This window comes from Macrobrachium rosenbergii, chromosome 12 (genome assembly GCF_040412425.1).
Source record: "Macrobrachium rosenbergii isolate ZJJX-2024 chromosome 12, ASM4041242v1, whole genome shotgun sequence".
NCBI classification, from domain to species: domain Eukaryota; kingdom Metazoa; phylum Arthropoda; class Malacostraca; order Decapoda; family Palaemonidae; genus Macrobrachium; species Macrobrachium rosenbergii.
The window spans coordinates 13,442,067-13,730,424 of NC_089752.1; the positions used below are offsets into that span (position 1 = coordinate 13,442,067).

General features: G+C 37.9%; 4 protein-coding genes across 7 annotated transcripts in view; 3 read left to right on the forward strand and 1 right to left on the reverse strand.

Moving 5' to 3' along the window:
* Positions 1 to 2,684: 2,684 nt before the first annotated feature.
* On the reverse strand, positions 2,685 to 28,458 carry MsrA (methionine sulphoxide reductase A). The gene is given in 4 exon segments (XM_067113534.1): positions 2,685 to 11,711; positions 17,007 to 17,143; positions 17,684 to 17,798; positions 28,286 to 28,458. Coding segments are annotated over 4 exon segments (642 nt in total). The 5' UTR covers positions 28,444 to 28,458; the 3' UTR covers positions 2,685 to 11,479.
* A 13,354-nt stretch (positions 28,459 to 41,812) lies between these two features.
* Positions 41,813 to 167,043, forward strand: LOC136843725 (ubiquitin carboxyl-terminal hydrolase 8-like). Its single transcript, XM_067112360.1, has 23 exons — positions 41,813 to 41,948; positions 44,962 to 45,054; positions 61,907 to 62,015; positions 71,117 to 71,234; positions 71,495 to 71,673; positions 74,261 to 74,324; positions 85,788 to 85,953; positions 87,478 to 87,637; positions 99,027 to 99,174; positions 99,378 to 99,823; positions 104,373 to 104,519; positions 104,721 to 104,858; positions 107,302 to 107,453; positions 111,011 to 111,072; positions 111,458 to 111,573; positions 111,743 to 111,880; positions 128,642 to 128,757; positions 140,749 to 140,863; positions 142,084 to 142,188; positions 157,311 to 157,550; positions 158,847 to 158,977; positions 161,068 to 161,166; positions 165,298 to 167,043. Exons 2-23 carry the CDS (start codon positions 44,963 to 44,965, stop codon positions 165,515 to 165,517), a joined length of 3,261 nt encoding a protein of 1,086 aa, XP_066968461.1. The 5' UTR covers positions 41,813 to 41,948; position 44,962; the 3' UTR covers positions 165,518 to 167,043.
* A 41,536-nt stretch (positions 167,044 to 208,579) lies between these two features.
* On the forward strand, positions 208,580 to 228,604 carry Oat (Ornithine aminotransferase precursor). 4 transcript variants are annotated; one of them, XM_067113536.1, is made up of 9 exons: positions 208,580 to 208,714; positions 212,954 to 213,125; positions 215,541 to 215,765; positions 217,053 to 217,276; positions 220,560 to 220,653; positions 223,159 to 223,316; positions 223,652 to 223,744; positions 224,014 to 224,173; positions 225,933 to 228,604. In XM_067113536.1, the coding sequence occupies exons 2-9, from the start codon at positions 212,954 to 212,956 to the stop codon at positions 226,091 to 226,093; spliced, it is 1,287 nt and encodes a 428-aa protein (XP_066969637.1). In that variant the 5' UTR covers positions 208,580 to 208,714; the 3' UTR covers positions 226,094 to 228,604. The 4 variants fall into 4 exon arrangements, with proteins under 4 accessions (XP_066969637.1, XP_066969636.1, XP_066969639.1 ...); XM_067113535.1 differs by having other exon boundaries at positions 208,704 to 208,881; XM_067113538.1 differs by having other exon boundaries at positions 208,704 to 208,772.
* Positions 228,605 to 237,272: 8,668 nt separating this feature from the next.
* The window catches only part of ninaC (STKc_myosinIII_N_like and MYSc_Myo21 domain-containing protein ninaC), a 93,762-nt gene continuing 42,676 nt past the window's right edge, over positions 237,273 to 288,358 (forward strand). The window contains exons 1-16 of the mRNA XM_067113540.1: positions 237,273 to 237,350; positions 237,626 to 237,943; positions 255,669 to 255,814; positions 268,391 to 268,569; positions 268,956 to 269,060; positions 271,418 to 271,517; positions 272,660 to 272,800; positions 273,358 to 273,505; positions 275,116 to 275,206; positions 280,494 to 280,592; positions 282,561 to 282,632; positions 284,017 to 284,130; positions 285,071 to 285,259; positions 285,607 to 285,806; positions 287,473 to 287,647; positions 288,223 to 288,352. Of these exons, the coding sequence (XP_066969641.1) occupies positions 255,682 to 255,814; positions 268,391 to 268,569; positions 268,956 to 269,060; positions 271,418 to 271,517; positions 272,660 to 272,800; positions 273,358 to 273,505; positions 275,116 to 275,206; positions 280,494 to 280,592; positions 282,561 to 282,632; positions 284,017 to 284,130; positions 285,071 to 285,259; positions 285,607 to 285,806; positions 287,473 to 287,647; positions 288,223 to 288,352 (1,876 nt within the window). The 5' untranslated portion in view covers positions 237,273 to 237,350; positions 237,626 to 237,943; positions 255,669 to 255,681. The remainder of the gene's footprint in view (positions 237,351 to 237,625; positions 237,944 to 255,668; positions 255,815 to 268,390; positions 268,570 to 268,955; positions 269,061 to 271,417; positions 271,518 to 272,659; positions 272,801 to 273,357; positions 273,506 to 275,115; positions 275,207 to 280,493; positions 280,593 to 282,560; positions 282,633 to 284,016; positions 284,131 to 285,070; positions 285,260 to 285,606; positions 285,807 to 287,472; positions 287,648 to 288,222; positions 288,353 to 288,358) is intronic.

Sequence of the window (288,358 nt, forward strand, 5' to 3'; positions counted from 1 at the left end):
CGCATCTAGCGTCACCCGCACCCAGTAGAGCAAGGCTGGAGAGAGGGAGGGGGAGAGTAAGGGAGGAGGAGTAGGCTACCAGGAAGGAACAGGAGACGGGGAGAAGCTCACCCGGCTCAACTGCACCATACCTCCCGGACCATGAATCTTGGAGGGGCACATGACTGGAAACAACCAACCGAAGCCCGACTCCTACCTAGGCGAAGCCTAATATGGACCTAACAGTATAGGCTAGGGCGAGTGTAAAGGAGGAGGAAGCAACTGGGAGAGAAATTTTGTGCCGAGAACCAGCAGGGATCGAGAATGGCAGGCAGCAATACAAGCCTAGAGGAAACACATCCTAAGAACTCGATTCCCCAATTGGAGGAAGAGAACCAAAGGGGCTCACTCTGCCCACGAAAAAGCGATCCCGGAGGAAAACAGCAACAAAACTCCCTCAACCTGAACTCCCCACCCAGGGCAAAGGAAGGAAGCTAACAAACCTACTCCACAAGATAACCAACACTCATAAAAACTAAAATGTGCTCAACAGAGAGCCGCCCTACCACGGAAGCGGTTAGATCTGAGGCTGCCGCCAGCACCCGAGGTAAACTTACTCAATAAAATAATAAAAACAATAAAAATAAAAATAAAACTACAAGAGAGCACCATCTTCAATCAAAATTAATTAGCCTAGTAAGACCAAAACAATAGGAACCCAACCTGGAGGGGTACCCTGACGCAGACATCACTCCCACAAAGGCCAGTAGGCCAATGATAAAGTAATTCATAAGGGGGACCACCGCAAGGAACCACCAGGAAGGGAACCAAGGGCAAAATATCTATAACGACGAGGAGACGGCTCAACTGAAAAGAACAGAAGAGGAGCGGCCTCGCGTGCCCACATGGCTGGCTGGGGACGCCGTGGCGACATAATAAGATCTCGATATTTATGAAAATACAGACTATAACAGCCAAAAAATGAACAAAACCCCACAAGAAGATGGTACTTAACTTGAAATGGTGTGCTGCTCGGCGCCATCGTAGAAGCAGAAAAATCCAAAATGATGGAAGAGCACACAAAAGAAACCGTGAATTCACGTGCTAGAAAATGGAATGAGGTGGTGGCGCTGGTGTCGCCGTCCTGGCGGGTGTTTGGTGTGGGGCTGCGCGGCTCACCGCTCCGTTCCGGGGATTTTGATAGGGAGAGATCTTTCAGTAGGTTCCGTGGTAGTGGTAATTCACACCCCTTCTTATACACGCCTTCCTGGAAGACGCTCGACTGGGGTAAACCCCAGCTTTCCCTTGAAACTCTTTTTCTCTGGTATATAGCAAGGTTATACCCTAGAAATTCGTGCTGTAATGAATTTCACCGGCTGACACGGGACTGGACTCAGAAAATGGCATTTACGATGTCGTAAGCACTACTTGCCGACGCCAAAAACATGTTGCTGGTTATTTTTAAAACATTCTTACCAAGGTGCAATTCTCCATTTCACTATTTGTTTGCTGAACTTAAAACACAGTTTATTTTAACTCGGTTTTTAAGACTCAATTTCCAGTACTACTGATACTGCTGTTATTTTCTATCACTAGAATCTGTAGTTTCAAATGACTGATTAAGATCCTTCAGTGTACTGTACATACCATGAAATTCATTTCAGCATGTATAATGGACAATATGCTGCTGGTTATAATTTGGATTTGCCAATAATATACTAGATTCCTTGAGCAAATAGTCCTTAATGAATGCATAAATATGACTACAATATTGTAAAACGTGGTTATTATCTTTATATATGATCATTTATTTAGCTCTCACAGGGATGGCCAAAAGGATGTCTTAATTAATAATAGTTTAGATTTAATTTATTAATTACAGCTTTTAAAAGTTCTATTCTTGGGTATCTAAAAATGATTGAGACTGACAAAATTTTACTGCCGTAATTATTTCCTAAACTTGACAATTGTTGTCGATTATATTTTGGTCAAGTAAACTTTTCTACACAGTTACAGTTAAAGTTTCTTCTAAACTAGAGGAAGCACTTAAGCACGTGACTCTTACTGATACATAAGTAATGTGATTTTGTGACTACACTTTGAAAAAAATATACTTGCTGGTGATCACCTGTTTTCAATACTATGCACATTGTTATAAATTTTAATAAAGGTACACTGGTGATGTTCCAAAAGCACTAGAACATAATCACACTCCTTGAAGGCAGAGGGGATTTAAAACCATAACATTCCTAGAAAGCAAAGGGACTTTAATTCTTGACAATAATTCAGAGGCATGTGTAATGCACTGTGAGTTTTAGAGGACCTTTGCTCCATATCTATGGCCACCAACTACATTATTTTTGTCTCATGCTTTTCCTTATTTCCTTTTGGTCCCTTCTCACCTAGCTGTGAAATCTCTGCAGCTTTCACTTGGCAGAATTTTCATCTTTCCCTGAAAAACAAATCCTTTGGACTAACAACCATGAGGATCTAGAAATGGAACAAGCGTTGTTAAACTTATTTAAGATAACATTAACAATCTTATACCTGACTGACTATAATAATCTTGGGTCACTAGAAAGGGGCTTACCAAGATCAGATTTAAATAATGGGAGCATTGAAAGATTGATTTGAAATGAAAATTCAACAAAAAAATCTTAGTTGCTTTTCACAAATATTGGTAGAAACATGAATAAAAAACTATCCTTAATATACAATTTATTACAATCAACTTACATCAAGTGCTCAAATCAAAAACATAATTTCAATTATCCTTATAAATATTCAACTTCAGAAGGGCACCAGTGGAGCTTTCAATCTAGAGCATCATGCATTTAAGGATTAAAAAAATTATGATTTATCTCTAAAGCACTTTTGTACATCTGATTTTTGAAAAAAAAAAAAAAAAAAAAGTTGCACAATTTCCTGAATTAACGTCATTTAAATTCAGAAGTATGGTACAAATGTGACTACTGTGGGAATCGTGATTTACCTATGAATTCTGAGACTTACGAGTATCAACAAATACTTGGTACCATAATGCTTACTTTAAACAACAGTGTGCAATACTTTCACTGTATGATTATTAAAGTATTTAGTGCTTACCCAAAGTGATAATTTGAGATGTGTGAAATTCCTTTACATTACATTCATATTGCCTATGAATTTACATCAATATCATCATGTACTTGTTTTATGACAAACCCACTATAGTACTTATATATAGCCCATCATTTGTGGTCAATGAACTACCTGGACACAGCAACCCTGCTGAAAAAGAGAAAGACAATTATCAATGGTGGTCAGCACTGAGCATGCAAGGATAGATCACAAGGCCCCAGCAGTGGTTAGTCAGTATGTGTCTGCGATGGCAAGCACTGCATTCACCCTCAGGCTTGGCCTACCAATTAGTTTCTTGGCTTTTCCTGTGTTCAAGAATTCTTTGCTTTCCTCTTCTCTTATCCCTCCTTTTGTGTCCTTTTCACGTAAGCTTTGGAGATTAGTATCAATCCCCTTGTTCTGATGACAAGGATGATCATCATTCAAAAACTAATAAATCCAACTGGAATCAAATAGACCAAAGCTCTGATCCAATAAGTTTTATAGAAATCACATGACACAATTAGCTATAGCACATTATTACTATTATTATTATATAAAGTAGTTTCACCCTATCACTCAGAGCCACAGCACAGTCTGTCCTTCTGTAGCTTTTGTTCCATCCTCAAGATGAAGAATTATCTCCCCTTGGCCTGAATTAGGAGAGTTTTTCTGCATTCAAAGGATCCACAAGAAACAGGAACAATTTTTCTCCAAGTTCTGGCTCACAAATGGTTTTGAGGCATAGGCAGAGGGACAGGAATATGTCAAACAAAAATCTGTACCATGTTCTTTCCTCTGTGAATGCTAATTGATATCAATAGGGTACATTGTCTATAGCAGGCAGCTGAAATTGTCATGCAGACTTTGCCAACTTGCTCTTAGGGATGCAACACAAGCTGATTAAACCTGTGATCTTGGATTCTGTAACTGTAGCTGAACAATTAATCTCTACTTCAGGAAAAGTTCTCAATTACATAGATTCTTAAGCCTTCATTTTACTTTTGGTTTCTTTTAAAACTAGATTCATCCTTAGACCCTGACTCTCCACAGTTTTGCCTATTTCTCTCACTATGTTTCATTTCTGCAGTGCCACTTCCAGGAGTAATTGTGGGAGTACAATGCTTGTTTCATTTCTGCAGTGCCACTTCCAGGAGTAATTTTGGGAGTACAATGCTTGTCTCATTTCTGCAGTGCCACTTCCAGGAGCAATTGTGGGAATACAATGCTCTTTTCCAAGGGATTTCATAACTGGTCTGAAAGTATATTTGCCTCTGTAACCTTGTTGATTCATTTTCCACTCCAGGGGTACCATACACATCAAGGTTCCTGTCCCTAAAACATCTCCCTGTACTATGTGGCTGAAGGATGAGAGTTGTGTTTGCATTAATTCCAAGTTTTTTTCACATTAGATCTGGCATGTCCACTTCACCAACCTGAATTTTTAGCAGCATGGTATCCCCAACCTCAATTATGATTCAGGCTATTTATAAGTATTAAGTTTGTTGTGGAACACTTGTCATTTCCTTTCAACAAATCTAATTGTCATACAAATCAGTTATTTAACATAATAAGCTCCCTCTTCTTAACCCCCCCTTACTGTTGCAGTCCATTGCCCAGAACACACAAATACTTTGACATGTGCTATGGTAATACCATCATCTTTCTCCTTCTCAGATGGACTGCAGAGTCCAAATTGTTTCCTGATTACAAATGCAGGGTTATTTACAAGTAATGAATTCACATGAAAAAATTCTGTTTTTAGAAAAAAATACATGTCACTATACAATATAATATAAATTACATTAAACTTATGATGTTTTAATAACACTCTCATTAGGAAACATCAATTTTTAGAGGTTAACATCTGACTAAAGCCACTGTAAGGTTACGTAAGGCCTCCATAGTTTAACATGCATTAATTCCTGTTATTGTCATGAAAACTTTTCTGGTGGATTAACATAATCACTGAACAGTACTTAATTTCACAATAAGAGCATAAGTCACAAAATTCTTGCTTTTGGACTGAATATTTTAAACAGTATTTATAGTACTGCACCATCAGGATGCATAAATAAACTCAAGTCAAGTAATGCCTACCAATTAAAGGCTAATACAAAATGTCCCCCCATAATCATCCCATTTCCAACTGACAGATATTTACAAAATGATAAATTACCTATACTAATCCACAAAAAGCACTAGAGATAAAATAATAACCAACACTAACATCAACAGTAAAATTTGACTAAAAGTGAACAAGATATCTGTCTCAGAAAACGTTTGTGCAATACAAACATGTGAAAAGTTTCATAATTGTTAAGATACCCCTTTTCATACAAATTTTTCAAAAAGAGTAATATTTTCACATTTCACAGAACTTGAACTTCTAATAATACCAAAGATTGAAATGGTTTGGACATGTAGTGAGAAGGGATAAAGAACAATTAGAATGGCAACAAATATGGAAGTAGCTGAATGATTAACCACAGGGAGTCCCAGGAAATCATGGAAAAAGGGGATAGCTCCACACATACCAAGAACAATGATGACAAGAACGATGAAAAGAACAGACAAAATACATCACAGCATATCTTATAGAAAGTGGTAAATTTCTAAAATGCAATAAAGAATACTTTCATTAAAAGAAAAGTAACAATTTTAAAAATATATTACTGACACCATTCTCTATAGTATAAATGAAAAAATCATGCACTGCAAAAATGAATTTTAGCTAACTTCCTTTCAACAAAACTAAAATGGTAGCAGTCAAGTCAATAAGTTTAACAATTTATCTTATTGTGGCTTTCCCATTGAAAAATATGCCAAGGTGATTTATGTCAGAATAAATTTATGGAAATAATTCAAAGTTAGAAGTATATGGCCCATATAGTGATTCTTTCACTAACACAAATACAAATATTCTAAAAAAAAAAAATAACCCTATCATTGACTCACAATTTCCTGACATCACAATTTATACTTTCCCTGAATACTAAAATAAAGATGAAGGATTACTCAATATTACCAACAAAAAAAATAAAAGTATTAGAACAAGCAGTCAGCTGATCATCTCTAACTTTAACATCAGAAAAGATTGAAAATCTGGCATCAATATATCAAACATAGCCATCTACAGAATATAGCATAACTAAACAAACCTACTGTAAAGCAATGATACCATCTACAGGATATAACATGACCAAACAAACCTACTGTAAATCAATGACAAGTAGGAGGAGACAGCATTCACAAAAAAATTTGTTTTCAACTTTGGGTAAACCCTTTCTCTTCAACCAATTCTGATTTTTACTGTAAATTTCAGTCTCAAACTCCAATTACCATTTCTACTAAAAGAAAGAAGCTACTTCAACTACACAAAAGTGTTGGGTTTCACGAAGCAAAGTAATTTGCAACTCCAACGCAAGATGAGCACTAAAACAGCTGTTATTAGTGGTAAGGAAAGCTTAACAAAAACCTATATTTTAGTAGTTATCAAAATAAATTCTGAACGCAAACTGGTAAACTTGATTTCCAATCCTAAACTTCATATCATACCTGGCTTGGATTTGCTGTTGTGGCACTATTGCAATAATGTGATTCTAAGAGGTAGTGAACTGTTGTGCTGGTGGTACCCATGCCGAAAGTGATGGTGATCTACTAAACAACTGTTGCAAAACTGGTTTTCCTATTACACTATATGCAGAGAAAAATGCAGGCTATAATCCCATGCTACAAAGCAATGCTCTTGCAATGACTGTATATGTATACATATATATATGTACTATATGTATGAAAATTATAAATATCTATCACAAATGGTCTTTAATTTAAATTTAAACGACAATGTTATTACGAATACTATAAGCCCTTTTAATGAGATTCTACTTTTTTTTTATCTGGACTATGGTACATGTGAAAACAACATTTGCCTTCCATATTACTGAAGGCTGAGAGAAGACAGGTGGCAAATTTTTTCCATCTGGGCATTAGATTTTTTGAATGCTAGAATATATTTGATAGAGTAACAAATACAGCTAAGCTTTAATACTGGACATCATATAAACTACACAGAGTATACTCTTTAGCTCAATACCCATGTTTATATATTCTGCAACTTTTTTTTTTTGCACACTCAATACCTCAGCTAGACAGCTAAAGTTGGAAGGGAAAGGACCTTGCAGCAACAAACAGTACTAAAAGAGTATCAATGTTAGTGCAATAAGTTTGCTGCTTCTCTCAGACCCAAGTTCCAAAGGCTCAGAATACAGTACTGACAGCATATGGCTGTACAGTAAACCTCACTAAATAGAAATCTCAGTAGGTTTTATATCAAACTGGGGGTTGGCTGTATGAATACACATGCACAATTCTACACACATCTGTTATCTAATATTTTACCTATCTCAATGGTTCATACTCAAAAATTTGGAATCCAAATAGCAGACTCAACAGTTAGGCTACTGGGAAATCAAAGAACTGAGAGGGGTAGGGAGGAGTCACCTTCATATCACATTCTCAGTAAAAATAGGTATTTCTTTGTTGTCCAGGAAAAAAAATTAATTCAATTTTACTTCTACTGACACTTTTGGTTTCTAGGTTAAACCCTGTATTGGAAATCACTTTCCCTTTTCAACAATTTATCTCTAGTTTAGTTCAGTGTTAGTTTCTTTTTATCTACTTGAACGTTTTTGTCATTTCTCACTACTCTGGTCTGGCATCTTTTATTAATAACTGATACTAATACTTGTTTTGAAGGCCATCATTCTATATTAAAGATAAAAGATAAACATTTTCTGTACATAAATGTACATATAAATGTACACATAAGATGTACACAATTTTTTTCAAGGCCATCTCTTCAGTATGACACCAAGAACACACACAAAGATTCTATTGCATAAGTAATGGTGCACGTAGGCCTGGAATGATATGAGGTAAAGCTACAATACTTAGATTAAACTTTGATCAATATTCAAAACAAACAAAATGGATGAACAATCTTGTCAAATGACTATGGAAAACAACCCATTCTGTCATACAAGAAGCCCCATGAAGTGTAAGTAGAGTAAATCATTTTAATTCGTCCTTTACAATAACAGCGTTGACTACCAGTTACATAACATAGCAGCTTTTGAAACCATGAAATTTGTTATTTATATCACTAACTGACTAATGTAAAAGAAAATGGCAGGCTATATTACAGTACTTCATAATCCTGGATCCCTAAAAGAATGTTTTAGTAAACAGGTCATAGTATGCAATCATAATAAATTGTAAAATTCCTTGTCAGTAATATTAATAATAATGAGGTAAATTCTCAAGTAATACAATTTAATACTTTACCTATTAACAGTGTTCTACTGCTCCTACTTCTATAAGAATGTGAAGTGTAGGGATAAAGTTTTTATGTGAGCTGTTTCTAATACTACATAAAAGTAAGCTAACTTGGTAATGAATACCACTGATTAAATTAATCTTCTCTATACAGTACACAGATTACAAAGGCACATTTTATTAAATACTGCAAAGAGTATTAAAGTTACATTTTTCAAACGAATTATCCTTGAATGTTCCCTAATTTTAAATGAAAGAAGACTACTCTGACCACTATGTGTACAGTACAGTAGACCCGCACTTTTTCCCGGGGATAGGTTCCAGAACCCACCGGGGAAATGCAAAATCTCCCCTAAAAATGCTTATAACTGCCAGATACCCTGTACCCCATAAAATAAAATGCTTAACTGCCAGATACCCTGTACCCCATAAAATAAAATGCTTATAACTGCCTATTTTAGCAGTTCACTGCATAATTTAATAGTTCAAACACAATATGCCTTAAATATCACTACAAAAATTTAATATTTCAAACAAAAATACACTCCAAACCATCATAACAAAACATCCAAAGTCATCTTATATTACCCTCCTATGACGGTTACTCTCAAATACAGTATATACACCCCTAAAATGCTTATAACTGCCTATTTCAACAGTTCATTGCCCACCTTGACAGTTCGAACAAAAATATACCTCAAACTATCATCCCAAAACACTCCAATATCATTTCAAAGTCATCTTACACCATTACGTACACGCCTGCAACTGTTACTCATAAGTATCCCCTATAATTCAGACACGCACATTTTCTTTTGCCTAACGTAACTTTGCACATCATCTACCGTACTGCGCAAAATGTACATATCTTTTTTTAATATTTTGCTGTGTTCTAAGATAATTTTTAATTGATATTTACTGTAGTGTACATATATCAGGACAGAACTACTGTATAGAGCATTTCTAAAATACTTGGGTAGTTCAGAAAGATGGGACATGTTCCTCCAAACAGAATGCTAGGTTTGTTATGTCATGTTAGTATTTTCATGATCAAATAAAAATATATTTATGATAAAAAAAATTATTTAGCACAGTAAGTTCTTGGTTTATATCATACTAGACCTAGTCATTTTGTGGTTAGTCCTCACCCTTTCCCATAAATTTATTATAAAATTCTTGTTCCATCATTCTCTCTCTCCCTCTCTCATTATACATATCCTTTAATGAGAAAACAGTAAAATATCAATACAAAATTATTTCACTATTAGAATCAATTTGAACTGTATTATTATATTGATCTAATCACTGTAAAAATATTTAAAATCCGAATTTCATATGTAGACAACTCAAAACCACCGGTCGCAAGTTCAGCAATGACAGAATCTCAGTTCTCTCTCTCTCCTATATACCAGTAGTGTACTGTATATATCTTTTAACGAAATATCAATTACTGTACTATTAAAAAAAAAAAAACATGAAAATAAATAAACCCAGGATTGAGATGGAGTGAGCGAGTGCATACATAGGTACGTGTTGCCATGTTTTTTGCTTTCTCTGATTTATTGTACCATATTTCATTACAAGTTTAGATGACTATCATTATTACACATTATAACAGTACACGAGAATATTTTATCACTGTTGATGTTTCATCTCTAATCACCATAAAAATATTTAAAATCTGAATTTGGTACGTAGGCAACACTCAAAACCAACATTCCTACTCTCCTCCCCAGCTATAGTTGAACCGTGCCTGTCAAGTCTTGTCCCTAGCTAGTTACTGTGCTTAGACTTCAAAGTATAACCACCACAGTTCTCTCTCTCTCTCTCTCTCTCTCTCTCTTCTCTCAGTTGTATACATATCCTTTAATAAAAAACAGAAAAATATCAATAAAATGTTATTTCACTTACAGAATCCATTTATACTGTGCTTAAGACTCCAATGTAAACACCACAGTTCTCTCTCTCTCTCTCTCTCTCTCTCTCTCTCAATATACATATCCTTTCATGAAAAAACACAGCAAAATATCAATAAAACATTATTTCACTTACAGAACCCATTTACTGTATACTGTACTGTGCTTAGACTTGGATGTAAACACCTCAGTTCTCTCTCTCTCTCTCTTAGTATACATATCCTTTAAAGAAAATTAGTAATCAGTGAATAAACAGTGTTGCTCTACGAAATAAGCGAATTAGTGATAATTTTAGATATGGTCTAATTTGTGAATTGGTGAAAGTTCCTGTGTAAAATCTGAAAGATGTGTTCCACAAAAATCTGCGACAGAGTGAAACATGAAAAAGTGAAGTGTGTAAAGTGAGGGTCTACTGTATGTATAACAATATTATGACACTGAATTTAAAGGACAATTACAACTGTGGAAGTTCATCATCTTTCAAACAATACTTAGTTAGTATGGTGGATCCTCTAATAAATATTATCTCAAGTTTCTTTCTGCCTTCAATTTGTTCTTTATTGTTTAAATAATTGTAAGATAGGTAAAATCAAAGTGATAGCATAACATTTAATTTCAAAATAATGCCAAATGGGCTACTTTGTCAAGCAACATGCAAAAAATTGATTCTATGCATGGATATACTGTATAAATTTCATCTCCCACAACATATGGTCACTGACAAAATGTATAGCAATTCCTATGAAATCCTTTAAGGTCTACAAAATTACAGAATTAACCTTTAAAGTTATTTTTTGACAAAAAACAGAACAACAGAACTCGCCACACCATTTTTTGCTCCCTTAGTGTTCTCATCAATGTTAGTATGGGGCTTTTCTTAAAGAACTTACCATAACCACCAAATTAGTTTGTAATGATTACCACTTACCAACAGTGAAAAATGGTCTGTACCTCACAACACAAGATAAAATAGTCTAACATACTAAATATTTGTATCAGTTTAAATATGAGGACCACCTGTGATGGTGCTTCAGTGCAACATACTATAGTAAAAAATTTGTGATTGATCAGCAAACAGCCCTGTCATGATCACTCTCAATCCCTGAAATCCATAGGTAAACACATGGAGTAAAATGACATTCAATAAATTAGCAGGAACCACGAAAGGATGAAATCATCTGCTTACGAATATAGTCCGCCATTTTCTCTGTTATTCCCCACTTCTCCCATTCTGAATTAAACCCTGGCATCGTTCCATAACCACCAATATACCCATTTATGCGTGCAGCAACATGACTTTGGATCAGCTCCTCCCCTGGATCAATATCAAGAGCATTGATCAAGAAAGAATGACGCTGCAAGATGTACTTCTGATGGTAACTGTGAAAATATAAACACATACAGAATTTAGGCTTGGGATATTCCATTCCCTTCAAATGAAAGAGCTATGATATATACAGTCCAGTATAAACCAATAGTTAAAAAAGTTGTCAAACTTGAACTTGGTACATTAAGCAGAATAAGGAATGAAAGGGTTACCTGATAGTCAAGTGAAACTTTTTCACTTCTAAAAAACAATTTCAAAGATTTAAAAAGTAAACATTCAACAGATGATATCAATACCACAATTCTATCTTACCAACAGTGAAGAAATAACCATTAAGAATCAAAAGATACGTTGCCCTAATACAGTAACCACGACAATGATAAAAATGTTTACTCTAGTAAGACTGAAGTTACCCTACATAGTCTGACTGTAATGACTAGCTTGTTTTAAGGTGACCAAGATGGCTGTTTTCAATGTTGGTCTTGATCATAATTACTGTACAGGCAGTCCCCGGTTTACGACGGGGGTTCCGTTCTTGCCGTCAGAACCCGAAATCGTCAGAACCGGAAAATCGTCGAAAATCGTCAAAAATCATAAGAAAACTTACTTTTTAATGCTTGGTGCATTGAAAACGATGTAAACTACATTATTATTGAGTTTTACATCAAAAAAACCTTCAAATTATGATTATTCTGCCGTTTTGGGGCCATATTTCTTCGTCGGATCGTAAGCATTTACGCGGCCGCGAACCCCGAACATGTCAGAAGCCAGGAAATAATTTCTGATGAATATATTTGAAAAGCGTCAGTAACCTCGAACGCCGTAAGTCGGACCAAATACGTAAACCGGGGACTGCCTATGTTTGGAAAAATAATACTTGAACAATATTACCTGGAGTATAAGGTTCTGGGATAGTATTACTGTAATATCCATACAAAACACTTTTCAATGGAAGAACATAAGATTTAAAGCAAGTGATATTATTACCAACACCTATGTAAATACTAAGGCACCTTGCAAGCTACTCAACTTTCTGGTAACATTAAAAAATGACAAATTTTTTAATTAATTTGAATTTTTCATAGCTAACAAACCTGCGGTCTCAACATTAGGATAAATATTCTGGTGCCAGCTGGAAAATGGTAAAAAACAATAGGAATTGTTTATGCAAGGAATTGGTGGCATCTGGCATCAGTCCCAGGGAAGAGGGAGGAAGAGGCTAGCGACCTAATCTCAACCCTGTGACATAGTAAGTTTTTCTTACCACCTTAAAGAGGAGGACGTCTCTTTTGCTCTCCTCCATAAAGCTGGTTTTTCCTTATTGATTGTTTCTTGTTTGTGTTTTATGCGTATAGTGATTTTTTTGTTTTATTTTGTGTATGTGTGTTTTGGCTTTTGATATGCATTCCCAAAACCCAGCTAAGAGTTTCTGTACACCTAAGAGGAAATGTCCCAGCGTAGATAACTACCCTTGTTCATGTTTTCTTGCTTCCTTTGAGACCGATCCCCATTCAACTTCTGGTAGACGCAGATCCAATGCTTGTAACGTAACTAACCCTTGTCCTGAGTATCATTCTTGGTCTCCTGAGCAATGGAGGATCTTCACCAAGAAGCAGCAGCACAAGAGGAAGTCGGAGGCACCATCTTGGGAAGGGTTCTCTCCTCCTTCAACGGATGTTTCTCAGGCTCCTCACTGTTCTGCATCTCCCTCTTCTAAGCCTCCTCCAGTTGCTTCTTCTTTGGAAGGTTTTTCCCCTTCCTTTTCTTCCATCAACGGTAGAGGGGTCCGGAGATTTTATTCCTCATGCTGCCTCTTCTTTCTGGGGTGGGTTCTCCTGGGAGGGTGGAGGCAGTGCCATCTTGTCCGTCTGTTTCAGGTTCGGATGCACAGAAGATGTTGGTCATTTGGGCCTTGTTAGGCCTATCAGGGGTAACAACCTTAGATGGCCTGTTATCCCACTTCATGTCTTCTCTCACGCCAGTGTCGGCCACCATGACAGTTCCTAGCCCTCCCAACCTACACTCTGCTGGTTCTCATGTTGCTCCCACTGGTGCAATGCCTTTAGTCCTTTCAGTGTATCATCTTGGGTTGTTGCCCATTCAGGCTACGATGGTACCAACAGCTCCTGTACAGAATTTGTCTACTCCTGTGACATCACAGCTGTCTTCGTGTTTTGCTATGACGTCATCTGCTGCTGCTCCAACTGCAAACTCTCTCGTTCGGGCTATGTTTGACACAGTCGACTTGGTCTGTCGACAGAGGTACGGATGTGTTCTTAAGACAAAGCAATGTAGATCTCCCTTTTCGTCGTCTTCTCCTGTTCGTTCCTCCATCAAACATTGGAGGATTGAAGACTTTCTCGCTGATCCTAACCCCAAGAAGTGAAGGACCATCGCTGCTTCTTCGTCTTCAGGCCACGTCCATTTATGAGTACCCGTCGGTGATGTGTCTTGTCCGTCTGCCTCTCGTCTTCAAGAATCTCATTCCAAGAAGAAAGCTACAATAGCTCCTTCTCCAGTTCATCCTGTGCAAGTTTGGAGAAAAGATGACAAGGCTCTGATCAAGAAATCCCAGGTGGTAGATCCTTCTTCTGTTCTTCCTGTGCACATCCAGAATTTGCCACATCCGCCTCCATGCTCTCATCTACGGACGCTTGTCTTCTCATCGTTCTCCTTCTCCTCCTCCTGTGAGGGACGTTCTTTCACGTTCACATTCCCATGTCCGTCTTTCCAGAAGTCCAGTTAACCCTAGGCCTTCCAGATGTTTGTCTTACCTTCACTCCAAGTCATGTTCGGCCAGAAGAGAGCGTGATTACTCCTGATTCTCAAAGACGTGGATGTGTAGTTAGGCGCGGCCACGAAGACAGAAACGGACGCGAGGATATGCATGGCCATGGGGATAGGCATGGCCATGAAGATGGATGTGGCTGTAGTTCTGCACCAGGTGGGTCGGGCATGCAGGCTCACCATTCTTCGCCTCAACGACATTCCTCACTGTGATCTCCGAGGAGAGACCATGGCCGACGTTCGTCTTCCCGCAGCCATGGACGTGACTATTGCCCTTCCATGCCCCGGGCCTTCTGACTCCAAGAACATCTAAAACTTTGACTTGTCATCTCCAAGCCATAGGAGAGGGCAGTCCAACATGTTGAGCTAAAAGTCTAACAATCACAACACTTGGAACAAAATCATACCAAGAGACCCAGCCTCAACAGCAAAGACATAAATACCTTCGGCCCAAAGTCATTCCAAGGGAAGTTGTTTGTCAGTTCACAGACTGATGAGTGCACCTGCATAGGGCGGGTCTGTTTCCTCTGGTGATTAATACTTCCTTGGATGGACTACATCAAAGGACGGGGAAGCACCTTGAAGAATATATTAGAGGCCAGATAGTATTCTGATCCAGAGCTAATACAATTAAACCCCACCAAGACATCCTACTCAAGTAGAGACCAGGGCAAGAAAAATGACACCCAATACAGGATTCTGGGCGTCAACGAGCAACTCCAGCTGCTTCCCCAAGGTCACTGTACTCATAAAATAGTCGTACTACCTTAGGAAAGTATCTCTCCAATTTAGTATTTTTACAATTCTTTGTGACTTCTCCTATGTCCTGGTCTATCTTTGGCCACCATACCCAATTCCTTGCCTCAGCTTTCATAGCATTTATACCATTATGCCCACAATGCAAATGGTTCAAAACCTTACATCTCAACTCAACAGGAATCAAAACCCTATTTCTATACAATATTACATCATTATGGAGAGATAAATAATCTTTTACAGAGGCATATTCCAGAAGTGACACATGTTCCTTTGACCATCCCAGCTTCAAACAATTTTTCAACTGAGACAATAGAGCATCCTTATTGGTGAAATGTTTAACTGCCTGAAAAGAGATGTCATCAAAATCAAGTAATTCAACCAATTTAACATACTCAGCTGGTGTACCAGAATGAAAATCATCATCAAGTGGCAATCTGCTTAAGGCATCAGCAATTACATTTTCCTTCCCAGGTTTGTGAACTAATTCATAATCATACTGAGATAACAACAAAGCCCATCTTTGTATTCTAGAATTAGCATTACAATCCTCACGCAGGGAATAGAATCAGAATTAACAAAGGATTACCTTTTTTTTATCTAAAACTCTACAAGTATGACATGATTCCATGGGTAAAGGACCTCTGAGTTTAACAGGATCCACCACATACATAAAAGGGCCCTCCACTGTTCCGAGAACCGATTTGAAAAATGCCCTGAACAGACATACTGGGCAATGAATCAATGGAAGGCACTGAGGGAGACAGAGGATAATCCTTCCTTTTACCTTTGGTCCTGGCCTTGCAGCAGAAACAGACTAGCTGGAACTGTTTCCTAGCCTAACAGAATGGGAACATTCACTAAGATGGGCAAAGCCAAACCTTGGATGGTCTGAAATGGAACCATGCACATGAGAATGGTCACACCAGTGATACTCTGGAGAGGACCATAACAGGTACTACATCCATTTCACCATCTTCCTGTCCTAGCCAGAGCAAGCTCAGTCGTCACCACCCAACCTATCCATTCCCTTTTTGGACTCCCAAGAGGAGAATTCCAGGTACCATCCTAGAGGCATGGTGGAATTATTACCCTCAAAAGACACCAGTAGTGCTTTCTTAGATTGCCTCCTATTTAACAATCAGCACACTTGATACTGGTATACAATCCTGACCCCTTTAAGAGGACCCGGCCCCCAAAAAAAGAGGAACATTCATAGGTGATATAAGTGATCACAAACTGTCACACCCTCAACACCTTTGATACTCTTACTTTTGAGAAGGAGAATCAGCAATCATTATTCTGCTGAAGAAGTGCTCACTGACAGCCAAGAAAATGTATAGCATCTCATTCCCTCTCTCACCTATAGTTGACTAATTAATTACTTTGTTCCCAAGCTTCAACAGCTGGACCAGCTTTCACTGACAGTGTATCCCTAAAAAAGTGAAGGCCTGTATCAACATAATATAAAATGTGTGAATGCCCTTTCTAATAAAGATTAGACCAGCTACACAGGGGTGAGTTATATAAGCCTGCTCTAGGTAGTTACTCTATGATGCCCCAAATCCAGTGACAAGATGCAAGGAATCTAGGAAATTTTAAATATATAATATCAACTTTTAAGGTTTAATTAAAATTAGGATGTAACTTACCATCATCAGCATCTCAAATGACAAACCAGGAACTCATTTTTAAATTCTAGCCTTAAAACTGACATGAAAGCATTAACAACCTAACAAACTTAATGCCCCACTATATGACATCCCTAAATTTTACACTTATCAAAGGATTAAAAGAAAACTTACTCTTCTGCTTCATAAAATTTCTCCAAGGGAAGGATCTTTGTAGTAATTGGCTTATTAAAGTTATTTTGCTGCATCTTCATAGACTCATTGGCTAGTTTCTTTTGCTCCTCATCATGGTAAAAAATTGCTGACATGTACTGGAAAAAAAAATCTTGTGAAATATTTAAAAGGACCCTTCATATTACCAATTATACCTAAAGAAATTTCAGACACAATTGCAAAAAAATCAAATCCTAAATCTAATAAATAAACTTCTCACACAGAAACTTTATATATATTATTATGAAAAGTAAAAGTGGTATGTTAAATGTCCTGTAATCTGGTAACCAAATGACTTCATGTGGCATTTTTCACTGTTCATAATACCATATTTACAATGATAGATTGTTATTAAGAATAATGGCAAGGGGGGGCAAGGTACATCATCATTTATCAAAATTTTCTATGTTCTGTTGGAATTCAATCTCATTACTACTAATCACATCAGTTACTGATAGGTTTTAAATCTATATTAAATATAACAGACACTTTAGTTCTGAAAAATATTGTAATAACAGCAATTTATAAGGTATATTGCCAAAGTACTAATCATGTAAAATTGCCTATGCCTCAAAAAATACTTTCATGACTCAATTACCGAGTGAAAAGTGACATTTAACACAGAGCAATGTACTAACCTGTCGAGAGCAATTGGAAGTGGGATTATGATGTTTCCAAAACAAGGTAAGAAGTTTTGAATAATTTGTTTCCTCAGGGTCATAATCGATGTCAATGGTTTCAGTATGGTCACCCCTGAAAAATGAACAGAGAACAGTACTTTCAATAAAAAGGAATGTATAAACCTTCATATAACAATGCAGACCTTTTTAAAACAACAAAGATTATTCAGTACGGTGACCAATGTCATCATGAAATGCAATATAAATGGAGTTTCTTGCAACGTAAGTCAAATATTCCGATACAAATAAACGGTTCACCTAAAATCACGTGGTACAGTAGTGGGAAGTGAGCCTGAGTTACCCTATCTAACAATACCCACCCGAATAAAATTAGCAAGAAGATACTTTTCAGCTGTACATTTCAGGACCTCATTCATGTTACTTTTTTTCAACAGTACAGTATTTACCTTTCATTACAACCCATCACTTTTAAGGGGGTCTATATCAGCTTGCAATGTCAACAAATACAAAAGAAAACAATAATGAACCCTTATCACCAATTTCATTGCATAACAGATTGAATCTGTTGTCTGGAACACTGTGGTATAGTACAGAAACTTCCCTAAACTGACCTGGATAACAAGAGTCAAGAATGGGTGCTATTTATTATTGTATGAGTGAGATAAACTGAAAGCAGTTCCGATTAGCAGTGTGTAAGAGTGAGGATGATAAAGTTTCCCTTGTATAGAATGTTTGCTATGACCTTTGCAATATGTTCTTGCTCTGACATCCTCTTTGGTCATTATCTATCTTGCATACATATTATGATTATGTAATGATCTTTAAGTAATTGTGTTATCTATAGAGAACACTTCCATGCAATCAAACTATATTTATAGCGTGCATCCTTAGAGACTGCTGAGTACACATGCATCCTTATTTGACTGGGGAGCCCCTAACTCAAGTTAAATTCAATGCATACAAAAACATTTTCTTCCTCCTTCTCTGTCTCCTTTCCCCTTCAATTCTTTGATTACCTTAAATGGAAATTTAACTGAAGCTGTCACTTCTATACATACTTTGGGTGTCCCATTTTATTCTAACTTACCTCAGAGAAGTCACAATGTTCAAACTGCTAAAATTTCATCACAGACATTGGGTACACTGAAGTGCACAACTAATCCCTGAGAGTCTCATGATATCATTTGCAGTTAGGCATTTGCACTGTGTGTTTTTGCTTAAATGATAAATGATTAGCATTATTCCCTTGGTTCTCAGAAAGGTGCCAACAAATGAATAACAACTGTAGGGCTAATGATTAATTACTGACTGGTTTATTTCAGTCTGGTGTTGTTTGCCATGAATCTTTAAGTAAGATCATCTTTGTTCATAAGAAGATCTATAGCCGATATGTTTCACATCTAGTATTATGTTTGTATTTGCTCCTTCCTTTAAATGTTGACAATGATATTGCTAAGTTCAGCTAATTAGCAAATGACAGAGAAGTTGGTTTCTCCTAAAATTAACTTCTGTTTGAGTTGTTAGAGTAAACCACCTGTATTTATGCTTCACGATCACGGACTCATGCATTTAAGCGGGATACCTCTGTGGAATGTATCTACCATTATTCATGAAAATTTGCCCATTCGCTGCATTTTTCACTGAGAAATATTCACTAATTACTGTATTTTCATATCATTTTCATGACTAAATGCACTTTTTGTGATAAAACTATTAAGCATTTTTAGAGGGTTTTTCTTGTGCTCAAACTATCAAAATAGGCAGTTCTAAGTGTTTTTAGATGAGTTTTAAGCATTCGCAAATACGGGGTTTACTGTACCACCTTTAGGTTCTAACTTTTTATAGTTAAAATCAGTTGCCACATAAGGCATGCATTCAGCAAAGTTTTACCTTCTTAATCTTTGCTGAAATTGCACCTTTTCTTATTTAATTTTATTTTGCCAGAGATTAACAAACTAGTTATGGTGTTGGTAATCTGTTGATATTACTTAATATTACTATATCATAATGTTACTTTGCACCTTACCTTTTACCTGTAATTACTTTTTTAGTGTTACTATGTGTTGAATACATTTGATTTATTTAATGAATTCTACCCCTTTTTTGGTGTTGAACAATCTATGAGAGGTACTGCTTCAATATTTCCATCTAGAAATGGTTTGAAGATAGTAAAACTAACTGTATATCGCACCAGCCTTGACTAGGATGTTTTTATTGCAACATTTAATAATCCAAGGCAAAATGATGCCTATCTTCATTGAGATTTTCAGACTCTTATATAATTAAACTGACCTTCTTTTAATACACAATATGTTAAGTCAGAGCTAAAGCATTGCTTGTGCTACGTTAATCACATATATTAGTTTTTGGATAAAATCATATTCCTCATCCGGAACATTACTTACATCAATAATCTTAATTCTGCAATCAAAATGTACCTCCTTTTTCTTCATGATGGTAAAGTCCTGATTTGTAATAGTTCTGCCTAAGAAAGCAATGTATGTTTTTGAGATACTTATGCTATTAAACAACACTTCATAGTACACTACAATAACTTCAGCAATCCTACAGTTGGCTTTATCATTGATTCAGCAAATAGCTGTTGTGTAAATTCAGCTTCTGTTCGTTTGCTTGCACAGCAAGGAAATTCTGTTCACAAGAAGTCGTAAGCGAGATTCAGCATGTTTCACTCAATGACCTGAACTGGGCACTTAGATACAGTGCCATGATGGACTTTTCCATTACTGAGTCATGAAACTTTTTAGTCTAGTTGAAATTGGATTTGTAGGTGTTGACTGGAAATCGTACATATGTTTGTACAAATGGGAGGGGCAGGCAAATCAGAGATTGTGAATTTTATGAAAAGGTTGATCATTAAGGCACGAACCGCCTGGCGTGAGAGACAAAATTGCAGTGGGCGCTTGGTTATCACTGAAGAGATGGATTGTGGTTAAAAGCCACAGTCATGGGAGACAGAATTTTGAACGCTATTTAGCTGGCGGCAGGCAAGCCATGGTAGCTCGCGGATGGGTAGTATAAATATTGCTGGTGCTAGACTGTAGCTGGCGCCAGGTGAGCTGGATGCCAGGTGAACTGGGCGGCAGACGAGCTGCTGAGAGTTCATGGATGCCTTAAACTTTAAAGTTGGCACCAGACTGTAGCCGGCAGGAGCCTGAAACTCTGGGAGCTGGGAGCTCTATTGCTGGGGGCCAGATTCCTTGTAGCAGGCGCCAGGGTGTTGGGCGCCAGAGAGCCTAGCAGCCGAGGTTCTGAAGTTCTATAGGGTGACAGACTGTAGCTGGCAACAGGAGAGCTGGGAAAGCAGAGCTAGTAGCCGGGTTTCACTCCCCAAGATAGTGAGACACAAAGGACGATTATACTTCAAGAGGTTGATGCAGAATGGGAAGTAAGGGACATAGGCCAGCCTGGGAAAGCCAAAGTAGTGACTGCTCTGATGTCCTTAGCTTTCACTAAAAGAAGGCAAAATGTTCTCCTGAATCTGAGAGAGTTTCAGAAATAAAATCTCTTTAGGATGAAGGACAATGCGTTCTTAGTCAGAGGGCAAGGGGGTTCTTGACAGAACATCAAAGGATAAGTAAGGCCCTCTTGATTATCAAGTCTTACTCAAGTAAAACCTAAGAGCTCCAATTAGACAGAGAGCTCAATCATTCCCTCAGAGTTGGGGAGCGCTCCTGGGTGCTTGGCAAGTTAGGAATTCAGAAGCTGGACACCAGGCAGGTTAGGAATTCGGGAGCTGGACGGAGCTCTTAGAAGCCAAGGATGTCTGTTAGGCTCTAAGGGAAAAAGAACGGATCCAGGTCTTAGAAGGATCCTCGTTCTTGGCTAAAATTCAAAGGAAAACAAGCAAACTACATCTCTTGTTTCCTACCTGGGCGTGTAAAATGTTTGAGAGGTTGTTGAGAAGAAGAAAGATCCAGGTCTCTGTGCTTAAACCAGAGATAAGCATAGATCGGTACCTTTTCAAGGAAAGTGAGAGATTCTAGATCTTCTCAGAAACAAAGAGGTAACACACAGCAGGGCCAGACATGTCTTAAAAGAAGAGACGTAGAGTCTGCGACACCAGCTTTGGAAGACGACCACTAAGTCTGGTAGATGGAGGAAGAGGGTAGCTTCTGAATCCTGTGATAGCCTCTGCAACACGTCCTGAAGACTCTTTGGAAGACAATCCCCCAGACAGTCTGGTGCCTGTCTGGGCAAGAGCAGACCACCCTTAGTGGTACAGTATCTCTAAAGCTAGTTTGTCTGAGAAGACACGGTTTGGGGGAAGGAACTTGGAGAGTCCACCAACAACCGTAGTGGGTTCTGGAACCATTACATGTGCCAAAGCGGGATAAAAGTGTAACCAGAAACTGAGCCTGAGGCAGTTTAGCACTTCCTCGACCATGTTGGAGGGTGGAAGGCGAGGAGGCCCGAGAAGGACCGGCTATAGCATGGTGCCTGTTGCCCATGCTATAACTGGAGTAAGGTGAAGGTTCCTTGAAGTGGCAAACAGGTCCAAGGGTGGCTTGCTTCATACAATAAAGAGATCCCAACAACCCAGGGGATCGAAAGGCAATGATGGGAAGGACATGCTTCTCACAGCCCAGTACGTCCTTCAAAACTTAGTTCCCTGAATAAATCAAGTGACTAGAAGACTTGATTGATCTGTCAACAGAGGAAGAACTCTGCTGTTTGGCTGAGAGGGAACCATGGATCCAGCTTCCCTGTTTAAGTAGAAACATTAGGACTGGGGTCTTATCCAAATAGACTAACATAGTCTAGATGTGAGCTGGGGACGAGCCATACTGGAGCCATGAGAGAATCGCTTTAGCCCTCCAAAGTAGAAGTGAAGGTTCCTTTCTTCTTGGGGACCGAGTCCCAGAAATCTTCCCGGTTCCTCAAGTGGGCTCCCTTGACCTAGATCTGAGGTGCTGAGAAGACGACTAGAGCTGGGCTCGGCAGAAGAACGGATTCCCTTGCACAAGTCATGTTGGGATAGCTCCCACTGAAGATCCGACTAAAAAACCTGGGCTAAGAAACAACACAAGAGGTGTTAGACTGTGTTTCCCTGTCCAAGTAAGATTACTGTCAAGAGCTTTCGAGCCCCTTTTCTTCGAAGGAAATGAAGAAGTCAGTTGACATGTAAAGACTGAGGTAAAGCCCAGACAAAAGGGGGAAGTCAAATGCAGGAGGAGCTAGGACTCAGGAGAGGGCTTAAACGTTACAGAGAGGCCGAAGCACAGACTCCCGATTGGGAAGCCCTGTCCTGAAAGACAGAACTAAAAAGCTCTCTGGAGTCCTGACAGGGATATGGAAGAATGCTTCCTGCACATCCAAGCTTCCATCCAAATTTCCTGGAGAATGGATGATTGAACTGTTAGGGTCATCTCCTTCTTGAACTTCATCTAATGTCTATGAGAGAGAAAAGAGGAACTGTGGTCATGCAGCTTATCGTCAGGAGCTCAATACAAGAAAGTAGTGTCGAGCACTCTCAAACTGGTGTCAGAACAGCATCATTTGGGAGCAATGGCCCGTGCAACTGTGTGACTCTCACAGTGGAAGAGAGCACCGGAAATCTTCTAGGAGCGGCAAATTCTAGAAACCTTAACTGTCTGTGTCTGCACGACAGGACACAGAAATGATGTGAGGCAATGACTCTTGGTAAACAATTGGGAGTCTGTCTGCTTAGCCACAGCTCCTGCTTGCAAATAAGAACAGAGGGAGCTTCTACAACAAGCTAGTGAACAAGCTGTATGTCGCTCCGAGGTGGAAGTCTGATATGAAGAACTGGCACCTGGCAATCGGGGACTGGTGCCAGCCACTAGACTGGCACTCAAGAAAGAACAACAGTGAGTCCTCAGGGAAAACAGGCGCTGAGAACTAAAAGAGGGCCGAGCCTCTGGCACTGGGTGCTCTGACACTAGACAATCGAACACTTGATGCTCAGTGGGCAGTGTAACAGGCCCAACGAATCACTAAATTGGTGCTGATTGGGCTCACACAAAGGAACAAGAGGTGGACGAACCAATGTAGCAAACCGAAGAGGTGGCGCCTGTTGTCCCAAGTGTGATGTTAGGTGACTGACAGCAGGTGCCAAGCAGACAGAAGGATGAGCGGACATAGGTGGACACACAAACATGGAAGCTTGGACACTGCACGCAGGCTACTGGACACTAGGATACAAATGGGTGCTTGGACGCTACTGGGTGACCGCTGGGCTCTCAAACACTACTAGGCACCCGCTGGCTGCTTGGACACTAATGGGTGCCCGATGGGCGCTCAGACACTACTGGGCACCGGCTGGGTGCTCAGACAATACTGGTCACCCTCCGGGTGCTCAGACACTACTGGGCACCAGCTGGGCACTTGGACACCACTGGGTGCCCGCTGGGCGCTCAGACAATACTAGGTGCCCACTGGACACACGAATCCCACAGATCTGAGACACTGGGATCCCAAAACAAATCAACGGTGCCTCTTGTCCACGCTGGAATCCGTATCTGTTCGCACTGGGATCTGTATCACTAGGAAAATGAATGCACATCACTGTGGACACCTTTCTAATGGCTGATCGTCAAAACCTGCGGACACTACTGTCACTCCCATGGACCGACAGAATGCCTCTTCCCAGGTTTAGGGGAGTATGAAAAGGACTGGGTTAGGAGATCAGATAGGGCCGGATAGCCACCTCCTCCACTACACACCCAGCAAGAAGCCTTTCCAGTGGCTGTCTGTTGATACCTGGGACTGCAACAGGCTCGAATGAGGGGGTGACTACCCGTGTGGAACCCACGACTTCCCTCAGACTTCCAGTATGCCTCCACCCAGGTTTAGGGGAGTTTGACAGGGACTTTTGTCTAGGAGCATCGGAAGACAAGTAGCCACCTCCTCCATTGCACTACACTTCACTATTACAAGGTAAACATCTGTTAACCAAGACACAAGACTAGCAAAGGTATGAAAAGGGTTAGTAGAGATAGAGAATTGGTGCCAGGGTGGCCACCGCTGGGGCCGAGTGCATGAAAGTGGGTGTTGGGGGTTGAAGCTGGTGCTTGAGATTGGTGCCAGCGAGCTGAGAGTTCGGGAGAAGTGCAGCTCAGGAGCAGCAGGCACTTCTGGGCACTCATAGCGTGAGCTGCTGCCAGAATGAAATCTATATCGTACCAAAAAATGTACTGCTTAAGCAAATACTTAGCTGTCCGTATTTGTTCTCGGCTGTCAACAACGTCTCTTGCAAATACTCATAGCAGACAACAAAGCACCCAACTCTCTCCTTACTACTTTCTGCCTTAACACTTTACAGTTCTTCAAAGGAAGGTATGAAGGTTATGGCAAAAAATTTATTTACCGGAGGCTTGCAGGAAGCATAGGTCTGGTAAATAAATCATAACTGCAAAAGTTACAGGCTTGATGGAATGATATAACAACCAAGAATTACTTTCAAGGCAATTATCGGCAGCTTGCACAAAGCCTATGGCTAATAAACAAATCATAAATTGCAGAGTTATGGCTTACTGAAAAGTTTATAATGGAATGTCATAAGATCTGAACTTACTTTTAGGGCAAAACTACTATCGGTGTCTCACTATGGTCGATAAACAATTCATAATTTTAAAAGTTATGGCCCAATGAAAAGGCGTAACATACACCAAATTACGTTTATGATGGAATGTCGTAACATCTGAGAATTACTTTGAGGCAAAGCTATTATCGGTGGCTTGCTAGTAGTTTATGGCTGGTAAACAATCGATAAATTGCAAAAGTTATGACCTAATGAAAAGGTGTAACGTACAACAATTTACTTTTATAATGGAATGTCGTTACCTCCGAGGATTACTTTTAAGGCAAAACTATTAACGGCACTGCCAGTAGTCTAACAGGTAAACAAACCATAAGTGCAAATGGCATCGTTTACCGGCGGCTCATTGAGGACTCTGAATCAACGTAAAAAACAAAATAAAAAACTCATCCCAAAAGATTTCGGCTTGAAAGCTACAATAAACATCTTCCAGAATCCTCCATCGGAATCTGATAAAGTAATCGGAAATTAATGAATAAAACTGCCGCCAGACCAGGTGTTGCCACCACGCAGGAAACGAATGAGGATTGTCTGCTAGGTCGTTCCAATATTCCGTTAGTGGGATGGGCTGGTCACCTACGCAAACTCTAGTGAAGTGCTACCAGCGAAATTTTGAGTCTAAACTGCTGTTTGAGTGGAAACTATAGCTATGTAATTGCTTGGTAAGTTACTTATATAAAAACTGTAAATAATAGTTGCTTAAGAATTTCAAAGAAGTGCCATTTCTTGTTCAAGAAATTCAAATTCTTCATGACTGGCAGAGAGTGAGTCAACCTACCTAACAGTCCACTCCATGCCTTACCCATACTGGATAGCCCTAGAAAAAACATCAAGGAAAAGGTGTAACCTAGACTTATCCGTTAGGCTTATAATATCATTTCTTGTTCGGGGAATTCACGTTTTTCATGACTGGCACAATGATAGCCAACTTAACTGACAGTCCACCCCATACCCTACCTATACTGGATAGCCCTAAAAGAAACAGGAAAAGGTGTAACCTAGACTTACATGTTAGGTTAGGGTCGATGTGAATGTAGAGTTATTCTCCCCTTATCTGTAATAGTGTGTTTTTGTCTTGAAGCCAAGGGTCCTCATTCATGAACTGGGCCACCTTGATTCCAATGAGCCAACACTTGAGAATAGTTTCATCACAGAAGTCAATAAATTTTTAATGTAAACCCCTTCCCAAACACCATCCCTTCTGCCATATGTCTAAGCAGTAAATTCTGACTCGTAGAAATATGTACCCTACGTCAAACTGTACCTACTATCAACACTTAGCTGGATAGCAAGATCGATTGAAAATTAATAGAATATAAGATAACAAAGTAATACTGAGAAAGAAAGAGAGAATATTAGATTTTTAAATTCAAACATGGGAATCTCCTTTTCCTGGGGTTTGAGAACCCTTCTCACCCATCAAACAGCTTCAACACAGAATATACTAGTGAAGCTATATAAGTTCAACAATGCATTCTCTTAATGAAAGGGGCTGACACATCAGAGACTGGGGAAGGAGCATGAAAGAGTGATTAGGGGAAAGGAGTTTTTTATCAGAACATCAAGAAGTCCTCCTCCTCTCCCACTATGCCCCATGAAAGCAGAGATCAAGGTAGCTGAAAGAATAGTCAAGCCTCTCAGACAAAAACAAAAGTATGTTCAATAGATGACACCAAGTGCTGAGGGGCCCTTGTCACTTACCAGAGGCCATTAGGCTTAACATGTGAGCACTATGGCCTCTTGGAAGGACCTTTTTAACTCAGTGCACAGTGGTTCCATAGCTAAAGGACCCTAAGGGTCTATGGGATTTGACACTAACTAGGAAGGACCCTTTACATACACAGAGAGAAGACACGTCAGCCCAACCTAATGCCTGGTTAGTGGGCCTTTATGGTGAGTGGTTAATGAGCCCTAGACAACAGTCCCAATGCGAGGGTTTCATATGAGACAGTGCAATCCTCTTCACTACCCAAGGGCCCAGAACCAGTAACAGAACCAGCCAGGCAGCTCAGGTAACCAATCTGGGAGAGCAGGAGCATACACTACTAAGAGGGAAAGGAGCATGTTGAAGTATCTTTCCTTCATACCTCTCTGATGACCAAGGGCCTCTCTTAACTTTTCATATACTGTACTCAAAAAGGATGAAGTTGAGGCATGCATCCCCAAATGGGAAGGAGTGCTGCAGAAAAAGCAGCAGCAGGAACACCGGAAACAACAGAAAAACCGACAGGGGTCTCAGCTGGAGGGACTACTACTGAAGCACAAGCATTTGCTAAGACAGGTAGGTATAGATGAAGAACACTTACCTGTAGCCACATGTACTACTTGAAAAGCAAGGGGTGGGTCCCCTCATTAATCTGAGAGAAGACCACAGGGCCTTCAGCATCACCTTGCCAGGATGCCTCAGAGTTATTGGTGTAGCAGGAGAATGAGAAAGGAGAGCAGAGGGGTCAATGATAGAGACAGGGACACCCTTCACACTGTACACTACTCCAGCCCCTAACCAAGCAGGCCAAGTACTTTTCAACCCTCAAAATGAGCCACGAGAGAGCATCCAAGGGTCACATCAGATCAGGACCCTCACAGGTGGGTCAAAGAGAATGAAGGGGTGTTGTCTTTATCGATGGTATCTTCTCAGATTGCTTATCCTTTGAATGTAAGCCTTTAACTGAGCAATACACCAAGAAATGAACCTGCAGTAGTTAAGGGAAGCTGTAAAAACCCAATCCCTGTATAACAAATAGAACAAGGATCTATGTATATAGGTGACAAAGTATGTACACATCCTACCATGTCCTGAACATATTTGCTTAATTTCAGGAACCTTCATTTGCAAAACAATCACAATCAAGGTCAACAGGAAAACCAATCATCAACAAGAGGCAATCAGAAAGAAAGAAAAAATATTTCCGACCATCTTTTGCTCATTGGAACAATCTAAAAATCAGGAATTGGGTTATGGTTACAAAGATACATTTAAGATAAAAAACAAAAAGTTATAGACAGTGTAGGCTACTTACAATTTATGATAAGTTGGGTTAACCTTGGACCCACCAGCATAGCCTACTCTGGTTCTAATGACACCAGGGGCTGCGCCAAACTGGGCCTCTGGAAACCAAAATCATGCCATTCCAAAAGTGGCCTTTTTAGTGGCCACCTGCGGTTCGAAGAGAGGCATTGTTCTAACACCAAGGTCAACCTGTAAAATAAAATATAATCTTTAAAAAAAAAGAAAATTTTTTTCATAAAATCCATTAGCCTAATTTCATGGTTAACAAAAACCAGACACTTCACTCCTAGTAAAATAGAAAATAATATTTTTTTAAAGTAATTTGTATTTTTCCTAACATACAATCCTGAGGTCTTTACACATGGGAGTAACTTTCAGCGAGCTGGAAATCCAGCCGTTAAACTTTCGCAAGGAGGTTCTGGTAACAGTTACTGATGGTAGGAGTGGAAGCACTGCCCACCAAGAAGGTATACATTCAGTTCTACACAGTTTACCTTTTGGCCCAGGTAAGAGAATGAGGGGTGCTAAGAGGTGGGGCCTTAATGCAAAGACCTTAGGTTTGTATGTCAGGAAAAATACAAATTACTTTAACAATTTGTAATTTCTTCCTACACGAATACAAACCCTCAGTCTTTACATATGGGAGACTTACTTTTGGAGGGAGGGTTCTGAGTAAATCTCTGAAATGACTGGTAGTTTGGCTAAATTGGGTACTCTGTTCCTTGTTACGAAAGAGCAAAGGAATGAGGCCATACCTCTGAACTATTGAACAAAAGAGATGTTCAGTCGTCAGACTTCTGGGCATTTCGAATTAAGGGGAATGTAAAATCCTTGATTCGAAAAGGTTTGGATAAACCTCCAGTGTAGGAGACTATATAGCTATGAATACTGTACCCAACTGATTTGCTCACAGTCAGTCCCTCTCTCCCCTTGCTCAAGAAAAGGAAGGACTGGCATCTAATAACCCAAATAGAGCTAGATTGTAGATAGGATACTCGGTCATCTTGAACACCTGCAAGCACGCCAGTCCAGCACGTGACGGCTCGATCACTATTCCTCTGCCCACTGGAAGAGGAAGGAAGGAAGTAGAAAGGGAGGTTAGTCCCACACACACCACCACCTTGCAGCCACACACCTTAGGCGAGATGCAACCTGTCCCTCAAGAGCTGAGTGAACTACATGACTTGTTGAGCATTCACTAAAGGATCCATGGAAAAGGAGTCCAGGGACCTATGGGCAACATCCCAAGGTAAAAGGAGATGAATGTGATCTGCACGATTACATTCCATCCTAGTACTCGACCAACAGGTTCTCCCTGAATGCGATGGACAGATTGATGCCCCTGGCCTCGAAAGATCTGGTCCAAAACATACTGATGTCCACCAAGAAGTTGGGGGTACACTCCTCTCATCATCTCACTAGTCAGAGAAGCGACAATTTGGACATTGTTTCTTGGCAACTTGAAGGTAACAAACGAGTCATTAGCATTGGGTTGAAAGTCTAGTCTTTACGGAGGCAACGCAGACATCATATTGTCATTGGCACCACAGGACCAGAGAAGTGGACTAACCCATCCCACTGATCACTTTTGAAACGTGTAAAAAGGCATAAGTTTCCAGATGTATATGGGTACCAAAGATGTTTTATTTTACTCAAAGGAGCGAGAAGACAGAACAGAACAACGCCAACTTCAGTAAGTGGAGAAAGGACTATGATCAAGCTTCTTCAGAGGTTGAACGAATTCGGAAGTCAAGGTGCCAAGATCAACTGTTCTTATCTCCTGACTTAAGCAAATAAATTATATAATTACATCCATCTTGCATGGGATGTCTGGTTGCCACTGCACTGAATGTTCTTCTGTCTGCTTGTGTACTTGCACTACAATAGAGCAGATGAAAGGACACTAGGACCTTTTGTTAACCATGGCATACCGTGGTGTCATTGCTATTACACCAAGGAATGCCTATCTTGGAACTTAAGACTCTTGAAAAGTCTAAAAAGAACTGTGCTTAAGTTCCAAGAAAGGAAGTGTAGTAGACTGCCGCCCTGGTCAATGTTCCGAAGAATGAAAAGTCTCCGGAGGAGGATAGCATAACTATAGCAATACGAGAATGACATTTTCATAATAAAATTAAGTTTCATAATACAGTCACTGCAAAAAATCTTAGGACACAATCAAACTTAGGAACAGAATAGTGGTCCCCTGAATACTGATGTTTCCCACCCACTTCAAAGCAGGTAAGATATAAAGATATAAATATCTTACGTCAGGTAATGCAGCTTGAGGCAGCAGTCTTCCTGCCTACTGAAATCCACTCAGGTACTCATGAACCAGAGGAGAGGTGGGGGGGTTTGCGCTGACCCTCCATCAGGCACCTAATTACTGTAATTTTGCACCTGCATATCAAGAGCTCCTGCGTGCCCTACCAGCTACTATGCCGGAGAAATCACTTTCCATCGTCAAGAGGACACAAATTTTGACTAATGTATGCAAAAAGAGGGCAAGTCAATGATGGCCATAGCGAAGGAGTTAGGAGTCTCTAAAAACAGGGTCTCCATATGGTGTAACAGAACTGAGGGGAAGGAACTTGAGGTGGCAATGCAAACGAAGAAGGGGTCTGGACGTCCGCGGAAAACATCCGAGAAGACCGATAGCTTTTTAAATCATATTGTAATATTAATCCACCTATTACCAGCAAAGAATTGAGGCAATGGAACCCTGAAATGTTGGGAGAGGTGTCAGAACGCACCATACAACATCGCCTTAGGAAGGATCTTGGCCTCCCCTGTCATACTGCCACTAGGAAGCCTTTGCTAACCGAGGCAATGAAGAAGAAGAAGTTGAATTTTTGCAAGAAGTACGAAGGTTGGACTCAGGAAGACTGGTCTACAGTGGTATTCAGCGATGAATCACGTTTCTACGTAACCAGGAGCACCAGGAAGGTCAGGAAACCTAGAGGGCCAAGTCGATTTCACTCTTCTAAGTATACGGTCAAGACCGAGAAGCATGCTGCCTATGTCATGGTGTGGAGGAGTTTTAACAGGGAGGGAGGGAGTGGGGGGTAGTAATTTTTACCGAAAACTACAACAATGAAATGAGGACCAGTATGCAGATGTGTTGAAAGACTATTTGTTGCCCTTCAAGGAAAATCTACACGAGTGTTTTTATGCAAGATGGGGCATCATGCCACAGGGGCAAGAAGGCAAAAAAGTTATTTGAGGATACTGTAATGGAACTGAGCTTCTGGACTGGCCAGGGAGTTCCCCTGACCTTAATCCAATAGAAAATGTTTGGAGCTTTATGAAGAGGAAGCTAGGCTCTGTGGACACATCCTCTGTTCCAAAACTGATTGCTGCCATAAAAAATGTGTGGTATAATGAGCTGGATAATTAATAATTATTTTAAGGAACTGTCTAATTCAATGAAGAGAACTGATTGTTTTAAAGCATAAGGGTGATATGTCTAAATATTGAATAAAAGCTTAAGGGGAATATGACTACATGCTGAATAAAATGTATTGAGTAGAATTATGTTTTATTTCAACCTTTATATTTTATTTTCAATTTTTTTTGTTTTTCTCCACATAAGAGTCCTAAGATTTTTCAGATATCTCGGTAGAACTAAGATTATTTGCAGCGACTGTACTTACCAAGTAATTACATGGCTAACGTTTCTAAATCGCGCGGCAACTTTTGAAAAAATTTGCAGTAGCGCTTCTAATGTTTTGTGTAGCTGACAGGCTCCGCCCACCATCGGAGCACACGGGAGACAACTGGCAGGTATAGTCAGTTTGTTTGTGACCTTATGTCCATAAGAGGGGAGGAGGGTGGGCTCTGACTGTAATTAGGCTACCTGGTAAGTATATATGAAACTTAATTTTATTATGAAAATGTCATTTTCATATAAGTAACTTACCAAGTAATTATATAGCTGAATCCCATATTGAATGGAAGTGGGATACATGGGCATATTCTACTCCAAAATATTAAAGCATGATAATAACTGACATAGAAAAATCTGCCAGTATTGATACAATGCTTGTTATTTTCTTACCTAGCAAGAGAGCTACAGTACTACAGATGAATACTGCCTCTGGTTGGTGCTCATCTTAACCTGTAGTGGCGTGGCAGTTGAGCCGTGAGTCGCCTCTACTTAAGTGGGAGCTTTGCAGCAGAGGATAGGCCTGATGGCTAGCAATGCATACAAAAGCACCCTTGGCCTAAGCACAGTACCAAATTTAAAAACAACCAAACAACGCTGTCACCTACTTTGAAAACACCACAACTCATCCACTAAGACTGGTGGGTACTCCAAGTACCCGGTACCCCCAGGCTCCCCAAAACTCGAAAACTCTACACAAAGGCGAAAGGACATTAGGAGAAAGAGAGTGCTTCCTACGAAACCTCATCCAATACCATGCCAGCCACCGCCACCGATAATGGCCCCAAGTAATTTGTAAAACTTATATAAAAACAACAACCACATTTCAGCATTTTCTGACAAACCCACAGCTTCAGGTGAAAATAAGAGAAGGCATTCCAGATTTGTAATCCATTCTTACCCACGTCCTTGGACAAATAAAGCCTGATTGAGAGCTCCATGCATGTAACAGCATTAACATAAACGACTTAGAAAAAAACCAAGTGGGTAACAATATCTGGAGGAAAAAATTTCAGTAACAGTAAATTTTCGAAAGACACGAGTATGACTTCCATACTACACAAGTTAAAGTAAAGATTACTATACATACTTAAATTTCCAACCTCAAGCAATGGTTTAAAGTAATTTAATACCATCCCTTCATGCACATACAGCCTGTACATGATAGTCAACCTTTGTAGCAAGTTTGACCAGAATCCCTTGCACAGCTTGAGAAGAGTTGTAACAATTAAAGTAAGCATGCCACACAATGACCAATTAACGGACAAATGGATACTCTTCCTCCATGCACTCTAAGCATGATAGTTTACCTTTGTACTGAACCTAGTTTAGCCAAAATCAATTCTAATGGGTTCAAGGAACTGCAATGATATGGTAAATGTGACAGACACAGACAATCAGAATGAGAATCTCTTATCATGAATATCTTTAGATAATGGTCGACCTTTGCACCAGGTTTGGCCATAATCCCTTGAACCTTATAAGGGTTGTGATAAAACAGCATGCTAATTGTAACAGCTGGACAGACAGATGTTTAAAGAGTTAAATAATTTTTCAAGCCTCTTCAATTTAACAACAGCTGACGTGATGGTTATTCTGTCCAGGACTGAGAGATGATCTCATGATTTTTCCGGAAGAATCAAGTCTGTGCTATTTCTTCTTGCCCACGGAGTTATTCATTCAATATACAATGCCCAAATTGCCCAGTGCCATGAGTTTTTTTTATGTCAACTGAATGGCTTGTAACCCCTCAGTTAAGGAGATTCCTGAGAAAAAACATTGTGCATGTGCTTTTAAGAGATATTTCTAGGAAAAGATACAGAAAATTACAGATTTCACCCTCCCAGAATTATAGTATGGAATACTGTAAGTCCATGTATGCAGTCTCAATGGTGGGGAACCTTGCAACTATAGAACTGCCAGTGCAAATAAAGTTATTTGTATGTTTACCTGAGTTAGGTTAAGTTAGACTGTATTCCAATACATAATACAGTGACTTGGGTATGGGTCCAGGGAGGTAAATGCCTTACCTCAGCAAGGTAAGGAACCATGCACTTGGTTAGATTTGGTTAGGATGCAGGGCTATTCTTGAAACATCTCCACTTTGTAATTTTTTTGCTATTACCTCGTACCTTTGGTTAGGTTGGTTTGGTAATTAGCGAATGAGAGGTAAGTCAGAGTCAGCAACGTTCAAAGCACCAAATAAACATAATAAAATGACATTTTCAAGTCCAAAATGCAATAATGTTTAAAGTTCAATTTTACTGTAAAATTTTACCCGAAAAACCTGTCAAATTAAACAAACACTAGCGACCTACCCCATCCTAAACAATGGTGGTTTCCACTGAAGGATGGGCCTAAGCATAACAAACACAACCACGCTTTTGTAACTTTCAGCAATGAAATCAATAAAATTATCACAGTCGATAAAAACCCTACATCATAATTTACAACACTAGCGAAAAGACGCTTTCCTTTACCTTTCATTAAGGCAGCGCTTTTCTCTTAGCCTTGCATAGGCCTACAGGATAACAAACACGCTTACCTAAGGCTTAAAAATATGGTATAAAATCGTTCTAAACCGCAAGAGGTGTCTTTAAAGTCTACTTACTACACCTGTCCTGAAGAGGTTATGCAATTCGCGTATTATGTTCATGATGTCTGGCGGCCTAACAAGTGTTGAACGACGTCTAATCGAAGGTCAACCTAACGTAATACTGTCTTACATATGATATCGGCTATTTACATCCACTACCATTAAGCGTTACGGAGCAGCAGGTGCACCTACGGTGCGAGGTGGCAGACTTTCATTAAAAATACATTAGCGTAAAATACATTAAAATGCAATACCATACCTGTCCTTCAATATCGCAATCTCTTGTGAAACGGTGTGGCCTTCTCTGGATTGGAATGGCACTTGTAATTCCTTAATGCGTGTATCGACTTTTTTTCTTTTTTCCACGTGAAAAGGAAGTCCCCGGAAAGTGTTGTGTAATGTATAGTTTTCTTACGAGAGACACTGAAAAATGGTTGAATTTGTGTATATGTATGTATATGTATATATATATATATATATATATATATATATATATATATATATATATATACACATTACCACAGGTGAAAAATAAGAAACCTGTAATGTGTGTGATAAATGAATCACGTATAAAAGTGATAATAATCATCATATATATATATATATATATATATATATATATATATATATATATATATATATATATATATATATATATATTATATATTATTCAGAAGATGAACCTTTTTCATATGGAACAAAATCCAGAGGCGATTGACTTGAAATTCAAGATGAGAGAGAGAGAGAGAGAGAGAGAGAGAGAGAGAGAGAGAGAGAGAGAGAGAGAGAGAGAGAGAGAGAGAGAGAGAATATTTTTTTTTTGGTTTAATGTTCGTAAAATATGTTTTGATGTAAACGATGATAGTACATAACAAATCAGTTAGACTAAATATATATATATATATATATATATATATATATATATAATAATTGCATGGATGTATGTATGTTTGTATGTATGTGTGTGTACATGTTGAATGCCAATCATTTACATTTATCTGAATCCCAAATGCTATTTTTTTTCTTGTTTTTGTGAAAACTACTGATTAATTACCTCCTAAGTTGTTCGTTATTTTGTGTAAGTTAGCTTTGAGAGTTCCTTTTGCACTTATTGGAAAATGAGTAAGGCTCGATTTCTTAAACTGCCACATTATCTAGTTTTTGATTGCCTGTAGACAAAACGTCTGCATGCATGTGTAATCTGTTCCCTGATTTGCAATTTGGCTTCTTCAAGGACCTGTGGTCGCATTTGAATTTCTCTTTCAATTTCTAGTGACATACAGGAATCCCTAGGTTTTGGTAAGATTCGTATGATTGGTCTCAATTTTAGTGCTGTTCGTGTTAATCGTGAGGTCCTCGTTTTCTCACTTGAACACGAAATAAGGTACCGTTAATGAATTTCATAATGAAAACATTGCTAAAATGGCTCTTTTAATTAACACTTTGGTAATCACAGGATATAATCTCTTTTGTTTTTCAGAGTAGCGTTCTTAGCCTATTCGTGTTTAGATAACGCGCACATCACATGTGGTTGGCCTTGATAACAAGCTCATTTTTGATGCACACGATACAACAATCTTTGCATCGATCCCCTCTCCTGAGTACCGATTTGCGGTTGCTGAATCTACTGAAGGATATTTAGCTAAATTTAGAACATAGCACAAATTAGGAGGGATAAAGTTAAATCTTTAAAAAAAGCCAAGTATGAGGTTAGTAGGACGCTGGGTCACCCCCTAACCAAACTTTTCAATGACAATGTTTCTGCAACTGAAGGCAACTTATTTGAAATTCTAAGGGCCATTCTTGATTGCGAAATCACCTTTGAGAAATATAAAAGGTCTGCCTTTTAAAATATTTATACTCAGAACATCTTCCAAGATTTTTGGAGGCCTGTCTATCCTGAGAAAATGAATTTAATATTTTTATTCCTCCTTATTTTGAATTCGTTCCCCTGATCTTGGTATCCATCTCTGGCATCGTCGTTCACATAGCTCACTGTGCATTCTCTATTTCAAATTTTAATGACCTTTTATTTTTTGCGACTGTCTGTGAATCTAGTGTTTGGTTTTAAGTGATTTTCCTTCCTAAAGAGCTGTTGTCGTATTCGATGTGTGATGAATATATGATACCAGTGTTTGCAATATATTTTTTAACCGTGAAAATGCGAATTCAGATGTGTCGCGAAATAACGTAGGCATCTATAACTGTGGTGAAACTTTAAAGTTTTAGGCCCACATTCGGTACGATTTCATTCAACCTTAAGCCCTCCTGCCCTAGCTTTGAATGAGACAAGTTACAGTGCTGAGGAGTTTACTAACTTACTTAAATGTACCATGAAGTCAAGAACATTATATTCTTTTCAACAAAGTGCAGTTGAGAAACAATTAACTATATTTCCCTGCACCAATTCTTTTGGGTGATGCCACACGGGTTCACAACATACATTTAAAAGTTTAACACATATAATTAAGATTTGAGACACAACAATCATCAAGTTACATTAAGAAGCAAGAAAACATTAACATATTACTGCAAAATTGACAAACGTTACGTTACTTCGATAGAGAGGAAACATAAATGGTAAAAAAAGGGGATTTCAGAATATTCTTATGAAGAAATTACTGCAATCACGATGACAGTTCACGAGGTGATGGGGCTGATTTTACAAGAACTTCTTCTCTGACTTGCCTTTCTGGAGTTTGCTGCGAAACACGCCGAGCTACATGTTCTCACCCTGGAAGAAAACTCGGGAGGAGTACATTGGATGGCACAGTTGTCACATCTACAAAACTACAGGGTTACGTAACAAAGCATCAACTAAAACACAAACATTAAGTAGTTTAATCGTAACTCAACATACAAAAAAAGGGGTTTGTCCAGAAGGCAAGTTTTTAAAACTACTGGCATGTGCCCTAAACAAGAAATAACATATACATTCTCCACAGGAAGAAGTTTGACAACACTGCAATCAGACGTCATTTAATTTTATAGAGATGGATAAAATTTGCGGAAAAGGTGATTTTTTACTACTTTAAATATTAATGTACTAATTCATACAAACTCATTGCTATAGTTAATATAATAAAAACTCTCTTCTGTGGAGCAAAAAATCATATCAACGTATTTTTTCATAGAAACTGGGAAACACATCAAAAATAAGTATTCAAGAAAACTAGGAAATTTTATTCAAGGGGAATAAATGGCAATTTTTGACAATAACAAACTCCTAAAGGACCAGGATGACTTTTCCCTGCTATATCCTTCGTGTTGCTTATTCTGAGCTCCAGCCAAAGCCAGTGTATACAATATATACAAGTCGCGTTACTTCTAGGACGCCATATTTGTTACATTTAGGGCAAGGTGCACAGCGCTCCAAACGGCCTCTGGGCGTAACCATCAGTTTGGTTGGTGAGGGCAAAGCCTATAAGTGCTTTTTTGGTGATGTTAGGCTCTGACACAGCTTAATTTTCCCAAATTAGTGCAACTTGCTTGACAATGCCAGCTTATTATTCAGCCTATGGCTGTAATAATGACAAGGAGTTTGAAAAGCAGAACCCCACTCTGCTTGTCAGCAGCAACGTCCTGTCAACTGCTGGGTAAAGTTAAGAAGCAGATATCTTCCAGACAGGTTGTGTTCTGTCCAGATCAGACAGAAGTCTCCTGAATTCCATCATTTGGCTCTATCTTGGCTGCAGGCACTGCTACTATTTCAAATTCGAGACCAGAAAAATGCTCACCCAAAACAACAAAAAGAATAGAAAAGCAAAGATACTTCAGCATTTATAGTGTACTCATGTACTTGTGATTGTTTATATTATACATGATATATTTTTTTCAATTACCACTGTTACCTGGGTTTATTTATGTATGATCATAATTTCAGTCAACATCGGGTGTGTAAATAAATAATAATTTTATTGGACCATCAATACTCTACAGATTGAGATCTGTCCATTCTATTTCACAATCTCCAGGTAGCCTTCAGGTGTACATTTCAACAGCCCTGACTAATATGATTCATAGTAGGCTATGTCCTATATATTACATTATGTACATGTTGTCATCAGTGTTTGTGTTATAGTAGATAATGCCATAGTGCATCCATCCTTGCAGTAGAGCTTCATTGTTGAAATATCTACTGGGCTAGTTATTGTATTATTATTTATATAATTGTAAATGATTGTGATTGTAAAAAAAATGGCAAAAGAATAACAATCGTACATAATTATACGAAACACTGTTAGATGTAGTGTAAATAGTAGTGTTCGATATTCTACATTATTGTTGTGTGTGTGTGTGTATATATATATATATATATATATATATATATATATATATATATATATATATATATATATATATATATATATAAAAACAAACCATGAAGGGAAAGAGAAACACTGGAGTGCTGCAAGGCCTCTCGACTGTTTGTCATTACCTGCATAACAGACTGCTAAGTAAAGTGTTTCTCTTTCCTTCGTGGATTTTGTCTTTATTTATATATTCATCACGTTCCATATTTTCGTGATTCAGTTATACATACATACATACATATATATATATATATATATATATATATATATATATATATATATATATATATATATATATATTTATATATATATATATAATATATATAAATTATTTTAATGAATTTAATGCAAATTGGTATGTTGATCATCCACCTCCATCATCAGCTATACCAAATTGCAGCACTCTAGCCTCAGTAGTTTTTATTTTATTTAAGGTTAAAGTTAGCCATAATCGTGCTTCCGACATGGGCCGCGGCTCATACAGCATTAAATCGAGTCCACCGAAAGATAGATCTGTTTTCGATGACCTTGATTATACACTGTAGCGGCTGTAAAGAAAACTCGATTGCGGCGAAGAAACTTCGGGGCATTTTTTTACCTGTTTCTTTTTCACAGACTTCTTTATGGCAGAATGAATTTCTTACTTTGCCAGAACAAAGACCCTTTATAACAAGCTTTGTTGTTTATCTAGTGTACCTTACGTACACTCTGGATTCAGTCCTATCAATTCAAATACCTCTTATCTCAGAGATTATCAGTCATGATAAAACTGACTATGTTCATTTTTATAATTGCAACTACGAACACTCTTTTGTATACATCGTGTTTTCCTTCATATTTCAATCAAATTTTGCCTTTTTCAGACTATACTTCAGCATAAGTCCTTTTCAGTTCTCTGAATTGTAATTATTCAGTATTCATGTCTTTTTCAGTCAGTTCTTGTGTTCTTGGATTATCCCGTTTTCAGTTATATTCTAATTTCTGTTTCAGTGTCATTCATTTTCGTTTTTGTTTCAATTGCTTATTTGTTTCCCGTTTCGTTTTCACTGGATGATGTTGTGAGCAGAGATACAAAAAATTACAATATCATTTCTTAAAATTAATAGGCTGTTGTGATAGCTTCAAAAGCAAAAAGACATGACTATAGAGATACGGAACGAAACTAGACGAAGTTGAGAATGGATCCAGGGAACATAAATATATTAAAAGAATACAGTAAAATTAATATAAATGAAATTAGAAATCATTACTCAGTTCAGAGCAGAGCACAGAAACTTAACTCTTATCAGCATTACCCTTCAACGCGGAAGAACAAATGTTATCAATAACGAAAGCAATGACGCCCCAACACAGTGAATGACTCTGGCTTAGTTAATTAATCCATGGCAGTTAGCCGATAATAAAATTAGACGCTTTAAATTTTTAAGCAGGTTCTTTTGTATGGCCTCATCTTGAGGTCAATAGAATCCCGATTAATTCCCAGTTAAAAGTGGGGATTTGCCAATCTTTGGTTCTGTTTCAAGACCATACTTTTTATGCGTGAATATGTCTGATCCCTACATCACAATCATTCATAAATATCTAATATTCAATTCTCCGTTTCTTTTCTGCACTGTTGATGTTTCATACCTACGTGCTCAGTTATTGCAACCTGCTTGCCGCACCCGTCAATCTGGTCAATATTCAACACAGACATTGAGGCTCCAAAAATTCAAAACCTTTGAACTTGACAGCGAGAAAGTGGCATGTTGAAAATCAACTTTCACCAGTTAAACAGGTTCACAATAAATCAGATCACAGAATCATTTGACAAATATCTTCGTTAGTTTTATCGGATTCACTGAAATGGAACCATGCCTACGTCAGAAGGTTGAAGGACATCTTGAAAGTTATCGTATTAGGCCAGTTTTAAAAAACCATCTTTTGTAAAACTCACTCCAGTGGCAAAAAACACTGTGTTCTGTGGCAAACGAGCTCTTAAAATACATTAAAAAATGTTAGAAGTACAATGTTAATACTAACTGACGCCCTGTGGAGTTATCTACACTGCAAAACTATTAAAGTGCAAAGTTAAATATATCTTAACAGAGTAAAGAGAACAAAACCCTAGGGAGGAGTTTTGGATACACGAAAACTATAATAAATAAATAAATGGCATAGAAGACCCTGTCATTAAATAAAACAAGAAACTCAAACTGGCAAACTACTGTAGGGAATCGCCTTATGGACAAAACGAGTGCGATGCAAAGGCTGCATAACGGAAAGTTTAATAATAATAATAATAATAATAATAATAATAATAATAATAATAATAATAATAATAATAGTGGGTAGTAATGGTGGCAGATTTTACATCCCTTGTTGCAGAAGGGTTAAAAATAAGCCAAAACACAAGAAGTTGGGCCAACCATGTTTATTCCTGCTTAGGATTTCAGTGACACACTTATAAAGTCTTATCTTACGACTGCAATGAAATATTCGTAAAGGCATATCTTCAGATTTCAATGAAGCATTTTTAAAAGCCTTATCCTAAGATTTCAATGAAACATTCGTAAAGGTTTATCAATGTTGCGTTTTTTTTCGTGAAGAAACATTTCACCAACAGAACTATGACAGTTTCTATTAACACATTTATAAATGGAAGGACCTTCATTCTAAAAAAAGCATAATGCTTATTTTATGGGTCAAAGATGTTCGTTTTATTAGCTATTCAAGCTTTTAACGATCTCACGAAATTTCCCTACTATGACATGCTAAAAAATAATGGTAAAAATCATTGCATTACCATGACATAAAAAAAAAGCATAATGCTAATTTTGTTGGCCAAAGATGTTCGTTTTATTAATTATCCAAGCTTTTATTGATATGAAGATGTGTCTCTACCATGACTTATATTCACGATAGCATGCAAAAATTATTGCATTGCAATGACACATCAAAGTCCCGTTTTCTTTGGCGAAGTTGTACGTGATGTGTGTCCGCAGTTTGACCGAATAAGCGTTGTGTATTCTGACGTAAATATAATCCTATTTGTAAGCAGTTATCTTATGACCCAGTTGAGGGGAAAGTTTTCATGAACGAGTGTCAATGAAAAACTGATAAAGTAAGTGTGCCAATTATAAGGTGAAAAGGGAGTGACAAGGGTAATAATGGCTTGGAATTCTACGTAGTGGAAATCAAGGCTAGTCAAGCGTACCGTAGCCTAGACTAGGTTAGCCTGCGCTAGTCATGACTAGCAACCTTGGGGTAGTCTATTAATTAACACTTGACCAGCGTAGACTCGCTAAATATTAAGTTTTGTAGGTTAAATATAAAATTCTGGTGTATTATTCACATTAAAATATTGGCTTAACCTTAACTTGGCTATGGCGATACGTTAGGCTAGTAGACCACATTAGACTAGGTTATACTAGAATAGATCCTGTAGAGGGCAGTTCAAGTGGTTCACTGTAGGCATCAGTAAAGGGTGCATGCACTGCCCCCCTCATCCCTTAGCTGCACCCACTTTTTAGTCTTTTACTTTACCCCCACTCCCGATTTCTTTCAGTAAAATGTTACAAGTTACCAATAAGCCTCCAGTTAGCTAATTTTGCATAAAAACCATTTTGGGTTTTTCATGCAAGAATGGTTAGGAAATGGGCACTAAAAGAACCTAAAAATACCAGCCTAACTTAACGTAGGGGTGCTTACTGGTTATAATTTTGCCGTACGAATGGGAGATGTCTGGTTTTGTCTTACCTTACTAGTTGTAATTTGATTAATTTGTTCATCCTCTCAGGCTAATACTTTGTAGTGCAACTGTAGGTTTACTTCCCATTTCTGCCTTTAGGTCCTTGTGTTTCATCTCCTTAATTTTCTGGATTGCTTTATCTTGCTGTCCAACCCCTCCAACTCCCTCTTTTCACTATCTTAGGCCAAAAGGTGGGTGGCCAAATCTAAATTTTTTTCAATCAAGGTCGTCTCAAATGCTAGAGGGTAGCATAGGTTTGTGCTCGACAAAACTGGAAACCACTACTACGGCCTACACACCCTTCTGGGTTTGGCAACTTCCAGTTCATTTGCTAAATGGGCACCTTGTTTAGGCTAGTACCAGCTCCTTGGGGATGAACGTAAAACATAAAACAATGATGGTGAATACCATAAACATAAACAAAACCATGGACGAAAGGCGGTAAATACTCCATGAATCAGGCTGTGGTAGTAGTTTCAAGTTTTACCAATAATTTGTCATATCTTAGCTCTAGCTGTTCCTACATCTGTTGGTCACTCCAGACGTGGCCTTGGCTATTCAAGCCTACCCTACAATGACTTTATATGTGCGTCGTGCTTACGCCTCTGATTCAGCCTAGGGTAGGCTAACTCTCAGTTAGGTTGTTGAATGATAGCTTAATTGTTTCAAAGCTTCTCAGGTATAGCCTAATCAAGGCTGATATTGCTTAAAGCATTTAATCAGAAATGGTGTAAGTAGTTTTGAGTACAGTACAGTATTTCACACAATTCAGTAGCCTATTAATTTTGTAGAATGTTAGCTTCATTTACAAGACCATTACGATTAATTAAAATGTGTTTAACTGTGCATCATTAGGTAATGTTTTAGGAATGCTTATTAGAATGTCCTTGGTCTTGATAATGTGTCCAATGTGCTGAACAAGACTGTGTATTCAGGAAAGAATGCTGTGTTGGAAGATGTACAAGTTTTGAAAGCAACTATTAACTTAGGCTACTTAGGAAGTAAGTGATCATAAATGCAAAATTTGATTTGTTCCTATGAGAATATAAACCGTCACCTTTTATGTAGGAGCATTCCTCTGAATGAGCTGGGAACAAGGAAGTTACTTGGTAGGTAGGTGAGCGAGGGGAAGTCTCCATGCACTGCCTTCACCAAGCCTTCACCAAGTTGCCATCGAGTGGAGATGTCTTCCTGTGCGCCTCTGACTGGCAAGTGGAAACTTTCTTCGCTCCTTTGTGTATTTATGAAGATTTTCTTTGTGAACCATGAATGTACCAAAGAAGAATGAACAGGGAAGGTGTAAAGTATATGAGTGAGTGATGAGTCAGTGTGTGGTCACTTAATGCCCTCTGCATCTTGGGATCCCCACCAATATTGTTCCTTTGGTAGGGATCAGACCTGCAGTCCTGGTCGTCTTCTTTGTGAGGTATGTTTGCGTTGGCTCCCTTTACATAGGCAGAGGTTTGGGAATAAGTGGAGGAAGGCTAAAAAAAAAAGTGTCTGCCAGTGTGAGGAGAAAATACTGTACTCATCGTTAAGCACCACTGAATGTTTTCTGTTCCAGTTTCCTTTTAGGGTCTTCCTTGGTTTGTAGCTCATCGATTGTTACTCTTGGAACTGATTCTGCATCACATTCCCATGAGTGATTGCAAAGTAGGCTGTCATGCTGTCTCCTCTTTTGGGAGAGGATCCTTTTTGTGCATTTAGGAATCTGATAGGATCAGAGGGTTCTCGTCTGCTAGAACCCCAGGAGGCCTAGTTTGATTAGACACTCAGAGATCATTAATATCATGTGTGAGTGTAGTGATCTGGGGGAGGAAACGGTGGCCCATCGTTCTTTTATTATAATCCCACCTCCATGCTGCATAATCCCTGATGCCGAAAAGGTGATAACTTATGGCAGTTTAGTGGTGACTCCCCGAGTCACCTGCCTACCAGCAGTTCACCACCTTGCTACCAAGCTTCAATTATTATTTCCAGCGCACACCAAGGAATACTAAGGCATAAAAGGCTCTGGAGTCTATTTATAGGAAAAATACAAAGTATTTTAAGAGTTATATTGTGAATAGTTATCTTCATTAGCTTTCAGTTTTACTTCTCTAAAAGTATTTCATGAATATGACTCTTGGCATTGGCATCTTAACTCAAACATAGCTTTTGTTTATAGTGGTAAGCTTATGCCATTTGAGCAGTTCCTATGATTTGTGGAATAACCGCAGTAGTACAGCTATACAGTATATTTAATTGTTTTTCTGTAATTTATTGTTATTTGATAATAAATGGGAAGAAATCAAGTCACCAATTCAAGATATTTGTAAATGTTAAGATGTAACTTGTAGCGATAATCATGAGCATTATGTTAATCCATTATTTCCTAATATTCCAGGATGGGAGATGGTTTGCAGCAACTGTATATGGCAAAATCCCTTAGTGAGCTTAACAGTCAGGTTAAAGATATCCCGAAGGCGCCTCCAAAATTGTAAGTTGTATCAACAGTACTTAAATTGTTTTTCCTAAATTGTAAGTGGTATCAGCACAATACTACTTTAATTGTTTTTCCTAATGAAGATGTAAACATTAACTGATTTTGAGACAATTAGTAAAAACAATCGTTAAGGAGATAAGAGCTTAGAACTATTATAAATACTGTTTCGGTTCGAGATACCGAGAATCTGATGACTGCAAATGATGTTATTTGTAGAAGAATTTTTGTTTAGCTTCATAATTTTATTTTTATGCATCAATATAATTTTATCTTCTTGTTTTTGTTGTTTTTCAGTACAGTACAGTAATACAAGAAAGTACCTGAAATATTAGATGATGCACTGGTACTGCCATTTCTCTTTGTTTCTCTTTTTATCTTGGATACCACTTACTGATTTAGTGATAATGTAGTGTTAATCACTTTTTGTAATGGTAGTATATAACCTACAAGGCAGGTACCATTTATAAAGAATTGTTGTTCTACAGGGTTACAAACTATCACTTTTATTTAGGAATATTTCACAGTGTTTGATGGAAATGGTTGTGGAAGGATGGTAACAAGGTGATTAGCATTACTGGTGGCAGATGGCTGAGTTGGGTGAGTCCCAAGTCACTTGCTGTAAGCCCCCACTTATTCTAAGGGTTCATTGAAGGGTAGACATGTATACCATATACTGCTTGAGTGGAAAGTTGAAGCTCCTGTCTGGTAGGACTATTGAACCTTGACAAGAAGGATTGGTTACCAAAGAAAATCTGGATCAATAAGCAAAATCTTTGAAGCCTTTTCTCCCTAGGAGGGGCTGAAATGTTAGTGTTGATGTTTGAGAGGGGTTACTGTCATAGTTCTTGGCAAAGCAGAAGAGATCAGTGGAAATTTTGATGGTTTTCCCTTGAAGATGCCATGTTGGTGAGTTCAAGTTGTTTTGGGGGTGGGGCGGGGCAAGAATTCTGTTGATTACCTGAAGCACTGTGACAAACTGGTTAGGAGACTAATAAATATAATTCTCTCAAACTGATCCACATGAATACGGTAGCTTTGTATAAGTAACTTACCAAGTAATTACATAGCTATTGGTTCCCTAACCTTCAGCAGTTTAAAAATTCAAAATTCGCGCTGTGGCGCTGTTATTGTTAGTGTGTAGGTGACAGGGTCCCACCCACCATCCGGGACTCGAGGAAACAACCCAGCGGAGAGCTCAGTTCATTTTCTGCCGGCTTCCGGTTAACATTGGAAGTTTTCTTGCAGCTGCTTCTTCACTTTTTGGCTTTTCTTTGCACGAATTTGGTGAAGTATTCAGAATTTGTTGCTTTGTGGCTTGCTACCATTGTCGAATTGTTGTTTGAGGTATTATTTAGTTAACGATGTCGGATTCCAGTTCATCTAGTATTTGCTTTTGTTCTGAGGGTTGTACAGTAGAACTAGGTTGTAGGGGGCAAGAATGTAGTAAGGATGATACTTGCATAGAGTGTCAGGATTGGGAAGATAAGAAATGGAAAACCTTGAAATCTCATCTAGAGAAATTTGAAAGAGATAAGAAGAGGAAAGCAGCCATTAGGGCTGAAAGTAGGGCCAGTGTAGATTCCATTCCTTTGGAAAATGTAGGGGATGACAGAACTACCACTCCTCCTTCTCCTATCCTAACTCCTCCTACTTTACCATCTACTCTTGTTCTAGGTTTCCATGATTCCGCTCTTAGTGTCATTGCCAGCCTTGAATCTAGGTTCGATCAGAAATTTAGTGTGTTATCTAGTACTATTATGGAAATGGGATCAGCTATTAAATCTCTAATGGAAAAAATGTGGCATTGACAGTGCAGTGAGAAGTGAGTGTTGTGCATTATTGAGGAGGTGGCTGATTGTCCCACCAGTGCCCTAGACGAAGGTCACTGTCCCACTCTCGGGGAGAAGACATCCAGAAGTTCGGGAGGCTGGTGGGCTTGCCCACAGGCACGCCTCTCTGTCAAGCCTGTCGGTGCTCCCAGGCTTCGACTCAAACACCATTGGAAAGGTGTTCCAGTGCATCAATCTTTTCTGATTTGGAATCTTCCAGTTTGCACAAGAAGCTCCCCATATCGCCACTTACTTCTTCACGCCTACCAAGACATGATATTAGCGACTCTTCTCCCCCCAGGTCAAGAGGTACAGGGAGTCTAGCCCACAACCTTCCTGCAGTTTCAAGTCCAGCCTGATTCTCCTGCTCAGGGTTGTCATTTCTTCAGAGACAGTCCTGAGCGCTATAAGCGTTCTAAGCGCCCAACTTCTTCCAAGCTCCAAGCGCCCACCAACTCGCGCCAGACTTTTGGTGATGAGCGCCCGCCGCCTTGTGCCAGAATACCGCTGATGAGCCCCCGCCACCCGCTGTCTCATGCCAGAATACCGCCATTGAGCACCCGCCGTCTCGTGCCAGACTTCTGCTCTAGAGCGCCCAGCGCCAACTCCCAAACTTCCAAAGCCAACAGCCGAACTCCCAGCTTCTGCTTCTGGAGCCCATGCACCTTCTTTTGTTATTCCGTCTTCCTCTTCGGTCCAGGAAGATTCTTTAGCCCCACTCAAGCGCTAATTGACCGAGCCTCATGGGTTTTGAAGAAATTCTCTTCTGCTCCAGAGTCCAAGGATAAATCATTGTCTCCTATCTCTTTGGAAGAGGAAGAGATTGTTCAGGATACGGTTCCCTATTCTGCTTACTCGTCTCTTCTGCGTTTCCTCCTGGATAATTTCCCTGATTTCTTCATGCCTGCTTCTCCTACTTCTCCAGCTTCTACCTTCCTCACGAACAAGCATTCTTCAGAAGGTACCAGGTTGCCCAAGCTAGTTCTTTCCTCCTCCTCGAAGAAGGCTCTCAAATTCATGCCTGGCTGGCCGCTAAGGGGGAGAACAGGGCAAAACGGCATTTGCTTTTCTGCCCAGCAAATTGTTAAAGACGAGGTACTCTTACTATGCCACCGGGGAAGCTCCTTCCTTGGGAGTTCCTGCCTCCTCCCAAGGGGACTTCTATGGTCAGGTGGATTCATCTCATTGAACGGTCTTTTTGTCGGCCAAGATAATGTTTTCCTCAGCTGAACTGGATCACCTTATCAAGAATATATTTAAGGTGTTTGAGATATTTAGTTTCTTTGATTGGGCTATCGGGGCGCTAGCAAGGAAGATTGAAGACCGTCCTGATCTAGCTGAAGATTTTGCCTCTGATTGACTAGGAGTCCTTTCATGCTCAGACAGAGCAATTAGAGATGGCTTCCTTAGAACTTGCCTCCCCTATTTTCTATGGGCATCCTAAGAAGAGGGAGCTCTGTGTTCGCTCACTCTCTAAAGGAGTCTCACACTCAGAAGTCAGTTCTACTTTTTCACTCCTTTAGACAAGGCTCACTCCTCTTTCCTCTAAACACAGTGAAGGACATTCTTTCGGACTTGCAGAGTAGGTCCACCACTGACTTGTTGGCACAGTCCGCTAGACATCTGAAGGAGCATGTGCCTTCCACATCAAAATCATTCTCCCCTTTTCAGTCTCAACCCTTTCGTGGAGAGAGAGCTAAGACCCAGCCTCGACCTAGATCAAACTTGTGACCTCGTGCAAAGTCCATTAAGAGGTCTTCCTGCATATCCAACCTCAAGAAGTGAGAGGTTAGTCCTCCGTGCCCAGGTAGGAGCCAGACTTCTACTTTATTGGAAAGAATAGTAGAGCAGAGGAGCAGACCCCTGGGTGATCAAGGTTCTCAAGGAGGGCTATTCCATTCCTTTCGTAAAGGCTCCTCCTTCAGTTACATCCCCAATCGCCTTGACAGCATATTCAAAAGGTTTCATGAAGTTTTTGGCTCTCTATCAAGAAGTCGAATCCCTTCATTCCAAAGGAGCAGTGGAAGAAGTGCTAGATCCCCACTCAGAGGGTTTCTACAATTGCCTTTTTGTGGTTCAAAAGGCCTGGGGGGGGCTGGAGGCCTGTTCTGGATGTCAGCGCCTTGAATGTGTTCATACTGAAGATGAACTTTCATATGGAGACTGTTTGCTCAGTCATGTCCTCAGTACAACAGGGGACTGGATGGTCACCCTGGACCTGCAGGATGCGATATCCCCATTCACGAGACTTCAAGGAAATTTTTAAGCCCCGTAATTCAGGGACTGTACTACCATTTCCGGCCCTTTGTTTCGGCCTATCGACGGCCTCAAGTGTTGACACAACCCTGCTCCTCTGGGGAATTGGCTTCACCCTCCTGGGAATCAACATCAGCTTACAGTGAATCCTGATTGACTGGCTGGGATGGTCCCACACCCCCTGAAATGGGTCAAGGACTTATGCTTAAAACCCCCTAAAACACTTAGAACTTCCCATTTTGATAGCTTAAACACAGAAAACCGAGTAAAAATGCTTATACCTGAATATTTTAATAGTTTTATCACAAAAGTGCATTTATTCATGAAAATTATATGAAAATACAGTAATTAGTGAATATTTCCTGGGGAAAAAGTACCGCGGGAGTGGATGAATTTTTCCACCCTCTGGTGGCTAGATTTGTCTCTCACAGAGAAAACCCGCATCTCAGTCCTCTAACGCTTCCTTTCACGAATAAGGGGGTTCACTGAATCAGAGGATTGGCTTTCCTTCCACTGGTTGGAGGAGGAAAAGTGTGGGATGACTTGAGAAGAACTCCGTCGCCTGAGACAGGAGTTAGGCATTCTCATAAAAAAGAAATCCCTTCTGTTGACTCAGGAGGTTCCTGTTTAGGATGATACCTGGAACTTGGACTTTTCGGGCTTTTCTGTCGCCCAAAAAATCGAGAACTGCCTTCAACCTGTCAGTCAGTTGATGGCCATTTCCTTCCTGCTCGGCAGTGCAGTGGATGAGTCTTCAAAGGACCCTTGCTTCAGTAGAGCAGTTTGTAAATCTAGGCAGACTGCACATGAAACCCCTTCAGCTTTTCTCAAAGCGATATGCAGAAAAACAACCAGACTCATTTCATTTGTCCTTTACGTTGGAAATCAAAGAGGATCCTTCGGTGGGGTCTTGCAGAGAAAGATTTGCAGAAAGAAGCCTTCTGTCTCCCAGTGCATGCCCAGACCTTATTTTATTCAGATGCTGCCCAACCTAGGCTGGGGCAATCTTCAAATGGCCGAAGTGTCGAACATGGACTGGGCGGTTCAACAGAATCTTCTGCCTAACATCAACGAAAGTCAACTGAGCTCTCACTTGGGCCAATCAGTCCCTCTTGATGTGGTCCACAGCAAGAAGATTGTAGTACATCCGACAACACCACAGCTCTTCAAGAATTACATTCCTAACAGGAGGGCACTGATTCCTTCTCTGCCCAAGACGCAAGAGGATTCCTTCATGTGGGAGTGTTGGATAACCAAGTCTCTTGTCACCGGTTCATTCAGGGAGAATGAACGTGCTTACGGATGAATTAAGTCGCCAAACAGGTCCTTAAAACCAAATGGACCTTCAACTGACTGCATTCAGACAATCTGTGGAAACTTGTCAAACCCACAGTGGATCTTTTTTCTCAACGCTGAGAAACCACTGTCTTCCCCTCTTTGCTCTCCAGTGTTTACCAATCATGGAGCAGACCATGCTTCTTGGACTGACAGACTTAGATGTGCTCGCCACCCTCCTCTGGAATGATCAGTGTTATGAGCCGAGTGGCTCGGCCCGTAAGAAAAAAAAAAAATGCAGTATCTTTATAGATGGAAAAACTTGCTTACTGTCTCTGGCTAAACGCATAGCTTTGTCACAAGATAAAGACTTGAGGAATTTTAAAAATACAGGAAATTGTTATAAAAATAGATTTATTAATATTAAACTTAATAAAAATCTTAAACAAAAGAAAGCCATAACAAATGAGCCAGGTCCCTGAGGAACACAAAAATAAAGCAATTTTACTTTATATCCAAAAAAGAAGTACCAGCAGCAGTCGATACAAAAAAATAGCCATTCCAGCGAAAGTCCACCAACTGGAGCAATTTGCGCATTCAGGCTCCTGCTGCCTTGCTGCCAATGGCTCACCAAGACCTGGCCACTGACGTTTGGGGTTCCTAACCGCCGACAGGGTCTCCACCTGAGGCCAACAAACAACCATCTGTCCAGTTGGTGCGCTGCAAAGCCTGGGCCCAAACACCGGACTTAAAGAAACGTTCTCAAAGTTCCTTGTGCTGGTACTCAAAGTTCTCATCCCCAAGAGAACAACCCGTTATCACTGCTGCCCGAGACCTGACTAAAAGTTAGCCACGCTCACAGACGTGAACAATCCTGTGAAAATAAGAGGAGGGGAGAGGATTAATAAATAAACAAACAGGTAACAACTTCTCTAGCATACCACAAAGATCCTAACACCTTAAACAGAAAAAAAAATTACAATTTTTTTTTTTCCCCCAAAATAACCACCTCCTCCCAATGTGGTGAAAACTCCGACAACCAGAGCAGGCCAATCCTGTCACACAGTTGCCAATGTTATGAGGAGTGGCTGCGGCCCCTAAGAAAAAAAAAACGCAGGATCTTTATAGATGGAAACTATTGTGGGCTGCTCTGGCTAAACGTTGTCTGAAGCTTCACAAAGAAGGAAATAACAAAAATACAGGAAATTGTTATAAAAATAGATTTATTAATATTAAACAATAAAAATCTTAAACAAAAAAAGGTTATAACAAAATGAGGGAGGTCCGGAACGAAACACAAAATAAAGCAATATTACTTTATATCCAAAAAGAAGTACCAGCAGCAGTCGATACAAAAAAAAATAGCCATCTCCAGCATAACAGGTCTTCAACTAACGACAACAGGCCGTAATATCAAGACGTCCTGCTGCCGCCTGAAGTCAATACCAAGGACACGTAACTGCACCCGAAGCCAAAACCGCCGACAGGGTCTCCACCTGTTTTAACAAACAACCATCTTCGTTGGTGCGCTGCTCCAGCCTGGGCCCAAACACCGCTGCCCAAGAAACGTCTTCAAAGTCGTTCTGCTGCTGGTACTCAAAAGTTCTCATCCCCAAGAGAACAACCCCGTTCATGAATACTGCTGCCCGAACCTGACTAAAAGTTGGCGCCACCCCACCACAGACTCAACAATCCTGTGAAAATAAGAGGGGAGGGGATGATTAGCCAAATAAACAAACAGGTAACTACCGATTCCCCATAAAACCACCAAAGATCCTAACACCTTCCCCGACAGAAAAATTCACACACACAGTTAATTTTTTTTTTTTTTCAAAATAACCAACCTCCTCCTTCAAATTTGGTTAAACCCAAAAACCAGAGCAGAGCCAATCCTGTCTTACGGTTGCAATGTTTTGTTGACTCATAAAAATCTTCATTTTTGTATTTGCAAAAAAAAAAAACTTAGGATCTTTATAGATGGAAAACTGTTACTGCTCTGGCTAAACGATTTAGTCCCAAATACACAAAAGAAGGAGGAATAAAAAAAATACAGGAGTTGTTATAAAATCATTTATTAAAATTAAACTTAATAAAATTTAAACAAAAAGAAACGTTTAACAAATTGAGCCAGGTCGTATAAACACAAAAATAAAAGCAGTATTACTTTCATATCAAAAAGAATACAGCAGTTAATCATAAAAAAAATAGCCATCTCCAGGGGTATCCAGTGGTGCTAATCAACAACAGGTTCTTTATCACACGTTTTTTGCCATTTTCACCACATACCAAGGACACGGGGCCACTGTACCTCCGTTCAAAACCGCCGATATAGGGTCTCCACCTAATTTTAACAAACAACCATCATGTTGCATAATGCTTTTCAGCCTGGGCCCAAAATTAGGAACCTCAATGGACGCCCTCAAAGTCGCAATGCATGCTGGTACTCAAAGTTCTCATCCAAAGAGAACAACCCGTTCGCTACTGCTGCCCAAATACCGACTAAAAGTTGGCGCCACGTTCACCACAATAACTGCTCAACAATCTGTGAAAATAAGAGGAGGGGAAGATTAACCCGCCAAATAAACAAACAAGTAAAGCACGGCAAATTTCAGATAGAACCACCCTGTAAAGATCCCAACAATCAGGGAAGTAATCATCAAGCTGAATAACACATCAGAACACCTCCATGCCCCTAGTTATATTTGGCTGAACAAGGAATGGTTTAAAGACAATTCTGGAGCAAAGGACCTGTTCAAGACTCCTTCCACAAAGACGACTCTCAGACAACCCCATTTTCTCAGATTCCACTTTATAATCCACTTGGCCCCGACAGGCCAATTAACTGTCAAAGCGTTTGTCAGACAAAAGGGTATTTGAGACAGGCTAAAGGTAATATGTAGATGCTGATGAGCTTTCCCTTAAAGCACTGGGCTACCAATCAAAATGGGCAGTCATCAGAAGGTGGTGTTCCGCCATAACAGATCTCTTTTCTCTGAGACATCTATAAGCCAAATAGCTGATAACTTTTGATATTCCTAAAGTCTTTGGAAGATTTGACCTCTACCATCAAAGGGTTTTTGTGGCATGTCTGCTCAGGCCCTAACACTGAGGATTGGACCCCTGTCTTCAATCAAGTATCACCACTTAGGATAAATCCTTCCATCTCCTTTCCGCATCCTAGAAAGAAAAGTTCTTTCTCTTGGCAACTGCTTTGTTTTTCTGAAGTGTATCTTTTAAGTCCTAAACTCGATTTCCTTTTCAGCTCTGTTTCCCCTCAGGAATCTTATTTTCCAAAAATGATTATCCTCTCTTACTTTTCCTTAAACTTATTAGGAGTTACAGGCAATAGTCAAAAGAAAGGCTTTGTACAATAGGACAATCTGCTTCTCTTGGTTTTCAAAGACTGCCATACCATTAAACCCTGGCCTAGATCACCATCAAGAACCAATGGATAAAAATAGGACTGAAAGAAGTTAAAGACTTCTGTCCAGTGAGGTTTAGTGCACCACAGGTACCTCATCAGAGGACAGAAAAAGATAAGAGGACCTTCGAGCAACCTTCATATATTATGTAAGAAACTCAGTTTGCCTGTCTCCAAAATGCCATATCTTCTTGAGATTTAATATAGAAGTTTACTCAGATTTTTTGTAGAAGCCTTTTTTCTTAAGGTTAAGGCTCAACGAAATAAGGGCAGTCTACTTCTCTCACTTTTTAAACACCTTCCTTTCTTTGGACAACCTTGAATTTCATAAGTCACCTGTCTATCTATGTATCAAAACCCAAAGGACAAAAGGTGTCAAATCTGGCCCTTTAGGACCTTTCCGAATGAAGAATGATGATAAACATTTCATATTCTCATTCCGTTCTCTTTCTTCCCTCACCTTGACCCCTAAGGTTTGAGTTCCAAAGCCTGGCGCTGAATGACCTGGATACGTCCAAGCAGTTGGGGTTTTATAATTAAAATGTTCGTTATTTTGGTTTTATTCTGTTAATGACTTTGTACAGTGTTGTGTTTGTATTAGGCCCTTGCCCATGTGTTAACAAACCTCAGTCATGTTTGTGACCCCTTCTTCATATTTTATTCCTCCATGCAACTTTCACTTCTTAGTGACGTCTTTGCATTGCGCTCAAACTGGACTGTATGTCGCAAAATTGACTCCTCCATTAAAGGCAGAAAAGGATAGCAATAAACATTTATTCAGCCCAAAACAGAAATGAGTTTTTTCCAACAGGGTTAGTTGATGCTATTAACTAGATACTGTACATGCTCTATATAGTAACTCCCCAATGTGGAATCAGCTGTGAAATCTTGATAAGTAACATTGTCTATTTAAAAAGACATTTATGCATAATGTTTTATATATATACTTATCATGGTTCTTTTCAGCATGGAGACCCTTAGCTGCAACCCCCTTTGCATGGACATTAGAGCATTAAATCTGTTGGATATTCTTTTACTCGTTGTTTCCACCGTTTCCGGATAGTGGGCGGACTTTGTATTGCACACTAAATGATAACAGCTTCCACCTGTTGCTTTTGAAAACCCTTTTCACTCATAATTTCTCAATAGCTATGTAATTACTTGGTAAGTATATATAAACTTTAATTTATCATAAAAATGACATTTTTGTACATATAACTTACCTGGTAATTATATATATATAGCTGTAGTCTCTGACATCACGGGCAGAAAATTGAAAAATCGCGGCAGCGCTAATGAATAGTCCGTGATACCCTTCCCACCGCCCTCTACAGGTGAGTGAGAGGAACTGTAACCCAAACTCTTCATATGTTTCTGTCGTGTGGTACCAGTGCAGTTCAACTTAGCAGAATGCTCGCCTGATTCTTTCGTTGGACATTGTTGGTGATGTACAACTGTTTGATTTGAATCTTTGACAGACATTGTTTATGCCAACTTTTTCATCCCCGTCTTCCTTATTTAGCATTATGTCGGACACTGGTCCTCAGTGTATAGGTTTTGTAGCAAGGGCTGCAAAACTAGATTAGAGAAATTACCATTGACCCTCATTCTGTGTGTTCGGGTGTAGAGGACAGGTTTGTTCGGTATCGTTAACCTGTGAAAGAATGTAAGAATTTGTCAGGGAAGAATGGAAGATTTTAAATGCTTATCTGAGAAGGCTTCAAAAAGAGAGCTGAAAAGCTTTAGCTAGGACTTCCTCTTTATCCTCCCGTGATAGTCAGGATGTATCTTTTTCGATTATTAACCTGATATTCCTTCTAACAAATCTCTATCCCAGACCCGTTATTCCCGAACCGATACCGTGGCCAGTCTTAAGACGCCCAGATGGATGCTGTTTTAGTGTTATGCTTGCTGCCATGGAGCGATGAGTAAGTCTTTGGTGGTACGAGTGCAGTGTCTTGTGATAGTGCAGTGGAGGAGCTGGGCTGTTCGGCCCACTCATTCTGCTAGGCTGGACCTCTGTCAAACTCCCCAGCACCAGGGAGGAGGCAGAGTTGAAAGCCCAAGGGAGGTGAGTGGGACCTGCCCCGAGCAGTTGGCCCCTCAAGCAGTCCTGTTGCCGCTTTCCCAGGATGCAGATGTTAGCCATAGAAAGGCATCAAGGGAGGTGTATGTCTTCGGTATGTCGAAAGAGGATCGCCTAGAGAGGTTGGCGCCGAAAGATGTCTCAGACCATTCAAAGAGGTTTGGTTGGCATCTCCTTTGGCAGTTCCCAAGAAAAGAGTGGCGCTGAGATCAGCCTCCTTCGTGTAGTTTTGGGAGGAGCCCGAATGTTTTTCGCATTCCGTTGATTCGGAGGCGAGAGGCGAGGTGTTGAAGCGGCGGAGACGCTACGTAAGAAAGAGAGTGGTGTCGTCTTCGCCTGTTGTTGCTGCTTCTGGCGTGATTGCTGCATCTGGCGCCACGCCGCCATGCGCCATCCCCGTTTCGCCTGGCTCATCACGCCATCGCCACCCCTCGATCCTCCTGGCGCCATGCGCCAAAAAAATTATTTCTCCTGGTGACTGTCGTCAGCTCCAACACCTCGGTCTTCATGCCTCGTTCTGTTCGCATTCTCCTTCTTCCGCCTTGCCTCAAGATTTGTTTTTGGCGGAAATGAATAGGAAGCTTGATAGCATTCGGCTTTGTGGAAAAAAGTGATCCTTCCGTGAACGAACTGCAAGTTGCTTTGATTTCAAGGATGCTCCTTCATCGAATGTCGCGGCTTCCTACGAGCGATCTGTGCTGCATTCTCCTAGGAAGACGAATCTTCCTCCATCTAGTTCCTTGGCTCTTTCTCCGATCTCTGGTGGTGATGTTGCAATCGAATCGGGAGGTACATCAGAGAAAAGCCGTTATCGAGCTATAAGCAACTGCTTCAGTATTTTCTGGAGAATTTTCTGGATTCCTTTTCACCCAGTATCCCCAGCCTCCGGAATCTCAATGCGCTCGTGATAATAGGACAGACACTTAGCTGGCTACCAAATTAGTTCTTTCTATTTCGGCCAAGAAAGGATTGAAGAAAATGGAGGAGTGGCTTGCAGAGAAGAGGAACAAGGGAAGACTGTGTTTTGTTTTCCCCCTTCAAAATTGTCGTCTCGTCGTGGTGGTTGGTACGAGACTGGAGAATCTTTCTCGTTGGGAGTAGCTGCCTCCTCCCAAGGAGATTTCTCTAGTTTGGTAGATTCAATGCCAGGAGGTCGGCTCTTAATTCAGCCAAAGTATTCTTTTCTCTACATCGGAATTTTGTCACCTCTGCAAAATGCTTTTAAGATTTTGGAAGTTATTAGTTTCCTCGATTGGTCGGTTGGAGCTCTTGGAAGAAACTAAAAGCTTGCGCCCTTCAGGACGATCAGTTAGCTTCCTGTCCGGACATGTTAGCTTGCATCGACAGGAGCATTAGAGATGCGGCTATGGAACTCTCTTCCGTGGTTACGTTAGGTATTCTCAAAAACGTGAACTATGGTGTTCTTTCACCACTAAAGGTGTGTCTCGGTCCCCGAAGTCAGCACATGTTGTTCGCTCCTTTGGATAGGAAAACATCTTTTCCCGAGGAAATAGTATCTGAGATCGCACAAACCTCTTTCAACAGAGGGCAACTCAAGACTTGCTGGCACAGTCCACCAAGAAGCCTAAACCGTTGCCTTCAACAGTTGCTCAGCCCGACAACGTCGACGGAGAAATCTCAAGGTCGGCCCCCTTCGTGGAAGAGCCCCTGCTAAATCGTTTCCCAGATCGAGGAGAAGTCGTTTTGTTCCTAAAGCGATCAAACCCTCCGACAGAAGTGAGAGCGCCTCCCTTCACTCACCAGTAGGAGCCAGACTGTCAGCTTTCTGGACAGTCTGGGAAGAAAGAGGAGCAGAACCTTGGACAGTCTCATTGAAAAAGGAAGGCTATTCAATTCCATTCTTGAAGGACCTCCTTTGTCCAGGGAACCAGTGGTCTTAATGGCTTATTCTTTAGACTCAGAGAAATGTTGTGCTCTAGAGAAAGAAGTGTCAGCTTTGCTAGAAAGAAAGCAATAGAGAAAGTTCTCCCCCCTTTCTCCCCAGGATTTTACAATCGTCTCTTTGTAGTACCAAAGGCGTCAGGAGGCTGGAGGCCAGTTCTAGATGTGAGTGCTTTGAACCTGTTTGTAAAGAAGACAAAGTTTGTGATGGAAACCACTCAATCAATGCTGTCATCCCTTCTTCCAGGAGATTGGATGGTATCCATCGACCTCAGGATGCGTATTTCCACATCCCAATCCATCCTGCTTCGAGGAAGTTCCTTCGCTTTGTGTTCAAGGGCGAAGTGTTTCAGTTCAGAGCAATGTGCTTGACCCTCTCGACAGGCCCCCAGGTTTTCACCAGAGTTTTTGTGTCAGTGGCGATGGCTACATCTGTTGGGGATCAGAACAGTTTTTATTTAGACGATTGGCTCCTGCGATGCGAAGAAGGAAGGTGTGTGAAGGATTTGGAAAAGACTCTTCATCTAACCGAAGAAAATGGGACTGGTAAATTGGCAGAAGTCACATCTGAATGCCATCTCAAGAATTAGTCTATTTGGGAGTTCAGATGAACTCAGTAGATTTTCAGGCTTCTCTGTCGGTGGAGAGGGCAGAGTCATGCCTGTTGAAAGTGCAAGATTTTCTGAAGAAGACCCAGTGCTCGGCCAACGAGTGGATGAGCCTTCTGGGGAAGTTGTCTTCCATGAGAACCGTTTTGTGAGTTTAGGGAGACTACATCTAAGGCCCCTTCAGTTCTTTTAAGAGAAGTCTGGGACAGGAAGAAGAGCCCGGACTCGTTTGTTTTCAAATCTCAGAGGAGATAAAGCAGACCTCAGTTGGTGCAAGACTCTCCAGAGAAACTTCAGGAAGGAATTTCACTGTTCCCAAAGAACCCCAACCTCATCTTGTGTGCAGACGCTTCAGATCTAGGATGGGGGCCACGTTAGGCAAGTTGGGAACAGCTGGCCGATGGAAGGAGAACAACTTCGGTGGCACATCAATCTGAAGGAATTAAAAGGCCATTCATTTAGCCCTTTTTAGAATTTTCGAAGGTGGTAAGGAACCAGGCAGTGATTGTCAATCAGACAACACAACAGCTCTCGCATAAATAAAAAGCAAGGAGGACCCACTGGTTCTCGCTATACCTGGTAGCTTAGAGATCTTGTTATGGGCGAAACGAACCAAACGACGTTGATGACAAGTTCATTCCAGGAAAGCTCAATGTGAGGGCAGACAGGCTAAGCAGGAGCTTTCAAGTACTCTCAACAGAGTGGATCTTAAATCAAGAAGTTTGCCTCCAACTGTGGAATCTATGGGGTCGATCCTCTCATAGATCTGTTTGCCACCAAGAAGACAACTCAACTGCCTCTTTATTGCTCTCCAGTGCCGGACGAGGGGGCAGTCTTCGTGGATGCAATGCTGATGGACTGGTCAGGTCTGGACCTTTACGCCTTTCCTCCGTTCAAGATGTTGAGACAGTTCTAACAAAAATGTTGTCCCCACAAGGGGACATGCATGGCGGCTGGTTGCTCGTTTTGGCCAGCAAGGGAATGGTTCCCGGACTTGATAAGTCTTCTCGTAGACTTCCGAGGCTTTACCACCGAGTAGATCTACCAGACAGCCTCACTTCGAGAAGATTTCACGGAGGTCTATCCGCTCTTCAGCTAACTGCGTTCAGACTGTCGAACGTTGCCTCAGAGCTAGAGGTTTTTCAAGGGAAGGTCTCTAGAGCCATCGCTTAGAGCTCGTAGACAGTCCTCCACAGCAGTTTATCAAGCTAAGTGGTCAGTCTTCAGAGGTGGTGTAGGAGACTGGCACATCATCTTCTAAGACCACTTTAGAAGGAGATGCGAGACTTCCTCCTGTATCTGAGTGTGGAGAGGAAGCTGTCTTAAGTAAGTCGATCAAGGCTACAGAGCAATGCTTTCCTGACAGTCTTTGGAAACTGCATAAGGGCCTGGATATTTCAAATGACAAGGACTTGTCAGATCTTATCAGATCGTTTGAAACATCCAAGAATTTCCAGAGAGATTGGTTTCCTGGAATTTGGATGTGGTCTGAAAATGGCTTGTGGGCAGTAAGTTTGAGCCATTATCGTCTTGCTCTTTCAGAGACCTTTACGAGGAAGACAATCTTCTTGGTAGCTCTGGCTACACCAAGGAGAGTCAGTGAGTTACGCCCTAGATAAGAGAATTGGGTTTCTGGGGGTAAGGCAGTCTGTTCTTCATTGTTGAGTTTTTGTAAAGAAATGAGACTCCGTCTAAGCCTTGGCGAGATCCTTTTTCGATCCCTGGTCTCTCAGATTTGGTGGGACCAGATGAAGAAGAAAGACTTATGCCCAGTAAGAAGCATTAAAGTATATTTCAGAAGGACTCAAGCAGTGAGAGGTCCTTCTCCTAATCTTTGGTGTTCTGTGAGGATCCGTGTGTAGTAGGCCTCTTTCGAAGAATGCTCTTTCCTTCTTTTGAGAGACCTGATTGTAGCTCACAACCAGGTAGAAGACGTGCAGCCAAATTTCTAAAGTTAAGCACATGAGGTGAGAGCGGTTTCAACCTCGTTGGCATATAGGAGAATCATTCCTTAGATTCAATTATTCAAGAAGCTACATTTGGAAATGTAGGTTGATGTTCAAGCGTCTCATTATTTGAGAGAGGTGAGACAATATATGATGGATGCAGTGCGTTGGGACCGTTTGTAGTGACTGGGCACGGTGTTGGGTAAGGAATAAGCAAGTCGATCAGCTTCCTTGTGATGCTTTCTCTTGCTTAAGGTTAGCGTTGTTGTTTTCTGGGATGTCTGGGGTACATTGTGACTAGGAGTACCCGACAGTCTTAGATTTTAGGTAATATTTTTTAAAGTACAGGTTATTGGTGACACCCTTGTTCTATGTGTTTTTCATGTACTGCGCCCTGGGCAGGGCATTTATTTGGTTGGTTATCATGCATAGTCACGGTGAGCCCTCGACTGGCATGTAGCCCTCTGCACATAACCTCAGGTCTATATACCTAGTTGGTGCAAGTTGAGGATAGCAGATTACAGGCAGTATCCATCAAATCAACTACCTCAACAGGTAAAGGAACCATCATTGTGTTTTTATTTTTTTACAATTGTCTAGACTTTTCATATTAGCTGCCATAGCCCACCTCCATCAAGGTGCCAATCAGCTATATATATAATTACCAGGTAAGTTATATGTACAAAAATGTATTTTATAATAAAATGAGGTTTTGTACATACTTACCTGGTAATTATATAATCAAGCCCACCTCCTCCCCTCTCATGGGCAGGTATGGCATAAACATATGAAGAGAGTTTGGAGTTGTGGTTCCTCACTCACCTGTAAGAGGGCGGAAGGAATCCGCGTGACCATTCATTAGCGCTGCCGATTTTCAATTTTCTGCCGTGACGCGTCAGAGACTACAGCTATATATATAATTACCAGGTAAGTATGTACAAAACCTCATTTTATTATAAAATACATATTTAACCCTGACATCTGTTACTCAAAGAAGAAGGCTGTTGCTCAAAACTAGACAGAAGAGAGCCTTATAGCTTATCTTGCAAACCAAGACATCTATGCTGAGACATCATAAGACAGGCGGCTGTCAATGCAGTACAGGCAGTCGGTTATCGGTCGGGGTTCCATTCTGCATGACATGACAACCGAAAATCACCGCTAACCAAATCTGGCGATAATAGCACTGATCCCTGGTTAGTGGCTTTACGATAACGATTAAAGGCGCCGATAGAGTGATCAGCGTGATAACGATTGGTTGCGTAATGAAAATCTGGTTATCGTCTTCGAACAATTGCCGTAAAACCGGACTAAGCCAGTAACCAAAGGCTGCGATGACCGGGGACTGCCTGTAGACAGTAATCAATTCAATGGTAGTAGTTCATCTTTTTGCTTCTTATGTATGGAATAGTGTCAAGGATTTACATAGAAGCCTGAATAGGTTACATTAAATGCAGTGAGCTTGTGATGAAACAAATTTATTTTGAGGGCCCATGATTCATCATCTCTTTTTTCTCTTTCAGGTTGGTTAAAACTGCTCAGCGAGTGTTGAAAGAAGCACAGTTAGTTGATGGAAGGAAGGATGAAGAAAAATCTTACGTTCTATATATGAGATATTTCTCAATTGTTATGGTATGTATATTTTTACTCTGAGGCAAATAGGCATGGAATTTAAGTGTCAGAAATATAATCATGTTTTAAATCGAATCATTGAGCTCCCAGATATACAGGCTCGATTTGGTTTAAGCATGTTATGTACATACCCAATGCCATTTGACCATAAATGTTCTGGCCTAAATTAAGTGTAAAAATCAGTCAATTTTTTGTTACTTATTTTGTAGGAGAGTTGATAACTTCAGCTTAGTAGTTTTGTTACACTGGTGAAAGTGTAATGATAAATTATGTTTGTTCCTATGGGAATACAAAATCTTGTGTTTATTTAGGAGTATAATTCAGTGACAGGTAGTTCAGGTGTTGAAGCTTGTAAACAGGGTAATTAGCTACAGTATTACCAGGTAGATGAGGATGATGAGTAATGATCACTGTAAACTACAACCACCACTCCTTCTTTCAACTGCATCAAGTCAGTATGTCTCCATTACTGCTATGGTCACCCAACTAAATTTTGTTAGGAGCTTTTATTATGAAAACAAGTTTTTGTTTTAATGTACAGTATCTTAGTTATTGAATTAATTTTTTCTTTCTAAGTTTCTCTTGGTTTGGCATCTTGTTTTTTTTAAAGTATGATTGTTCTTACTAGATATTAAGCTTGGTCTTTACAGAAAGTTGGTTTCCTAAAGAAACATGATCACTTATTTTTGAGGGAGTCTTATAGGTTTTTTCCATTCTGTTTATGGGGTGGAGTGTTCATGTGAATTCAAGAGTGGTGCATAGCGTTACTGTCTCGGTTCTTCCTTCATGGTCTTTGGAATGTTTTCTCCTTGTGGCTGTGCATTTTGGATTAATTGTAAATGTTTCCTTCAGCAGAAGAGATGATGGTCTTTTATCCCTCCACTATGTCTTGGGTAGTGGGAGAAGTTGTCGGTATGGTCATGAGTGTTCATGATCAACCTTCAGCAAGACCTCTGTGGGAGGTCAAATCAGTTCCTTCCTGTTTTGGCTATTCTACAAGCTGCTAAGAATTTGCTCATCACCCATAGAGGATTGTAAGAGGTAAAGAAAGGATCTTGATTGAAGGGCTGAAGCAGCACAGCACATTTCATCCATCCCTCCTTTCTTGTCCTCTTCCTTCTCTGGATCACAAGCATGCTCACGCTGTTTGGCTGCTCAGTCTGCATGAGGACCGTCCACTTTCTTCTCTATCCGTGGGAAGGAAGCCCTTGGGCATCTGTGCTCAAGTGTTCATGGTTGGGTATTACTTGTGAATAATTCTAAATTACAAGATAGTGGTCAGATGATGTTTAGTAATACTGCCCATATGGACAAGGTGTATTTTGTAAGCCAGGACACACTCAGTGTTTTTGCACTGCATTTCACTGTGTACTACCAAGGCTGTGTACAGCATCCCCAGTACTTGACCTTGGTTTTTTCTGGTCAATGGAAGGACTTCCACTATGGACAGGAGTTAGTGGCTGAAACTGCCTATACAGACAATATCTCTTAATATAACCCACTTACATGACCTATGCTTGTTAAGGTGCACAGAGATGCAGCCTTTCACTGGTGTGGAGTGCACCTTTGTGGCTTGCTTCTAGTGTTGCGCATGACATTGCACCTCATTTCTAGTACAACCGCAGCTCATTCAAGTCGTCGCATTCACCATGTGACATATCTGCTTTGTATGCCTTGCTCTTGCTCAGAGATGAGCAATCTTTGAGTAAGTTGCAGTTAGCAGGATTTCTTGTTTTGAAGGAAGCTGTTATTAATTGATTTCTTGTTTTGAGGGAAGCTATTATTAATCCCTGAATGATGTTACCACCTACCAAACTACATTACCCATTCAAAAAACATGAACTACAAGATTTGTCTGAACCTTGTGTAGAGAATGTATTGATTTGGTGAACTAAACCTGACACAGGATCCTATCATCCTCATGCTTCAGTTGCAATCTGACAGTTCTAGTTGAGTTTTCTCACTGTCCCAACAGCCCTTTGCCTTTAACACAGACTGTATGGGACATTGCAGAGGTTCACAATTGCTCATGTTCCTCAGATTTTGGAAGTGTCAATCAGTTTGCAAGACAAAACCTCGCAAGGAAGGATGAGGCTTCTGAATGAATATGAAGGGTTGTATTCCCTTGGGAACAAATCACAAATTGTTAAAGATAATTTTTTTCTTTTTAGGTTTATAAACCCAAGTATTTAAACTCAGTTCCCACATTATTCCCTGTAGCCAAAGGTAAATGGGAGACATTCATTTAAGTGCGCAGTACCCCGATTCTGCACCTACCTGCTGATAAAAAAAGCTCGGTAACAAGCTTCAATGGCTGAACCAGTTGTCACTAATTCAAAATAAATGCTCTGATTTGCATATCTAGGGAAAATACAAATTACCTTCAAAACTTGCAATATTTCAAGTATTGTGTAAATGTTAATGCAAATTACAGTGGACCCCTGCTTATTCATGGTTCAGCATTCGCAGATTTTTCGGTGGAATGCATTTTTCAATAAATCGCAGAAAATTCGGTAATTCACGGATTTTTTCATTGAGAAACATTCACTGATTAGCGTATTTTAATTTTATTTTGTGACTAAATACATTTAAATGATAAAATGATTACTAATTTTCAAATGTTAATATTATTGTAAATGCAGCAAAATATCAATAAAAGGTATTTTTTTTAATGCTTATTAAATATGTAGGTACTGTACAGCACAGTACCTGTGAAATCCCAGTGTTTCCCCTGTGGACTGTAAAAAGAAAACAGGACATCTTCAGTACTGTATGAGAGAAAATGGATTTACCTGAATGTATGGGGGTAACTTGAGTAGGTGGTACCTAACCTCCTTGAATAGGGGGTCTCTAAATTCTTTCTCATCATATGCATAAATTGGTAGTTAGGGTGAACCTAAATAAAGTGCTAAATAATTGCTTAAAATTAGCACAATAATAGTTAGACAATAGGTTTATTATTATATATATGTAATTCAGCATTACCAATATCATATTTCTAAATTCCGAAAGGATTTGTATTTATGTGAAAGGTAAAAATGAAAGCAAGTAAAAGAAGCTGGACTACAAGGTAGGAAGAAACCAAAAAGAATGGATGAAAAGTAAAAGTCAGAAAGCAATGCAGCTGGATCTAAAGGGATGCTGCAAAGGACATTCTTTATTGCTTATGGTGCACCATGCAACACCTGCAGTGGCTTTTGTCAAGATGGAGTATTTGCTTTTTATGAAATCCACAACTGAGGTGTTGGATTATTGAAGTTTTGGATTTTTGTAGTGGAGAAGGAGGCTTTTTTTTTTTTATGGACAGGTGGAGGTGCAAGTAGTTTGGCATATCAAGCTCACTGGTTATCTCATGAATCAAGAAATTACTGGATTTTAGGTAATTTGTTCATAGCAGGTGCCATTACTGAAGGATCAGGAAGGTCATGATGTTTGGGTGAAACTGAAATTGACTTGCCAAAAAGTTATACCTTTAAACTGCTCTCTTTAGTTTTGCATGAGCAGATAAATACTGTTAAAAGGTGAGAGTCATTTTCTGGTACAATATTGACTTACTTTATTTGGTCTCACTTCTCATTCCTGAGATTAAATTTGTGCATGCAATAAGTGATTTCAGTTATGAGCATTTTATGCTGTACAGTATTCATAATTGTTTTTTTTTGTTTAGCGAACTCGATCCGACCTTTGAGTCTCCGAGCATTATCCCAGAGCATCAGGCAGGTAAGGGGTAAAGTGAGGCAGGTTCTTCACTGTTTAACTCTCCTTCTTCCTCTGTTGCTTCTTTAAAGGCTTCTCTAAATCTTCATACCTTTCGACACGTCTGGGTCTATTGCCCCGAAGGTGAAGTCCTTTAAAAGAAAACTCCCTACTCGGCAGACCGATATGGGGTCCCTCCGCGGCGGCACGGACAACCCAGCCCGTTCCGTCGACGTAGCAGCCTCCCTTCCGGGTCCCAGGCGGAGCCTCCAATCCCGTCAGGTAGTTCCCCTCCTCCTTCCTTGATACACTTCAGTTCTTTGAACAGTTCCTGGAAAGAATCGACATGAGGTTTGAGGAAGATCGGCCGAAGGGTAGACAGTAGCTGTCTGGTCTTGCTTCTTCTCTTCACTCCTTCGAAGAAGGTGGAATCTCAACAACGTTCCTAGGCATTCTGTTCCTGACCTTCCACTCTCCCTCCCTTGATCTAGGGAATCCTTGGCCTCACCCTATGCTCCCCGTGTACGAAGGTACTCTTCATAGAGGGTTTGGCACGAGGAGAGTGGAAGAGTTGGAGTTCTATCCTCGGACCTGACATCTCCCTACACTGGTTTTGCCAGGCTGAAGGGAGAGGGTTTGGAACAGGTCTGATAAAGTCCCTAAGGAGACGGTCATCTATCCTAGGGACAAGCCCAGTCGTCTTTGATGAGGGACCCTTACGGAGTGGCAAGCGGAGAACACTAAGCTCACACTAGCTAAGGAGTGTTCTACTATTTCACTCAGTGATGTTCTCCTTCTCCCTTGCGCTCGAAAGTGGCCTCCTGACTAGCCAGGCTTGCCGAGAAGGTAAACCCCTTCCTCATCTCCGTGGAGACGTGGACCCTACATCGCTCGTCTTCCCGGAGGCACTGGACTTCTGGAAGGGAGCCCCTGTCGTTCAGGTGACCGGCGTTGACCCAGACTACGCCTCTGATCTGTTCAGTGAGCAGCTCCCTAAGATCCCGAGTAAGCTCTTGGTGCCAGAGGCTGATACTGAGAAAGGCTGTGAGGGTCTTTTTGAACTCTTTGGTTTTTAGCAAACCTTCTTTTGGTTTACAGAGAAGATCCATTGTTCCAGGTCTTGACGAAATCTCTCTTGGCGAAGTTTCAACAAGATCTGTTTGATCTTTATGATACCCACTGACCTGCCGAAGCACATCTTTTCAGCAGCCACAGTTCAGCATGGAACCTAATAAGCTTCTTAAGAGTTCGATCTGGGGTGCTAATCTTTTCCACAAGAAGAAGTTGATGCAGTCTTATCTGAGGCGTGCTAGGGTCAATCCAAAGCCTCCGTTCCCTGTTGGGGCCTGCCCATAAAAGGAAACAGTCTGATCTTGCCAGCCCTCCCACTCAAGTCCAGTAAGAAATTTAAACACTTCAAATGCCTTCCAGCTCAGTCCTTGGTCCAGGTTCTTTACAAAGTCAACCTTCGACCTCTTCCTCCCATCCTCCACCTCAGTATGTATCCTGCAACCTGGCACATCAGTCTTTGGCTGCTCCTTCCTATGTCTCCTCCCAGCTTAACTGCACAGGAAGTCAGGGAAATTTCGCCCAGACAATCAACCAGAGGCAATAAGCCCCGCTGGCTTGCTCGGGGAAGGGGAGCCCCATCCTCTCCCAGGAACAGGGGAGGTAGTGAGAGAGGCTCCAGAGGGGAAACAATCACAGGGACCATGACATACATCCCCTGTGGGCGGGAGGCTGTATCATTTTAGAACAGTGGACCTTCTGTCCCTGGGCCAAGAGTAGTTTCAAGGGCCTAGCTGGAGTTGGATCGACAATCCCCCTCCACCAGTCAAGTTTTTATCAGGCTACGACCAGGGATCTCGAGAGGACTTTGTGGAGGATCTCCTACAGAAACAGGCTATAAGGAAAGTGAGGTCTCTGAGAGTTCCAAGGCAGGCTCTTCAGTGTTCCCAAAGAAAGGTTCCAACAAACGGAGAGTAATTCTGGACTGTCCGTCTGAATTCATTTGTTTGACAAGTTTCGGATGCTTACTGTCTCCCAAGTTCGGACCCTACTGCCCTGCGTGAGCCGTAACCACTCTCTAGATCTTTCCGACGCCTATTATCACGCCCCTGCGGTAGCTGTCTTCCCCTTTCAGTTCAGGCTCGAAGGCAGGCATATTCCTTCAAGGTGATGCCTGCCTCGAATATGCCCCAAGGATTTTTACTGTTGACAGACACGGCCGACAGCAACCCGATTTCAAGGATTACGCTGTCGCTGTATCTGGCGACTGGATCATCTGGGCATCCAGCGTCGAGGAATGCCGGAGGGTTACATCCGTGGTGGTCGACTTTCTAGAATCTTTGGGCTTTTGTGTAAACAGGGAGAAGTCCCGCCTGGTTCCCAGCAGTTGTTTTCAATGGCTAGGAATCAGTGGGATCTGAATTCTCACAACTCTCTCTTCCTCCTCCCAAGAGGAAAGAGATAGCCAGAACAACCAGACAGTTTCTCAAATCCAAAGGGCCTCGATGGGCCCAAGAACGAGTCTTGGGCTCCCTTCAGTTCGCTTCAGTGACAGACCTGTTGCTGAAAGTGAAACTGAAGGATATCAACAGAGTGTGGCGGAGTCGGGCAAATATCAGTCTCAGAGGGACAAGGTGTCTCTGATTCCCCCATCTTAAAGAAGCCTCCGGCCTTGGTCAACTGTCAAAGCCTGTCAAGTCAGTCCCCCTTCAATTTCCTCCTCCGGCGTTGGTTATCCACACAGACGCCTCCTTAAGCGGTGGGGAGGATATTCTCAGCACCAAGAAGTACAGGACTTGGTCCCTCATGTTCCGCCAGTTCCATATAAATGTTCTGGAGGCCATGGCGGTCTTCCTTACCTTGAAGAAGCTTCTTCCCCCAAGAAGATTCACATAAGGCTGGTTCTGGACAGTGCCACGGTAGTCCACTGCATAAACAGGAGAGGTTCAAAAATCGAGCAGGATCAACCAGGTAATGATTGCACTTTTCTCCTTGGCCTGCAAGAACAAGTGGCACCTATCTGCCACCCATCTTGCAGGGTCCGGGCGTCGTGGCAGATTCTCTCTCCAGGACAACTCCCTCGAGTCGGGAGTGGTCCTAGACAGGGTTCGTTCAATTGGATCTGCAACTAGTTCGGGTCTGGAGGTAGATTTGTTAGCAACCAAGCTCAACAACAAGCTCCTCATTCACGTAGCTCCCAACCTGGACCCTCAAGCTCTTTTCACGGATGCAATGTCATTGGATTGGAACAGGTGGAAGGTGATCTATCTGTTCCCTCCAGTGAATTTGTTTATTGAAAGTCCTCCACAAACTGAGGACATTCAAGGGTCAAAGTAGCTCTAGTGGCTCCCTACTGGCCAAAGAGCAGCTGGTTTCCTCTTCTACTAGAACTGAAACTTCGCCACATCCAAATCCCCAGTCCAGAAACTAACACAAGTAGTACAAACTCAGACTGTGTCAGCTTCCTCAAAAATTCAAAATGCCCTGGCTTTGTGGACTTTATAAGTTTGCGGCTCAAAGGGATGCTAACGTTGATCCTGTCAATACCATGTTCTTAGAATCAGATAGCGGGCCTCCACTCTTCGTCAGTACGACTCAGCAATTAAGAAACTAGCACTCTTTTTAAGAGAATCTGAGGCTACAGTAATGACCATAAATTTAGCAATCTCCTTTTTAGATCACTGTTTGAGAAGGGTTTAGCCTCCAGTACTGTTACTACAGTCAAGTCGGCTCTACGAAAAGAGTATTCTTATGGTTTCAAAATTGACCTCACAGACCCTTACTTTTCTTCCATCCCTAAAGCATGTGCGTCTAAGACCAGTAATCCGTCCACATACGGTTTCCTGGTTTTTTAAATGACGTGTTGAAGTTAGCCTCAGATATCGATAATCAATCTTGCCCTACCTCTCCTTGTTGAGGAAAACGTTGTTTTTAGTTAGCCTGGCTTGGGTGCTAGAATTTCAGAGCTGTCTGCACTCTCTAGGAACCCAACCACGTCGACTTCCTTCCATCAGGGAGGTTTTGCTGATTCCTCACCCTAAATTCCTGGCCAAAAATGAAGATCCATAGCATAGGTGGTCATGGAAAAATTCTTCCTCTGCCTCTAGACCTGTCCCTGTGTCCAGTTCATACATTGAGGGCTTATTTAGACAGGTCCTCTCACATCTCTTCTGGGCCTCTCTTTATCAGGAAGGAGGGGGTAATCTCTCTATGTCTGCTATTAGACAACAGATCCTTTACTTTATCAAGCAGGCTAACCCTGACTCAGTCCCAAAAGTTCATGATATTAGAGCTGTGGCCACCTCCATTAATTACTTTCATTACATGAATTTCACGGATCTTACCAAATACACTGGTTGGAAGTCACCTTGGTTTTCAAACGTCACTATTTGAAATCCTTAGAAGCTCTTAAATTCTCAGCAGTCGCGGCAGGAACGTTGTCCCTCCCTCTGGTTCCCTTTCTGATTCCTAGTCATTTCCTCCTCCACTGCCTCAGTTATCCCCTTACGGTCATTTCAGTCAGGCGTGCCTTGACTTCTCACCTGGCTGTGTTATCCATGTATTTGTCTAAATGACACATTTAAGTTATAATGTTTTTCAATTTTTAGTTATTTTGTTTATGTACTTTTTCACATTGTCATGTTAATTTTAAGCTAACATCAGTTTCTTTTGTACATTATTGTTATTGTTACTAGTGATTAAAAAGTTTTTTTTGGACCTTTGGTCTTTGTTCCCCTTAGAATTTTTATCTTTTTAGTTTAAGAATTATGTTTATTTCTCTGTTAATTTTTCATCGGCTGACACGGGACCCGATCCAGAAAAGGGATTTTGACGAAGGAAAAATCTATTTCTGGAGAGGGACCGTGTCACTGATGACCCACCTCCACCATGTGTCATGTCCCCCCATAGTAAACATCATTCTAGTGGGGTGCTGCTTTCATGGAATGCGACTAGCGGTGTTTTGTGTGCTGTCCACTGGGTGGTACATGGGTTTATAACAGGCACCTCCCTATGGGACTTTTGACCTTGGGATCTCTATAGGATAAGGTTCCGTGTTTTTTTAGTTCACCCTTTTCCATACGACTCCATCTGATGGAGCTCGCTCTGAGGGGTAAAACTCAGCATTTCATTTAGCTTTCTCTGGTATCTAGCAACGCGGAATTACCTAGAAATAAGTGCTGAATGGACTTTTTCATCGGCTGACACGGGACCCGATCCAGAAATAGATTTTTCCTTCGTCAAAATCCCTTTTAGATATATTTAGAGCATTTAAAAAAAGCTGATGTTATTCAAGTAGTGAACAGGTTTAAAAATGCCAACAAAACAGTACTTCTGTATATAAAAGGTGGGGTCCTGAAATTCGTTGAAGATTTTGACCTATGTTTGTCTCTTTCCAGTCTATACAGAAGCAAGAAGAATACAAGAATAATAAGAAGTATTATGATAGCCTCTTGGATCCTAAGATGACTGTAAAAGTGATTGGTAGGGCAGAGGAGCTACAGAAAAGCCTTGGTCGTAGGTGAGTCATTTCTCCAAGCATTTTATATCTGGAATAATCTTAGTCATTTTACAAGTATGTTTTATTTCTTCTTGATGCAAATCCCCTGCTAGTTGAATGGCTGCCAGCACTTATGATATGTAGTGTTAGGCTTCGTGTTCGTAAATTAGTGCTGTTTGTTTCATAGCTAACCCTAATTTGTATATTTATGAAATATGCATGCCATGTTTTGAAGTTTAGTGTTATGCTCTTGCTTTACTACATCTTATTTATACAGCCTCTGGTCTACTTTGGGCAAATGTTATTTATGAAAATCTATACACAGTGAAAGTAAAAAAATTGAGAAAGTTAGTGTCTGGGAGTTGTATGCCTGGCAATGCTCTGCTTTTGAGTACAGCACAAGCTGAAGGCCAAAGACAGTTGACTGTAAGATGTTATGGTATTGTAACAGTTATGGTATTGTAACAGTAAAATACAGTAGAAGCATAGACATGGTAAATGATAACATGCATAAAAATGCTTAAAAGATACCAGTGTATAGTAGAAGAAAGATTGTGTTAATTAACAGAACTTAGTTCATGCTGCATTTTTAAGTACCAGCCACCTGTTAAGATGCTACTACTGTAGAAATTAGGGCCCTCAGAGAACTTGCCAAACATTTGGAAGTGGGACCCCTTTCTCCAGGTATAGCTCTTTCATTGTACCCTAAATAATCTGCTATATTCTTTACACATTCTTTCCCTTCTCTAAACATCAGACAATACTGAATATGACTGCACCCTTCATCCCCATCAGATTTACCTGTGAGTTATAAAACTTAGGTGTGTTAGTGACCAGTCAACAGTCAGTCATGAGTAAAGAGAACTGTGGTTAGGTTGAGTATTTCAGTAAGGGCATACAGAAATTTTAACAAAGATAACAGCCTAAAAGTTCAAAATCGGTAGTCAAGGCAAAATAACCTCATTACCTGGCAGCCTTTAAGTGAGGCAAACTCATTAAATATGAGCACTGTGAAGATGGGAACAATGATGGGAAAAGTATGAAAGTGGTGGATTTGCTTAGTAGAAGAAATGTGGACATTTGTTGTGTTCAAGCGGTTAGGTTAAAAGAGCTTAGAGCAAAAGCATTGGTAGTTGACTGAGAACTATAAATTTTGGTAGAGTGGTAGTGAGACAAAACCTTAGGTACATACTGATCAGGAGATGAAATCCAAGATATAAAAAAATATGGCTAATAAGTGAAAGAATAATGAAGATTAAGGTGAACTCAGGACAAAAGGGATAAATGTGTTTTTGTTTTAGCCATCATTATATAGAAGACTAGAAGAAGAAAATCACATATTTTTGGAAAGGTTAATAAATGCAATTATATCAGTGCTACATCGAAAAACAGTGTTTAAAAGAAGAAAATCAAAAACTATTCTTAGATTGAAAAAGTAACTAAAGGAAATTAATTGAATTTAATCCACACAAAAATACTAGTAAGAGGAGATGTAGATGTCACATTGGAACAGTTGTGTTACTGGAGGATGATAGGAAGATATAGCTTAGAGTGAAAAATGAGGAGACAGAAGCAGTGCTGGCATTTTGCTGAGCCAAGAATTCTGGGTGCTAAACACAGTGTTCAAGAAGCTAAAGGAAAGGTGATCACATAAAGAGTGATGCTGGTATGATAAAAAGAACAGAGTGTATAAAAGAAGTTGATTGTCCTGTTTTACCAAGTGAGGCACACTTAACACAACATAAATTGCTGTGAGCTGAAGAAAAAGTGTTAGCAAATATAACATAAAAAAAATTGCTATTGGAAACCTCTGGAAGAGTATGCTGTGTTGTTGTTATTATTATGTACTAATTTTATTATTATAGTTTTTGTCTGTCAGTCTGCTCTGACTAGTGGCTTATAACCTGGAGTTCTGGATTGGATCCTGCATCTTTAGGGGTCCATCACTTCGTATTATATGTGCTGTTTCTAGTAGCAGGCTCTTCTGCATGTGTCTTGGGGCTACTTTGGTTTCCAGTTTACTAAGGTTTCACTTCAGGGATTTTGGTATTGCTTAATGCTGTGATTACTGTTAGCACTACCTCTACAGGTATATCCCACAGCCTTCTAAATTCAATACTCAGGTCTTGGTACTTTGCTATTTTCTCTCTCTCTCCTTCTCTCTGGTATTCTGTGGTACTGCAACATCTATGAGTGCTAGTGTTGGGTATTCTCTTGCAATGTGGTTTATGGTCTCTTTGTTTACTTTGCATTTCCTACACTTTGACAAGTTATTGATTCTGTCTATTTTCTTTGGGTGTGTCTTGCTCATGTGGCCTGATCTTGCTCTGCTATTATTATTCTTTCTGTTTCTTTATTGAGTGCGCCCCCCCCCCATAGCCAGTGCCTTGTGTCATTGCTGCTGCGGGAGCCCAGGAACTCTGATATTTTGACCTTTCCAGCTTATTCATATATAAAATTTTGGGAATCTCCAATTAGACAGGTATGTTGAAGAGCCGACATTGCCTCTCGTCTCTTTAGTGAGTCTGCATAAGTAAGATAAGGGCTTTGTGCAATGTGTTGGTACCTACAGAATTTTGTATTATTCTTCTTCATAAGTATGAATTTCGTATTTTACTGAGAGTACCTTCCTCTGAGCCATGGGATGGGTTTCTTCTCCATCTCCTTGCTAAGGCAGTAGTAACATGATGTAGTTGGTATGGGGCATCCCTTAGTTTGGCATTAAACTTAAAGCTAACTTCTTGTATTGAGGACTCAAACTGAGTTAAAACTCAAACTATACTGGGTAACATAGCTTCAGTAATATGGAAGTGTTGTATTTGTGGAATAAAGGTTGATTGTATTTAAAATGTTTAAAAAATCTTGACATTATATTTATATTTGTAAGTAATTTTTATTTATATCTTTTGTAGATTGACAAATTTCAGGAAATAATTTGTATGATAAACTTTTTCAAGTTTTTTCTTTTCAGATATGAGTTTAAATGCTGCTAAGCAAGCTGAAAACTTGCTGAAGAGAAACGAGCTGCTGAAAAGCTTGAAAGGAGAAGAAAGAGAGAGAAAGCAAAACAGGCAGCAGAAGCAGCAAAACTGATGCTACAACAAATGGTAATTATCATGTTATTCTTGTAACATATGTTTTTCTATGAGATGAAGAACATCTTGCATTGGTTGCACATACACAAAAGTCCCCTGTATGTGAAAGAAATAGATGGCTTTCAGCTTTTCAAGGTTAGGGTTTCACTTTAATGGGTGTTCAGATGTGGCCAAACATCAGGCGGGTGTACAAAGCCTTTGGATTCTGGAATCTACCCTGGTCAAGAGCTGCAGCAATGATATTGTATTGGAAGATAACAACATACCGTGGTCACTCTTATCTTCGAATTTAATTGACTGGATGGCCAGAAGCATTATCTGTGGCCAGAAGAACTTTAAAATATAAATCCCTTCTGTTAAAGTATTTCTTTACTTCAAGTATTTGTTCATGAGGGCATGCCAGTTGATATCTGGTATATTCTGGTGTATGATGCTGGGCTTGATTGTATGAAATGCAGTTTTACCACATGGCACAGGTTTACAATCCTTTATCCGATATTCTAAAAACCAAAAAGTTCTAAAAACAATTTTTTTCTGGAGGGTAGAGTGTAATCATAAGGTAATAAGCTTGATGAAATGTAATGCTGTTGAAAGTGCCTCTTAGTGGGAAAATCATATTTTTACCTTACAGGTCCCCAGTTTACGATGGGGTTCCGTTCTTATACCTTGGCGTATTAACCGAAATCGTCGTAAGCTGGAAAATCGTCGAAAATCGTCAAAAATCATAAGAAAACCTTACTTTAATACTCTGGGTGCATTGAAAACGACGTAAACTGCATTATTATTGAGGTTTTACATCAAAAAACCTTCAAATTATGATTATTCTGCCGTTTGGGGCCATATTTCTTCCGTCGACGGCGACGACGCGTCGTAACCCCGGAACATGCGTCGAAGCGGAAATAATTTCTGATGAATATATTTGAAAAGCGTCGTAACCTCGAACGTCGATAAATTTCGGAACCTGTCGTAAACTGGGGACTGCCTGTATATACTTGTAACCCAGACTTTCTGAACTCAACTTTTAAATTAATGAGAGAGAGAGAGAGAGAGAGAGAGAGAGAGAGAGAGAGAGAGAGAGAGAGAGAGAGAGAGAGAGAGAGAGACTATTGCCCAGGTGAGGTTGTTAGATCAACAGGTATCTATTTGCAGAAGTCAAATAATACAGTTGTATTGAGAATTCTGATAATTATGATATAACTGTTTGTTTATTTCCTGTATCCAGTTATATTGCATGCATTATTGTCATAATATTGCATTATAAAATATAAACATAGTGATCTTATGCTGTTTGCATTCTGGTATTGTTTACGTTCTTAAAATTGTCAGCTCTTTGCATTTTACCAGTATCATCACTGCCATTACTTGCTAAATGAAATATAACTGGGGGTTAGTTTTTTGTAAAGTATCAAAGCTGAGTTTAAAAATGCAACTTACTTTATTTATAAATGCAGTAAATTAGATGAAGTAAAGGTACTTCTGGATCGGGGTCCCGTGTCACCCGAAATAGTCCATTCAGCACTTATTTCTTCTAATTCAAATTTTAGATACCAGAGAAAGCTGAAATGAAATGCTGGAGTTACTACCCCAAGAGCCACTCCACTAGATGGAGTCGTAACATGGAAAAAGTGAACTACAAAAACACGGAACCCTATCCTATAGAGATTCCCAATGTCAAAAGTCCCAACGAGAGGTGATACAAACTCCATGCACTACTCGCGGACTGTATACAAGGCAACACTAGCCGCATTCCATTTTAGCACGTTTTCTTCGTTCACACGAATATTCGCGGTGATCCTTATTTTATGCTCTATTTTGGATTTTTACCTGGCATCCTCGCAAGGTTCTTCTTCAATTACTTGAGTACCAGTGTTTTGTTGTTTTTAGGATTGAGGCTTCTTATTTTCCTTTAGTTTTAATAATTAAAGGAATTTATAACCCTGCCTCGATCTCCTCTCACGCCGCCTCTGACCTCTCTTGGTCTTGCCCGGCATATTTGTTTTGTGTTTTTTTATTTGTATCCCTTTTTATTTTGGGATGTTTTACCATTAATGATCCCTATCTTTAGTGGGTTTGATTAATTTTGTTTGTTCTGTACCCATTTACTACACGAAGTGCTGTTTACCATTTCATGACTTCATTACGAGTGATTTTATTATGGTAGTGATGTTTAGCGTTTAGGTTACGAGGCCACCCAATCGAGGCCCATTCGCTTTATCATGGCTTCTTTACGGAGTGATGTTTGCGTTTAGGCTAGCCTGCCTCCCTCCCCATCTTCGCTTTTATCGGTGGGTCAACACGGTGAAATGTTGTTGAGCGTTTAGGCTACCAGCTTCCCCTCGAGCCATTAAACTATTATCATGGCCTCATTATGCTTTATTTTTATCACTCACTTCTCTTAGCCTTTGGGGATCTTTATTTCATTGGCACTGTTACGGTTTTACTTTGTTTTTCATAATTTTTGTTTATTTTGTGAATTTTGTGTTCCCTTCCTGTTCAAGTGCTGTCTTGCTGTTTAGGCTACGTGGGTTCCCCTCGCCTATTGGCTTCTTATTTTGGCTTTATTTTGCCTTGTTTTAGACTCACTTCTCTAAATGTATGGGAACATGATTTTCATTGTTACATTTAATTTTGACCTTGTGCTTGGATGCTTTTGAATTTTGGATACTTTCATTTAACTGGAAGTCGGTCATGTCCCTTCACGTCCATGTCGTGTTGGGCCTGCTATCCTCCTACATGTACCTTACAGACAATTTTTGTTTTATTATGATTTTTTTTTGAGTTATTTGTAGCCTTTACCCCTCTCCTAGGCTTCCTTCCTTTACATCGCCTCAGTTAGGGTTAGCCTAGGGTTGGCTGTACACTTTTTCCTTCAAAAATTCGTTTAAGCGGGGGACGATCTCGATCTGCACGTATGAGTTTCATGTCGTGATCCCGTTCTGTACATGTGTGTTTTGATGTCTGGTGCTTCCCTTTGTTTGGTTTTGACTTGATATATTGCCTACGTCCACCTCTCTCCTGTTGGCTTTTCACATAGGCTAATGTTCTAATAAGTTAAGCTGAATAGCTAGTTTTCTGCGTAGCCTATCTAGTTCAAAATCCTTCTTTTAGGTTGTTACCAATGGTGACCGAGTGCTCTCCCCACTCCTGTTCACACTTCTTTTACACTAACTATATATGTTATTTTGTGGTTTTGAGTCCCCCTTCTCTCCTTTTTATCCTTTGCTCTCTCCCCCTTGGGTCGTTTTCCAAGTTTGTTAACTTTCAAGGCTTGAGAGCAATTATCCTTATTTTATGTCGAGCCTAAATCCCCTCCCTCTGCATTGATTGGATTGTCCTTCGTTCTGAGTTGGCACTACCTGGACCTGGAGGTGACCAGGAGTGCTCTCCCCACCTGTTCACACTCCTTTATCTTTCATTGCTCTCCTGGCCGTCAGAGGTTTTGCCTTCCTCTCTTTTTCTCTCGCTCTTGTGTCGTGCGACACAGCTTATAGAAGCAGGGGATCTATGAGAATCTCTGGGCGCCCGGGAGTGCTGTCCCACCCCTGGTCGCTGCTGGGTACCAACCTCCCTGGCCTATCCTTCCCCCTTCCTTTTCGTCGACTATTTCCCTTAGTGGTGCTTCCCTACACGTTCGCACCTCACTGTTGGGATCTCATACGGGCCAGTTAGCGTTCTCCCACCTAACTGTCTTCCGCTATTTACCGCCCCCCTCCTTTTGCTACTACCTGTTCGGTGTTTCAAGTTATCTTGTTAGGCGCTCTCCTTGCTTACTGCTCGGCGGTTTTAGTGTTTAGCGGTCGGCGTTTATTCCCCCCCGCTATCACCGTTCAGGATATCCTCCTCCGGGGTTTTCCTCTCTTGGCTCTGCTGGAGGCGCCCACTTCCGAACAGTTCATAACCTTCCCACATTTTGTTCAAACATGATCGCTCGAATGTTCCGTTGACTCTGTTTTTATGTCTATAGTTTTGTCCTGTTAGCCTGGTTTTCTCCGGTTTTCTCCGGGGTTTTCTGGTCTTACTAGGCTTTGGCTCGTTACGGCATCTGCTCCGCATCCGTTCAGCATGCCTTTTTCTCATACGCTTTACGACTGGTTTTGTCAAGTGCAGAATGCTCGCTATCCACACAGCAAACCAGCGTCACGAGCTATAGCTCCCATTCGATGCGCAGTCTGTTTTGGTTTATAGTTTGTACGGAAGGTTATGAAGTGCGCCATGCCTCTCGAGCAGGCTTCTTTGATGAACCGTAGGTTTCATATATACCTGTCGGTTTCGTCTCCGCCAAACTCCGCCTCATGTGACTTATTCTGACTCGGAAGGTTGTAAAGTAAGCTATGCTCTCTCCGAGCAGGCTACTTGATGAATCCGTAGGTTTTATTTACACCAGTCCCGGTTTATCACGCCAAACGCCGCCTCCTTTGGCTTATTATTAGTCGCTTGGCACCCGACAGGTTGCGTTATGCGCTATGCTCTCCCAAGCAGGCTACCTGATGAATCCGTGAGTTTCATATATACCTGTCGGTTTACCTCGTCAAGCTCCGCCTCATGTGGCTTATTAATAGTCGCTCTTTCAACTCCGTCTCGGTATGGGATTCGTTACCGGTAGGTTTCATATAAACCTGCTCCGGTTCTCCGCCTCTTGGCTTATTAATAGTTAATCTTTTCGGTGTTTGGGCTCTCTCCGCGAGATTCTCGTGGATCGGTAGGTTCCATATACGCCTATCGATTTCCTCCGCTAACTCTTTTCGGCGAGATTCTCGATAAATTGGTAGGTTTTCATATACACCTCAATGGCGGTTTTCCTTCGCCAAACTCCGTCTTTATGTAAATTATTGATAGTTGTTCCTCGGTGTCTGGGGTTCTAATTTTTCCCCCCTCCTGGAGGCGGCCCGCCAGAATCTCAGAAACTCTTCGCCTCAAGTTAATTGGTTACAGAGAGTTTCTGAAGACGTTCTCGGCCTTCTGTCTGGATTCGGACCTGTGAACATCGTCCGGAGGCGATAAGTAGGTGCGAGGAATAATTGAGACAAGCCTTTTTCCGCTTAGCTCGGAATTAGGTGAGGCAAACTTTTCCCTTTAGGATTCGTTACCTTCTCATCCCACCACGAGCCCGGTTCCTGGTCTACCGTCCCTAAGGTGAAGTCAGTAAAAAAAAAAAGACCACCCTTTTTTAAACCAAGAAGACCCGGCTCGGGGCCCCTCAAGGACGTCTGGATCTCTAATCCGGTGCCATCTGAGTTTGGCCTCGTCTTCTGAAAGGACACGGCCCAGCAAACCAGCTCAAGGCGGTTACCCCCTCCTTCCTTTGTTGAAAACTCTTTTACGGGTCTCCTTATAAGGAGCTCGTTATGAGGTCATTGTCAACCTATTAACTAACTATCGTCATGGTCCATGCCTTCCCCTTTCCCAGGAGCTTAAATCCCAAGATTAATCTCAAGACTCATTGTCAATGGATCACCTGTTAAGTCCTGCTCGTTCTGGAATTCCTATCGTTCGGACATCTCCACCTCTTTTCCCCTCCAGTCTGGGGGAATCTTGTACCTTCCTTTATGCTTCCCAGCATGAAGGCACCCTCCTGTCGGGGTGTGGGCACATGGAGGTTGGTGGAAAGGCATTTCTTCCTTCGGTCTGGTATCCTCTTATCCGGGTTTTACCAGACTGTCAGAACGAGCATGGCATCTGTCTGGCAGGATCCATAAGTGAGCCCTCAGCTAGGGCTGGACACATCGTCTCCTGAGGACTCTAACGGAGTGCAGGCGGAGAATTCCAAGTTCACGCCAGCTGTGGGGTCTTACCGTGCTCTCTTGGAGAGCCCTGTTTCTACCCCTTGTGCTCGAATGTAGCCCTCTTATCAACAGGCTTGTTTTTGAAAATGTATCGCTGAGGCATTTCCGGAGACAGATATCACAGATACATTCACAGTGAATCTTCTAACCTGACTCGCCTAATTTATTCAGCGACAACTCCTAAGCTTCCGGACAATTTTCGGAAGCTGAAACAGGGTGTAAGTCAGGCTTGCCCGTTCATTGAGTTGAAAAATCTGGCGAACGGTTTCACCTGGAGAATTAATCTTTTCCCAGGTGGGCGTTTAATCTGCCCATCTGGGGCTACTGTGTTACAGAGCCTCCGCTCTCATGGGGTGTCTACCCCACGAGCAGAAACGGTCACATCTTGCTGGGACCTGCCCTAAGTCCGCAAGAAGTTCATGTAGTTCAAAAGAGCCCCCCTGCCAGGCAGTGGTGCAGGCTCTTCAGGTCTCTGCCCCTAGACAGCCGTCAGCTCTCACTCCCAGCCTCCACCTCGATGTGTGTGGGTTCAGCCAACACATCAGCCCTGCAACGCCCCGTGTGTCTCTGCCTCCCCCATCGAAAGAGATGGCAATGCCCGCGGGGTTTTCTTTGTTCATACGAAACCTAAGGAAAAAATTTTCACTAGACATTTGGCAAGAGGCTCTGACCCTGGGGTTATCATAGAAGCAGGGATGCATCCTCTCCTCTCCGAGAAATTGGGAAGGCTTTCGCTTCACGGGAGGCAATCAAGCCCTCCTCCCTGTAGTATTTCATATGGGTGGGAGGCTGCACCATTTTTCCGGGAGCCCTGGAACTTCAGTTCCTGGGCCCAGAGTATAGTTATCAGGGCCCGGGTGGAGCTGGACTGTTGTTCCCCAATCAGGGTTCAATCAGCCTCCCGCCAGAGTTCTGGGGTCTTTGCGAATGGCCTGTCAGGCTTTTTCAGTCTGCCCAAGGAAGTTCCCTTCCACTGAAAATTTTTCTCCGGCGTGTCCCGTTTGTTTTCCTTATTCATGCGGCAAGTCTCGGTTGCTTACAGTCTTGTGGGTTGCCGGATCCTACTGCGCCAGGAGCCGTGGCCACCTCTATAGACCTTCCGACGCCTTTCACATCTTGGTTGCAGAAAGGTCCTATCCCTTCTTGGGATTCAGACTCGGGAGCAGGCGCACCCCTTCAGGTTCATGCCACTCCTCAATGCGACCAAGATTCTTCGCCAGTTTGAACAATACCGTAGTTCTGCTCCGGTATTAGGAGGCTATGCTAGCTGCATATCTAGTTGCCTGGCTCCATTTGGGCACCCAGCGTGGGAATTGCCTGAGGCGCCGGTCATTATATCGGTTTCTAGTCTTTGGGCTTCTAAAGTAACCAGAAGGAATCCCACCTGATTCAGGAGGGCAGCCTTCCGTGAGTTATGAATCCAGTGGAAGTGGAAAGAGATAGCAAGGGCATCTTATCATTTCATCATCTCAAGCATACCTCTCCCTGTGCTCCAAGAAAAGGTCTGGTTTTCTCAGTTTGCTTCAGTGACGGTTCTCCTTCTGAAGTCAAAGCTGGAGTTTATGACCGGGTTTGGTGGAGTCAGGGGCGTGTCTCCTTGATTCCTCCTACTTGAATAGTGGCCTCGGCCTTGCACAAACTGTCAAGTGCTTGCCAGTCAGTTCCTCTCCGCTTTCCCCCTCCGGCCTCAGTATTCCACAACGTCCCTCTCTGGCGGGTGAGGTGGTTATTTGCCCAATGGAGTACATGGTACTTAGTCGGTCACTGCCGACAGTTCCATATCAACGCTTTGGAGGCGGTGACAGTCTTCCTGTCCTTGGAAACTCCCCAAGAGGTTTCCTTTTAGGCTGGTTCTGAACAAAGCAGCAAATAGTGCGCTGCGTAAACAGGTGGTTTTGGACTCGAATTGCTCCGTTCAGGTTATGGTTCATTCTTCTCCATAACCAACAGACGCAGTGCCTCTGTCACCACCCTTCGTGGGTCCCAAAGGTCACTGCTTTTTCCCTATCCAGGGCCTCCCCTGGTGTGTCGGAATATCCTTAGGCGGGAGCATCATTCAGGTAGTCTTGTGACCTTCCTGGGCCTGAAGTAGGTCTGTTTTGGCACCCAATTCAGCCACAAACTATCAAGCTGTCCCGTCTGGTATAAACTCAGCCTCGTCAAAGCCCTCAAACTCTGATGTCCTGGCTTTGTGGTCTTTGTGAATCTTACAGTTGAGGAGAAACTGATATTGGTCCTGTTATTACTGTTTTTCCTGAAATCAGTTGAGGATCCTACTCTACTGCAGTATGGTTCTGCAGTTAAGTAACTAGCACTCTTCACATAGTTTTCGAAGCTATAGTACTGATGCGACCGATTGGCCTCGAGGAGTGTTTTGTTGGAACCAGACTCACAGGCCCTAACTTTCATCCCTAAGGTCTGTGTCTCGTCTAAGAACAGGTACTCCGTCCACATCGGTTTCCTGGTCTTTGGTAATGTATCGGAGGTTAACCCGGTAACCAACAATCACCTTGTTCTTATCTTTCCTTGTTAAGGAAGTCCCAAAATTTTTAATCAGCTTAGCTTCTAGTGTTAGTTTTCCTGTACTGTCTGCCCTGTCTGGCGGAACCAATCAGTTTGGTTTGTCTGGCGGAACCAATCAGTTTGGCTTCCCCTCTTCAGGGGTAGTGTTTTGTGAATTCCTCACCCTAACTTTCATCTACATTGAAAGGTCCTCATTTTCGGTGGTCACCTTGGAAAGTACTCCCCTTTACAAGGTCTGTTTCTGTGTCCAGTTTTCTCCTTTGCAGGCTTTTTTAGACAGGACCTGCGCAATTTGTCAGGTCCTCTCTTTAAAAAAAGGGGGCACTGTCATGGGTCTGCTATTAGGCAGGAAGTATTTTCTTAATACAAAGCCTATTCAGGTGCTATTCTAAGCTCATGATCTTAGACGGTGACCACTTACATTATTTCATTACATGAACTTAGAGGACCTTACTTCTATGTTCAGGTAGAATTCTCCTAGTTTTCAACGTTTCTATTTAAGTCTTTAATAGCATAAGAATGATGTTTATTCTCTGTTTTTATTTCACCGGGTGACAGGACTGATCAGAAAAAGATTTGACAAAAGGAAAAATCTATTTCTGGAGGGCCCGTGTCACCCGGTGACCTACCCCTGTTTTCATTCTCTCCTCCCTTGATAAACTTCATTCCTGAGTGAGGAGTGGGTGCTATTACGGAATGCGGCTAGTGTTGCCTTGTATACAGTCATGAGTAGTGCATGGGCTTGTATCGGCACCTCTCTCGTTGGGACTTTTGACATTGGGAATCTCTATAGGATAAGGTTCCGTGTTTTTATAGTTCACCCTTTCCATACACGACTCCATCTAGTGGAGCTCGCTCTGTAGTAACTCCAGCATTTCATTTAGCTTTCTCTGGTATCTAGCAACGGGAATTACCTAGAAATAAGTGCTGAATGGACTATTTCACCGGTGACACGGGCCCCTCTCCAGAAATAGATTTTTCCTTTGTCAAAATCCTTTTATTTTGCCAGTTTCAGACATTGCTTTTGTCTTTTCCAAAATGTTTTGAAGTCTGCACACTGTGTTTCTTCAGCCACAGTTACAACCGGCAGCTTAAATTTAGTGGTATACTTTCTTAACACCTTCTCTATGCATGAATGATGAATAAAAATTTATGTTATTTTTATTTATGGAAATCACCACTAAAAATTAGTATCTCACTAAATAAACGTGTGTTAGTTACAGTAACTAACATTGGCAAACAGCTGTTTCACAATTAGGTTGTTTATGTCAGTAGTTGCTGTTGTTTATGCCAGTGTTCTGCGTGCAATAGTAAGTGGTTGTTAATTATAAGAAAAAGTAATTCATTCATAGACAAGCCACAGGTTTGGTAAGCATGGTTGAATGTGTATGATGGTTTGCATATAGCCTACTGAACTTTTGCTTCTAGGCCTGTTAATTAGTTAAAAATTAAATTAGATATACTGTACAGTAATATGCATTATCAGTGGAATCTACTGAAACTAAGACAGGCATAGGAAGCCTAGCCTAGTATAATCTACAGAAAAAGAAACTTGCACATTTAGTATAGTCTAGTGTAACCTACTTAGAATGCATCTCACATTATGATTAAATCAATATATGATAATTTAATCATGTTTTGGGACAAAATTTTAAGGATTACATGGTTCATGAGATCAGATGAAACATGAGTATATATGGACATTGGGTTGTGTTTGCTTCATATTTTTTAGTTTTACAGAATTTTTATATTGGCAATAAAATGTGCTTTGTATTTATGGAGCAAGCTTCAGTTCTGAGATAAAAAAAAAAAAATCCAACAACTGAAACACAGTTGGCCCCAAGGTTTTTTGAGAAGGGATTGTGAACCTGTACCAACATGAGTCTGTCTTTCCAGTTCTTTAGTGGGTTTGGTTTCATTGCAGTTGAATGAAAACTTGTTCTAGAAGGTATCCTTTCTCTTCAATCACCTTCATTAAATTTGCCGGAAAATTAGCAGTGGCATCTTCATTAGTAGGCACAGATTTTCCATTTAGTTGATATTTTTAATCCATTTTTATTTCAGAAGCTTTGGAGCCATCCTTTTCTTGCTTGGCATTAACTCAAGGGATTGATTTTTTAAAATCCTTTGAAAGACAGAGTGCTTTCAGACACATGTTGTTTGAACGTGTGTCCTGCTTGGGGTGCTTGAAGAAAATATATTCCATGGTAAAAACATTGGTGTACAACTGTTCTGACTTTTTTCTCTGTCTTGATGTTCCTCACACAGCATGCAATATGTATCAGGTACACACAAACAGTGGTACCTCCAGCCTCCAGGTACCTCCAGTGTAGCACCTTAATCCATAAAAAATGGCTTACAGTGACAGGTTTAAGACGTGTTCATGAACATGCTGCTGTTTCAACCTTGCTACTGCTAGCAGGTGGCCCTTTTCCCCTCTCTGTTGAAACACAGAGTGCCATTGGGAGATGATTTTCTTATGTGAAGGAGGCTTTCTGCTCTCTTTACCCCAATTTCATGCATTACAATGAAGTCTTCATGATACACCTCAGACATTAAATTTGTTCTTGAAGTTCATTCAGAAAATAAAGAAGTACTGGCCTCTGTATTGTTGGTTCCTTAGTGCACTTCCATTTCACTGGTACTTCTGTAGTGCAACATTTGAGATATGCAATTTGCACATTGTTGTCCCCAGTTGTCCAAAAATTATTGAATATACCTTTAATGGCCTTTTTGAAACATTTTCTATACAGGCATCTGTATTTTCCTCTTTTGACATCCCTTGGTTTTAACTGTATAATATATTCCTACCTAAGATTATGGTGAGTGTTAGCAAAAGCTTTTAAGCATTTTATATTTTTGAGCTCAAGCATTTAAGAATTCACTGTTCATTTCCAGAGCCTTAGATTGTTAGCAGTATTTTTTTAAAGTCATACATAGCATTCACAGAGGCTTATCTCATTACTCTTACATTCAGATAATTATAATCTGCTTTCCCAAATGATGCCCTTTTGAGATTTAAACTAATTTAAGGTATCAGAAAGTCATCCATTGCAAGAAAAACTGAACTGGAGGTCACCATGACATTTAGCTTGACTGATTGCTAACAAAACACTTTCCATTTTAGGTATACAATTAAGAAAGACTTATTTTGGTTCTATTTTTACAGGAGTGACCGAGGAAGGCTGTATTTCGTGTGAGAAGTTGTATTCTTTATATAAGGAAAAGTGTTCTACATATATGATCTTGGACACAAGACCACAGCATCACTTTATTGAGTCTCAGATTAAGTTACCCAATGTTATTAGTGTTCCAGAAGAGTTATTAAAACCTGGGTGAGTTGCAAAAATTATTTAGATTAATGGTTTCTTAAGTATTTTTCTTACTACAGGAAATACAATGATTGACAATAGTTTTAATTATTCAAATACACTGTTAAAAGTCTGAGTGCTTGGCAGCTTTCAAAGGACTTGTCTCTTTTTAATGGGAACTGATGTTCAGCATTTCTTTTAAGACAACAGTACAAAAGCCATAGTTTATGATGTGGGAGTTCTCAAAGAATGCAGAACAGCAAAACATGTACTCTTAAGTCATTCCTGGTACATTGGCACCTCAGTTTAACAGACAGTGTTGGGGGTTTGGCCTCCCAGTAAGTACAAAATCTGTTAAGTAACAAACACCCAAAACCCAGTAGCATAGGATACATGACACCCCCAAGCAGGTGTAGTAGAAAATCTGTCTTTCCATCCCCTTGATGGCACTGATTGGTCTTCCCAGCCTTGTGTCAGGCCATATGGCCCAAATTTTAGGTAGTAATTTAAACTTTTGTGGTAGGTCTATCAGTGAAGTAAGCTGCATGGGGAGTGGTTATCTCTCAGCTGGGTAACCACCACTAAATGCCTGATATCCTGAGCCCTCATAACCATCTTTGGGGTTGTGAGTATGGTTTATTAGTTGCACTAAAGTTCAATGTTTTGAACCATGCAGCAGGTCTTGGAGTCCCAGTGTAAGTAATAGTTGATCATCTGATGATTATGAAGCCAACTGAGTAAGTTCTTTCATTAATTTGCCCTTTAGATGGTGATTTCTTGCTGAGAAAATAGCCTTCTTGTTGAAACCCTATTTATCCTTGATGATTCACCCAGGAAAAGACATCTTATTTTCATCCTGATGCAAAAGTTTTTTTCAAGAAAACCATCTGTGTCCTTCAGTGTATAGATCAGCATTGTCTGCTAACTTTAAGAAATATTACATCTACCAAGTTCTGAGGCAGGCATTGAAAGCAGTTGATGCAATTCCTGACAGGATCTGCATTAGATTTGGGAGTTTTCTTTATGTTATGAGTCTATCAAAAACACTTATGCTGTGCTGTAATGTTATTCATGTGAGATTTCTCTGGTGTTTTACAGACATAGGAGGTGGTGACTTTTAATACAAAAAAAAGTTATTGGGTATTTATGAACTTTCTTAGTGCTAATAGTTATAACCTAGCCTATGATAGGCTACAGCTGAGTAGATTAGTAACATCAGGCATTTATGTAATTTGATGATGTTGGGATGTCTAGAATTTACGTAACCCTTATGATAATGAAATGCCAAGTGTTACTGAAAATTACAGTACATAACAACACTCCAAGTACATTTATTATCTAGATGCATATCTTTGGTTGGATGGTGCTGGACTGTTCTGTACTATATGCAGCGGATTTTTTCCATACCTTTTGTGGCTAGCTTTAACTAGTTGTAAGAAATGCAGGTGCTGACATATTGGAAGCCATTAATGAGAATTACATTTTTTATTTTACTGAATATATTTTGGTTGCAAGGGTTGTAAAAGACAGTAAAATCACTTTTAACAGGTTAACTGCAGCAAGGATCGGTAGTGAACTAGAAGAACCATCCAGGACGCTTTGGGTAACACTTCGAGATAAAGTAGACTACTTGATAATATGTGACTGGTTTACTGAAGGACCACCACTACCTCCACCTCTCACAGTTCTTGTAGATGCTATTGTTAAGGTAAGACTTTTTATAAGACTGTGAGATAAAAATTAAGAATTTTTCACGAACATGGTTACTTTGAATACTAATGTTCTCATAAAATTGCTTTTGTTAGCTTCTGAGATTTATCAGTGTCCATGTGAAATGAATTACTAACTTGCTATATTTGGATTTGCTAGATAAGTATTTCGTTGTGTTTTCTTAAATCCTAATTAGTGTGTGCATGCATCCATCGTTTTAACTTTTTGTTTTGTACATCAATGAAAAATACTTTGGAAATTTATTTTCCAAATTTTATGGTTTTTAAGAGGAAAGTATATATATATATATATAAAATATTAATATGTATAATGCATTGATTATTATATTGCCCCAATATCTTGTAGATACGCCATTTGCCTTTCCTTAAGTGATGGCCTGCTTCATTTTAGAAGCTCCAAAGGGGGACACATCACAGAACCTTTAATTCTTTGTACTGTACAGTTTTCCAAACAAGCCACGCTGAAAGTGTTATTGTCCTATGGGGATTATTCTGTAGGGTGTATAAATTTTTTGTGTGAGTTATTCTGCCTGATGATTTTCAGTAGTGTCTGTTATAATATAATTAATTTGGTTCTAAGTGATGTTTGAATTAACTTATTATTATGTTATCTATCTATCTTTTGAAACTACATTTTTTTGTCCAGTTTTATGATTGTTTTTATATAGGTTAACTTTTTCCATGATACAATATTATTGTTGCTGTAAAAGGCCCTTGAAGATACATTTTCAAATCCTTATTTATTTTTTTTACAAACCAGTTACTTTAATGTAGCTTATTTCGTGTTCTGCACAAAATCCCAGACACCTCATTCAACTTTACAAAAAAAAAAAAAAAAAAAATTCAAGTCCAGGTGGTTAATTTGTTTGCCAACTGGTCAGCAGCTCTCAGAGATTGCCAGACTTTTGGAATTGTTTGGGATTTCCATGCTTCAGTTCCATACAGTATTTGATTTTGCATTTTGCCATATTCTAATTATTAGTTTTTGGTGCTGTGTGATGTTAATAATGAAAATGTTTAGTAAAGCCTTTACCTGGGTTTGTTTTCAGCACTAGCAAGGTTTTTGCCACCATATGGGAAGTATTTTCAGAAAGTTTTTATAGCTCCTTTTTTTTTTTCTTCATTCACCATCTCTGAATTCTTCAGTTCCTTTGATTTTGTAGATTTTGTTTTGTAAATTTTTGCAGTAATTTCCAATCCTTGTGTTTAGAGTGTTTTTGAATCTGTTATGTGATAGTTTTCAGTTTTTATGTTCGGAGTGTATTTAAATTCAAGTATTGTTAGAGCTTGATATATGTTGTTTGGTACATTCGGTTACTGCTGAATATGAGTTAATTGTTAGGAAGTCATCATAAGTGCATAAGAGTGAATCCTTGTCTTTATTTGCTATGCTTGTGAATTTTTATGTTTAAGGTTAACAATTGCCACAGTTTTCTTGCCACTAGGAGTGGTTGTCCTTTTTCACTTAGAAACACATGTACTGTAATCCTTTTCTTAGCTCTTAAGATTATTTGTCCTTGAACTATGTGGTTTAGCTACCAAGAAGAGTATGCCAGCTATTCATGAGGAGGGGCTTTACAGACTCTTTAGTTTTACCTTGAATTTTAGGTTTAAAGGCAGCATCTCTCATGGTTTTCTTGTATGAAAATGTGTTGCTTGCTGTTCACTTAAGTTAGCAAGAGACACTTCAAGACTGGGATTCCATGAACCTTTCTTATGTAATAAGCTTTTTTATTTCCTCTTCTCATTTTCTGATACAAGGGAGGAAGACCCTCTTTCATGGTAATTTTAGACAATTTTTTTTCTTTGCTGTCTTAGGCATAAAGAAAGATTTTAGTCCCTTTACTATAGATTTTTTTGGAAATTAACAGATATCCTGTCTCATTTTGGCATTCAGGTTATCAACGTTATCTTGATTTTTGAAGCACGATCAGATTTCACTGTTTGTGCCTTGTAAGGAGTCTTGAGGTCGATTCAGTTTTTGGTCAACACTTCAAGGCACTTGAGTACTTTTGCTGTCTTCAGAAAAGTTATGTTTAGGGATGTTTTTATCATCTCCTTAGGCCTTCAGTTCTTCAGCGGTTCATCTCCCTTTTCTCCTTTACCACTGCGACTTTGCTTCCTGCTAGGCTGAGGTTACCAAGGTTACCCTATGTTATACCATACAAAAAGTTTATTGTGCTTGCAGTATGGTCTATCACAGCTTACCATCATGTTACTCCAGTTTCTAACAAGGTTCCAGTCAGGCTTTTGACCCCATATTCCCTTTGGAGCTCTAGATTCGTCATGCCTCTCTTTACCAGGAGTTTTCTTGGCCTCTTCAGGTTCTTCCCTTTTCGTTGGAATATAAGCAACTCAGTGCTGTCCCATTTAAATTGCTACTAGGCTATGCTGAAGGAATGACTTTTTGTTGCAAAACAAATTCAGGTTTTTAAACCCAAAGTTTATTTTTTTAATCAAGCCATTTCTTTAATTAAAGTGCCCACTTCTGAACTGCATGGCACTCTCGTGTAGAGACACACTACATGGAAAGTGATTCTGTTAATCACGGGGACCCTGGGGAACCCAGTGCTTATGAACTAACTTACCAGAACTAGCTTATCTTTTTTTTTTTCTATTACCTTGGAATGAAGTGTCTTATATTTTGTATGATGCATGTAGTAGGCTTTGTTAAAATTTATGGTTATATACTGAAAAAAGTAATCATGCTTTTAAGACATTCCTTTTTATCTGTTTTATCTGAAATTCCATATTTGTGAGTTCTGGATTACTGTGCCTCCCATATAATAATAATGAATTCCACTAATAGTGCTTCAGAGTACAGTATTGTTGAAGGTAGTACTGTATATACAGAGAGAGTATGTTATCTTTATCGTAATGTTAAAGGGACTGACCAAGTCTTACATGAAATCTTTATGCTTTGGAATATGACTAAAGTATTTATAATAGGAATAAAAGATAAGAAGGGAGTATTCCTTCATTTTGACAAGTTCTTTTGAAAAGAATAGCTGCATCAGTGAACTGATTTTATAATATAACTTTTTAATTCTTCTTTTCCCTTTGATACTAGTGCTAAATAAAATCTGGCCAATGTTCATATGTTTGGTTAAAAATTTGGCTAAAAAGGTAAAACAGGTTCTGGTTTAGAAAATTTATTCCATACTGAAGTCAGTAAGGGGTAAAGTTAAGAGGGGAAGTTCGATGTGGAGAGTATATCATGTAGATTGTAGAGTCTCTAGTAAAGGAATCTGGTACAGTAGTCGTATTTAGGGAGCATTTTTTTGGGTAGCAGACATTGTCTGCAGGGCATTTTCAGGCACTTTAGCATTTCATCTATCTCGAAAGATATCGTCAGGAAGAGTAGAGCAGAGCCTCTCGGACATTGATGGTTATGTTCACCATCACATGCAAGTAACATTAGAGATATGGGGGTATCTTGGGAAAGTCAGTGTTGAAAGATGGCAGCTCCTGATTGGTTCGCTTGCTTGGCTTAGGGCTTGGTCAGGAGAGCCCTCTTGCATTGCTCTTCCTGGATGGATACACATGCAGAGCTTGGTTGTTTCCAGGTTCTTATTGACAGTGGACACACTTATCAAGAAGTCATAAGAAGCATCAGACAAACCAAGGTAAACTGGTACCACCAGGAAGCCTGTTTTGCCACTCCTGAAGATGTGGATATCAGACTCTTCTGTAAAGATATATTTGATGGAAAATACAAGAAAGATAAGTGTGCTATTTATAGCATCTTTGAAGGGAACTTCTGTCTCACAGACTCGGGAAAGAAATTGAAGCCATTCATCCACTATAAAACAAGAAAAATTAGTAGCCTATTTATGAAAAATAGTCTTGCCTCTCCATGCAGTGTCCCTTGAAGAGAACTACCATGGTCTATCTTTACAGATGACCTGTCTGAGGGTGCCTTGGTGCGTACACCTCTGTAACCACTATGCATTTCTGAAAGAGAATTTCCTGCTACATTTAAGAGGGTAACCATACCAGAACTGCCTCCATAGGGGGTAGTGACATTAATGCACCTCATGTGGTGCACTGTAGGCATTACACCTTTTTACAGTTCATTCTTTGCAAATCAAATAAGCATAGTTCAAGACTGGTTGGACAATCATCATAACAACTGGATGAAATGAGAAACTATTCAACATTTATAAATTATAATTGTAAGCGAAACAATAAGGTATTATCTTTTAGACATTTGGCAAAACTACAACACTTTCCATATCTTTAAGGCAAATGGCACAAACGATAAGACAGTCATAACAACAGTTAAACAGTTCTCAGCGTTCAGCATCCATTCTCATTGTTACGGAAAACATTTCATCAAAATTGAAAACGATCAGCAAAACTCAAAAACAAAATAGCAGAATGTGTTTTTATGCATCTGTAAGCATTATTGATTGAACTGAATGCATTTGAATAAAAAGTATTATTTGTTCTAAACTACCCATATCAGTGAAACTACCACTCACTAAGGAAGCTCTTTTTTTTTTTTCTACATTTAGTGAAGATGGTAAGGAAGGTGTACTGTAGAAGTACAGCACTGGATCAGGTTAGTTGTTATTGATCTTCTAGACCTGTCACCTGCCAGAGCATCATTATCATCATGCCCAGGGTATCAGCAGTTGATAAACAGGGAATCATAGATTTTGTTAAATCTGCAAGAATACTTGAAGCTGTTTGCACCACTGCCTATTCTATCATATATAGATATCAACAGTTTAGAGATGCAGCTGCAACACCACCATTGGGAGGACGGCCCTCGAAACTGGATGATGAAAGTAGAGATTTGCTGCTGATGATAACTGAAAACATCCCAACCATAACCTTGAAGAATTTGAATAGAACATTTCATGAAATATGGTCCTATAAACCAGCAGTATCCGATTCAACAATAGCAAGAGCCCTGGATGGAATGCTGATTAGTTTGAAATTTTCAATGATGTACCAGCTCCTCTGAATTCTCCTGCTACCAAGGAAGCACCAGTTACTTGTGCACACTGGATATATACTTTTGGACTACAGTGTCATCTCATTTACATCGACGAGACAGGATTCAGCCTCTTCACAAGACGTCACTGCAGGAGAGCTCCCATAGGAGAACGCGTACATCTCATGGTAAGCAGTCTGTGGAAGAAATGTAACAGTTATTGCCGCTATACCTGACAGAATTGGTTTGATCTATCATGAAATGATTCATAGGAGTGTAAACAGAGACGTTTTCAGTGATTTTCTAACCTCACTGTCTGTTATTCTTGGCGATGAAAGAGCAGTATTAATTTTGGACAATGCGTCATGCCATTCAGATGTTTCTGTGGGTAATGATGCATTGGATATGAAATACCTTCCACCATATTTTCCCCTTCCTCAACCCCATTGAGAATAGTTTCTCTGTGATTAAAACAGACATGAAGCAAAGATTAAATATGCTACAGCAGAAAGTGATAAACCATCAGGCTGCTGCAGCAGCTAATATGACCATGACTGCATGGCGCGAAAGGATCATGGATAGAGAATTGGCACAGTCAGTTATGTAATAACATTAGGACATTGTTGAAAACAACTACCGGCACACAGACAGATATTTACAAAAATGTGTTCAGAATAAGGGTATATTACATTAACCACTTCCTGTCGTTTGTATGTTCTATGACCACTGCCTAAGTTTCGAATGTTGATGGGTAGTGTAAGGGCTTTGTTTTGTAAAACCTATGATACAGTAACCTGATGAACTTGCACAAGTGAGTTTTCATTTGTTATCCCACTGATATAAATGTACAGCATACAGTCACTTCCAAACTGTACAAAGGGAACTATACAATGTACAGCTGCCTTCAAGAGTATTGATACATTTCACGGTCTATGTCTGGCAACACCACTTTGCAGCATGTTTAAAAAAAAAGGCATTATTGGCAATGCTGCCAGACGAAAGTCATGAAATTTATTGACACTTCCTGGCAACTTTTTATGCAGTAAAATACACTGCACAATACAGTGTACTGTAATAATAATTTGTATATAAATTTTCACTGAAAGTACAATTTAATATACATTACTGTATAGTAATGAGAGTTTTAGAGTACTGAATGACTTGAGCTGTCTTAGTGCATAGCCTAATGGTCTCAAGCCAGATAACTGAAAAGTAAATATTGTTTTTAAGAGGCCAAATAAGGCTGCCATTCGAGAAAAGCCTTAAATATAAAATTTCCTAAAAATAAGAATTACTCTGTAATTATGACAAATGTTTTTTTAATATCGAAGAATGTCTAATCGCTAATGACTGTTTCATTGGCTATAGACAATTGTTTTACCAATTTGAAAATTGTCCAAAAGGTAATGCACACTGCTTCAAGTTATGATGATTGCCGAGTTACTGCAGATTGTTAAGGACTTTTTAAAGCATTGTTTCGTACTAACAACAATTGCCGAAGCTTGTACACCAAGTGTTTCAAAGTTTTGCATATTGTTCTAATAAAATAGTGGATTGTCTCATTTTTATGCAGAATGTACAATTTGAATTGCCAGGTTCTTTGCAGCATCCTTTTGGCCCCTAGCTGCAACCCCTTTCAGTTCTTTTACTGTACCTCCATTCACATTCTCTTTCTTCCATCTTTCTTTCCATCCTTTCCTGTCAGTTGTTTCACAGTGCAGCAGCGAGGTTTTCCTCCTGTTACACCTTTCAAACCTTTCCACTTGCAATTTCCCTTTCAGCACTGAACGATCTCATAGGTCCCAGTGCTTGGCCTTTGGCCTAAATTCTATATTCCATTCCCGAGCTGCCCATGATACCAGTATTCAACGAAGTGATATAATTTCAAATATTGAAATAATTAATAGTGCAGCAGACCATTGCTGCCTCCATCTCTTGGAAGCTTTGCACATGGAGAAAGAGAAACCCAGCCTTAACATCACTCTGGAGACTCTCCTTCTTTCAACAGTGGCATGTAGTATGCCACCCTTGAGCACTCCTGAGCCAAGTGAGCAAACCAATCAGGAGGCCTCCCCCTCTCAGTCTCCAAGGCTTGCACGCGAAGGCTTTGCTCGGATTCATTGATCTGACAACCAATGAGAATTCAGCACTGCTCTTACTTGCGACACTGGACTTATTATATATTGGCTATGGAGCCCCCTTTCCATCAGAAATGCTCTGCTCATCCTGTGGATATCTTTTGAGACAGATGAAATGTTGACATCACTAAAAAAATGCCCTACAGTGAATTTCTGCTGCTTAGAAAATGACCCCTAAATACATCTACTGGATACCCTTTCCAGAGACTGTGGGACCTACTTTCAACATTTAATGTCCCATCTTAACTATATTCCTTACTGCCTTGAGTATGAAAAAAATTTACTAAACTCAGAACCTCTCTGTTATTCATTTTTAGCCAAAGTATGAGCATTGGCCAGAATTTATCAAGCACTAGTATAGAGTATGAATGAATCATTTGAACAATTAGAAAGACATATAACATATATATTTAATTTACCTAATGCAGTTATTCTTTTCAACAGAACAGGAATAAGGGATATCATATACATAAATTTTAGCCTTAAAAATCCATACTGCAATCTTTTTCTTTTTTACTATTTCAAAAAATTCCAATTCAAATGCCTGCTTTCCCTGTATTAATTGCTTTACATGAATATTAATTATTTCTCATGAATGATATTAATATGGTATAAAGTCAATGTAACCTTTGAACAAATAATTGTAATTTTCACCATTGCTGAAAAAATGACAAAATATTATCCTTTGAGATATAGCAGTATATATTATTATTTGGACAGGTGTAAGCCTATCCCATGTGAAGAGCAGTGGCAAAGTAATATGAAATTAAAAGGAATAACACTCATGTAATTCTGACTCATGTTAGAATTCATCAATCATGGATTCTCAATGAATAACCCATGTGATCCAGTCCCAGTGTGTACAGTGTGTAGAGTAACACTTACAGTTAAACATATTTTTTGTGAATGTCCAATGAGTAACAAGTTTTGGAAACAATTATTCGAAGAAATTTTGTCAGTAGTTATCATTTTTCATTAGCCCAATTATAAATAAAAAAAACAGTATCCTTCAAGTAATAGAATCTAAACTTTATCATTAATAAAGCCAAATCCTTTGAGCCAGCCCTGTGAGAGCTAAACAGATTTGTTTAGTGGTCTCGTTATACCACTGAATAATAATAATAATAATAATAATAATAATAATAATAATAATAATAATAATAATATAATAATGATAATAATAATAATAATAATAATAATAATAATAATAATAATAATATAATGGTAATAATAATAATAATAAATAGTAATGGTAATAATAATAATGATATTATTATTATTAATTATTATTTTTATATTATTATTATTATTAAAGTAATGTTTTGAGATATGGGCCTCTAAAGTAGGATTAGCCTGATCATGGGCTAATGTGTGGCAATATTATGTTGACTAAGGTTTCAAGGCTACTAAGCAGCACTTTAGTCTTGACTGTTTAATATCACTATTGAATGTGTGCCTTTAGTTAATTTTGAGGGCACTTTGTCAATGAATTTATTGTAATTTAACCCAAACATAGCCTCTGTTACAAAAAGTGTCTGCCGTGATGCTGGCATGTTTGGAGTTAGCGCCCAAAGAAAAAGTTTTTCAAAAATCACAGCATGCTTAGTTTTTAAGATTAAGAGTTCATTTTGGCTCCTTTTTTGTCATTGCCTGAAGTTTGGTATGCAACCATCAGAAATGAAAAAAATATTATCATATATAAATATTGAAATATATGACAGCAAAAAAAAAAAAATTTCATATATAATTGTATACAAATTGCGCCATGAGAGCAAAATGTTAAAGCTAATGAGTTATTTTTCGTTGTATTATCACACTAAATTGTGATGATTTTGGTATATAACAAATTGTGAAATCATCAGTTAAATACAGAGAAATATAATATCACAAAATGATGGTATGAATTCAGAACGTATGTGGACTAAAAAGTTTTTTTCAAAATCTGGCCATAAATTGAAGACAGCTTAGAGACTTCCTCTGTTTGTTGCAAAATGAAGGTAATTGATTGAATATTACTAGACTGTAAGTGTTTCCAGCTATTAATTGCAGTTTTCACCATTTCGTCGAAAGAAGTTGACCAAGGGGGTCTAATTTTTTCTATTTATCGTGAATTATATGAAAATATTTCAAAACTGATAAAAGCTAAACTATGAGTTATTTGTTATATTTTGTATGAAATCGTACACATTTTCAAGCGTATAACACTTTATGTAACACCCATGAAAAACTAAAAGCGTAAAATTACTTACTAAGGTGATTCAAAGAAATTTGAGATTTTAAAATAAACAACACACGTCGGAGGTATGAAAAAGTTTTTGTTTTTAAATTCACCATAAATCAAAATATTGTGCTAGAGACTTCCCGTTTGTTGCAAAATGAAGGTAAATGATTGAATGTTACTAGAATGTAAGAGTTTTAGCATACAATTGTATTTTTCGACCATTTCGGTTGAGTCAAAGTTGACCGTCGTTTTAAATTTTGGCACTTATCGTGATTTATATGAAAATATTTCAAAACTGATAAAAGCTACAACCATGAGTTATTTTTTGTTGTATTCTACATGAAATTGCACACATTTTCATGTATAACACTTTATGTAACACCTAATAGAAAATGGTGCGAAGCTTACGACAAGGTGACTAAAGAAATTCTGAGATTTTCAGCAGTTACCGCGAGCGGAGGTAAGGAAAATGTTTTTTAAAAAATTCACCATAAATCATAAAACCATAAAACCAATTTATTGCAAAATGAAAGTAAATGATTGAATATTACTAGAATGAAAGAGTTTTAGCTTACAATTGTGTTTTTTGACCATTTCGCTTGAGTCAAAGTTGACCGAAGGTTGAAATTTTGGCACATCGTGATTTATATGAAATATTTCAAAACTGATAAAAGCTACAACCATGAGTTATTTATTGTTGTATTCTACATGAAATTGAAATTGCATTTCATATAAAAAACTGTATGTAACGGCTAATATAAACGGTGCAAAAATTACGACAAAGTGGCGAAAAATTTCTGAGATTTTTGGCGAGTTACCGCGCCCGGCGTAAGGAAAATTTTTTTAAAAATTCACCATAAATCGAAATATTGTGCTAGACTTCAATTTGTTGCAAAATGAAGGTAAATGATTGAATATTACTAGAATGTAAGAGTTTTAGTGACAATTGCATTTTTTCAACCATTTGGTCAGTCAAAGTTGACCGAAGGTTGAAATTTTGGCACTTATCGTGATTTATATGGCAATATTTCAAAACTTATAAAAGCTACAACCATGGGTTGTTTTTTTGTTGTATTCTACATGAAATTGCACACATTTTCATATATAAAACTTTATGTAACTGTTAATATAAAACGGTGCAAAAATTACGACAAAGTGATGAAAGAATTTCTGAGATGTGTCACTGATGCTTTGTAGTGCGAGAAGAAAGAAATTTGTGTATGCACAGCTGGGTAACTCTTGTAAACAAAACAACAGCGTGATCCGTGAACTCCCAGCATCCCTCAAGGCACGTGATTTAAAATACTTTCGCAAACTAGGCCTATAACTATTTTTCCTCAAATATTTAAAAAAACTTTTTGTAGTCGACGTACTGTACGTCCACTTGGCACCCGACAGACAATTTTAGTCGACGTACAATACGTCTAGTCGGCGTTTAAGGGTTAACAAACATATTGTGCTGATTAGATACAAATCATAAAATTCAGTTTGTGGTAGTTATGGGAAATATCCTTTAGTTACTTAGTAATATAGCAAAAATACGAGTATAGTAATATACTAAGTAATATAGCAAAAAATGTTATAATGTTCATGTTCCCAGTATCTTTTATATTGAACGGACTCCTAAATGAGACCGTAGCGAGACTTATGTAATTGTTTGTGTGTGTTTAGAGGTTCACCAAGTCCTGAGAACAGATGCCTTGGGGTCTTTTAAATACCAAAAGCTCTCTTGGCATAGGTAAGACTCCTAAGGTTCCCTCAAAGGATTTGTCCTTAAATGAGTGGTGAAAATTGTATCAAAATATAGTTAAAGAAACTCAAGAGCTGAGTAAGGAGATACCAAAGGGAATGGATAAAAAATGAAAAACAGCAAGCAGTGCACCTGGGGCTGAAGGGAACTAAATACCCTTTAGTACCATTTATAGTGTGCTGTAAAGGGTTACTTATTTGACATGGGCAGTATTATGTCTCAGGAGAATAATATTTTATTATTTGCAGTCTTAACTGTAATGCTGCAAAGTGTAATTCATACACTGGTTCATAGCTTATATTCTTTATTCTAACAGTGGGATCCCAATAAACACTACAAGAGTAGACCATTAGTTCTGAAAGGTGGTTATGACCTTTGGCGGCTTATGTACCCAATGAGTACCACTAACCCAAGAGCAGAGCCTCACATTGTAAAGCAAGAAAGTAAACCTGAGCATGCATTACGTAAGTCATTTTCATTATGGTTTTTGTATCTTTATCTTAATTAATGCTTGTTAAGGTTACCTGCATTTTGTATCTGTTTATATTTAATGCATTTAGATAGTGTTCATTTTTTTACAAGAAGAGTAATATCATAATTGCTTTGGTAGATGTCAGCCAATTACACAAGTAAAATTTTTCTAAGTTGACTACATTTTCTTTTACAGTTGATATTGAGTATCCTGACTTAGATACTGGGTTCCTCTGCACTCCGTCCCCAACAGACACTCGATCCATGTCAAATGCCATACCATCCATTAATCGTAATCTCAAACCAGCTGTAGCAAATAAGGACATATTAGATGGAAGGAATAATAACATGAATATTATTGAAAGTTCGCAAGTCAATAATAATTTAGCAGTACAGGAAGGTAGTCCTAATAGGGCTTCAATTGGATCGAAAGTTAATACTTGGGATACAAAGGATTCCAACAAGGCCCTTGATTTGCAGAAAACAAGGCAGAGCTCTTTGTCTTTGGAGAAGATAGAAAATGTTCCATCAGTTCCTAGTAGATCCCTTAAACCTAAAGACCTGTTGGAGAGCTTAGTTGCTAAAAAGGAGGAGATGGAAGAGGAACAGGAATTACTAGAAGAATCTGTTAAAGTTGAAGAGGTAATTGGTATTCTTTTATATATTCAAGATAGTTGCAAACAAATGAGCCCTCATGTCATCACTTTTTGCTGTGGCTCACTCATTTTTTGTTAGAAGAACCAGTAAATTAAGTCCTACTCAGTTCTTAAATTTATTTTGTTTTCAGGTTATAACACTGTTTTTAATTATTACAATAATATTTTTTACAGCAGTAAAGATCCTCTTTTAACAGTAAAAGTGTAGCAGTGAGGCTGAGAACTATTAATTCTTCTTGATATTATTCCCATATTTGTTAACTTTTTTATTCTTTCAATTTTCTACTTTGGTCTGATTAAGAATAGACTAGTATACTTGATTACTGATACTCGATTAGTCACTGTATTTCAGAAAATCCATGCTCATTTACTCTTTGCTTTGTTCTTGTCAAGGACCAGTAAAACTGTTTTAGTTCTTTATGATATTTTTGAGTGTAGTATGTTCATGTACAGATACACCATTGCCATACATTGGCTGAGTGCTTCATTTGATGTGGGAGGTAATTTTTATGTAATAAAAAGATGCTGGTAATATGTGGATGTATTCCACATAAGTTATTGTCAATATGATACTTTTACAATGGAACATGTTCCTCTGTAAAACTATTAATCATAAATAGTCTTACTCTTACTCTGTGTGAAACATACCTAGTCACTCCAGTTTGTTAGATCTTTAAAGAAGGGAGTCCTACTGTGCTTGCCAAAGTCGGACTTTGTTGTTCTGCAAGGTAACTCATCATTCCTATGTATAAACCTTCATCTCAGTGACTGGAGAGGAAAGAGAGGAGAGCACTGAAGATCATGATTATGGGCAGTCCCCGGTTATTGGTGGGGGTTCCGTTCCAACGGTGTGAAGATAAGCAAAAATTGTCGATAACCAAAAATCGGTGATTTTCGGCACTTATCAGCACTGATGACCGGAGATCAACACCTCTGTTAGGTATGTATCAACGCCGATAAGCAGAAATCCTAGACAAGCCCCGTAAAACCAGATCGCCGATAACCGAGCCCTCTGATAAGCGGGGACTGCCTGTAATTGTTTTGCAACAGACAAACCCCTGAAGAAAAGAATAGACCCTGATACAAGAAGTTTAATTCCCATGAAGACAAGGGGCAGTTGAACCAACTTTAACCTCCCAAATAATAGGGACTTCCATAAGTAAGGGACTTGCAGTGAGCGACGTGTGAAGATAGTACGCTCACCAAATACATGAGGAGTAGTACTCCAGGAAACGCAAGTCTCCATGTCTGCTGTAATAATGAGGTTCATGAAGAGCGATTTGAATGAATGACCCGGATCCTTCCAGACCATTAGCACATTACCCCCCCACCCACAACAATTAGACCCAGTGAATAAGAAGAAATTTATGCATCATGTCACATAGATAGACTCTAGAGATAGTTCTCTTGGCATTGCTAACTGCTTGTTCCAAAGATAGAAAAGAGTGCTAGGGAAGGGGAGAGCACTTGACCTACTGGATCTTGATCTTAAGGTATGCAAGATCCTCCCGTTAAGTGTCCCAATAAACATGTAACATAACCTTCAAAAGTCAACAGGGTGAACTGTAGGCATTACTAAAGGTTCTTTGCAGCATTCCTTTGGCCCCTTAGCTGCAACCCCTTTCATTCCTTTTACTGTACCTCCATTCATATTATCTTTCTTCCATCTTGCTATCCACTCTCCCTTAACAATTATTCAAAGTGCAGCTGTGAGGTTTTCCTCCTGTTACACTTTTCAGACCTACCTACTCTCAATTTCCTTTTAAGTGCTGAATGACCTCTTAGGTCACAGTGCTTGGCCTTTGGCCTAAACTCTATATTCCCTTCCCTCCCTCCCCAAAGTCAGTGAAATGTAGTTCTTAGAAGCAGAAAGATTCTTGTGAAATATACTTACGAATTGTTTGAAGGATCAGATAAGGAGGAGAAGGCTAAAATGGATTCTGTCTGTTGGAAGTACAACCTGAGGGCATTCACAGGGCAGGCCATCTTTAGCGGATAGGGAGGGCAAGAAAGAATAGCAAAGAAATCCAAGAGTAGGCTGTAGTCATTAGAATACTGAGTCTTGGCCATGAACTCAGCAAACAAAAGATCCACCAAAGACCAGAGGCTGGAATGAGGGACTTAGCCTGAAAGGATATAGAGATCAATGACACATTTAGAGGCAGTGAGGGCATTCAAGAATAATTGTTGGTACAAGCTCCAGGAAACTCCCAACTTAGAGGTTTAATAGTGCCAGTGGATTGGATAGGACATGATGAAATACTCGGAAATGTTCCATTGCTGTCCAGTCCAAACCATGTTAGAGGAAAACTGAAGAAAAGGTGGATCAGTAACCCTTAATAGCAGGAAGAGATAACTAATTGATATTTCTCAGGTAAAAAAGAAGTTATCTGTTATGAAAACAGGTCTCAAGCAGATGAGAATCTGTTATTAAAGAGCAGTGGTATATGGCCAGTGAGGATTGGTGATTAATGTTGCAGAGATTTAAAAAAAGCCACTCTTTAATACTGTCCATGATGATAGCTATATGCAAAGATGAAGTGACTATGGAAGACAAGACTGTGAAATTGGTGGAAGTGGTGCGGCTTCAGAAACCCCCCTCTAATGGGAGAAGTCTAGAACTTTCTGTGACAAGATCCATGAGGTCTAGAACACTTGGTGTGGCCAAAAGGTGATGGTGAGAGTAATACAAGCATTTTGCTGTCTCAGCAGTCCAAACTGGCAAAATGCTCAGCCCCATTAGATTGGTTTGAAACTTGACATTTATTGCTGCGGCATGAAAAGAAGAATCCAAGAATTATCAGCTGTAGTGCTTAAATCATAATGTATATACACACACCATTGAGCATACAGGAACCACTAATTCACAAAAATGCATGCACATTCCTTTTGAAGGAACTTTGTTGGCCTTTACATGTACGACATTGTAAATGAACTACAGAACTTACCACACCACCCACACAAGTAGGCTGAAGCATGGTTGGATTAATATTTGTCTGTGAATGCTACCTCAAGTGAAGGGGAATAGGGATTATACAGTGTCATAATAAAGATACAAAATCATTTATAACTAAGCAATCAAAAGCCCAAAAGGAACTAATAACCAGCTGAGACAGAAAGGAAGAATTGAAGGTAATCATCACTGTGAGCTAATGAAAAGGCAAGATATTTGGAGTAGACTAACAAAACCTAATAATGAAATGTAATCCTTCCTTTTATTGCCATTATGGCAATAAAAGGAAGGATTACATACTGAATGGAGGAAAATCAGGCAAGCTGTGAAATGACTGTAAAAGGTAATTACTGACAGTAACACAGTGGCAATGTAGTAGGTCAAAAAATTACTAAAGCAGCAGTAAACTCTTAACACCGAGCATAACACTTTTCAAAGTTAGGCAAATGCGAGCTTATAAATGGATGAAAAGAAATGCTGAGTATATCAATAACTGAGTAAAACAGTGTCAATCCAGGAAAGCACAGCGGCACAACTCCTGCTAACTGACTTTGAAGTCACACAAAGAAATGTCACTTCCTCGGGCAGGACAGTGGAATTTGACTTGGGCTTACATAGTAGGACTTCTTCTTTGAAGATTTCTTAAGTTGGTGTGAGGCTGTTTCAGAGGGTGTAAATTTATGTTTAAGTGGTTCATAAGATCAAATGTAGCTTGTAGTGAGTGTTATCATTCTAGGAATCTTCAGTGACCTAGTAACAGATGTTAGCCCAGAAGATTTGCCAGTCGACTACTACCGGCTGTGATATTATAACTGTTTTGTTTTGCTACCTCCAAGTTGCCAAAGTTATGTTTTGGACTTCTTGTTCTCAGAAACTTTAGGCCTTTGAAACTCAGTAAGCCGTATGAATTCCTTTCTAGAGCATTTATTGTAACATACTGTAATGATAAAGCCCAATTGTAAACTGCCTTGAAAGTTATTTTAGCAGGCTATTTGCCAAGCTCTTTTAGCTTCATTACCATACTAATGCTTAGGTTCTCATTTAAAAACAACAACAGAGGATTAGTAAAGTTACAAGACCATATTTTCATCATATTCTGGGCCACAGTTTTATAAGAGCCATAATGCAACATAGCCTCCCCACTTTACAGAATCCCTGCATGAGTATCTGAACCATAGCCACTGCCATATAATTAACTTTTTTTGTATAGACAATCTGCCGGCGTTTGGGACTGACTTAATAAGTTAACAGTTCCTAACACACAACAGGCCTTACCCACAATGGGGAAATCTCTTCTACAGTAATAAGGTCTTTTTTTCCTCCTTTCTAGATGTTTATCGGCGTATCCATTTCACCTTGAAGCATAAGGCTATGTAAGGCAGTGGTCTTTATTTATAGAGCAAAATTTGGTGTAAATGTTATTATTGTATCATTGCTAGAAACAATGTTTTTTTTGAAATCTGAGTTACACATATCATAGGTATAATTTTCATGAATGATAGTGTGAAGACTAAGAGATATTTACAGCAACTTTAATTGAGTGACTGTGACATGTTATTAATTGAATCTTAAATGTTTTCAGGACACCATGAAAAAGATTACAGAAATGGAAGAGACAGCAGTTAAAAGAGAGTTGGCCCGTGATGAACATAGTCGAGCACAGCTCCAGCAAACTGAGGATAGGTTGCAAGAAGAAATTCGGAGACTGAAAGCCAAGAGTAGTGATATGGTTAGTTTGGCCACTTAGATTCATTAGCAGAAAAGTTCATGTTTTTTTTTATTTTCTGTATAAGTTGTAGATAGTCATGTGCCATATGTGGACCAGAGGAAGAAAATGAATTGAAGTTCACAAAATTGAAAATCGGTGTGAAAGATTTATGATTTTTTTTACTTAAGTTCCCACTTTGTAAAATATATATTTGTTTTGCAGGAAGAGCGGTATAATAAGATTCACAAGCAGAATGAAGAGCTGTGGAAAATGGTGAAGCTTGCCTTATCAGGAAATTTAAGTAATGTTAACCTCGGACCTGCTGCTACTCTTAATAATATTGAGATAAAGCAACAACAGGTAAACTTTGTTTTGAGTACATTATATCTTCTTATTTGTAATTGTTCCAGCAAGAGTACAGAGCTCTGTCTTATGTATGGGTATACCTTTAGCTGAAGATGTTTTAGTCATTGAATCTTGGTAACAAGGTATTTTACTAGCAGCAGGTGAGTTGGGGTTGGGGTACTGCCTGCTCATTCAGCAAACAGCATTATGGCTGTTGATGAAGCTGTTGAGAAGTATTTCCTGGATTGAATGATTGACAACTTTGGCTTCTTGTTTGTTCTGGTTTTGATTGTTAAAAATGATCACTATGGTGTAATGGGCATGACCAATTGTGTGTGCTAGATTCCTGTCATGTATTGTTTGCAGAATTTATGAGTGTACACTGTTTTTTACTACATTGAGTGTCTGTTGGTTACTTGCCCAGTGGAAGAAGTATGGGTAGAGGCGTATGGTGAACAAGGCCCCATCAGTGTCATGTAAGGGCAACACACTGCTGTTGTCACTTCCATTTCCCCATTCTGTACCTGCTTGACCCTCGCTGCTTCTGTCGGGAAGTGTCTGCCAGTTCTTTCTCCATTTTCTCAGTCTAAGGATGGTACATACAGACAAAACAATGATCAGAGGACAAACATCCTCTTCACTCTTCTTTAGCTGACCTAGCTGTTTTTGCTTGTGACAGTAGGCAGGCTGCTGCTGCAAACAATGTGGCATTTTCAGTTATCAGGTTTAATAATACAGTACTCAGTTTCCTTGGTGTTTTATTTTGGCTACAACTAAAATGTGGAATAGTTTGCATAGTGCAGTTATGGATTCTTCTGACCTCCAAATGTTTAAGTGAGGAGCAAATTCATTCCTTCTCTCTGCTGACTTCTAAATTCAGATGTATTGGTTTTATTTCCTATTCCCTCACATTTATTTATTTATCACCTTTTCTTATAGCTTGTCTCTCTCTCTGCAGACTGATTTCCCTTTGGAGCCCTCTTGGGTTTATTGTCTGTTGACTCTAACCATAAGGATTTTCAGCCAAAGATTTATAGAAAGAAACTAAAGAAAGCTGACACTCTCCTTTGCCAGTGCTGTCACTGATGCAATGTCAGTTTCTGCTACCCCCACTGCTTTGGCTTCAGTCCCCACTTCTGCTTCTGTTGCTTCAACTCCAAGACATCCCCAGCAGATGAAGGAGCTACTGATGGCATTTTGGTCTTTCTTTAACATTCTGAGAGCCCTTGCTGTGTACCTTCATTGAATACTTGGCTTTGGCCAAAAGCTACACGCCTGCACTGGTCTCAGTGGACCCCATCACTTTGGCTGTGGCTTCCCCTGCTGAGACCAAGTGTGCTGCATTAATGGACATTCCTACCATAGTTGCTTTGCAGCTCTTGCTCCTCTCCCTTCATGGATGTCTTGCCTTGACTTTGTTCTCTTAGGGTATGATAGTGGACAGAGACCCATGGCTTTAGATTGAAACACTGCTGTGCTTTGCCTTCCTGCTCCTTCACTTAATCTTCCATATCTCGGGATCAGTGGAAGCATAGGAGAAAGACACGGAAGGCACCCTACTGTAATGAAGCTAAGAAGTCTTGTAACAATTATTGTTTTTCTGTTGATAGTTGTGGCAATCCCAGCACCTGCTGGAAGGGGCAGGCAAACATGGCAGTGCAGGTGGATCAGTGTGTGAGTTGCTATTGACTGATCTGCATTGCATAAGTCTATATATGCATGGTTTTTGGTGTGGAGTGGACCCTGTTTGCTACTGGTCACCTGCACATCCTCCTCTGGAGGGGAAGACCAACTCTGACTCTTCCTTTGTTGATGCTTCATTGGAATCATATAACTAAGAGTATGTGCTTCCTTGGACTACAGGATGTTATAGTTCCCAAGAGTTGTCTCATATCCTGGGGACATGCTCACAATTGATTTCCTACCAATTGTGAGCATGGCCATACTTGAATGGATGGTACCAGTCTGGGTCCATGTTGGAGTGTGCAAGGCCTTTGCACCACTCAGTACTGCTCTGCCAAGGACAGACTGTGTGCATTCATGCTCATCTTGATTGAGTAGTGGGGCCAGCCCACAGGGTTCTGCTTCTGGTCTGAGGCTCCAAAGCAGTGAAGGTAATTGTGTTTGATCATCTTTAGTGCTTGGAGACTGTGCCTTGGTGTCTTAAGTCATTCTTGGCACTTGTTACAGTCCTCTGAGCAGGGCCAGGGTCGAGTAATGATGATGATGATATCCTGATGCTTTAAAGTTGAGAATTTTTGTAACTGAATTAATAGTCTGAAAAATTTAAATGTAATTAGTATTAGAAACTATTTAAGAAAAGTACCCCCAAGAGAAGTGTTACTGCAGATTAAATATAGATGTATTTTTTAAAGTAGTCTGTATTTTTCTAATAATGTAAGTTCTTTATGCAGTCTGTTTATTGTTTAAATATTTATATCATTCACTGTCATACTAGGAGCAAGAACAGCTCCGTGTTAAAGAAGATAAAAGGAGAGCCTTGCAAGAACAGGTTGATCGTATGAGGAAGGAAAGAAAGGAGAAGGAAAGAAAACTGAAGGAGCAAGCAGAAAAAGAGAGAAAGGCTCAAGAACAAGCAGAGGCTGAAAGGTGAGTTAGTAAAAATGTATGACAAAAGTTTTTTTTAGTTTCAGAAAGTCAGAGGGAGGTTGATGATCAAAGTATATTTCCCTTCAGATTTTAGTAAGACAGTTACATTATGGTTTGATTAGCAATGAATGTGTGCCTGAGATCTTCTATATTAGCTGAAATTCATTACTGCATCTAGCTTGTGGCCTGAGGGGTGCTGCAAAGAATCCTTTATTGTGTACTAAGTACTGCTCTAAGATTTCTGACTGGAGTGCATTTGGAGGTTCCTTTTACAAATTAGCCAGGTGATATGGGTGCTCAGTGGCTCAGATATAAGTTTATATATGAGAGAAAAAATTATTTAAGGAAGGATGAGAAGTGGGAAGGATCTGTCAGTCAGAGATGTTGCAGAGAGGTAATTGATAAGGTAATGACCAGTGGAAGCCCTAAAAACTATGGGGAAGAGTATGGATTTGAATTGAAATCAGATGGGAATTCAGACAGATTGCACAAAATACAGGCTAGGTTTTGGTTATAAAAATGTTAATTATGATGATGCATTGTCATATGAGGATACTGTACAAGTTTCCTGAGGTATTCTTGTGCAAATTTAAATATCACCAGAAAGTGGGGTCAAAGTTTGGCGGTATTCTTTTTACCGTATTTTTATTTTTTAATGTAGAAGCCATAATTTCTTATTGGGGTATTTGCTAGTAGAATGTTCATGTAGTATTTTGCGTTATTAACTAATTTTAATTTTAATTTTTAAGGTTTCAAAAAATATTCTAATGAATTTTGAAACTTGTAGCTATTATTTGTTTTTGATACATAAATCAGTAATGGTTATAACAGTGCAACCAAACACTGGCTCCCTTCTCTCACACAATGAGCTCTATGGCCATAGAAGAGGTGCTGTGAAAACCACACTTATCATTATTTCCTGAGGGCCCAGAACCAGCTTTGTTACTCACTCTGTAATGAGACATCATCATAATGATATCACAACAATAGGCACAGTTTTATTGCTAGAAAACTGCAGTAAAATATAAGCAGTCCTTAGAATTTGTAGTGGTCATGACAAAACAAAATTTACTGAGGAGGAGGATTCCCTGTGACTCACCAACAGCCTAGCCAATCAGAAGACGCCATGCTACCATTGGCTACAAATGCTGCCTCAACATTTTACTTAGCTTACTGTGGTTTGCTGGAAAAGAACAACTTAAGTCAGCTACCGCTACCCTTGCCGATGGAGGTAGCAGATGTAAGGATCAAAATACAGTGGCATATCAGTGTAAGAGACCTGAACACATAAAAGCAGTTCCTTACATGAATTCTTATTTAAGTGATTGTGCTGTGCTTCATTGTTTCATTGTGCTAGTATGTGCTCTGATATTCTAAGATTTGTGGTTAAAGGAAGTGCAGTTGCTTCATCCTACTACTTCCACACCTCGTGACTTCATCTCTACTTACTCCATTACATACCAATGGAATGGGGTGATTTTGATCGGACTGAATTGTCTGAGTCACCACAACCATATTTGGGCTCCACTAAGTTTTACATCTTCATCCTCAAGGACAGATTACACAACATTTACTGTACATTATGTAATATGGTATAGTATTCTGATTGAAGTATACCATGTTTAATGCATTTTTGTGAATATTATGTTATCTTCAAGATAATATTTTGCTCTGTTTCTAATTAATTCTTTAGTATCTGTATGGCTTAGTGTCTATATGTAGCCTACATGAGCATCACATTAAAAAACACAGCCCTTTGGATTTCTTATCCTGTGTTTCTGTACTCTTAGTCGTTATCGTAGATAATTCATAAGCATGTTTTTGATATCCCCTTTAAGTCACTCTTTCTTGTACATTATTTTTTATTTACATTTAGTGCAGTGAAATTTTGCACTTAATTGATTAGTGTAGTGTTAAATACATATATTCTTCAGTCTGTGCACATGTGTATGTATATTCCTGACTCATATTAAGGTAAATTATAGGCTTATTTTCTCATTAGTATTATTACTTGAAGTGCCTTATTTTCTGAAGAATTGATAATTGTTTATGATTGGCATTCTGTTATTGTACAGTTATTGTATATTGTTCCTCATCATATTTTTAAGCTTAAAAGATTGATGTAATAAAGCTAAACTAGACATTTAGATTAAAGTACTCCAAATTTCTTTTCATGTATAGGTCTGAAGGGTAGCAAATCCAATTTCATATATTTTTTTTTTTTTTAGAAAACTAATGATACTATTGTAACTCTTAATCCAGCCAAAATGATAGACTTCATGATCAAGTTGACATCCTACATTACTTTGATCATCATCAAAGTAAAATGAGTTCTCCACAATTTATACTGTATTGTGAACTTTCTGTTCAAAGACCCATATGACGAAAGTTAGATGCCCTTTTTCTTTGATTTTCTAGGACTTCCTTTTAGTCTTCATCCTGCTACTGCCTTATCTACCACTATTCTTATTTCTTCTTGTCATCTCATCGCATGTTCACACCCCCTCAGTTTTTTTTATACTTTAGTTTGTTTGCCAGCCTCTGGATATATATCATGCAACTCTCATTAATGGAGCTCTGAATGACCCTATGGGTCCCAGTGCTTGGCTTTGTGCCTAAATCTCAGATTCCATTCCATTCCATTTCGTTAACAGAAAAAATATGGAATTATGTTAGATCCCACCCCACGTAGGGATTCAAGGAAACGAATAGACTGGTAAAACAGCTGAAGAAGCAGTCCAAATGACTAAAGCAAATGTAAACATCCCTATTAGTGATTATATAAGATAAATTTATATAAAAACAATTGTTGTTAATAAATGGCAAAATATATGAGATGAGGAACCTCTAAATAATAAATTGAAACATAACATCCTGTGTTGGAAAATGGAGTTCATCATATCAGAGAGACACACACACAAGTAATTCTGACATGTCTTTGAATAGGCCATACTCATTTGACATGTACACTTAATGAACAGCCCACATAACCCTGCTGTCAAATGCTCAGAAGACGAAGTGATAATAACAGTGAAACGTGTTGCATGGATGTCCAAAATATAACCAACAGAACAGTGGTTATCAAGTTTCAGAAAGAAATCTATCAGAAATTTTGTCAGAATCTTCAACATTTTCAGTTATTCCAATTTTAATATTCATGACAGAATGTAATTTAATTGATAAAATATGAAAATAAATAAATAGTGAAAATACAAAAACCTTTCGGGCATTTAATAAATAAAAAAATAATTTTTAAATCTTACTTAACCTCTCCAGATTTTTATAAAAAAATTTTCATTTTCATCCATCACGACATTACATGACCTATTTGGTTTTAGTACTTGTCTTATGGCTTAGGCCTGGTAATGCAGTTCATTCATTCTAATCCTTCGGGCCAGCCCTATGATAGCTGATAATCGGCCCACTGGTCTGACTAAACTGTTTTAATAATAATAAAGTACATTATTATCTAGGAAATTACATATTTCGTATATAAGTTAAATCTTGAAAAACATATAAATGCACATGCTTTCTAATGCTCTTATTCTTTTTTTTAGGCGGCAAGCAGAGGAACATAAGGCTAAACTAGAAGCTGAACAGCGTTCTCAGAGACATAAAGGTAATTTAAATCATTAAGTCAAATTTACTGTGTTATGTAAATTCATTATGCTGGATACAGTATTTGTCACAAAATTTGTATGAATTCTTTTAATATAATTATGCTTCTACACTTACACAGTAGTGCCAGGAAAACTGTGGTATGAAACATCAAAATTACATTATTTTAACCTGTTAGTTTTACATTTATAAATTGTATTCAAGTAAGGACAAAGTTCTGATAGGAAAATTGATTGTTCTTTTTGTGCCATTTTTGTATTTAGTTGATATAATTTTTCATAGGAGCAGTAAGTTCTTTGTACTGCATTTTGTAATTTGCATACAAGGTTTGTGTATAATTGCAGCTAAGTTACTAAACTTTGTTCTTGGTTTTCCATCATCTGCAGTTAGTAGTGGTGCAGGTGAAACATACACAACAAAGTTGAGAGATTCCCCTCGTTCTTCTCCAGTTCGAGGTGGCTCAAACCTCAAGAGGTCACATTCCGCTTTCAATTTATCTCAGGCAAGGATTATGTACAACATTTTTGTTTCTGTCATTTTAGGATATGGTTGATATAATTTTGTCAATGAAACATTTATACATTACCAAATAATTTCTGTTTTATTCTGTATTGCAATGAGAGTGTATAATTAATAAAACTGATAAATATGAAAATATTTTTTCAATGCAGCTTGGTGATGATGATAAAGAAAGTTCTGGAGGGCCAGTTACAAACTTTGATCGCAATTTGAAGCCTCTGAATGTGTCACAACGAAGAAATGTCAACGCAGCACGACAGAGAAACTTTGAACCAAAATATGGCAATGTGGTAAGTGTTTTCAGTTTTTACTTAATTGCTTTTCTATTTTTCACAAGAGTAATGGAGAAAAGTGACCATGTGTCAGTTTTCCTTCTCTTGTTGCAAGCTAATTTTTCTTGAGAAAAATCAGCCACAAATAGCTGCATGCTTTTTTTAAAAAGAAAATATCACCAAACAAATCTCATATGATATCATTTTAACTGGCTTAGGCTTCCTAGCACATACTATACTTGTGGTTATGGTCTGTATATTTTTGTGCTTTGGAGAATGAGGAATATGGTATTACAGTAAACCCCCGTATTCGTGTTCTCATGATTCACAGACTCACCTATTCACGGATTTCTCTTTGGAACATATATACACATTATTCTTGGAAAATTTGCCCATTCGCAGTATTTTTTACTGAGAAATATTCACTAATTTTCATGACTAAATGCACTTTTTTGTGATAAAACTATTAAAATACTCAGGTACCTAGATAGTGCTCGAGTTACAATAATTCGATTTTGCGATGGGGTAAGTAATTAACACCGATACGACAATACAGTATTTATATTTTTAAATTTCGTGTGGGCGCAGGCAGCAGTGTACAATCAGGCAGCGAGAGAGACCAAATTACAATAGACCAACTTCTTTTCCTCCATCTCTTTATCCTATCTTCTAGTTAAAAAAAGTAAAAGAGAATGATAAAAGCATTGTTAATAATGTTATACTCTTGCATAAATGCATACAGTCATAAACAACCGAACGAGAAACTGTTGTTTTGCTTATAACTGAATCGGATAACAACAGCCGTTTTGCTTGTATTTCAACCATCGTACAGTAGTAAACAATTACCGTAGTTATGTTACAAATGACATTAAGTAGAATAGGACAATATAGTTTTATACTATACTGTACCCCAATTCGCTATGGATGAAAGATTGGCAAGGAAATATACTGCTAAATCTAAGCTGCAAGTTGTAGCTGAAGCTGAGAAAACAACGTTCAAGCTGCTAATGACTATAAATTATTGTGCATTGGCAATGTGGATGAAACTCAACCATAATTAAAATTGGAGAGAAAGTATTTTAATCAAAACTACTGAGCATGAAAGAACACATTACTGCTGACATTACGCCAGTAAAGAATAAATATGTAAAGCTCGTATTTTGATTAAATCAAGTGAAAATAGTGAACGGAATCTTGATTTTTTTTTATACAAAACAAACATGCCCCCAAACGGCCAATGTCATCTATTAATGAAAAAAATAGCTAAATTAATTTCACAACGAGACGTATTAAGTTATATTTCAACTCAAAAACACTTCGTATAACGAAAAATAACCTTGCCCCATATAAAAAAGTATCTGGAGATTCATTTACGCTAACTAGAAGCAAGAAAAGCGCTCTGAACTGAGTTGAATACAGCAAAATAAACACCGTGTAATCGATTTCCAAACAAATGCATTGATCGCAGTTTATAATACAAAAGCAGTATAAGAATATATATTTACAATATTAGTGGATACAGTGAAGTAAAGCACAACATTTGAAAAGATCCACGGAAAAGATGCATATTTGTTATGTTGACGTTTGTATAATACAACATTATATGTAAATATAGAGTACAGTATAATGTAGGCTTGGCTACCGTATACTGTATGTATACAATATACCATAGTGTAGGCTAAGTTAATTCTTTTTTGTTATTCAAGTTCTGTTTGTATTGAATTATCATAAGTCACTTTGCATGAACCTCCAGAATTAGCTGATATTAATAATTACTATACCGTGCATGTATAGAGTATACTTTATAGTGTAGGCTAGGCTACCATATATGTATACATGATACTGAATACCGTAGTATAGGCTAGCCTATATTCGAGATACGTTTTTTCAAACAAATGATTGGTCTTTTGGAACCTAACCCCATCATAAGTAGGATAACACAGTACCTGTATAAGCAATTTTAGAGTTTTTTTGTGTTTGAACTATCAAAATGGGCAGTTCTAAGTGTTTTTAGGAGGGTTTTAAGTATTTGTGGATTTTAGCTATTTGCAGGGGGGAGGGGGTTGTGGTATGCATCCCGTGCAAATATTGGGTGTTTACTGTCATTCCTTTTGCTAATAAACCATTGGTAATAAAAATGTTTTTTTCACATTACCTGACAAACTCTTCTCATAGGTATTTAGTCATGTATGTTTAGACCCACTCCGCTGTCCCACAAGGTTTTATTCTTCCATGCAGCTTTATTTGCAGGCATGTTTGGAGGTGATTTTGCAGAACTGGATATTGACTGCATTTTGTTTTATGTGTCATCCATTCTCATTTATTCATTCATTTACATGTTACCTTTGATACATTCTTTTGGTGCTTTGTGGTGATTTCTGAATTAAGTGTTTTCTTGTAACAAGTGTTATTTATGGTAAGAGACATCACCTACCGCTGTTTAGTTACTGTGAGTAGCATTCTTACTAATCAATAGTGTTTTCATTTTACTGGAGTTCAGCCTCATGACCAACTAACTACACCATTCCCTGATCTGTTTTATGTCATGATTGAGAGTAAGGGCAGCTTCTTTTCTCATACGTGGAGACTTTAATAACAGTACTTGTGGGTGCAGTGAAGCCTCCTCTTATGGGAAATGAAGCTGCCCTTAGTCTCAGTCATGTCATGGAATGGATTAGTGAATGTTATAGTCAGTGGGGTATGAGGCTGAACTCCAGTTAAACAAAAACACTATTGATTAGTAGGTCTCACACTGATTTTCCTCCTCATCCTCCCCTTCAGGTGGATGGGACTCCACTAAATAAGTCTGAGGTTTTAACTACACTTGGTGTAACTTTTGAGGTTTTAACTACACTTAGTGTAACTTTTGACTCAAATCTTAATTTTGAGAAGCATCTAATAAAAGTGTCAGTAAATGCCTCCTGGAAGCTAGGTGTTGTACGTAAGGCCTCATATATTTATAACAGTGATAAAATCAGTGCCACCTGTTTTACTTCATTTGTCCTTCCTTCCAGCCCGAGAAGAACCCTAAAAGAGTTCAGAGGTCTGGTTAAACAAATCATTTATAACTAACTAACTTTACTAGAGTATTGTTCTCCAGTGTGGATGTCAGCCTCTGCCAGAGATTTATCTCTTATAGACAGAGTGATTCTTGGTGGTTGGTTTCTGTTTTTTAACATTAGCAGTTATGACATGGACTGTTGATGGATGGTCTCTTGTCTATCAATTTTTCATGAGTAGTATTTTAACAGAGATCTTTCCAATTAACAGTTGATCCCTGATCCCCTTTTTCCTGCCAAGAGCAACCAGATTTACCGATCAGCAGTACCAATATGCAGTAAATGTGCCTTGCTGTTGAACTTATCAGTTCCAGAGGTCCTTTATTCCTTATACCATTGGACTGTGGAACAGTCTCCCTGAGGATGTTCCGCAACTGGAACCTCAAAAGTTCAAGTGCAGATGCAATGCATTACTATCAAAGTGATGCATTACTACCCAGAGCAATTCTCTGTGTATTTTATAGTTTATTTACATTTTATCTATTTTGTTTATTAATTTTTTTTTCTTTTCCAATAACTGATCTCTTCTGTATTTCCTCTTTCTTTCTGTTACTTCTTTCAAATGAACACTATTCTTTGGACATTTGAATTTCAAGTCAATGGTCCTTGTGGGCTTGTTCCATATGAATGGGATTCATCTTCTGAATAATAATAGTTCACTTTGATGTCTGCTAGGGCCTTCAGCAGCCATGTCGTTGAATGCCAGATTAACACTGTTATTTGCAGCTGAGTAGTGGATGCCATGTTCCAGACTTTGGCCTGTCTGGACATCTTTCCTTCAGTTCAGACTACTGAAGCAGGTTCTGGTGAATATTCAAGTTAGCATTATTCTTGGAAGACTCTCCTCTCTCTTTTGTAGCTGCAACAAAGATTAGTTCTGTATCTCTTAAACTTCTTCAGGAGTGACCCCAGGGTTCTTTCCACTTGGAGATAGCTACTGGAGCAGCTACATTTCTACCATTTTCACAGTCACCTAGAACCACTACACATTCATGTGAGGAGATTATCCAGAATAATCTTGGAATGGCTTTTTGGAGGTGGTTGTGGTGGTTATTGCCATCCGTTCAAGGTATTCTGCCACTGTTCTTTATCAAGGGAATGAGGCATGGCTTGTTGCTTGGTGTAAGAAATGAGGTTCTTGTCCTTTTGAAATCTCTGTTTCTGTTCTAGCTGACCTCTTTGTTTACTTGAGGAATTTTTGAAGCACTCTCTGCTATCAAGATGTATTGCTGTGCCCTCTTTTCAATCTTCCTCCATTATGGCTCAGACTTACTTGGTAAGAACATTTCTGACCTGTTTCAGCATTTTTCCCAATCAATTCTGTGAGCTACCATTAAACCAACCTTCACACTGTGCAGCCTCTCTTGATCACCTTATGAGCCACTCGGACACTTCCTTGCTGAATATGATTCTCAGACAGTGTGCCTAGTTGCTCCTGCTGCCTCTAGGCATGACAGTGAGCAGACTGTGGAACATTGTCCCTGAGGATGTTGTGCAATTGGAACCTCAAAAGTTCAAGTGAAGATGCAATGCATTACTACCCTAAAGCAATTCTCTGTGTATTTTATAATTTATTTACATTTTATCTATTTTGTTTATTAATTTATTTTTTCTTTTTTAATAACTGATCTCTTCTGTATTTCCCCTTTCTTTCTGTTACTTCTTTCAAATGAACACTATTCTTTGGACATTTAATTTCAAGTCAATGGTCCTTGTGGGCTTGTTCCATATGAATGGGGTTCATCTCTTCTGAATAATAATAATTCACTTTGATGTCTGCTAGGGCCTTCAGCAGCCATGTTGTTGAATGCCAGATTAACACTGTTATTTGCAGCTGGAGCCAGTGGCTGAGTAGTGGATGCCATGTTCCAGACTTTGGCCAGTCTGAACATCTTTCCTTCAGTTCAGACTACTGAAGCAAGTTCTGGTGAAGTTTCGAGTTAGCATATTCTTGGATGACTCTCCTCTCTCTTTTGTAGTTGCAACAAAGACTAGTTCTGTATCTCTTAAACTTCATCAGGAATGACCCCAGGGTTCTTTCCACTTGGCGATAGCTACTGGAGCAGCTGCATTTCTTCCATTTTCACAGTCACCTAGAACCACTACACTTTCATGTGAGGAGATTATCCAGAATAATCTTGGAATGGCTTTTTGGAGGTGTTGTGGTGGTTATTGCCATCTGTTCAAGTTATTCTGCCACTGCTCTTTATCAAGGGAATGAGGCATGGCTTGTTGCTTGGTGTAAGAAATGAGGTTCTTGTCCTCTTGAAATCTCTGTTTCTGTCCTTCTTTTCAGTCTTCCTCCATTGTGGCTCAGGCTTACTTAATAAGAACATTTGTGACCTGTTTCACCATTTTTCCCAATCAATTCTGTGAGCTACCATTAAACCAACCTTCACACTGTGCAGTCTCTCTTGATCACCTTATGAGCCACTTGGGCACTTCCTTGCTGAATATGATTCTCAAGACAGCTTACCTAGTTGCTCGTGCTGCTTCTAGGCATGACGGTGAACTCCTTTTCGTACTGGGTGAAATCTTTCATTTCAGCTTTTGGTCTTAGGTGGGTCTTGTGTTTGCCCTGGAGTTTGCATCCAGACTTACTCTTTTAGTAAGAATGGCTCATTCTTAGACTAACTCTTTCACTATTCCTGTTGTCTGTAGAGGATAGTCTCCTCTACCTAGTCAAGGTGATCAGGGTAAACTGTAACTCCAAAAACAGAATCTCGTTGTCTCCTTGTATGTTTCTTTGTTTCCAGAATATAACTGTATAGAGGAATTCTTTCTCATATGGGCATTAACATGCTGTTTCACAGGGGTGTTTGGATATTTTATATCTTGCAACTGAAGGTTAAGGCTCACGAGATTCGGGCTGTCTCCTCTTCCTTGTTTTTTAAGTACAACCTGGAGCTTTCTGCCATCCATAAACCAGGCACATTGGTGTTGTCAGAACATATTTTCAAGGTTCTGCTTGTTTGATGCTATTCATAAAACTCTTTATGTTTACCTGTTGGAACCAGTTGTCACAGCTGGTCATGTTTTACTAATTGGAAGGGATCTGGGCAGTTGTCCTCATCATGGTCTCATCCCTCATGATTCTGGCTTTTTGGAGGGTAGTATTATTATGGAGCACCTGCCTTTATGTCTCATAATGTGCTGCTTTAGGATTGTATTCTGTTGCAATTACATTACTTTTGGGAGTTCCCAAGATTTTGGTTGGACCATTGTTGCTCTACCACTCATCAACTGGTGAGGAATAGGATTTCTTGCATCCCTTTTCCTTAGCTTTTCTGGATCATCCTTCTAAATTGTAATTCAGACTTTCTTAAGAATTAATGAATCAGTGTAATTTCCATTGTCACTAAAATTGTAAACAATTCTGATAGAAATATGAAAATGACATTGGGAGAAAATTCAAGTTGGCAGTTTGATGATTTGACACTTAATCAGAGTTGAGATAAAGTGTATAATTGTGTAAATTTAAATTGAGAATTCGTGGATGTTACTATACATTGCTCTATGATGATGGTTTTCAGTTGTGATAAAATGTTCATAGCTGTGAACAATTTCTTTTAACATTGTCTTGGGGTGCATTGTGGAGATGTTAGGAGGTTTGAAAATCGGACTACTTTTTTGAAACCTATATTGATTAATTAATAAATACATCCTTACATACAGCCACACACACTCGTACAACTAACGCATACTTAGAATTTATTTGAAAATATGCTTCCACTAAGGTTTTATAAATAAGTTACCTTATACTATGAATTCACAAGTTAAATATAGAAAACCATGCCACTTTGAACGATTTTACATTTACTATCTTCGTTACACCACTGTTCACAGATGGGACTTTTTTGAAGCCCCAATAGACAAATACTTAATACAGTCTCAAAATTTTCAAATATTTCCTGGAAAATCAAAATTCAGGAGTTTCTTCCCAAGCTGTCTGTTGCTGACTTTTGACCCTCTTTTGTTGTAGATACCTAAACTCTAAAAAGGTTAACAGCAGCCACTTCATTCCATTTTAATCTCTCAACCATTAACTTCAACCGTTTCTCTTTCCTTTTCAAGTTTTGAAGCTCAACCACCTGATCTCAAACCATAGCGAGGAATTTTCTCATTAACACTAGTCTCATTGATTATTTTATCATCAAATTTCTTGTTTGCTAAGGTCTCCAATCAATATGCATAAGTTTGTAAAACATTTATTCCCATTCATGCATCCTCAGACTCATTCTTCTTCCAATACACTCTCTTTCACTCTTTTAACTTTTTAATCATTCCATCTTTAACCACATCATATTGTTTGTTTCCCACAATACAACCATAATTGTTATGTGACACTCAGCCAGTCATCCTTCCAAGAATCTCCTAACTCTCTCACCCATTAACTTTTATTCTCACCAAACTTTTCCATGTAAGTACAACTTCTCATATGCTTTTGAAAAGTTCTTGATATCTCTCTCTCCAGTTATACTAAATTTTTCTATCCTAGTGACTTCCCTAATCAAAGCACTTCTATGTACTCCCTTCCTGCTCTCAGTTAATTCATCTTCACTCACACTGACTCATAACTTGATTTTCCTCAGTTGAATTTTACAGAGAATTCCTAATTCCATTACTTCTGTACATTTTGTATAACTGACTTCTCTTTTTTTCTTTTTTATTCTTTCCTTACACCCCAATGCAATTTGATTCACTAGAATTGCCACTTTTTGTTCCTTTTTCTCTTCTACTTGTACCTTTTGTTCCCCAACAGCACCCACTGCATTCATCATCATATCAACCATTATTTTTTCTGACTCATTGCGTGTCCACATTCTCTTCCATCCACTTTACTGTTTTCACATCATTCTTCTTCCTCAAGCTTTCATTCTCATTCTCCTTTCTTGCCAACTCCTCATATAAAGCCTTGATTTCTTTACTTACCCAGTCGATTTTTTCTACTTTTACTCTCTTAAACACACTAAAAAAAATCACAACCACACTACCTCAGTAATGCTTCATGTTTCTTTAAATCTTAATGTCTCAGGATGCCCCATGTTGGGGCCAAAAATACATGTTGTGGGATTGTGAAGATGTTGGGAAGTTTACAAATCAAACTACTTTCTTGAAAACTTGTATTTATTAGTACTACAGTATATACACATGCATACAGCCATATACAGTCATGTAACTAATACTTATCCCAGAATTTATATACAAAGATGCTTACACTAAGGTTTTATTTACAAATAAGCAACTTTATACAAAGAATTCACATCTTATAAATAAAAAAACTCAACCACTCTCATAATAATTTTACCTTTGTAATCTTTACACCACTGCTCACTGACGGGAATTTTTGAAGTTCCAATACAGATGCTTAATATCAGTTTCAAAATTTTCAAAATAGATCCTGGGCAGTTCACTCTAGTCTCTTGCTCAGGTTTACACAAAACCTCTTCTGTCACTTTTACACAAAACGAAGCCATGAATTAAGCCTGGAACACAAGAAGAATTCATACTACTGTACAGAGCAGTACAGAACCAACAAAATTCATGGGTTTCTCCCCAAACTGTCATTGCTAACACGTGACCCCCTTTTGTTGTTAATACTCCAAGCTCATAAAGTTAACCCCCTTAAACGCCTACTGGGCGTATTATCATACATCGACTAAAATTGTCTGTTGGGTGCCAAGTGGGACGTGCCGTGCGTCGACTACAAAAAAATTTCAACCTTCAGTCAACTTTGACTCGACCAAATGGTCAAAACGCAATTGTAAGCTAAAACTCTTACATTCTAGTAATATTCAATCATGTACCTTCATTTTGCAACAAATTGGATCTCTAGCACAATATTTCGATTTATGGTGAATTTTTGAAAAAACTATTTTCTTACGCCAGCCTTGTAACTCGGCAATTTCAGAAATTCTTTTCGTCATTTGTGAAAGTTGACCGAAGGTTGAAATTTTGGCAGTTATCGTGATTTTTGCAAAATCTGATAAAGCTACAACCATGATTATTTTCTGTTGTATTGTACATAAAGCGCACATTTTCATATATAAAACTTTATGTATGAAAATGTGCGCAATTTCATGTACAATAAACAGAAAATAACTCATGGTTGTAGCTTTTATCAGTTTTGAAATATTTTCATAAACCACGATAACTGCAAAATTTCAACCTTCGGTCAAATTTGACTCGACCGAAATGGTAAAAACGCAATTGTAAGCTAAAACTCTTACATTCTAGTAATATTCAATCATTTTGCCTTCATTTTGCAACCAATTGGAAGTCTCTAAAATATTTCGATTTATGGTGAATTTTGAAAAACTTTTTCCTTATGTCCGCGCCAGAAATTCTTTTTGTCACGTTGTCGTAATGTTTGCACTGTTTTATATTAGTCGTTACATAAAGTTTTATATATGGAAATGTGCACAATTTCATGTAGAATATAACAGAAAATAACTCATGGTTGTAGCTTTTATCAGTTTTGAAATATTTTCATATAAATCACTTATAACTGCTAAAATTTCAACCTTCGGTCAACTTTAACTCGACCGAAATGGTAAAACGCAATTATAAGCTAAAACTCTTACATTCTAGTAATGTTCAATCATGTACCCTTCATTTTGCAACAAACTGCAAGTCTCTAGCACAATATTTCGATTTATGGTGAATTTCTGAAAAAAAAAACTTTTTCCCTTGGGCTGCACTGCTGTAACTCGCCGAACATCTCAGAAATTCTTTTGGTCATGTTTGCATCGTTTTACATTAGTCATTACATAAACTTTTATATGTGAAAATGTGCGCAATTTCATGTAGAATACAACAGAAGATAGCTCATGGTTGTAGCTTTTATCATTTTGAAATATTTTCACATAAATCACGATAACTGCCAAATTTCAACCTTCGGTCAACTTTAACTCGACTGAAATGGTAAAAACGCAATTGTAAGCTAAAACTCTTACATTCTAGTAATATTCAATCGTTTACCTTCATTTTGCAATAAATTGGAAGTCTCTAGCACAATATTTCGATTTATGGTGAATTTTTGAAAAAAACATTTTCCTTCCGCTCTCTGCTGTAACTCGCCAACATCTCAGAAATTCTTTTCGTCTCGTTGTCGTAATATTTGCACCGTTTTATATTAGTCGTTACATAAAAGTTTTATATATGAAAATGTGCAATTTCATGTAGAATACAACAGAAAAATAACTCATGGTTGTAGCTTTATCAGTTTTGAAATATTTTCATATAAATCACGATAAATAGAAAAAATTTGACTTTCGGTCAACTTTAACTTCGACGAAATGGTCGAAACGTGCAATTGTAAGCTAAAACACTTACAGTCTAGTAATATTCAATCAATTGCTTCATTTTTCAACAAACGGGAAGTCTCTAGCACAATATTTCGATTTATGGTGAATTTTTAAAAAACATTTTTTTCGTCCGCGCGTTACAAATTCATGCATCATTTTGTGATAATATTTTTTCTGTGTGTTGCTTTGATCATTTTACAATTTGTTATATACCAAAATCATCGCAATTTAGTGTACAATACAACAACAAAAAAATTAACTCATTAGCTTTAACTGTTATTACTTACAGCGATTTGTATACAATTATATGAGTTTTTCACTCATATATTCAATATTTATATATGATAATGATATTTTTTCATTTCTGATGGTTGCATACTAAACTTCAGGCAATGACAAAAAAAGGAGCCAAAATGAACTCTTAATCTTGAAAACTAAAGCGTGCTGTGATTTTTTGAAAAAACTTTTTTCGGCGCTAACTCACGAACGCCAATGGCATACGGAGACGTTTTTGTAAATAGAGGCTCGGCATTTAAGGGTTAACTGCACTTCATAATTCTTTTGTTAAGTCCTACAGAATTTTTTATTAAAATTGGTTCAGCTGTCACATCGTCCACTATTAAAGGCCAATTTTTGTGTCAGTAAGTTGCCTAGTTTGAGATTTTTTGTCATTGTTGATATTTCTGTAATAGGTCTGTTACTTTTATTTCTTCCTCGTAGATAATAAGGGGAACAGGCATTTCCTATTTATTGAAAGGGGAAGTGTATGGTTAAGTGTATCAGCAGGTTTGGACCATGTGAAGCCATTTTAATGCTTAATCTCATAATTTTCCTCTAGAGTTACCAAGTTGTCAATTTTGAATTTATTTCAAGGGCTACATCCTTGTTTCAGATATGCAGTGACATATTTCATTAACGACCAAATGTGTCATAAGTCTTTGTCCTGTAATGACCTGTGTGGAATTGAGATAGAGTGATTTTTTACATTGAGAATAGCCAGTCTGTTGAACAACAGTTGCTACTCTATATGGCAGACTTAAACGTTGACCATTCAGCACTTCCCTCAACTGTACAGGCAGCACTCTTACGTAAATTAAGGAAAGATTACTGGGGATCTGGGTTTTTTTATTTTTCTCAGTAATTTTGGTTAGGTCATATATATCAATTTCCATTGTTATTGCTGGATAATTCTGAAATACTGAAATCAAATATTATTGCCTAGATGTTAGCTGTAAGTGTCATTATTCCTTTAACCTTAGAAAAAAAGAATTTATGTTTGCAAAGTCAGCATGCCAGTTTTTATGGCTTCTGCAACCTTTGAGGCCACGTGTTGTTCATTGTCATGTGAGTGTCTCTCTCTCTCTCTCTCTCTCTCTCTCTCTCTCTCTCTCTCTCTGACACACATGCTCTATATGCTCTATACTCTTACAAAATTTTTTAAGATGTTAAGGGGTGGCTGGCATTACAATTAATGATATGTCCCTAAGTGTTTGCTGAGAGGGAAAAAGCTCCTAAGTATTAGAAGGATGTTGGGAAAAAGAATTTGGGTGGGTCTGTAGGCAGAGACAGATCTTCTGATTACAAATGGAAATGTTAGAGCAGTTATGGAAAATATAAATAAAATTCTAGAAGTTTAGGTTAAAAGAAAAACAATTTTAATTTACCTCATTTTCATTGGTTCAGATTAGAATACAGTATGCTTAAACTTTGCTGCTTCAAAGAGTTTTTGAGTAATTTGTACTTTTGTGTAAGTTGGTTGTTTGTCAGAACAATATTTTTATGATTACTGTAAATGGATAATTCTTGTGTGTTAATAACACTTTTGTTCTGGGCTATGGTATGATTTCAGTTTACTTTAATCCATTAAGAAACAGGAAGTTAGAGTTGCTTAACAGAATTTATACTACATTCTGCTTTAATTTCTTTACCTGATACTTCAGTAGTTTGGTATAGATAACTTAAAACCACTACAAGGAGTAGTTTAGCTTTTTCTTGTGGCAAATGCACGAAGAACATTTTCACCTATTGGTAATAGAAATTATTACATAGGAATTACATTTTTTGTTGGAAGAATATGTATTAAATTCGTAATTTTCAGTACTGTTTATTTGTAGGTTTTTAGAAAGTATTATCATTTTCAGTGGGGAGATAGAAGTCAGATCTATACAGTATCTGTAAGGGATGCCTTCCATTTTATATTGATAATGTATTGTGCTTCAGATAAAAGAGCTTATATGAAGTAAGGAAAAGCAAAACTTGTTTCTTATTGAGGCAAGCAGTAAGTAAAGAAGTTACCATGCAGAAAGTGGGACAGTGCTGGGAAAGGAGATGTGTAAGTCCTTCCTGCCAGTGTCACATTTGCACATTTTTTTCTTATGTGATAGGTTATTCAGACAAAGACTAGGAGTGCCAGTATGTCTCTCAGCAAGTATGATTAATAGGCGAGAACTATTTTTGTTTTATAATCCAGGATACCATAGAAATTGCCATCCAAATAATGATTTACGTAGTTCCAAGAGACTTATAGCCTGACAAAGCATTTAGTGGTATCACTAATTAAAAGTGAGATGTAAAGACCTAAATTGTATTTAGTTTTTAAGGAAAATGAAAGGTTAGAAAATTACTCTGATCAAGTAGTAGAAAATCTGTTTGTGTTGTATGTTGAGGAGTTTATGGTGGTCAAATGACTTGAACTAATGTAAATTAGTCATAAATTAACTTGATTTTATTCACTGAAAGTTTATTTGATTTTACCAGAAAGTAAGTTTTGTACCTAAGAGAATATTGAACATTTGACCAAGAGTAACTGGATTCAATTAGACCTTATATGGATACTCTACTTCATTGCCATTTCATTTCTTAAATAACATGACCTTCTGTATGGTAGATAAAATGAAGTTTACTCAGAGTGGTATTAAAGAAGAAAATATGGTTAGGTTTTAGGAAGCGATGACTTGCTTACTCTCAAAGATTTAATTCTATCAGCTGATACTAATAAGCTTATCAGGACTTTATAGCATTCATGGTTTTATATATGATATAAAACTGAAACAGAATTTGTAATTGAATAGTAATAGAAGAATCTAATTTTCATCACATTATTGGATATTCAAGGTTTGGTACAGCTAACATAATCATATGGGTTTGTCTACAGTATGCAATTATTCTAAGCGATTTTGTTATAGTAAACCGTAGGCTTTTACTTTCTGTGTGAACCTTTACATAAAAGGTGGTGAGTTATTCATAAAGGAAGACCTTATAAGTGCAAGAGACTGTGCATTCTAATGTTGTAGCTATTTTAAGGAAGTCTACGTAAATGGAAGTCTACATAAATAGAATACAATCATCATGAAATTCAATAATTTTCTTCTTCAGTGTTTTTAGAATTTTAACATTTTACATTGGATTGGTAAAAAAAAATTCATGTGTTAATGTTCATACTGACCCATGAAAAAATTAGAATATTGTTGATAAGTCAAGGAAAATACACATAGATAAACTAAGGAATGACTATCATACAAGAGTAAGGGGTGGATTACTTCTTTGTTAATCCTGGCTATATGTGGTGGTGGGGAGTTGGGAACTATAACCTTGACTTGCAAACTTATATAAGATTAGGAACAAGACACAAGTCCCTTGAGTCAGCAAGTCATGTGAGGCAGTAGCTGAGTTGTGGGTGTTCTGTGTAGCTCACATTTCCAGATGGGAGAAAGGGCAGAAGAGCCTGTATTGTGTCTTGACCTGTTTTTAAATTTTTAATTGTAATGGAAAGCATTTTGAAAAAAAATCAATATTTTGCTCAGTTGAAAGTTTTTTCATATGTAGCAGCTGTAAAAGTTACATGAAAGTGTGATTTTCCTTCTTTTTTGGCTTTGACTCTGTGGATTGTATAAGATACAGATTCTACGTACTGCATTGTTTAATAGCGATAGAAATTGCTTTCGCAATTTTGTACTTGACACAGTGGATAAACTTTGGAGACTGCTTGCAAAATTTTATTTTTGTGATTAGTGATGACTTGGGGACGATCTTGCACTGGATTATATTGTGGTCAGGATTTTCAGCAAAATGGACAGGCCCTAGAAGTAAGTTTTAATAGAAGTAAGTTTTAATTTATTTGTAGTTAAAATTTTGAGATAACATTACTGATGTTATTGTACATCATATTTTTGAAAGTGATGAATGAAAAAATAGAAGAAAAATACTGTGATGCATGTTGATAAGATTTGCTTTGCCCACGCAATTCTGCCCCAAAATCCTAGAAGTATTTTATATTGATTGTATTTTGTTTATCTTTATTTCTTGGGAAGCCTTGATTTGACAGGTATTATGAATGAAACCTTTCGAATATTATAAAGTTGGTGGAATCAGATTTGATATCACATCCTTTACCATTATTTTTGCTGTGCTGTATCTTTGTTAGGAGTAATTTTTTATATTAATGTCAGGTCAAGACATTAAAATAAAATTATTTGTAAATTGATGAAGACTGATAGTAAAAGATGTAGTTAAAGGTAGAAGTAGAAGACTTAAATTTATAGAAGTTTTTTCATAAGGAAAATGAAGAATATGTTTATCAGCCCATAAAATATTTACTCTGAATCTGATGTAGGTTAGTCTCTGAAGTAGCCTCTCAGGCAGTGGACCATCACTTGAAAAATCTTTTTTGGCCGTCGTCTTGCCCTTTTTGAAAAACATGGTGAAAAGGAGAATGAATAAATCTGTGGAAAATGTGGCGATAGACTGACTGCTTAGAATTATAAGTATTTTTTAAACCATTATGGTAACTTTTTAACAAGAAAATCTATATCCCTCCCACCCAAGTAAAACAGAATAATCCTACATATTGCCATGTGGGGCTCCCCAGTGAAAAATTGTTATAATAATGATGATAATCACAAAATCTGGAAGAGTTTCTTCAGGACAAGTTTCAAAATTCAGGTAATTAGAATACAAAATTACCAAATAAATTAAGTAATATTGATGAAATGAAATAAATGACAATCCAGAAAATCTGTTGAAATTGGGAGAACTGAATAGATGTTACCCCTGAGGCAATCACATGAAGTGATTGGGTTTGTTATGGTCTTTTGGGGGGATCTGGGTGCATGTGCTGCTTTTGGAGTGCTTAGACTTCATTTGCCCTGCTGCTACCAATCCTTATTCTATTTTTAACCGGGTCCAGCTAGCCTTAAGAGATTTTCCCCTATGCAAAGACCTTAGGTTTGTAGTTATGAAAAATACAAATTGATTAAAAATTTGCCATGTTGAATAGAGAAAATGTGAGATGCAATGATGTAAATGGCAGAGAATAAAAGGACCATCCATAGTACCAAGTGATTTGATAAAAGCAACATCAGTGAGTTTACCAGAATATACAAAGACCAGAAAGTGTGAGAAGGGCCTTACAATAATGGTATATGAAGTGTGGAAGTCACAGAGGAATGAGACTACTTGAGTTTGAAAGTGAAATAAATTATTAAAACTAATTACTGCCAATATGGCTCCATGGCATCTAGGTCAACAATGGAAGCAGTGTTTATCTACAGGAAAAGTACCAAGAAAAGAAGAGAGCGAGCACAGGGATACCACATATTTGTGGATCTTTTGAAGGCATTACGAAGGTAGTGGTTACCAGAAAGACTCATTATTAAGCTAGTGATGCTACTTTAACTTGACAATGATGCTGCAGTATTTTTAACAGGAATGAGAGTAATAAGTATTGCTTTGCAGTTAAGAAATAATTTCATGTTACCTGATACAATAACTAACAGTGGGAAAAGAAAAGTCAAAATTTGCATAGCCCTGGAGCTAACACATAAACCCAAAGATAACTGGGTCTTGGTCTAGGGACTCCTCATGCCTCACTGTCATAAGGATATGAGGGGAGTACAGTACTCATGCCAAACTTTCATAGGATCATATTTTAGGCAAAATAATTGTCTGTAACTGGATTTGAGTATTTTGATCTTAAATTACATCCAAACCTTTGTAGTTTATGCTTGGAAATATAAGTTTGATCTAATGTGACAAATACAAATGGTAATGTATTAAAGTAGAGGTTGGTAAAAAGTCAGGTGCTGAAACGACATTTATGTTTGACAATGTGAAGTTCAAAATTAAATGTCAAATACAGTACAGCCTGAAAATCAAAAGTAAAATTTCACATATAACCTTAGCTAGAACTTGTAACACTACATGAAATGCAACCTTAGCTAGAACTTGTAACATTGTACACGAAACTTTTTTTTCCATTTTTTTGGTGGAGACTGTCTATGCCTTTTTTTTAAAGATACAGTACTGAAGTTGGTTGCCTTTTGAGTTTTTCAACATACGTTTTGAAGGCTATAGTGTGAGATCACTTTTCACAATTGAAATGTTTGCCTTTTGAGTAATTTTTACTTATTTTACAGGGGCATGCAAGAACTGGATTAAAAAATCTGGGAAATACTTGTTATATGAATTCCATTATTCAGTGCCTAAACAATACTACGCCTCTTGCCAAATATTTTGTCGAAGGAATATATAGGTAAGTATAGTTCAGGTTTTGTGACAAATTTTATGTAAGTATTGATAAAGGTTTTTAAAGCATTGATAAAGATAAAGATTCTTGTTTTATTTAAATTATATAGAATTATGATTTATTTGTCGGTAGAAATAGGGGTACCCTGAAGAATGCTCAACAAGTAAATGAACATATAAAGACCCAAAACATATACAGTATTTTTGTGGCATTAAAATCCAAAACTTATATTTTTGTAATATTTCTACTTGCTTATGAATAATTTTCGGTTCAAGGAGTGCAAGTTGAAAAATAAGGAGTACATAAGTTCATTAACAAGCTTGAAAGTAATATGAATGAACAATAATAAGTACAGTCATTCTGAAAAAGAAGCAAAACAAAGCTATTTACTGTAAACATATTCAGTGGAAATATACTGCCTATTTAAGCCTTGTTTTCCTAGCTTTATAAATATTAACCATGTCCTGTAGTGTGTGCTTTAGTAAGGACTGTGGAATGTTGTAGAGAAACAAAGTTATACGTTTTCCTGGCGCTTTTAACACTTGCTACTGAGATATAGAATTGAGATCTACCTGTTTGTCCATCTGCAGTGTGAGATTTTTTATAATTGGTCCCACATATCCCAGAATACTTTTGAAGCAAGTGAACGGTTAACCATAGACAAACAAATACTGGCATCTGCTTTTTTATTATAAAAATTAATTTAATAGTTATTGTAAAAAAATGGCTGTATATTTGTAAAAAACTGGCTATATATTTGTGCGTAGTAAGTGCTTTTCAAACAAAGCTCTCATCTCCTACATCATAAGTTTGTTACTTAATTTTGAAATTTACAGTTTTTTGTATAAGTGACTGTTTTGCTGGTCCATGAGTTTTCTTTGGTATAAATTTATTGATGAGGAATTTACTAGGAAATTCACAAGACATGTTTAAATGAAAAGCTTTTTCCATAAACATTTATCTTTAAGAATAAAATTTCTTTGTGATGGATCACATAATTAGGGAAAAAGATTAAGTAATCAGACAAGAAAAAAAGGCATGTTAATTCTGAACAAAAAGTACTGCATCAAAGAAAGAAAATCTATATTAAATGATCTGCATATATTTCAAAACTTCCATTATGAATTTCCTTTGCTTAAAGCACTAATAACTGCAGATAAGATAAATGCAGTGTAAAGAAAAATAAAAAATTAAACTATTGCTAGATGCCTATCCAGCACATCATATCCTAGCAGGAAATCAGCAATTTTTTTTTACTTAACATTGAATGTCTGGCTGAGAAGGAATATTCAGTAAAGTAGCACTCAGGCACTGTATTCTTTGATACAGTAAAGGATAAACAACCATCTCCTATGCCAGTAATGGTCAGCTTTGATATTGTGTCTGTATTCAGAGAATCATAAGACGGGAAACAGTTGATATTGTTGTAAATATAAAAATGAATAACAGTATTACTGTGGTTTAAAAAAAAAAGATTTTTTGATAGCATAGTCGCTCGTTTCGTCCTCAAGGAGTTACCTTCCATTTTCTACCAGAGCTCCATGGTGACCAAACTAATATAAAGAATTTTCTTCTAGTTGGTCTTTTTGGCCAGGTACTGGATTGTGTCGTAATGATTAACATTACAACACGTGATGGAGTATATAATGGACTCAAAGATAAGGGCACTTTCCCTTATTTTCAGAGAAGCTGAACCCAGTTTTTCCAATGTCAAAAGAACCTGGAAGAAAGAGAAGTGACTATTGCACATGTGCATCCTCCCTCCGGTTTACAACCGGGCTATTAACCCTTTAACGCCAAGCCCTATTTACAAAAACGCTCTCCCGTATGCCGGCGTGTTCGTGAGTTAGCGCCAATGGGAAAAAGTTTTTTCAAAAAAATCACAGCACGCTTTTTTTAAGATTAAGAGTTCATTTTGGCTAATTTTTTTGTCATTGCTTAAAGTTTAGTATGCAACCATCAGAAATGAAAAATATTATCATATACAAATATTGGAATATATGACAGCGAAAAAAAAAAAACAAGTATATAATTGTATACAAATCGCCTGTAAGCAAAACGGTTAAAGCTAATGACTTAATTGTTTTAGTTGTATTGTACACTAAATTGCGATGATTTTGGTATATAACAAATTTTAAACGATCAAATGCAACACAGAGAAAATATTATCAAAAATGATGCATGAATTTTAATGCGCTGGACGTAAAAAATTTTTTTTTTCAAAAAATTCACCATAAATCGAAATATTGTGCTAGAGACTTCCCGTATGTTGAAAAATGAAGCTAACTGATTGAATATTACTAGACTGTAAGTGTTTTAGCTTACAATTGCAGTTTTTGACCATTTCGGTCGAGTTAAAGTTGACCGAAAGTCGAATTTTTTCTATTTATCGATTTATATGAAAATATTTCAAAACTGATAAAAGCTACAACCATGAGTTATTTTGGTAAATGTATTCTAAATGAAATTGCACACATTTCCATATATAAAACTTTATGTAACGACTAATATAAAACAGTGCAAACATTACGATAACGTGACGAAGAATTTCTGGCGCTCCATGACGTGGAAAAAGTTTTTTTCAAAAATTCACCATAAATTGAAATATTGTGCTAGAGACTTCCAATTGGTTGCAAAATGAAGGTAAATGATTGAATATTACTAGAATGTAAGAGTTTTAGCTTACAATTGCGTTTTTTGACCATTTCGTCGAAATCAAAATTGACTTAAAGGTTGAAATTTTCCCAGTTATCGTGATTTATATGAAAATATTTCAAAACTGATAAAAGCTACAACCATGAGTTATTTTCTGTTGTATTGTACATGAAATTGATGAACATTTTCATATATAAAACTTTATGTAACGGCTAATATAGAACAGTGCAAAAATTACTCTTAAAATGACAAAAGAATTTCTGAAATTTTTACTGGTTATCGCTGGGAGTAAGAAAAAAGTTTTTTCAAAAAATTCACCATAAATCGAAATATTGTGCTAGAGACTTCCAATTTGTTGCAAAAATGAAGGTACATGATTGAATATTACTAGAATGTAAGAGTTTTAGCTTACAATTGCGTTTTTTTATTTTAAAGCTCGAAATAAAGTTGACCAAGGTTGAAATTTTTGTAGTCAACGCTTGCTACGCCCACTGCATTCAACAGACAATTTTAGTCGACGCTACGCCCAACAGGCGTTTTCTTAAAGACCAAGGAGCCATTGACTCTCTTTGGTCTATAGTGAACGGCTCACATCGTTACCAGTGCTCCAAAAAAATTAGACATTTTTCTCCAATTTCATTATCGAGGATCATGGAAATAGCAAGATAAGTGCTTAATATTAAGTTCCAATTAAAAGTTTTAGTTTTAAACTTTTGGAATTGATAATTTCTTTGTAAAGCAGGAACCCGGCTCGTTGATTGCTACCAAGTTTCCTAAAGTGAAAATTGTTTTTAAATTCTAACTAAATGTTTTAACTAAAAGAAGTGTTCCACAACTTATCATTAATATAGAAAAAAATCCTTTCAGATTATACAATGTCTGCAACAATCTAAACAGTAAGTGAGAATAATTTAGACTAGATTAATAGTGGATATTGTCTGTAGCCTATGTCCTAGGATTACATATCCTTAAGTGGCATGGCTTAAACCAGGGACCCTAGGATCAAGTAATAACAATATCTGGGCATAATAAATCGATAGCCTAACAATAAGGCTACATATTAGTATGATTTTTTCCTTTTATATAAGCCTGTGCACTTAAGCATGAGCTAAATAAGCCAGGACTACCCTAGGTATTACCTTATATCAAGTTAGGTGATAACTTTTTTCGAAACATCCCAGTTTTGGACTAAATTGTTAGCCTAGACCATGTAAATCTAGGACTAGATGAAATAGTAATCCGTGCTGGATGAGATGGTAACCTAGCCTTAAGGCTACATACTAAGGTAATTGTGTTATGTAACCCATACCCTTAAGTGTGAATTAAATAATCTGGTAGCCTAGATTAGAGTATGTTATAGCCTGGCTATAAGGTTACACATTAGTGAGTTACTGTTTTATATAGTAGACCAAATAGCCTAGGATTGGATATAAACAACCTGGGTTAGACAAAAAATAATAGACTAACTGTAAGTTACATATTAGTAAGTTTTCTGTTTTTATTTAGCCTATACATTTAAGAGTGATTATAATAATCTGGATTAGGCAATACCCTGTACAGTACTAGGTTAAGAAAGAACAAATAAGCCTAGGATTGTGTATAAATAGTATCCTAGGCTTAATAAAATAACCTAGTTTTGTACGACTCGGTAGCATATCTGTAAGGCTACATACAAGTAGGATCTTATGTAGCCTATATCCTTAAAGGTGATATAAATCTAGAACAGGCAGTAGCCTAAGCAGATTAAGTAGGAACCCCTTTTTAAGGAATATCCTACTATTAGCCTAAGACAGTTATGGCTGAATATCGGATAAAAGGGTAGTCTTGGCCACATTAAACAGAAAACCAGATTATAAGAGGATTATTTTCTGTATAGTTTAAATCCTTAAGTTTTAAATAAGCCCAGAATAGGCAGTGGCCTAGAATAGGTTAAGCGAGAACCTTCTAAGAAATCCTCTATTCTTAGCTTAATGTAGATTATACTATAAGCATTAACCTAAGCTATATAAAACCGTAGCTTGGGTTAGTTAAACGTATTAGTTCATAACAGTTAGTCTGAATGGCATGACAAGTAGAATTAAAAATTTCACTTAACCATTGCAAAAGGGCTAACAGTGTATAAATAATAAAGCCATATACAGGTATGAAAATTAGCCTAAACCTTAGAGGGTTTAAGTTAACATAGATATTTAATTAAATGTACTGTATTACAATTAACCTATAATATGGAAACTATGAGGAACTACAGAAGTGTCCCTCATGTAAAAACAATTAATACTAACTAGCTTCTAATAACTTGTTTTATATCACTACAGGGCTGCCATTAGGAAGGATCCTCAGTTCAAGTATTCCGTAGCAAATTGCTCGGTTCACTTTTTGCCAGTGGGTACAGCCCATACCACCTGCCATGAGCATAGTCCTTGTAAAAACCAAGGAAAATCTGCTTGGTCGCCAGATGTGAGCAAGATTTGTAGTATGCTCCTGGCAGCAAGTTTTAAGGACGAAACGGCTTCTTTTAAGCTGTCTCAGTGGGTCCTAGGGTTCAGTAGAGGTGAGGAAGGGGGAGGTTATATCTTTCCGGCAGAACTCTGGCAGCAGATATTTAACCCTTTCTCAGAACAACATCAATGTTTTGGGCCAAAACCCAGTAACATCAGTCCCTAGTACCTCCCAGGTTAACCCCATGGAGGAAGTAGAGGAATCTTAACATGGGGTTGACATTTTTACTAAAGAATATGAAGTGGATATTGCCATTGAAATGGCCCTGCTGAACCCAGAAGGCTCAGGGACACAAATTTTAGCTAGCTATGGGAGAAACCTTCCAGAAGGAATTCTAATCCCCATGCAGCTATCGTTGCTGAATGGGATCTTTCCCCCAAAAGGGATACTAGGATCCACCTAATTCTGACTGAAATGACTACAGTACATTTTTGGAGGGGTATAGTAACTTACCCAGGAAATCTGCCTCTTGATTAACAGGCAGTTACAGTTCAGTTGCTGAAGCTCAGTTAGACTGCACAGGCTCCCTCAAAAGGGATACACAGTTTGCGGCATTTGATCAATTCCATAAGGAAATTGAATACCATCAAAGATGACCTTGCCACAGAACGGCAATATATAAAGGACATGAAGCATGATCCAAAAAGGAAAGTAAGTCAGTTTGTACACTCCCAAAGTGTAAAAGTACAAATCTTGTAACAAAAAGGAGTGTGGATACAAATGCTGCCCAAACAAGTTTTTATGTTAGAATCCTGAAACAACAAAAAGGGTCAGTTTGAATAGCAAGCTTCAGATCAAAACATACAATAGGGCCTCAACATTCACCCCCTGATGATACTGATAATCTTAAGACGCCTCAATGTGCATTTTATCTCCGATGGCACCTGTAATTAATGGGAAAACTATGATTGAAGTTGTACATGGAGAAACCACCTCCAAACGGTTTTATACACTGTTTAGCATTAAAAGCTACAGGCAAGTCCCTGGTTATTGGCAGGGGTTTTGTTCTGATGGCATGACAGTAAGCAAAAATCTCTAATAACTGAAAATTGGCGAGGCACTTTTTCGGTGCCTATGTTAGGTATGTATCGGCGCCAATATGCATGATTCTGAAAAAAAATCAGCGATTTTCACGTTAAAAAGCTAAAAAAGTACTATCTCCAATAACCGGGGACTGCCTGTATAGAAATCACCCTCTACTAGGTCAGCAAAAAACAGATCTGATTTTAGATTTTGAATAAAACCCAATTGCTCAGTTTGGCTCCCAGCCTTCTGTCCTTCACTTTCAAAAGTATAATCATGTGAAGACAGATTTTCAGAATTTGTAGTGACTAAAACAAGGGACAGTGGCAAATTAAAAACCATCAGCCACGGTCTCTCCCAGTTTCTGGAAGTTCTACCATTAATGGGCAAAAACCCTTTACCAGGTCAACGAAAATGGATCTCTACTTCCAGTTTTAAAAGGCCCAGCATTCCTTACTACAGAATGGCTCCAGCCTTCTGTCCCTTCACTTTCAGAATTATTAATCATGTGAAGACAGATTTTTAGAATTTGTAGTGACTTAAAACAAGAGACAGTGGCAGAATTAAAAACATCTGCCAGTCATCCCAGTTTCGGGAAATTCCACCGAGGAATGGGCAATGTTACAACTCCCTTTTGAAAGGAAAGAGCTCTAGATATAGCTACGCAGCAGTTTGGGACCCCTATGAGAAGACTCTCAGAGGGAACAGCCTCTTCAGACTTTTATGCTAGGCTCCGGCTCTTTAGTATCATAACCTCTACCACCTTGCTGCAAGTTGTGTTCAAAAGGCTTTCAGAAGATTCCAGGATAATTTTTGGCTGCTGAGGCTAAAAGTCTTATGAGAACCCAATGGAAGCACTCTGTGACTTCAGAATGGCGTGGCAAAGGAATGAAGCATTGGAGTGGCTCCATCAAATCACTGTCCAATGTCACTGCATTATTGGCAATTCCTAACCCCTTCTGTAAGGACCAGTTTGAGGAGTCTGTTGTGGTTCAACCCAACGAGCATGCCCACCAACAGAGAATTTTAATAGTGTACACTCTTCTGTGGAAAGGGGAATTCAGGAAAACAAAGAACCCAAAATTTTTCTTTACCCAACCCCAAAAAGCCTCACTTTGATAAAAATCACATGGGGTTTCAGTCAAATTCCCAAAATTTTTCTCAAACAGGTAGGTGGCCAGAAGGGACAATTCCCTACAAAGGAACAACAGCAAGGACATCCTTTTTCACAAGGTCCAAAAACCATCTGTTACGGGGAAAAAGGAAAAGCAACACCTGGAATGTCTATCACAGGCGAAGGCCGAGGAGGAGGCAGATACCAAGAGGAATTGTATGGTTGGGGGTCAGCTTCGATGACATCACAGACAACGGAAGTCTTTCCCTTGGGGGGGGGGGGGGACAGCATTATTTATATGTGCAGAAAGACCCTGTTAAAGGGGGCCCATAGAGAAACGTGTATACAGGCAGTCCCCGGTCATTGGCAGGGTTTCCGTTCCAATGGCGTGACAATAAGTGAAAATCGGCGATTTTTGGTGCTGATAAGTGCCGATATTCGGTTATCGGTGCCTCTGTTAGGTATGGATTGGTGTCAAGCGCTAAAAAACCGGATCGCCGATAACTGGGGGACTGCCTGTATTCGCCACCAAGTACATCTCTTCAGTGTCCTCAAAAAGGATTCCTCCAAAAGAAGAGTGATCCTTAACCAGTCAACATTAAACAAGCACGTTGTTTGCCAAAAGTTTCGGATAATTACCGTTGCCTAAGTACATTCAATCATTCCAAAAGGGACTTGGACAGTTTCTGTAGATCTGAAAAATGCACACTCGCACAGCTCTATAGCCGTTCCCTTCCGCCCCTTCCTAAGGTTCCGGATAGGGAAAAATATGTACAAATTCAAAGTCATGCCCTTCGGGCTAAACATTGCCTAAAGAATATTTTACAAAATTAGCAATGGTGTTCATTCGAGAACTCAAACAAAAAGGAATACAACTAATAGCCTACTTAGACAGCTGGTTGATCTGGGGCCCACAAGAAAATAGTGCTTGAAAAACCTAAGAGCAATGGTCAACAGACTACAGGCAAGAGGTTTTATAATAAATCTGAAAAAATCCTCACTCTACACCCAGCATACACTTTTTTATGGCTGGGTTGGGACACTCTTCACTGCCTGCTTGTCTCTCCCATCATACTCAAAACAGAATAAGGGAAGTCCTCAAAGCAATCCTTGCACAGCCCAGAGTTTCCAGATGGCAATTAGAAGGTATGATGGGCCTGCTGCAGTTCGCATCAGTAATAGATCCAATACCTAGATTGCAGTTAAAAATGTGAACAAATTCTGGCCATCGCATGCATTGCATACAAGAAAAAAGATGTGAGACCAACCTCATCAAAAGATTAAAAAAGTCGGGGAGATACTTCGGTCTTGGACCTGGAAGGAATCTGTGGCGAAACAGGTCACCCGGACTCCTCCATCTGTATGAGTGACAATACACACAGATGCCTTGTTGACAGGTTGGGAGGATCGTTACGTGGCAGGGAGGTGATCAGCTACTCAGGAATTCTTATATCAATTTCCTGTAGCTGATGGCTGTCTTTTTGCCTCTTAAAAAACTCAAACTTCCAGAAGAGAGAGACAACATAACTTCAATATCCTACATCAAGATGTCAGGATCATGTTCACCCTTCAGTATGAATGCTAGCCATCCTTTGATGGCGCAAGCAAGGAAGTGGCACATGTCTGCACCACTTCACAGGGAGTCTCATTGTAATAGCAGACTCTATCAAGGAAAACAACAGCCTCAACACAGAGTGGGATGTTGACAACCACTTTTTTCAAACAATAGCTGCGCATGCTTCCACACTAACTGGACTGTTCACATACAAGAGTCACAAAATCTAATATATGTGTTCTCCAAACCTGGACAGTCAAAACAACAGCAAGAGATGCCTTCCTAAAGACTGAACAAGGGAGGATGATATCTTTTTCTCCATTGTCCCAGATTTCAAAGGTTTCAGCAAACTTAACCTTCAGCGGAACAGCTTACTTAATAGCCCTCAAATTGGCCAAACAGGCATTGGTTCCCATTATTTCAACAACGATGAAAAGATCAATTCCACTTATCGTCTGCTGTTCTATTCCAGACAGTAGGAGGGAAAGTCGTTTATGCATCATCCTGGGCCTAGACTCATGAATGATTTTTAAAAATTTATATCGTGAAAAAGCTCACCCAACATTGGTATAGGGCACCGAGTGTGTAAATTACGACATCATCTATCCATCAATACAAGTCCATATGGAAGATATGGTTAGATTATACCTACTGAGAGCCAGCAGAGATTTCTATAGAAACACTTTATTTTTCTTATATACCCTTTTAAAGACAAATGCCTATGATTCATAACAGTCATGGGTATTGCAAGGCTGCATTAATGCACCTTGTTTATGGATTCAGGATTGACTCCAGTATAGAAGTTGTCACTTCCCTTCTGCAGCCTTTTGCTCTACAAAGGCCTGCTCCCGAAAGGCTTCTAATTACTGGGTCCTTGAACAAGGTGCTTATTCTTCTATCAACCCCTCAATTCAGCAGACCCAATACAACCACAATGCACATGCTACAAAAGGCAAACTTCTTGATTGCATTAGCATCAGGAGCTCGTATTAGTGAACTGGGCTCTCTTAGACGGGGATGATGCATCACGCAAACAGCTGACCATCAATTATTATTGTCCCCTTGCCCATTATTCCTGGCCAAGAATGAGGATCTTTAAAAAGGAAATCTATTCTTTTAAGAAAACTGAATTTAGCAGACAAGACATTATGCCCAGTTTAAGCACTTAGGGTTTACCTAGAAGTTACGGCAAACATCCCAGAGGGTCCTATTTTCCTACACCCTAGAGCAAACTAACCACTCTCCCTACAAGGGCTGAGAATGATTTTAGTTTCTCATTAAAAAGGCAAATCCACACTCCTTTCCTAGGTCACATGATATTAGGAAAGTAGGTACATCGTTGGCCTTCTTCAGAGATGTCTCTTTCGAAGTCTCTGAATGTACAGGGTGGTCTTCAGTGAAATTATTGCCAAGTGCTCAAACAAATTTGACTACAATGTGTATCAGTAGGTGGCATGGTTAATCTTAACCTCTAGGTTCTACGGCAGAAAACCAGGGGTCTTATTGACGGTGAGTATGCTGACTATCGCCGGGAGAAGGGCGACAGTACTGCAACCACACCAAGCATGCTTAGGTAAGCCACTGTAGAAACTACATCCTAAAACGTTTCATGTATATAGTTTCTGTTCCATGGTACCAAACCCTTAGAGATTGGGAATAAAGAATGGACTTGAAATCTATGGCTTGACCTTGGACCAGAAATGTTTTTTCCTTTGATTACGAAACAAGCGACTACGCTATCAAAAAACAGATTTTGACATAGGAAAAACCTATTTTTGGTAGTCGATATCGAGTCCTCAAAACCCTTCCACTTCTGTGACGAAAAGGCATGGGATTTGGGCAAGGGACCATCCTGCATTGACAGAGAGTAATGTCCTTGGTCTTTAATGGCCCGGTTGTAAACAAGAGGGTGGATGTGCATGCACAATAGTCACTTCTCTTTCTTGCAGGTTCTTTTGACGTTGGAAAAACGGTCTAGTTTTTGCTGAAGATAAGGAAAGGCTCTCTTATCTTTGAGTCCATTATATACTCCATCACATGTTATAATGTTAACATTACGATACAATACCTGGCAAAAAGACCAACTAGAAGAGAATTCATTGTTACTGGTTTGGTAACATGGAGCCTGGTACACCTGAAGGTAACTAAACTGAAGGCTCAACAGCGCCTACCAAAAATAGGTTTTTCCTACGTCAAAACCTGTGTTTTGAAAACCTATTTGCTGTCTAGTTGAAGGTAATTATTCATGAAAACAAAGGAATCCAATCTACTACATTCTCAAACTTCTTTTGTCTCACAGTAAATCAGATTTGTTGGAAAATTGCTATGATTTAAGCTGCTGGTATGTAAATGTTTTATGGACACAATAAACACTCAAAGATCCAGCCTTTAAAGATTTGGATTTTGTTAATATCTAGGGGGACAGAATATGATAAATATGATTAAGAGGAAAAAAGATGGATAAGCAAAACTTCAAATATAACAGACAAGTAGCTATAAATTTGTTTCTGTGTTTTCAGCAGAGATTACTTAATAATTCTAAAATTAAATATAAGATAAGAATTCTTAGGTACTAGGTAGAAATAGCTAGCTAATAAACTGTTGTGAATCCATAATTAAATATCATAGTGCCTGTTCAAAGAATATGTAAGAGAATGAGAAGCTTAGAAATCTATAGAGAAAAGGTCCTATAGAAAAGCTTTAAAAGTGATCGATTATATCATTATTAGAAACTTTAATAGGAAATAATGAAGATAAAATAGTGCTAAGTCTTATGATAATTATATAGGCTAGTAGGCCATAGGCTAGCTTATTATAAAACTTTGCCATTGGGATCTTTCAAAGATTTCCCTGCTTTAAGTAATCCATATATTTTAAGGTTTACCTAATTTGAAAATGTCAAACAAATACAGAAATTTCATGAACATCTAAATTATCCTTGCTAGATGTCCTTTTATAGTAAAATAGCATGGACAGGTTAGATATTGCCATCTACCAAATACTTACCAATAAAAACCTAGGAGCAAATTCCAAGTTCAGCGGTACAGGGTATTGTAGTCGTAGGACTCATTTTCAGTTAAACCTATTATGCCATGTAAGACAGTTTGCATATGGAAAAATGTTAATGGGATATGTTTTTTCTTGATTTCAGTGAAGATATTAATCCAAATAGTAAACACCAGGGAGATGTTTGCGAGGAAATGGGAGCTGTCTTTAGAGCCCTTTGGTGTGGGCAGTACCGTTCGATAGCTATGTGGGACCTGAAGGTATGTACTCTCTTATTTTTATGGTATTCATACAGTATTAGATAATCCTTTTTATGATGAGCCATTCAGTTTTTATTTTACATGAAATTAAGTACCAGCATGACTGAAAAGACCATCCAGATTAATTGCTAAAGCATAGGATGTTTTGCAGAAAGCTGGGTTGATTATTCAATAAAGCTTTTATTAGCCTCCAAAGGCTTGCTGCTCATTAAAACCAAAAAATAGTTTCCAAAGGGAGAAGGATTGCTCTTTAAAACTTTGTTGCTAATTTTCTTAGTAGCCTTACACTGTTTTTCTTGCATGGATGGATGTTACAGTGCTCCTCCATTGTTATTAGGAATATCATTGTGATTGTCTGTAGTATCTTGAATTTTATGTATGTTGTAGTAAATAACACTTAATTACTTATGTTGTAGTAAATAACACTTAATCACTTCATTGTACTTGTCTTGAAATATCATGTATTTGCATATGATGTGTAGTGATAACCTCGAGTAGGGCTAGAAATTGAGGGTGTGGAAAACTGGTTAAGATGAGGGAACGGTAAATGTGGGTAGGCATGGTTTGTTTCCTTCCTTGTGACACTTCTGAATTATACATTTTTCAGTCCAGCAACTTTTCCACATATTTGCATCAAATTACTTTGATCCATCTTTCAAATGCCAGCCTTTTTAATACTTAAATATACCTCTATATTTCTTACCCAACCAGTTCTTCTTATGCCACATACATTACACAGACAATTCTTCCTGACAGCCCAACTATTTTTCTTTCACTAACATTCAACATGAACACTTCACATCCATAGAGGAGAGCTGACTTCATAATCCTTTCATACATGTCCACCTTGGCCTCTATGAGTAATTCAAGTCTTGTCCCTATCTTTTGCACACACCCATATATATATACATTAAATTTATATGTGTTTGTTTAAACATTAACATCAGTGTAAGCTGAAGATTGGGTAATTTTATATTGAACTTGTCAAAACATTCTTAAAGAGTAATTCAGTGTAGAAGGAAATAAATATAGCATATATTATATCTGATTATTGAACTTGTCAAAGCATTCATGAAAAGTAATCTTGATGTAGAAGGAAATAAATATAGCAGATATTATCTCTGCTAATAGAAAAATTCAAATAGATTCATAGTATTTAAAACATTTACATTGTTTATTAAGACTAATATGATATGCTCTCATTTTTTGTCTTATTTCAGAACACTGTTGGTCGATTTCACAAGCCTTTCCAGGGATACGATCAGCAGGATTCACATGAATTTTTGATTAAACTTATGGACTGGTTACATGAAGATTTAAATAAGGTCAGATAATAATTTGCTCATTTTGTATTATGTATGAATATGGCCTTTTGTCTATTATGTTACTCTAACAACAAATTTTGGAGTAAGGCCGGGGATCACTTGCTTTTTCTATTTGTCCATTTTAACCTCGCAAACAAATTTTTTTTTTTATCTTTGTAGGAACCACTTCCTTTATGACGGTGTGTTTGTTTGTTTTACCCTTTCCAATAGTTGTTTGGTCTTTACAGGAATCACTTTCTTTTTCTGTTTGTTTTATCCTGACAAACAAAATTGTGGATCTAATACAGGAATTGCTGTCTTTTCTGTCTGTTTTACCCTTACAGACAAATTCTGGGTGTTTACAGGAATCTCTGTCTGTGTCTCTGACTGACTGTTCATTTGTTCATCTCCTTAACTCTATCATATCATTCAGAGACACACACACACTGGCTAGGCTATGTCTTTGTAAGGGATAAGCAGTTTTTAGAATAAAAATTAGTTTTAACTAGAAAAAACAGTAAAGGGTCTTATCAAATACTAGGGCTGTTTTGAACTAATACAGTTTGGCAAATTTTGAATCTGCCACTATTAGCTTGCATTTTTGTACATGGCAGTCTTGTGTTTTCCTGACACTGTCAAGTTAATTTTATATTTTATATTGTATTTTAGCCCATCAGAATCTGAACCATAATACCAATACAGTAATAACATAGGGATTGCAGCAATAACATAACATTCCATAAAAAGAGCCAGTAAACCCAGATGTTCCAACAACTGAGATGAGCAACTAAACAACGTACTGTATACAGTAATTACTGTATACTGTAAAACTATAAATGAGTGAAAGGTGTGACAATGTTATCCCTCTTATTACACTCTCTGTAAACACAAGAATCAAATGGATAAATCAGCTGATTGAAGAGAACAATTTCTGAATAAGATCAGTGATATGAATTGGGGGAGGCAAAGTTAAAATCAAATTTTCAATTGAAAAAAAATTTTTTTTTTACCATATCAGCAGTGAAAATATATTACACTACATAATATTTAATCAAGAACAGAAATAGGCCTTCTCTCATTTTCATTGAATCTTAAAAAACAATAATAGGGTCTTTCTCCAAATTGTTAGTGTTGCTACAGCAAGACTGCAGCACAGTAGGCTAAGGTATATTACTTATTAAACATTATGCTGTGTATATACACACACCAGAAGAATGATTAATACTGTATAGGCCTTTTTAACATGCAAAATACTGTGGTATTCTAAAATGTAACTCATCTTTGCACTTGGAAGTAAAAAAGAAATAACAAAAGCCTTGATGGAATCAGACACTGAAGAAATATAGTTTATCATCAACATATGAACTGTGTGCATTTCTTAAAAATGCTCTACCTTGGAAGTGTGTGAACTTCTACAAGGAGTAATAAGATTAGTGGCAATAGGCATAGCAAAATAGGCACAATGTACCATCCATGCAGCAGTACAAATTGTGGACAGTACCACACAAACAGCAATAGAAGGATTAAGCAAAGGCTGCGAAGCAGAAACAGCAGGTAAAACAGGAGCTGATGGCATGGTTATAATCAGGTAAGTGGGCAGGCTGAACACTGGGCAGTGGCATGTTGCTAAGAAGTTTGTTGCCTCTTGACTAAAGATCCAGAGGCCAACCACAGAGCTGAAAATACCATATCAAAAAAGCCAAAAATTTTGATAGCAGACCACTTGACCTTTCTTGTGTAGCACCAACTCCTGCTGTTTAGCAGAAACTTTGGAAGCAGAGTACTTGACCTTCCTTGCCTGGTAAGTCTTCCTGTTCTTGCAGCAAGTCCATTGATTGGCTAATTAGTCTTGGCAAATACTGTAGGCGAGACTAAAGAACATTGTTGGCTTCAAAAAGTGGAACACAGCAAGTGAGAGCCAATCTCTCGAGGACATGAATATGGCAGACATTACATGGAACACCTTGGAAAATTCACTTACGCATACTAATGACAAGCAAATAACACAAAATATTACTGTACAACACAACGCTTCATTGGGCTACAACACAAAGCACTATACAAGTGGCTACGTTAACATATACAAAATAGCAGTATGGTTGACACAGAGCTTGCACTTGTGCTACTGGAAAGCAAGCAAACTTACAGATACCTGTTATGTAAATGATATGGGTAAATATTCAATAATATTGTAGTACAAAATAAATTTAAATTTTAAGGGAGATAACACTAAAGAAAAGCTTTATATGTCACACACAACAAGTAAGAAGTAATTTTGATTCTGTATTTTTTTTTTTTTTTTTTGACATATAAGACCGTATTTCAGACGGGAATATTAAAATAAAATTTGGTGTTGACATATAAGCATTTAATTCTATCAAAATATATATGTACCTACAGTATGGCAGAGAAAACTTAAACAAAGCAAGCAACTAGGATACAGTGGGTCCCCGCTTACTCGCAGATCAACAATTGTGCCTTCAGTTATTCATGGGGTTTTTATGAACGATTCCAACAGATTGCAGAAAATCTGCCACTCTGGATTTGTTCAGTGATGATCAGATCCAAACATATCATTGAAAATTCACCAATGTGATGATATCAAAGCATGTTAATATCATTTCAGAAGTTTAAGATTAACATAACCATACAGTAAATCATATGGGTACTCAACAGTGATCAATGTTGAATGAAGAAGATGATGATGAATTAGCTGTCCACATATACTGTACCTGTAAAAAACAGTACAGTAAACTTATGGGATGTGTAAGGTTTAAGGAAAGTCCTGGAATTGCACGAAGGGCATGTTGAGTTAATCATGTTCACAGGAGGAAAGGGTTGAAATTTGTAAACACAATTTGTGTTAGGAATAAGCATTCTCACAAGATAACTTTTAAAAAGTTCATCAGAGGTAATAAGGTGTAACAGTGTTAAATGGATTGGTCACGTACAGTAAATGAAAGGAAATAGGATGGTAAAAGGCTTTAATTCCAAATCCATGCAAGGAAAAAAAAAATGAAGTCTCAAGTATTTTTGTTGCTGACAAGGCCTTAATACAGAAATATTGAAGACATGCATAATTGAAATCATGATATGCTGGATTGAATTTTGTTTTTCTTTAAAGGCAGAGTCCTTTCAGTGATAGTTTTACAGTACTGGCAAACTAATATTTACTGTAAAGGAAAAATGTTTCATTCCAAAACATAGTTGATTTAAAACAAAATGCTGTGTAGCAGTGTTGGATGGCACTAAATTTCTCAAGTACAGTCAACCTTCATTAAGCCGGACCTCATTAACCTGGATATCAGATAAGACGGATACCAAAGAGGGTCAGCCGATTTAAAATACATAATGTTCGACCACGATTTAAGATAGTTACTGCTCCTCTGCTCGTTGCGTACCATTTCCCTCTTTATTTCCCAAAGGTAAATAAAAAAACTTTTCATTTATATTTTTATTTTATATACTGTATACTGTTCTGTATTTATATTATACTGAACTGAAATGCTTTTAACTTGTAACCAATTTACCTTGCACATGGTACATACCATCATTAAGAAACGCTGTTGTCTGGATCGGTAGGAAGTATCGAAGCCAGTCACTGAGCATTAATAGTTTTACCTGTCTGCTGCCAGATTGTTAGCTACAGTACGATGCATTGTGTGTTTTTTAGGAAAGAAAATACTTTGACAAAGGTAAACCTTACGAAGACAAAAGCTGAGTTACAGAACAATACTTGTTTTTACATGGCAAATGACATGAGAGAGAGAGAATATATTGCCAGTTCCCTCAAATTCTATCTGTGTTTACATGGCAAATGACAGAGAGAGAGAGAATTGCCAGTTCCCTCTATGCAGCGTAGTTCTGCCCTCGAGAGATTAGAGAAGAATTTTGTTTTAAAGGTATGTCAGTGCAGCTTTGGTAAACATCTGAAGCAAAAAAAAATATATATTTTGTTGCTGAAGAATCTCTGAACGAGCAATTTTGCGCTCAAAGTAATAAGAAGGAATTCATTCTATTCCTTATGTAACCAGTAAAATACATACATTATTAAAAACTACGTTTTGTATTCAAACACACGCACTTATGTCATCGCCAGCTTCTCTGAGCAAACGTCAGAGACAGAATACAGCTAAAACCAGATTGGCTGGCTGTTTGCCATGGAGATCTACAGCCAATGACAGCCCTCTACTTGTTCTATTTATAGACACGTCATGATGGCACTAATTTTGAACGTTGTCATGATCTGGATTATTTGACTACTGATGGAAAAGTTACTCAATAATTTCTATCTACAGTTGAGGGTCCTCATTTTCGGTGGTCACCTTGGAAAGTACTCCCCTTTCACAAGGTCTGTCTCTCGTGCCCAGTTTTCTCCTTTGCAGGCTTTTTTAGACAGGACTTAATTTTGTCAGGTCCTCTCTTTATTTAAAAAGAGGGGGTTATAAGCCATTGTGTCTGCTATTAGCAGAAAGTATTTTCTTTATACAAGCCTATTCAGATTCACCCTAAAGCTCATGATCTTAGACGGCCACTTACATTATTTTCATTACATGAATTTAGCACCTTTACTAATGTTTAGGTGAATTTTCTTTCTAATGTTCAGGGTGGAATTCCCAAGTTTTCAACATCTCTATTTAAAGTCTTTAATAGCATAAGAATGATATTTATTTCTCTGTTATTATTTCACCAGCTGACATGGACCCTGATCCAAAAAAGATTTTATCAAAAAGGAAAATCTATTTCTGGGGAGGGGCTCCGGTCACCCGGTGACCCTCCACTGTTTTTTTTCATTCTCCTCCCATGGTAAAACATTTCATCTAGTGTGGAAGCAACATGAATGATTAATGTTGCTCTGGGCAGTCCCATGAAAGTGATGCACATGGCCCTGTATCGCACCTCTCTCATTGGGACTTTGACATTGGGAATCTTTATAGGGCAGGGTCCCGTGATTGCACACTCACCCTTTTACCATATATGACTCCATTGAGTCAGCCTCTGGGGGTAGTAACCTAGCTTTACATTTAGCTTTCTGGTATTCAGCAACGGAATTACCTGAAATAAGTGCTGAATGGATTATTTCACCGGTGACACGCCCTCTCAGAAATAGATTTTTCCTTGTCAAAATCTTTAATTACTTTCTTCATGAAAACATGAATTCAACAATAATTTAATGTTAATATAGTGAAAAAGAAAAAATCCCACAACAGGCTGTGTTAATGTTACAGTCATCACTTCATGAACTTATTTCCCGGACTCCAGGCTTCATTTACGACTGCAAACTTGATGATCTACATTGTTTGGCAACAATGAAAAACAACCTCCAAGATCGATATGATAAAATGTATTTTATAGTCTTATTTATCAGATAAAATTCACAAGTTGAATTACAGTCATTTTGATCATGTATATTTGCATTTTACGTGATAGTTTTGTTGAAAACAAAACAAAAGTGAACTTATGGTCTTAATTGTCCCATTCTTTATTACATTGATGATCTTAGTCATCTCACATATATTTAACAGTATATATTAATATATAGATAATAATAAAACTAAATGAATAAATAACCAAAATAAAAAAACATGAAAAAGGAAAAAATCTTACTTCTTCATTTTGAGACCCATCATTGTACTTAACAAATATGCATTTATGTTCAGCCTAGGTATCTACATATGCAGCTCAATTTCTATCATTTTTATCATGCTTTATATCTTCATTTTTGATCTTTACCATGAGCTTTAATTCAAACATTTCTACTTTTGTTTATTGATACAATTTTATAAAAGTTAAGAAATACAGTATTTTAACACATACAACTTACCTGTTAGTTACATGTAGCTTAGTCTTGACGCTACACGCAAATTTCAAAACGCATGCAGCGCAGTCCGAATATCGGGTGATCGCCTTACCTGCCCTCTGTCGGGTACTAGGAACTATTCCAACATGCTTCAGAATAATTTGTGCCACGCGACATTGTTGTCGGTACTGAAATAAATTTCATTGTATCTGCCTACATCGAGCTGTTTTCACTTGGTGAAGTACTCTTTGTTGGTTTGCGGCTTTGCCAGTTATTTTGTCACCTATTTAGTCAGGTTTTCTGATAATTATGTCAGATTCTGGGTCTTATACCTTAGGTATGCAGCAAAGGCTGTAAGACGAGGTTGGTCAAGGCTAGTCTTGATCCTCATTCAATTTGTGTGGCTTGTAGAGGCAGGAATGTTCATATGAGAGGAAGTGCGATGAATGTGTCAGTATGACTGAAAAGATTGGAAGGCTCTATCTAAGTATGTAAAGAAGCTTGAGAAAGATAGAGCCAGGAAAGCTTTAGCTAGAAGTTCTTCTTCTCTCTCTCAGAAACCGAATCTCCCTTAGCTATGCAGGAAACTTCTATTAATATCCCTGCATACTAATATTCCTATTCCTGACTCACTGATATCCCTGAACCCGTTACGTGTCTGAGTATCAAGTCCAGATGGACGCCAGATTTAACCTTATTGTGGGGCCATGGAGGATATTGGCGTTAATGTGAAATCCCTTCATGAGCGTGTGGATTCTTTCCAAAATATTGTGAATAATTTAAGTGCAGTGCAAAGTGTTAGTGGTGGAGGAGGTGGTTGCTCGCCTACTTCCTCCTAGACCTAAGCCTCTGTCAAGCTCCCCTGCTCCTGGGAGAAGACATGCGCTGAAAGTCCAAAAAGGGAGGCGAGTGGGGTCTGCTCCACGAGCAGCGCCCCTCCCGAACAGTCCTGTTGTTTCCCAGGCTGTTTCAGAGCGCCGTTGGAAAGGCGACTCAAGGAAGTGTCTTTCTTCAAGCTCCAGTGATTAACTGGCAGAGGCTGGAGATTTCCGACGAGTCTAGACCATTGAAGAGGTCCAGGAATCTTCGCTTCAGCGGTTCAGAAGAAGAAGCCATTTAAACCTCAGCCTCCTGTAGTTTTTGGGAGATCCGGAGAGATTTTCGTCGTCAGAAGAGTCTTCTCCAGGCGCAAGGCTCATGCAAGAGGCATAAGACTTCCCATTGGGTGTTGCCCAGCGTTCCCTTCGGTGTTTCTCCTTTGGTTTACGTAAGTTTATTGTGACTTCTACGCCTCTTCCTCATCAAATACGATCCTGGCTCTACTGATCATCAGTTCCCCAGTTGGATCCTCGTCTACTCATGACTTTCTTCGAAACGGCGCACAAGAAAATGGAAGCATTCTTGACGGCTCGGGAAGGCCTGGTTCTTCTCCAGCAAAGCCTTCTGAAGTGTATTTGATGCCTCCTCCTTCGTCTCGAAGCTCTCGGAGCGCCCAGTGCAACTCCTCTCGATCCTGTGTCTCTTGATCCTCCTTTGGTTCAGGATCAGGCTCAGTCACGCTGGTCAGGCGCAGGGCGCTCCTCAGTTAGCGCTCTCTCAGGCTCAAAGCGGCCTCAGGTGGCGTCAGGTGGCGCCATCCAAAGGCACCTCCTTTGTGGCAGTTCCAAGCTCCTCTTATGGCGCCAGTTCAGGCTCCTCTTGAACCAGTTCAGAACTCCTCTTGTGGCGCCAGTTCAGGCTCCTACTTGTGGCGCCTACTCAGGCTCAGGCTCCTCCTCAAGCTCTTATTCAGGCTCCTACTCCTCCTTCACAAGATGTGTATGTGCAAGCGGAAGGTTTTTCTCCTATTTAGGTCTGAGGAAGGATTGTGGAAGAGGTTTCCTGTAAGACAAACCAGACTCCTCTCGCCGGATTATAAGAAGCTTCTTCGCTTTTTATTGATAATTTTCCTGAGGATTTTGCACCTCGGCCCGGCTTCCCCTCTCTCAGTACACGCAAGAGACTCAAACCTCCTACCTCTTCCTTTATGAAGTTAGTGCTTTCTATTTCAGCCAAAAAGGCATTAAAGAAAATGAACTCCTGGTTGGAAGACAAACGTGATCAGGGAAAACCACTTTCTGCTTCCCCTCCTTCCAAGCTTTCTACTAAGACGGGCTTGCTACGACACTGGGGAAGTTTTCTCTGGGAGCTTCTGCCCTCCTCTCAGGGAGACTTCTCCAGTCTCGTTGACTCTACTGGCCGCTCTGCGATGAACTTCGGCTCGGATTTTCTTCTCTCCTTCAGAGTTGGACCACCTTGAAGAACGTTTTCAGAGTTTTGGAAGTCATCAGTTTTATGGACTGGACTATTGGCGCTTTGGGTAGGAAGGTAAAGTCTTTTGGTCTTTCAAGCGCATTTCGATGATTTCTCTTCTGTTATGTCCTGCTTAGATAAAGGGATTCGTGACGGTGCGCCTGAGTTAGCCTCCATCTTCAATGTTAGTTCTTAAGAAGCGACAACTTTGGTGCTCTTTTTGTCGCCGTGAGTTTCTAGGACTCAAAGATCGCTCTTCTTTTTCGCACCTCTGGATAAGAAGTACCTTTTCCTCAAGAACTTGTGGCCAAGTGTCAAATCCCTTACTCAGAAGTCCACACAGGACCTTTTGGCGCAATCCACTCGGAAACCAAAAGCTCCTCAACCTTCTCTGCCAGCAAACTCGTCCCTCTAGTTAATCAAGATAGGCCCTTTCGTAGCAGGCCCTCACCCGTACAGTATCTCGTTTCCGGGCAAAGCAAGATTTGTCTCCAAGACTATCAAACCCTCAAGTAAAAAGTGATCTGCATGTCCTCCATGCACTAGTCGGAGCCAGACTTCAGCAGTTCTGGCAAATTTGGGAGGAGATCGGAGCGGACCAGTGGACCACGTCCGTGCTAAAGGAAGGATATTCTATCCCCTTCCTCAAGAGGCCCCCTCTTGCAACAGAACCTTTAGCTTTGACAGCATATTCCAGCAACTTAGAAAAATGCTCGGTTCTGAGTGCGAAGTAGACTCCATGCTTTTAAAAGGAGCGATAGAGATCGTGGAAGAAGTCAACTCTCCAGGCTTTACAACCGCCTTTTTCTTGTTCCAAAGGCCTCAGGCGGCTGGAGACCAGTCCTGGACTTGAGTTCTCTCAACCTTTCGTGGAGAAACCAGTTTCTCGATGGAGACGACGAATCCGTCCTCAATTCTCTTCGTCCGGGGATTGGATGGTCTCAATAGATCTGCAGGACGCTTTACTTTCACATTCGATCCATCCCAAGCGTCCAGGAAGTTTCTTCGCCGTTTTCCAGGAGAAGACTTATCAGTTCAGGACTCTGTGCTTCGGTCTGTCCACAGCCCTCAAGTATTCACAAGAGTTATGTCCACTGTTGCCAAAGCTCTTCATCTCAGAGGAATAAAGATCTCTCTCTATCTCGACGATTGGCTCCTTCGTTCCCAGTCTCAGCCTCAGTGCTTGGAGGATTTGCAAGTAACTCTCGACTTGACACAGAAGCTAGACTTCTAATCAATTGGAAGAAGTCTCACCTATCTCCCTCACAATCCAGGATCTATTTAGGAATGAGACTGAAGCAGTTCCTTTTCTGGCTTTTCCGTCAGATCAAAGAATCTCGGACTGTCTCGCAAAGTCCAGAACTTTCTGGATATGGATACCTGTTCTGCAAAGGCTTGGATGAGCCTCCTGGGAACTCTGGCGTCAATAGAAAAGTTTGTCTCCTGGGAGACTTCACATGAGCCCCTTCCAATTCTACCTCAGGGAGCAATGGAACAGGAAAACGCTTCCAGACTCCTTCTCCTTTCCAATCTCGGATCTTATCAAGGAAGATCTAAGGTGGTGGTTAGATCGAAGAAAATTAGAGAAAGGTCTCTCTCTATTTCCGTCGAACCCAACCACGAACTGTTTGCAGACTCGTCCAGAAGTAGGATGGGGAGCGACGTTGGGTGTAAAAGAAATTTCAGGTTTGTGGAATGCGACAGAAAAAGAATGGCACATCAACAAGAAGGAGTTGAAAGCAATCCACCTGAGTCTCGTACACTTCCTACCATTCGTACAGGGACAAACAGTTCTGGTTCATTCAGACAGCACCACAGCGTTGTCTTACATAAAAAAACAGGGGGGCACTCATTCTTACTCCCTCAGCGAGGTAGCAAGAGACCTCCTTTTGTGGGCAGAGAAGCACAAGATTCTGCTCCTAACAAGATTCATTCAGGGAGCCCTCAACGTGAGAGCGGACTCTTGAGCAGGAAGCACCAGGTTCTGTCCACAGAGTGGATTTTGCACGCGAAGAAGTGTGCAAGTCGCTGTGGAGACTTTGGGGTCAACCTCTGGTAGACCTGTTCGCGACGAACAAGTCGAACAGGCTCCCAATCTTCTGCTCTCTGTCCCGGACCAAGCAGCCTTCCAGACGGACGCAATGCTACTGAATTGGTCGGGTCTGGACCTTTACGCCTTCCCCGCGTTCAAGATGTTAGGTGCGGTGTTGAGGAAATTTCAGCACCACTCCAACACCAGGATGACGTTGATAGCCCCCTTCTGGCCTTCCAGGGATTGGTTCCCAGTTCTCATGGATCTCTTGATCGACTTCCCCGAGGAGCCTTCAAACAGAGTAGATTTACTCAGACAGCCCCACTTCAGGAGATTTCACGAAAACCTGTCAAGTCTGGGCTAACTGCGTTCTCAGACTATCGAACGCCTACTCAGAAGCAAAGGATTTTTCAAGAAAGCGGCTCAATCCATCGCTAGAGCCAGAAGACCATCTTCGATCAAGGTCTATGAGTCCAAGTGGAATATGTTTCGTTCATGGTGCAAAGATCATGACATTTCCTCTTCCAGAACCCTCGGTGACGAGATGCGGATTTTCTTTTGTTCCTCGAATAAGAACCTTTCTGTATCCACAATTAAAGGTTATCGTGAGCATACGTTGGCTACTGTTTTTCGTCACAGAGGTTTGGATATCTCTAATAACAAGATATAACGGACCTTATTAAATCCTTCGGTACCTCTAAGGGGTCAGATGCTAAAGTTGTTTCGTGGAATCTTGATGTAGTCCTGAAGTGGCTTATGTCTGAGAAATTTGAACCTATGGATTCTGCTTCTTTAAGAGATCTTACGAGGAAAACCCTCTTTTTTTAGTTTTGTTAGCTACAGCTAAGAGAATCAGTGAGATCCACGCCTTGGATAAGAGAGTAGGATTCTCTGCTTCAAAAGCAATTTGTTCTTTCAAACTGTTTTTATGGCCAAGAACGAGACCCCTTCGCACCCGTGGCCTCGCTCTTTGAGATTCCGAGTCTGTCGGAATTGGTAGGTAAGGAGCAGGAGAGGTTCCTCTGCCCAGTCAGAGCCTTGAAATATTATTTGGCGAAGGACTAAAAGATGAGGTCCTTCAGTTGCCCATGGTGTTAGGTCAGAACCCTCTTAGACCGATGTCCAGAATGCCATGTCCCTTTTATTAGTCTGATTTCTGACTCACTCCAATATTTCAGAGAATGATTTGAAAATGTGTAAAAGTGAGGCTCACAGTAGAGACTATCTCTACTTCTCTGCTTATAAAAGGAACCTCTCCCTTTAAAGATATTGTGCAAGCAACCTACTGGAGATGTAGTCTGTATTTACTTTGCATTATCTCTATAAATTCACGAACAGTGTTTGATGGGTGCAGCACGTTAGGGCCCGCTGTTGTATCTGTACGGTAATGGGTAAAGGGGTAAAGGAGGATTAACCTACCTTTACTTACTTGTTTTTTGGAGTGTGAAGGTTTTTCACGGTTGTCTGTGAGGGTAAGTGTTGGATAGTTTTACCTCTCTACAGTTGGTTTTGCTTTTATGGTTATGCTTTTCTTTGGTGTTGGGTGACCCCTTTGTAATTCATGATGTTTGTGCAGGCGCCTGAGCAGGCATGCTGGTGGTATTGTCACGCCATGTCCTGGGGTGACTGATACCCAGCTTAACAATCTGCGACCAGGTCATTATACCCCGCTAAGGTTTCTAAGGATAGCAGGTTACTGGAGGCAGTAACTGTGGAATCAGCTACCTTAAAGAAAGGTGAGGAACTAAGAAATTTTCATTAATAACTTAATGTTTCCAACAACTCTTTTGGCTGTCATTGCCCCACCCTCCTAAAGGTGTCAATCAGCTATATGTAATTAACAGGTAAGTTAGAAGAATGACATTTTATTCTAATATAATGTTTTAACATATATTGCCATTAGTTACATATCTGAAAGCCCACCCACTCCTCCCCACGGGGGGACAGGTAGGCAAATTATTCTGAAGCATGTTGGGAATAGTTCTTAGCACTCCACAGAGGGCAGGTAAGGGCGATCCACCCGATATTGGACTGAGCGCTGTCGCATTGTTTGAAATTTTGCCGTGGCGTCAAAGACCAAAGCTATGTATGTAACTAACAGGTAAGTATGTGTTAAACATTATTTTAGAATAAAAATGTCATATTTATAGGTATACATATATACTGAATAGATATCGCTGATTAACCCAGACCATCGGCTAAGACAGACACCCTAGCGCCCCCTATTAGTCCATCTTAACGAGGGTCGGCTGTAATTATTTACAGAAAAAACAAATTGGTTTTATTTTACAAAATTAAATATTATTAAAGTAAAGTGCGTCACTGACTTACGGTGGATTCAATCTTACAGCACTTTTTCAGCGCCATAACATGATGTTGCATCAAGTTATTGTGCTAACAGCAAGAATAGGAATCAGGCTAATGATGCTTATGGCACTGTAACTTGATGCAACATCAAGTTATAGCGCTGTTAAAGGCGAAACACCGACTTATGGCAGAAGTGAACTTTTGGCGTGGCGCTGGAATGGATCCCCCCCTCTGTAAGCCAAGGACCTACTGAGTTTAATCAGACAATTGGTCTAGGTTATTTAGCTCTCATAAAGTTAGCATGAAAGATGTCACTAATTATAATAATGTTTAGATGTTACTTATTAAATTACCAATATATGTTTTGGTTTGTTTCCAGATCTTGATGTTTGTTGTTGATTATAGTCTGAACATTCACATGAAAAATAATTGTTCAAGTGAGTGTCACTTAATATGCTGTACATAGAGGTATTAGATCATGTGGGCTATTCATGAATTATATGTGGTCAAACAAGAATGATCACTTCTAAGAAAAGTCAACATTACTTACGTGTGTAGTTCCTCTTGATATGGTGAATTCTATATTCCCACATAACTTGATTGTTTTAATTTGTTACTATCTGGTTCATCATTCCATATATTTTGCCATTTATTAATTATGATGGGTTTTAAGAGATGTTACCTAGTCTACATGTGATCTTGTCATAGTAGTTGCTGCTCAGGCTGTTTTATTAGCTTCTCCATTTCCTTTGATGCCTACATGGGCAGGGATCCAACAGATTTATACATTTTTACCATTGGAAATGGAATATAAAATTTAGGGCAAAGGCCAAGCGCTGGGACCTATGAGGTCATTCAGCGCTGAAAGGGAAATTCAGAGTAAAAAGGCTCTGAAGGTGTCACGGGAAGAAAGCCTTGCAGTTGCACCATGAAATATTTATGTGGAAAGCAAGATAAAGAAAGAGAAGATGAACGAAGGTACTTTGCAGTAAAAGCAATGAAGGATTGCAGCGAGGGGCCGAAGAGATGCTGCAAAGAACCTAATTGGGCTGAAGAGATGCTGCAAAGAACCTAAGTAAATGTCTACAGAGCACCACGTAAGGTGCACTGACAGCATTAACCCCCAACAGGGATTTTTTACTATCTTCACATAAATTGAGAAGTTAAAATTTAATTTCTTGTGATATCTATCTGCCTGTCTGGATTAAGCCAGCCTTGTGCTGGTACAGGCTCTTGCTCCTCAGCAGTCCATAAAAACTTGGCCAAGGGTATTTCTTGGTTTATAAATCTGAAGGGCTTCTAGTTACCAAAAATTTTAAATATCTATGATGGCACATCCTGTTGCTTTGAATTCTGTTGTGAAAACAGAAGTGTTGTTGAAGTGGTATGTTGGCAGTGTGCCTGCAAATCCCATGCCTGATGGAGATTTGGACCCATCAGTGTATGTTGCATAGTGTGAACCTTTACGTCTCATGGTTTCTGTTTATGCTCTGGGGTATGTTTAGTTTATAATTCAATATTTCAAGTGTGTACAAGTTCGTACCATATGCATACTCCATGGAGAAGGTAATTCTATTTCTGGATGAAAATTTTATATTTATATTTATGAACTCAACCTGTTGGCTTTAATGGGAAAAGGAAGTGATTGATTATTTATAAATATATCCTGATCAAAAAGTTCTTTGTTGGTGAAACACTTCCTTGTATTTTTAATATAAACACTTCCTTGTATTTTTAATATACTTCACAGTATTATTAAGTCATGATGAAGAGTTTGGGGTGGTTCTCCACTTTCAACTTTGATAAGAGTGTTGGGGAAGATCCTAGTTCCTCATTATGAGCTGGAGCCAGACTTTTCAAAGTTGTATGAGGCTGAACTGACAAAATTACAAAAAGTACAGTAAAGTAACATAATTCAGTATAAGGCACTAAACAACAACTTAAGTTGTAAAAATTTTTTACTATTAAGGTAATAAAGATAAAGGAAAGTGGGAGGAAACGGATGAGAAATGCCTTCTTTGATGCCAGACTAACATTGGAACTCTTGCTGTACATAAGAAAAAAAATAGGTTAAATAGAGGGAAGCTTTGCTGTGGATGGATATAACAACACAGTTCTTGCAAAACATGGGAAATACTACTATTGTCAGTTATTAAAATCACACATTCATCACCTACTTTTCATGACATTTAATTTTTTTATTATTCAGTTCTGAAAAGTATAAAATATAAATTTTATAAGTAAAGTGCTTCCTCTAATGTTCGGAATGCCGTTTCAGTGGGATTGATTTTTGGAAGAATGGAGTTTTCCAAACTACCCTTGCACATATTTAATGTTTTAATGAGGTTTATGATTAATTTTAGAGCTGTAAATGTTATCTCCTTAAATAGGCCTAATAAAGCCTGCATAGCCTAAAGGAATGTGTTTTTGATTTTTAAGATGGTGATAACTCACTTTCATTACACGCTTTAACTACTAACTCTCAGATGTCTTTTTGTTGTCATGGTCACTGTTCAAAGTATGTACTTTCTTAAGCACATATAATTTGAAGTTTTTCAATTCAGGCATTTCTTTAATAGCTGCAACATATGTAAATGTCAGAGAGGAATTTTTTCCAATCCAATGTATGGATATTTTAATGTTACATTTTAGATGGATTGCCCATAGTTAAAGAGGTTGTTATTGAAACTAATTACAATTTGATGAACACAGGTTACAGGAAAGAAGCTGCCAATGAAGGAACAAAATTATGACGACATTCCAGATTATGTAGCAGCAGAAAAAATGCAAGAAGAGTTGCGGAGGAGAGATGATTCTATAGTATGCTCACTTTTCCATGGTCTTCATCGATCTGTAATTGAATGCGACACCTGTTCTCATAGGTCACTGACTTTTGAACCATTTTCTATCATTTCCTTATCTTTTCCATCAAGTGGACGTTGTACATTAAGAGTAAGTAAAATGCTTTATTTTGCTGTTGAACACATCATCAGAGATTATGTATGCCTTATTTTTATTCATAATTTTGTGTCTAGTTATTGGGAGAAGGTGTGTTATTAATTGATAGAATAAAATTGTGTACAGTTGTAGAATATCTTTTAAAAAGGTGTCTGAATTGCAAACACGGCATTGGCATGCCATTTGCTGTGGTAGTTGGTTGGTCTTTCCATGAGTGATTGTTATTATATAAAATGTGTATTTTCAATAGATACTTCATATTTCACAGTATGATACATTAAAAGCTGTAAGGGTTGATGCTTTCATGCTACACAAATTTCTTGCATATTTTCAAGACTGTAAAATATGGTTTGATTTTAGGTATACAAATGCTACTGACAGCTTTATCAAATATTCTTTGCTCGTCTTGAAAAGTCCAAGCACTTCTTTTTTCCTTTATGATTGGTATAATTAATAAGATTATTTGTCACTATTTTAACTGTTGGGTTTTCGCATACCATATTAGCCTAACTGCCTTTTGCCAGTTGGTGACCATACAAACATTGTTCTTAAGCCTTGGACTGTACCATGGCTTTTCAACATCTTGAATTTGTTCCCCTGCCTGAAAGTACACTTGAGTATAATTTAATTTTTTTTAATGTTATGTTGTTCTTTTTTTTAATTGCTTGTTCATTCATGCATTGTTACATTTATTTATTTAATATTTGTTTCAATGTACAGTATATAAATATAGATCTATTTATTGTTATTTAATACTGATGTGACAGTCCTGTGATTGCTTTGGTAAAATTCAGTATGGCAGGAGAATAAGTTGTGAAATGAAGAGTACTTGATCACAGAATTAAGAAGACTAAGAGAAAAAAATTTATAGAGGGATCTCAATCAGCATTTGGCTAAGTTTAGATATAATAGAAAAAATCTTTGTTTTAGCAACTTCTTTTGTCTTTTAATTTGACAAATTATATATATCACATACATCAGTACACCTTGCAAGGCACACTGTAAATGGTACAAAGATTTTTTGCAGTGTCCTTTCACCTCAACCTTCTTTCCTAGCCATGTCATCTCCTTACCATGTTCTATTTAAATTCTCATTTAAGAACATATCTTTTGGATGAGCACTGTTACAGTTTAGCAGTGTGACTCAGTGATCTTTTAATTTACTTTGAATTAATAAAGATAAACTGCTGTATAAAATGCAATGTGTATCAGTTGATTATTACTGTCATTCTTGACTGGACAGATACACTTGAGATTGATATTGACAGTGGTTTTACATCTTTCCCCTAGGAGTTACTTCAACATTACTATAAGGACAGCAGGATTGAATATAAATGTTCCAAGTGCAAAAGATTACGGGGATGTGTACGGAAACTTGATATTTGGAAGCTCCCTCCGGTGCTAATCCTCCATCTAAACAGGTAAAGGATGTTACTACTGGAATTTTATTTGAAATACAGCAGTATGTTCATTGCCCAAGATTTTGAAATCCAACGCAGCTAGTAGTGGTGCTTAATGAAGCCATCTATTATGATAAATCAGGGTCAGTTCAGTAACAAAAGGGATGGCTAAAAAATTAGCAAGTTTTTAACAAGTTGACGACTAGTACAATGCAACTAATATTAAATGTGCAAGTTATGATAACTTACATTGACAGACAGCTGTTAGGGATTCATTTATGTTAGTACTTGCTTTTCTTTATCCCAGTATTTTGCTTGAAACAATATGTGGTTCTTAATTATCAGAAATAGTAATGAATTATTCAACAAGCCAAAAATTTGGTAAGCCTAGTTGAATGTATGACAGTTCACATTTATCACATTTAACTAACTTCGATATTATGTGCATTATCAATGGAATCTGCCAAAACTAAGTATATTGAGGCTTATTTAGATATGATGATGAATATGCTGGTACCAGCGAATGTCACAGTTACTTTGTTTACGATAATTCCTTGTACATTGCTGGTAGTAGTAGTAGTAGTAATTGCGCGGTCGGTTAAAGGGGCTCGGGCTCGGTTAATAGCGATCCGGTTTTATGGTGGTTGTCTAGCACTGAAAATTGCCGATTTCTGCTTATCGGCGCTGATAATTGGGTATTGGTGCCAATACATACCTAACAGAGGCGCCAATAACCCCCGAAATTGCCGAAACGGAACCCCGCCGATAACCGGGGACTGCCTGTAGTAGTAGTAGTAATAATAATAATAATAATAATAATAATAATAATAATTAATAATAATAATAATTAATAATAATAATAATATCCCTTTAGTATATAAAGTAACACCTCAACTTAACAGACTCCTGTACTTATCAGCTACATTACAGTTATTAAGAATATTTTTTGCTATGCTTGTGATGATAACTTACGGGTGGCAAAGGGGAGTGCTCAGAACACAGTTTTAATTTACGGTCACGTTACAGTATTTGTAGCTCTGAATGTTCGTAACCTGAATGTTCTTAAGTAGGGTAGTGTCTGTACAAAGACAGAAAATGTGCATAAAATGTATAACAGGATAGTTTAGGATAAGGTGGTTTGCTGTTACTCATCATTTATATTTAGTATGGTGGTTGACTTTTGTATAATATTACTTATCACAACATTCAGTACACATACATCACACACACACACTACTTTGGTGTTGCTTCATTTATATTTAGTATGGCGGTTGACTTTTGTTTAATATTACTTATCACAACATTCAGTACACATACATCACACACACACTACTTTGGTGTTGCTTTTGTGTGATAGTACTGTTACTTGATTATGAATATTAGTTTAGATAGGTTAATATATTGTTACTGAGGCCTTGAGTTAGACATTTTGTGTGGAAAATTGTCATATTTTTCGATGTTTTGTGTTTAATAGACAATTATACAACTTTAAAGTATGCATCTTATTTATTTGCATTTTATCAGCATAAAGTTAACATATGTTTGCATAGGCTAGCCAGCTAAGCCAGGGTTAGACTAGTATTTTGAGGTACCTGGTCCTATGCATCAGGATCCCCCTAATGGCAAGGTAAATGGATGAGGGCTACTGAGAAGTTGTTGTGACAGAGAGGGAAGGTGATAAATTGAACTTAATTTGATCACCTGGCGTAAGCCATTTTTTCTGTTTCAGCCATTTATGATAAATTATAACTCTGCAATATACAATATGAGTGTGGAGGCTGTAATCAAAGATGTAATAAAACAGTTTTTTCATAAAAACCCATGACTCTCGGCCCCAATGGTCCAGCAGCTTCATATCTTCCAGACTATACAAAGAATGATGCAAGTGATTGACAAGTACCTAAGGCCCCATGTGTGCATGTACTATGCTAGGGCCAATCTTCTGTTTGTTACACCAAAGAGTGCAGTGTCTGCAGACACCTGAAGATCAATTATATGATCATATATGAGTGATGTTTTTGTATGAAAAAGTAAATTTGCTTTATTAAAAGAAAAAAAGTTTGATATTCACAGGTTGAAGAATTTGGTTTAAAAGTGTTAATTTCTTTCAGGTTTGAACATGATGTGTTGATGAAGAAGAAGCAAAATTTTGTAGATTTTTCATTAGAGAATTTAGATTTGGGGAAGCATACAGCAATGAAGAATAACAGGTAATGTTGATCATACCTCTTTTTTTTCTATGCCAGTCATATGATGCTGACTGGAAAAGTATCTTGACATATGTCTGGTAGAAATAGTTGTTATAACATGGCAAACTATACAGCATTTAGATAATTGTGGAAAACTTTTTATGATGAAGCATTTAGACACTTTTGAGCTAGCCACAAAAAATATTAACCCTTAATGGATGAACCTCATGAGTGATCATAACGGGTTTTGGGTAATGGTGGAACACTGTATGAGTATTAATATTCACGTGTCATGCTGTTTTAATGAATTTAGCAGGAAAGAGGTTCATAGCACTTCAGTGGTCCATAAATGACTTATGGCAACTTATTACCTCGGCATGGGAGCGATATCAGTCAGTATGCCTTGAGATTTCAGAAGAGGATGTACTATCTCTCTGCAGCTTCAGGACATCTTTTTATTAATTTGCCCATAAATATACCCAGGGATTGCTGTTGGTTTTAGTTCTTATTTTTATGATAGTATGTCAGCTATAATTAATTTTGTAAAGAAAAATGCAAAGAAATGAAAAACATATATAACTACAAAAGTTACTGCATCTCCCCATCTCAGTAAATCTCATAAATATTTTACAACAAATATACTCAGAATTTGTTACTGATTTTGTTTCTTATCTGTTATGATATTGTGTGAGCTGTAATTATAATTTTATAAAATAAATTATTAAAAAAACATGAATAACTTGGTAAAATTAACATGTTTTTACAAATGTCTTGTAAAAGAGGCCCACACGGTGTTGTAAATAGTCACTTTCAACTTCCTGTGGAAGGTAGAAAAAAAAGGTTTAGAATTTTTTTTCTTATACCATGTGCATTTGCATATCTTATTCTTTCCATTGATATGTTTTTTCGTAAATTGGCCAACCTTAAAGTTTGCCCGATCTGTGGTGTGCTGGATATATATATTTAGCCCTTCCTTTAAAGGTTAAGGCTGCTACAACAAAAATAGTAAATATAACATTATAACATCATTACTATATGACCTCGTAACTCAGGACAATTTAACTCATACAAAAAAAAAAACTTAGTGTTATTAATATATGAAGCTTCAAGCCTTAATTCGCAATATAGTTTTTTTTTTTAATGAATTTTTTTTTATCCCAAAGTAGCTATTGTTGGCCCCTTAAAAAAATCTTGAATAAGAATCAGTAATATAGTATATTCCCTTCATATTCCATATTGTAGATGCCTTTTTACACAAATACAAACCATGATCCATAATTCTGTCAGCATCAGCAGGGATGGCTTCATGTTTGGGGATTTTATCTTATGTTTCCTCATTAAGGTACAGGGAACCTGTTAACAGTGAAAAAAGGATATTAGCAATCATAGACATGAATTTAACAGTGGAAAAACAAGTTTTCAGTGAGGACAGGGAAGCCTTCAGTGAGGAAAAAGAAGGAAATGAGAGATTAAAGGGAAATGGGTGGTCAAATTTTGAAATGGTCAGTTAGACAATGAGGTAAAGGAAGCTCGGAGAAAGATGAGAGCAATAAAGCTGCTGGGCCAGATGGCATAGCAGTTGAGACACTGAAGACACTGGGTTAAGAGGGAACAGATATATTGTGGGAGCTAATGATGAAAATTATGGAAAAGGAAATTGCACAAAAAATGGAGAGAGCACACTGATACCAATTTCAAAGTTGTGAGAATGGTAGAGACATTAAGTTATTGGCCCATACCCTGAAAATATTTGAAAGCATTATATCCTGCAAGATAGAAAGACACTAACCAGGCTTTATGAAAGGGATTGATACAATTGGTTAAACGTACTCTGTATGCCAGGTAATGGAGAAATAGAGAGAGCTCTTCATATGGTCTTTATTGACCTAGAAAAGGCATATGATAAGAGTGCCTAGGCAAGGCGTGTGGAGAAGTTTGAGGAGTGGGAGGCACCAGAAAAATGTGTTGTTAGTGAAATGTTTAGGAAAGTAATCACCTTGAGAAGTGCATTAAAAGGTGACGAGCATCTTTCGGGCCAAGGTAGGACTAATCCAGGGACCAGCAATGAGCCCCTTCTTGTTCACCATTTTGCTGGATGTACTGACTGAGGATATAAGGAGGGAGCCCCCTTGGTGTATGTTCTACACATGAGAGAAAGTGGAGAGGAGCCAGAGAAAATCGTAGATGGGTGGAGATATGTGCATAAAATATTAGAGAGGTTACCATTGAATTCAAGCTACATGGAATTATTGGAGGGGTTCTCAGCTATACTCTGCAGTAAGAGAATCCATATTATGCTAAATGGCAAGATACAGAAGTTGATGGTAAGACCTACTATGTTGTGGCACCACTGAAGAAAATGGAACAAAATTAGTTTGATGTGGCAGAAATGAGGATGCTCAGTTGGATAAGTGGATTGACAAGAAGAGATAGGATAAGAAATGAATACATCGGGATCAGCAGAAGTTTTTGAAATGCAAGAGAAAGCCCAAGAGTCAAGATTGAGATGTTTTCTGCACCTGATGAGGAGGGATGATGATTAGCAATATGTTGTAGAAGCAATAATGGAAATGGTAAAAGATGGAGGAGAGACTGCATTCAAGTAGACATGAGAGACAAAAGAATAGACAAAATGACGTTAGATAGCAACACCTGGAAAAACAGTGACTGACTAGGGATTAAGCTGTGTGAGAAGTAGTAATGTTGCTCTCATCTCTTCTCTCAGTTCTCTGTCTGTTTAAAGTAAGGTAGCATCCCTTTTTATTTTCTTAGTACTAATTCAGCTGCTGTTTTGTAGAGTTTAAGGAGACAGAGCTCCTCTCCCAATGAGGTAGCCTTGCAATACTCTTCAGGCCACCCAGTTCTGTCATTTAGTTTGAAAGTCAGTTATCTTTGAATAACACAATATGGTTGCTTTTAATTGCTTTGCTGCCAGATCCTACATTTACTCTGAAATTGGTAATCCATAGATTACACAGTTCTGTGAAATATCCCTTTGAATTGCTTTTCAGCTTTTTTTTTCCATGACTGAAGACAATATTCCTTTGAATTGCTTTTCAGCTTTCCTTTTCCATGACTAAAGACCCTCCATCCTTGAGGAGGCAGACTATGGCTTCCTTTGGGGTCAAGTGGCACACTCTCTTTTTTCTTGTTTTGGGTGTGAAAGGCACTGGATTGCCAGCCCTATGAACATTTAACAATAAATAAATAAGTAAATAAGGCATAATGGTAATAGAGGTAGCCTGTACCTCAGATTGTACAGGTCTTTGAAATATTACTTTCACAGAATTGCCAACCCGTGGAATTGCTTTTCAGCTTCCACTTTCCATGACTTGAGACCCTCCATCCTTCAGGAAGCAGAATATGGCTTCCTTTGGGGTTAAGTGACACCCTTTCTCTTTTTCCTTGTTTTGGGTTTGAGAGTGCACAGGAATACCAGCCCCATTAACATTAAACAAAAACTAAATAAATAAAAAAGCATAATGGTTATTGAGGTAGCCTATACCTCAATTTTTAATCTTTAGACTTACGGTCATATAAAGTTAAATTCATCTTATAAGGCATTCAGAACAGCTGTATCAGCAGACATAAATCATAGGCTACTTTTGAAACAGAACAAAGCAACTAAATTTCCAGGTGAATAATTTTGAACAGTTCATATTCTCTAAAATATGTTTCATGGTAACTACAAATGGCTTTATTAAAGTTGATGTACATTTTGTTTTGGTGATACTGTATTACTGGTTTAGTCACCTTACTATAAAACTGTTACACAATAATGTACTTTTGTGGCAAGCACATACTCACCTATGACAAGAGGTTCATTTACTTATGGCAAGCACATATTCACCTATGACAAGAGGTTCATATACTTATATTACAAAAAAAAAAACATCATGTTAATTATTAGCATTATCAGTTCACTTTATTGAAAATTACCTAATAGGGGTAAAATTGTCATTTAATTAATAGTGATCACATTAAGCTATTGTACATTTTATTCTTTAACTTAAACATCTGATAATTACTTCTCTATCTCCAGTCAGTTTCTCTATAACTGAACCTTTCTATATTTTACAAGACTTAAAATACGGGTAGAAGTTGCAATTTTTTTTTTTTTTTTTATCACAAGGATCTCTTGTCTTTTGACAGGTATACAAACTTTGATTTGTATGGTGTGTCCAACCATTATGGTACTATGGATGGTGGGCACTACACAGCATTCTGCAAATCTTCTGTCAATAAACTGTGGTACAAGTTTGACGACCATGAAGTGTACGAGCTCTCCAGAGAAAACGTCCGATCTTCTGCTGCATATTTGTTATTTTATGAAGCAAGTAACATGAATGTAAAGGTGAACAATCTGTTTTGAAGGTGAACAGTTATGTATATACAAAAATATTTTATACCAAATGTACTGGAAGTCTATAAGAATATTGTGTATATATTTTTTATATATTGAAGATGTACGTTGAAAGACAGTTATGATATATTGAATATGTTGTATTTACTACTTTATTTATAGGTCTTGAGGGCTGACCCCTGTATGAGGAAAAGTTATTTGTCTTCATATAGTTTGATTAATTCCTGTAAATTTCTATTTCATTATGCTTATGTTGAGGTATACCCTACTTCCTGAAGTGCATTATCCTTTTAGGTTATAAGTTTAAATTTTTTTGTAGTAAAGTGATTTTAGGTTTTTATTGCAGTTACCTTCATATTCTGTAGAACAGATGCATTTAATAAAGACAATTTTCAGTAATTTTATATGTTTGAAATATCATATCTGGATGATGTCAGAAAGATTCCTGATGATATGAGGTGTTATTTTGATACAGCAAATCTATATGTGATTATTGATGCCTTTACCTTTTTAAGGTAGTAATATTGTATAGAGATTTGCCCATATAAAGTTCCTTTTGTAATTAAAGATCCATTTCTTAAGTCTCAGAGGTTAAAATGCTTAACAGTATGATTTTTGTACAGGAACTTTAATATGTTACTTTATGTTTTGATATTGGGCACGTGACATTATTCCAACATACACTTGGTAGCTGCTGTTTGTATTCCAAGATATACTTGGTAGCTTCAGGCTTATGGTGCATTAGTCTTAAAAATTAGTATCAAAACCATGGGGTTTAACTATGTTGATAAAAGAAAATTGTGAAATCACTAATCAATGAAGGTGGAAATCAATTCCATTTGTTTGTTAAGAATAGTATATTATTTTACTTGTGTGTGTTTATCAGTCGCATAATTGATTATACTGTATATTGGTTGGAGAATCTCCATATCATGTGACCTCAGGTAGTTGATACTAAGCCTGTTTTGGTTTTAAGACTCTTGCTGGATTGTTTCAATTTTTTTTGATCTGTGATAACAGCAACAGCAGGGAATTACATCAATAAAAGCTAAACAATTCCATGACTGTTGAATTTTATAGTTTCCTATGATAGGTGTCCAATATAAACTCAAGTGTATATTTTTAAAAGATCTGCAATAACAAATTTCTCATGAATGTTGTTCTGGCTTTGATTTTCAGTGTAGTTTTTGTTTACAAATCAGAATCAGTTTACAAGTCAGAATCAATCCATGTTTAATTTTCTCATTTTGATGAAGGTGTTATAATGCACTGATACATCTTTCAGAGAAGGATTGTCCTTATAAGTGCTAGTTCAATTTTTCAACATGGTGCAAGCCATACGGTTTTTTTTTTCTTATATAATCATCCTACTGTTGTACCTCATGTACTTACTTGTAACATGAAACTTATAAAATATTTAAGGATAACACTGGCAGTAGTCCTCCAGATAGCTTGTACAGTCATAGTAAGCATAGTTGCTCTATTGTATTGTATATTTTCCTTCATATATTCAGAATTATATTCTTTTTTTTATACTCAGTGTGTCATTTTTCCTTTTTCCCCTGTTTTCTCTGTTGCATTTGCTTAAGTTTAATAAATATATTTATTCAGTGCAAACTTATGTTTCATAAATATATTTATTCAGTACAAACCTATTAGTCAAAAGTCTATTTGCGTGTGGGTGTAAATCCCAGACACATCAATCCAGGTACGATGGCACATGCACCTGTAGTCCCTTACACCTACTGTATCTAACTCATTCTTTGGACTGTTAGATTCTGCTTGACATAGTGAAAAAAAAAACCTAATTATATTTGTCGTACCATAAATACTTTAGATAAAATAAGAAAATATGAAATGTAAATGATTGGTAAAAGAATATATGACTAATGAAATGGAATCAAATGTAAACAATTTACTTAGAGAAAATAAGAAGCATCCAAAAAACTCTCACATATCAGAGTGCATGTTAGGCAAGTCCCATACTGAAAAGAATATGTATTAGCTTTCTACAAGTATAAAAATATATAAAAAATACTGCTCCAGACCTACAATGAATTTGTTTTTAGCAATATCTAAACATTTTTGCTTATTAATACTTTTTGTTGACAATTTGGGAATTGTATTTTTTAATTTGGCACTCATTAAGCATGGAAAAAGGTCTTCCTTATCTGTCTGCAGTATTTTGGCAGTGCTGAAAATAAAAAGTTAGGTGATACCTGAGGAAGAGTGAAAGTTGTGCAACAAAGTCTGGCACATATAGGATAAGCCAATACTTCCTAGCTTCTTCACGTGGAATATCTGGCTAGACAAGGCCCGGAGCTCGCTCATCCTTTGAGTGGTGACTATGGTGAGAGAAATACTGTCTTCACTCTCAAATGTTACAATGATGTACTTTCAGACCATATTTTTAATATATTTTAAAATAACATTTTTATGATAAAGTTTTATATGCCCAGTAATTAGTAATTACTTGGCTAAGAGTTTCTAATCGACGGCAGCTTGAATTTTGAATTTCACGGTAGCGATTCTTTTTGTGTAAGTGACAAGACCTCACCCACTTTCGGGGTAAGAGAGAGGAACAACACAGCCAATTGCTCAATTTGTTTATGCTTAAATGTCCATGCACGGGGAGGGTGGGTGGGCTCCATCTGTAATTACTGGGTAAGTATATATAAAACTTTATTTTATCATAAAAATGTCATTTTTACATATGTAACTTATCTAGTACAGTAATTGGTCAGCTGATTCCACACTGAAAGGCAATGGGGAATCATGGACAATACTAAAGCCCCAAAGCATTGATAAAGTTAATGAATTTGAGGGAAGAAAAAAATAGGCTAGCACTGAAACAATGCTTATTGTTTCCTTACCTGGTGAGAGAGCTGCTGCAGGTAGTTACTGCCTCTGGTTGGCGGTCATCTAAACCTGTACCAGCGTTGCAGTACAGCCATGGAGCACCTCAACTGAAGAGGGAAACTTTGCAGTTAAGGAGTATTCCAAAGACAGACAAAGTATTAAAAGGAGCTTTGCAGTAGTCATTACCAAAGGCCAACAAGGCAAACATCTGCCCCCTGCCCCGGGCACAGTACCATGATACAAAAATACCAGAAAATTATGTCACCTACACCACATAATTAAAAACATGACCACTACCCAACACTAAAACTGGTGGGCACTCCAGGTACACTGTACCCCCCACAGGCTCCCCTAGGACTCAACACTATGTTCAAGGCGAAGTGGCAGAAATAAGGAAGGGATACTTCCTACACTTCTTCACCTAACACTATGCCAGCTACGGACACAGGTCCTAAGGTACTACAATTCTCATGTACTGTCTCAATGTCCCGCAAATAATGCATCACAAAACACTGATTTGCACCTCTGTACATTGCTTGCAGAATGGAAGAGAGGGAAAGGTTGTGCTTTAAAGCTACTGATGTAGCAACTGCTCTGACAACGTGCACTCTAATGTTCAAGACTGGTAAGTCATTCTCCGCTATCTGGGAGTGTGATTCTATAATGAGATCCCTCAAGAAGAAAGAAATGGCGTTCTTCGACAAGGGTCCAGAGGGATTTTTAACAGAGCACCACAGATTACTAGACTCCTCTAATATTCTCGGTTTGTTGTAGGTAGTATCTGAGGGCTCTCACCGGGCACAGAGCTCTTTCTTCCTCTTCCGTCCCTAAAATATCTGTTAAACTTTTAATGGGAAAAGAACAAGGCCAAGGTTGTGACAGGTTTTCAGTCTTTGCTAGAAAAAAACTATGGAGAGGGAGCAAACTTCATCTCCCTGAGAAAAACCGATCCTCTTGTCAATCACGTGAAGTTCGCTGACCCTCTTCACAAGAAAAATAGTCCTCCTCATCAGGTCCCTCAGGAGGAAGAGCGCATAGGTTTGAAGCGCAGACTAGAAAGCCACAAGAAGGTTTCCTCCTTCCTAGACTTGGAGATATTAAACAAATTAATAAGGTCAGAGAGATCTTGATTAGCAGAAATGTCAAGGCTTCTATGGTGGAAACAGCTAAGGATTGCTCTATATCCCTTTATTGTGGAGGAAGACAGGCCCCTCGAAGATCTCAAATAAAGGAGGAAGTCTGCTATTTGAGTGATAGATGTTTGAGAAGATGAAATGTTGTTTCTCCTGCACCAAAGTCTAAACACTGTCCACTTTGCCTGGTAGACTCTGTTGGAAGAGTTTCGTCTACACTTGTCAATAGCTTCCGCTGCCAATCTAGAAAACCCTTTCGCTCAGATGAGCTTACTGACAGTCGAAAGCCCGTCAGGGCCGGAGTAGGTAGACTTTGATGGAACTTCCTGACGCTGTGGTGTGAATGAAACATCTTCAGCACTTCTCTTATCATCCTGATTAGAGGGAAGGCATACAGATCCAGATTGGACCAAGCTTAAATCACTGCATCTGTTGCCTATGCTAGGGGGTCCAGAAAAGGGGAGCAGAACAGAAGCAGAAGGTGGTTTTTGGATGTAGCGAACAAGTCTAGGGTTGGCTGTCCCTATTGGATGTAGCAAACAAGTCTAGGGTTGGCTGTCCCTATAGACTCCAAAGGCTGGCACAAACCCGACGGTCCAGTGCCCATTCCGTAGGGAGGATATGTTTTTGATAGCTAAGCTCGTCCGCCAAAACATTGCATTTGCCATGAATGCACAGAATGACCAATTGGGTCTGGTTCTGGTCCACCCAACACAGAAGGTCTCTTGCTATCTCACAGAGAGTGAACAAGTGAGTTCCCCCTGATGTTTTATGTAAGCCAAAGCCATGGTGTTGTCTGCATGGACCGTTACCGTCCTGTTGCAGACCGCTGTTGCAAAGTGCTGTAGTCCCAAGTGGACTGCTTTCAACTCCTTTAAGTTGATGCAGAGCCCTTTCTCCTTTAGGGACCACCTTCCAGGAGACCAGGTAAGTTTACTTGCAGAACGGAGGTTCTGGGGTGGGGCGAGACCTTCTGACTCGCCACTGGTAGCTAACACAACCCTCCCGAACCCCCAAGAGGCGCAGGAGCCCTGGCAAAACCACGCCCCTGGGCGGAGCTTATCGGAGACGAGCGGGTTGACTCGGCAATAGTGGTCACATTTTTGAAGTTGTAATAGAACAAAAATAACGCAGAAGTGGTTGAGCTTACCTTAGGGCTGTTCAAGATATGAAGGAATTACTGTGAAGGTGCAAATTTGTTGATCAAAAAGGTCTTTTTTACTAGTAAGGTCAATCTTCTTGTGCTGTTTCGGTTGATATACATTGAAAATTCTGCAGTTAGTTTGTTTTCTGTGGAAAAGTAGTGATTGTATATATATTCTTGTATATATAACCTCCTGGTACGTGGTCTCTCGGCTCACGGGGGTAGGGGCTGAGGGTGACCTAGACTTTGAGTCTGGAAAGGTCTCACCCCACTCCAGAACCTCCGCTCACAAGTAAACTTACTGTTCTGGAGAGAGGCTTCAACCTTCCGGACTCATCCACTGGTAGCTAGACAGATGCTTCAGGGGGCTTGAAGATGAAGTCCAGCGATTACTGATCAAAAGCCCCTGCAAGCCGAGGAGAGCATAGTACGAGCTGAAGACTGAGTCGCTTCTCCAATTCATTCTGGACATAATTTCTTGCATAGATATACCCTGATATAGCATTCTTGATGAAGCTTGACCCTTATTGAGTGGAAATTAGTAGACTGTTTTCGTTGCATTTGGGTCGTCTGAAAATGCACTCCCTAAAAAGTTGTCTCATCTTTGTAAAGTCATGATCTTGAAGTGTCATCTAGCCATGTGGTCTTTTTCTGTCTATGTTTCTTTCCATACAGACTTTGTTTATGTATACTAGATAAAAAGTTCAATTGTCTGACTGGACATATTTTTGGTCTGTTAGGAAGCTTCCTAAAGCTGATCTCCTGATTGCATATGAGAAATTCTTTTGGTTTTTGGTCATGAAGGAAAGGTGGTTCCATAAGACAATGTGTTCTAGAGGTGAAGGTGCTCTGGAAATGCAGAGATTGTTAAATTGATTTGCTCTTAGAGGGCAAGCTAAGGCTACTAAAAATAAGGTTTTCATGTCAGTAGTAGGATAGAGTCATCCCTTGTAGTGTTGAGGAAGGAGATTACTTTGTCTAGGTCCCAGCCAGGGAACTGGTGAGTGTTGCTAGGCTTCCTTCTAGTAACCCCCGATATCATTGCTTTGACATATTTGTCTTCTGCAAGGCAGTAACCTGGGAAATATCCTGACAAGATAGGACCTAAAGCTGCTCTGTAGCTCTTCAGGGTGTTGTAAGACAGCCCCTTGTCTATGAGGTGATTGAAAAATAGAATAATTGCTAACAGGGGAAATTTGTTGTCCCTTCCATACTTTTTGTGAATGAAGCTTTTAAAAAATATTATATAGGTTTTCATACTTGTGCATGGAGCTGTCCTCAAGCTGATAGTAATTTTGGAGCAAACCTCAGGAGGAAAGACATTTGGGAGCTGGTCCTTTAAATTTTGAAGGCGATCAAAGTTGATTGGAGCTTTGCTGAGGGTGAGATAAATCCCTGAGAAACTATCTGTGTCTTCGATCTTCACAGTATATCGCTTGTGCTGCTTGAGACTGACCTCACTAATGGGATCCATGGTTCTGTCCTCTGCGATATGGTACATAAAAGCATGTTATTATTGCATTCCTTATAGATTTTAAAGGCTACTTTGTGTAGTAAGAATCCTGGGCGAAAGGCGTAGAGAGTGTTGATCCCTTCCAGCTAATCGCAAGGTGCATTATTGCTGATGGCTTGATTGGGAAGAGATGAACAAAACTTTTGCACTTTGTGTTGAAGCCATCTGAAAATAGATCTATTTCCAGGGTGAAATTGAAGTCTGAACATATTAAGGTGAATAAACTGTCACTGAGGCAAGTTTCTGTGTGAATGGATCCCAGGTCTCTGGAAAGTGAGTCTGCAATGGTGTTACTTACTCCCCTGATCCATATGGAATTTATCTGTATGTTGTAAACCTTTATAATGCCTAGTATTTTCCTTAAGAGTTCATGAGCTAACTTGTTTCTGATACTACCCTGCTTCCTTAGCCAACTATTAGTAACCTTGGAATCAACATGTATTAAAAAACTACTTTATTGTATAACTCTTGTACTGAAGGGTTCCATAGAATAAAAGCAAGCTAATAACTCTTTACATTAATATGAAGGGAGGGATTCTTCATGTGTCCAAGTTCCATTTATTGAGTATATTTTACCTGCTATTACTAATGCTCCTCCCAACCCTGGTTGGAAGCATCTGTGAAAAGCTCTGCATCTATTTCTGTTTTTGAATGTTAATCTCTCTGTACAGTTGTCTCTGTTCCCAGGGCTTTAGGTATTTTTTAAAGGAGTGTGGAATGATTTTGTATCCTGAATTAAAATAACTGTGGTATCTGTGGAGATATTTAAGATGGAACCTTCCCCAGCTTGTATAGGAAGCACTGAAATTTAATGCTCCAATTAACATCTGATATGAATGAAGGTCAGATTTAACAGAGTTGGAGAAAGCTTTGCCAATTTGATACACTTCTCTATGTTTTTCTGAATGGGTTTCATGGTTTTCTTAACCAGATTGTAATGCACCCCTAAAAATTCAATTCTTTGAGTTGGTTCAATTGTGGATTTCTAAAAAGAGATATTCCATCCTAAGTCTGATAAGATCCTAAATGACTAGCTGAATGTGATTTTACATGAGATAATCTTTTTGCTAATATAAGAATGTCATCAAGATAGTTGAATATTAGGATGTTATGTGTAGTTCTAATGTACTTGATCACTGTGTACATTATCTTTGAAAATATATAAGGCGCTGTCTTTAGTCCTAAGGGTACACAGTCCATTTGAACTTCCTTTTACCTAGTTTAAAGGTTAGAAATTTCTGGCTACTTGTATGTAATGCATCTTTTAGGTCTAGTTTGCAGGCCCAAGAGTTTAGATGTAGATAGGGAAATATTGTATTAGCCTTGAGCATGGTAAAGGAAGGTTTTCTTATCATGGTGTTAAGCACCTTCATGTCAAAGATTAGTCGATTGTTCCGTCTGGTTTTAATTTATAGAATATGTGATTGGAGTAGTAAAAGGAAGTTCTGGGGATCTGCTCTATGACTCCTAGTTTTAACAGTCTATCACAGTCTGTTTCCAAAATTTGCCGCTTGTTAGCTGAATAAAATCTATTTTTACCTACCCTTTTAATGATCTCTGGGCTTTTAGTTTATTATTAAATGGAATTCTCACCCCTTCACTGATAATTTTACAACAAAAGTGGCATTAGGAAGCTTTCTCCAACTATTAATATTCATTTATAGTGACTTACCTATCCTGTTTTCTGGGGGTCTGGGAGGAGTTATACATTGAGTTTGAGGCCCAGGCGGCAAGGTCTCTTGTCTTCCATCCTTTTTAAAGCATTTGGCCCAATGTCATGGTGGTCTGGTGCTGAGCAAAGCTCGTTATTATCTGGTGCTGAGCAAAGCTCATTAACAACTGGTGCGGAGTGAAACTCGATTTATCAACTGGTGCGGAGTAAAACTCATGGTCTGGTGCTGAGTAAAACTCATGGTCTGGAGCTGAGTAAACATCTTGGTCTGGTGCCGAGTTAAGCTTTATTGTGCACTGGTGCATTAAAACTGGTGCTGAGCATGGCTCAATATCTTGGATGGAGAAAAAATTTATTTGTCTTTCTTTTCTTTGGCTCCTGAATTATTCGCTTGTCCAATTTGGAATCTCCCCCTGAACTCACTCGCCTATTACCTCTTCTAAGTGGCCGAGACTTGAATCCAAAGCTAAAGTTATTTTGGGACCTCCCCTCCTTTGGGGAAATTGTACCTTCTTCCTGAAATCTGCCACCAAAGTTGAATCTCCTACCCCTGAAGTTTGCTGCCCTCCCCTCTGAGGAGGGGACCTTACGAAAGCAGGCAGCAATGGCAGTTTTTTTGGTCTTCAGTTATATTCCAAATTTCTAATGTCTGCTTGATTATGAGAGATCTCATCTCTTCCTTGAGGTATCTGGGAAGTGCTCTACTTCTAAAATTCCTTATCAAATTTTTTTACTAAGTCTATGTTCCTTCTCAGAGGACCAATAATAATCTTGGACAGGAACTCAGTCATTTACTTTAGAGGGATATACTATGTGTGCCAGTGCTGCATGCCCTTGAAAGGCAGAAATACTCATCTTAATATTTTCTATGTCATAGAAAAATTTCCTCTGTGGCTATCATCAAATATCTTACCTTCAGGCCAGAAATTCAACTTTGGAGTATTGATCAATTTAAAAAGTCTGAGAACTCCTTATTTTGACTACTAACAAAAATTTATCCAGATTATCTATGGCCTTCACTGAAAGTTAAAGCTAATAATGAGTTGTTCAAAAGAATTTTCCTTCTCTGTGAAAAAAAAAAAGATGGTTCAGCTTTGAAATTGGTGGAAATATATGAAGGAATGGGTTTATGGAAGGTAAGAAGGTTGAAATCCCTCGTAATCATTTCATCTTCGTTATTATAAAAGGAAAAGAGGTTTAAATTTGCACTTTCAGGTAACTCAGGTGATCGTCTCGAGCGCTTAGTAGGTGGGGCCCTCAATCTTCTTAGCAGGTGAACCACTTCTGCCGAGATGAATGTGCAATTGTATCAGTGATTTATTTTTCATAATTTAATTTCAATTTTTGTTCAACAGGTCTAATGAATATGGACAGCAGACCTAGAAGGCTGAAGTCACAATGGGGTTCACGACTCAAATAGCCCTCTTAGGTTAATTCAGGGACCTTATTTAAGTGAATATGTTAGGTTTAGTTCTGTTATTATAGACATAATCTAGACCTGTCTCATATGTAGTCCTTTGCAGATCGCCCCAGTGCCTAGGCTAATGTCGATAGGTTGAAAGTGGAATTGTGAACCCAAACGGCCTAACTTACCTGTGGTCTAGCCTACTACTAGTTACTATTAAGCTGCGGGTTTTTGAGTGTCAGGCAAGCCCCTTAGTTTTTGTATACCTAGTAAGGCAAGTTTCTTTATCCCTAGAGCATTTAATTGGTTTCTCCTATAATTTAAAGCTGTAATCATGCATTGCTTAAGCTACTTACGCTTATGTTCGAAATGGCTGCTCGAACCTTTCAAAATAACAACAACTTTCATTATACGCTTATCACTTGATGACGTCACGAGTCCCATTCCGCTGCTTTTCCATATGGCGTTTTCGTTGTAAACAAAATTTAAAACCTTACCCTTTCTGAATAATTTGCATGAGAGTTTGATTCTGTTGGAATAACATATTAACAATGTCAAATTAGAAGGTATATCACTTCCTGCCGATAGTGGACGTTTTTTGTTGTTGCCTCACATCCTCCTCCGGAATCTTCGCTAAGCCGATGAACCTCCACGGAAGTAAGAGTTTGGCTTCTCCATAATTTGGGAGTGGAATGAGAATCGCAAACCGGGTTGTAAGCAGCGGAGGGATAAGAGGAGAACCTTCTCTGCCGGGTCAACTTCAAAAAATGTGACCACTATTGCCGAGTCAACCCCTCGTCCTCCGATATAGCTCACCCAGGGGCGGGTTTTGGGCTCATGCCGCCTCTTGGGGGGTTAAGGAGGGTTGTGTTAGAAGCACCAGTGGCGAGTCCAGAAGGTTGAAGCCTCCCTCTCCAGAATTCTTGGTTCCCAAGAAGAGTTCCCAACCTAGATCCGATGCATCAGAAAATAAGTCTAGGATGGGGCTCACCAGGAGAAGGGATTTCCCTTCTGTCAATTTTTCTTCAGACCTCCACCAACGCAGGCCCTCCTTTATCTCTACTGTTGTCGGAAAGAAGCGACGGTCTTGATGGACTTTCTGATACCACAACAAGCTCTTACGTAAAACCGCAGCGGTCTCATATGCAGCCTCCCCAACCTAACAAACTGCTCCAAAAAAGCCAGAGTGCCCAAGAAATTCATCCACTGAGTGGCAGAGCAAGAGCAAAGGGAGAGGAACAGATCGACTCTCCTTCAGCAATCCTCCAATTCTTGGGGGACAGAGATCAGAGAGTCTATCTGAATCCCCAAACAGAGAATGCTCTGAGCGGGAGTCAGCTGCAATTTCTGGCAGTCCTGTGTCATTAGAAGCGTCTTCTGCACGTTCTCCATGCAACGCTCCTTCATGGGAGAACGAAGGAGCTAGTCATCCACATAGAGTGAGATATTTACTCGAGTTAGATGGAGCCATCCCGCCAGGGGAGCTAGTACTCGTGTGAATACCTGTGAAGCAGTCGAGAGGCTGAAACAAAGCGCTCGGAACTGAAAACCTTGATCCTTGTAGACAAATCTGAGGTACTTTCTTGAATCTACGTGAATGGGAACACGAAAGTACGCATCTTGCACGTCTAGTGAGATCATCCAATCTCCCTGATGGATGGATGCAAGAACAGAATGAGTCATTTCCATACTGAATTCTGTCTTCTTTATGAAGACATTCAACACACTTACATCAAGCACTGGTCTCCATCATCCTGAAGACTTGGGCACTACGAACAGATGGTTGTAGAATCCCTTCGACTCGACGTTCTTGACTACCTATATGGCTCCCTGGTTGAAGAGAAAGGAAACCTCCTTTGAGAGGGCCAAATATCTCTCTGATCCTACAGAGTAGGTTGTCAATACAACGGGAGTGTTGGTCAAGGGTGACCTCTCCCTGAAGGGTACACCCGTAATATTTTTCCTCAGTTGGTGCGAGGTCATAGGCATAGGTGGTGGTGGTTGAGTAAGTGTCCGCATGAGCGAAGTGTCACTTAAATTAGCAAAGGCCCCGTAATAGTTAAGTGCTAAATACATGTACTGAACGTATCCCTTAGTCTTACTTGTACTTGGACTGCCTCTCTGGTATAATTAGAAACCCAGATAACTGCCCAACTGTGCTCTTGTCATATATATATATATATATATATATATATATATATATATATATATATATATATATATATATATATATATATATATATATATATATATATTTATTTAAAGGACACATATATGCATTTCATAGCTTCAATGCTTTAAGATGTGATGAAAGAATTTTGAGTGAGATGGTACTGACAGAGCCATTCAGTTGTAAAATCTTGTATTCAGCAAATAGTTTGATTCCTTAGCTCTCTGCGTGAGAACCCCAGCAATATTGGCAGTCAGGTGATCTCCAAGTGTTAATGATATTCGTGAGTACGTCGTTAATTTGATCTAGATTATGCCAAAATCTGCCCTAAAAGTGAGTTTGATCGTTCATTAACGTGATAGAACTGCAGTTGTCTAGACGTAGCTTTGGAGAGGATCCAGGCTTTGAAAATCGGCGATAAGGTAGAGTTTGAAATCTCTGTTTTTATGGGAGGAAATTGAACTTGTGATTTTTACCATGAGTTTCTAATCATTATGAACTTTTGAACTGGTGTGGGAGATTTAATATGAATATTCATACCTCTTTTTATATTATTATTTTGTTATGTTACGTTTGCTATATCTTGGCTATGCATTTTACACTTTCCATTATTGTGTTTTGCATTTCATATATTTTTGGGAGTTTTCTATCATGTTTAATTCTTTCAACAGATGTCTGTGGACTTGTTGAGATAACAGGTGGACTTGGGAGTTTGAGAAAAAGGACATGCAAGTCATTTGCAATGTCAATCTCTTTATGTGGTAGACTGTTTTTTTTGACATGACTTTTATTTATTGATTTGGGGAGTATGTGTGATTTTGGATATTTTCAGGCTATTAGCCATAGTGAGACTTCTTTAATCAGAAGTGTTTTGCAGTTTAGAGTTTAGTTATCTGACTCGATAATTCATTTATTATGCATTTTAATCTTTGCTTTGTTTTATTATCATTTCTTGTTGGGTTATTTGAATAATAAACCTATTTTTGTAGAAACTACTGCGTTTTTAAATAGTCCATTAGTTGCTTTGAGAGAATGAGTGAGGTCGGTAAGGTGAACTTCGGAAAACGGGAGAGAGAGAGAGAGAGAGAGCAGTCGATACATCGTGAGAGAGAGAGAAGGGAAAAGGAGGCAAGTGTTTCAAGGAGTGAACCTTTTCACGCCTTTTTCCTGAAGAAAGATCGCTAGATCACGTTACGTACACTATCAAAAAAGTGTTGATTCTGTTCCCGTAACATATATATATACAGGCAGTCCCTGGTTATCGGCGGGGTTCCGTTTCCAAGGGTGTGATGATAACCGAAAATCGCCGCTAATGGAAAATCGGCGATTTCGGCAATTTTCGGGGGTTATTGGCACCGAAAAGTGGCGATTTTTGGTTATCGGCGCCTCTGTTAGGTATGTATTGGCTCCAATACCCAATTATCACGCCGATAAGCGGAAATCTGCAATTTTCGACGCCGAAAATTGCCGATTTTCGTCGCTAGACAAGCGCCATAAAACCGGATCGCTGTTAACCGGGGACTGCCTGTATGTATATATATATATATATATATATATATATATATATATATATATATATATGAGGCATCCACTGGAATACCCAGGTTTGGCCACATTTTAAAAAAGCGAAAAATTGTGTTCAAAGTTTTAAAACTTAGAAATGCCAGCGCAACATTATTATTTGTTTCTCAGAAAAAATCTTTATATGAAAATTGTTGCAAATTTACTGCACTTGAACGCTAGGGTAGTAAAAAAAAATTAGACTTTACAACTTTTGCTACTAGAAGCTAGAAAGTAGCAATAACTGAATGTGCTATGGCATTTTTAAGCATTTGAAACATTTTGAACATGGTTTTTCACCACTTATATACTCGACAGGTAACTTTCAGATTGAGAATTTGTTGGTTGGTAATAGAAAATTGGTTTAAGTAGCCCAGATACAATTTTCAGAATGTTAATCAGCTGCTAGAAGTGTCTTGAGTGACACCAACAAGTAGCAAATTCAGATATTAATTTACTTTTGTGAATTTATGTGCATAAAAGGAGCCCCAAACTCAAAAATGTAAATGTTATAACGTTTTAGACACATTTCCCTTCCCAGAGAGTTAATGTGGTAAGAATTTCTACTACTTGCATACTACTAGCAAGTAGTAAGAAATCGGCAAGAAGGTTGTTATTCCAAAAAAATCAATTAAAACAATTTGTACAGGTACAAAAACAACATAGTATAATAATACATGCTTAGTTTGGGTGTTTGTGTATGACTGCTTACTTTGCTACTTGTTCCTACTAGTAGGCATTAATAGCAAAAAACAGAGTCAAAGTCGTCAAAACAACAAAACAAAGTCATAATGAATGAGTATCAGGTAAGTGCAACAATTTTCCTTAATACTAACAGTAAGTGTTTGTTAGCATTGTTTTTGTTACAAGTAGCTCCTACTACTAGCTAGCAGGTATCACTAATAATAATTCCAAGCTGAGATAATTCAACACTACTAGTCACACGTAAGTTAAAAATTGTCTTTTGGTACAAGCATGCAGCAGCAGTCCAGTCTTGCAACAATGTACAGTAATAAAAGTATACAAGCAAAAATAATATCAATATTACAAAAAATTAAACAGTAATAAAAGACAAAGCAAAAATAAGAATACTAATGCAAAAAAAAAAATATTAAACTATTTTACTGTACCTATGAAAGACTCATCTTCTGGACCCACCAAACCCCAAAATAACCTAGAATTATACTGTCAACACTTACCATCCTCTTTTTCTTAGAGTGTCCTTTTCTCAAGTCCAATTTCGGTCCGTGGTCGTCAACAAGTGGGCAGGCAGGGGAGGACTACAGTAGTTGATTGCTAGTCACTGTCCTCCTGTTCTTCTTCGACCTCAGTATTAGGATCTGGGTTGAAGATTACAGAGGCCTCAGTAAGAAGGTCGTTGCCTGGGTTTTCTTCATCTTCTGACAATTCATCATCAGACTCGACATCGTCATCATCCTTGCCATCATCAGGAGACATGGCATGAATTGCAGCCTGCCTGTCAAGCAATTCAGTGAACCATGCCAGTGCTTTGGGGTCAGGAATCATGCAGAGAGTGGACCTTAGACTCTTTATCATCTTCTTCTTCATCTTCCTTTCTGTTGGATATTTAAAGGCGCGGGGGGCATTGGCTATCAACAATGCTTCATCTTGAGGTGGCCTTCCATGGCCCTGTGGCTTGGAAGGCTGTTGACCCTTATGTAAGTCGATGTAATTCATGCTGACGTCTTGAAACTTGTAATGGTTCTTAATGAAGAACCCTTCCTTGAATTTCTCCTTCAAGATAAACTGTTTGGCCTTAGCCAAAACGCCTTTGGACCTGTTTGTTATACAACTCTCAAGGGCTTTGAAATCGAGGAAGTGAGTCCTGTCCATTTCGAATACATTGTATGCATTCCTTTTGCATGCTTTTTTCAAGAGCTTGATGTACTCCGGAACACTACAGATGTATGCTTCCTTCCTGAAGACCTTCAATGACCCCAAAAGCACGGTCACATGGCATGAAGGAGTGGCCACTGACTAAAAAATGATGTCGATCACTTCAAAAGTTCTTTCTGGATCTGCTGCAGAAAGAACAAAATCACATAAATGTTCTTGTTCTGGCCTGCACTGTTGTCAGCAAAGATGCGAAGTTTGGTGATAGGCTTGCCCTCTGTCTCCTGCACATGTTGCAACCACCTTAGGATGCAGCTGATAATTTCATTTGGCCCTCTATGGCCCGAAGTTTTGTTCCAAGCAAACATATTGGCCTTATTGTTGGTGATGTCGAAGATACAGAAGTTACAGAAATAAAGTTTGCTTGTATAGTATGGCTTAAGGACGTGTTTACAGTGTGCAAACAAGGTTTCGCGCCATTCCACAGCAAAGTTTATGTTGTGAAACTGACTTTGCGATGAAAAAGGAAAAATTGAGGGGGTGCCCAAACTGGTTATTCCAGTGCATGCCTTATATATATATATATATATATATATATATATATATATATATATATATATATATATATATATATATATATATATATATATATATATATGTACAGGCAGTAACCGTTTCGATTTACAGGTCTGGCTTATGATGTTCCGAGGTTACTGACACTTTTCACATATATTCATCAGAAATTATTTCCCGGTTTACAACGCATGTTCCAGGGCTGTGACTCGTTGTACGCCTATCCGACGGAAGAAATATGGCTCCAAACCAGCAGAATAATCAAAATTTGGAGGTTTTTTGATGAAAAACTCAATAAAAATGCAGTCTGCATTGTTTCCAATAAACCCAGAGCATTAAAAGTAAGGTCTTCTTAGGATTTTTGATGATTTTGACGAATTTTCGGTTTACGACAATTTTCGCTTACGACGTGGCGTAAGAACAGAGCCCCTGTCGTAAACTGGGACTGCCTGTATATATATATATATATATATATATATATATATATATATATATATATATATATATATATATATATATATATATATATATATATATATATATATATATATATATAAAATGTATGTATATATAAATATATATATATATATACATATATATATATATATATATATATATATATATATATATATATATATATATATAAAATGTATGTATATATAAATATATATACATATATATATATATATATATATATATATATATATATATATATATATATATATATATATATATATATATATATGTGTGTATATATATATATATGTATGTACTGTATGTGTATGTATATATATATATAAAATGTATGTACAGTATATATAAATATATTATGTATATATAACATCAGGGGAACCAGGGAAAGGCATCACTCAGGTTCATTTATTTTGCTGTTTCATGATTCATAGTCGCATCTCAAGGCTATAATAAAGATGCAAATGCGAACTTTAAAACCAAGCACGGCATAATCCATAAAAATTGCGCAATATTATGTAACATCAGCTATAGTCGAGCCAAAACGAAAGTGGCGCGTGGAGAGACTGAATACAACGTATCGTGGGCGAAATCTAAAGAGTTCGTTCATTTTACCTCCGAGAACGCGTTTAGAGAAGTCCTGAAAACCGAAGATGCATTAAGATCTTAAAGGTGGGAAGGTTCCGTCGGTCATAATCCCGGATATATTTTCCTTTTCGGCTTTTTCTCCAGGTGATCAGTAGAAAACAAATAGGAACCTTGGAAGAATTATGATCCCAGGTCAATCAGGGCCACACAGGGAGCGCTTAATAGATTATAAGTGTTTTCTTCCTTCAAAATACATTTATCCTTAAGACCCACATGTCTTCTGTACAGGATTGTTTCTCCTCTTTAATTGTGTGTGTATATATATATATACGAGGGTAAGTCAAAAAGTTCCAGGAAAAATTGTTGAATGATGTAATTACACAGGAATGAAACAACCCAAATACTTGGTAAACAATTATCTGTGATGTAGATCCATATAGACTTGTTACCTCAGTCATCCTCTTGCTACCGTGGTGTTAACATCTGCTTCAGAAAAGTAACTTTGAACCCATGGAAAATAAAAATTTTGAGATGAGAGCTAACATCAAGTTCCTGACCAAGCTTGATTGGAAACCAGGAAAAGTATTGAAGCTTTGCAACAAGTTTATGGAGATTCTTCTCCATCTAAATCAGTTGTTTATGATTGGATAAAGGATTTAAGGATGGTCGGGAGGACCTCAAAGACAACCCAAGAGAGGGAAGACCATCGACTGCAAAAATGAAAGAATTGTGACTTTGGTGCAGAATCTAGTGGATGAAGATCGTCAGATTACTATCGATATGATAGCTAATGAAACTGATCTCCCATGGTTCCGCATTTTCAATTTTAAATGAAAATCTTGGTTTGAGTAAACTTTCAGCACGTTGGGTCCCAAAAGCGCTATACAAGACCGACTGCATCAAAGAGCTGAACTTTCACTTGCAGTTTTAACGAAGATTGAATCAAATGAATCAGAGTTTTTTGACCGGATTGTTACTGGAGATGAAACTTGGATCCATCAATATGACCCAGAAAGTAAAAATTCAATCAAAGCAATGGTTACCAAGAGGTTCAGCTGCACCAGTGAAGTTCAAAGTGGCGAGATCTGCCCAGAAGGTTATGGTAACAGTGTTTTGGGACTCAAAAGGAGTGATTTTGATTGATTTCCTTGAAGGACAAAAACAATCACCGGGAACTACTACAAAGGTGTTTTTGCAAAAACTGAAGACTGCATTGGCTAAAACGTCGAGGAAAGTTGCACCGCAGAATTTTGTTCCATCATGATAACGCTCCAGCACATTCATCAAGGGGTTGCAAGAGAAGTCCTATGGAAATTTAGGTGGAAACTCTTCCACATCCTCCTTATAGTCCTGATCTTGCTCCTTCAGATTTTTTTCCTGTTCCCAAAACTCAAGGAACACTTAAGAGGAGTCCGGTTTGAATCTTTGGATGCTGCTAAACATGCAGTTTCAACATGGTTTAATAGAAAGGCCCCAAATTTCTACAAAGAAGGGTTGCAGAGGTGGAAACAGCGCTTGAAAAGTGTATAGAGTTAGATGGTAGATATGAAAAAATGTTTGAATTTCCTTAAATAAAGAGTATATTGAATTTTTCCTGGAACTTTTGACTTACCCTCGTATATATATATATATATAATATATATATATATATATATATATATATATATATATATATATATATATACATACTGTATATATATACACACATATGTAATATATATATATATATATATATATATATATATATATATATATATATATATATATATATATATATATATATATATATATGCACATGAAACTTGCCCACTGACTCGGTATTGGAATACCTTAAAGATGAATTGCATAAACTTTACTTTCAATGAGGAATATTTCAAACAAACGTTTGGTATAGCAATGGGAAACCCACTTTCGCCTGTTCTTTCAAATTTATATATGGAATTTTTCGAATGCCTGTGCATTCCCAAGATTTTCCATTTTCCTGTAACATGGTACTGTTATACTGATGACATTTCAGCCATCATGCCCAAGGATTTGGATCTAAATAACATACTGGCTCAAACTCGAGGGAACCTTTTAATTGTAAATGTAGTATTTATTTATATGAAAAGACAAATAATTTGACTTGTGGTTAAGATTTAGATATCAACCACTCTCAGACAAGAACAAGATTATTTTTTTTCGTCTGACACGCTAAATCAGTTAATCCGCAGGTAATAAGCTGGTCAGTTTGTTCTCTCGCATCCTCACTGAGCGGTCTTTAGGGTCTGATGTCCGAAATCTTTTGATGTCGATACGATGCGTTGGACGGAGGCTTTCTCTCACGCGCCACTTTCGTTTGGCTCGACTAATAGTAGCTCCCCCGGATTAGTATGTTTCCCTATTTTTTAATGCAATAATATATTAGAGTCTAGCCTAATAACTGGAAATTATTACTTTTAGGTTCTCCTTAATACTTTTATGTTATGATATTAAAGAATCACAGATAAATTTGAAATGAAAATGTTTTCTTATGCCATGGTTATGATAGGATTAATTCAATTTGTGATATTTTTCTAAATCATATTTATGCAAAAAGTAGAGAATGTTGGAGCTCAGAAAAGGGATGAGTGTGTGATATTTTATATATGTCATGTAATACATATAGAAGAAAATGTTGAAGTACAAACAAGGGCCGAGTTTGTGATATTTTATAAACAGATAAATATGCAAAAAAAAAAAAAAATGAAATACCACAGTCTCAATATTACTAAAATACAATAGAAGTCTATTGTAGAATCTCTGCTATCTTTTGCACTTCCACATTTACATCTTTTCAAAAGAAACAAAATAAAAAAAATCTGAAAATGTTATGTAACTTATGGCTGTACTAAGACCACCGAGAGGCAAGGCCTGTTGGATATGACATCATGACGTCGACCCTGGTAGTCCGAGGTTAGTGATTCTTTCTCTCTCGAGCTTCCATCCCGTATATCATTTGAATACGAGGTTTTCTTGTGGTTCCATTGTTTTATTTTTTAATTGGGCCGTAAAACTTTAAAGATTCCTACAGAGGTTCATGATGCAAATATCATTGAGTAGACAATGAATAACTTGCAGAGAGCTGACATTGCTGAATGTATTTCTAAAACCTGCAATAGCACTGCTGTTATAAAATTAGTGATTTCATTTTTGGCAATAATTTTAGATGATCAATCAAACACTTGCCTGTGCTGAAATTCATATTTGAACAACTACAGTTAATGACTGAATAAATTTGACTATTCATCAGAGCTGGTAATATTGTCTTTGTTTTGTAATTGTTCCCCTCAAAGTTATAGACTCTTGAGAGATAAGAAATTCCTCATATTGCCGAGGTACTCTACCATCAGGAGTGTCTCCAAACAGTTTACCCCAGCGTCAGAACAAAATGACTCGCATTTTCTGATGCACATTAAGAATAACTGTAAATCATTACTACCCAATGGCAAAACAGTGGTACTGACGATGGCTGAAACTCATTTGAAACCATATTTTGATTATAAAGGCAGAAATTCAGTACACTTGTTGAGATGTACCAGGAATAATGGGCTTGCCCAGAAAGATACAAATAAAACAATGAAGTTCCCACAGTTTTCCTTTGATGGAAATCATATTTTAGAAAATGAAATTCATCATGCACCATTCAGCTCTGAAAAAACTTCATGAGATAGAAGATGGTTTACTCTTGAAACATTGTTTTAATTGTCATGAAAAGCATTCTCCTCACACACCTTTGAGAAACAAAGTGTTCACTTAGCTTTACAAATATTCAATGAGTACCTCATTCAAGCTTTACTAACTCTTGGAAAAAATCACTGTTTCCATTTTTATTCAGAATTTGCAGATTATGTAATTTTTTTTACATTACATTTGATGGACAATAATGAATGTAAAATCCCTATATAAAGGTCATAGGTTAAATAATAAATATGCTGCTCCAATAAGTAATGGTCACTGTACAGAAAAAATAGCAAAATTAATAGTACTGGTTTCTAACATTTTATTGAATAATTATTGTTCCCAGGAAAATAACTATATTGTAGCTAACAAAAAGTTTAACAAAAAGATAAAGTTAAAAACTTCAGCTACCAAATAATAGCTGTATGTAAAAGTAATAGAATAAAAAGAGAAAGTTAGAAACTTCAACTACCAAATAATAGCTGTATGTAAAAGAATAATTAAGGTATTTCATTCACACATAGTAGAGTAAACCAGTGCACTGCCTTCTTGTAATTTGATGTTAACACTATGTATAAACATTTTTTAATACAATGATAAACATGTTTGTACTTCAGGATATACTATATTGTAACTGTAAATAAATTGTTTTGGTTCAATATTTTATATTATTCTCTTAACCTGTGTTTTGAGTTAATATTATTTCGTGTACACAAATTAGTGTAGGCGAAAAAATTGAGTTAATATTATTTCGTGTACACAAATTAGTGTAGGCGAAAAAAATAAGTAAATTAACTAATTACCACAACTAGCAAGCAACAAATTGTCTATTTTGGTGATGTTTTGTGTACATTTCTTTCGTCTGGGAACATAGTCAGTGCTAGTGACTCAGACTACCAAGGTCGAAGAAGAGTCGGACTACCGTTGCTTACGTCACAATACATTGAACAGGCCTTGTCCCTCGGTGGTGTTGGCTGTACCCTCCTTCCCCTACAGTCACACCCATAACATTTCACTATACCCCCTTCCCCCCCAAGGCATTACATAATTTTTAAACGGCCCCTATAGTTCTGGTCCACATTAAGGTAAGTTATATATATATATATATATATACAATATGTATATATATATTGTCATGAAGTGTACCTAGTACCCGGTTATTACACAACTAGTCATAAAATCCCAAAATTTACTTCAGTTCAGCCAGATACTTGAACCCTCATAACAATAAAATTACGACTGAACACTAGGCTATAAAGGTAACAGTGATCTCTTAAAACTTGCTTATCACTTGCAATATCAAACTTGGTTTATCAAGTTATGTGCGAGATATTGAGATATACTAGATAAAAAAGAGCATCACTCCATCAAACAACTATATATAATTGTTTCCCTGGTCTTCATTCACCTCCATTTATGGGAGGAGAACAAAACATGTCTATCACTTTGCCTTATGCACCCACAAATAACCCTATTCACTGGTGGTCAAAATGAAACACTGTGTTTTTAAAACTTTAAATAAAAAAATTTATTTCTAACTTCAAAAGTTATAATTAGAATTCACAATCTGAAAAAAATTACCATTACTTGAAAACAACATGAAATTTTCATAATAAAACTAATATTGTAATACTTACCTGAACACCTGAATTAGCCCTGGTTACCTACCAGCCCAACTATATCCCCAACTCATTACCCACTAAGTGGGTAATTAACTGTCAGCGCGCCAACTGCTTACAGGAAAATCTTTGTCAAATGAGTTACCTAGCGCATCGCTGGCAACGCTGCTGCAAGTCCTGGCTGTGTATGGCTGAGATCCCCACCATGCTTATTCATTAATCAGATTGAAGTGGGGAGGAGGGTGGGAATCATTCAGGTGTTCACGTATTACAATATTAGTTTTATTATGAAAACTTCATATTGCAAATACACCCTGAACACCTGAATTAGCCCGATTAACAAAATTTAGTAGAGGAGGGTTCAATTGTCCAGACCGACCTACCAACAAGTAAAGCAGGTAACTCATTATCGCCTACTATGCATATAAAAGCAAACCTCACCTGGGTTGTCTACTCGCAGGTGGGATGCCTGAAAGGAGAGAGTACCATTAACGCCAGTCTCGAGTCACGGTACTGTCTGGCTTCGAGCTACTTCCCCATGTGGTATTCAAAGAAAACCCCATGGAAGAAGGGAAACTAACTCCCATATGGCTAATCAAAGCCTCGCATGTAGCGGAGCCCGCGAACCTCCCATGTGGCTGTTGGTAGCCTCTCATGCATGGAGGGGAACGCATTTGAGCCCCATGTGGCTGTTGTAGCCTCTCATGTACGGAGGATAAGTTGAGTGTGCAGTTGAGCTTCAAATCATTGCCGTCCGTCACCGCCGATGCTGTGCCGAATGGGAGAATAAATCGACTTGAGAACCACCTGGATATACTAACCTCATTTAATTGTAAAATCTTGTGTTCCCAGAAATGAATTCCAATTCACTGACAGTTCTACTCACCTATCTTATGCTGTCGCCTGCCCCTACTCTCCCCACCCCCACCCTTAGTTTACCCTTACTAAAGAATTGAATTGGCCACAAAAGGGCCCAGCGAGTAACCCTTTTCTCCGATTTAAAATTGAATGTCCTTAAGGTAGAAAGAAGTGAAAACTGATACTGATTTCAAGTTGCTGCTTCTAAAATTGCCGATAATCGGAAAAATTCTTGAGAAATGCCACGATGTCGCCACCCTCTAATACTATGAGCTCTTGGGCACTCAGAGGAGTTCGATGGTTCCGAAGAGTTGAAGAATTTGCCGACGCTTGTTGTATCACCTTCTTAAGAAAAAACTAATAGCATTCTTCGAGATCGAGCCGGCGACATCTGGGAGAAAACGAATAGCGTTTCGGCGAGGCAACATCTTTTCTGTGCGTAATAAATAAGCCTTCAGTTTTACTTACGGACATAATAGCATTTCTCAAGCGTCACCTCCTACGAAATCTTCTAAAGACGTTACTCTAAACGCTCTGGGTAAAGGATTCGATTCCGATTCCGATTTTGCTACGAATTCTGGCAAATATGACAGTGCAACTAGAAATAAAACCTTCTTCGTTAACTGTCTTAATGACAGTGCTTCCAATGGCTCATATTCTGACGACCTAAGGAGAGTTAATACCGCTTAAATCCAATGATGGTGCCGAAGAGGAAGAACTGGACGTTCTATCTTAAAAGACCTTAAGAGATCGCGAAGTATTCTACTGGTCGCCAATTCCGGAAGACGGAAAACGAATGTACTACTACATTGATCTGTAACCGGCGATCATAGAGTACGATAATTTCTTTCTTTCCTAAGAAAAGTAGAAAGTCCGCTACTTTCGCCATCGTTGAAGTGATATACGATGACCTGATTCCGGCACCAACTGCGGTAAACCGCCCACTTGGCCTGATATAGGTTTCTGGTTGATCTTCTCAGACAGCAAGACAGTTGGCGAAGCCATCCCTTAGAGAGAGTCCAGCATGACGTTGCTCGCTGGACAGTCTCCACGCAGCTAGCTTCAGCACGGAGGTTCCGTGGAAGTGATGGAAGTGCGGCTGTCTGAGAAGATCTTTCCTCTCTGGAAGGAAAACCGGAACATCTGTCAGTAAATCGAGAAGGTTCGGGAACCAACGTCTTTGAGGCCAGAAAGGGCAAATCAACATCATTTCGGTGTTGTTGGAGCTCCTGAGTTTCATCAACACTTGTTGAATCATTCCGAATGGAGGGAATGCATATGTTTGCATGTCATTCCAAGAGTGCAACATGGCGTCCGTCCTGAACGACATGGGATCTTCTACTGGGGAGAAGTATATTGGGAGGCGAAAGTTTAGTCTTGTAGCAAACAACTATAGTTGCTGGCCATTTCTTCAATAGAAGTTGAACTTCCTCCTGCACTACGCCCATTCCCCTGAACTCCTCTTGCGATTGGCTTAGGGTGTCTGCCAAAACGTTGAGTTTTCCCGATACGAATTGAGGAACGAGAGTAGTCCTGTGGCACTTGCACCAGCGGAGAATTCTCTGGGCGACTTGATTCAAAATTTGCGATTTTGTCCCCCCTTCCTTCTTGAGGTATGACACTGCAGTTACGTTGTCGCAAAAGAGCGCTACCGTCCTGTTGCCTATCTGATATGCGAAGCAACCTAGAGCCTCTTCTATTGCTCTTAGTTCCCTGTGGTTGATGGACTCCCTCCGATCCAGATCCGTCCAAAGGCCCCTGGCCTGACATTCCTCCAGGGTTGCTCCCCAACCCTGATCCGACGCATCTGTGTACAGATGATCATCCCAGACTATGAACGCGTTCTCTTCCCGAAAGTCCCAGCGATTCCTGAGACATGCCTGAAGAGAACGCATCCGGAGACGAGACCCTGGAATTAGGAGTGAGAGGGAGGCCATCCTGACCAGCAAGCTCTTCCATAGGTTTACCGGTTGAGACTGTTGGATCTGAATGTATCTAGTTGGCTCAGAATTGCCAAAACTCGTTCCTCCGTCGGGAAAGCCCTCAAAAGATGCGTCTGAATTGTTATTCCTAAATACGTTTTTGTCTGAGCTGGAATCAAAGAACTCTTTCCCAGGTTGATGCGTATTCCCAACTTTTGACACAAGTTTAGTAAGAAGTCCCTTGCCTGCAAAACTTCCTCTACTGACCAAGCCTGAACTAACCAATTGTCGAGGTAGCGCCTCATCCTGAAACCCCGACGATGCATTATCTCTGAAATAGGAGACATCACCCTAGTAAAGACTTGAGGTGCTGTGGTCAGACCGAAGCAGAAGACTCTGAACTGAAATGTTCCAGTTGGACCTGAGAATCGAAGGAACTTCTGAGATTCCGGATGGACCGGAACCTGGAGATAAGCATCCTTGAGGTCCACTGAAATCCTCCAGTCGTTTCTCCGGACCGACCGCAGCACCGACTGAGAAGTTTCCACATGGAACTTCGGGGAGATGATGAACCGGTTGAGACTCGAGAGATCTATGATGGGTCTCAAGATCCTCCAGACTTTGGAGCCACACAAACTGACTGTAAAAGCCTGGGGAAGAAGGGAAGGGGTTCTAATGCCCCTTCTCCAAGAGGGCTCGGACTTCTGCTACTAAAGCTATTCTGATGGAGGACGACGGGGAATAACTGGGAAGATGAACCAGTGAGCTGGATAGAGGAGGAAGAGAACGAAAAGGGACTCTGTACCCTTCCTTAACACCTCCACTACCCAACTCCACGCCACACTCCTTCCAGATTTCCCAGAATGGAGCTAGGGCAACCTCCTACTGGTGCAGATGAGGGAAGTAACTTCTATTTCCGGGAAACCCTTCTTAAGGACAGAAGGTTTCGAACTGAAGCAGAAGCTGAAGACTCGAGGAGAAGCGGACTTTCTTAGGGACCTAGTTGGTGATTTGAACGCGTCCGCTTTAGCTGGTGATGTCATCCTGGAACCTCTCAGTGATCTGGCAGTCTGTGCTGCCACCCGACCATTGCTTGCTGTGACTTAACAGCTGAAGAAGAGGAAACGAAATTTACCATCGACACTACATCTTCCTCCCTGAAAAGACTGTTGCTGAGCGCCAATGGTGCTCTCAACAGAGTTCCTTTATGAATGTCCGATAATGCAGAGGTAGATGGTTCAGAAAGAAATCCCTCCTTTTCTCACCAAGAAGGTTGTGCATCCGCCGAAATGTTTGCCTGATATGCCAGTCCCATTGACACCGAAGTGATGAGGTTGTCGAACAAAGCTGGGTCCGGGAGGGAGAATAACCGTCCTGTTTAAGGAACCCCATTAAACCAGATAACATCCACATCGAATGATATAGTGCCTCCGACAGAGTATGAAAAGTGTCTTCCCAAAATAACCGCCTCTCCTCGGCCGTGGACAGAAACCAAACGATTTTGAAGAAGGGACCCTAGACAGAAGAGCTTCCACTGATTCATTAAAAGGGGACCCTAACACCTGCAGAAGGGTTACCCGCAACCTTATAAAAACCCTTACGAAGGAAGCAAGGTGGAATCCTGCCACCCGACTCCACCAATGCCGCTTAACCTACCGTCCGCCTCCCTCAATGCCTGCTTGACACGGCCAAACCAAACTAGATTCTTGGTGCATGCGCCACCACTGGTTTTGTCGCGAACAGTGACTCAAACATCACCTGATTAGGTTGAAAAGGTTCTTCCGAGCCTTGACTGTGGATAGAGCGCATGAATGAAGTCCACCATCTGCTTGTACTTGCTCGCTTGTTGAAGGAGAACAGGCTTCCGCACTGATCCTCTTCTCGCCTCTTCCCGCAAGAAAAATCCTTATCGGAAAGATCCGACCGAGTCGAGACAGGAACAGAGACAGGCTGACCCCTCAGAAAACACTGGATCAGTTAACCCGAACACTAAATACCTGAGTGCGCAAGACGAACACCTGAGGGATCAGTCGAATTGCCGTTGTGGCAGCCGGAAGGGTTGCTCAAAACCCACACTCTCCAACAACGGAGCCACGCCAGAGCCAGACACACTTGGGCTAACCACGCCCACCTCAGAAAAACGGAGAAGCCGCAACACTCGCCAACCCCGAACTAGGCTGGAATAACAGTAGCATGCAGATGAGGAACCGCAGCAGCAGACACTCTGCTATTTATGAAGAAGAACAAGGGAGAACATCCTGCTGACCTGCAACCGAACCCGAACCTACAAAACCATCCTAAACTGGGAGGAACAGAGAAACCTGTTGGAAAGGTAGAGAAGGAAGGTACAGAAGGAGGGAAGAGAGAAGAAGCCACACTCGGGTAACCACCAGAGTCCCCCGCCGATGACGTCATACAGGTGGAGAACTTACCAGACGGGCTGGAGCTCACAGGAGTTTCGTGATGGAAACCGCGGGTACCAACCCGAAGCGATTGTGATGATAGGTTACCAGTAAACCTAGCTACCGGAGTGATTGTTGAGACTACTGGAGCCGAAACATTGAACACGGAACAGTCGCGACTGCCAGATGCCGCAGCAACTAGCTCAAGAGGATGAGAAGTCATATGATTTGTGGAAGACTGTCCCGGGCAAGTCCGCGCATGTAGAGAGCTCGGATGAGTGAGGGAAGAAACCGAAAGTCTCCCCGAAGAGTGACCCGAAACGGAAGGTTGAGAAAAAGCCATAGAAGATTTTGAAACCATAAGGGAAGAGATGTCTGTAGATACAGAAGAGGCCATAGATTTTAAGGAAAGAAAATAGACTGATTCTGTTTCCTGATAATCTTGTAAAGCATCATTAGTGAATTCCGGAGATTTTTTCAAACATGCTAAAAAATGTTGGAAAAACCAATATTAAAACAATTTCTAACCAAAGATCTGTAGCCTTTTAGAGAGTCCCAACAGATCAGCATTATACTCTGCAATGTTCAGCAATTGATCTACCGAATTAGGACTCTGAAAGGGACGAAGGTTTGTCCTCAAGGGGGGAAACAGAAACTTCAAGAAGAGGAAGGATACTTTCCAACCTATCCAAACCAGAAGAGCTAGGAACCAAAATTGAGTCATCTCACTGATTTTGCAACCTTTTGTTGCAGAGAGCCTACTGGAAAAATAACCGCTGTTGACCCAACAAGGAGCCGTAACCTAATCTATTACCTGACTCCGACTGCACCTTTAACTCATCTTCCTGATTCTTCTACTACCAGTCCCCATTCTAACTGTCTGTGTCATTCCTAAATTTGATTTTACCTTAGGACTTACGTTACTAGGGTGAAAGGGGAAATCTGCTGCTGACACTGGCTGCTCCTGCCACGTGGGGGCCGTAGATCCTACCTTTGAGGTTTGTGGTCTCCATGACCCCATGGCACCTGTTAGGCTGGTTCTGGAACAGGCAGGAGCTGAAAAAGAGCGATTAGGTTCTGGTGTCCCTATTACCTTTTCCTGACCTTGATTTCTGTTAGTTTTGGACATGAAACTTGAAAACAAACTAGACATGCTGGCTGGGACAATTTGTCTTCCAATTTCTAAATAATTCTGACTCTAAAGCCTCCTTTGTCAAACCCTGAGTCTCTACCGCTGAATCTTACGCGCATTTTGAAGCCACGATTTCTATACTTGAGATAATCTTCCATCTGTGCTATCGACCATGACTCCATTCGTCACATCGCACGTGACGTTACATTGTACCTTCCGCAATTTATGCACAAAGAATGTCTGTCGTTTTTAAGGGTACTCATCCTTTTCTGCAGGCGGTGCACGTAACGATGGGCTGCAGTTTCTCCAGCGGTAGCGATCTCCGCCGTCATGGCAGAAGCAGATGTAGGAGGTGTTGTCCAAGGGTGGTGTCATCCATTTTATCCATTTCAAAAATCCAAAGCCAGGCTAAGTCAAAATGGGAGAGAAGGTCCAAAATCCAGAGAAAAGAATAATCCAGGAGAGAAGGGGGCGATCAAAACCAGTCCAAGTCGTTATCCAATCCAATAAACGAAAATATGGGGTTCAGGCTTAGAACCAAAAATTCGCCTGATGTAGGACAAGTCCTAGCAGCACGGCGAACAAAAAGCAATTGGGGATCTCCACCATACACAGCCGGGAGTTGCAGCAGCGTTGCCAACAGTACGCTAGGTAACTCATTTGACAAGATTTTCCTGGGTAATGAGTTGGGGATATAGTTCGGGCTGGTAGGTAACCAGGGCTAATTCAGGTGTTCAGGGAGTGTATTGCAATACAAGATTTAATTAATTCTTAAACAAGATTAATTCACAAAACTTTAATTTATCAAGAAATTCCATTAACTAAGCAAAATTCAAACTATTAAGATTTACTCAAGATTTGAAAAAGAAATCTTAACAAATGAAAATCAAATCAACTATGCAATGTTAAAGTATCAATATATGTAAAATGGTAAGTAAATAAATGTTAAATCACCAACACAAAAGTTTGGGTAAAACTATGAAATTGTAAACACAAGAACACACACACACAAAAAATGCAAAAACAAGAACATACAAAAAATGTGCAAAAGGTTTATCAACAATAATTTCACTGAGGCAAAATCTCTTTAAAGTTTCTATCTTTTTACCATGGTAAAATTAAGTAAAAAACCACTTTACCTTATACAGGTTGACCATCACTAATCCGGCATCATTGGGACCTGAGGTGCCGGATTAGCCATTTTGTCGGATTACCCATTTATTAGGCTAGAATACACGAAACCCAGTAGCTAAGCACTCCTCATCTTAGAATTAAAATATCCTATAACCAGTACAAGCTGGTTAATAAAGAAAAGACAATTATCAAATACAGGTAGTGCTCGAGTTACGATAATTCGACTTTCTACGACATTTCAAGTTTACGGCGGGTTAGCAATTAATACCGGTACGAAAATATTTAGGAAATATTTTTTAGATTTCATGCAGGTGCAGGCAGCAGGTACAATCAGGCAATGAGAGAGACCAACTTACAATAGAAAAACTTTTCCTCCATCTCTTTATTCCATCTGCTAGTTAGAAAAGTAAAAGAGAATGATAAAAGTATTGTTAGTAACGTTATACTCTTTGCGAAATGCGCATACAGCCATAAACAACTGAATGGGAAACTGTCGTTTTGCTAATAATCGTATCGGGATAACAACTGTTTTGCTTGTATTTCAACCATCGCATAGCAATACAATTACTGTAGTTATGTTACAAAATGACGTTCAAGTACTGTACAATAGACTGATATATTTTTTACACTATACCCTTTATTCGCTTTGGAGAAAAGATCGGCAGGGAAATATATTGCTACAGTAACTTTAAGCTGTAAGTTGTAGGCTAGCTGAAGCTGAGAAAACAATGTTCAAGCTGCTAGTGACTATAAATTATCGTGCATTGGCAAATGGATGAAACTCGACCGTAAATAAAACTGAAGAGAATGCATTTTAATCAAAACTACCAGGCATGAAAGAATACAAATTATTACTGTTTTCACGCCGATAAAAGATAAATATGCAAAGCTCAGATATGATGAAATCAAGAGAAAATAGCGAACGGAATCTTAATTCTTTTTTTACACAAAACAAACATACCCCAAACGCTGCCAGCCGATTCCCGCTAACGTCATATATTAAAAAAATAGCTAAATTAATTTCGCAACAAGACGTATTTAAGTTATATTTTCGACTTAAAAACAATCTGTGATAACGAAAAATATCCGTGTCCCAAATAAATAAAGTATCCATTTATTTACGCTAACTAGAAGCAAGAAAAAGCGCTTGAACTTAGTTAAATGCTATGTAAATAAACACCGCGATATTGATTCCAAAACAAAACATTGATTGCAATTTATAATACAAAAGCAATATGAGAATATACGCAATTGGAAACAATGTAGTAAAGCATAACTTTTTAAAAGATCCATGAAAAAGATGCACATTCGTTATGTTGATGTTTGTATAATACTGTTAATATGTGAATAGAGTTCAGTATAATGTAGGCTGGGCTACCAGTTTGTTGATGCAGCACACCGCGCCACCAAATCGGCGCCAAGCGAAAAAGTTAGCGCAGCGAATTTCTTGGAAAATTTGAAAATTAGTGCGAAACATTAGAAATTACTCTAGCCAAATTTGTGCCGATTACTGATTGTTCCGGACTACTGATTGCCGGATTAGTGATGGTCAACCTGTACAAGTTTCTGAACACTGCTAACACCCTTAAATGGATCTCTTTAAAGTTTCTATCTTTTTACCATGGTAAAATTAAGTAAAAAACCACTTTCCCTTATACAAGTTTCTGAACACTGCTAACACACTTCAATGGTGACCACATAAATCTGCTGTATTGTAAATTTTCCTCTCCTCTGAAGGATGAGAGGGATAAGGGAGAGATACAAAACCTAACCAAACTCTACAGAGTCTCTGTCACTCTGAGAATCTTACCTGGGGAAAAAAAAAAGAAGGAATAAACAGAGTATTTTCCCCTGGAGGAGTAAAATAATCAGGGATTTATTTTCTGGCTCAAAGAGCTACCTGGGCCTGTCAGCATACATCCTTTTAAATGGAGAGGGGATTTCCCGTACTAACACCTGTGCAAACAGAAAAGGCCTCTGGACCAACCAGCCTATCTAACCCTGTCATCCCAAATCTCTTTAGTTAATAGAGGATTTCCTGTCTTTACACTTGTGCAAATAACACACTTAGACCAGCCACTGTTATCTAAATTTGTCATCTCATCTCCCTCTTAGTTGACAACTTAGGTGGTTTAGGGCCTCTCTTGCATACAGGGACAAACCATGGTCACACACTTGCCACCTGAACAAACATTCAGCGGTGCAAACACAAGAGCTTTACAGGAAAATGTATCTTATCTCTAAAATCACAGAGTCAACTAACCCTTTCAAGATCTGAGACCTGACATCTCAACACACAGAACATGACAAATACAAAAGAGAATATATCAAAATTACAGACAACACATCAATTTTATACAAAACTACATATTATAGGACACACACACATATATTATATATATATATATATATATATATATATATATATATATATATATATATATATATATATATATATGTATATGTCTATATATATATATATATATATATATATATATTAATATATATATATATATATATATATATATATATATGTCTATATATATATATATATATATATATATATATATATATATATATATATATATATATATATATATATATATATATATATATATATATATATATATATATATATATATGTATGTAATTCTAAGTCGAGTTCCACGGTGAGCTAGACTATGGCAATTGACGTTTTCCCATGTTATTTTACTTGCTTTACAAGAATTTAAAGTAATATTTTGTTGGCCGGCTGCAACTAAACTGTAATTGACCTTTGAAGACTACACTACCGATGGGGTAGGGGTGTTTACTGGTTACAATTTTGCCGTATTAGCTATGGAGGGGGGTGGGGGGCTCGCCGCAGAATGCTGGCTTAGATCTATCCCCATGGTCTAGTCTTCAAAGGTCAATTACAGTTTAGTTACAGCTGGCCAACAAAATACTGCTTTAAATTCTTGTCAAGCAAGTAAAATAACATAAGAAAGCATCAACTGCCATAGTCTAGCTCACCGCAAAACTATGGCTTAGAATTACCCTGGTTCACACTAAGCTAGTTGGGTTGGGTTAGGTGCGGTTGCATAGGTAGCAATCTTATTAATATTCATTTGCAGTGCCTTAGGTTAGGCTAAGTGAGGACCCGGCATACTATAGTCTGTTCAACATTCTAAGATCGCTAGGGTGGGGCCAGGAAAGGAATACAGCGCTACAGATCTATTTATCCTTTTAAATCTCACCCTCGAGGTTAATCCCTTTGTTTATGCCTCTTTACCTGAGATCTGTCATTTACTGTACTTCGTTTTCTACAGAAACGAGTAGTTTTGGTTGTTCTTAATGATTTTCCGTTCTTTGCGTGCTTTTGGAAATAATATTCATAGTTCTTATAATAATACCATAATGTGTTTATTGCATTAAAAATCTTAAAAATTTGTGTGGGTGGTTTACAGGAATGGCTTTTCAAGCCATTTGATTATTGTCCATACTCCATATTGGTTATATGACTATATTTTTTCAGTGCCTCTGCAGGTTAAATAAGCACTCATCATTTAGGAGAGAAAATTACCATTAATTATGGGGCACCCTTGTTGTCTCTTTAATATGAAATATTTTAAATTATTATAAACAGTTTACTTGACCTGGGAGTAAAGATGTTGGCCGTGGGGAGATATGATCTGCTTTGGCTATCCCTTGGGCTATCAATACTGTCCAGTGACTGGCTGCTTGAGGTGACCACCATTGTTATTGTTTTAGATCGAGCTGGCCATATAAATGCCCTCGCTGACCACGTGTCAGGGAAACTGAGGTTTGGCAACAGCGGCCAAAAATTATGCCATGTCTCTTTGTTTTTATGAAGATAAATTAGGCTTGTACTGCAAATATGTGAAGCCTAATATGTTTCGATGTTATCTTTAAATGAATAACATTTCTTTTTTAAATTTCACTGGAACAAGCTCTAACACGGCAAAACTTTTAATCATAACGAGACGTTTGACATCGCTGTATTCTTTACCTGGCCCCACCCCAGCGATCTTAGAATGTTAAACAGACTATAGTTAGGTGATGGGGTCCACACAACCCCCTTGGTCAGGTTAGGCAAGGAGTCTAGGTAAGGACCTTGCATACTAGGTCAGGTTACATTGGGAGTCAAGGAGGGAAGGCCCCCCTGCACGGGTAAGATACCACAGGTTGGGTTAGGTTAAATATTTTCCAAAGTGGTCCCAAATTGCAGGATGTAGGCTACGAGTGGGATCCACCTTCTCGATAACAAATTTAACGAGACGATTCTTAGAAAAGCTCAGTGGATACTTTTCAAAAACTAAATTATGTTTTCACAACCGAAATGTAATGATGGTTTATGTAAAATAATACTAAGAAAATTGGGTTACCTGAAAATGATGCAGAACTTACTTAACGTCTCTCAGCCTCTTGCTGATATACCGACGTCCTGTTCCTAACCTGTTGTGGACTCAGTGAGCTTTTCTTGAAGGTTCATTATGTTTTTTTGGTTTTTACATACAAACGAATGATCACACTCATTTCTAAGGCAGAGTCAGCGAAGCAACATTTACTCACAAATAGGCTATATGACTGCTTGAGTCTTCATCTCTGAGAGGAAATTCGTCAACAGTAAACGGAAAGTAGTCGTTCTTGGAGGTGATCCAGACACAATGTGTGAAAAATATTTATTTTTTGATCTCGTTACTTTAGTCACTCTTTGCAACTACATGGTTTTCTAAAAATGGTTTCGCGAACAGCTTTTTCTATGTTATCTACGAGATATGCTTAATATTTCGTCTGTTTCACTACTGCGTGCAATAGGCTACCGGCACTGATTACAAACTCGACAAGTCCACATTTATTATGTCTGTGCTTCATAATGGCACAAATATTTAGCATCCTTCCTATAACCAGTCTCAATCACCGATGTCTTTTACTTATTATTTCCACTCTGGTTTCCCCTCTGAATAAATTATTCTGATTAATATTCAATTACCGATAACTCTTTCTTTTGGCTCCTAGTTTGCCGGAACGTTTTCCACACGTCAGTTCACGGTACAACTAAAAGTACATAATTATGTATGTAGCCTACTATGTACTTGTGTGTATTTTTTTCTTTCTCTTTTGTACAGTATATATTAATATGTATGGCACAGTTCAAACATACACTCAAAACGCAACCAATAAAGAAAGCTTGGGAATCATAGATTCTCTTCCTATGAAAAGAAATTTTAATAGAAACTGGTAACAAATGATCATGTAGGCCTACATATCATATCATTTCTGTTGTTTTGTCAACACATCGATTTGGTAGCTCAGGATTGCGCCTGCAACAAAACTTTACAGGCAACTATTGTATCTGACTTGTAGCCTCAGGCCTCTGTAGATATGTCGTCGTATTATAGTGACTAGAATCACTGCATGGAGTGTTGATGGTCGTGAACAATGTACACACACACACACACACACACACACACACACACACACACACACACACACACACACACACACACACACACACATATATACATATATATATATATATATATATATATATATATATATATATATATATATATATATATATATATATATATATATATATATATATATATATATATATATATATATATATAAATTGATACCTGAATCTAGCTTTTAAAATGAATTAGCATTAGAAATAGATTCCAAGTTAAAGGCGATTAATCTTTGACATCGCGCACCTATGCCGGGTTTTCATAGGAAATTTTCGATACACGTGTTGGTGGTCTGTCCTGCAATAATAACAACAACAATAATAATAATGAGAAGAAGAAGAAGTTCGGGTTTGTTTCGAGCGTTTTGTGTACCGCAGTATATATCAATTAAATCTCTTAATTTACTGCTGTGTTTACCTATTAAAGGGGACGAAGTGGTCAGCTAACAGTTAAAACCTCCATGCAGGGTTTATTCAAAATCGAAATTAAAAGGTAAGGTGTTTGTGACTGAGGCATCCAGCGTGGTCAGGAAAACAAGCAAATAGTGGAAAGTGGCAAACAAAGGTACAAAAATTGAAGTCAGAACTACTTCTAAAGGTAGACAGGTTAAACTGTTGGAAAAGGCAAATGAAAGGGAGGTTATAGATAAAGGCCTAGGCAACAGTGGAATAGCCTTGATAGACATAAAATAAGATTCAAAGATAGGCCTGAGGGAAGAAGAGAGTAGGTTTGTAGACCTAGACCACTCGGAGGTCACATGAGCCAACAGGTAAGTTTGTTCAGAAATATTTTTTGGCTACCGCCGCCCGAAAGAGTACAACAGGTTTTGATGGAACTTGCCCATGTGAACAGAGGCATACCCGGCGTATCTCAGAGGACGACAGCGTTGAATGGGACAACTGTAAGAAGTGGTACTGTATTCACGGCTTGAATACAAACACTGGCCCAAACAAGTCTCAGAGAAGAATCATCTGAAATCACTTTAAATGATAGAAAAGGCAAGAGGGTTATATTGAATTTGCAGTAGATACCCAGAGGAGGTAAAAGAGAAAGTAGAAAGGGAAAAGATAGTAACCAAAGCCTTATTAATTGTGTAGAATGTATGAGCAAGGAGAGTAAAGAAAAATCCATGATTATCAAGAACCTGGGAGTTATGGCGGTAGATGGGATAAAAAAAATGGAAAAAAAAAAAATCACTGGAAGATGAACTACATATCCTTCAAAGAAAGATTGGAAGGAATAGGAGAAATAGCTGAGAGCAAAAGGTCAATATGTAGCAGTGGAGTGCTATCGAAGAGGTAGGAAGAAAAAGGATAGCAAACGGCCAAAAAGATTTAACTGACATTCAGGAAGCTAGGACGAAAGATAAGATTTTCCAGGACAATAACTAATTAGGTGTATCCACCCATACTGGGAAGTAAAAAGAAGAAACAATTAATATAATGCGGCGAAGTTTTTTCGGCGCAATCGAGTTTTCTGTACAGTGTATAATGCTGTATGAGCCGTGGCCCATGAAGCTTTCAGCCACGCCCCGATTGTGGCCTGTCCTATATCGTTGCCAGACGCAAGGTTACGGCTAACGTTAGCCTTAAATAAAATAAAAAAAAACTACTGAGGCTAGAGGGCTGCAGTTTGTTATGCTTGATGAGTGGAGGGTGAATGACCAACATACCAATTTGCAGCTCTCTAGTCTCAGTAGTTTTTAAGATCTGAGGGCGGACAGAAACAGTGCGGACGGACAGACAAAGCCGTCACAATAATTTTCTTTTACATAAAACTAAAAACTAACTGTGGTATGTATTATGTAAATGTTATGGGGTCCAGTCTAAATTAGAATCATTGAAAGAAATAATTGAAAAGGTTGACCCAGTAATAATATGGCTGACTGAAACTCACTTTTATGAAAATAAATATGTAGAAATAAATGGTTACAAGATTTACCATAATAACCGAAATAGTGAAGGAGGAGGAGTCTTAATAGACATAAAGCTCGAGTTGGCAAGTGGCACCTTGCATCATGAGGCTCAGTGAGGAAACGACGGCAGGATCAAGATGTACTCCTCAGCAGGAGATGAAATTAACAGAGTGGATGACAACAAGGAAAAGGTCATGACGCGGGGGACTTTAAATACAAAATAGACAAAGTTAATAACCGAAAATGCTTTGGAGCAAGGCCTCAGAGGGGATAGTGCCGTCAGTGCACCTCACGCATTGCACTGTAGGCATCACTTAAGGTTCTTTGCAGCGTCCTCTCGGCCCTTAGCTGTAACTCTTTCCATTCCAGTTACTGTACCTCCGTTCATATTATTTTTTTCTCTTACTTTCAACCCTCTCCTAACAATTGTTTCATAAACTGCAAGTTTTTTATTCTCCTGTTACTCCTTTTAAACCTTTTTACTCTTCAGTTTTCCTATCAGCGCTGAATGACCCTACAATTCCCAGCGATTGGCTTTTGGCCTAAATTTTATAATCCATGTCATTCCACTGGAACAAGTACCAGAATTCAAAAGATGCAGAGGTCTGTTATTGACTACGTATAGATAAAAGATGAATGCGTGCAAATAATGGAAATAGGGAAGAAAAGAAAGTACTATCGACAGGAAATCATCTGAATTAGTACATTGTTGTGACTACTGTGCAGTGAGAGTGGCAATGAACTACAAAATAGTATGTGGGACAAGTAACAATGTAAAATATGTGGCAGATATGAGAAAATTAAAAGGCCACGAAGACTTACAACCTTTTGTGGGCATAGCAAAAGAAAAGGCTCCAATGAAAACGAAGTGCACTCGATGACAAACAGAACTGGACAGAATCCCGAGAGTGTAAGAAAAAATGCAAAGTGCAAAAGGAGACCAAGTCAAGAGCATTAAGAAGACTAACGAGGGCTAGAAAGACGTTTAAAGCAAGGTAATAACTAAGTATGTTATTAGAGAAAAGGTGAGGGAAGGGGCAAATGGGATAGAGGAAACAGAAGCCAAAAAAAAAAAAAAAACCCAAAGGGGGAGTAAATAGTGCAGTCTCTGGGGTTTTCAGGAAAAACTAAAGGGCAACACGCCCAGCTATGTGGTGGCAGTTAAGCAAAGATGGAAGAACAGTAGAGGAGGTCGAAGAAATTAAGAGAGAATTTGAACAATAGAATAAAGACTGATATATTCTAGATCAGAGTTTCCCAAACTTTTTCAGGCTGGCCCCCCTTTGGCTTCCAGATGGATTCCTAGCTCCTCCCTCCCCCCGATGCACACAAGCGAGCATTTTTTTTTTTTTTTGGTTTGCTTCAATTTGAAAACAACAATATTAAACACAAAGATGTATTTCACATTAGAATTATATAAACTTTATACGATTCTATAAAACGCATACGTTTTCCTTTACCTTAGGCTTAGTGTTTGTGACATATTTTGCCATTCAGATTTTGTAAAAAAATAAAAAAAGCAAGCTATTTATTGCTTAAAATTAAATGCTCTTAATGCCACCCTGTAGCACCCCAACCGCCCTCTGATTGATATCAGGTTCCCACTTTGGGAACCACTGTTCTAGATGATCCTGAAGATGAAATAGGAAGGAAAGCAGAGGGGATTAGTCTTTTGTACCAGAAATGGATGACTATACCGCTAGCGGATCCAGAAAAATTTCATGGAGGCTACTGATTTTTATATATATATATATATATATATATATATATATATATATATATATATATATATATATATATATGTGTGTGTGTATATATATATATATATATATACATATATATATATATATATATATATATATATATATATATATATATATATGTGTGTGTGTGTGTGTGTGTGTATGTGTGTGTGTATGTATGTGTGTGTAATTTTTTTTTTTTTTGTAACAGTTTTTTTTATTTTTTCCTATTTTTACATTTCTTATTTATGTTACTATTATCTAAATCTTCAATATTATTTTGTCATTATTTTTCATGGGGGGGCCACTTGCCCAGGTGTCCCCCACCCCCCGATTCCCTAGTGGACTATACATGGGAGAGGAAACAAAGAAAAAAATCCAGAGATCCTGTATACACGATATGGAAAAGCGTAAAAAAATAAAAATCGAAGAACAAACATACCACAGACAGACAAGGAAACAAATAACAAATTAATTACAAACATGGTGAAAGAAATGACTGAGAGCTTGGCACTCCTGATAAACAACAGTAACGAAGAGTTAAACGTACCAGATAAATGGGAGAAAATGGAAATATTTTCACTGCATAGAAAAGGTCGTAAACTAGATCTGGGAAACAGGAGAGGGATATTCATAACTAGTAATATAAGCAAGACGTTTGGAAAAGTGAGAGTGCAAGTAACGAAGGAGGAGATAAATCAGAAATAAGCATGTTCCTATATGCGGGACTACAACGCAGTGCTTTGATAAACTGGAATGTAATGGCATACGAAATTTAGGCCAAGCTCTGGGACCTTTGAAGTCATTCAGCGCTGGAAGGGAAATTCAAAGAAGAAAGGTATAAACCTTTCTTCTTTGAATTTCCCTTGGAACAGGAGGAATACGTTGCAGTTGCACTATGAAACGGTTGCTAGGAGAGGGTGGAAAGTAAGATGGAGGAAAGAGGTGAATATGAGCGGAGGTACAGTTAAAGAATGAAAGGGGTTGCAGCTAGAAGCAGGAGGGACGCTGCAAAGAACCTAAAGTAATGCTTACAGTACACCACATGAGGTGCACTGACGGCGCTACCCTCCTAAGGGGGTTTGATAAACTTGACCTGACGGGTTGCATCAAAGGAGCAGGAAAGGTGATAGGGTGGAAGGGTGCGTTGCTGATACGAAAGATTGCTGAAAATGGCAAGGCAGTGGTGAGATGTCCAGCGGGCGTAACAGAAACAACTAAAAGTGTAAGACAGCTTAGACAGGAAACAATAGGTGACCCAAATCCATGCAGCATGGTAACAGATAAAGTGCATGAAGTACGCAGGCAGAATGAAACACTCGTCAGAGATATAAAATAGAGTTCCTAATGCTGCCAACGAGGTAATTTTCCCCACCAGCAGAAAATAAGGAATAGAAACGGCAATCGGTAACTGCCGCAGCCTGGACCTTGGCCTAGAACAGCTCAAGAAATTTACATTTAATAATTCTAACACCGAGCCAAGTGAGTCAGCAGTGCTCGTAACAGAAAAAAGGGTAACGTAAACAGATGATCACACACGAACAGAAGTGAAAAATGGTTCAATGCGTACTGTAAAAGAAACAAATATCTAGGAGAACGGTACACGCCGAATGACTCTGAGGAAGTAAATATTAAAAAGCGAAATGAAAAGAAAGCACGGGAACATTAAGAGAGTAGGAGACAGCGGAGCAGAATTGAGAAAAAAGATATATGAAACAGTTGCGGTCCCAACATCATTTGCCCACATAGGACCATGGGGTAACATCACTGAAAACGCCTTAAACGAACAAGAGGAAATGTAATAGGCCTATAGGGCCCTCCGAGGAATGTACGAACAACCATAGGCCACACCATACTGGGGAATAATAGCGGAATCTGGTACATGGCATGTGGCTTACAAAAAAGATGATAAAAAACTTATGTACTTCCACAACATAATAAACTCGGATGAGAAAAGATTAATAAAAGAGAGATTGGATGATCGACTGAGAGCTCCTTTCGGGCAGTGCTGGACGAAAAGCACAGCAACTATATGAAGCAAATACAATACAGAGATAGAAGGAACGGGGAAATACGAAAAAAAAAAAAAAAAATTGAAAAGGAAATAAAAGATGAAAATCAGTGAAGAGACTGAAAATACTTTGGAAGAGAAGAGAAAAGAAAGAGAGAAGCTGAGCTTCTAGAAAGAAAGTTTCGATAAAAATCAATATTTAAGAGAACTGGGAGCAAAGAATGCTTGTATCATAATGAACGCCAGGCTGAATATGATGGACTTGAAGCAAACTTCCTGGGGGAAAACACAAAGATGAAGTGTGAGATCTCTGCCATGATGAAGCATGCATTAACACTGACTTGTATTTAAAAAAAACGTAAAAAGTAATATTTTTAACAGGTATTAACGAACAATACATGACTTACATACCAACAACATTAGTTTTATATAAGATGACGCAACACGTGAAAAAAGAAAACGTATTTTATTCAGTCTTGAGGCACGTAACAAAAAAGAACACGAGGAAAAGACAGCAAATAGGAAATGGTGAAATAAACTAATAAGTGTTAAGCAGAAAAATAGTCCTACATGTCACAAAACGAAGACTACAGTGGTGTGAGGCAATTCAAACTAGTAACACCCTGGTTTCTTCTCCATTTTAAGCACCTGGAGGCAAAATGATGATGATTCTTGTTTATTGCCTCAGAGAAACAAAACCAGGCTTCCTCTTAATGAAAGCAGTCATACAAATTCCTCTCTTTTGTACAAAACGGAATAACAATAATAGTTCTGTCCAGGCATCATCATAGAATGACTGTCATACTTTAACCGCATCGAGTTACTTTGGTTCTTTGCACTTTGAGTTTGCGTTTGGTCCCGAGAGCTTTTGTTTAGACTCTCTTGTAAATACATTGTTATTCTATACGTCCGAAATCAAGGACTTCATTGATAACTTGAATTTGTAGTGAGACTTTCTTTTTCACCCATCATGACCTGCATGACATTCAATCACGACGTGGTCGGTAACGACGGTGATGTTGAGAGCTGCACTGGTGGAGCTACGCTATTGAGCTAATGTTTTCTCCAACAGCCACAAGATTTCCATTTTATAAAGATTAGAGGTCGTTGTGCCTTTTTTTCCCCAATCTTCATGATCTGACCAAGGTCCAGAGAAACTTGGACTTATAAATATATCTAGAAAATAGCCTCCTCCGGGTCTGCAAAACGTAAAAGAAGTCATGAGGTTCCGAAAGGTGGCATGTGGATCAAGGCCAATCTAATACAGAGTATTTACAGCAGGAACACCGGAGCGTTTGTCATGGCAACAATAACCCTATGAAACGACAAAAGTACACATCCATTAGGCTTGCTCAAGACGTGATTGTGTAAGTAAACTCGGCGACATTAAAAGGCAAAGTGTAGGCCTACTCTTGCGGCATACCGTATTTGCACATACCAGTATAACACCTGTGTTTACAGAAGCATGAGGCCCAGTTAATCGGGATATAAAAATAACCCCTTAGATTTGTCGACTTCAATCACGCCTTATGGCCAGTCATACCTCGGCTGAGAGGATTCGTCTTCTCCAAGGTTACAGACTCGAAAGGAAATCTTTGAAATGTCGCAGTGGAAAATTTCGGAATGCTCAAGAAGTCGACGGTTTCTGGTACCTTGCACAACAATCGCCCACGACGAGTATCTTTCGTTGGGCGATTTCCTGGCCTCCTTCATAAATAGTTTTGACGCAAATGTTGCTTGTTTGCTCTAAGTTTTCTGTACTTCGTTAATTCAAAGACTTTAATTCACTTGTTGGTATCAGTGCTCGGTAACACACCCTCTTATTCTGAGCTCCTATTGGGTGGACTTGCCTCGCCCGCTGGAGGTCAGCAGTTTCCATTTCACATTTATGTAAGTGATTTATGTGTAATTGTACTTTGGACAAATGTTGTTATACTTTTCCTTTTGGGAAAAAATTTGCTGGTCAGAAAAAAATAAATGTTATGTCAGTTTCTTCCCTTAAATGCTAACGCTAAAAATATCCTTAGAACCGATCTCTTAGATGTAAAAAAATGTTATTCATAATGAAAAAGATAAGGACATTTGTTACAGAGTCTATGGAAAGATTGGGTCATGTAGTCGCAAGGTATTATAAAAAACATTTCATGTAGAATGGTAAATGTAAAAAGATATTCTGCTGTAATCCAGAGCGTATTTGGCAACTGCGAAGTCGACCCAACTCGAGGGTGGGGGGGAGGCACTTGGGCATTATCAGCCAAGGACGGACCCTCGTCCGATTGCAGCTACGAGTTTAGAAAACCCATTCTCGGTGGTGCAAGCTCCCTAGGTACTCGGCGAGCGACGCTACAGTGCAAGAGTAAGATACTGAGAAGTGATCTCTCTCTGTGTGCAATATATTAGTTCGTTAAAAAAATGTGAGATAATGCGCTCGGTCTTCATTAAGTTAGGAGTGCAATCTGCGATTTTTCCATACGCTCTCTGCTCAAGTGGAAGAGATAGGATGGAATGGAATACGAATTAAAAGTGAGATGAACGAAAAAAATGCTGCCGCAACACCAAATCCAGACAGTGGAGCTTCTCCAGTTCGCCCGTACATGACGTCTTTCAAATGTTCAATTAAATAAGCTATTGCAAACTTTAATTCCTGAACTCAAAGTATATATATATATATATATATATATATATATATATATATATATATATATATATATATATATATATACATACATATACTGTATATTACATAATCCGTGTGATCTACAGCGGTGGCCACACTTTAACAACAGCAGCGATGTCTGAAAAATTACGGAATTCGTTAGTGTTTTTAATTTTAGATGTTTTATTGCGAAAGCAGTGAAACAAGGAACGAACATTTATGAAAGTGACAATTAAATGCATGACGCTTAGTGGTGATTGGATGGAAGTGTTCTGCTGAGAATATCTTTCTGTAGAACAATGTAATTTTTCAAGGAAAAGTCGTACAGCGATCAGTAGTTGATGCAGGCACCTGAACACACACACACATATGTATATGTATATGTATATGTATATATATATATATATATATATATATATATATATATATATATATATATATATATATATATATATATATATAGAGAGAGAGAGAGAGAGAGAGACAGGAATTTTTCATCTCCGCTCAAGTCCAGAGGATTAAAAAAACTATACATCAGATCGTGCGCGATGAAGTGTGTTCATCTGAAGGTCTCATTTCCATGAAAAGTCCTTTCTACTTCTCCGCTTTAAATTCGCTTTACTTAATAAGAGATGCTTGTTTCGTGTCAGAGAACATTTCCTGTCACCAAATATGCGCAATATGCGCAGCTGTGCACCCAGTGTAAGCGGTATGCGAGAAAGTTCATGAACCCTTGTGCGCAAGGTGATTTCCTTTCCAACTAATAAATCATTTTTTTTTCTTGTTCGCCAATTGTTCGCATTTAATGTAAAATCTATCAGCGTCCCAATCGGCCCCTAACTGCAACACCTTTCGTTCCTTTTACTGTACCTCCGTTCATATTCCAACTTACTTTCCACCTTTTCCTAAAATTGATTCATAGTGCAACTGCGAGGTTTGCCTTCAGTTTATGGGCGCCCGCAAAATCCTGGAAAAAAAATTTAACGGTATATGGAACTATTGACAAAAAGTCAATGTAACTTTCTGTATTCTTTTTTTTTTCTCATATTGCTTCACTTAAATTATTGGTATCGCAACTCCATCGCATATATTATATATATATATATATATATATATATATATATATATATATATATATATATATATATATATATATATATATATATATATACATACTTGTGTATACTGTATATTATAATTGTTTTATTCATTAAAGAAATGCTAGTTCAAAGGGTCAGAAGTGTTTGTCTGCTTGAGACCGGAAACTGTCCATGCATGTGCTAAGATTTGGCCCCCCTTGGAAACTATGCTGCGGGCGCCCACGCTTCTGTTACACCTTCCAAACCTTATAGGTTACTTGTCCTTTGGCCTAAATTCTATACTCTATTCTATTCTAGAAATGATATATATATACAGTCAATAGTGATACTTATGCTAAGCTACATGCCCTGAGTAAGGACGTAGGATTACAATCGTTAACACCTATACCAAAGTTAGTCTGGTAAGAAACCACAAAATCTCACCAAGAAATAATGTTGAATTGTGAAGAAGATCCCACTGACCTGCTTTCATAATGTTTGTGTCGTTTACAATCAGTCAAACGAACTTATTCTATTTAAAAATCATTGGTCAGGAAGAGAGAGAGAGAGAGAGAGAGAGAGAGGTCTGTTTTCTATCAATGTTCCTTGAAAATATTAAATGTTTAGCTTTGAAACCTTTACCTTGATATTCTTTATTTTCTTTAAGTGAATTCTCAATACAAAATATTTTTTTCCCAAAACACGCCTTAGTTTTTGCAGTATGCCAGGAGTACTGGAGCTGCAGTAATCGTAACATTGATATTATATATATGTGCACTGATAGAAGACTGTAAGAATATTAATCTTTCTAAAGCTGTGATGTCAAGTGCGCGATTAACATATTGAACGACAGGTAATCTTGCTATTTTTAAACTCTGTTACCTGACGTCAGAAAAAAATTCACTTAACGAAAGCTCAGTCCCGTAGGTGACTAGTGCTGTCAGTGTGACTCACGCGGTGCACTGTAGGCATCACTTTAGGTTCTTTGCAGCGTCCCTTCGGCCCCTAGCTGCAGCCCCTTTTGCTCCTCTTACTGAACCTCCGTTCACGTTCTTTTTCTCCCTTATTACTTTCCACCCCTTTTAACTGTCAATTTCCCTTTCATTGGTGAATGACCTCGTAGGTCCTAGCGATTGGCTTTGGCCTAAATTCTACATTCCATTCTATTACAAATGACAACTCAAGCAGCGCGATTCAATAACTGAGGTAAAAATAACAATTACACTTTAAGCCAATTGCTTCAACAATCAAGTTGTTTGCCAAGGCTGCAAACTGGCGTTGGTTGTTGTCAATTCTTGAGGTTTTATTTACATAAGATGTGACTTCTTTCTTTCTTCCATCACAAAATCACAAAAGTTACAGACTTACCCAAATGTTTATTGGTGTTTTTTTTTATGCGTTGTTATTATTATTGTTTTTGTCGTTCTTAATGAGCAAATTTCATACTAAACAATCTTACAGGGCAAGAGTACATTGTCGAAGTTTTGTACTTGAGTTGGACTTGAAAGATTTGAGTGAATCTGTTCTTGATTATGCTATAATTATGACTGTGCCGCTAAACTCTGAACATGACGATGCTGGTTAACATCCTAGTCTCTATATGATCAGAGACCCGAAGACTAAGTGAAATATTAGCTTTGAACTTTATTATTAAGACTCTTATTTAAACTCTCTCTCTCTCTCTCTCTGCGTCACAATGTAAGCAACGGAGTTCAAAACACCAACATTTATAATGTCGGTGTAGTCTGTTTTTGTTGATGTGGATTCCGGTTGTTACTACGTCTTTGAGTTAAAATACAAGATTCGTTTTATACTAGATAATTTTTTATACACACATATGTGCACAACAACACACCACACACACACACACACACACATATATATATACATATACACACACAAATACACGTGTCTGTATTTTGCTTTGGTATACAGAAACAGGCGACAACGAATGCGGGCAAGTTGGCTCTTAGTAGCAGATCAGATTCGTTAACATGCAGTATACCCGTAAGTTTTATTTTGCTCCTGGGAGAATAAGCAAAACCTGTTTTTCCTCACGACGCCGGTTAGTTCAGTACACCGTCACACAAGTACAAACCTTCTTCATCTCATTTCGACAAACCACTGTCAAGGACGAATGGGCAGGTCTGTCTTTTGTGGGTCTGTTAGTCTATTCTTGCAATGTCTTTCATGAGCGCATTAGCTCGTTCATCTTCTTAATAATGTCAACTGTATATCTAATTTTTTTTTTCTGTCAGCCTGCGTTGCACAGCGAGGAATTTTCTTTAGACGTTGTTGTCTTCTTTCTCCTTCATTTCTTTCCTTTTACTTTTGTCATCTTTTCCTTTTAATTTTTCTTTCTTATTGCCAAAGGTATTTTGTCAAGTTTTCTCTCTGTCATGCATTTGCCTTCAGTCATGGGATATCGTTCTTATTTTTTTGTAAGAGACCTGATGATAATTTATGTAAAATTTTCCTTGGGCAGTTAAAGTGTTGCAAACTTTTGTTGTGTTATCGCATCTGAGCGATGTAGCCTATGCCAGACGCAGAATATCACACTTCGAGATATGTTCATGTTATTTGAAGCTAGTCCGCAGCCCTGCTTGCTCATGTAGCCATCGAAATCTTTTTTTTTTTTTCCTTCAGACGCCCTCTACTTCTACCTATTCTTTTCATTTTACAATAATTATAATGTTACTGAATTGCTCTCCACCGCAAAGTTGTATGTTACTTTTCTCAAATACAAAATTCAGATGCACAGAATGAACACACGTAGGCTACGCAGTACTGAATTTTAAAACATACACATACGTATGCACAAGTGATTATTAATGTACTTATTGATAATTTAAACTGGCAGATGTGGCAGAGAGTTATCCAGTCGGTTCGAAAAGGAAGCGGCCTGTGTCTCCACGCAGGATCGAGATCTACGGGAAAGAGATGTCTCAGCACGCAACAGATTATAGAAAGGGAAGAGAAATTCGGTGCCCACAACTACCATCCGCTTCCAGTGGCCCTCGAGCGCGCTCAAGGTAGGCGGGTTTGTGTGCGGTGATGTAGAGCTGCTGTCATCTTTGGCTTATGCAATACACACCTTTCGTAGTTACTTAAAGGCAGTTCATGTAAACGCGTGCTTTCGTGCATGGTCAGATATATGCACTACATAACGAGGTGAGGTTCAACTTCATGAACTGGCTAGACATTAGTGCTATAAATAAAAGAACGTTAATTTGGCAGTCTGTAAGTTCTGTGGAGCGTGAAGCTAAGAGAGACCTTTACGATTACTGAACACGCTAGTCAGAGTTATATAACCATCCTCAAAATTTAATTTCGCTTTGATTTTTGCTCTTGTGATAACGGCTGTGAATGACACCCTATGAGTACAAAACTACTGACCGAGATAAAGATTAAATGGTTTCCTTCACAGTAGAGTTCTCGGAGAGGAAGATGTGTACGAGGTGATAAGGGCAGTCTTAGGATTTCTTCACAGGGTTTCGTTTTTATTTTGACTAATTTCTGCCAGTGTTTCTGTATAATTTTGTATATATATGTAGAACATGGAAATATTTGAATGAATGCATGGACTGAAGGAAATTCTAAAGATAACTATAACTATCGTTTTGTAATTAGAACTTTTTTAATATTAAAATATTTCCCGCGTCGATGACCTAGTCATAACGACAGTCTAAAGTAAAGGGATAAATCAGTCAGTGTTCTGAATGTAACCAGAGATTTACTGGCTCTTATCTACTCCTCATGCACTTGCTGTTTTTCTCTGGACTTGTCAGATAGTTTAAGCAGTTCGTGATTAGAAATCTTGAATGATTCAGCTGAATGGTTACATTCTATTATATAGCTATTTTCAGGGAATCCAAAAATGAAATATTTGGTTTGAACATCCTTCAACAGCTGGCAACTTTCTCGGTTAGTATCGAAAATTGGTATCAGGCTGCCGCACAGAACAATTTTATGATATGCAAATAGGTTTATATATAAGGAATGAAAAAGTAGTGGAACCTGTGAATAAATAGACCAAAGTTCTGTGATTCTCAGCAGCAGTCTTATTTACAATGTTTTTTCTTTGTTATTGCAATAAATGTGAGGACGACTTTTCCGTATATTTCTGAGGCGAAACTACGTTCTGAATAGAATTAGCCAGAATAAATGACCATCCCTCAGCTTGCTTCAGGCTTATTTTCTTTGCTAGGTTGGCATCTCCAGTAGAAGTGAAATAATGTTTACGTCTTTGAGACTTCGTACGCAAATGAGCTTCGTTAAGTTTTGTGTAGAGTGACAAAGGTTCTCATGTGCATTAAATTTTTGTATAATCCTTTTAATTTTTTGCATTATTTTATTACGTTCATTATGTTTTAGACATCATCTGCCAACCCGAAGCTTCATATGGAATTTAAATCACGCGTTCTTCTCTTGATTAAGGATTCAAAGTCTCCACACCCAAGGACGCCATCCCATGAAAAAAAAAAAAAAGATACCCAGTCCATATGTGATGGCATGGATACCACTGTTTTAATTTTTTGAAGAAGATGCTAACACTCCTATTTTAATTTTTCAAGGATTACTTTTTTCTGTAATAATCCCCATCTTCTTGTATGTTTCAGTTTAACTGAAATAATTAGGACCGGCATTATCTTTTTTACGCTTTCCCAAATTCTGGTTGTCCTAGTCAGAAATTCTTCAGCCAGCCCTTGGTCACCCAGATACAATCTACTCCATCAGTCTATCTCAGCCATGGTTCCCCTTTTCCTTATCCCATTCTTGTCACGTCTCAAAATTCCAACAACATTAATATTATCTATTAAGGTTTGCTCTCTGCAAAATTATTTATTCCAGTGGATCTATTTTAGAATATTTCACTGCCTAGTGGACCACCGTAGACCTACGTTGTATTAGCTTTAATATCTTATCCATATGTTGTCTTCCTAGTTGCGTTCTAATGTCGGCCCAAGGTGTATGAGAATTTCTGCTTCATTAATTTCCAAAAAATCAGAAGATTAACGACCATTTTCATTAACCACCACACAGATAAAAAAAAAAATGTGTCTGGAAGACAACAGAGCTCCATAGCAGTCAGTCTGCTGCTGGGGAATACTGTAAATTCTTGAAAAAACCAAAGTATATGATTTAATGCTCTGCAAGAATTAGCTAACAATAAATGACTAATCCGCTATGGTAGTTGGTTTTAGTCAGTTTACTGAAAGTTATTTATCTTATTATTATTAAGAGGGTATCTGCTTGTACACCTTCAGGGTAAATGTACCATTTGCAGTGAATATTCAACATGAAATTTGATGAAATGCATTTACAAGTAATGCCTTTATGTATAGTGTTACCGATAACAGAAAGAAAGACTTATAACGTTCAGTTTATATTTGCACGAGTGTTTCAAATGAACATAAGGTTATTCGAGAGCTGTGTTCTCATTGCAGGGGTGCATGTGTGGGACGTAGAGGGCAAGCGTTACTACGACTTTCTGAGCGCCTACTCGGCTGTTAACCAGGGCCATTGCCACCCCAAAATCATCGCTGCCCTGATCGAACAGTCGCAGAAATTATGTCTGACTTCGCGGGCTTTCCACAATGACGTCCTTGGCGAGTACGAGGAATTCGCAACGTCCCTCTTCGGATACGACAAACTCCTTCCCATGAACACAGGTGGGTCGAGTTAGACCGTTTTACTAATTATACGGTATTAAATTTTCTCCTATTTTTTTTTTTATTCAAAACCAAAGCTACTTCTGTAGTCAGTCAGGCTGAAGAGTCTGGTTGCGTGTCGAACTAAAGTAGACGGTTTGGTAAATTAAATTTAGTACAAGGATATTTTTTTTAAAAAATGTCAGTGATGTTTATAATTTAAGCCATGGATTTTTTTTGTTTAGTCGTTGATATTACTAATGCTAAATATCCATGACGGACGATTATTAATAGTTACTATATACGTAATTACTAATTATCTCTACAACCCCTGAGGTGACTGATAACTCATAGCATCCTCTTCATTTTTTTTTTTTTTTTTTGCAATTGATAATGAGACTTCACATTCCTTATCCGAGTAAGCAGCTGCGGTCGTCTCGCCTTTATCAAACTTCTTGGTGGTTTCGAGACCCGTCTTGTGCTTCACGGTCATTTCCCTTTTGAAGCAGACCCCCCCAAAATTGATTATGTTTCTAGCCAGCCGATGGTTGACGTGGCTTCAGATAATAAGAGAGTGATGATGCCTTTTCAGACTTCGCTCAGTTAACTTATGAATTAAAATGATTAAAATGATCGTTTTAATGAAGGAATGCTCATTTTTTTCTAAAAACTATTTATGTTTGTTTTTAACGTTGGCCAAGCGACCGAGTGCAATCAGAGTAGTGCTTTGGAAAAAAAATTAAATATGCAAATGTTCCTATCTGGTTGAAGAACCAGGTCGTGCAGTTGAAATATCTCTGATAACTGCACCTAAAATAGCAAAATATCGAGGCTGATCACTGGGGGTTTGACAGAGTGAGAACAAACATTTATGAATCTACTACTACTACTACTACTACTACTACTACTACTACTACTACTGCTAAAACTTGTAACAGGAGTGATGGATTTGCGCTCCACGCAAAGTAGTTTTTCCTTCGACTTTTACTGTGAGCCTTACGGTGGACGCGAAAGTCTCAATATAAACGGAGAAGAAACTGAAAGAGAATCGACGTGTCATTTCTGAAGGACGACAAGAACGGAATGGAGCTGGTTTTATCTGTTGGTCGATTGTTAATTAATGGCAGGTACATAAAAGGTCAGTCATGAATAATGCAAGATAATTAAGAAGCCCGAACGTCTGGAAATCCTGTCAAACCTTTTTTTCTCTGGATATCAACACAGTGATTAGAAAGGACTTTCTTTTTTTCCAGTGTTCATCCCAGAATACTTTTCAGTTTATAGGTGATTAACGTTCTTTTCCACCAGGCGTCGAGGGTGGCGAAACGGCATGTAAATTAGCCCGCAAGTGGGGCTACATGGTGAAGGGGATACCCAAAAATGAAGCCAAGATCATCTTTGCTCAGAACAACTTCTGGGGCCGAACTCTCGCGGCTGTTTCCAGTTCCTCCGACCCGACGGCCTATGAAAATTACGGGCCTTTCATGCCAGGGTTCTCTCTCGTGCCCTACAACGATTTGAAGGCCCTCGAGGTAAGAAAAGCGAACGGCATAGAATGGCTCTTCGGTTTATTTCAATCCTATTTTATGCCTGTATGTGTGTGTGTGTGAGAGAGACAGACAGACAGACAGACAAAGTGAGAGAAAGAGAGAGACAGACAGAGACAGAGCGAGAGAGGGATTCAATTTATTATATACATATGACCCAGGGACCAGTGAAATTCAGTGCATGCAATAATAAACACACCAGAAGCAATGCCGCGACTGTAATTGAGATTCGTGGTTTTCTTTAAGCTTTAAATGAAAACTTTTATACTTTTTCACTCGACCTTGCTCTTATCTAGCAAGCGAAAGCGTTTATCACTCTGTTTATGAGAGTTCTTGCCAAGGACACGCAGTATCACTTCTGCTGAAACTACAGAATTCATTGGACAAGCATCATGATTGCACATTTCGGCATAGCGTAAAATGGTTTGAGGTTTGAATTTGTATCTGATAATTTACGCTTTCAACAGATACATGCATTTATAATGTTGTTAGAGATTTACTACGTATGAAGGGTTTTATAAGTGCATTTTTTTTATCTCTTCGTATGTCTCAGTATGAGTAGCTTAATGCGCAGTGCAGTTATATACTCGTATAGTCTACATGGCAACTGTGGCTAATTTTTTGCCTTGTCCCATATTCCTGGACCTGGCCTGGCCAAAGTATATGCATAATTTTGCAAAGCTTTTATTAGTTTTATGAATAAGCTATTTTCTCTGTTTTCTTAATTGTTTGAAAATGAATATATTTCCTGTACACTATTGTATAACTGGTAACAAAAAGATGGCATTCAACCCAGCACCGCTTGATAAGCAGCCACGTGGTGAGTTAATAGATTGGACTCATAAATGTTTGATGCTTATGCAAAGAAAGATTCTGTAAAAGAGAATATTTCTTACGATGTTTTCTCTCCATCTCTGTGAGCAATGTCACTGCAGTCGATTGGTTGAACTATGGCTCCCATACATAGAAAGTGAGGTTGTGGTTTAAATTTTTAAAAAATAATTTTAGATAATAGAGCATCGCGTCGCGTCGGTCTGAATGAATAGAATCCGTAGTTGACAAAATTGTAATGATTTTCAGGCTCTCCTGGTAGTCTTTATTGAACGTCAACTTTCACCAGTTGAGTGCCAAAGAATTTGGTCTTTAATTTTCTGACGTGAATTAATTAAATTAATTCCAAGGAAAGCACTACTAGATCCTGACCCACAGATAGGTCGCCTTGATCTCTGAATAGGAGAGGTTTGTTTGCTTTTCATGTTTTGGGCCTGTAGAAAGTGTTAACCTTAAGGACTGGAATTTTGCGAGTTAAGAGTGGTATGCGATGTAAGTGCGTCATTTTCCATTTTAAGAATGGATTCAATGTTTAGGTAGAGCTTAAATCAAGGTTTATAATGTACGAAAACCTGTAAACGCATAAGAACGTCAAGGAATTAAGCCAAAATTTAATTTTGTCGTCTCATAAAGTCATCAATGAATAAATCATCCTGGTTTATGGCCGCTGGCTTGGAACTCAGTTGTGACTTACAGCTTTGAAAGTTGAATAAGAGCAACTCCGATGAACAATTCTAAGATATTTTCGGGAACATTTGTGAGCAACTATGAGTATCCACACTGACTATCTGGACGAAAATCATTTGTACTGACTGAAGTATAATTCAGAGTGGCATATCACAAGGAAGGTTATTGTCATGTCATAGAGAAGTTCCTCGCTGGGTGAGCGGGTTCCGTTCTCAGCTACCACTCTGTTGGTCGCGAGTTAGAATCTCCGATCGGCCAGTGAAGAACAAAGAGGAATTTGTTTCTGGTGACAGAAATTCATTTCTCGCTATAATGTGGTTCGGATTCCACAATAAGCTGTCGGTCCCGTTGCTAGGTAACCAATTGGTTCTTAGCCACGTAAAAATAAATCTAATCCTTCGGGCCAGCCCTAGGAGAGTTGTTAATCAGCCCAGTGGTCTGGTTAAACTAAGATATACTTAATTTAATTGTCATGTCATAGACAAGTGATGAAAATTATCCGCTTGCAAATTTGAAATGCTTCACTAATTCAAGAGTAATTTTGCTCTGTACATATTCTCTGTATTAAGTCTTACTCAGAATGCTTTTGAGAGTTCTGGGTCATAGCAACAGTTACAAAAACATCTTTCACCTTAGACCTATGTATCTAGACCATACAAAAACGACATCTTTCACCTTAGGCCTAAGTACTTAGACCTTACAAAAACGACATCTATATATCACCTTAGATCTATGTATCTAGACCTTACAAAAACGACATCTATCACCTTAGACCTATATATCTAGACCTTACAAAAACGACATCTATCACCTTAGACGTATGTCTCTAGACCTTACAAAAACGACGTCTTTCACCTTTGACCTAAGTATCTAGACCTTACAAAAACGACGTCTTTCACCTTAGACCTATGTATCTAGATCTTACAAAACGACATCTTTCACCTTAGACCTATGTATCTAGACCATACAAAAACGACACCTTTTACCTTAGACCTAAGTATGTAGACCTTACAAAAACGACATCTTTCACCTTAGACCCATGTACACAGACCATACAAAAACGACATCTTGCACCTTAGACCTAAGTACCTAGATCTTACAAAGACATCTATCACCTTAGACCTATGTATCTAGACCTTACAAAAACGACGTCTTCCACCTTAGACTTACGTACAGACCAAGGCCATAAACAAAGAAAGACGATCTCCAATTATTTTCGGAGGGTTTTCTTCTCCCATCGAGTGCCCAATTCCTCGTTATCCAGATCAAGGTTACAGATAGTGGCGAAGTCCTTCTACCCTTATCTGGAGAGAGCCGTGCCCAGTAGGGCAGGGTGTCATGCTCCTGGGGTGTTCCGATTTGTTTCTTTACTATTACTGTACAAAAGCGGTTTACGTTTGTGAGACAAACTAACCCTGTATACCTTTCGTTTCGTCGCGCCTCTGCACAAATCGTTCTCTTGCTGTCATTCAAGAATTGTTTTATTCATTATAAGTATTGATCTCTTTTACCTATATTTCGCGAATTGTACTGTTTTTAAATTGTCTGTTCCTGTATATGGTCCCGAGTTGAAATATCATTATTATTATTATTATTATTATTATTATTATTATTATCATCCAAGCTGCGACCCTAGTTTGAAAAGCTTTTATTTATTTATTAATATTATTATTGTTTTTATTACAGATGTGTCAAATTCCATCGTCACATAAATATTTAGGGGAATTGATATTTTCATCTCCCGTTCCAGGAGGCTGTGTCGGATCCCACGGTAGCTGCTTTCATGGTGGAACCCATCCAAGGCGAAGCAGGAGTGGTGGTGCCTGACGAAGGATACCTGAAAGGTAAGAATGTGGATAACAAGGAATTACGGAGATGAACTGATAATAACGGGCGGGTCTTAGATGGAGTGAAAGATTAGTGAATACGAAGGTTTTCTAGCATTCCACGGATACGAAAGTGATCATGGGGTGTCTGGAAATGAGTCTAATAATAATAATACAATAATAATAATAATAATAATAATAATCTAGGCGTGATGTCAGTAGACGTCGTTAGATCCCGATAATAATAATAATAATAATAATAATAATAATAATACACAATAATAATAATAATAATAATAATCTAGGCGTGATGTCAGTAGATGTCATTAGATCCCGATAATAATAATAATAATAATAATAATAATAATAATAATAATAATAATAATAATAATAATAATAATAATAATAATAATCTACTAGGTGTGATGTTAGTAGATGTCATTAGATCTCGATAATAATAATAATAATAATAATAATAATAATAATAATAATAATAATAATAATAATAATAATCTAGGCGTGATGTCAGTAGATGTCGTTAGATCCCGATACTACTACTACTACTACTACTACTACACTACTACTACTACTAATAATAATAATAATAATAATAATAATAATCTAGGCGTGATGTCACTAGATGTCATTAGATCCCGATATAATAATAATTAATAATAATCTAAGTGTGATGTCAGTAGATGTCATCAGATCCCAATAATAATAATAATAATAATAATAATAATAATAATAATAATAATAATAATAATAATAATCTAGGCATGAAATGGTTAGCTGCTGATGACCACTTTCTTTTATTTTATTTGTGCAATTAGGCTACATAATATTATTTGTTTATTTAGGTTATATATTTAGGAGTTTTGCGGTGCTGACATCTCGTTCGTGGTTTCGACGTTATCAGCTTAGAAAAAAAAGATAATATCATCAGATTTATGACACTTGGAGTAAAGGATAAGATTATTAGGTACGTGATACATTTAGATATACGGAGAATGACTGGACTGTAAAAATTACCGAGTGGCTTGCAAGAGGTACCACTTTTGAGAGAATGGAAGTATCTTTGTATCATTTGTAATAAAAAAATATACCACTAGGAAAACGGATCTATTGCAAATCACGCGGGGCCAAAATAATCAAAAATGTTTTTGTAATATTCGTTTTTGTCTTTTATCATAGATGCTAAGTATCTGCCTATTGGTGTACACGCAGTGAAGAATACATGTGCTAATTTTTTTTCTAGAGAAAAATGAAAACTAAACAATCAAGTTTAATTTGTGCAGTTATTTCTCAAATATTAATCTAGATATTTGATTTGCAGTGGCTTGAAGAAAGCCGTATGTAATTCTGCTTTTTTGGAGAGATCCGGAAAGCATTTTTACTGTAAGGAAAATTGTTGACGTATCTTTGTTGCTTATCTGAAGTGGCAATGTTGTTGCTGAGGAGAGAACTTTGTAGAAAACAGATAAGTTTTTAATGTGTCCTATAATTTTACATATATATATATATATATATATATATATATATATATATATATATATATAAACACATCATGAAGGTAATGGCAGGCATCCTGATCCTTGAACAGTTTATTATTAATGCCGACGTTTCGCAACACATATGAAGTCGCATTTTCAAGGCTGAAAAAATATTTTACAAACATTAGTATCACATGGAAAGAAAAAAAATTTGGGGACGAAGTCAAATAATTTTATATTACACAGTTTCATAGGAACAATGTCCTTGTTCTGTCTTACTAAGATTAAACTTCTCAGGCCCTATTGTATGGTTAGTCTCCTTTTCTGAATGAGCTTGAGTACAGCAGCACTGGTTAACGTACTAGATTAACAAAAATGCGAAGATAAAGACGCAAATTGGAGTGCGCATACAAAGAGATAAGAAATAAGGAGATAATGATACTAACAAAAATCTTGGAATGCGATATTATCAGAATATTCTATTCAAGGTCTTTCAGCTTAAGGGCATTAGTTAAACTTAACGCTATTTTCCATTAGTCTTAACAGTTACCCTAATGAGGAGTCCCTATCACTTTTCAGAATTATTACTTGAATAGCATCAGAAATTATGTGTAAGGTTTTACTTTTTTTTTTTTTATCTAAGAAGCAATTTCACAGGAAGAGTTAAGGGAATACAAAGGCCTTCATAATGTGTCTAAATTTTATTATGAGTCACTTGATATTACAGCTTGTAAGTCAACACAGAAAGCATAAAAATGGTTTTCAATGACAATAAATTAATCGCAGAAATTTAAATGTTCTTTCTCGGTGCGTGGAAAAGTATTCAAATCTCAGATATTTCATAAGAAATTTCACTCAGCCTAGGATATGAAAATTAGCGGTAAAATAATCGGCCACGTTGTTTATAATAAATCTTTGTTTCTGCATTTTTTGTGGTCAGGCATCTTACGTCAGTCTATGAATTAAAAGTAGTAAAGCTCTATTATTTAGTCATCAGACTGTTTCACTTTACTCTAATCTATCCTTCTAGGGGTAAGAGACATCTGCACCAAGCACAACGTCCTTTGGATCGCCGACGAAGTGCAAACAGGCTTGGCAAGAACTGGCAGAAGGCTGGCGGTGGACCACGAAGAAGTTAGACCGGACATCGTGGTTCTTGGAAAAGCGCTCTCAGGAGGAGTCTACCCGGTAAGAATAGAATACATCAATGGTTTTAATCCTCTTTTCATAAAATTGTCTTACTGTAGGATCTGTGACTTTGTCTTGCATTTTGTATCTTTCTGGAAATGCTGAATGCCACGATTTATCATCCTGAATGCCTAAATGGCTTCATTTTCGGATTAACAATGAGGTTACTTTGATTATGTACTTAAAAACTTGCTTGGTGCATCATGTACCTTTATGAAAATCATGTATACTGAGATTGATGAAAAATGCTTAATTTACGAACTTCAGTACGTAGCTGACTATTGTTAAAAAGACATCTGGTATTCTGTCACCTAATTCTGAGCCTGATTGTACAGGTCTCGGCCTGTTTGGCAGACAATGAAATCATGATGTGCATCAAACCTGGAACGCACGGATCTACGTACGGAGGCAACCCCGTGGCTTGCAGGGTAAGGAAGTTTCCAAAGATGTTGCTTCAGATCGAATAAGATATATTCTTTACTTGGGTGTTTGATTAGTATTTATGCTTGAGTTTAATTTTCAAAGCATTTCTTGTGTTTCAGACTTTCAGGACATTTAGAATTACTGCGGAAGTACAGTAAAAAGCAGTTGGAACAAGCTCTTAAAACACATTAATGGCAATAAGTTATTTTTAATGCCTCAAAGAGTCGGGGTTAGCGTTCTCAAAGCAGATTTTCCCACTTAACTTTCTTTTCAGGTTGGAATGGCGGCCTTGAGAGTGCTGGAGGAAGAAAAACTCGCCGAGAACGCCCAGAAGATGGGCTTATTCTTGCGATCTGAACTGAGCAAGCTTCCAAAAGACGTTGTGTCCATAACGAGAGGAAAGGGTCTTCTTAATGCTATCGTTATTAATGAAAGTAAGAAACTCTTTCTTTTACATTCAGATTTAGTGTGTTAGTACGATTTAAGACAACGTGAGATGACGGAATTTAGTGGAATACAACTGCAGTCGTCTTACTGAAGCAAATGAATTCATAATACAAGTCTTATTTTCTTCCTGCAAACTTGCAAAAATCATCCATTCCTGCTTTCTACTGACGTCTCACGAATTCATGTGTATCAGTTTGATTTCTTTTTATTCCCTCGTAAGTATTTATCTATCACCTTTTTGTATAACTTGTCCCTCTCTGGAGGATGACTTCCCTTTGGAGCCATTTTGGGTTTAGAGTCTGTTGAATTAGTCCCCAAGGGTTTTCAGCCGAAAATTTAAAGAAAGAGAGAAAGAAAGAGATAAAGAAAGTACACTCATGTTACCGTGCATTGGTCAAGGAAATTTTTTTACTCACTGACAAGACCCTATCCAATCAGATTTTCGAGGACGTTTACGAATATAATCGTGTACTTATTAACAAAAGGACTTCAATCTTTTTTTTTTTCACTGATAAGGCTATCTAATCAGATTTATGGTAATGATAAGAATATTTTCCGTAACTTGCGGCTTTTTTGACCAGGCGTCCACTCTGCACGTAAGATGTGTGGTGTAGAATGATAGTTATTTTTCACTGCTTATTAAGTTCTTTGTAAAGTATATTTCTTTATGGGCAAAGCAGTTCACTGTGCCCACCATAGGGCGAGTACATAAACGCAAATTAACTCCCGGGTCGACTAGCATTTATCAAATTTCATTGCATTGTTCAGTGAAACGATAAAAAAACACTCATAATGACAATGCAAACGCTATAACGTACAAGTTCACCATTCGAGTAACTGTAACCGTGTTTTTGAATTTCAAAAATAAATTGGCACAGAAAAGGACCTGTGTATACGTAAGGTATCGTTTATTTCAAGCTTGCTGACCATTTTCTCCAGGTTTCGGTCTTTGTCTTAACAATGAGTGTAGTGTCGATGACTATGTCATAGTTACATCTTAATATAACTTTTAATCCGCTTCTTTAAGTTTTTTTCAGAAATGGGTCAAAAACTTGCGTAGAATGAAGGCCAAGTCTGTCAACATTCAAGCCATGACTTTAAACTTGATTTGGTCATTGTATTGGGCACCAATTTGAAATTAGATAAACTGGCCTCAGTTTCACACCATTGCTATTTTATTCTATGTCCTTGGAAACCAAAAAAAAGCCTGAATCAAACCAGGACGTGTCCTTTAAGCTTGAGGTCTGGGGCTCAAAAATCTGTCTTTGCATGGGATATTAATGCTTATTTTATGACCGGCACTCATTTTGCAATTAAATCAGTTTTAGGTTACTATTTATTTAGAACTTTTGTATTCTACAAATTAAAGGAGGAAGGTTATAAGGTACAACTTTACGCCATTTCAGTTTTATTCAGGAGCTTGGCGGATTTACCCAAACGAAGTTTCCTTTTGAACACCATTTACGAAAACTTATACGCATCCAAATCCTCATGTGTTAGGCAGTGTGCTGGACCTGTTTACATTAACCCTACTAAAAGGGGGTTTCTAGAAAAAGATAATACTTCTATCAAGAGGATTTTAAATTCTTCCCTAGTTTTCAGCTAACTGGGCATCAGTATTTTAAGGAGATGATAAGGAGAAATTTGTTAAAGAATAAGGAGATGAATGAGAAAAATATTTTAAAGAGTTACTGCACATTAAAAAAAACGTTTTTTTAACATTTGTTTTTCATTCTAATTACTCAGAGTTTGACGCATGGGAAGTCTGCTTGCGCCTGAAGGAAAATGGCCTCTTGGCCAAACCCACCCACGGGGACATCATCCGCTTCGCCCCGCCCCTCGTCATTACGGACGAGCAGATGCAGGAGTGCGTCCACATCATCAAGGATACCATCCTCTCCTTCTAAAGACCATTCTCTCCTTCTCAAAACCATCCTCTTCTAAAAATCTCCCTCTCCTTCAAAAAATCATCCTCTCCTTCTAAAGACCATTCTCTCCTTCTCAAAACCATCCTCTCCTTCTAAAGACCATTCTCTCCTTCTCAAAACCATCCTCTCCTAAAAATCTCCCTCTCCTTCTAAAAATCATCCTCTCCTTCTCAAAATCATCCTCTCCTAAAAGTCATCCTCTCCTAAAAATCATCCTCCCCTTCTCAAAACCATTGTCTCCTTCTCAAAACCATCCTATCCTTCTCAAAACCATCCTCTCCTAAAAGTCATTCTCTCCTTCTAAATATCATCCACTCCTAAAAATCATCCTCCTAAAAATCATCCTCTCTTTCTAAATACCATCCTCTCCTAAAAATCATCCTCTCCTAAAAACCATCCTCTCCTTCTAAATACCATCCTCTCCTAAAAATCATCCTCTCCTTCTAAAAACCATCCTCTCCTTCTAAGTAAAATCATCTCTTAAAAGTCATCATCTCCTTCTAAGTACCATCCTCTCCTAAAAATCATCCTTTCCTCCTAAAAATCATCCTCTCCTTCCAATTACAATCCTCTCCTGAAAGTCATCCTCTCCTTGTAAAATCCTCTCTTAAAAGTCATCCTCTCCTTCTAAATACCATCCTCTCCTAAAAATCATCCTCGCCTTCTAAAAATCATCCTCTCCTTCTAAATACAATCCTTTCCTGAAAGTCATCTTCTCCTTCTAAATACCATTCTCTCCTAAAAGTCATCCTCTCCTCCTAAATACCATCCTCTCCTAAAAATCATCCTCTCCTTCTAAAAACCATACTCTCCTTCTAAATACAATCCTTTCCTGAAAGTCATCTTCTCCTTCTAAATACCATTCTCTCCTAAAAGTCATCCTTTCCTGAAAGTCATCCTCTCCTAAATACCATTCTCTCCTAAAAGTCATCCTCTCTTTCTACCATTCTCTCCTAAAAGTCATCCTCTCTTTCTAAATACCACCCTCTCCTTCTAAAAATCATCCTCTCTTCTAAATACAATCCTCTCCTGAAAGTCATCTCCTTCTAAATTCCATTCCCTCCTAAAAGTCATCCTCTCCTAAAAGTCATCCTCTCCTTCTAAATACCAGCCTCTCCTAAAAATCATCTCCTTCTAAAAACCATACTCTCCTAAGTAAAATCCTCTCCTAAAAATCATCTTCTCCTTCTAAATGCCATCCTCTCCTTTTAAATACCATCCTCTCCCAAAATTCATCCTCTCCTAAAAATCACCCTCTCCTTCTAAATACCATTCTCTCCTAAAAGCCATCCTCTCCTTCTAAAAGCCATCCTCTCCTTCTAAACCTTTCCTCGTTGGAAAGCCTGGCTTTTGAGCTGACAGTCACTTAGCGTTTTTTAACTTTTGTCTCTGTAAAGGAAGATTTGCCTTTTAAATATTTTTCTACCGCGTTTTTGTGTATTAGTTAAATGGTTACTACAATTGTAATATATGAGTAATCTATGAGAACTATTATTCCACGTGAATAATTATATATGTCAGCACATCAGAATTTTTGTTTATTTGTATACTTAGTTATGACGGAAATATTGATCAATTTTTATCTTGATAATAACCCTAAAATAATCTATATCATTTCTTATACCAGTGGAACTAAATTCCATCTTGCAAGCGAATGATTCGAAGTTCACAGTAACTGATTGTCTGCCATTAAGGCAGGATAGTTCACGATGCCTTTCTACTGTATATTGAAGATTATTTTTATTACTCTGAAAAACCCCATAAGTCACTAAAACTGTCACATTACGCAGGAAAGCAATAATTCTGCTTCTAATGACTGACGTAAGAAGTGAGGTGATATGAGTTGAAGTGATAGAGTATTGTAGGTACCCTGATTTCAGTTTTGGCAATAGACGATAGACGTGGAAGCCTTTATTTGAATGTTTCCACTTTCCCAGCAACCTATCATGCTTCATGCTTCATATGAAATGTACAGTGTATTGGTAATCTTAAGTCTACAACTGCTCAAGCGCACTAACGGATCGAGGGGGCCACCTGAGCACGTGCTCCCCCCGGGAAAAATAATGACAAAATAATAATATTGAAGATTTAGATAATAATAGCATAAATGACAAATATAAAAATGGGAAAAATGAAGAATCTATTATAGGAATAATAATAAAACAGAGAGAGAGAGAGAGAGAGAGAGACTATACATATATGTACGTATAATATGAACATTGGTGGTCCCCATGAAATTTTTCTGGATCCGATAGTGTTCAGGTGCTAAGTATCTGTAGATAAATCTCTTCAGGTTTCAGACATGAATTTGTTGTTGCTAAAGGCTTCTTGGTTACGCTTTTCAAACTTCAAACTGCTACATTTGCTTTGTTAAATAAAGTCACTCTCAGTTACGAAACAGTGTCAAGTATTTTTAATAAATTATTAGTGTGTTTGTGAATAGTATTCGATTTTTTTGTCCGACTGAAATAAATGTCTAATGCTTATAAACATTTTTTGATAACAACCTTTCATAGCCTGAACCCAGGGCTGCTTAGCTGAAGTTCTGGTTACATATACAGTATCCTGTATTAAACATATTAACTAATACGTTATTTGTACTCGCAAAAAGTGTCGATTAAACTATTTTATTTAGCCACTACAAGGAGAATTTAATTATATTTCATAAATGTAAGCATCTTTAGTAAAATGTGAGCTAGGTCTAATAGCGCAGTTTCGTAGTATGGTCAGTCACACGGGGGTTACTTGTAGCAGTTTGTTCTCCTATTGGTCGTAAGGCTTGTATTAAAGGTAGGCTTGGTAGACTTATGGTATAAAGATTCGAGACCTGCCACTGTCTGCCATCTAGCGACTTGTGGCAAAATCACTGAATATCAGCATCGGGAGTAGTATTTCCGGAACATGTCAAGATTAGCGAACCCACGCGCAGGAGGGTTCGCTATTCACTACAAGAAGATTATTGTGTTCGTTATTCTTTACATGGAAATAATCGGGTTCGCTGTTCTAGACATGAACACTTCAGTACCAGACATTTGATCTCCCAGGGGCTAGTGCTAAAAAGGCGAAATACATTGACTCCCCAGGGGCTAGTACTAAACACGGCGAAACAGTGTAGATGAATCACCGTTTCGCCGTGTTTAGTACTAGCCCTCATGTGGAATTGGAGTTCGGACCGGAAAGGGTTGGCCATTCTTTACATGGGGATCATTGGGTTCGCTATTCTTGTTATTCTTTACATGGGAATAATCGGGTTCGCTATTCTAGGCATGAACACTTCGGTACCAGACATTTGATCCCCAGGGGCTAGTAGTAAACAAGGCGAAATACATTTGACACCCCCAGGGGCTAGTCCTAAACACGGCGAAACAGTGTAGATGAATCACCGTTTCGCTGTGTTTAGTACTAGCTCTCATGTGGAATTGGAGTTCGGACCGGAAAGGGTTGTCCATCCTTTACATGGGGATCATCGGGCTCGCTGTCCTTGACATGGAGATGTTGGGTTCGCTAATCTTGACATGATCCGTACTTCCCTCTTTTGATAAAAGCAAATCTAGCTCCTGTTTTGTTAATATAAAACAGATTTTCTAATCCTTGGACTTTCAAGAAATGATCTGGTTCTCATATAAGACGATAAACAGTGTCAGTTGATTACATTGTATTCTTTCAATGCTATCCTCAGTGCCAATGCTATCTAAAACTGGACCTTATGGCGAATGTCTCTTACTTACTGAACAATCGAAGTGTCTGGAGAAAAAATTCATTGTTGTGTTGAATCAACCCGAATTCTTGGATGCTCTCTTCTGTCTTTACATCCTTTTCGTTGATACTGCTTCAAGCATCATATATATGATAATAGCTAACATTTTTCTATGTTGGATTTTTTCTCTCATGCTGCATAAAAGTTCAGGCACATGTTATTTACCTCATTCGAAACTTCTTTCACGGTTAAGAACCGGATTTAGATATCAAGAAAGACACGTTTCATATACCACTTCGAGAGTTGTTATGGATAAACACACAGATAACCAAAAGAAACTACCTCTCTACCTTAGTTAGTGACCTAGGTCTTAAAGAGATTAGAACGAAAAATGTAGTGGGGTCTCAGTAATGGTGACAGAGATCACGGGATCGCATAGTTGAAACTGCCTCAGAATCTGAGATCATTGTAAGTTCATTGTGGAGGGCAACGGGGAAGGAGACTGTTGGTAAATAACAAAATGGAATGTCACCAGAGGCAATCTCACTATGGCCCCTTTTCAAGGCTAAAATGCGGACAACAAATGAAGAGGTCTTTTGAGATTACATAACAGAAGGACGGTTTGGGCTTGTGCCTCGTGAGAGCTGAGAGCTAAGAGCCAGCATTCGGAGTGACCTTACGTCATCGGGGACCGTGATGTAATCGGCAGCCGGGTGATTTACCAGAAGACTTTAAAATGTTACCCACCTTCGAAGCCAGTCAAATTCAACTAGTCCGTAAATATCAGTCCATTGCATTCCCCGTGAACAATGTGCTTCATGACAAAATTACTTTTTTCAATCCCGCAATGAGATGTCTGTCTCCAGGGCCTGGCTAACAATATGCGTAAGATTTATATTTTGAATTTAGTGAATAGTTGTCGGGAGTTGTTTTAACTAACTTCATTGGGCTGCTGAAACAAATTTCCAATAATAGAGGTAAAATGCATAATTATGTGGAATAATGTTATGAAAATTGACAATTGGAGATGCTGAAACGCTGGTTTTTTTTTTAAACCGCTGTATTCTTTAGTTTACATTTTTAATAATTTTAAATAGGAATGGAAAGTAAATGGGAAAGAGATTTGTTATGTTTGAATTAGGCAATTATTCAGGCACACATTGTGTCGGTGGAACGAAACCAAGAAACATATCCCCCAGACGTAACATCGTTCCGTAAAATCAGCGTCATACTGACACAGCAAGTTCGCTACTTTATGTAGAAGGGAGTTGCGTTACATATCATCTCTAGATGTTAGTTTTAAATAAGTATAGATACTCGGCATTCAAACTGCAGCTGCAAGCCATTTCCTGTGTAAGATGGAGTCCTAAACTATAGTGCAGAAATTCGTGTTGATGTTTGATTACTCTTCATGGGTTACATTATTATTATTTTTCAGAAAATGAACCCCATTCATACGAAACAAGCCCACCAAAGGGGCCATTGACTTGAAATTCAAGCTTCCAAAGAATAGGCCTATGGTGTTCATTAGGAAGAAGTAGGAGGTAAAGGGAAATACAGAGAGAAGATATCTCACTTATTAATAAAGAAAAATAAATTAATAAATAAATGAAACTATTAAAATGCAAGAGAACAGTATCAGGGTAGTAATGCATTGCATCTACGCTTGAACCTTTGACGCTCCATAATTCGAAAATGGTAATATTTGGTATATTGTCAACCGTCCTTTCTCTTCTAAGATAAGCAATGCATCTCAGTTATGGCTGCGGATGTCATGCAAGCCTAGCCAGTACTGGTAACATGCAAAGTAATATATGGTATTTATGAAAGTTAAATGATGCAATGTATGCAGGAGAGGTACCCACAGAAAGGAGCTAACCTGATGCATTACGGCCCACCCACAGAGTTCTCTGATTTTTTTTCCATCTCTTCATCTCTCTTCTTCGCTGCACGAATTATTGAAATTCACAAGGAAGTGGGGTCATGTCATCCTTTTTCATTATCTGAAACTTCCATATGGTATAGATAGGCTTTCAATCGCATTAGTTTTCTTTTAAATATTTATGTTACTTTTCCATGTTTTTAAACATGCAGGTATATATATATATATATATATATATATATATATATATATATATATATATATATATATATATATATATATATATATGTATATATGTATTATGTTTTGATTTTAAGTCATGAAAATTAAAAACGTTATGATTACACAAACACAGTTACAGCCACGAAGGAAAAAGTGAAACAATTGAGATTCTAAGTGCTTTCGTCTTAGTAATTAGACCATGGTACATTATTGTGTGTGTGTTATTATTATTATTATTATTATTATTATTATTATTATTACCAAGGCATGGTCATCATGTCTTGGTAATAAGACAAGAAATACTAACGTCTCAATTGTTTTCACTTTTCATAAATGAAGCTTATGCTTTGTTTCAGACACACACACACATATATATGTGTGAGTGTGTGTTGTGTATATATACACATAAATACACACATACACAAACACAAAATATATAAACATTCATGTACTGCATATATATATATCTCTTCTTCTTCTTCTTCTTCTTTTAACTTGCTTTTCCCATTTTGTATATATATATATATATATATATATATATATATATATATATATATATATATATATATATATATATATATATATATATATTTACTGTATATTTAATAGTTTTAGTCAAGCCTTGATCCTAGCGTCGTTAGTAGGAGAGTAAAGAATAAGATATCTCCAAATATTTTTTCATTGCGGCATAAATACCCTCTCAGGCGCTCAGACAACTTGGTCCAATAACCAGTCTACAGGTAACCCACCGTGATTTCCTGATTATCCTGCTGTTACATTTCACTTTGTAGAGGTCCATGGTATTATTATTATTATTATTATTATTATTATTATTATTATTATTATTATTATTAACCCAACTGTGTGTGTATGTATTATTCAGAAGATGAACCCTATTCATATGGAACAAGCCCACAGGGGCCATTGACTTGAAATGCATAACAGAGGGTGAAAATGGGAAGCAGGGGGCCATTTTGCTTAAATATATCCAGCATCTTGAGATGACTTACAAGTATACAGCAACTAACGAATTAAAGTATTGGACTGGAAAAGAGATTTACAGACAAGGTCACTACATGCAAAGACAATAGGTAATATATCAAATATTTCATTCATCATTTACTCTACATATAAAATGTATTTACTAATAATTTCATTATCATTATTGAAATATTTGGTGAGAGAGAGAGAGAGAGAGATGTAATGATACGATAATGGACAGGCAACTGAGAGAGAGAGAGAGAGAGAGAGAGATGAGAGATGAGAGAGAGAGAGAGAGAGAGGTAATGATAATGGACAGGCACAAGAGAGAGAGTGAGAGGTGAATGATAATGGACAGGGGCAACAGAGAGAGAGAGAGAGAGAGAGAGAGAGAGAGAGAGAGAAGGGAGAGAGAGAGACAACAGAGAGAGAGGGAGAGAGAGAGAGAGAAAAGGAGAGAGAGAGAGAGAGAGAGAGAGAGAGAGAGAGAGAGAAAAGGGAGAGAGAGAGAGAGAGAGAGAGAGAGAGAGAGAGAGAGAGAGGTGTAATGATACCGATAATGGACAGGGGCAACTGAGAGAGAGAGAGAGAGAGAGATGTAATGATAATGATAATGGACGGGGCAAGTAAGAGAGAGAGAGAGAGAGAGAGAGAGAGAGAGAGAGAGAGAGAGAGAGAGGTGGAATGATACCGATAATGGACAGGGACAACAGAGAGAGAGAAAGAGGTGTAATGATACCGATAATGGACAGGGGCAACTGAGAGAGAGAGAGAGAGAGAGAGAGAGAGAGAGAGAGAGAAGAGAGGTCTAATGATACCGATAATGGACAGGGGCGCCATTACGACAAGTGGTTGAAGGAAGCGAAGCAGTCTCTAGAAGTTTGGAAGCTTCGTCTGCCCAGAAGATCGAAATGGTCGAGACGAGAGCATTTGTATGTCTTCAAGAATGCAAAAGAAGAAGAAGAAGAGGCTCGTAACTTAGTTCTGTTCAAGGTAAAATGGTCCTTATCTCTTACGACTAGACGGTTCGTTGTGTGTGGAGACGCTGAGTGATGTACGATCTTTGAGACGAAAATAGGCGTGGCTTCTTGCAAGAACACTCCAGTGTTTGTCAAGATTTCCGCATTGCTGGGAACAGTGTACCTCAGAACTCTCACCAAAAACGGTAGAAATATTCACTGTTTTCTTTTTTTCAGTAACGACGCGCGTCTGGGGATCTGGCAGAATTCGCTCAAAAACTGTTTTTCTCTTTCCCTTGCCACTTAGTATATATATATATATATATATATATATATATATATATATATATATATATATATATATATAAATATATATATATATATATATATATATATATATATATATATATATATAAATAAAAATTCGTTAGCTGTTTACCATATGTCATCTCAAGATGCTGGATATGCTTAAGCAAAATGGTCCCTTCTTACCATTTTCACCTTCTGTTACTTCTTTCCAATGAACACTATATTTCTTTGGATGCTTGAATTTCAAGTCAGTAGCCCCTGTAGTATTGTTCCATATGAATTATGGTTCATATATATATATATATATATATATATATATATATATATATATATATATATATATATAAATACACACACATGTATGAAGTTCAGCAACTCCTTTCTGCCATGCTTTCACTTCAACAAATCTCCCCTTATCTCCAGTCTCCTTTCTCATAGTTCTCCTCCTGGTAGGTCTTGGTCTTCCAACTCTTCTGGTGCTCATGGGAACCCAGCAGACTCTCTCATTTACTTATTCTCACCCTAGTGGTGAGAGGGACAAGTCCAAGCCATCTCCATTTCCCCTTCATCATTATATCATCTACATATGAGACTACCGCAGTTTCCCTCAAGGTATCGTTTCTCAAAAAGTAATAGTGGGGCAAGCTGAGCACACATTCTCCCTCATCCTAAGCAGAGGTAGCCTATGTCATAAGCAACAGTTGTCTCAAGATGGCTGATATTTCTTGGAAATACCGTTGATGAAACTGTTCTTTGAAAGAACAAATAAATACAAGATATGCATCACGATGAGGATCAGACGAAACGAACCTGATTACTCAGCGTCCGGGAAAACAAGAAAGTGGATTTCCATTGTTCTCAAAGTTGCTCAGAGGATATTCGAAGCATTTGAAAAACTCATTATGTTTTAATGGCTTTGTAACGATACTCTGATGATTTCTACTCTTAAATATCAGTCCTTTAGTCAGTGGCAGAGAGAAGCGTTGATGCTGTATATTCACAAATATACAAAGTGACCTTAAAGGTAGAAAGCTGGAAGTGAACAAAGATAATAAGAGAAAATGTATACTGTAGTAAATAGTAGCTGGAGTCATGATGATGATTGAAAAAGGGAGGTGGTCGACTTCTGTAAGAACATAGAAATAGATATTTTGGATGATGCTAGGCTAAGAGATGAGGAAATTAATGGAATAAGGGAGGAAAGAAAGGTAAAAGAAGCACTAGAAAAGTCGTGAAAGAGGAGAGCCACTCAGGTGGCAAATGCCGAGTTATGTAAAAGGATTCCTGGGGAAATAGGTCTCTGAACTGCGGGTGAAAGGATAAAAATGCAGAACGACAGAAAAGATGTACCAGCTCTATGCAATTTAGTCTTGCAGGGAGAACTGAAAAGAATGAGAGTTGGCGTTAAATGTATGATTCCTTAGTTTTACGAAGAAGGAGGAGGAGACAAAGGAAAGAAGATCAACCAACTCATAATTTCACAAGTACTGATTTTTCTCGTAACCTTTTAGCTAGACTTACCCGAAAGAGAACAGTCATGGCACTTTCTTTTTTTTTTGAGATTGAAATTCCATAAACCCCATCAGTTATCTCATCCAGAACTCCTATATAACGACCTACTCTTCTTCGTTAGTGCTCAAGATAAGATGCGGGATTCAGGCCAGCGAAGCCAAACAACGGATTTAAATGAATCTACAAACCCAAGGGAAGCCAGACAGGTACCTATCTCCATAGCCCTTACTCTTAATGAACTTAAACAACAACGTTTTTCTAAATTTAAAGGAGTCTTTATAATGCATCTACGCCCTTTTACCTCCCAGCGTAGAAGTCTATTCAGGAAATGATACTTACTTTCAAATATTGTAGGTTTCATTCGACTATGTTTGGTAACTACAAGTAATAAACCCTTAAGAGGTTTACGTTTATCTCCTGCCACATCAACTTCATCTCATGGTAAAATCATATTCTCTCTCTCTCTCTCTCTCTCTCTCTCTCTCTCTCTCTCTCTCTCTCAAAGTAATAAGAATGTCACTTTAGAATATGTCGATGACAACTCTTTCCAGTTACTGCTTTTAGTACTTGATTACACACCTTTCTGAGGTAGTACTAGGCTCTGCATGAACTGCATCCTACAGAAGCAGAGACTAGAGCAAGCACGCACACAGCCATGCACATAAACATTTCCTTAAACGTCTTTTCTCCTTTTCCATGGAAATGATTTGCAAGGAAGAAGAGCGACAGAGGAAACACATAGGGGAAAAAAGAAACTGCGGGTTGTTAGTAGATCAGGGTATCGTAAGGCATGACACAATGAAAACAGTATTTTATAGATTAAAGGCAAATAAAGGATGCTCCAGAAGGACCCCATCCCACCAAAAAAAGACTTAGTTGACAACAGGCAAATTTCAATTTTATGGGCCATAATGCGTTGAATTTAATTTGTGGGCCTCAAACAAAGAAGTGGTTTTGCAACTTCATTGCCAAGGAAGATGTCTATCAATGAAACCCATAATGATAAATCGTGTATCAAACATTCAGAAAAATAACTTACTATTAGAGACAATACTTTCTATATTTTTTTATCCTAACGTTTTTTATGACGAATAACTTGCAATAGTCTCATTGTGCTTAAGAATGACTGATGCAAATGCAAAAGTAAATTTCGATTAGTTTTTCAGGTACCCTAATTAATTTTTTTACAATAATTTTATGGAGCACGAAAGTAATGAAGTCATGTCTTCAATTTCGATAATGTTTAAAAAATTCCAAAGTCCAGCAGTACAAGGAATACTTAACGAAGAAGAAAATGTGTGAAGAAAACTGTAGCGAGAAGAGTCGTGTCACCTCCCACCCATAAGCTGGAATAATTTTTTAACAAGATTACGGACGAAGTCTGGAAAACCGTACCAGTTTTCTCCAGCCTTGATCAGTTTCGCCACTCATTTGTAGTTAATTAAGAATCCTAGTGGTGATACAATTTTGAATATCGTATGTTCTTAGTTGCAAAAAAGTATTTAAAGAAAGTTTTCCCTAGAGTTTTCTAGTTACTTGTGGCCTGAAAATCAGAAGTGGCAACTATTTTGACAGGCAAGAGTAATCGAGTACGAAACACGGAAGCCCTCTGGTGGTGGAAAAGAGAGGCGAACTTTGAAATGTTCTTTCAGTATAGACCGACGGTCACGTCCGGTAATATAGTTTGTGACAGCATTTTCTGTAGAACAGTTTTGATATAGTTAGCAATTTGTTTTGTGTTTTTGTGCTTGTGAGGTGTTAGAGGATATTAATGGACGTTTTTAAAGTAAAGTGGATACACAGATTGTGTTTAACTGAAGAATTGTATGCAAGGTTGAAGGAAACCACTTTGTTGTGTGAACTTTTGTAATTTGAACAAAATTTTTTTTCATTATTCTAAGACTCAAAAACTACAGAAAATTTATGGACATTTTTATCTTTTTCCCCAGTGAATATACGCGTGGACACGTGATTTCAGAATTTAAAAAGGCTAGGCCGACTGATAGGTATCAGTCTAGGGGGCATGCCTTACGCGGGTTCAAAGGACACATAACATCAAGAACTCTGTATTGGGACCAGAAAAAGATTCTGTAGAGAACATCAACTTCCCATGCCTTGAGAGAAGAGAGGTGTTGCTGCGGCAAGAGGAGGAAGCCCCAAAACATCTTGCTTATTTGTTTCGTCTCGTATGACGGGCTGGCTGTCTATTTTGATGCCTGTCTGGATGTAAATTCTCATTAACAAAATATTCAAGCCTGTTAAAGCTTGTAAGTACTGGGATACTGCACCTTGCATATCAACCGCTGATTTCCTGGTAGGCTAGTCAACTTGGGACGTGAACTGGCAGCTTAATCATATGGAAAAAACACTTTTGTTTCTTTTTCTGCTTATTAGGCTTGTCATGGATGTCTGTCAAAAGTCTCAGTAATTTTTTTAGGTCAGTTTTTAAGCTTGTGTTAATTGAAACGCCCACTGGGGGCATCATTTAATTTTTGCAAATTTGCAACCTTCATTAGGTTAGGTTAAGTAGGTAATGCTCTATTTGTCACAACAAGTATGATGAACACAAAACTAACGGGTAAGTACTTAAAAAAATTATATATATGCTTTACGCAAAAACGAAAGATTAACGTATATTTACGGGAGCATGTTTTCTGGGTCTAATGGTATTTTAGATTAGTTTCAACCGTAGTTTTGTTAAATTTTAATGTTGTAGGCCTGATCGAGGAATCATTATAAACACGAATTCATTGCAACTTCTTTTTATTAAATTCTTGATATTTTCATTAGAGACTGCAAATCATCGCTTACTAAATAGAGCAATGTGCTCAGTAGCTGATGTTTGGAAATAAACAATGATTCCCCACGTTCATAAAATCCTACCTGGATAATTGAGTCGGCCATTATTGGTATGAGATTTACCGTTTTTGGTCTTTTTATTTACATGTTTTATTTTCATATGAATTCATCTGCAGTATTGGTTTCTAATTGTTAGTTTAAGTAAAATTTTTTACGTATAGTGATTTGGTATTGTGTGCTGATTTATTTGTACAGTGTTTTGCGTGTTGGGGCAGTCCATTCGATGAAAATATCAAAATTCCTTATAGTATTTGCAGATGAAAATGGTATTATAGGAAAGACTGCTGCTGCTTATAGTCTTAGAGGAGTACTAAAAAGAGATAACGTTCTTTGGACGTGGTTTTTGTGACTGTAGATACCAGTATCAAGAATCACAGGAGGCACAGTTGGAAAAAACCGCATAGCCTATTAGTACAACGCGTCTAGTGGAAGCGGTTTCGTTATTTCGTTTCGCGTTCATATATCTAACCAGAGTGGAGCCGTCAGTGGACCTCAAGCGGTGCACTGTAGGCATTACTTGAAGTTTTTTGCAGCACCCCTTCGGCCCCCAGCTGCAACCTCTTTCATTCATATTAAACCTTTCAAACCTTGTTAATGTAAATTTCCCTTTCAGCACAGAATGACCTCATAGGTCCCAGCGCTTGGCCTTTGGCCTAAATTCTGTATTCTGTTCTTCTGTTCTACTAACCATGACAATAATTTGTTGTTTAACATGGCCATTCTTGTTTAAATGATCGTTTGTTTTAAGTAATCAAAGAGCGGAATTCCATTGGCTTTGATGATCGCACAGCTATAATATCGCCATTATGTTGCGAATTTCTTGGTGCTACCTTGTAAGGCGTTACTTTCTTAAAAACATGCACGGCAGTTTATTTTTTCTAATTTATCGTCATTATCTCTCTCTCTGGTTAAATAACCATACTTCCTGATTTTTCCCTGTTGCTTCCTGGTTCATCAAGCATTCTACCAGAGACGCATTATTTTATGAATTAATAAATTCTATTTGACCACTTCCCAAAGGTTACAGGCCGTTTTACCTCACAGAGTCCCATATAAAGCTGCTGTATGGCGTCACACATTCCAATGCGTCTCGAATTGTAATGAATATACAATCATAAGACTTAAAACGATTTGTGGAAGATACTTTTATATCAGTCTTATTAATTTTTATGGGATGTCTTTAAGTCGCAGGTAAACTGTACTCCAATCCTAGAACTCAAAATTTAGGAGTTTAAAAGACTGAATAAAAGGAATAATTGCGATCTTTGTAATTAGATGCCTGGTTTAGAGTAATATATGTGACACTGGGTTACGTAGGTCTAGGGAACCCAATAAAAAAAATATACTTGCAAATTGTTTGAGATTATTTTAAAGGTTTTTGAAGGATTACACACACACACACACACACACACACACATATATATAAGCAGTGAATTAGGTACCTGGTGGTTAGTTGCCTGCGGAGTTTTCTCCTGTTTTTCGGGACATCGTTTTCCGGCTTAAGCGCTGCTATTTTCTTTCTCCTCTTTTATTGTTTTATTTCGACCTGGTCTGATAGGACATGAAGGTTGCCTCTTCCGTCCGCCCCTGCATAAGATAAAAAACAAGAAAGTGAAGAGTCACGCTTTGAAATTCGAGTAGTTTTTACCTCCGTTTCAGAAATTTCATACCTTTCAATTCGCTTTAAGAAATGTCTTCAATAATTCTCTTCTTTAGAATATCAGTACAAATATTTAAATGCAAAAATGATCGCAAGATCAAGTAGGAAGACCATTATATTTAAAGAATGATAACACGTAGCCTTTGGTGAGCGTTTTTAGATTCCGAAGCTATTTCCCAGCAGATGGGAACCATTGCTTGCAAGCAATACCAACTCGTTTAGGCTAACTAAAATCATTGAAGCTGTAAACTACACCGACAGGGAAATGTAGATAGTATACATATCTCTTCTCATGAAATATATGGATGGAGCATTATTTGAACATAATGAAATAAGGTGATGTGAAGGTAAAATCTGGAAATAAATGCCATTCAGAACAATGGTACAGTTTAGGAATACTGTATTGTAAATAAACCCCTTGATATTGGAACACGTTGGGGACTTTTCATAGACGCGTCAGACGTACCCCGTACATTTCCCGCATTGCCTCTTAGTGATGATGAGATGCCCGACAGGCTGAGCGTTTTAGGTTCGATCTTAACAAACATCAGTAACTTATAAGTAAAATGTGTTTGAGAAGTCAAATACCCACAGCTGTGGAAAATTCCAATTTAACATTTCACCTTTAAGTCTAGCTATAAATAGTATGTCAGATATGAAGTATTGATCTCAATTAATTTAAAAGTTACGGCCTTGATCTTTGGATGTACCATAAATAAAAATTAAATTCTCCCCATAAGTGGATAATATATATGAAATTTGAATTCTTCATCCTCAAAGATAGTAAAATGATAATGCATTTGAATACTTAAGCCCAAACAGACGGAAGGACATAGGAAACGCTGGACAGGCAGATAGATGGACAAGCTTGTCAATTACTGTGGATGTCCCCTGCCGGTAAAACGGGTCCATAAAAATGTCATTGTTCATAGTGGCCTTCACTTGTTACCGTACGCTATATTCTAAGTATTTACCATACCTATTAAAGGGCCTTCAATTTGAAATTGACGATCATGTAAAATCCACCGTAATTCCTAGCCTCGGCCTCGACGAATCCCGTAGCGGGGTAGCGCCTTTAGTGCACCTCGTGCAGTGCACTGTAGCCATTACTTCAGGTTCTTTGCAGCGTCCCTTCGCCCCTAGCTGCAACCGCTTTCATTCCTTTTACTGTACCTCCGTTCATATTCTCTTTCTTCCATCTTACTTTCCACCCTCTCCTAACAGTTGATTCATAGTGCAACTGTAAGGTTTTCGTTCTGTTCCATCTTTCAAAGGTTTTTACTGTCAGGTTCCTTTTCAGCGTTGAATGACCTCATAGGTCCCAGCGCTTGGCCTTTGGCCTAAATTCTATATTCTGTTCTATTCTTGTCTCGACGAACTACAATTCTGTCCCGTATTTTCTTCCTTGCACACAAAATATGTATTGTCAGAGTTGCTTTATAATTTTTTTTAAGGTCTAATTTGAGTTTCCTTTCATTCTTCATAGAAGTCTGTATTAACGTACACAGAACAGCGTCTCTTTTGCCCCAGTTGTGTTGCCGCTACTACGATTATTTTAAGTTATTCTGCACGTTCATTGTGTCTCAATTGTAAGGTCTGTAAGTTATGAAGGTTGCTCCTTTTGACGGTTAATATATCGATCAGTGACAGTTAAGTTACTGCAGGATTCGGCTTTCAGCTACAATAAATTCTCTCCGTTAAAATTTTGAATGATTATCTGGTAATTTATTAAACTAAAAACGCTACAGAGAAAAGCATTAGACTCTGCATTTAATATCTATGTCTAGGTTTCGTCACTTGCTTCTGAAGAAGCTATGGCGCCATTTTGAAAGATTGTACAACCTTTGTTTTTAGAGACATTTCAATATATTAATTTTGTGTAACAGTAGATTATATCTCTATTCCTTATTTTTTTTCATCTGGCTCTGTATTTATCGTCACTTAAAATTGCGATATTCTGTGAGATAAAAAAGTAATTTTGTCCAGACCAACCAGTCATTTTAAAAGTGTGTAACAAATTCAAGAAGAAAGTAGCTCCGAAAAGGAATTGTAAATTCGAGTAGTTCTTTTTTGGTGCTGTGTATATTAGATTCTTACCGATATTTTATCTTGGAACAAAAATGGTTCAACTCTCAAGATTAGGGGTAAGGCTGCATAAACTTATTGTACCTGCAGAAGTTATAAAACGCGAAAAATATATATAAATTCAATAATACCAATCAAAAAAGTCAGGGTTCTTTTGATATCACTTATCATAGCTGAGCCCTGTTAATTTTTTAGAAAAATGTGGGTTACCGACCCTTAGATTTATTTAAAACCATCAGTGTAATAGACCCAAGTTATCCAATATTAAGGCCTTGTTGTCGTTGGGCTGAAAATCCTGTACAATGTTCAGCATGAGATCCAAAAGTTCTCAGAAATTCTACCACGCAGGTGAATTTTTTTTTGTTCCTGTTTTCATCATTTTAAAAATAACATTTTCCTTCTGCCTCTTCATTTTGTTCCCTGTTTAAGTATGTGTTGAACATGGTACTCTCCACTTGCTAGTGTTTTCTTCTCGAGGTATATATATATATATCAGTATATATTATATATAAATTATATATATATTTATGTATGTATATATACTGTATACACACAACTCATATACATATATATATATATATATATATATATATATATATATATATATAGAACTGTTATTATTCTAGACAGTCGATAATTTATCTACAGTACAAGGCTTTTGCATTCATTGCGTTCCATTTTAGCCATCAGTCTTAGAACATCGAACCCTCCTCCCTTCCTGGTTGTCCCCAGTCGTCCAATGACATAATGACTATATTTACATACACAGACACACACACACACATATATATATATATATATATATATATATATATATTCACTTTCATACTTAAATACATGAGCAGTCTGGAGAAATATTTCCCAACTGAGCCTCAAATGTATACCAAAAATAGAGAATCTCACCGGGCAATATAAATCCAAATATGGCCTTTGCCGGTGACGTCATTTCAGACAAAGTTTCATTGTTTTGTTTATTGAGACGAGGTGCAATAGTCACTGCAAATTAAGCTATTAGCTATGCTCACATTCATACCAAAAAAATCAATTGGTGCCGTTATCATTTGTATTCTCAGAAATTGTGAAATTTTACCAGTCTGCAAAAATTCGTAAAAAGACTTTTTAGAAAAGTATCGTTTATTATTAATGATAATAATGATATTTGTTTTCAAAATACTACTTGAAATGTATTTTCCAAAAAGAGCATTATTTAGCCTTGTAAGAACGACGAAAGCTTTTGGAGCATCCACTGCCCTATTTGGTCTCGCACACACTACGTTATACCTTTTGACCATAATAAGATTACCAACAAAACGTTTGCAGATAGCATTGCATAGTTCACATTCAACACGAGACCAAGTGCATTGACCCCACAAGACTACAGCAGAAAAGCTGTCCAAGTGCAGAGGCTTACTCTCACGAATATGCAAACGCCATCTGCATTTCTTGCTTCCTGAAAATCATTTTGGGGGTTTCTTAAGCCATTCGCTGAATAGTCAGCTCAGGCTTGGAGGAGGATTTCGCAGTCGCCCTGACAGCGCGCGAAAAGCACATTGGCTTCACTTCAAACTAAAGACGATCCCAGGTCACGTCCGAAATGCGACGGCAGCTGTCAATTCCAATCGGGTCTTTTTGCATTTGGGGAGCTTTGTTTGGAAGAGGCAGCAGATTTTGACACAGAACTGTGCTCTGCAGAAACTGCACGCATTTCAAAGGTGTCAATCGAATTTGAGAAGGGAGAAGCTGCGAAGAGGAATATTGAACAGGAGTAGTTTGTTTTGATTTTGGTTATGTAAATTCATTTCTTATCTTATCGTTATGTTCTTTGGAAAGTTAATGTATTTTTATGTACACACACACTATATATATATATATATATATATATATATATATATATATATATATATATATATATATATATATATATATATATATATATATATGTATGTATATATATATAATGTGTGTGTGTTTAGAAGGAGGCTGACTCAGTTAGTTCAGTGGTAATGATATTATAATGATTTTATGCATACAGATACACACACACACTATATATATATATATGTGTATATATATATATATATATATATATATATATATATATATATATATATATATATATGTATATGTGTGTGTGTGTGTGTCATGTAATGTGTGAGTATGTGGGTGGCATGGGGTGGGGGGGTCGTTGCATTAGTTCAGCAGTAGTGCACTGGGATTATATCGTGGTCGATTCCGGCCAGCCACTCATTAGGCTAATTGACCCAGCGGCAATGAGTACAACATCAGTTGGGATCTAGGAGGAAAAGGTACTTGGTAAAAGGGATATATATATATATATATATATATATATATATATATATATATATATATATATATATATATATACATATATATGTATATATTATGTAATATACAGTATATATATATGTACATATAAATGGACTTTGTAGTGTGACCAGCAGCTTTCTTGCTTACCAAGCCGGAGATCCCAGGCAAGACCATGATAGACAAATGGGCATGCTGTGTTACAAGCACCTTGAGCCTATGTTAAACTAAACACTGAATGGGGTACACGTAGATAAATGAACCACTGGGGTTTGTAAGGGATGTGGGGCTAACATCCTCATTGCAAAGTCTTGCAGAGAACTGGAAGGCAAAAATCTTCGAGTAAAAGGTATAAGATGAATCTGTATACTGGGGATATATACTGTGTATTTATATACTGTATGTATATGTATATATATATATATATATATATATATATATATATATATATATATATATATATATATATATATATATATATATATATATATATATATATATATATATATATATATATATATATATATATATATATAATAAGATGAATTACTACACGTTTTTCATCGCAGGTATTAATATTTTGACAAATGGTTATATGTAAACTTAATTTTTATTTCATTAAGTTCAGCTTACATCCAAAAATAGCGTATTTGAAGTATGGTTTTCATATACAGCTAAATGTCCAGAGGGCCAAGTCAAAATTAGAATTAGAATCAGGCAGCTGAGCCGATTTGCTAACTTGCTTCATAAAGCTGAGAGCCTTTTACTCCCTGAATGACCATTGCAAGCGATTCATTTAGTTCCTAATCTCGATGTTCAGATCCGTCAGTGCACCTCATGCGGTGCACTGTAGGCATTACTTAAGGCCAGCCCTAGGAGAGCTGTTAATCAGCTCAGTGGTCTGGTAAAACTAAGGTACACTTAACTTTAACTTATGGTTCTTGGCAGCGTCCCTTCGGCCCCTATCTGCAGCTGCTTTCATTCCTTTTACCTTACCTCTGTTCATATTTTCTGTCTTCCATCTTACTGTCCACCTTCTCCTAACAATTTATTCATAGTGCAACTGCGAGGTTTTCCTCCTGTTACACCTTTCAAGCCTTCGTACCGTCAATTTCCGTTTCAGAGCTGAATGGCCTTAGTTGCCCCAGTGCTTGGCATGTATGCCTAAGATCTGTAAATCTATCTATCAGTCTATCAGTGTTCAGATGATTTTTCTCTCTAGGAACCCTGACCAGGAATCACAGATGAGTGAGTCAATGAAATGAAGCGAATTAGATTATACTCAGCAAGGCGACTCGGTCCCAGAACAGCCACTTTTCACCATGCGGCAGTCTTATGGCCTCCGGCAATGCGAGGCTGCTGTTCTCTCGGCAGGCTCACCTCAGATGTTGTAATGTAGATGCCCTCGGAGCTTACCTTTTGGTCAGGTGAACTGGTGCAGTAACTTCCTTTTACTGTACCTCCGTTCATATTCTATTTCTTTCATCTTACTTTCCACCTCTCTCCTCACAGTTCTTTCATAGTGCCACTTCGAGGTTATCCTCCTGTTATTCCTTTAAAACCTTTTTCCTCTTAACTTCCCTTTCAGCGCTGAGTGACCTCATAGGCCACAGTGCTTGGCCTTTGGCCTAAATTATTTCGTTCCATTGCATTGTTGCAGTAATGATGTAGCTATATATCTGTGTTTTGCACGAGTTTTGAGCTGCTCTTTTGACGGTATGATTTAGTATGAAAATATTGAACCTGTGTGAATTTAAGATATGGTGTTTTGCTTGCATAACGTTTGATAAGATAGTTTAATACTGTAGCTGAGACGAACTTGTCATTCTCGCTTGAGAGAATGAATGGCACTACTGAGTGTGCAAAGAGGGACTCGCCTCTTTAAAACAACTTGGGGAAACACGGAAAGAAAGACAGTTTCAGAGCTAAGAGAGCAAATATATAAACTTGAGAAAGAGGGAGAGTGTTGCTTGTTAGTAATTGCATATGGTATGCATGATATTTATTTATACACATGAAGAGATACAACTCTCGGTAGTTGCAGCTTTCATTTTTTCCTTACACACTTTTCCCACATGGTGGGTTAGGCACTAGAATTGTACGGCTTTCCGGTTTTCCAGAAGTCTTCATGGTGAGTTTGTTAGTCCCACGCCCTTTTTCTTGACCCTGGCAGATGCTGAGCCCATTACAGCTGGGTGGCCTGGTGGGCTATAGGGCGGGAGAAATCCACCGACCTATCACCAGTGACCCTGTTCTGTACCGCTCATCCACGGTGTTCACCTTGGCCAGTTTGCACCCTCCTGAGGTGGGCGGTCGGGTTGCCACAATCCTACAACATATCTATTTTTTTTTTTTTATCACAGTCTTGATCATCTACACTGGTACAAATGTTTCCGTCCTTCACTAATGAAAATAAACCTTCCAGCCTCTGTTTCTGGATTCACAATAATTTTAGAAGTAACCCGATGACTTCCGGTCATTTCCAGTGCTGTCACTGGAGGCATTTCAAGTTTGTCAGGCTCTAAGAGAGGAAATCTCTTTGGATGGTGAGAAAGTCAACGTTTGTGATTGTGGTTTGGTGAACCGGGTCGGCTATGGGCAAGCATTTCACTGCCCTTTGTCGGCTTGTGAAGTGTTTTATAGATTTTGGTGAAGGTGGTATGGGTTTGTAGCTTGGGTCCAGTTATCAGAAACCCAGTTGATCGATGTAAGCTGCAATCTGTCAGAGAGCCTTAGAAGTCACAGTAAAAATTCGACGAGACAGAGTTTAAGGACCCTGCCCTCCTGAACAGTTCAGGATACTTCGAGAATGATCGGGATGTGTTCGTCAGGACGGTGTACGTTTGGGTAACTAATTATAGGCAGAGAGGTGATCATTTTTGAGGATTTCCTTCTTGATGTCTATGAGTGAATGATCCCCCATTAGAAAAGCGTAATATCAAATGGAAGTGTGGGAGCTAGCTACAGTTTCCCAGTGAAGGCATTTATTGTAAAGGGGTGGAGTGAAATAGAATTTGAATCTCGAAATCCGATAATAATCTCACGCCGCGTGAAGGCTTCCTGACCTGCATGTTGAAAGGCTTCTTCACCTGTAGAGAGAGATTGAGGGGGATGGACGCGGCCTCGCAGAGATAAGGGGAGAGCATCGGTGGAGCGCAAGGCCGAAGTAATTAGTGCGTTAGTGCTTCTCTGAGCGAGTGAGAGACTTGTTGTACTTATTTGAAATTTAAAGAAACTAGATTATTAATGTAAAATGGCGTAATGCCGTAGATCAAGAGTGTAAGCTGATGAAAGATTGAATTTTTATCTATCTATCTGTCTGCTTCACATTTACACAGTAAGGTTACTAATTCTAAGCACTTGTTCCTTGGAGGGACAACTTTTCAAGAGCCTCTGGTTTTAGAGGCTGCCAGTTCACACTTCGAGTATTAGAATTATTACAAATAAATTAGAGGATTTCTCTTATAATACTAGAGAAATCCAACAACGTCGATTACGATAATAATAATAATGGCTAAAAAACAGAAAATATAAGGGAAGTGCTACAGCCCATGCTCAATGTTAGAGTGTGAAGGCAGTCAACACTTGGGCTGTGCCAGTAGCAAGATACAGTGGAGGATTAGAAGACCGGACAAATGAAGACCTATAAAACATGGACAGAAAAACAAGAAAACCGGCGACCATAAATAATGCACTACACCCAAAAGCAATTCTGGCAAAGCTTTGCTTACCAAGATAAAATGGTGAATGATGAATGCAAAGTGCGGATGACTTTGTCAACATCGAGAAAAGAACACTTGGGATGCATCTTAAGCAAAGTGAAGGCGAATTGTTGATAACAGCTTGAATTGAAAAGCTTATCTTTGTCGACGACGTGCTTTACAACAGAAGGAAAGGCTTTACCATATAAGGAAAGGCTTTACCATATAAGGAAAGGCTTTACAATATAAGGAAATGCTTTACGATATAAGGAAAGACTTGCAAGCCAAAAGAAAAAGAAACTCGAAAACAAGGAAATTTAAGGCCTGTGCCAGAGTCAGAATCCGGATATAGCTGGAGATGGCATTTAGCAGGGAGACTGAAGGCATGCTGATAGCAGCTCAAGACCAAGCACTCCGCACGGTAAGTATATAATAAAATAAATAGGCAAAAATCAACATCACGTACGTGGCGCAAATGCAAATAGAACTTGAAGACCATCAACCACGTCACAAGTGAATGCCCAGCCTTACCCGAAAATGAATATAAGAGAAGAGAAGGCATGAAACATTCGCCAGAACCTTACAATGGAAGTTCTGCTAACACAGGTGGTATAGCCATATACCAGACAGATTACTGGAAACTGAAAAAAAAATTAAGGTACGCTAAGGCTATGAAGTGAGGACTGACCATGTGATACAAGCTCGAAGACCAGGCCTAATCCCGGAAAATAAAGAAACCTAGAAAGTGACTGATGTAGCCATACCATGAGAACAGACAGCAATGCACCAAGATCTAAAGATGTAAATAAGGAGACTGGCAAACGGAGGTGAAAGTAGTACCTGTTGCCCTAGCAGCAGTCGGAGTAATCCAGGGGACAGATGAACAAACCTGGAACTGGACTTGCTCCAGAAAGGTGTAACTGCTTGCTACAGCAAAGATAATGAGGAGTGTGTTAAAAAAAACAAAAAAAAACCAGGATAGTGGAAGTCAGACCCTCATTAGGCAGGTTGCACTTCGGGAATACCAATTTAGTAAGGTTTGGAAAAAACTAATGTAAAGGAAATGGCTGACGCAATAAAGTTATGAAACAAAATAAAAATAACGAGAAAAGGCTGTGTGACAACACGGCGACGATGTTATGATAAATAATCACAGCCACAGTGATTTCAATAGCGACTAAGTTATGATACGGAAAGAATAGAATACAAATGAAAAAAGGAAAAAGAACAGAAAAAGATAGACCAGGAAGTATTGGCATTCCCAAAACGAAACTTCGTAAAACATTCGACTTCTGTAGTCAGTGCAAACCGCGTGAAAACGTAAATCTGTTACATAATAGTAACGCTTATAATAACAGAGTTCCTCAAATATAAACCGAACCGAGGCCCATTAGTTCAGCCAAGATAAGTCTGTAATCCACAAATGAGTAAGAGTTCCGTGTAGTAATTCAAGAATTTGATTTTCAAGCATCAGTACTCCTTTGTATTAAGAACGTTACTTTTCCCTTGTGATTTCAGTTTCAACTTTGTGCTTCATAACTAATTGATGTTGACTTTTCACATCAGCATCCCTGTGCATTACCACATTTAATTAAATTCATGTATCTGCTTACTGCTAATATGATTAACTTGCCTGCAGCATTTTCCAAAATATGTATTTGAGTAGATTCCTACTCAAGAAAAGTGTTCCTTCAATGTCCAAGTTGTTGGGTGAACAACAGTAAAGTAAGCGAACTCCATTTTCACATATCTCCCCCAAGAAGTGTTCCCCGTCGGGGGTTAGTGCCGTCAGTGCACCTCACGTGGTGCACTGTAGGCATTACTTTGCAGTGTCCCCTCGGCCGCTAGCTGCAACCCCTTTCACTCCTTTTACTGTGCCTCCGTTCATACTCTTTCTTCCATCTTACTTTCCACCCTCTCTAACAATTGTTTCATAGCGTAACTGCGAGGTTTTCCTCCAGTTACACTTCAAACCTTTTTACTGTCACTTCCGTTTCAGCGCTGAATGACCTCATAGGTCCCAGCGCTTGGCCTTTGGCCTAAATTCTATATTCGTATTCCTTCCCAAGAAGTGTTTACCCATAAACAATTCCCCTTCTCTTTTATGATATCTAAATTTTGCATCAAAGTGTCCTATTACAGTTGTAAAGTCCCCTATTACAGCTTTACATAATGATGAATTTTGAAGTTACATATTATAATTTTAATTAGTAATTAATTTTAAAGTCGGCTGTTACAATATTACATAGTAGTCAGTTTTAAAGGCGTCTATTAAAACTACATAGTAATTAGTTTTAAAGTCACACGGTAATTAATTTTAACGTCACATATAACAATTTTACGTAGTAATTAATTTTAACATCACCTATTACAACTTTACATAGTAAGTAGTTTTAAAGTCATCTACTACAACTTTACAAAGTAATTAATTTTGTAAAATCACCTACTACAGCTTTACATAATGATCAGTTTTAAAGTCACCTATTAAAACTTTACATAGTAATTAATCTTAACATCACCTGTTACAACTTTACATAGTATTTAATTTTAACATCATCTATTACAACTTTACATAGTAATTAATTTTAAAGCTACTACTACAACTTTACATAGTAATTAATTCTAAAGTCACCTTCTACAGCTTTACATAGTAATTAATTTTAAAATCACCTACTACAACTTTACACAGTAATTTTAAAGTCGCCTATTAAAACTTTACATAGTAATTAATTTTAAAGTCCCCTATTAAAACTTTACCCAGTAATTATTAATTTTAAAGTCTCCTACTACAACTATAAATATTATTTAATTTTAATCATCTATTACATTTTTGCACAGTAATTAATTTTAAAGTCACCTACTACAACTTTACACAGTAATTAATTTCAGTAGCAGCATCCGTTGGTTAGAAAATATTTGAAAGTTATCTGAATTTGAATTAAGCCAACAGTATCCCTTCATCATACAACAGTATCCACTTTGCTCTTGAAGTTTTGCAATTCTGTATGAAAGCAATTGCATCACTGTCAACATGCCTTTCACATATCAGTACTTTATATTCATTTAAGGTATCTTATTATTATTGTTGATACCTCAGTTGTCATTGATATGTACTGTAGGCGTAAGACTTGTCAAAGAAACTATTATTATTGTTATTATTATTATTATTATTATTTCACCGTGAAACATCCCTTGAGAAGTTTGAATTGCACCGTTAAAATCTAAAAAGGGCTTTAGAAGCAAAGTTCCCACCTTGATTTCTTAATTCTCAAGAGAACAGTTATTGAAATAATACCCCTGCTACATCACATGAATAATGTATGAATGACTTTATTAACTAGTATGTATTTCCAACACCAGGAATATGCACTTCCGTAACGCATAATTATCCGCAATGTCCTGTTTCACGATTATGTAAGGCTGGGGTTCTTTGGTCTTTGAAGTCTTATTCAGAGATTCTTAACAATACCTGTGTAAGGAGTGATTGTTTATCAGAATGAATTTCCAATATTCATTATTACATCACGATTCTTTCTGTTCATTATAGTCATGATGTTGATGACGTAAGCAATTAATAATTTTGTTCAGCATCACCTCTTGTCTTATAATATTATGTGTTAGAACGTAGGGTATTTTTCAGATGAAGATTGTGGTACCCGATGAACAATCGTTATATGTCAATCGTGTGTTTACTTATATTGATAAAAAAAATGAGGTAATATAATATTATGGGCCGAGACGCCAGGCCCTGACCTTCCTGGAATTCACACTATGATGCCTTTGAATACTTATATAGGCCTAGTGGCTAGTAGTGAGATAGGCTAGCCCAATGTTAGTCTACGGCAAGTTTAAACGTGGAGTAGGCTATCGTTGCTGCGCACAGAAAAAAAATATGCGAACATATTCCGTTATATATGATAGGATATATGACATTTTGTTTTGGTTCTAAACACTTAGAAGATAACATCTTCTGTGCCTGTAGAATCTCTTGGCATAATATTCTGTGCCCAGCAGGGTTCAGTTTGTTTGTCCTGGAGGTTGTATATTTTAGACTATATTAAACCAATTTTACGTAACAGAAGAATGATATTTTGTTGAGTAAAGGCACCCCGCCCCCCACAAAAAAAAAAAAACTGAGCTACCTCGACGTACATTTACACATGGGTGACTTTACGTTTTGCGTTAAGGTCCAAGGTCGAGGGGATTAGCAGTCGTGTACGACACCCCTTGTTTACTGGTATTTACAAAGGGACTGCCAATAACGGCATTTCTTTGAAGCCTGTAGCTTGCCATGTTGTATAACTAGGGGAATTCCGCTCTCGGCCTGATACCACAGCGCAAACGAATGAAAAAAATAGTTGAATCCTTAGGAGTTATCATTTTTATGCAATAGTGGCGTTTGTCGGTCACCCGATGATCTGGATATTGTCGTTGGTTTAGAGTATCTCAGGAGGAGCAGCCAAATGTACCTTAGAGCCTTGAGAGAGAGTGAGAGAGAGATCGGCAAGTAAACAGATGATCAGTGGAAGTTAGCGCAGTTTTCCATTCTTACTGATTGCATTTGAGGTAGCAAATAAAACGTGAGGTTGGCGTAATTTGCATTCGTTTTACCTGGTGGGATGGCCTTGTCATAACTTGTTTGGCCTTCCTTTTACCTCGCTAATGTTATTTTCTTGTGGTTTCAACCACAAGCAGTCCTTGACACTTTGTCTTCTAGTTAGGCTACGTCCACACAACCAAACTTTGTTCGATCTGACGTCAGAAGCGGAGAAACAGAACTTTGCTTGATGTTTCTCCGCTTCTGATGTCACATTGAACAAGTTCGATTGTGTGGACGCAACCTTAAAAAGGAAGGAATAGTGTGTATACGTGGCAGTTCTAAATCACATACATGGGTGGAAAAACCCGTGGACTTCATCTTGATGTCGGTGCTCGCTGAAACTACAGATTGAGCTTGTTATATGGATTGCAAAGCACTCAGGACAAGTGAGCTATCAGATAAAGAATACCAAATGGCCCACAGCTATAATTTATTGATAATGTTGTAGTTTCACTTCTTACTAAACTAAATTACCAGAGGCATGTTTCCAATTCTTTTACAAGTTAGAGAATGCTGCTTATATCAGGAAACGGTTACAACATTGACTGATTACCAAATCTGCCTGTAAATATACTTAACAAGAAAATTCAATGCGTCCAGAAACAAGAATTAGGAATACTTTTACTCTTAAAATTGACGAAGTAGGAATTCGGTTATTTTCAACATGAAATATAAATAGGAAACTCAACAAATCATTTTGCAAGAAATATCCATTGGAACTTCAACAGCTCATGGCTAACTCTCTCTTATTCTGCTTTAAAGATACTAATTAAGCTGGAGTTAATTTTAGGGGTTTGCAAATAACTGAAAACCGTTCAAACGCCATAAATTAGAAGCTATAGGCAAAAGTATGAATAGATATTTAGCAACTGCTGGAAAATAACAGGGACCAAGATGTGCTGTAACTATAAAGCAACCTTCAGTACAAAGAGAGCAGGTTATTATATGAAAAAAATTGTGAAAAAAAAAAAAAAAAAAACAGAAAAGTAACAATAACTTGTAATTTATTGTTGTATTTCTGTTTGTTTTTTTTTATTTATTTTTTAGACCTTAAAGGCTTCCCTCAGGATGACGACATGAATTCTGTTTGCTCTTTACTTCAGGCAAACATGACCTACACTCATATCTTAGACCTGGTGATTTTATCCTCACCTGCATGTTATAATGTTTGTTGATCCTGACCTCGCTTACTCCGTTCAGGTCAGGTCCCTTTTACAATCGCTTGCTACGACCCTCTGGGAAACGTTTTTTTTTTTTTTTTTAGCTAACCTCACATGATTACGGTTTGCTTTAAAATAATTTAAACAGCTCACTCTCTTACGGCTCTTCCTGTCACTTCTTTTAAATATTGTTTTCAGTTTTGTAGCTAATCTTGGCATGACACTAATGGCTAAAATCTCCCACTGTTCGCATTTTTCCCCTGGTTTGATAAAGACCATGACCTGTTCTCTCATATATCCATGAAACAAGAGTCTGATTCTCATATCTGTAGAAGCTTCTCATGGTCTAAGTGTTTCATAATCTCACTTGCACGGTATTCAACTGAAGTTGTATCTCTTGGCAAAGTTTTGGTTTGTGAAATATGAATGTCACGAAGCCGACATTCCATTTGATAATTTTCTTTTCTTTTTAGTCTTGTGGATTCATTTTTTTTTCTGGGGGGTAAAGAATTCCAACATATTAATTTAGGTCACTCATAAATAAATCTGACAACGTGGTTCGTTTTGTAAACACTTTTCTTGAGAAGGGTTTTTCTGCTTCATTTGGGCTTACTAATTCCAACTTGCAGAGATGAAAGCGAATCAGCGTCTCCCCTTACTTTTCCCTTTGGAATTATGGAAACAAAGCTTCTTTTTTTGTCCTTAGTTCCACTTCCGATCTGATGCTTAACCCATACTTATTTCATGTATATATATATATATATATATATATATATATATATATTATATATATATATTTTTGTCACATAGACAGTGACATATTTTGTTATATTTAAAAATTAAGCTACAAATGTCGTCTCATATCCAGTTCGTTATACTTCGGGAATAACATCCCCAAGGGGGATATTTAACTGATAAGCGCTTCGTCACCAGTGGGATTCGAACTTAATTATGACTCACCCTTCGGTGTATGCTATTCCCGAGGTACAGTGAACTTGATATTAAGGGACATTTTTAGCTTATTCTTTCTATGTTATGTATGTGTATGTATGTATGTATATGTATATATATGTATGTATGTATATCGCTAGTCGTGTTCTTGACAGAGAACCATAAACTTTATCCATGTTTTAAGTTATATTTTAATTAGTAATTAGCTTAAATAACATTAAACTATCAGTAAAAACAATCTCTCTCTCTCTCTCTCTCTCTCTCTCACTCTCATACACACACACACACACCCACAGTTGTGGCTCTTTGCAGATTCTTGTTTCTTCCTAGCTCTTACTAGCCAGCATTATCAACGGTATCTTGCCTAAAATTTATGAGGCTGAAAAATAATTAGAAACTTCTTGTAACTTTTCTGTTCTCTTGAAGTCTTTTGGGATTACCTGTAATTAAGAACAGTGTGTCACCTCCGTAAAGGACTAGCAGAAAACGTTTGTTTTTACAGCCCCAGTAGCAGCGCAAATAGGCTCCAGTCATCTGTAAGAATTTTGGAGGGTTTTTCATTAGCAATGTCAGTTAGAACCATCTTTATTTCGTATATTTCGAGTATTTTGTGAGAATTGAATAAGTGACATATTGCTTTTTTTTTTTCAGATAAATCGCCATCATGTCATACGAAGGGTTAAGTAAATTCCTAGATTTCACCAGCATACCTGACCCAGGATCTCGGTTCACCCTCCAGGATGCCATTGCCACCGGAACTTATGCCGAGGTCCGCCTGGCCCTGGATACCGAAAATGGTAAGTCACAGCTCTTACTTGTTTGTGTGACGAGTGGCGATTGTTTCTTTATTCTTCATGGACATTTCAGATTTATTTGACCGTTCTTGAATCGATCAGAAAATTTTGCACGAAAATAAAAGAACGGAGAGGCGAATACTCGAGCTTTTTATTCCTTTGAATCTTCATCCGTGGACCATTGTGAAAATATTAATCATGACTTGAAACACTACCACAACCGGAGAAGGCGCTCAATTCTTATAGCTCACAGGCTGCCTAAGATCTGATGGTAAAGTAATTTGAAAGGAAAAGTGAAGTAATCAGTGAATATTAAAAAAAAAAAAAAATCTCTCAGACCAAGAGGTAAAATCTTGATTAAAAGCCGAAAGAAGATATATCATCAGTAATTTTTAAAAGTGGAGACTAATCTTGTAATTATAACATGAATCACTAGGGAAATATTTTAAATCAGATTTCCATATAAGATACGATGAGAAAAGGTCACTGGGAGAAACATCTCAGGAAATGTCTTTCAAGGTTACCAGAAAACGTATCGCACGAAGGATCCTCAACAAGCAATATTTCTCGAATGAATTTTTCTTAAAGAAAAAATTCAAGATAAGAAGTTTTTCAGACAAAACCTCTTGAATTATGACCATCAGATGAACGTTGCCGTAGTTTCTGGAGTAACGTTTGCCATCGAAAATATTTTGAAAGAAAATGATCATGCGTCTGTGTTGAAGTTTGATAGGAAAATTTTTTAGGTTGAACTCCTAGGGAGATGTCTTAAAGGTTACGAGAGGAAATCGTAATGAAAATTTGAGGATATCCCTCGTGTGAATGTTTATCAAAGACGTCTTAGGTTAGGATTACCGGAGGGAGAATTCTTTCAATAAAGTTATCAGTGAGATCTCTGAAAGGAAAGGTTTATAGTGTTGGGTGGACGCTAGGGGAGGAGACATTGCTTCGACAAAGGGTCACGAGAAGATGTTTCATGCTGAACCACGTTGATTGAAGTAGTGAGTACTAACCCTCCTATGGCCTGTGCGAAGGGCTATACATTGTCTCACCAAGGATGACCAAAAAGAACATTCTAGAGCCAGCCTTTGGCAGGGTCACCAGAATAACATTTCAATTATTATTTTCTTCAATGAGAGAGAGAGAGAGAGAGAGCAGGGAAGGGCGGGGGGAGGAGCTTTACTAAAAAATTTGGGACAAATTCAGGTGTAATTTTTCTTTTCCTCTTTTTATTAACTCATGTGTAACTATTACTGAGCGCTATTGTATAATAGGTGTAGCTGCTCAAATTTTAAATATTTATAAAGAATAATTATAGACACTATAAGAAGTCTTAAGCTAAATATGTATATAGTGGAAGGAGGAGAACCTTCAAAAAAAGGAGAACCTTCAAAAAAAGCTACTCGTGCTGAAAAATTCTCTAGAAAAAATGAGAATGAATTATTAAAAGGTAAGATAAGCCATTCCAATTGATAAAACCAATACGGGCAAATACAACGGGAGCTGTTTTCACTCGGGGAGCTACTGGTTTTGTGTGCAGCCATAAGAGACACTGTCAGAAAAGGAAAAAAGTCATTCGAGCAGTATTTCTCTCTTCCCTGCGAGGGCTCCGTGGAGTCTTCACAACTTTTATGGCCTCGTAGATGCCTCACATTCATGAAAACCTCCAGGTTTTTTCCTGGAAAAGAACGTTCCTTGTGACCAGACTGATTTTTATCATTTGTTGGTTTGTTTTGGATTTCAGGCTACGTTGCTCCGTGCAGAATTGGTTTATGCTCAGTTTATACAACGGAAATCTAGTTATTGCATTATTACATTTTTATAAAGATTAGTTTGCTGAGGCTAGAGTAATCATACTCATGTCTAGAATTATGGTATTTGGATGTTACAGGTATTCTGCTGCGAAACACGAGACACCAATAAATCCAAAAAATTATGAGATAGCTCGTGCGTATGTTTTTTGTTGTTGAAATTTTTTGGTTATCCTTATGGTAAGAGGACCAAGACGGACATGTCTCGCCACATCAGACTCTTTTCGGGAAAAAAATAATTGATGAATCAACCTTTCGAAGTGAGGCTAACCAGTCTTAAAAGATGCAAATTACATGTTTCTGGGAAAGTATAGAAAACAGTAACTTTCTAGAAGTGAACGCCACGAGGGACTACTCGGCAAGTTGACTCTTGAGCGCTTGTAAAGCCTACAGACTTGAGAACCCTGACTCGCTCAAGTCCGTAGAAGTGTGACGTCATGCAGACAAAAAGCTCTTTCAGAGCCTTTCCTGAAGTAGTACCTGTTGTGTTATAAAGAATGTAACAAAAAGCGGTGACATTACGAAGAAGTTAAAGTGATTTTAAGTTGGTAAGATAGCTGGGCTATAGTTTACTAGATGGGGCAGCATGTAATTCAGCTTCAGAAGGGTGACTGATCTTGGAAAACAACCCTTCCTCCCCCAGGTTTGCGAACAGTACTCCTTACAACAACGGATATGTTTTGCAGAAAAAGCTCATTTGGCACATATAAAGAATTTTTTGGCTCAGCATATTTTATTTTTTATCAGCCCGTCACCCAGCCATGTGAATGAAGCCCTATATCTTTGCCAAAATACTCTCAGAGCTTAGAGGTTGTTACCAAATTCTCAGTCATTACTGGAAGAGAAGAAAGAATTCTGGACAAATATATGTGAATGATGGCTGTGATATAAGCACTGACAAGCCCCACACTTACTTTATTCTGTTCAAAGATACTATCCTGGCTGCATTGGTAACTAGATTCTGGATTTGTATATAAAGATGACTTTCACAAGGGAAATGATAAAGAGGGGGAAAACTAGAAGTGAGGAGACTCCTCTGATCTGCACAGGAGGAGAAAGGGTGTACAGTAAACTAGCACCAAGTAAGGCAAAATTCTGAATATGGGTAAAGATATAAGGTTTTTTATTCACATAAGACATTGATGACTAGGAGGAAAAGTGTATCCCAGATTACGGAGTCGTTATTGACACACTTGACATTGAAAAATTGCATATGTAAGTATCCTGGTCAAGTACTAACTACAAGGCAAGGGAACAACATACGGGTATGTTAAGAGAACGGGAACAGTAAATGAGTTTGGCTGATTAAAAGAGGGTAGAATTACAGAAGCGTATAGTTCCGTTCAAAACTCGTAATTTCTTATCTCTCAAGTACGTTTTACGTTACTTGGGACCATCAATAAATTCAATTTGATTTACAGAAGAAGAATCCTGTGAAAACTAGAAGTCTGATTTTGTGTAACGCTGAAGCTGGAGCAAGGCCAGATGAAGGCAGAATAAGTATGTGTAAAATCTGGGTATAGTATTTAGCAAATGGATTATAGTTGCCTCTCCCTCTGTTGCAACTTTTTGATATAACGGGAATACCCAATCAGCAGCGACGTTTTTCTGCTAAGGAAATTGGACAGTTTCCCCGATGATGAACTTAGCTGTCAGCTGTTTTTTTTTTTTTTTTTTATGCCTATCCGCAGATAATTGGATATTGTCTGGGTTCACGGTACATGTTATTCTTTTATAAGCAACTAGAGACGACAAACCAGATTATTATTTCTTGTAGGGTTACCGACACGTGGAGGCCCCCACATGGAGGCCCGCACCCCGCTCAGCTCCCCCCAACACATGCACAAAAAAAGGGGAAAATAAATCCCGGGAGGGGGGCAGTGATAGCCATGGATGATGTTTTTAAATAATGGCATTTTGTGATTAGTCTGCGGCCGATTGTATAACGCGGCTTCTCGTACTCGATTCCGCGGGGAAGGTCTCGTTTGATGTCGCTTTATGATTCTGGAGAATGTTTTGCTGCGAGGTTTTAAGGAACGTGCTTGTATATTAGTTTGAAAAATGGTTACATAAGGGATTTCAAACCAGATATTATTATTATTATTATTATTATTATTATTATTATTATTATTATTATTATTATTATTATAAGAACGTAAGGAATACTTTTATGTTTATTATTTTACTTAAATGTATTCCAAATAATGTTCCCATTAAAATTATTTTTCATGTTTCTGCCTATGATCATTAGCCTCAGCAAGCACAAATGCATTTTTTAAATTAGATCTTCTTATCTTGGTCTGTATTGTCAAATGAGGACCGTCAATATTACTCCCTAAATAGCCTTTTATACTGATGAGGGAAAGAATGAAATAGTAACATGTAAACAAACGGACGAGTGTTGGCCTATGTTATACGCACACACACAGCTACACGTGTGCTTAGAGAAGCCTCACCAGTATGGCCTGTATTCTTCCTACACAAGTCTGTCTGTCATCCCATCTGACCAGTACTCTTGTATTCTTTGGGAATGGAAAAAACTGCTTCTCATAGTATTTTTCTTCTGAAATGTTCACCGGATATCGGGTTTTCGTCATCTCTTCCTGTTTTGTTGATCAAATCATCCTCTTACCTTCTAATCATACAATCCCATTCTTTTTTATAATGTACAACTTTTTTTACGATATGTGCTTACTTTTTCATTATATTACAAATGATGATTATATTTCTGATGATGTTTATCTTTTCTCTTTGAATCTTATTTATATACTCCAAAAGCTGTTCGAAATATTTGCTTTCGGATTTTATTTGCAAGCAAGTTTCCCAGACGTAAAGGAATCAAGCAACATTTTGTGCGTGTGTGTGTGTGTGTGTGTGTGTGTGTTTTTTTTTTTGTCCCGACAGTACCTTAATTTCGTTTGATAATGCCAGTTAAGTTCTCGAGTTCTTCATATTCTCTTCACTTTCAGCAACTAATGCTCTCCACTTCAGCTAACTCTGCCAATGCACTTTCCGTTGAGTTCCTTTTGCTGCACACATCATTCGTTATCCTATATTTATGACATATATTTCCCCGGTAACACTGTTAATTCCTTTCATTGTTAAGCCCGGTATAATACAAAGATTAAATCGTAAAAGGACTGCGGTGAAGAAGATGATATACTCATACATATCTGCGTTGTCATAATTTTCACATTCTGTGCTTTTAATATATTGTGCATTCCGAGTAAATCTAAACATGACTTATTTTTTAAGATACCTTGAATTAAAACAGTAAAATAAAAGGTGACTATTAATAGCTAATAAAGCAATAGTATGTAAATAATTCTAGTTGCGTTAGATGAGAGTGAGAGTGAATAGTAATGAGGTAGTGCAAAACATACCATCACTATCATATAGCTGCAAAGACAAAGTTTCCCAGTGTAATGTAGCTGATTGGTGAGAGCAGCGTGTCCCTGAATGTATAATGGTAATTGATCGATCAGATCAAAGAAAATGATCATCAGCAGCTTTCCTCTCCAACTGTGGCTTCACTTTTAGAAGTCTAAGAGGAGCAAAGGCATAAGTAAAGAAGTGATCCATAATGTCAGAAGGGAATTCAAGAGTTTACATGTTGCTTTCACACCGGACACTTAAGGGTAAAATGAAACTAAATTCTCATATCTTTGCGTTAGCCATGACCCAGTGCTTATCATTGCCCCAGTAGATCGCTTTGATCTGGAATATCTGCTTGAAGACTGGTATATACAAGGAGAAGTTAACAAAATGGCTGTAAGCTTTGTGCGATCAGCAACAGAATGCAAGATTTGCCTTTTGTCGGCGGGACACCAAAATGCTGCTATTTTGCTCCTATTGGACGACCAGTTAGCACCCGGAAGACCAAGACAGAAATCTTACTGTTGTTCATAACAGCATTCTTAGGCGTCTAACAATCACCCTTCGCTACCATTCTGCTATTTAGATGTCCTCAGAAAAATGCGTGGTCATTGAAAAATCGTTATCAGGGAAGACAAGGTCCAAAAAAAAAAAGGTCAACCCGGGGAAAGGCTACCCGCTGAACCAACGGTCTGCTCTGACGTCACAAATTATAACCCCCTGCCTGCCTCACCCAAGATGTACTTGCGCGTGGCTAGACTTCCCTATTCTTTGGACCCTGGGGGAAGCTATGTGCAGTCTGGTCATCGGACTAGGAAATAGCAGCAACACGCTAATTCAAGACATTTTGAGCCGTAAAGCGAGAGGATCAGAATTATGGGAAAGATGGAACAAGACTTCAGTATCTCAGTGACGAGACTAGGTTTTTACTTTTTCTTTCCGCACTGGGAAATCTTGAGTGCTTTTGTGTCATACAGTGTTTCTCCACTTTTTATCTATATTATCGTTCTTATTATTATTGTTATTATTATTATTATTATTATTATTATTATTATTATTATTATTATTATTATTATGTATTCTATATCCTGTTATGCATTACCCTGTAATGCTATCTCTATATACTGTTTATTCTCTCTTGATTGTTTTTGTAGCTTTCTGAGCAGTTATTTGTCCCATGGCTCTGGTTATTACCACCACTGATTAGATTATTATTATTATTATTATTATTATTATTATTATTATTATTATTATTATTAGTATTATTAATTCTTTTGTGCAATAGGATCCTTACTGTCTGACTTGTTATTACTAAACAGTAAAGTTAGCCATATCTGTCGCAACCATTATATTGTATAGTACAAGTATTATTATTATTATATAAACATGGTTATTATTAGCAAATCTGTAAGAATAAATTTTCTGTTATTTTTGTTGTATGTCCTGCGTGTGTAAATTTATTATTATTATTATTATTATTATTATTATTATTATTATTATTACCAAGGATTTATAAATACTCAGATGAAGAGAAGGAGTATATAGTGTGAAATGAATATATCCTAAGATTAGGTATAAGGAAAGGTAAAACATTTCTGGGAGAGAAGTTTCATACAAATCATGAATAGCATTATGTTCATGGTTTTCCCCACCGGATCGTTCTTGAATAACCTCTCCCCTCTTCAACTGATGCAATGTCACGTTATGGTTTTACCCCTTGTGACCAGAGAAACATCACATAACCAACTTAGTATAAAAGTTACGTACTTTGTAGAGATTTGCTTATCCTAGCTTTTTTGTACACTGCCACTACTGTGCATATGTCTGCCATATGCCCCGTAGCGGGGTCAGTGCCGTCAGTGCACCTCACGTGGCGAACTGTAGGCATTACATAAGGTTCTTAGTAGCGTCCCTTCGGCCCCTAGCTACAACCTATTTCATTCCATTTACTGTACCTCCGTTCACATTCTCTTCCATCTTACTTTCCATCCTCTCCTAACAATTGATTCATAGTGCGAAGTTTTTCTCCTGTTACACCTTTCAAACCCTCTACTGTCAATTTCCCTTTCGCCGCTGAATGACCTCATAGGTCCCAGCGCTTGGCCTTGGGCCTAAACTCCATATTCCAATTCCATTATGTCCATTTGGAAAACAGGGTGCTGTCTTCTGCAACTTGTACTGAAAATCATGACCGGAGTCCTGGAACAGAATACCTTATTCAGCTAACTGAAATTCTTTATGCTGATCCAAGATTTATTGGGTTCCTTATTGCAGATAAGGTCTATTTCTGTTCAAAATTCTGAAATAACGATTAGACAAATGATTATAGAGAGAGAGAGACGTAGCAGTCACCAGATAAACAATAGAACGAGGATATGTCAGTTATAATAATGAATGAACAAATAATATGATTGGAGACAGCAACTAAGCTCTTCGACCAAAGACGCTAAGAAAGAGAAAGGGAGCGAAACCACACGCCTTGAAACGACATTCATGAACGTAGCCTTCCGCCTAATTTGAGACCGTTGCTAGGTTAAAAAACTGCATTCTTGTTTGCATGTTTAAATAAGTAAAAAATGCACCGAGGTTTTTTTCGGCGCAATCGAGTTTTCTGTACAGCCGCTACAGCGTATAATCATCAAGGACACCGAAAATAGATCTATCTTTCGGTGGTCTCGGTGTAATGCGGTATGAGCCGCCGTCCATATATCTTTAACCACGACCCGATAGTGGTCTATGCTATATCGTTGCCAGAAGCACGATAATGGCTAAATTTAACCTTAAATGAAATAAAAACTACGGAGGCTAGAGGGCTGCAATTTGGTATGTTTGATGATAGGAGGTGGATGATGGACATAACAATTTGCGCTCCTAGCCTCAGTAATTTAGAATCTGAGGACGGACAGAAAAAGTGGACCCATTACAGACAAAAGCCAGCACAATAGTTTCCTTTTACAGAAAACTAAAGCTGATGCTTTGTAAACTGCAGTTAGAGTATACAGATATCTAGAGGATAGACAGAAGTGCTAAATAGGAAAGTGATTAAATGAGTTATTCCTTGTGAAGTTGAACATTTTCTTCTCTGTAAGCACTGAAGGATGAAGATTGTTCAGAATGAATAGAAAATATTGACCACTTTTATTTTTAGCGGGAAAAAGTCCTTAATCTTCATTAATAGCTCTACGAAAACGCTAACGCGTAGCCACACCCACAGCCACACATTGTATATATGTGTTGTGAACGTTTACATTATATACTGTATATATATTGAGTATATATAGTATATGTGTGTGTATATATATAATATATATATATATATATACAGTATATATATATATATATATATATATAAATTTTCATCACATCACTTTTGGAATTATGTATAGAATTATATATATATATATATATATATATATATATATATATATATATGTATGTATGTATGTATGTATATATATGTATGTATATGTACATACATATAGAATGTATGCGTGCGCGAGCGTCGTGCATGGGTGACTACAATATCTTCCAATTGCGAACAACTGCTATCTGCACCACAAACCCTCCATTCATCTGATCAGCTCGTAGAAAATTTTCTCTTTTATTTCCCTTCAAAAGAGAGTCACGTGAATGTTTCACAAATGACAGTTATGTCACAGAAGTAACACGGAAACAACCCAAGAGTACCCTACAATAAAATATGAGTAGCCCCTAAAGATATGGGTGATTACAAGGCATTCTTACTTCCTTAAAAAAATGGAGCTTTGTTGAGTAATTACGTATCCTTGTGGGGACAAGGCTTCAGGAATCTAGATATTGACACTGACTTTTAAAAGAAACGCTTGCAAATCACGTTGGTGTCTGTAATCTAATCGTTCTCACTGAGTATTTATGCTGTGCTGTGCTGTGCTGTAATTGCCTCTTGATGAATGTTGTGTATCTAACTTGTCACAAATTCATGTGATGTATTTTTCTCTAATCCTTTTCGTAGTTCTTTCTCAGTTGATTGAATCAAAATACAACTAAATCAGGAAGCTCATCAGTATTCTCTTTCAATCGACAGTTCTCTGAAGCAAGCTTTATTTAAGCGTAAAATGTTAATGGTGAATAAGAATGATATGAGATTAATGATAAATAAAAATAATATGAGGTTGAACCTTCAGCTTATGATACATTAAACGTATTCAGTATATTTTATATATTCCACAGACATTTCTCATTTTCATCGCGGAGGACCTTAATGATTTTATTGTATAAGTTTAAATGTAAGAAGAACATGACACATTGTGTCTTTCTTACCGTGTTTTCAACATTTTGGCTATTGTCAAGGAGGCTAAACTGGCGTCTTCGTGTGCTGATGGAAATATTTAACGTTTTTATAACATCTTCAACACCTTTCAAAGGCTTCATAGTTACTTGAAGACTTACGTACAATAACTGCTGAGCAAAGACTTTTTCGGAGGTAGAATTTAACGCTAGAATTAACTATCTGAAATTTCAGATGATATTCCTGTACCTTCCTGAACAGACTATTCTCATGTTATTTGAGTATTTGTTTTAATATACGCTGAACATTTTAAACATAAATCCTTCAGCCATAATTGATAATATAATATTTCACTCATATATATATATATATATATATATATATATATATATATATATATATATATGTCATTAAGGTTTTGGAGATCTTTAAAGATAAGAACAAATTTAAGAGTAATATATGAAGATTTTATCATGTTAGAAAGGTACATAATAATTAAAATGAAAATTCCTGTTTCAAAAGTAGGTAATTCGATGTTGGAAAATATTACCGAACTTTTCACATGTGCTTGAGTTCAATAAGAATAAATTTTAATTAATGATCGTTGTCTTGCCCTCTCTGGGGAGCCAGCCCCTGTGAGGAGAAGAGGCTTTTATATAAAAAAGAAATTGTACAGTATAATTACATTTACATATATACATATATAATTATATATATATAAATGTACACACATATATACATAAATGTATAATATATATATATATATATATATATATATATATATATATAATATAATATATATATATATATAAACAACATAACGTAAAAAAACACATATGCTTTTATACGTTATTTATGATTGAGCGTGAGGGCTGTATAAGCATTAATTCCAATACAGGGATGATGAAAGCTAACCTTGTAATTCTGTCTTTTAATTGTCTGTAGAAGTAAAGGTGTGTTATTGCCACAGGCTTGGAAAAACTGATATGAAATTAGGAGACCTCTGGGCTGGTATTTCAATTTTTTTTTTTTTTTTTTTGACAAAAAAAGTAACAGTTGAAGTGCGCGATTTTAGAGCAGAGGGCTAGCTTATTAACTTGAGGTTGGCCACTTTGTTGCGTCAGTGAAACTAAATCTTGCTATCCAGTCTTCTACGATTTGTTGAGAAGTGTTGGAAGAATCTTCGTTTGTAGTACTTTTAAAGTTTCTCTCTCTCTCTCTCTCTCTCTCTCTCTCTCTCTCTCTCTATAGCATTGTATGTAGTACTTGTAAACTTCTCACTCCCTCTCTCTAGATAGCTTCCTTTGTAGTACTTTTCAACTCTCACTCTCTCTCTCTTTCTAGATAGCTTTGTATGTAGTATTTTTAAACTACTCTCTCTCGTATGTAGCATTTTAAAAATTCTCTCTCTCTCTCTCTCTCTCTCTCTCTCTCTCTCTCTCTCTCTCTCTCTCTCTCTCTGTCAAGATAGTTTTGAATGTAGTATTTTTAAACTACTCTCTCTCAATGTAAACTATTTTAAAAATACTCCTCTCTCTCTCTCTCTCTCTCTCTCTCTCTCTCTCTCTCTCTCTCTCTCTCTCTCTCTCCCCCCAGCATAACCCGCGCGTTGCCTTCAATTTAGAAACAGATGTAGGCAAACAGACAGATACGTCAATAGCTCGACCTCAGCCGAGAGGAATCTAAGAGGATTCTGCGCTGATGCCCTATAATGCCTCTCCATCCCCGCCAGAGAAGCTGTGGATGGAATTTAGATTGAAATCCATTTAACAGAACCCATTGATGCTGTTGTAAGACTTCCTTCTCCTCCCCTGCTCGTCCTTCACTCCCACCGTCCTCCTGTTTTGTCGTGGCATCCTCTCCTCCTCTTTCTTTTCTTCTTCAGCTCTCTTTTCCTTCTCTCTCCTCTTATTTTCCAAAGCTTGTAGCAATGGGGAATAAAACACCTTTCTTCTACAGATATTTAAGGCATGGAACTACTAGGAATCACTGGATCGGCTTTCATTTTGTTTGCCTTTAAATTATTGTCTAAACGACCCTCACACTCAGCAATAAGTAACAAAAACAAACATAATATATATACAGTATATATTAACTTTATCACATACACAGTTGATCTGTGCATTAGCACAATTACTAACAGGACCTCATTAAAACTGGATTGTATCTGCTGGAGATGTTTATTCAAAAAAGTTACAAGCTTTCTAGGACAAACAGTCCTCATTCTCAAGTATTCGTACAATGACCGGACACGTAGTCCAGCTGCATTCATATCTGTTTGCTGGGTGCTTTAATCCTATAATTGCCCTCCTCCTCCTGTGTGACCCACCTAGTGTTTCTGTCATATATATGTGTTACATGTATATATAGCCTATAATACATAATTATGTAATGTATAAAGTCAATTTTTAGATGAAAGCCTCTTCTAACAGAGGTTAGCCCACCAGAAAAGGCTAGACAAGGATCACTGCCAAATTTATAGTGTAACTACTGAATCATGGATGAATCCCGTGTGCAGAAATCTTTTGCAACATTAGCGGCTTTGTTAATCCAACACAGAAGGTTTATTAGCCGAGCGTTGTACCCCATGGTTATTACACGCACCAAGTCAATCATCGTTCATTTTGTTGCTCGTATTCTCTCTGGAAGTTGATACTTCTTTCCTTACCTCCTTCACGCCATCTATCGAGCTCTTTCTAGGGTTTCATCTCCTGACCCCCTACCTCACACAGTTATATATTCATTATCTATATATCTGTCTATCTATCTATATATATACTATATATATATATATATATATATATATATATATATATATATATATATATATATATATATATATATATATAACATTAAGGGTCATTTGTGATTTGAACAGAACATTTCAAAATATTCCCATATTTTTCTCTCACTATTTTACATACTAAATCATTTCGCCATATGCGATCAAATTTCTTCAGTTGAACCCAGGCTTCTTAGTGACAAGAGTTTCCAGAGTGTGGAGAAATCGAGAAGTTAAGAGGGCGATGTAGTTATTAAAAATTACATTCTAATATACATTGTATGGCGGTATGTTTATTTTGATTTTATAATTCTGTTGTGAACCTCAGCTCTTGCTGCTTACAGACAACCGGAAGGTGGCCATCAAGATGATAGAGAACATCAAAGAAAACATGGAGGAAATAGAGGAGGAGTGCCGGATCTTCCAAGAATTGTCTCCTCACGACAACTTCCCGGAATTCTACGGCACTTTCCTGAAGAAATCGAGCAACTTGAATGAACATCAAATATGGTTCGTGATGGAGGTAAGAAAAATATCAGTTTCCAAATGGCAGGATTTTCGTGCGATGGTTATATAGCGATATGGAATGGTTAATTGGTACTAAGTAGCATATGAAATGATGCTGTGCTTTAATTAAAAGAAGGTCGTGATTTCAAAGCAAAAACAAGCATAGAAATCTCGAAGGCCGACGAGACAAGCAAAGAGGTAAGTGTTCTCAAAGGTGGTACATCATGATAAACGTAATAATTTTATTGAAAGCAACCAAGGCAAGGCCAGTAAATCAAGGTATAAAATAGTGGCATATTCATATATTTATTTATGTCTTGTATTTTGTTTATGATTTATTGATGTTTTCATGAATTGAGAAATCGAGATGTGACATTTTCCCCTTTTTTTTCTTTTTTCCAGTACATGTCTGAGGGATCGGTCTCCGACCTTGCTAGGATGTATTCCAAGAATGATGAGAGGATGTCGGAGACGCTCATTTCTTACATCCTACGAGAGATCATCAAGGTGAGGTCCTTTAGCAGGATTAAGTCTGTGTAGGATATTGTTTATTTAATGTCGGTGGAATATTTTAATAGATGCTTTTAGCAGTATATTTCATGATTTCGTAATGTCACTAAATTAGGCTGTATTTAAATACTGCCATATTATCTTTTTTACCCTTTTTATATTTTCAAAATTTCAATATTAATTTACTCTTTAATCCCCATTACGATTAGTATATTCGTTGACTTTCAGCCCTGTTGCATTTTTACACCTAAGTTTCTCGTGTTTTACGTTTGGAAGGGGTTAGAATTCGTTAATTAGTGCTTTGTTCTGTCACATTTCAGTTAGTTTGCTCTTATGTAACCTATGACCCCTGACCTCATCAGATACTATGATTTGAGAGTCCCAGCAAGTGTGTTTTCAAAGCTGATGGCCCATTGTCAGAAATTAGCTTGCGTCTGTTTCTTCTAGCCTAATGTATTCTTGGATGCCCTTGTTTATTTCAGTAATGAACCTTCTACAAATTTCAGCACTTCCCAAATATTAATTCAGTTCCCTGTTACACCTTAGGAAGGAAGCCGCTGGCTGTGCCGCTTTTCTTTCTTTATTTTCCCTGACTGATATGTTCACACCCTTGAAAATAATATCCAAAAGTCCAGTTGTTATTAGATTTAGAGATCGTTTTCATTAAACTGTTCGAGAGCAGTATCCATGAGACTCAACACCTCGCTACACATTTTTGAAAGAATTTGGAATCCTGATTCAAATTTGACGAGAAAAAATTTTACGGACTCCAATTTAAGGTAGAACAATGTTCGATTTAGTGTTAGAAAAATTAATACGAGGGAAAAATGTCGTCTGGCTCTCAATTCTTCATAAAAAATCTTTCTTGTTCCAGTTTTATTAAAGAATTGTCCAGATTCACATCTGATTCAGAAAACATGCCCAAATCCAGATTTGGTTTGATACTAAGATTGATTGCTTTCAAATGTGCGGGGAAACAAAGCTCGATATTGATTCAGTGGAAATTTGCCCAGTCAACATTTAATGTTCTGCAACAATTTTCTTAAACGAATTTAACGAAGTAGTTTTCGCTCATTGCTGAGTCCTTACTCTCGCAACAGTTTGTATCTTGGGTGTACTAAGTAGCTGCTACTATTTCTGCTAAGATTATCGATGGAATGATGGCTATTTCTGCAAGCAGCTTTCGTAGCTTTATCAAGGCCTCGCCAGTGTATCCTGCTTATTACATTGCAGGGAGTCCTTGTAGACACTAATAATGTAGGTTCTACACAACGCTCCTTCGGCTCAGAGCTGCATTATTTTGTCTCTTAATTAGCGGCCCGTTCCATCCTTTTCCCACATATCAGTCCAACTTCTCTAACTTTCCCGTGCTCCAGTTCTTCGCGGTCTTCTGAGGACTGAATCCACGTTCCAGACTTCACTTTCCCTTGCTCCAGTTCTTCCCGGTCTTCTGAGGACTGAATCCACACTCCAGACTTCACTTTCCCTTGCTCCAGTTCTTCCCGGTCTTCTGAGGACTGAATCCACACTCTAGACTTCACTTTCCCTTGCTCCAGTTCTTTCCCGTCTTCTGAGGACTGAATCCACGTTCAGACTTCACTTTCCCTTTGCTCCAGTTCTTCCCAGTCTTCTGAGGACTGAATCACGTTCCAGACTTCACTTTCCTTGCTCCAGTTCTTCCCGGTCTTCACAGGGACTTGAATCCACACTCCAGACTTCACTTTCCCGTTGCTCAGTTCTTTGGTCTTCTGAGGACTGAATCCACGTTCAGACTTCACTTTCCCCTTGGCCCAGTTCTTCTCCTGGTCTTCTGAGGACTGAATCCACACTCAGACTTCACTTTCCCTTGCTCCAGTTCTTCCAGTCTTCTGAGGACTGAATCCACGTTCAGACTTCACTTTCCCTTGCTCCAGTTTCTTCCTGGTCTTCTGAGGACTGAATCCACGTTCAGACTTCCACTTTCCCTTGCTCCAGTTCTTCCCGGTCTTCTGAGGACTGAATCCACACTCCAGACTTCACTTTCCCTTGCTCCAGTTCTTCCCGGTCTTCTGAGGACTGAATCCACGTTCCAGACTTCACTTTCCTTGCTCCAGTTCTTCCCGGTCTTCTGAGGACTGAATCCACGTTCCAGACTTCACTTTCCCTTGCTCCAGTTCTTCCCGGTCTTCTGAGGACTGAATCCACGTTCCAGACTTCACTTTCCCTTGCTCCAGTTCTTCCCGGTCTTCTGAGGACTAAATCCACGTTCCAGACTTCACTTTCCCTTGCTCCAGTTCTTCATGGAAGTTCACAAATGGGTCTTGGTATTTTCGCGAAAGTGCTTTATGTTCCTAATGCTTTTGATCACATTTCAGGCTGTGATGCACCTCCACGCTTCTCACATCATTCATCGAGATGTCAAGGGAATGAACGTCCTCATTACGGAGGAGGGGAAAATCAAATTAGTTGATTTTGGTAAGCAGTTTTATCTTCTTGTTTCCTATTCACTGTTCATGTTGCATAGGTCCTCTGAATTCTGTGCGACTGAGGAAGATAAGGGAAAAAACAATTTGATCACGCGGATACGCTCATGTCTTGGAAGTCAGTACAAAGAATTCAACGCAAAACCATAGATGTTGCGACAGTTTACTTAATTTAATCAGTTAATCAGTAGGTAAACAGATGTTTGCATTTCATATTTTCAGCACTGACAAATATATTAACTATGAACGACTCGACGCCATAGGAAGTCTCTCTCTCTCTCTCTCTCTCTCTCTCTCTCTCTCTCTCTCTCTCTCTCTCTGTCAGCTTTCATTGGACAGCAGAAATATCAAGATATTAAGAGGAAGACCCACAAGCCACATTTCCGAGTATAATGATTTGGAACATGTTAGTTCTGTTTTGATTAAATTTGGATATTGAAGGACTAAATCATATGCAATTTTGATAACCTGATTTGGTTAGGTTTCATTCCCGGGTAAAAGATGTTACATAAACTGATCTTGAAATTTATGTTTTTCCTTTCAGAAGTATCTGAAAAAACCACAGTTCTTTCATTCATTTATCTGTTCACGTTTTCATCCCTGCGTTTTTAATTTCATTCCCTCATTAGATCTTGATCTGTATATGGTTTTAGATTTGTATGGGAAATCAAAGCACTATTGCATAGGAATGCTAGTCATGCTGTTCACGTAACCTAAGTGATCCTATATACAGGTTATATTTTTGGAGTGATTTCTTTCGAAAGGTAACGTCAGTATCTTTATCTACAGTTTTTTTTTTCTTGCTGCACTGGGTTACTTTTAATAACCCGACTGACGGCGTATTCTTATAGTTAATAGGGATTATGATAAGAATATATTTAGTCTTATTTCATCCTTTACATTTTCAAGACTTGGTATAGTATTTAAATTAAGTTATTGCCTCCACGTTGTTATATGTTGGAACCTTTTGCCTTTGGCATAAACGGCAAAACATTCTGATTCTTTCCAGCTTGCTGGAAGCTCTTATTCTTTTACACTGAACTTTGAAGAGGGAACCATTACCATCGCACTTCTTCATCTGTTGCTTTAATCTTCTTTCCATAAGTGTCCTAACATAATGTCCCTGATTTCCAGGTCAGTGTGCTCACTTGTCTGAGACGATGGGAAAGAGGAACACCGCCGTTGGCACTCCGTACTGGATGGCTCCCGAAGTCATCGAGTGCGAGCAGAAACAAGACCATGATTATGATAACCGCGCTGACGTTTGGGCGATAGGTAGGAGGTCGCTTCATTTTTGTCGTTCCCTCTCAGGTTATCGATTGATTTTATTCTTTCTTTGCTCCGTACTTGTATGTCAAGTGCTTGATGTAGTACTGCGAATCACAGCAAAGAGAACAGTAAAGCGCAATGAAAACGTAAGATGCAGGGTGAATCTGAGACTACTTTTCATGGCCTCATAAAAACTTTCAGTTTTCTATTATAATTATTCAGAAGATGAACCCTGCTCATGTGGAACAGGCATACAGGGGCCGTTGACTTGAAACTCAAGCTTCCAAAGAATGTGGTGTTCATTAGAAAGGAATAACAGAAGGTAAAGGGAAATACAGAAAGAAGAGATCACTTATCAAATTAAAAAAAATGAACAAATTAATAAGAAAATAGATAAAAATTTAAGTAGATCTTTGAAATACAAGGGTTCTCATAACCTTTCAAACAGTTGACATGAACGGTGCTACGATAACTGCTGGTAAGCAGAGATAAGTATTGCGTACAAAGAGAACTGACTCAGAGATGCGAATGTTTAGCTCCTTACCCTTACCGTGTTCTTCCAGGCATCACAGCCATCGAGCTGGCGGACGGAGATCCACCGTACGCAGACATCCACCCCGTCCGCGCCCTCTTCCAGATCCTGCGTAACCCACCGCCCGTGCTGAGGAGAGCCTCTGACTGGACTCAGGACTTTGTGGACTTTATTGCAGAGTATGTCCGTGGCTGTGTACTGTATTGTCCTTTGGCCTCCATCTTTCCCTTTTTGTTTTCTTGTAGTCTACCATGTGTATGGCTGTATTTCCTTTAATTTGGTGCTATTGCCAACATATGTATATATGTATGCATGTATATATATATGTGATGTGTATATATATATATATATATATATATATATATATATATATATATATATATATAAAATTTTATATTGTATATACATGTATATATATATATATATATATATATATATATATAATATATATATAAATTTATATTGTATATACAGTATGTATATATATATATATATATATATATATATATATATATATATATATATATATATATATATATATATATATATATTACACATACTGTAATGTGAGTGTGTGTGTGTATTTCACTTGTCATTCTCATCCCATTTACTAAAAAGAAACGAATTCTCTCTTGACAGTCACAATGACATAATATTTATTACAGTTTTTAGAGCGAAAAAGAACTTTTCTGTAATTTATGGTAATATGCAATTTTTTCACTGTACTGTAATACGCAAAATATCGCTTATGATAAATTCACTTCTCTTTTAAAAACTAAAGGTTGCTTATGAAAGAAATCGTCATTCTTCTTCCTTGAGTAAGAAATTATTTTCAGTTATCTTCCAGGACTGCTTTGTCATCAGAATAGCATCTGCATATAATGTGTGAGAAGGAGGTTAAGCATTTACGTAACGAGCAAAGATAATCGATATTTCTTTATTTTATATTCCAAGGGCAAAGGTTATTTCATTCTCAGCAAGAAATGTTGCTTTGAAATCAACATTTTATGAAACTAAAGATTAAGAAAAAAGATTTAAGGTAAAAAACCAGATATATTGTTTTATAGAAATAATTTTTCATCCACACAAAGAAAATAACCACTGATTTCACGAATGTGCTGAACATTTCCATCACATTTCATCCAAAATTAAATGAAATTGTAGAATTTAGGAGCATAAATAAATAATGCTTGAAAAATAGTTTAGGGGATTCAGTTAAAGAAGAATATTTCACTGATAAGGAAGTAAGTTGTTGGTTCACTTGAAAACTTTCAATAACTTCCTTTGTCACTTCAAACAATTTCTGTCAACTCTCCCACAATAATAGTCAGTGACTCAGTGTATTATGGCTCACATGGGCCATGTGAAATGTCAGTATCTCTGAAGATGGAAGGAGAAAGTTAACTGGAGTCCAGGAATATCCTCTGCTTTCATTTAAAACAGAAAGAACGGTGTAATTAGTCAAGCAAGGAATATGAGTCTCCGTGCAGAAAAAATATTGCATTCAAGTTTCAGTTTTTGATATATTACTAGAATCAAAGCTTGCACTATATTTAGCTAAATGTGAAATCAAGGCAAATCACAAAAGAAGTCTCGAGAGGTAAATCAAGAGAGAGATGAAGGTTTTGAACATAGTTTTACATTTTACATGGAGTAAATAAATAAATAAATAAATATGCAGACTTCAGACAGTTAAACAGTTAAACAAAAGAAAATTGTAATGAGTACGTGAGTAAAAGCCATTCACACGTGACGATCGTTAAATGACATTCTTTTGTTTTCTGTACAGGTGTTTGGTGAAGACTTGTGACCACCGTCCCGTTATTCTCGAGATCATTGAGCATCCCTTCATTGGTAATGTTCCAGAGGACGCCACTGAGGTAGGCCCTTTTACAGCTTTTGTATGATGAAAATACAAAAACCTATAGGGTGCTTAATGAATTTAAAAAACCGAAATTTAAAAATGTCACGTAACTTATTCTGAATTTTGATATTCTTATTTTTTTATGTATGGAAACATAAGTGAATTTAATTAATGTGTGTATGTGTTCCATTGTAAAAGAATTTGCCTTGTGCATTGTTTTATTTTATTTTTATTTTATTTTATTTATTTTTTTATTTTTTTTTATTCTAAATATCATTTTCATTTATCACCACCCGAATGACCTATTTGATCCCAGTGCCTGGCCTATGGCCTAGACCTGGTCCTTCATCCAAATCCCTCGGGCCATCCCTGTGAGAGCTGATAGTCAGCTCAGTGGTCTGGTTAAACTATTTTAATAATAATATATAGCTTGTGTATGTCTGCGTACTTTCGTTGTGGACTCCTGTTCTTACTTGTTAGCATAGTAAGTGTGTTTTCCTTTTGTATAGGTCAGGAAGTGTGTACGGAATAACTCAAAGCTACAGAGTGTAGGCAACCTTTCAGAGTAGCCGACTAAGCGTTCTGTATTTAACCTTGACGTGATTGGAATTAATTTCGAAACTTCCACATTAACAGTAAAGCCGAATAATAGTCGCTACCCTAATATGGCTGCTTTCATTCAGTGTCCTCTCAGGAAGAAAATGTTTCTTTCGGCTTAACAAGGAAGTTTTTTTTTTTTATTTGAAATTAACGTTTAATATTGTTCCTTCGATATATCTTAAGTTTGTCGTGTTATGACCTCGATACGCATTTCGCAGATTCTCCAAATAGGTCATGCATCTTGATTTTGGTAAATCAGGTAAAACAGAAAATCCTCAGGATTTTATTACCACTGGGACAAAGCTTTTCCAAATTGTGTTATTTTGGTGTAATATATGAGGGTCATACTTGAAACTGCCTTTCACCTTATGTTGGTCAAAGGTAAATATTGCAAGTGACCTCTCTTATGCTGAACCCAAAATCCTCTCCAGTAAATTCGTGACTGGCTAGGTGAATTTTCAAGGTTTTTTCCCGGAAAATTAAGCATGATTAAACAGAATTAAACCTATTTTTATAATAATTTCTATAATAAAAATAAAGTGAATGTGAATCACTCGCAAAGGTAAGTCGCAATGATCCAGCTCGTACATTGAAATACTACAGTACTTTTATTCATTTAATATTTAAGTTATGACTTTTTCTTGATAAATTACTGATTCAGTGAATATGAATTACTGTGGGTGTAAATGGAGCATAGGTTTTATTAGCAGGAGAGGGTGGAAAGTAAGATGGAAGAAACAGAATATGAACGGAGTTACAGTAAGAGGAATGAAAGAGGTTGCAGCTAAGGGCCTAAGCGACACTGCAAAGAATCTTAAATAATGCCTACAGTGCACCGCACGAGGTACACTGACGGCACTATCCCCCTATGGGGCTCTGCTTTCAAAGAAACGGGTGCACTGCTTTCTTCATGGTGACGACCCTTATCTTCCTAAAATAATTTTTCTGTTTTCTTCAGGCCTGGGCTAGGCAAGGGCACTATGCTTCAGGTCTAATCGCCCCCTCTTTCTCATAACAAATTTATCTATTCATTTACATCTGTTATATTAATTTCCGTGGCTGCCTTTCTGTGTGTGCGTGTGTGTGTGTGTGTGTGTTTTGGGCAGTCTTTCTCTTTCACAACTTTTGTTGTAGGTGATCGCCTTTGTGGCGCTGATTTCTTTGATACTGACTTTTCATGTTTTTCTTCCTTAAAAAAATCATATATATATATATATATATATATATATATATATATATATATATATATATATATCTATATATATATATATATATATATTAGTACATATTATATATATACCTTTGATATATGTACATATATATATATATATATTTTTTTATTTTATATTTTATATTTCTATATCTATCTATCGACAGCATTTATTTATATATATCTCTATATATATCTTATATCTTTATACATCTGTCTGTCGTATCTATCTATCTATCTAACTGTCTGTCTAATATATCCATCTATATATCTATCTATCTATCTATCTATTTATCTTTCAGTTTGTCTGTTTATCTATCTGATTATACATCTCTATCTAGATATGTATCTATCTATCTGTCTATCTATTATATATATCTATCTATCCATCTATTATATCTATCTATCTATCTATATATATATATATATGTGTGTGTGTGTATATATATAACTGTATATTTACCTACCCATCTATCTAATTTATATATATAAGCCAAAGTTTTTACTCTATCACCTAGAGAGAGAGAGAGAGAGAGAGAGAGAGATTTGGTAAATGGGTATGAGGCAGGTGATAAGCAAAGTGATAAAGATGGTCGGGATTAAGAGTTAAGTTAATGATGTGAAGATGATAATGATGTGTTTCCTCGGTTGCTTGTCACTTTTATGAATGTGGTGATGCGTAAATTGGAAAAAAAATTTTGAATTTTTCTGGAGAAAGTTTTTTGAAATTCTGAAAAACACAGAGAGAGAAAAATACGAGAAGGAGGTGAATATAAACTGAAGAGAGTATCTTCCGTCGGTACAAACTGATGAAGGCGAAAGTGGTTTCGTTGGCGAACTACCTTGAATATAATAAGCTAATGTGATGCCTGTGAAGTTCGTAGTGACTAGGAGAAAATGAACTATACTGTATATAAGAATGGAATTTACTTCCTCTGGCATATTTGAAATTTGATAATATAATCTCTCCAAATACAGAATATAATTTCACGTGGGAAACAAGAAATAGCAGAGCTGAATATAAAAAAGTGAATTGTAAAAATTCTGCAGATACTGAGTACAGGCCAGAACCCCTTATGGTAATATTTAGAAATCGAATCTTATTGTGTTTTCTTAGTGCAGACTTTAGCCAGTACATAAAAGTTAATGCTCTAAGTGTTCTTGCTCAGACTCGCATTTACTGGAAACATAGTCAACTAGAGTTATGGAATTTCATTAATTCTTCCGTGTTACTATCACCTAAGGAACAAAACTAATCTAATAACAACTTTAGGAATCTTACGTTTCCGGGGTAGGCCTCCTGACTGAGAAAAATTAAACTGCTCTGTGTGTGTCAAGGTCTAGACCTCAGTGTGGGTATTGCGTAGCTAGTTTTGTTTTACAATCATACTGAAAGCACTTTTTATTTTACCGATTTCCTGTCAACGAATCATTCTCTTTTAGTCTCTACATCAGAATTTCTTTGAAGATGACCTCCCCTATTTTTTGTAATTAATCCATAACAACTGCAAAGTTTACTCGACCATTTTTATCCACGAGAAACAAGTGACACAGATGAGAATGATGAAGGTGGTGGTTTGAACCCTGACACCAACCTTCCCAGCACCGACGGAAACTGTTGATGCTTCCAGACAGTCCGTGATAAGGACTCTTCTTCCCTTGGCATTCATAGAGATAACGTACCTTCAATGAAACTACTCTCCTGACAATTATTCTCAGGTGGGGGGGTATGGGCTCCCAACCCTCTTCTAACTTAATTTAATCAACTTGAAGGGAGATGCGCACTTGTCAGTTCATCTCTTTTCTATCTTTATAGCCCGGCAACTTCTCGTAGTGATCAGACTTTTCCTTTTTTATATAAATAAGCTGATCACTCTTGTCCCATGCCAACGAAGTCAGAAATGATGTTTATTTTTCTGTTTTAATATTCTGTCCTCCCCCACCCTTCATAAATGTATTATTTTATGTGTACCACACCCTTTAAAAATAATCTATAACATATAACTTGCCATTATGTTACTTTAGGTTAGATTTCATAGTGTTTTTTACAGTATTTTTTTATTTAAAAATTTAGAATGAATCCAGTATTGTCCAGTACTTCTTAAACCAAGGAATTATAATAATAAAAAATGTCTAAAAATGCCTTCGATGGTCGAGGACGCTGTCAGCCATTTTGACTTCTCATTGTGAAAGATTTAGTGTCATATTTTGAAAAATTTTTTCCAGATTTCTGGAAAGAATATGGTGAATATTATGGCAAAATAATTTTTTTTAAATTAGAAATTGATTCGGTAATTGGGGGACCATTGTCTGAAAGTTGAACATTTAAATGTGAATAACAGGGTAACTTAAAATGTTTCGAAAAATGATTGTTGTCAACAATAAATTATGGCAAGTCGTTTAATTTATTTGGAAAAGAGGCCAGTCAAAGATTTAGTGGCTTATCCTCAGATACATAGGAAACTTGAGCCATGATATGTCTACTATGATAAAGAATATTTAAACAAGTATCTTGAAGTATATTTTGAATCCTATGGAAAGCTTATTTGCCTGCATATTTGAAAACTGATAGATAATTCTCGGTTCATCTGCAACAAAAGTATTACCTCCCTTATCTTTTGTATATTCAAACCATAGATATTTTCCATTTAAGTCATTGTTGATTAATCTTCATCAGAAACCTTAAAAGGCTTGTATGATTGACAGGACGTTTGTAGACATTAAAATAACATTATTTAAAACTGAAACTGTAATTCAGGAAATTTTCACAGTGTAACCATAGTTATTAGCTCACGTCAAAGTTATTCAGAAATAACCAAATTTTCCTAAAACAAAATCATGATTGTCAAGAATGACGAAATATGTCATAGGATTTATTTGCTTTTTTTTATGATGTCCATTCTTTCCCATCGACAAGCTATGGAATTTTCTTCCTGCTTTCGTTTTTCCCCTGAATCTTAATTTAAAATCTTCCAACCTCCTTTTTCTTGTGTCCATCGGATGTGGGTTAGGTAAGGGTATTGGGTTTGGAAATTCGAAGAATTTATTGCTGGTATTGTTCCTGTCTCATTAAAAGATATGTTTAGTTTAAGTAGCCACATTTTTTATGTTGGAAAATGGCTCAAAATGCCAATATTTGTCTGAATAAAATGTTATTATTAGAGGAATCAAGGAATTGTCCTAAAAATGAAATCTTGACAAATTATTTCATCGATATTTAGGAGAGTGAAATAATTATCAAACGTGTTTAAATTTTTCGTTTTGCGAGGAAACATTTCAGGCACTGAACCAAAGCTGTCTTAGATTAAGTCCGTATTAAATTATTGAAACAAAGCTGATACTGAAGAATATGAAAATATTCCAAGTTGTAAGAATATCGTTAGGTTTTATTGATATCACATTCATAATAAAATACAGGCATTCGCTAAAAATTGTAGTGATATGTGAATTACAAAATTAGAAGTATGTTTAAGTGTTCCATTTGCCATTTCAGGTAAAGAAAAAGCTGATAGATGAGAAGAAACGTTTAATGGCACTAAATAACAAGCCAGAGCGACCAATGACGGCTATAGCTCGACAGGGATACCTCAAGGTGAGTATTAGTCTTCATTATATTTCAGTAAATCTAATTGTTGTCCCAGTTAAAAAGCCATGAACGGTTGTTAACCCTCTAATGCCATGGAAGCTATAAAGTTGGTTTCCTTTAATGGCATGAAAAACTTAAAATTTAGATCGGACCGTTGTTAACCCTTTAATGCCAAGAAAAATTTAAAGTTGATTTGAACGGTTGTTAACCTTTAATGCCATGAAAAGTTTAAAGTTAAACTGAACCGTTGTTAACCCTTTAATGCCAAGAAAAAATTAAAGTTAAATTAAACGGTTGTTAAACTTTTAATGCCAAGTAATTTTAAAGCTAAATTGAACAGTTGTTAACCATTAATGCCAAGAAAATTTTAAAGTTAAATTGAACAGTTATTAACCCTTTAATGCCAATAATTTTTTAGTAGTTGAAATGAACGATTGTGAAGCCTTTAATGCCATGAAAAATTTAAAGTTGAATTGAATGGTTGTTAACCCTTTAATGCCATGAAAAATTTAAAAGTTAAATTGAAAATTTAAAGTTGAATTTAACTGTTGTTAATCCTTTAATTCCATGAAAAATTTAAAGTTGAATTCAATGGTTGTTAACTCTTTCATGCCTTTCAATTTTTTGAAAAGTGAAAGTGAACAGTTGTTAATCCTCTAACGCCAAGAAAATTGTAAAGTTAAATTGAACGGTTATTAATTGTTATTTTAAGAAACGAGCGAAGTTTTAATTACCTGTAATGAGGTGAATAACGGAAAGTTATATTGAAACTTCAACATAGCTATTGAGACAAGTTCCTGAGTTTTTTTTTCAGATTTAATTCAAGTTTGTATGGCATCATCATGAGGCCTTGCTTTGGCTTCCTTTCTTTAAGTGGATTCCTCATGCCAAAGCCTCTTCTTCTTCTTCTGTCTCATTTGTTTAAGGAAGAAGGAATGCCTTCCCAAGGAAGCCACAGTAGTTAAAGTCACGTGATCTTATAATTTTTTTTGAGCGGTGACTAAATGATTGAAATACGTATTTACGTTTCTATATTATTTGATGAGCAGGTCAGGAATAGCTCTGATTAAGTTTATGTTCATGTCACTGTTTGAATACAACTGATGACAATGGGTAGAATCTGTTTCTTTAAGGGTATTACAATAATTTTAAAATAATTCCGTATGTTGCTTGGCTCGCTAAGTATTAGTCCTGGTGAACATTACTGCTATTACTATAAAGGTTTCTGGTTTGTTGTATTTTGAAAGAGCATTTATTTTTCAGGTACGTTGTCGAATGGTAAAATCTTTAATTAAAGTTTCAGTATGACGATGACTGAAAAGGATTCAATAATATTTGAGCTTCTCTCTCTCTCTCTCTCTCTCTCTCCAAGAAAAGCGATTGGGATTACATTTTTCCTCAGTATAATCTGTTACTATGATGGAGACGGAACAGATACCATTTATCGTTTCACTTAGAGGAAATTTTAAATAGCCTGGATTTCAAACCCAGATAAGCGTATAAACGTTACTTCTTCTTGTGGCCTTAGGTCTTACTGCTGTCCTTTATTTTGTTTAGTTTCCTTACTGATCAGTATTATTTATATTCAAAATAATAATTATTTTTACCTTTACTAATGAAATATTAACAGATTGCAGTACTGTACATGGTTAAGAAGTTCAGAATAATTACCATTTCATATACCTTTCTTATGCCAGTTTTAAGTCACTGTTCACAACACATGCTGTTTAAGGAGCTCAAAGTATTGATTGCATTTTACACAATTAGTATTCCGGTTTTAACAAGGTGGTTACATCTTGAAAATCAAAATTATTTTATTTATTTCCTCACTGTGTTAATTTAACAGTGTTCTTACAACACATTGTTTAAGATAATTAAATACATATATTTTTATTGGTTTCACTAGGTTTCAGAAAATTGGTTGCAGTACAACCAGTTCGATATCATTAAAGCGTTTTACTGTGACCTTTTCAGACTGACAGACATGCAGCCGCCAAGAAAATGGTTGTGGATGATTTAGCCGCCCTGGAGTTCTTCAATGACGAGGTAAATATACTCCTCCCTTCACTACTCGCGAATGTCAGTTCCTTTGCCAACTGGAAGCGTGAAGATCGAAGGCTCTGCATATTGTTTCAAGTAGAACAGTGACGGGTCGTTTTTGTTTCCACTTTATTCTTCCTGTAATAAATATATACTTCACGGAAGTATATATATGTTATATAGGCAGATAGCGAAACCAAGCATTTCACGAACTACCTGAAATTTTAGACAGATAGCGAAATGCACTTAGGGACGTTTGATCCCCCAGGGGCTAGTACTGAACACGGCGAAATACGTTTACACTCCAGGGGCTAGTACTAAACATGGCGAAACAGTGTAGGCGAGTCACTGTTTCGCCGTGTTATTACTAGCCCTTGGGGGGATCGTAATGTCCCTAAGTGCATTTCGCTATCTGCCTGAAATTTCAGGCGGTTCGCGAAATGCCTGGTTTCCTATGGTAAATATATCTTTCAGGGAGCATGCTAAAGTACTGATTGAAATTTAGTACTATGGAGTGTTAGGTAGATTATTCTCAGCTGAAAACGACCTCATTTTTCATGCGTTATACGCTGCTGCTCTCCAATTACAGATTGTTGAATCTTGTGAAATCATTTAGCCCAAGAGATTTGCAGTTTGCTTTCATTCTGCCGTTGTAAAATCAAACCAGTAAAAAATAAGCGGGAAATTAAATCGTTATATTAAACTAGCCATATGCCTGCAGGGAAATTAAATCGTTATATTAAACTAGCCATATGCCTGCACGGGCTCCTGCTCTCTTGAGCAGCCCACAATATAAAATAAATAATTTAATTAATTAGTTACTAAATGAAGTTGTGATCTACAATGAGAGCATTCCTCTTGACAAGAAAGTGGAAATTTAGGAGTTTGTCTAATTGGACAGAAAATTTGTTCAAGTCATTTTCATTTAGTCAAAAGTCTTATGATCCGACAGTGTAAGTAATAATGATGATGATTGTATTAATGCAAGGCTGATAAAAATAATGAGACGATAACAACAATAATATCAGTGGTAATAGTGTTGCATGTTATCATGGCAATAAGAAAATTACGAGGAGAATAATATAAGTAATACAAGGAATCATGTTCACATTCCCGTTCATATTCTCTTTCTTCCATCTTACTTTCCAGCCTCTCCTAACAAAATTGTTTCACAGTGCAACTGCGAAGTTTTCTTCAAGTTACACCTTTCAAACCTTTTTACTGTCAATTTCCTTTTCAGAGCTGAATAACCTCATGGGTCCCAGCACTCGGCCTTTGGCCTAAATTCTACGTTCTGTTCTGTTCTATTACATGTTTCATGCTTGTAACCTTGATAAGCCTCGCAGCTAAAGGTAGAAACTAACCACCCAAACTCATTTTCGACCGACAGGTGGTTCTGGAAAGCCTCTACAGCCGTTACCAAGATGGCCACATATACACTTGGCTGGCTGACGTCCTGTTGGCGGTTAATCCGTTCAGCGAGAAGTGCAAGTATGACGCCGATGTAAGTATGGCAGACTGGTTAATTGAATTACATAAAGTAGCATTCCAATAATTATCTGTGGTTAATTTGTTAACTGAATTATTTAAAGTGACATTACAGTAACTAACTGTGGTGTTCTGTGCCGTAAACATTATCTGGTAAATTTTCATTGTACGAAAATAGGAAGCTAAATACTTTATTAACGGCTCTTTGGCGTGCCAGGAACTATGGTCACCAACGCCGAATGAATACGGAGTTTGTTAAAATAATTCATTACATTGAAAGGTCATAAATATTTTATCAAAATTCTAGGCGCGACAACTATGGTAATAAAGTAGAGTAAACATTGCTCTATTTCCTAAAATCATTCACTATAATAAAATAGGAAAAACAAAGTTTTAAGAATGTCACTCTTGCAATAGATTCTCATAAAAGAAATACTGTATAAATCTATAAGTATTCCCTCTCATGATGACCGAACAACAAATGAAAAGTTGAATCGTTCCCATGCTGGTGGGTTTGTGTTAATGTCGATGGCCATGGATAAGTGTTGCATTTTGATATTCCAGGGGTGGTTTTCTTTATGAATCTCTGTTTTCAACAGGTCTGCAATCTCAAACAAATGAAAAAGGCACGGCATTTTTTTTTTCACTATGGTCTGAGGTAAGGGTTCTTTTTAACGATTAAGGCTCCCGGAGATTTGCAAGCTTGCCAACGGCAGTATTCATTTCATTTAAAAGAGTGAAAACGAAAAAATGCTAATACCCTTTTTATTTTAATAAAGAGAATCTGGAATTGGGGGAAAAATAAATACCCCTACTTTCTATGTAAGCAAAATTTTGAAGTAGAAACATCAGGCAACTTTTTTTTTTTCCCGAAACTTCCATTTTCTGTTTGGGAAGGACTTGAAAAACGGGAAGAATTGCTGACACGATGCCTCCGTTTTCTCTCATGTATACAGGTGCAGGTGAAGTACAAGTCGAAGGCTCGCAACCAGAACGATCCCCACATTTTTGCCATCGCCGATCGAGCTCACCAGGACATGATGCATCACAAGGAACACCAGACCATCATCCTCAGCGGTGAATCCGGGTCCGGGAAGACGTTCAATTTCCATCAAGTTGTTAATCAGCTGTGTTATATTGGTTCGGTAGGTGTTGGACCCGTTTCAATGTTTGCTTTTATTTTAAGTTTACAAGGCAGTACTGAGTTGTATAGTTGTATCACATCAGGCAGTGATGTTGGCCTTTTGAGACTGACGGACTCTTTGATTTCAAAATTGAAATGTGCTTTACATACATATATAACCAGTTGTGAAGGTTTTCATGATGGTGTACATATGGGGATGGTGTTATTATCCCTTATACAGTTTACTTTATTTTAGCGTAAAAGTGATGCCAAGCTGAAAATCCTGCTTTTTCGAAACTCGAGCATTTTAACCCACCCAACGAAACATCAATCATTCTGTCAGCTTCATATTAATTTATTCTTTTGCAGAGTAATCCCGGCTTGATTGACAAAATAAAGAAAGTATCAGTGATCCTGGATGCCTTTGGAAACGCCGTGACGCAGCTGAACTCGGACGCCACCCGCCACGTTCGCTACTTCGACGTCACCTTCTCCAGGACGGGCAAGGTCTCGGGAGCCATCATCTGGCTCCTAATGCTGGATAAGTTCCGCGTCACGGAGAGAGCCAGGTCAGCTATATGTCTGTCGACACAAAGAACACCAACACATACATATATATGCATATATACACAGTAACATCTGCAATAACGGAATAATTCAGTCTGGCCATGCTTTGTTACTGGGTTTCCGTTACAGTGATTTTTTTTTTCTTACACGGAACCAAAAACACATTTCTTGTTGACAGTTCCATTAATTCTTAAAGTTTAAACACGTGCAGACACTTAAAACACTTATTGATATGGAGGATTGTTAACAAACATTAAGCTACGAATGTCATATAAGATCCAATTCACTCTACCCCGGAAATCATACCGACGGGGAATTATAATTGATAAGTGGTGGTCACCTGGTGGACTCGAACCTCAGGTGACGGCCACTTATCAGTTATAATTCCCCTTTGGTATTATTTAAAAAGTAAAGTGAATTGCATATTATATAACATCTGTAGGTTAATGTTTGTTAATAAAACATGCCATGGTGATGTGGTGAAAATGGAAGACTGTATAAAAATCTGTTTGTACCCATTGGTACAATAACATTTTTATAGTCTGGTAGCATACATTCATATCGATTCTCATAGAGGCTAGGCTAGCCTAGGCAAACCGATTATTCTTATGAATGATGTTTCTCTTCAATTAACGTACGTTTTTATTATAATAGGACATTTTGTACTGGGTTCATATTGTTTCCAGGCAAGTATGCTAAGCTAACCGATGCCATTTTTCTTGTCTGGTAGTGTACATTCACACGCTGGGGGCTAACCTAGGTTTACCGGTTATTCCTTTGAGAAAATTTTTGTCAACAAATTTTCTATTACTGAAGAACATTATCTACTCCGGTAACATGCACTCGTAATGATTCCAGATGGATGTGTGAGGCTAATCAGTATCAGGTAAAATACAAAAAAAAAAAAAAAAAAAATGCAGCTGCGTATACAGTCATTCCAGATGTATGTGTGAGGCTAACCAGAATCAGATAAAATAAAAAAAAATGCAGCTGCCTATACAATATCTTCTTGTATTGTGATTGTGTGTGGTTGAGTATGTGTATATCATTATCTTCCGGTTTTGAATATCGAATTCTGTAGTTTTCAAGCTTCCTCTGGTCTTAACCTTACATGTTGGCTCTGAAAACAAATTAAGACGTTCTTGTTGTGATGGACGATAATGTCATTTTTTTCGGTAATCAGTTGCAGTAGAGTATTCGGATTATTGTACTCTGTAGTTAGTAATCAATTTATTTTCAATTACCCCTCCCTTGAGAAAGACAGATATGTAATTTACGCTGGGAGTAATAATTAGGTAACAGAGTACATGAACTGTTATTGGTTAACAAAACTTTTTTCCCTTTAGTACATAAAAGATCATTTTTCGGTACCATTAGTCGTAGGACAGTTCCACGGTAGTTCCCTTTGGGAGGCTTCATCTGTCCATGATTGCAGAATATATATATGTATATATATATATATATATATATATATATATAATATATATATATATATATATATATATATATATATATATATATATATAATATATAATGGAAGTATCTTTTTATCGTCAGTCGTCCTTTCAAAAGTAAGCCTTAATTAATATATATCGAAGATAGGTCATCGAACCGCGATAATAACCCACTTGACACCCAGCAGAACATAAGCCATTTTGTATGTTTCAGAGGCGAAGGCAACTTTCACATATTCTATTATCTGTACGACGGACTGTCTCAGAGTTCACGGCTTGCGAGGTACGGACTCAAGCTCGGCCGCAAGTACCATTACTTGGCCAAGCATCCCTTCGATAATGAAGTCACCAACGCCCAGAAGTTCAACAAAGTGGAGGAGGCGTTCAGGGTGAGAGAGAGATAGTTATAAGATTTTACCAGCACTATCATTTTTAATGAAGAGAGTGCTGTGATTTGTTTCAGCTTTATTTAACTTCAAATCACTCTACAATTTGTTGGTAGGATTTTTCAATTTTATCATTTATATATTTGTCTTCATAGGTATAGTGTGTATTTATGTATATATATATATATATATACATATATATATATATATATATATATATATATACATATATATTATATATTATATATATATATATATATATATATATATACATATATATTATATATTATATATATATATATATATATATATATATATATATATATATATGTATGTATATATATATATTCTATATATATATAATATAATATATGTGTGCATGTATTACATGTATGTATGTCTGTATTTATAAATAATATATATATATACATATATATATATATATATATATATATATATATATATATATATATATATATATATATATATATATATATATAGACAATTATCATGGAATATCATTCAAATTTATGAGGTGCTACAAGTTCATAATCTTGGTTATTTTTTTTTTACTTAAGGAAATCGGCTTCACGGAGAGGGAACTGCACACAGTGTACGTGGTTTTAGCAGCTATTTTGAACATAGGAAACGTCAGCATAACCGGTGATCAAAGTGCTTCGATAGTCGACATGGAGCCGTTGAAGGAAGGTTAGA

Coding starts and splice junctions, on each gene's coding strand:
- LOC136843725 (XM_067112360.1), top strand. CDS start 44,963: ATGGGAGATGGTTTGCAGCAACTGTATATGGCAAAATCCCTTAGTGAG. Junction 71,674..74,260: donor ATGGTATTGTAACAGTTATG/GTATTGTAACAG, acceptor AAAGCTTGAAAG/GAGAAGAAAGAGAGAGAAAG. Junction 104,859..107,301: donor TTGAGATAAAGCAACAACAG/GTAAACTTTGTT, acceptor CTGTCATACTAG/GAGCAAGAACAGCTCCGTGT.
- Oat (XM_067113535.1), top strand. Junction 220,654..223,158: donor TGACGAAGGATACCTGAAAG/GTAAGAATGTGG, acceptor CTATCCTTCTAG/GGGTAAGAGACATCTGCACC. Junction 223,317..223,651: donor TCTCAGGAGGAGTCTACCCG/GTAAGAATAGAA, acceptor CTGATTGTACAG/GTCTCGGCCTGTTTGGCAGA.